Source organism: Acipenser ruthenus, chromosome 3 (assembly GCF_902713425.1).
Source record: "Acipenser ruthenus chromosome 3, fAciRut3.2 maternal haplotype, whole genome shotgun sequence".
NCBI lineage: Eukaryota > Metazoa > Chordata > Actinopteri > Acipenseriformes > Acipenseridae > Acipenser > Acipenser ruthenus.
The window spans coordinates 16,185,343-16,414,828 of record NC_081191.1 but is presented as its reverse complement, the minus strand read 5'-3'; the positions used below and the strand labels follow the sequence as shown (position 1 = coordinate 16,414,828).

The 229,486-nt window shown below is 38.3% G+C and overlaps 6 protein-coding genes across 9 annotated transcripts; 3 read left to right on the top strand and 3 right to left on the bottom strand.

Annotated features, from left to right (window-relative positions):
* Positions 1–7,065: 7,065 nt before the first annotated feature.
* Positions 7,066–133,927, top strand: LOC117435557 (serine/threonine-protein kinase 3-like). Of its 2 annotated transcripts, XM_034058843.3 has the most exons (11): positions 7,066–7,268; positions 8,638–8,718; positions 15,858–15,986; positions 16,410–16,524; positions 33,900–34,064; positions 41,139–41,306; positions 83,455–83,592; positions 84,803–84,928; positions 92,549–92,756; positions 104,368–104,543; positions 132,203–133,927. In XM_034058843.3, the coding sequence occupies exons 1-11, from the start codon at positions 7,246–7,248 to the stop codon at positions 132,359–132,361; spliced, it is 1,488 nt and encodes a 495-aa protein (XP_033914734.1). In that variant the 5' UTR covers positions 7,066–7,245; the 3' UTR covers positions 132,362–133,927. The 2 variants fall into 2 exon arrangements, with proteins under 2 accessions (XP_033914734.1, XP_058868597.1); XM_059012614.1 differs by lacking the exon at positions 41,139–41,306.
* A 2,261-nt stretch (positions 133,928–136,188) lies between these two features.
* On the bottom strand, positions 136,189–140,908 carry LOC117394247 (potassium voltage-gated channel subfamily S member 2-like). The gene is made up of 2 exons (XM_033992351.3): positions 140,602–140,908; positions 136,189–140,052 (listed from the first exon to the last, which is right to left on the bottom strand). The coding sequence occupies exon 2, from the start codon at positions 140,014–140,016 to the stop codon at positions 138,583–138,585; it is 1,434 nt and encodes a 477-aa protein (XP_033848242.1). The 5' UTR covers positions 140,017–140,052; positions 140,602–140,908; the 3' UTR covers positions 136,189–138,582.
* An 8,471-nt stretch (positions 140,909–149,379) lies between these two features.
* On the top strand, positions 149,380–177,688 carry LOC117435564 (NIPA-like protein 2). The gene is made up of 11 exons (XM_034058857.3): positions 149,380–149,716; positions 154,187–154,255; positions 156,700–156,871; positions 163,098–163,157; positions 163,641–163,762; positions 166,213–166,309; positions 167,827–167,962; positions 168,579–168,667; positions 173,404–173,467; positions 175,730–175,824; positions 176,418–177,688. The coding sequence occupies exons 1-11, from the start codon at positions 149,648–149,650 to the stop codon at positions 176,558–176,560; spliced, it is 1,116 nt and encodes a 371-aa protein (XP_033914748.2). The 5' UTR covers positions 149,380–149,647; the 3' UTR covers positions 176,561–177,688.
* A 5,083-nt stretch (positions 177,689–182,771) lies between these two features.
* Positions 182,772–196,450, bottom strand: pop1 (POP1 homolog, ribonuclease P/MRP subunit). Its single transcript, XM_034058979.3, has 16 exons — positions 196,281–196,450; positions 195,595–195,768; positions 195,142–195,333; positions 191,572–191,747; positions 191,193–191,441; positions 190,617–190,704; positions 190,198–190,376; positions 189,377–189,630; positions 188,920–189,013; positions 188,672–188,783; positions 188,393–188,512; positions 187,471–187,583; positions 186,762–186,953; positions 186,315–186,469; positions 185,379–185,696; positions 182,772–184,853 (listed from the first exon to the last, which is right to left on the bottom strand). The coding sequence occupies exons 2-16, from the start codon at positions 195,752–195,754 to the stop codon at positions 184,202–184,204; spliced, it is 3,054 nt and encodes a 1,017-aa protein (XP_033914870.3). The 5' UTR covers positions 195,755–195,768; positions 196,281–196,450; the 3' UTR covers positions 182,772–184,201.
* A 643-nt stretch (positions 196,451–197,093) lies between these two features.
* On the top strand, positions 197,094–203,796 carry rida (reactive intermediate imine deaminase A homolog). 2 transcript variants are annotated; one of them, XM_034058379.2, is made up of 6 exons: positions 197,094–197,254; positions 199,955–200,060; positions 200,915–200,969; positions 201,454–201,522; positions 202,834–202,889; positions 203,382–203,796. In XM_034058379.2, the coding sequence occupies exons 1-6, from the start codon at positions 197,190–197,192 to the stop codon at positions 203,442–203,444; spliced, it is 414 nt and encodes a 137-aa protein (XP_033914270.1). In that variant the 5' UTR covers positions 197,094–197,189; the 3' UTR covers positions 203,445–203,796. The 2 variants fall into 2 exon arrangements, with proteins under 2 accessions (XP_033914270.1, XP_033914271.1); XM_034058380.3 differs by lacking the exon at positions 197,094–197,254 and adding an exon at positions 198,087–198,236.
* Positions 203,797–203,853: 57 nt separating this feature from the next.
* On the bottom strand, positions 203,854–218,287 carry LOC117435316 (glutamate-rich protein 5-like). Of its 2 annotated transcripts, none has more exons than XM_034058377.3 (4): positions 217,821–218,287; positions 211,002–211,556; positions 206,642–206,755; positions 203,854–206,429 (listed from the first exon to the last, which is right to left on the bottom strand). In XM_034058377.3, exons 1-4 carry the CDS (start codon positions 217,903–217,905, stop codon positions 206,407–206,409), a joined length of 777 nt encoding a protein of 258 aa, XP_033914268.3. In that variant the 5' UTR covers positions 217,906–218,287; the 3' UTR covers positions 203,854–206,406. The 2 variants fall into 2 exon arrangements, with proteins under 2 accessions (XP_033914268.3, XP_058868596.1); XM_059012613.1 differs by having other exon boundaries at positions 211,017–211,556.
* Between the last annotated feature and the right edge of the window lie 11,199 nt (positions 218,288–229,486).

The following is a 229,486-nucleotide window of genomic DNA, read 5'->3' as shown; positions in this document are numbered from 1 at the left end:
GCCATCATGAGATGAGGTTACTTTAATGATATACAACACAGTGTATAGCTGTGGCCAATAGTTCTGGATCACCTTGAATTTTAGGATTGAGACAATTAAAAAAAAAACAAAAAAACATAATTTAGATATTTTAATTAACATCATGTAATCAAAGAAACTACTAAATGATATTGGAGAAGCCTACCGGCATAATAGTAGTACAGTATTTCATAGATTTCGAAATGTCACGTTAACAGTTTTTCATTAAATACTGTATATGGAAAACTACAACGCACTATGTAATTCAATATTATTATGTTGAGTTTATTTGGCCGACGCCTTTATCCAAGACGACTTACAGGTGTTACAGGGCAATACAAGGTTAGTGCAAACATAATATTTAAATATGTACAACTAGAATACGACATAAGATGAGAAGTAACAACTTATACAGCAGGTGTATTTGACTTTATGAAGCAAAATCTGTTAATTCTATTAGGTGATGCAAAACTTTTGGCCATAGCTAAACAACATTTATGCCCTATCACTGCTGGATGGTGTCAGGATGCGAGTGGTGCGGGTAAGGATACAGCATCCACAACAGCAGGTGTATTTACAATGAGTCAGTTTTATTTCACAACAATCCCCTCTACCAGCAATGGCATCAGCGTCCTGCAGTCCCAAACAAAAAGGTTCCCAAAATAATACAACAACAATCATCACAGTCCACGGTGCATGGATTGAGGTGGGGTGGCAGTGTAGATGATCAGGGTGCTGGAACAGGTTGAGGGGGTGTGGCAGTGTAGATGATCAGAGTGCTGGAACAGGTTGAGGTGGGGTGGCAGTGTAGATGATCAGGGTGCTGGAACAGGTTGAGGTGGGGTGGCAGTGTAGATGATCAGAGTGCTGGAACAGGTTGAGGTGGGGTGGCAGTGTAGATCATCAGAGTGCTGTAACAGGTTGAGGTGGGGTGGCAGTGTAGATGATCAGAGTGCTGGAACAGGTTGAGGTGGGGTGGCAGTGTAGATGATCAGAGTGCTGGAACAGGTTGAGGTGGGGTGGCAGTGTAGATGATCAGAGTGCTGGAACAGGTTGAGGTGGGGTGGCAGTGTAGATGATCAGAGTGCTGTAACAGGTTGAGGTGGGGTGGCAGTGTAGATGATCAGAGTGCTGGAACAGGTTGAGGTGGGGTGGCAGTGTAGATGATCAGAGTGCTGGAACAGGTTGAGGTTGGGTGGCAGTGTAGATGATCAGAGTGCTGGAACAGGTTGAGGGGGTGTGGCAGTGTAGATGATCAGAGTGCTGGAACAGGTTGAGGTGGGGTGGCAGTGTAGATGATCAGAGTGCTGGAACAGGTTGAGGTGGGGTGGCAGTGTAGATGATCAGAGTGCTGGAACAGGTTGAGGTTGGGTGGCAGTGTAGATGATCAGAGTGCTGGAACAGGTTGAGGTGGGGTGGCAGTGTAGATGATCAGAGTGCTGGAACAGGTTGAGGTTGGGTGGCAGTGTAGATGATCAGAGTGCTGGAACAGGTTGAGGTGGGGTGGCAATGTAGATGATCAGAGTGCTGGAACAGGTTGAGGTGGGGTGGCAGTGTAGATGATCAGAGTGCTGGAACAGGTTGAGGGGGTGTGGCAGTGTAGATGATCAGAGTGCTGGAACAGGTCGAGGTGGGGTCAAACGATTACAACAACGATAACGTTATTAGCATACATGGTTAATACACTAATATTAATTATGGCTGATCACACAAAGTGTCTACTTTGCATTAGTATTTTCAATTCTTGTTTCTCATTGTAATCGATCATGTTTCATATCAAAATGCACAAGAATTAATTCAACTTCTCATTCAGAATGGAATCCAACATTTCAGTACCTCTGAAATACAGGCGGAGTTACGAGGCTGGAGGGAGAAAAGCAAGGAGTGCTTGTGCCGCAGCGGGGAGGTGTGGTATTGTTTTGTTAAACTGTTTGTCTTTTTTTGCCTTTTTTATGTATGGTGGCTGATCCACAGAGGACTGAGAAACCACAAGGACGAATATTATTTTTGTTTGACCCAACACTCCGTCCCTCACACCAGTTAATTTTTAGTTTTTCGCGTAATAAAACATCATTTTAGTTTCACATATTTTTGTCTGGAAATTCCATTATTTTACTCACACGCCTCACAGGGTCCCAGTAGAAAGCCAGTAAACATTTGTTTTAACTCTTAACTTTTACTAGCTGGTCACCAGCTCACCATCAATTGCAGTCATTTTCAGCATGGAAGATGAGACTCCTGGGGCCAGTTTTTCAAAACTTTGGTAATCCGATTTCCGCATTTCATTGGGATTATATTGTGAAATTGGGTTTTTAAAACTGTCAAAATGGATTGGGATTCCTGTGATCCAGATTTCACTTTGGTAATCCGACCGCATTTTTAATCGCGATTAAATGTTGTAATTGGGTGGTTCAGAATTTAAAAAGAGGAGATCAGGATTACTTTATTCCAAAATAGCAGGATCATTTTGATCCTACTGTAAAGGTGAATTTCACTTTTAAATAATCATCGAAACATAGATATTTTGTTTGAATTGCGATAGAAAACACACACTATATGTACAAATAGAGTATTATAATACATGTTTCACATATTTATTTAAGCTTTGTAGCCATGCTGAAAAATGAACAACGTGTGTCTGATTAAGGAAAAAATACATTTAGTGGTATTGCTTTTATCAAGAACAGCTTTGTTTTCCATTTATTTACAGGATGTCCAACACACACACACACACATACATATACAGTGCCTATAGAAAGTCTACACCCCCTTTCAAATTTTTCACCTTTTGTTGCCTTATAGCCTGGAATTAAAATTAAAGTTTTTTTTTTTCTCATTTATCTACACTTCCTACCACACAACTTCCAAGTGAAAAAAAATATTCTAGAAATCTGTAGAAAATGAATTAAAAATAAAACTGAAATAGCTTGGTTGGATAAGTGTTGACCCCCCTTGTAATAGCAATCCAAGCTCAGGTGTAACCAATCGCCTTCAAAATCACACACCAAGTTAAGTGGCCTCCACCTGTGTTAAATTGTAGTGATTCACATGATTTCAGGATAAATTCAGCAGTTCCTGTAGGGTCCCTCTGCTGGGTAGTGCATTTCAAAGCAAAGGCTCAACCATGAGCACCAAGGTGCTTTCAAAAGAACTCCGGGACAAAGTTGTTGAAAGGCACAGATCAGGGGATAGGTATAAAAAAATATCATAGGCCTTGAATATCCCTTGGAGCACGGTCAAGACGATTATTAAGAAGCAGAAGGTGTATGGCACCACCAAGACCCTGCCTAGATCAGACCGTCCCTCCAAACTGGATGACCGAGCAAGAAGGAGACTGATCAGAGAGGCTACCAAGAGGCCAAAGGCAACTTTACAAGAGCTACAGGCTTTTATGGCCAAGACTGGTCAAAGTGTGCATGTGACAAAAATATCCCAAGCACTCCACAAATCTGGTCTGTATGGTAGGGTGGCAAGAAGGAAGCCATTACTCAAGAAAGCCCACCTTGAATCCTGTTTGAAGTATGCAAAATAACACTCAGGAGATTCTGTAGCCATGTGGCAAAAAGTTTTGTGGTCTGACGGAACTAAAATTGAACTTTTTGGCCTAAATGCAAAGCGTTATGTTTGGCGCAAACCCAACACAGCGCATCACCCAAAGAACACCATCCCTACTGTGAAGCATGGTGGTGGCAGCATCATGTTATGGGGATGTTTCTCATCGGCAGGGACTGGGACACTTGTCAGGATAGAAGGGAAAATGAATGGAGCAAAGTACAGAGAAGTCCTTGAGGAAAACCTGTTGCCCTCTGCAAGAAAGCTGAAACTGGGACAGAAGTTCACCTTTCAGCATGACAACGACCCAAAGCACACAGCCAAAGCTACACTGGAGTGGCTAAGGAACAAAAACGTAAATGTCCTTGAGTGGCCCAGTCAGAGACCTGACCTAAATCCAATCGAAAATTTGTGGCATGACTTGAAGATTGCTGTCCATCAACGCTCCCCAAGGAACTTGACAGAGCTTGAACAGTTTTGTAAAGAAGAATAGTCAAATATTGCCAAATCTAGGTGTGCAAAGTTTGTAGAGACCTATCCCAACAGACTCACAGCTGTAATTGCTGCCAAAGGTGCTTCCACCAGGTATTAACTCAGGGGGGTGGAGACTTATCCATTTATGATCTTTCAGTTTTGTATTTTTAATATATAATTTTTTTCTCAATAAAAACTTTTTTTCCCCTTAACAGTGTGGAGTGTGGTGTGTAGATATGTGGAAAAAAAATCCTCATTTAAATGCATGAAACTCTGAGGCACTGACACAACAAAATGTGAAAAAAGTTCAAGCGGGTGTAGACTTTCTATAGGCACTGTACTTCTGTTAGTCTCTGTTTCATACCTTCATAGTTTTTAATTATATTTTTAAAAATATATTTTACATTTTATTTCTGTTTCTTCATAACAAATAATGTTTTCTGGGGAGAGTAAAAAAATACATTAACTTTGATTCATGTACTAAGGGTTACTTTTAAATGAATTCACGATCCAGTTTACGGTAAACTGCATGCATGACTTAGAAACTCGGCTGTCAGCTGAGTAGAATATCCCAAAAACTGGGCTGAATTCGAAAATGCAAAGCGGACAAAAAATTGGGGCCTTATCTGAAAACCAGAGCGGCCCAGAATTTGGGACGTTATCAGAGTGCACGGAATTTGGGACGTTATCAAAAACTATAGCGGCCCAGAATTTGGGACATAATCTGAAAACCAAGCGGCCCAGAATTTGGGGACTTATCTGAAAACCAGAGCGGCCCAGAATTTGGGACGTTATCAGAGTGCACGGAATTTGGGACGTTATCAAAAACTATAGCGGCCCAGAATTTGGGACATAATCTGAAAACCAAAGCGGTCCAGAACTTCGTACGCTATCTGAAATTTAAACCAGAGCGGCCCAGAATTTGAGACATTATCTGAAAAGCAAAGCGGCCCAGAATTTGGGATGTAAATGAAAACAGGGGCAGTCTATATGTAAAACTGTGATTACATTAGAGATAAACTAATGATTACTGTAACAAAACCGTCCACGGCCTAGTAATTTAATTAAAAACATACAAAACAATGACCGCTAGCAGCCTACAGATTGTCAGTAACTTACACAGTAAATTAATAAATAAAATACATAAACTTAAAATATCAGCAAGAACAAGTACTCAATATTTTGAACAAGCTAAGGTATCAACATCATGGAATACACAACTGACCCCACTTTTCATCCACGTACACCTTCCTGTAATTAATTTCCCAAACCAAAGAAGCAACGTAGCGTATTTAGAAAAAAAGCATGTCTGCATCTGCACTAGTCGTGGACATGTTTAAAAACTCGACTGACACATTTTTGTGTGGCTTTATATCAAAAAGACGTACAATAACTGGATTCATTTTCTTGAGACCAGCGTCATTGCGTGCATCCATGCCGATTGAAAACGGGCCTAATTTCATTGACTACGGTACTGAGGTGAAAGGAAATGAGGGGCAAGTGCATCATTAATTATGGCATGTGGCGATTTCACTGTCAGGAAAGGCAGCCTTTAGGTGTCGTAAGCAGTGGCGATTGGCAGGTGGTGTTCAACAAGAAAATTTGAAAATAGCACCGAAGCCTTGGACACCTTTTCTTGTAATGGAGAACAAGGTGGCACCACAAAAAAAAAAAAAACTTTGTAGAGGTGCTACACCCACCAAACTGTTCTTCTTTGTCTCGTGCTCCTCGATGTTGAAAGTCGCTCACATCCCTTCTTACTTGGCGAGCACAGCTTACGGTTTGTTTGCATCGCAAGAAAACTTGTATTGGTCTTTTTGTTGCGACGTATGTAGCACCATTCTGGTGTGGAAGATGGCCACTTTTGTTTTATACTTGTGACCGCCTTCAAATTTCCGTTTGGTCGACATCTTTTTGCCTCACTCTCCTTCTCTCTGTGTGATCAGTAGGCGGGCACTGCATGTCCTAAAACACACTCTATTGGCTATTGCTAGGTAACACACACACTACTTCTTAACCAACAGGATTTCACTGCCTTCCAAACTACTATAACTGACATATGTAGCAAATACAATTTCCATATCATAGTGATTGACACCTCCGGGGCGGGGCAGTCAATACATTTACAGAATTCCTCAGTAGATGAGTTAGTCCTGTGCGTGAGATTTTAAGGAGTGTGTGCGGTGTGTGTGTGACAAGGTCCAAAGGCGTGTGTCTCACGAGTCAAGCGTCAGTGCAGGTGTTTGCCACTACTAGCTTTTTCTTTCTTTCTTTCTTTTAAATTAGGCTATATCATAAATCATTAAAAAAAAAAAAAAAAGTGTATAAACTATTAGAACTACTTCAAAGACGGATTTCGTAATGGTTATTATTTGTGATCTGGATAATGTAATCCAGCAGTGACATTTGCTGAAAAACCAGATCAAAACGATACATAAAAGTAATCTCGATGACAAAACATATGAGTATAAAAAACCAAATCATTTTGATCCACACTACACGTTTATAAAAAACAGGCCCCTGAGGACTCGTTAGAAACAAACTTGATCCTTACACTTGACAACGGCAGCCGAGCAAGGACATTATACAATGCACAACTTTAGTTGTCCATCAATACGCATCCCTCCAAATTTCCCATTTGTTGTATTGCCTAAAGCCCACCACAAAAAAAAAAGAAAGCGAGACAACCGCTGTAGAAGATAACACGATTTGTAATAGCACAATGTCGTATAAATAAAACTAAATACATTTAGACAGTATCGCGTTTTGATTATTATGCTCGATTAACATGAGCTGTGATTCCATTACCAAACTCATCACCTCAAGCCACTACATCCACCATCACATTAGTTTAAGCATTTTGCCAGCTGATGTGTCTTTCTCACAATGACACAAAAACGCACATGTTCACTTCCTACTGTACAGTAAGCAAGCATGCAAGAGAGACACAAACAGCTGCGGCGATAATACTGGCACTAAATGTAACCAGTGTGGATAATCCATTTTGTTCTTACACCCAACCGGGATAAAGGTTTCCATGGCAAGCAGGGGCGTTTTGTGGTAGCAAGTTAGAAAGCACCGCTCCTGACGTCATCCAAGTGTCAGCAGACAGCTGGAATAAACATGAAAGTTTAGGCTTTTCCGCCAGCGTTTTTATTTCAAATCGTTTTAGCATCTTGGTGTTTTTGAAAACAGTAAAGAATGGAACAGCCAGCGCCCAAAAGGTAAACTATCAGCCCATTTGAAATGGGGAGGGACCGTTTGATGTATTAAACTTTTATTTTCCTTGGTTTGTTATGGTGTTTGACAATTGTTTCGTTGTTTTTTTTATTATTTATTTATTTATTTATTTTAATCAACAAGGGTTACTCTGTTGGTGATATTGGTATTTGGGCCTGTTTGCTGTTTTGGTAATATATGTTTTTGCAGGGGTTTCTCAACATACGCGCTGTGTTGAATCGAAACCATTTTGGATAAGCTATCAAATCCCCTACTTAATTTTCACAAAGCGGCTTCCCCTGTTTTTGGCAAACCATGTACAATTTAATTTGAATGTCGTGTCGATAACCTTTATCCAACATAGGACGTTTCTACTGAATGAAATTGAATAATACTGTGTGCAGGAGGCCCCTTATAAAATCTATTACTTACCAGTGTCAGAAATACAAATACTGTTTGTTAGCTCTGGCCTGTACAGCATAAGTGCAGGTACTGTTAACCAATGACAGCCGGTAAGTGACCGGAAGTGGTCTACCACGGCTTGTCTTTGTTTACTAGTGATTTAACTTTGGAAATAGGATAATGGATTCGCAGTGTGGCCACTAGTCGTATTACTGTGTTGACTCCACTTCTACAGTGGGAGTTGTCTTACGTTTGGATTTTTTTTGTTTGTTTTTGTTTTTAATAATTAGGTCTACTGTATAGTATACCCTGTTTCTTTAACCAGTTTGTTCTGGCTATCAAGCCAGTAGCTGCCCCCGTCTCCCAAAAGTACACCTTTATCAAACTTCTTAGCCTTGGAGGCAGGGCCAAGCTTGGGAAGTCTTACTGACCAGTACAGGGACCTGAAGCACTTTGAGGCTCCCTAGCTCCAGGCGTTTTAATAGGACTGTGCTTTGAGTAAATCAAGATGACAACACACAACGCTTTAGTGGTTTAGTGTTCGACCATCAGTGAGATGATACAGCTTGGTTGTTTTAAAACAATACTTCCTTGTTCACAGAAACCTTGTGTGTGTGTGTGTTACTAATGGGGAGGGAGGGAGGGGGGGGGGGTATTCAATTTTATTTAATCAAAATAGGATTTCGCCAAGCTAAACCATGAACATGACATGTGATAGTGTTTTATTGTCACTGAACTTCTGAATAGGTGTTTTGTTAGAGATGAGTAGAGGTGCTGTACACTATTTGACAGCAAATGGCAATAAATTGTTTGAGAATTGCATCAATTCCTTTCTAGATGCAGTTGGCACCTTGGTTTGGTTTAACCAAACCCTTTATGCAATGATCTGTGTTTTATAGTTTGCTCAGATAGTGCCTGCATGTTAACATGTTTACTTTGAGGTAATAATTAGGATTCTAATTTTCTTCGCAGCAAGTTGAAAAAGCTGAGTGAAGACAGCTTAACGAAGCAGCCAGAAGAAGTATTTGATGTTCTAGAAAAGCTGGGTGAAGGGTAAGAATTGCTGTTCGGCTTAAAGCCTTGATAGTGCTGAATCTTGCTGTTTCCGAAAATTATTTCCTTACTGTGTTATTGTCCTTACTGTGGTGTGAGAAGCAGAAGAGATGGCAAGTCACCATAAACTGCAGTAGCATTAAGCGAAGAGTTAAATTAAGAAATGATTTGTCACAAGTTTGCAATAAGAACCGTTTTATAAGGGCATATAATACAGCAAGTTCTTGTCTTGTGGAAGATCAGTACTATCGTATTAATTATTGACAATGTAGTATGTACTCTTCTTGGGCATTATTCATAGTAAAGCTGTTATGTTAAGCACTGTTTAAACTATTCATTAAACTTGTTTCAAAAGTAGGTGTAACCATGTTTCAAACTTGATTTAACAAACAAAAAAAAACGTATGAAAAGGGCATTGACCTTTTGACTACTACGTGATTAGAACGAAGCTGCTTCTGCTATGCAAACTTTACAATTTGAAGCATTTTACAAGCACATACATTATATTGTGTTATTACATTATTGTGTGTGATTTATTATTTGTTTATTTAGCAGACGCCTTTATCCAGGGCCACTTACAGAGACTAGGGTGTGTGAACTATGCATCAGCTGCAGAGCCACTTACAACAACGTCTCACCTGAAAGACGGAGCACAAAGAGGTTAAGTGACTTGCTCAGGTTCACACAATGAGTCAGTAAGTGAGCCAGGATTTGAACCAGGGACCTACTGGTTACAAGCCCTTTTCTTCAACCACTGGACCACACAGCCTCCTTAAAGTCCCTTTTTTGATAAACAGTACAGATTTGGATTTGGAGAGTAAACCTTGCATAATTCACAACTCTTTAATGCCTGATGCCAATTAAAGGTGTATTTGCAGATTAACCTACTTCTCTATGCAAGCAAACCAAAATCACTGTGTCTGCCAAATTTTCTAAAGAAAAAGCACAATGACGCTGTACTTTCCTACTGAATAAAACCCGACTGAATTATATCCAGTCCTCTTAATAAAACCAGTCACTCAGGACTGAATAATTTACCTTTGTGTTTCTCTGTGGTTAATTGCTCCCCCTAATACATACCATTCCTAAATTGATGTGCCTCTGATGTGGTTTAGCACAGCAGGAGAAAATGGGACCTCAGTGTTGAATATATTAATATGTGAAACTCTGCCTCCTTGTAACTTTTTAGCAGTGCTTTAACCCTTTCAAGGCCGGGTTTGTAGTGTTATGCTGGAATTCTGAGCTGTTTTTTTTTTTTTTTTTCAAAGAAAATGCACACACTTGTTTTTAAGAGTCATAAGTCATTCAAATTTTATTTAATCACCATAAAACCATATATCATTTAAAAGCTTAGAACTTTAATAATATTATTGTCAAACTGTTTATAGAATTCAGAACATTGTAAAATGTAAAAAGGTACAAAATTGGCAGAACAAAGTTCAAGTTTCCCCATACCACTTTATCCTCCTACTATCCCATTTCAGTGTTTCAGTTCTCAATGATGGTGCTAAAGGAATGAATGTCCCCACAAGAGATACAGTAGTAATCTGTCTCCATACGAAGACCCTTTTTGCAGTAACTATTTACATAATTCAGAACATGCTGGAATATAAAAAGGCACAGAAATGACAAAGAAATTGCAAACATTTTTCAATAACTGTTTATGCATTCACTTCACCATGAAGTATAAACCTATGACTTTAAATAACTATTGACCTCTGTCAACCAAAATGTAATACCACAGAGAGGTGGTGTTAATGTAAAAGTCAAAATTTAAGGAGTAATAAAAATGGTTTTCCAATAATTAGACCATATAAGGAATGAGCCTTGACCTCTCAAGGTCAAATAAGAAAATAACAAAATATATAAATCAAATATTAAATACATAAATACTTTAAATACATAAAATATAAAAAAAATATACATACAAAATTGTAAATAAAACTAAATGTAGTGAATAAATAAAATAGTAAAAAACAAGACCAATACATAGATTTCAACAAACATAAATAAGTATATCACTGTTGGGTCACAATTTAGTTTTATTTTATGTTGTGTGCCAGAATTCAAAACATGGTACCATGCAGTGGAATGTTCCCTCAAGGTATGCAGCTGTACATCTCCACTCACCTTCTCGACTCTCCCTGCTGATGCTGGTTACCAGAACCCTCAATGCACACTCTGCACTGCCAAAACACTGCCGCCTTCTCTTTGGAGACGATGATGTTTGGGAATTGGTGAGTTGTCCACTTCACCTGATGTCCTCTGGTGCTCGGCCTGCCTCCCTGATTACTTGCACTGTCAGGCAGGGTAAATCAGAAAGTGTGGTAGAGCCAAATTCTCGACCGGCAAATAAAGTAAAGCACAGTAAATGCATAGCATAAGCATGGGAGAAGGATGATAAACTGCAAAATTACTGTGCACATTTATGATCAGCTTTTATTAAAGGTAACATTATTTGCTTCTTAGTAAAACAAAACAACAATGTACTACAAATATGCTGCAAATAAGAATCTGTTGCTCAAACATTATAACTCAACTGATAAATAGCAACCTTGTACTTAAGTTGTCTGTTGTACAAGCATTACTACTGAAAATCAGGTAAAAAAATACAAACCCGTGCAGACGTAAAATGGCTGACAAAAAAAAGACTGACTTAGAACATCGCTTTATAAAGTAAATCTACCTAAATACCTATCTATAAGCGATCAGTCTCACAGGTGATTTTATATATAAAAACAGTAAATAAACCAACTTGCAAAGAAACCGGCAAACATGATAACGTGTCCTAAATATATTACTAATGTAATATGTCATGGCATTAGTAATGGATTTGTGAGCAAGAACATGAATAAAAGAACAGATACAAAATCAAATAATGAATCGTCTTACCTTCCGGGTCTACAGAGAAAATAGGATCCAAAAGCTCTTGATCCTCGACCCCACTGGAATAATCACATTTACCCCCATTCTCCAAAACTAACTGCGTTGCAGCCTGCGCAACTACCTTGTGAGATTGCTTGCCGAATTCCATTTTACAAAATGAGTTCTCTCTGTTTTCACTCCTAACTACAAGTACATCCAGGTTCAAGGTTAATCGAGCCTTCCCTTCAGTCCATGTGACTGTTTTAAACCTGTCCGTACACACAGATCACATTTCAGCACTGTTTTAAATGATGTAATTGATGAACAAACCATGCAGCACTGTGAAACGTCTGGGCCCGAAATATTCAGGCTCGACCCTGTGGTAAGTGTTCTGGGACCCGGAATTTTGGGCTTGGCCATGAATGGGTTAATAGTTCCTATGAAGCGATGGAATATCGTGACCTGTCTTTGGGCTACAGCATAGAACATTTCTAATATATTGTAGCTTGAATAAAAAAAATATATAATTCTAGTCTATTTGTGTATTGTAGTTGTATGCAATATAAGATTTGTTTATTAAAAACAAAAATCATACAAATAAATAAGGCTGTGTTCCTACTTAGCACTGTGGATTGTTCCAGAAATTATTTAGCGAGGGAGGTTTCAGACCTTGGCATGGAATCACAGTAATGATGTGGGAAGTCTCACATCATGTCCTACTGCAGCATTTTGTCAGAATATTAATATTAGATGTATGTTTTTGTTTCTCCCTAGTTTATCAAGTGATCTTGACGTAACAGTTTAAAAACTAAAAGCATGTTGCATGGTTTTCTCCAATAGCAATTTAATTAATCTGCATAGCTACAGGAGGATTCTGGGAAATGAAAGCAATATATTTTAAAACCACACAAATACAGTTAATAATGGTACACTTAAACCAGTGATATGTTTTTGCTTTGTGCCAGTGCCCTAACTGGACAGAGCGTATGGAGCTTTCTGTCGCTTTCATACTGGAAAGGAAGTAGATGGAAGGCCTCCAATTTCACTGACTGGTTAATATGGAAAGCAGAATGCTTTAGGGAGAAAAGCAGGATTAGTGAGGAGAGTAGCCTTAGTTCTAGGCTTTCACAATTGAAAATGCTTGCATTTCACCTACCCGCTTGTCTGAGGTAATAGCAAACAGGAAAGTGCTTTTGAAAGACAGGAATTTCAGCTCTGCTGAATGTAGGGGCTTGAATGGCGGTCATGTAAGTGTGTCCAGCGCCACTTTGAGCCGCCAACGAGGAACAAGGTCACTCCTAGGGGGTCTTCTCCTCCGAGCACCCTTCTAAAACTGTCCCGCCAGGAAGTGAGCTCCTGGGGAGATTGAATCAATTTAAATATGACAAGCTGATATACCTGCCTTAAGTGTGGAGGGAGACTTCCATTCATCAAAAAGGCCCTGCAGTATATCTCCCATGGGACAAGTCGTGGGGTCCACGTCTGGAAAACACCCCAATTGTAGCCATACTGGGACCGTGTAGACGGTGCCGTGACATTCTGAAGGGTGTCAATGACCCTGTCAGACCCTGTGCCGGTGACTCTGCACATATCAGCTAGTCATACACGTAATTGAGCACTCTGATGCCTTTGAGTCTCAAAGGAGCCAGTATAGCGTCCATGCACTTGCCAGAGCTAGAGAGAGGCCAAACGGCAGTATTTGAAAGGCAAACCACAAGTATTTCCTGTGTCCAGTTCTTACAAGGATATGAAAGTAGGCGTCCTTAAGGTCCACCGTAGTGAACCAGTCACCTGGCCTGACTGACTGCAACAGCATGTATATACAGTGCCTTGCAAAAGTATTCAGACCTCTGACCAATTCTCTCATATTACTGAATTACAAATGGTACATTGAAATTTTGTTCTGTTTGATATTTTATTTTAAAACATTGAAACTCAAAATCAATTATTGTAAGGTGACATTGATTTTATGTTGGGAAATATTTTTAAGAAAAATAAAAAACTGAAATATCTTGCTTGCATAAGTATTCAACCCCTGTGCTGTGGAAGCTCCCAGTTTACACCGATGAAAGAAATTGCCCTAACGAGGACACAATTACCTTACCATTGGCCTCCACCTGTGAAACATTAAAGTTGCTGTCACATTTTCTGGATAAAAACCCCACTGTTGAAGGATCATTGGTCAGGCTGTGAATCTGAAGAAAAATGAATGGAGTGGAGTAATGGTGCACCAGTCAACCATATCAAGAGCTCTGCATAACACTGGCCTGTATGGGAGGGTGGCAAGAAAGAAGCCGTTACTCAAAAAGTACCATCTGAAAGCACGTCTGGTTTGCCAGAAAGCATGAGAGTGACCCAGCTGTGATGTGGGAAAAGGTTTTGTGGTCAGATGAGACCAAGATAGAGCTTTTTGGCCAAAACTCAAAGCACTATGTGTGGCGCAAACCTAACACTGCCCATGCCTCAAGACACACCATCCCTCCAGTGAAGTATGATGGTGGCAGCATCATGCTGTGGGGATGCTTCTCATCAGCAGGGACTGGGCATCTTGTTAAAATTGAAGGAAGAATGGATGGAGCAAAATACAGGGAAATACTGCAAGAGAACCTGCTTCAGTCCGCTAAGAAACTGAAGCTTGGGAGGAAATTCACCTTTCAGCAGGACAATGATCCCAAGCACAAGGCCAAAGCAACATTGGAGTGGCTCAAGAACAAAAAGGTGAATGTCCTACAGTGGCCCAGTCAAAGTCCTGATCTCAATCCCATTGAGAATCTGTGGCACAATTTGAAAATTGCGGTCCACAAGCGTCGTCCAACCAACCTGAACAACCTGGAGCAAATCTGCCAAGAAGAATGGGCCAAAATCACTCCGACACTGTGTGCAAAGCTGGTACATACTTACCCCAAAAGACTTAAAGCTGTTATTGCAGCGAAAGGTGGCTCTACCAAATATTAATGTATGGGGGTTGAATACTTATGCAAGCAAGATATTTCAGTTTTTTATTTTTCTTAAAAATATTTCCCAACATAAAACCAGTGTCACCTTGCAATAAATGATTTTGAGTTTCAGTGTTTTAAAATAAAATATCAAACGGAACGAAATTTCAATGTACCATTTGTAATTCAGTAATATGAGAGAATTGGTCAGGGGTCTGAATACTTTTGCAAGGCGCTGTATGTGAATGTGATACGACGTCCGCCTGTAAGGGATGATAAAAAAAAAAAAAAAACGCACATCACATGTTTTAATAAACTGAAGTGCGAGAAGGACAGTAACAAATACACAAATACTAATAATAACAATTTCATCGAATGTTGGTAAGCGCAGACAGGTGCTGTATTAACACCAGCAGAATACCATAACCCCAGTTTCATGCAACAGTTGTGACGGTGACCAAACATGTTTGAGTGTTGTGTAAACATTTAGTATTTAGTACTGTAAACAGCAGAACCAACTTGCTGCAATTTTAACTTGTTTTTACTGAAAAATAAATGCTAACATGTAATCATAAGAGCTGTCTGTGTTACATGCTGTCAGATTAGGACTTCACTGACACTTAGCATTGGAGCTGCAGCATGCTATTTCCCATTGTACGCTGTACACAATAAGAGGTGCCGTCACCAATTCCAGACACTTGCAAAATATTTAATGCATAAACATGCTGAGTTCATTGCAGTCATTAGCTGCACAGGTTAACCACTCAGCAGAATGGGGCAACAGACAAGTGAGTACTGACATTAAGTTACTGTTTTAGTATCACAAGTTTTTGTATTTTAAGCAGTTGAATATGGTAGCAACTAACTTGCTCCTGACGTGGCACCCAGCAATTGAATTTGGCGACACATTTTTTTTTGGCATGGAGCCATTGGCTTCTAAGGCAAAAACTTTGTCTGGAGCCCTGGTTTGTAATTTTATTTTAAAGAAATGTATTTTAAATAATTAATAGGAAACAAAAGCAAAACAGGCCGTAAAGATTATTTGACCGAAAGTGCTTTACCAATGTTATTGCAAACACTTGCACAAGCAAATGAGATAGTTGTGTGATTTTTATGTTCCATGCTTAATTTACTGTATCATGATCCGCATCGTATTGTGAAGACACTGCCGATACCCAGCCATAATTAGAAACTACTGTACCATAATTACAGTTTGGCTTATGAAAAAAACAGTGACTACATCATGTCAACAGTATGACACAGATACTTGATCTATTCCAGAAGTTTAGAGAGTAAAACCAGTAACAATATATGTGGTGTTTTTCTCCTCTTTTACAGATCCTATGGCAGTGTTTACAAAGCAATACATAAGGAATCTGGTCAAGTGGTTGCAATCAAACAAGTGCCTGTTGAATCAGATCTTCAAGAAATTATAAAAGAAATTTCAATAATGCAGCAGTGTGACAGGTATGTAAGGGCTGTGTATCATTCAACTTTCCGGCTTTTATGAAGGTTAGTGTTCTTGTAAGGTACTGTTATTGGATATCTTGTTTTAAAACCAAAGTCCCATAAAGCTACCTGTCCATGTAAACATATTGGTTTGGCACAATGATTGAAAACCAGAATTCTTGAAGAAGATGTTTGTACTTCTCTTTTATTAAACCAGATGATATTCTGTTCAAGAGAAATAGTATTCAGATCCATTCAGGAAAGTGAGGGTCTACTGTGTTTATATTTCTCACTTGGGATATTAGTATGTTTGCATACTTGAAGTGTATGCCTTAAGGTTACTTTTAGGATGCATTTTTAATTTCTGAATTCAAGCTTTTATGTATTTCTGTTTTGTTTTTCTTCATAATAACCCTTTTTTGTTTTTGTTTATTTTTACAGTCCGTATGTAGTAAAGTACTATGGCAGCTATTTCAAGAATACTGACCTGTGGATTGTTATGGAGTACTGTGGAGCAGGTTCTGTATCTGACATTATCAGACTGAGAAATAAAACGGTAAGCTATATTGTACAACAACCACACTGCTCTCCCATTGTTGTGTATGGAGGTCAGCCGTTCCATTATTGAGTAAAATAAAGCACGGCTGACAAATGGCACTTGTTCTAAAATCGCTGCTTACTGATGAAACGCTTCACACGGCTTGTCAAGCCTTGTTCTCAAAAATAACTCCTTATATGGACTACAGTGATTATTTCAGATAAACAGACACCTACATAAATAACTTTAAACAGCTGTAGTATAGTAATGATGGCATTGCAGTGGAGTGTGCCTTGATAATAGTGAAACTCCCTCGTTCAAATAATGCCCTCGACCTCTGGTCTCTGGCTTCATTGACTGGGGAGTTCCATGATTTCATCGTGTACACACCACAGCAATGCCACTGACCCTTAAATATAGTAGACCCTGATGTTCATGAGATACAGCCATCTGAAATTTCTTTGTATTGGATGAAAAAGATAAAAGATAAGGTAATATCAAGATCGTTTTATCTATTTATTTATTTTTTAAACTATGCTCTAAGTATGATATAGTTGTGCCAATATTGCAAACCAGACATAGGGCACTGTAAGTCACAAGCTTTTTTTTCATCCAACTTTCAACCAAAGCAGGCAAAAAGTTGAATGACCTTTTGTGGGTTGGATACCAGTTTGTATTGTACAGCACCCTATACTTTATTTTATATATATTTTATGTAACCAGTACTATGAAAATAGAACACCATCAAAAAAGGTTTCCTTACAAACTGTGTGTTCATACATAGGTACTTTCCATACAAATATGCTGGTAAAGTTCAACCTATATCATGATATTTACCCTCACCTGCCTGGGATTACAACATAAACTGCAAATATAAAACGTCTCCAGGTACGCAGGTCATTCCATTTCAGTTGCATTGAGAGCCTGCTAAAACACGATGCAAAAAAAAAAGTTGTACGTTAAGCTAAGTGGCCAGCCTAGGAAGGAAGCCAGGAAGCATTCAACTTGACTACATTTTCCTACTAACACTATGTAACACAATTTTTGTTCCTGGGTAGTAAGTGTTATTTCCTAATTGCTTATGCCTCAAAAGTATAGAAAATGGCTTTTATTCCCCACAAACTTTGCTTTTGTGACCAGGACAGTGATATTTTGAAATTTACCTATTTCCAATGAGAAAACGGGCGAATTTGTGTCTTTTCGTTCACATAAAGTCAGAAAAAAACAACATATGAATCCAAATTAACATGTATTTATACTAAAGTAATACAAAAATGACTACAAAAGATTTAGAAGTGAGTAGTTTTTCGACATTTACGATTATACTGTAAATCACTTTCACGAATCAGCCCCCAAATGTAGTCTCCCATCATGTTCTCGTTATACTGTCCTTGGTAGCGGCGTTCAAAGTCCAGTATATCCTGGTGGAAGCGCTTGCCTTGCTCCTCCGAGTACGCTCCCATGTTCTCCTTGAATTTATCAAGATGAGCATCAAGGATATGGACTTTGAGGGACATCCTACAGCCCATTGTGCCGTAGTTCTTCACCAGAGTCTCAACCAGCTCCACATAGTTTTCGGCCTTGTGATTGCCTAGGAAGCCCCGAACCACTGCGACAAAGCTGTTCCGAGCCACTTTCTCCTTACTAGTGAGCTTCTTGAGGAATTCATTGCACTCCAGGATCTTCTTTATCTGTGGTCCGACGAAGACACCGGCTTTGACCTTTGCCTCAGACAGCTTAGGGAAGAAGTCTTGAAGGTACTTGAAGGCTGCCGACTCCTTATCTAGAGCTCTGACAAATTGTTTCATAAGGCCCAATTTGATGTGCAGTGGTGGCATCAGCACCTTCCGGGGGTCCACCAGTGGCTCCCACTTGACGTTGTTCCTCCCCACAGAGAACTCGGTCCGCTGTGGCCAGTCCCGCCTGTGGTAGTGCGCCTTGGTGTCCCTGCTGTCCCAAAGGCAAAGATAGCAGGGAAACTTGGTAAAACTGCCTTGGAGACCCATCAGGAATGCCTCCATTTTGAAGTCTCCTATGACCTTGATGCCATCTCAGAAAAATGCAGATATGTATCCACTTAGGCAGCTGGAACTAAACTGAACTGGTGGGCTTAAGGCCCCTGTATTTATACTACTATTTATATTACTGGAAAGTTCTAGAAGTTACTCCAAGTTTACTCAGCACTGAATCTATCTGGAATGTTCTGGAAAATAGGTACATTTCAAAATATCACTGTCCTGGTCACAAAAGCAAAGTTTGTGGGGAATAATAGCCATTTTCTATACTTTTGAGGCATAAGCAATTAGGAAATAACACTTATTACCCAGGAACCAAAAAAAAATAATAATAATTGTTACACGGTGTAATTAGCAAGGCAAAATTCCATGGATATTTTAATGTCCTTGGAAAATATGCAGGGCAACTAGGCCTGTGGTTTTGCCAGCGTATGACTATAGCGTACGGTAGTAATTAATCTCAGCATACAAGAAGTTATTTACATTTTTTCCTAAGATTAAACATTCATCATGGTACTCTGATTAAGGCTTGATATTTATGTAGCTATAAATAATAATAATAATAATAATAATAATAATAATAATAATAATAATAATTAGACAGTCGGACAAAAGAAACACTTTAATATGCATTAGTAGAAGCATAAATGTACAGCAGTTTTATATTTACAATAACTTTACATCACTGACTAAAACCATAACACCGTAAAAACAAACTGGCAACGCTATGCTGGTGGTTTGTTTAGAGCCAGGTTCGTAGTCATTAAGTCTGTTGCTAAGCAAATAACGCATTTACTTTCCTAGTAGGTACGTCAATTCTGATCAAATAGTTTGTGCTTCTCTGGCTGCTTCATTCACTAATGAACCTACCCATTTACCATACAATAGCGCAAATAGACATGTGTATGTACTCGTGTGGCAAAGTGATTTGCAGTGCGCAGGTGTAGAGATGATGCAGTGTTCAAGAGAATGACAAACAACACACTTACTGGTGAAATGATGGTTTTAATTGTAATCCAAAGTCACTTGACAACAGTAAATAATAATGAGAAATGACAATACACAACGATGTGTATTGCTGAGTTAAATCCACGGGGTTCAGTCCCAAAACAATAAACACAGTTTTAAATACACACAAGACACACACACGATCACAAATCCAGAGTGAGTGCTAAAGTGCGAGTGGTGAAATACAATTTATTCGTGAACAGTTGTGCAGTGTTGTCCGGGTTTGGTGCTGGCCTTACGCGACAGCTCCGGATCGTGTTAGCCGTCTAACAAGAACAAACAAGTATTATTAGACACGGCAAACAAACAAAACACTCACGGTTAGTTTACAGTTCATCCTTTCGCGGTTCACTCTCAACCATAACAAAAGGAACAGGATCACCTAGCCACCTCCCCTTTTGTACCATCGGTCACGCCCCCTTGGTTACAGAAGTAGCGCATCATTTGGAATTACATTTTCTTAAATCGGTATCTTCAGCTGCAAAAAAAAAAATACCTTGACAATTGTTTGTATCCTACAAGAATGTAAAATGTAACCAATTCTTTAACAAGTACAGTCTCAGATAAAAGTATTGGCACCCATCGCTTGTTGTACATAATTCAGGGTAACAGATTAAGGACAAGCATTTTAACTACTTATTAATAAAGCAAAATATACAAGTTCTCGTAATTTAACAAATAATCTTTATCAAAAAACAAACAAACTTATTATGTTTAAAGTATTAGTTCCTGACAAGTATTGGCACCCCTGCTTTATATTTTGTGGGTCCTCCTTTTGCTTTTATCACGACTTTCAGAAGTTTATGATAATTCTTAACAAGTATGTTATATTTTGTTGGTGAAATCTGTGCCCATTTTGTCTTGCATATTTGGGGGGGGGGGGGGGGGGAATGGGGGTGCAATTTTTGTAATAAAACATACTGTCCAAGGGACAAAATGCTAGAAAAAATCGAATTGTCCTTCTTAAAAATCTACTTTCTCCCTCCCCGTTGCACAACACACACACAAAAACGTAGAATATGACTTGTAGGATTTTGGCTTTATTTAACAGTGAGCACAATCAATCAGTTATTGATTAACAGGGGCGGATCTAGCCTTGTAGCTTGACTGGTTCACTAAATTCTTCTGGATACACAAAAAGTTCACCACACCTCAACAAATGTATAACTAGGGCTTCTGTTTTTTGGGTTTTATTAATTGTATTTTTCGGTGCTTATTTTTAGCTATTTTCGAGTTTTATGTAAATCGTTTTTTTCGGGCTTTCGTTTTTGATATACTGTATGAAATAAGTGTTTTTTGGTTACTTTCCAAAATGCTTGGGCGGTTTTTTTTGTTTGGTTTTTCTGTCAAAATATGTATAGTAGTAACTCAACAGTACTTGCCACTTAAGTTGTACCTTCTTCCTTTGCTGTCTTCCACAACGAAATCCCTACGGTTTTGGGCACATTCTTCTGGGTTTTTTGTGTGTAGGCATTTTTGTACATTTCGCCACAATTCTGTTTTAAATCCTCTGTATCTTAACTGTAATACAGCTTTAAATCCTGCCAACAAGCCTCCATCCTGATTGCAATCTCGTTTTAAATCTCGCAAACAGAGTCTCCAATAGAAATGTAGGAATGTGCTGTCACTCAGTAGTTGGGGCGGGTTTAAAGTATTCAGAACTAATCAATGATAGATACAAGTCAGGAAGGCGGGACATTGCCCAGCAGCACTGGGAAATGTATTTATTATTATTTTTGTAGTAGGTTTTATTTTTTAATGGAAAAAGGGTAAAGTTAACGTGAATTGATTAACCATTTCCACAGTTTTTCCGGTGTTTATTGGTTATCCACGGATTTAATTATTATTTTTTTTTATCAGGGGTGTTTTATCGGTTTAAAACCGAAAATCAGAAGCCCTATGTATAACATACTTTAAGGAACTGTTCCTTTCAGTGCAGTTTGGAATGCATTTTCTAGTAAATTTAAGTAACATACTAAGAATACAACTATAATAAGCAATATTTGGGAGTTATTCAAATGTAAAAATAGCTTCTGCCTGTTTTAGTTTGTTGCATCACAGATACAAAATCATTGGCAACTATTAATGCTGCTTTGTGGAACTCAGATTTTTCTTGGTGTTATTTCAGTTTTGCTGAACCTCAGATTTTTAAAGGACTTGTGTACAACCTGTCCAGTTTCTCCACATTTTGTACTGCTTTTCTACCAAAATGCACGCAATAGTTACAGTAGGCTCCCATCAGATTCTGCAAAGACAAAATATTTTTTTCTTTTGTTTATTTCTATTATATGCTTTTTATTTTGTTTTTTTTAAACAGTGTACAACATTTTTACAGCCGTTTTTCCTCATCTAACATCTTGCCCCATGATGACTAACTGGAACACTGCTGCAGCTGGGTGATCCTGGTTTCATACCCTGATGATTTTTTTTTTTTAAAACATTTTTGGGAGGACATTTTTTCTGTAGTACTCTCACTGAAAAGTAAATACATAAATTAATGAATACATAAACACATTGCCATGAGATTTACAGTCTATTATTTTAAAAATAATAAAGTATTGTACAGACCATCTCATATATAAGCATTTCATTTGTATCATTATAAACATATTTGACAATCTTCATGTTTTAATACTTTCACAAATTGATAGATAGTGCATGTCCAATAAATAGCTAAGATCGCTTCTGTTCAAATCTTTTTTTAAATATAGCATTTAAATCTAAAACAATATGTAATATGTCTGCTAAGAAATAAATTATTAAAAAGGGTAAATAGCAAACTGGGTTTGCAGCACTTAAATCATAAGAAAAAAATCCTTACATTTGTTTTTAAACATCCCAACAAGTACTGTACACGCTTGACCACAAGGTTGACTCAGAAATAATTTTATAAATGACACAACACCATTTTTTTTATATCCGTTAATACCTTTGCGATTGGTGTTTTTTTCTTGTTGTAACTTTACTTGATTGCTGCATTTAAATGTCAGGTTCATGCATTAAGAAAGCAGCATCACTTATTTGCTAATTTACAAAAAATGTAAATAATACCTTAAATTTAAAAGATTACAGTAGTCTGTGCATTGCCAGAGGCTTTCTTGGCAGCCGTTTCTGGGTTTCTTTGTAACCAATAGATCATCAGCTTTTGCCACAGCTAGCCAATCAAAAGTGATAGGGGTGGGATGTAAACACTTTTTAAGATGTGTCTGTGTAGGTGCTAGACTTCCGCAATTCAGAAACTTGCGTGGCTCTCTAAAAAATATACCCGTAGTGTTTTTCTAGCAACAGAACAAACACAGGAAAAATAAATAAATAAAAACTATTTGTCTGACAGGCAAAGTATAACGGCAAAACTTGTTGTCCCTCACACAAATCATGTTGTCTAGGGCGTTGGGTGATACGATTTGCACACCTCTGCTTCAAGATTTCCTGACTTTGCCGTATGCTTTGTGTTGTTGTCGTGTTGGTAGACAAACTGTCTGCGCATCAGCCTACAAGCAGCTGGTATCATTGTACTTTGTAGAATGTTTTTATACATGGCTGCATTCATTTGATCTTCAATCGCATGAATGTCTCCAGTCCCCAAACTGCGAAAACACCCCTATATCATGATGGAACCTTCTCCATGTTTAACTGTAGGTACAAGGTTTTCTTCATCGAAGGCTTTCCTTTTTTTTCTCCAACATACTGTGGTCCATTTTTGTGGAAAAGTTCTATTTTAGTCTCATTGGACCAGAGAATTTTGTTGAAGAATGCTTTAGATTCCTGTTCCTATTTCTTGGCAAATCTTTAGAATGTTTGTTTGTTTTATGAATTTTCTTTTAAAGTGGTTTGCAGCAAGGTCTACTTGCATACAACTCTTCTGTGTTCAGGTGCCTTTGTACAGTTCTTTCATGCACTATTATGCCTGATGCGTCTAAATCTTTGGCTGTTAATCTTGGATTTTTTTTAGCTGCTCGGACAATTCTCCTACCTTCTGTACCTGCAATTTTCTTTGGACGTCCACTTCTTTCAAGCCTTTGTTGAATTTGTTCTGTGGTACTTCTTCATTATTGCTCTGATTGTGGATTTTGGTATTCCATATTTCTTTGATACTGTTCTGTAGCCATTTCCTTTGTTGTAGTTTGCTACGAGTGCTTTTCTCAAATGTGAATCCAACTCCCTTATCTCAACCATCATCTGCTGAGTTGCCAAAAGTTCTTATTCGACAGATGTTGGAAATAATTAACTCTTTTTCTGGCTACTGGCCTTTTTATGCAGCTTAATTGCTGTGTAGTGGTTTTCAGTCAATGAATATATATTTTTAATTAGTTTTACAACATTTATACAGACTTTTAATGTAAAGGTGCCAATAATTTTGTCATGAGCAAATATTTGAAATTGCCAAGTGCTTTTGAATTTTTTTGTATAAAGACTGTTTGTTAAACTACTAGAAATTGTGTGTTTTGGTGTTTGTCATATTAATTAGTGGCTAATGTTCATTAAGTGCTTGTATTTAACATGTTTTCTTGAATTAGTTTATCGGGTGCCAATACTTATGTCTGCGACTGTTCAAGAAAGTACTGCAATGTTATTTTTTTCTGTTTAATCGGTTTGGTCTGTTTCAAAATCTTGTGGGTAGCTTCTAAGCAGCTATATTGTGCAGTCCTTACTTGGTGGAAAGTAAGAAATATGCAGAATGACTTATTTAAAGCAGACTTACCTTGGGGCACAAATATGTCTGGTTAGCTATGGCCATAAACATTTGGTACAGCATGCAGGATTTAAATTTGCAGTAAGTGGATTGGATAATTGGAAAATGATCCTCAATTTCTGCTGGACAGTACTATAACCTGATTGCTGTTGAACATAATTGTGTATTGTGATTAAAAAGCTTTTTTAAAAAAAATTAAATACAAAGCTACAGTTTGTTTGGGAAAGTTTGACATGATCCCTAGTGGAAAATGTTTTTCCTTAAAATAGTCCACTTATTTTCTCTGGCAAACTTAACACTTTAAGTGCCATTGTCCTAATATGACAGTTACCTGTTATTTTCATTTTCTCTAACTATGTTGTTATGATAACTGCAAAAGTTGAGTTAAAATCTAACATATCAAATTACATAAATACAGCTTGATTTCTGATTTTTGTTTTTCAAAGAAAAAAATATTTGGTACTTCATGGGTTAAAGAGAGGGTTAGAAGGGGTAAAAGAATATGAAAGTTCTTATGAAAGTTCAAGGTTATTCGTTCAGATATTTTTGCTAATCTCACTCATATTTTATTTTATCATTTTTATTAGTTTTTTTAATGCTCAGTTAAAACCATTTAGACCCCAAAATAATCCTAGAACCCTTCTGTAGATTCCTGGGAATTTTTGCCAAAAATGTGAGATTCAAATAAATATAACTCAAAAACCAAGAAAAATCTGTAAGTTTTCTTTATTTTAAACAAGACATGTCATTCTTTGAAATGACACGAAGCTTCACAATTTTTGCAAAGTAAAAAAAAAAAAAAAATTGTTGGGGAAAAAAACGGACATAAAGTTTTCTTTCGGGCATACCGGGAGTATACAGTGCCGTGAAAAAGTATTTGCCCCCTGTCTGATTTTCTACATTTTTGCATATTTTAGACACTGAATGTTATCAGATCTTCAACCAAAACCTAATATTAGATAAAAGGGACCTGAGTGAACAAATAACGCTTCAGCTTCAGCTCACAGACGGATGGCCTGACATTCTCCTGTAGAATTCTCTGATTCATGGTTCCTTCAATGATGGCAAGGCGTCCAGGTCCTGATGCAGCAAAGTATCCCCAAACCATGACACTACCACCACCATGCTTGACCGTTGGTATGAGGTTTTTACTGTGGAATGCAGTGTTTGGTTTTCGCCAGACATAACGGGGCCCATGTCGGCCAAAAAGTTCCACTTTTGACTCGTCTGTCCATAGAACATTGTTCTAGAACTCTTGAAGATCATCCAGGTGCTTTTTGGCAAACTTGAGACGAGCATTCATGTTCTTCTTAGTGAGCAATGGTTTCCGCCTTGCTACTCTGCCATGAATCCCATTTTTGCCCAGTGTCTTTCTGATGGTGGAGTCATGAAAACTGACCTTAGCCGAGGCGAGAGAGTCCTGCAGATCCCTGGATGTTGTTCTAGGGTTCTTTGTGACTTCCTGGACGATTTTACGCCTTGCTCTTGGAGAGATTTTGGCAGGACGGACACTCCTGGGAAGATTCACTACTGTCCCAAACTTTCTCCATTTGGACAATATGGCTCTGACTGTGGTTCGATGGAGCCCCAGAGCCTTAGAAATGGCTTTGTAACTCTTTCCAGACTGATAGGCATCAACAACTTTTTTCCGGAGGTCTTCAGGAATTTCTTTTGTTCGTGGCATGATGTGCGTCTAGAACCTGTGTGCTGACAACTTCACTCTGATGGTAAGGGCCAAAGTTAGTCAGATTTATATTGGGCCCAAATCAGGCCTGGTTGTTAACCAAAGTACTCAAACAGCTGACCCTAATTATCCCTTTAATTGGGTTGAGTTAACTAGGGGGGGGCAATAACTTTTTCATACCTGAAGATTGCATGTTTGATTACCTTGCACACCAAACAAATGAAAGAAGCACCAAACTTTGGTGTCATTTTTTTTCTCTCAGACTCCCTCTATATACTACTACAACCCACAAAAAAATCTGACCAAATACAATGTGAAAAATGTGCAAAAATGCAGAAAATCAGACAGGGGGCAAATACTTTCACGGCACTGTATTTGTTTTTGCAATATTTCCCTTTAAACTCTTGTATCTAATCCAATCAATGTCCGAAGCAGACGAGATCAATTTCTGAAACCATCTGCGCAACAGTCTCAACTGAAAACTTTTCTTCTCTTGCGTGCAGACATCTTTGTTTTGGTGTACTTCAAACGTAGCTTCAAAAGTTAAAATGTGAACATTCTTCATTTCCACTTCCAGGTCATAAGTGACTCCCTTATGTATGCAGAAGAGGATTTTGAATATGTTGATGCGGTAATGATTATCGCAGCACCTGAAAAAAGACACGGCGCTGGGCGTTCTAGTAATTTACAGGACGGGCATTCTGGGGTTTAAAGGTTTAAGTTTGCATTTATTCTCTGGCTGTTTTTCTAAGGTCACCAAAATGCAGTTGTAATTTTATAAATTTAACTGTAATATTGTATTTTAGTGGGTGCCTTCTGGAAGTCAGAAATTAAAAGTAATCTATTGTAGGACTGCAGCGAAGTGTACATTTTGACCTTCAAAGGTTTGGAACACATTTACCGAAATAAGGTTCAAACCTTCAATGGTACTCATTTGCATAATTTACTGGTGACATCACCATAGCTACTTTGGTTTATATTTGATTGAAAATCCTGTTTTATAGGTAATCCATATAAATGGAATAAAACATTCACATGTAGTTTAAAAATACGTTATACAGAACAGTAATCATGTTTTTATAATTTAAATAAAAATACACGTTTATTTACACGTAATTGAAGATGTTTGCTATACATACACAGAGGTCGCACTAGCTTTTCTTTTCATGCGTTCCTGAAACGCACTAACCTCACATTTTGCGTCCTATCCATCAAATATACATTTTAACACCCAGGGATATACAGTTTGGTACATTTTTATGAACGTTTAAACTCTATGGCATATTGTAGTTTAAGAAATCTATGTCTGTGTATAGATATACATATAAACACAGACACACTTTTTTTCTTTGTTATATATACTAACAGTAGACCGTTTGCATGACAAGACGGGATTCTAAGCACTGTTTGTTGCCTTCATCTACATGTGTTGTAATATTTTTCTGCATTCCAATAACAGCAACAGCATCACCGTGACTTTTGAGCGAAGATTCTTGAAAAACTGTACATCCGTGCGTATATGCTCTTTTTTTTTTTTTGCCCAGCAGCTCTTTCACACACAGTATATCTAGCCGTCTGCGACAGATCTCCTATTCAAAATTATAAGAACGTATTTTTCGTTTGCGTTTTTGTGCTCGTAGTCAGAAGCAGATGGCTGAGATGCAGGTGAGCAATCTTCTTCATGAGAATCCCCTGACGATGTTGACTGCTTAGCAAAAAAACTTCCAATTGTCAACTGACTTGCTGCCAGTGTACACTCTGCACTAGGTATTCATTTTTATGCTTAAAAAAATCTATAAACGTATCGCAGTTAAACTACTGCGGAAAATAACACCACGTTAAATTAGGTGACTGCAAAAATGAAATGCGAGTTAAAAGTAGCATTAGTGTGTGTACGCATTATGCCCGACTACACATGAAACGGTACTTCAGTGTGGACGCTAAAGCTTTAAGCTGAATTAAAACGTTTTTGAGTACGGTTCTCGAGATCGGTTATGTAGTGTGGACAAAAGTAAATATTATTAATATTGCTGGCAAAGCCAAATATATGAGGCTTATTGCTGCCAACTACACGACTGGACTGTACCTTAATCAATGCTGTCTAGGTGGTAACAGGGTTAAGAAAAGCTGCACATTTCCCATGTGTATTTTCCAGTGCTTTCCAGTGATTATTATTATTATTATTTATTTCTTAGCAGACGCCCTTATCCAGGGCGACTTACAATTGTTACAAGATATCACATTATTTTTACATACAATTACCCATTTATACAGTTGGGTTTTTACTGGAACAATCTAGGTAAAGTACCTTGCTCAAGGGTACAGCAGCAGTGTCCCCTACCAGGGATTGAACCCACGACCTTCCGGTCAAGAGTCCAGAGCCCTAACCACTATTCTACACTGCTGATTTCCCAATATGTTTTGCTATATGAACTCTACTGGGTCACAGAGTTAAACAGTGCTGGGTCCCACTCCTATGACACTTGAGCCAAAGGTTTTAAAATCCATTTGCCTACTCCTTGACTTCACTATGATGTTCGCTTGAGTTCAATTATTGTGCAGTTGAAGGTAGAACAGCTTGTCTTGGCTCAAGAGTCATAGGAGTGGAATCAACATTTTTTTTTTTCTTTGATAATCCTTAATGTGTCAGGAATAGCGAACAAGGATGCTACACTGACATATGATCCAAACATAATGCTCTGTTTGTTTATTTTTTTATTTGCCTCCCATAGCAAAGTTTGCATTTCAGTTGGGCCATCTGCCTTGCATCCAGCATCAGACTAGTAGACTCCTTATGATTATATTATACATTAACTCCATTCTGGAAAGACAGGTCAGCCAAATTGAAGGGCACTGAACCAGCAAGACCTTTATTACCTTAAGTCATCCACATGTTGACTGTGGCACAGAGGAGGTGGTGTTGAGACGTTCTTTAAATCTGAAAGCCAGGCACATTGAGACCCCCGGCTGTAACCACTGGAGCCGCTCACAAAATTAGCAGGAACTATTTAGTAACTGTGGCCTTGGGCTTACATGACACGGTGGGCCATATTCATAAAACTGCAACTTGCTCCTTTATTATTTAAATAAAACATTTTAAAGAGTGAAACTAGATAAGCTCTAAAACAAAAAATAAAAAATAATAATATCACACCTTATTTTTGTAACAAAATAGACCTGTGCAGTTTTAACTCTCAACACTGTAGACCATTTAGATTTAGGAAAGACAACTCCATTCAAAACTGTAGACTGATATTGTGGTCTAGTAAATGCTATGCATCTCAAAACAGCAGACCAGTAAGTCGATTAGGGTCCACATTTTTTGAATGCGCTCGTCATGTCCGTATGTCTGTCTGTCCACCTGCCCACCCCCCTGTCCATCCATAGACCTGTCGCACTCTAAACGGTGAATACGGTAACTGCCTTCATTTTCACCAGACTTTTGTCATGCTCTCCTAGCCTCGCATGGAAGTTTCGGATTGCATTTAACAATTCAGTAAACTATTTATTTTATACAAACATTTGAAAACTTTCATGTACTGCGTGACTATGGGGAACCTCTGTATGTACTGGTTTCTTTTTCACTACAAGACACTGCATGGTTCTAACACTGAAAGATTACACCTTTGATAACTTAGTTAAGTTACTTAGTACTGAAATATGTAAGGCCCATTATACTGTAACTATACCTAATCCGTTCTTGAGTTTAATATACTGAACTTGTTATGGGGTGCCACAAAAAAATTTAATGTTTATTTAGTAAATCTAAATCTAAAACCTGCTTCTGTTTTTAAATAATTTAAAATCGGCCCTGTGTGGTGTGTGTGTTTTTTTTTTTTTTTTAAATCCTACTTTTTAAAGAAAAGACTCTCAACCCAAGCTAGGTATCATAAACCCTATTTTTGTTCAGATAAAGCATGTTGTTTTATATTCTTTATTACATGTTCTTACTGGTGATATATAATTGCAGTAACACTAGCTCCATCTCATGTCAAACATGAAGGCCCTGGTGGCTAAATACCTAAAGCAAGGGTTATTTTGATTTCCTTTTTTGTTAAATGTTGCACTTATGTGGGCTCCCGAGTGGCGCATCCAGTAAAGGCGCTCCACGCGGAGTGCAGGATGTGCCCTATAGCCTGGAGATCGCAGGTTCGAATCCAGGCTATGTCACAGCTGACCGTGACCGGGAGTTCCTAGGGGGCGGCACACAATTGGCTGAGCGCTGCCCGGGTAGGGAGGGCTTAGGTCGGCAGGGGAATCCACGGCTCACCGCGCATCAGCGACCCCTGTGGCCCTGCAGCGGAGCCGCCAGATCTGTGTTGTCCTCCGGCACTATAGGTCTGGTGGCATTGCTGTGGATCTGCAGTGCGAAAAATGACGGCTTGGCAGGAGCACGTTTCGGAGGACGCGTATTCCAGCCTCCGTTTCCCGAGTCGGCGGGGGGGTTGCGAGCGGTGAGCCGGGGATACAGATAATAATTGGGCATGCTAAATTGGGGTGAAAATCGGGGTAAAATAATTGGCGACGACTAAATTTAAAAAAAATAAAAAAATAAAAAAATAAAAAATATGTTGTAATATATGCACTTGTAATATATATATATATATAAACTCAAGAACAGTTTATTTAGTTTAAAAGTTTACATGCTGTATTTCATCAATCACTCATAACGACTTCTTTTCGAGTTTTGTGAGTCAAAACTTATGTTCACAACTGGTAGCAAGGGAAATCAAGCTGCTTTAGTCACATGCGATAACTAGTTTCTGGATAAATTCTTTGAAGTTGCAGACAGGAAATATATTATTTTAGAAATGCCTATTTAGTTTGCTAATGTAATATTGCTTTTAATACATTTTTTAAATCGATTCTGATATACGAGTGAGGGGAAAGTTATTATCCACATGAGGATTTGTACCTGCTGTATATGTTGGCAAGGTACAGTTTTTAACTGAAGTGTGTTGGGGAGGTCCAAATGATCTGTTTTATACTAATGCTAATGTGGTGTCCTAAAACTCAAGGGAAGTAAAGTCATTGCTCAGGTATTTGTAACAAAAATATGGAAAAGTTTCGTGTAAAAGTATGATTACCATTGTATGGAATTTTCTGGAAGATTATCTGCTTAAACACTGAAGAACTTTCCAAACTGAATATTTTAAATGATTGCCAAACACAGGGGGAAAAAATCCCTCATGGTTTCCTCATCCCTTTAGCTACACTTTGTGGGATTAGATTCTAATTCTTTTCTGGTGGCAATTAGAGAAAAACAAAAAGTGGAATCCAAGGAGACTCCCCAAAGGAATTTGCTAACTGAACTGTGCTTAAACATTTGAAAACTAGATAATTTTTGATCGACTTGTAGCCCACCATTATTATTCCCTTTTTTGAGCCCCAGGGAATCCAGGAAACACTTATTTTTAGGGGTAGTCCCAGGAGAACTGCTTGTAGCTGGTTGATGTAGTCCAGGGTGACTTCCCAAGTGCAGTAAAATGCTCAAAAATGTGCAATTTGAGGTTTTTCCTGGAAGGCTGTAGGTTGATCAAATCAGCTCCCTCTTAGTGAGTACGAACACCCAAGTTTTGTTTCTAATTGTGGATCTCTGCTTTTTTGATTGTCATTAAAAGGGGTTTGGGCCTGTTTAGGTAAGGAAAATAGATCTAGATGTGGTGTTTGATGCAATAAAATCAAAGTTTGATTTCTGTAGATGTGTCTTTATACAATTGATAAATAGCTTTGTTTAGCATAGACGTAGAGCTCCTTTTATTATTTTATTAGCAAACCAGTTAGGGGGGGGCTCATTCAACACAAAAAATGACTGAAGTTTGACATTCTGTTTACCATAAATGTAAAAAAAAACAAAAAAAACATTGACCTGTTTATTGAATCATGGATGGCTCTTTACTCTTTTGCACTGTATCAAGATTTTAGTAAAGCTAGCTCTTGAATCAATACACACTTTAATTTTTTGTAGTTCTAACTCCAATGTTACTAGTAACTTATTGTTTAATTTGATCCTATGTGTATATGACTGTGTTGCATACAGTTGGTGCAATGCAAACATCGTTAATGTTGTTATTATTATTATTTCTGTAGTGTAAAAATAAATAATTATTATTCATGTGAGTTTAGAATATATTGGTGACATTTTGCTAAACCTCTTTTTATTATTTAGTCATTTAGCAGGCTGTGTTGTAGTTTATAAAACCAAGCAGTTTGAGTGGTGCATTGGGGACTGTAAAAACACTGTGAAACTTACACATCTACCATTGTTTGGACTTCTAGATTAATGAATCTCTTCCACAATACTTATGGTCGATGCATTTCTGGTTTAAACATTGAAAACAATTTCTGGTTTTTGCAATTATACGCTTGATAATTCTAAAAGAACTCATAAATACAAGTCTGCAGTTTTTATAGTTTCTGGCACTACAAGCGTGGTATTTGTGTTTGACCCTGCTGGGCCAATTCTAAACAGACTGAAGTGTGGACTGTAAAAATCCAACAGCTTTCGTCTACACATTCTTAAAATCCGTGTTATGTACGTGGTTTGTAGTGCATACTATTTTGTGCACCTTAAATTATAAACCCCAAATATATGTGTATATGTTTAGGAAGTTACACAAAGTGGAGGCCGGTATACAAACGTACTATATGTCACACTGTACAACTGTCTAAGGAATTTTTTTTAGCTCAAGTTATTAAGTGTAACAGAATCTGGGGCTATATAGGGGCATCTGGCTGTATTTCAAACAAACATTTTTCATGTGTGTATATATGCACTGGTAACTTGTATTTGCACAGCTCAACCAAGCTAAGCAAAGCAAGCAGTCTTCCAGTATGGACTGTTCTCTGAAAAAGTATAGCTCCAATTTACACAAGAGGAAACAAAGAAACACTGAAATGGAAAATCCTTGGCCTTAAAGTACACTAATGAAAAGTTTATTTTAGTCTTGCCATTCCCTGTATTTCATGTGCAACAGAAGGCTAGATAATCCACATGACAAAATATAGATGGTGTTTCTTGAGTCATCAGATTGCCATAGTTAAAGCATTTCTCTTGAGATTGTGCTTCACTTTCCAAACTATTCTCTGGCTCAAACACTTTTTTGACTCGCAGGCCTCCCAAGTCTTGGCTTTGTCTGGACTATTCCAGTACTTTTTACATTTATGAACTATGCATTCCACCAGAGTGTTTATACTAATTGATGAGCTTGTGACAGGGTAGCGTCACGGCCCAGGCTGTTACCGGCAGGAAAGAGCCCCAGAAACAGAAGCTGCAGTTCAAGAGCTACAGCGCACATTTATTAAACAAACACAGAAGCAAACAAACTGACACAAGGGCTAAAATAAAGATTCAAACAAAACAATACTATATCCAAATACTGCTGTCAGGCTGGGCATGGGCATTCGCTTTCACTGAACAGTTACAAACAAAACCATTAACACACAGGTTACACTCGCCTAACTCCCTCTCCCAGACAAAGGATTTCTCCTCCCTTAAATACATGTGGCCACTCCCCAATTAGCACTCAATTACCTAATGGGGAATGGCCACACCTGTGATTGCTGGCAGGGGCAGATTTAACTCCATCCCTGCCAACCTTGCATTCTCTCTCTCACACACACACACACACACACACACACCATTTACAACAGCAGGGCTTCTGCCCTGCTACAGTGCTCTTTCTAGATATGAGCAACCACTAATTTCCAGGCATGCATAAGTGCATGAACACTTAAGCAGTGTTGCTGAATGTAGCTTTGGGTGTTTTTAACTTGAGGTGAACTAATCTAAGGTAAGTGTCAAAGCCATTTCACGATTTCAGTCTAGATGCCAGCGTGCTGTATTGTGCATTGTTGTTGTTATTTGTTTTCAAATCTGTTTGCCTTTTTGCCTTTTGGAGAAAGATAACGCCAACTGTTATTCCACGCATTTAATCTTATGCAGCAATATTAAGAAGAAAAGATTTATGGATCGCACTTGCTTGTTTTTCAGCTTACAGAAGATGAGATAGCAACCATTCTGAAGTCAACACTTAAAGGACTAGAGTATCTTCATTTTATGAGGAAAATTCACAGAGACATCAAAGCTGGAAATATTCTTCTGAATACAGAGGGACATGCAAAACTAGCTGACTTTGGTGTTGCTGGGCAGCTAACAGTAAGTGCTATTTTCATGTTTGTTTATTTCTAATAGGGTGAAATAGAATAATTGGAGTTGATTGGTAGTTGGCATTAAACACAATTGCCACTAAAAGGCAATAAAAAAGGTGAACTCTAAAAAAACTAATGAGACACCAAAAGTTTGTGCTGTTTTCTAAACACTTTGTTGGGTTGTTGGTGTACAACACAGAAGCACATCCCTTTACTGTCCAAAAGATCAAAAGACTTGGGTCCCACTAAAACCTTCAGAACATAGAATTTTGGGGTGCCATTGTTTTGCTTAAGGACAAAGTATTCATCAAAGGTCAAGTTTACCACCAGGAGTCGTTTATGGCAGGCTTGGTATGAGCCCACAGAGGTTGCCAGTAATGATCAGATGGACCTGTGGGCAACATACATGCCTGCCATAACGTCAAGGAGTTAACGGGCCAACAGGCTGCAGGTGTGGTTAGGTGGGCAGTTATGGTTTGACTATTGTTAGACTATCATTGGCCTTAATTGGCCCACACCTGTAGCCTGTAACAGCCAAATGCCTGGCTGGTAAAAAGGAGCATGTGCCGCCAGTCTGGTGGGTTGTTTGTTTTGTTTTCCTGCCTGAGAACCTCGGGGGTTTATCTACAATAAGACCGGAATAGAATAACTGGAATCAGTGTCGGATAACGTTGTGGTCCTTTGCATCTGCAATTCCCTGTTCTCTATAGGGGCTACGAGGAACGGCCCGTCCGCTGCTGGGATCCATAAAGGACTGGACTGCAGAATAAGGGTAGGAGAAGGGTTTCCTAAAGAAGAAGCCAAGCAAGCTAGGAAAACCCCAAACCCCAGGTGGAATTACCTATTCACCAACTGGACGTGGTTATTGGTCCAGTTGGTTTACATCGGCATTTTTGTTTTGGTGGTTTTGTTTTGTCTGAAATCTGGTTTGAACTGTTTGCTTTCTTTATGAACACGTCTCGATAACGCAGCTGACATTGCAGTATAAGAGCAAGCCTTACAGAATACTGGAATAAAAACTTGCTTTGTTTTGGAAACTACTGTCTGTTTTCTCTGTGTGCACCCACCCGCTCACAAGTGGTACCAGAAGTGGGGCTTTGTTGCACACAGTGGTCAGGATGTTTCCAGTGAACCCCCATGATAAGGAAGATGCTGCTTGGCCAGCGGGAGCCAACGGAGCTGTGGCAGAAGTCACTGGTGAACTCGCCGCTACAGTGCAGCATTTGCTGACAGCTATGCAGCATCAACAGCTACAGTTCCAGGAACTCGTCCTGAAAACCCTGGGGACTCATCGACAAACTGGACCCAGCCAGGTGCTGTCCAAGATGACCCCCAACGACGACATAGAAGGCTACTTAAGGGTCTTTGAGCGGACCACCGAGCATGAGAAATGGGCCCCAGCAGAGTGGGCGATCATACTAGTGCCGTTCCTGTGTGGGGAGGCGCAGAAAGCCTATGTTGACCTAGACCGAGAAGCGGCTTGCAACTATCCAAAGTTAAAAGCAGAGATCCTGGCCCGACTGGGGGTGACTACAGTAGTTCGAGCTCGGCGGTTCTATGACTGGCAGTACAACCCTGAGCGGCCGGGGCGTTCCCAGCTATTCGACCTGCTACACCTGGCGAAGAAATGGCTTAACCCCGAGCTCAATTCATCCGGACGGGTGGTCGAGTTGATGGTAATGGACAGGTTCATCCGGAGCCTTTCTGTGGCAGCCAGAGAGCGAGTAGCAGAAACAGACCCCAGCACCCTGGATGACACCATAGCTGCTTTGGAACGCTATACCGCAGCACAGGTTCTGGGGCATGCGGACCAGCAGGTCCAGTAGAAGAGAGGGACCACTCCAGTCAAGTCACCTGTCCGCTTGGACCCAAAACCGGCGCCTGGCGACGATCGCCATAGAGAACCACAAGGACCACACCGACACCTTCCAGGGAAGCAAGAGGCCCCTGCCGTCGCCACCAATCAGCAGGAATCTATCCAGTGTTTCCGATGTGGCACTAGGGGGCATATCGCCAGGCAGTGCAGGAGGCATTCACCGGAGAGAATGGATGTTGGACACAGCCAAAGTATACCATGTCTCCAAACCAGCTCGGTGAGTACCGATCCCTTTATTGTTAAAGTGAGGGTGGAGGGTCAAGAAGTGGTTGCTCTGATAGATTCGGGGAGTTCAGAGACTTTAGTTACCAGGGACTTGGTAGCATTGGAGAAGTACACGCAAGATAGTAAGGATGTGTACATACGATGTATTCATGGGGACATTAAACCATATCCCACAGTAGTGATCGGGGTGGAGGTAGTGGGCCAGAATTTTTTTGTAAAAGTTGGTGTAGTTCCTGCCCTTTTGCGATGATCATAGGGAAAAACTGCCCACAGTTTTTAGAGTTGGTTAAGGTAGGGGCGGGCCTATGGGGACAGGGTGAGGGGACGCAGCCATCCACCTCCAATCCAAATACAGAGGTAGGGAGGGAGGAGGAACCACAACCTTCCACCTCATTGCAGAAACCGGAAGCTGACAGAACTGTTTCCCTTTCATAATGAGGATATAGCGCCCTCTGTGGGAGAAAGGCAAACTAGATCTCAAAAAAAAAGGGAGGGGGGAAAGTTTTTAGCTAAACAGAAAACCCAGATAGACCACCCACACAGGCCAGTAATCCTCAGAGGAGCCCCAGCTTGCCAGAATTAAGCCAACCAGAAGATTTTCTTAGTCAGGCCGTCAAGTTAGACAGAGAAAACTTTAAACAAGCTCAAATTGAGGACGGCAACTTAAAAACAGCTTTTGAACAGGCAGTGGTGGCGGATGAGGAGTACTGGAAAAATGCAGAAGAAAGGCATACACCCCATTTTTTATTAAACCAAGGGTTACTGTATCGGGTAATACGGGGGGCTATTTCGGGGGAACACATCCATCAGTTAGTAATACCGCACTCCCAGAGGAAGACTGTATTAAATCTAGCACATGTACACTTGCTTGGGGGACATCTGGGGGCAGATAAAACGAGGGCCAGGATTTTGCATAGGTTTTACTGGTTAGGGGTGTGGCGCGATGTGGTTGAGTTTTGTGAGTCCTGTCCTGAGTGTCACCGAGTGACCAGTAAGAAGCCCCCTAGCCCCGCTGGTTCCCATGCCCATCATAGGGGTCCCGTTTGAAAGGATTGGGATTGATTTAGTGGGGCCCCTGCCAAAAACTAAGTCTGGATTTGAACATGTGTTAGTGGTAGTAGATTATGCCACTCGGTACCCCGAGGTAGTGGCGCTGAGGAATACCTCGGCCAAAGTTATAGCCCAGTCATTGCTGCATATCTTTTGTAGGGTGGGGTTGCCTAAGGAGGTGTTGACCGACCAGGGTACCCCTTTTATGTCACTTGTCTTCAAAGAGCTCTGCGCGCTCCTGAAGGTTAAAACCCTGTGCATTTCTATTTACCATCCACAGACGGACGGTCTAGTTGAACGTTTCAATAAAACATTAAAACAGATGTTGCGAAGGGTCACTATTAACCAGCCACGCGAGTGGGATGTGTTTTTACCGTACCTGATGTTCGTCCACCGGGTTTAGCCCATTTGAACTTTTGTTTGGATGACAACCCCGGGGCCTTCTTGATGCATTGCGTGAAGCATGGGAGGCAGAACCAGCCCGGGGCCGAGCGGTTCCTGAGTACATTACGTTACTCCATAGTAGGCTAGCAGAGATGGTGGACCTGGTGTCCAGCAATCTCCAGGAGGTACAGGGAGTGCAGCAGCGCCAGTATAACCGAGGGGCTCGAGTCCGAGAGTTTCAGGTGGGGGATAGGGTAATGGTGCTTGTCCCGTCCGACCCCCATAAGTTTTTAGCCCAGTGGAGAGGACCCGTGGAAATTATAGAGAAAATGGGCCCGGTTAACTACAAGGTACATCAACCAGGGAGGCGGAAGACCCACCAGATTTATCATATTAATTTGTTGAAGCCCTGGAAAGACCGGGATTGTTTTTTTTTCAGGCAGCCGGACCTAGAAGGGAGGGAGAATCGACCAGGGGGTTCCCTGACAGTAGCTATGGGCGGTCAGCTGAGTAAGCAACAGCAAGCCGAGTTAGACCGACTTGTCCAGGGAAATGGAGCAGTCTTCTCAGACCTCCCAGGGTCCACACACCTTACACAACACCAAATCGAGACCGAACCAGGAGTTAAAGTACAGCAAAGGTACATTAGGGTGCCAGAGGCTAGAAGGGAAGTCATGCGTGAGGAGGTACGTAAAATGTTGGAGTTGGGGGTTATCCGGGAGTCACGCAGTGAGTGGTGTAGCCCGGTGGTTATGGTGGCTAAACCAGACGAGTCAATTCGATTCTGTATAGATTTCAGGAAATTAAATACTGTGTCTAAGTTTGATGCTTATCCCATGCCCAGGGTGGATGAGTTACTGGAGCGGTTGGGAACTGCCAACTATATCTCCACCCTGGATTTAACTAAAGGATACTGGCAGGTGCCGTTGACCCCGAGCTCCTGCGAAAAGACGGCTTTTGCCACCCCAGATGGCTTGTTTGAATTTGTGGTTCTGCCTTTTGGTCTACACGGGGCACCCGCAACCTTTCAGAGGTTAATGGATCAGGTGCTACGTCCTCACACCTCCTATGCCGGAGCGTATTTGGATGATGTTGTTATATTCAGTGATGACTGGCAGACCCACTTACAAAGACTGCAGGCAGTGCTAGACTCGATCAGGGAGGCGGGTTTAACTGCGAATCCAAAGAAGTGCAGGTTAGCCTTCTCCGAGACACAATATCTAGTGTATACTATGGGGCAGGGGTGGTTGAAGCCGCAGGAAAAAAAGGTGGAGGTCCTTCACAATTACCCTCGTCCAAAAACCCAGAAGCAGGTTAGGGCATTTTTGGGACTGGCGGGGTATTATAGGAGGTTTATCCCGCAGTTCTCCACTCGTGCTACACCCCTCACAGAGCTCACAAAAGGGAGAAGGAATCAACCTATTTTCTGGTCAGACCAATGTGAAGCGGCATTTCAGGATCTAAAACAGGCTTTGTCCTCTCGCCCCGTGTTGCGTAACCCAGATTTTTCTAAACCATTTGTTTTACAGACTGATGCGTCGGATGTCGGCTTGGGCGCGGTTTTAGCACAAGAGATTGGGGGTGAGGAGCATCCGATTATGTACTTAAGTAGGAAGCTCCTTCCCCTAGAGCAGGGCTGGGCAATCCTGGTCCTGGAGGGCCGGTGTCCCTCCTGGCTTTTGTTCCAACTGTGCTCTAAATTACTTAATTGTACTGATTATTACCAATTATTGGTCTAATTGAGTAATTTAGAGCACAGTTGGAACAAAAGCCAGGAGGGACACCGGCCCTCCAGGACCAGGATTGCCCACCCCTGCCCTAGAGCATAATTACACCACTATTGAAAGAGTGCTTGGCCATAAGATGGGCCGTGGAAAGTCTTAGGTATTACTTGTGGGGCCGCTGTTTCACACTCGTCACCGACCATTCCCCTATTAAGTGGCTGTATAGCCAGAAGGATAGCAACCCACGTCTTGCACGCTGGTTCTTGACCCTCCAGCCTTACTGTTTCGATATAAAACACCGGGCTGGTAAGGAACGTGTAAATGCTGATGTGCTATCAAGGCTGCATGAAGACTCTGTTTTCTTTTCAAGGGATATGCAGCTGCAAAGGGGGCGGGAATGTGAGCCAGCTCACAAGTTTAACACCAGGAGTCGTTCATGGCAGGCTTGGTATGAGCCCACAGAGGTTGCCAGTAATGATCAGATGGACCTGTGGGCAGCATACATGCCTGCTATAACGTCAAGGAGTTAACGGGCCAACAGGCTGCTGGTGTGGTTAGGTAGGCAGTTATGGTTTGACTATTGTTAGACTATCATTGGCCTTAATTGGCCCACACCTGTAGCCTGTAACAGCCAAATGCCTGGCTTGTAAAAGGGAGCATGTGCCGCCAGTCTGGTTGGTTGTTTTTTTTTGTTTTCCTGCCTGAGAACCTCGGGGGTTTATCTACAATAAGACCGGAATAGAATAACTGGAATCGGTGTCGGATAACGTTGTGGTCCTTTGCATCTGCAATTCCCTGTTCTCTACAGGGGCTACGAGGAACGGCCCGTCCGCTGCTGGGATCCATAAAGGACTGGACTGCAGAATAAGGGTAGGAGAAGGGTTTCCTAAAGAAGAAGCCAAGCAAGCTAGGAAAACCCCAAACCCCAGGTGGAATTACCTATTCACCAACTGGACGTGGTTATTGGTCCAGTTGGTTTACATCGGCATTTTTGTTTTGGTGGTTTTGTTTTGTTTGAAATCTGGTTTGAACTGTTTACTTTCTTTATGGACACGTCTCGATAACGCAGCTGACATTGCAGTATAAGAGCAAGCCTTACAGAATACTGGAATAAAAACTTGCTTTGTTTTGGAAACTACTGTCTGTTTTCTCTGTGTGCACCCACCCGCTCACACAGTATATCTGTTTATGCTGTCAAGCCAATCAATCGCCTCTATTCACCCTTCAGACAAGAGATACCAAAGTAGCGACTGAACCTTAAAGGCAGGAGCCCAGCCCGGGAATCCTCCGACTGCACTCGTCGGGTGTCCCAGCCCGGGAAGCCTCCGACTGCACTCGTCGGGTGTCCCAGCCCGGGAAGCCTCCGACTGCACTCGTCGGGTGTCCCAGCCCGGGAAGCCTCCGACTGCACTCGTCGGGTGTCCCAGCCCGGGAAGCCTCCGACTGCACTCGTCGGGTGTCGCAGCCCGGGAAGCCTCCGACTGCACTCGTCGGGTGTCCCAGCCCGGGAAGCCTCCGACTGCACTCGTCGGGTGTCCCAGCCCGGGAAGCCTCCGACTGCACTCGTCGGGTGTCGCAGCCCGGGAAGCCTCCGACTGCACTCGTCGGGTGTCTGATCAGTAGGGGTTGCCCAGGCATCATGATGTGAACTATCCCCTGCCGGTTTTCCACCCTGACCCGGGCGAGGGTAAAGATTAATGCAACACCCCCAAGATTCAAACCACGTTGGCATCATTCACCCTGCGCTTCAAGCAGTGGTGTTTTTACCTTGTGAGCCACTGGGTCTTTGACTTTGAATGTGACTTTTGCTCATTGTTTGCAGGACACAATGGCTAAACGTAATACTGTCATTGGCACCCCATTCTGGATGGCACCAGAAGTTATTCAAGAAATTGGTTATAACTGCGTGGCCGACATCTGGTCGTTAGGCATTACTTCAATAGAAATGGCTGAAGGCAAGCCACCGTATGCTGATATTCATCCAATGAGGGTACGTAACAGGTTTAATTTTTCATATTAACCCTTTCTGTCTTGTTTTTTTCCCCAGGGCTTGAAGGAAGCATACTACCTGTTTATAAACATTTATAAATGTGAATTATTATTTTCAAACTATGCTGTTTTACATTTTAGTCCTTACATCTGATTAACTCTTATAATCTTTCAAAATGTTTTTGCTGCACTTGGAGAAACTGTATATGAAAATAGACAGAGAAGTAGCAACTGTGGCATGTCTGTATTCGTTGCTTTTATTTCTCATCGTACATACACAAAGCAATCCTACATGTATTCAGAAAAGTCCCCCAATGGTAAATACCATAGTTGATGAATTTAATAGTAACATTTTTATATGTTCAAAGTTGAGTGTTTTTTATTGCTTTTAGCTAGTTTAAACATAAGCCATCTCTATTGAACTATTATATGGACAGGCCAGGCAGTCAAGACATTAAGCTCAGCACTTTTATATATTTAAAATATTCATACAAGCTAGATTGGCTTATAAAACGCAACATCCCATTGACTGGTCACCCCCGGGATCAACGGTAATGCTGTGCCACAGTAAACTGATAACAGATGACCATATCTACTTTGCTGGCTGCTTTGCTGTTTAAATTTAAAAGCTGGGTTAAACATAGTAATAGTCATCAACTTCTAGTTTTAATGTGCAAGCTGACAAGCCTATCTATATTCTTGTGAAGGATTTTTTTTTACAGAATTAAGACATATGGCTGGGTATTAATAAAATAATATACAAGATGTGAAAATGTTTTTGCTGGCAGGGAGCATATGCTGAAATCAAAGAGGAAGACAAATAGCTTGTATAAATTTGCACTGACATGTTAAATACCTCTGTGAGTTCTTGCTGTAATGACTGGGGATTAATTATATAAAATGAGGGATTGAGGTAGTACTTTGGGAAGTCCAATTAATTGTATTAAATGCACTTGCTTTCTTTTGGGATTGTGTTTTTACTGTTTTAAGCAGGTCATTTTACGTTTTCGAAATAATAAAGTATGGGACATCTGGGATTCGTTAAAAGGACATAACTAGATAAAGGGTAATAAGACTAAGTGTGCTCATCATCAAGAGACAAAATATAATTTTAGTTTGTCATATAACTACAATATATCTAGCATTACAATAATTGGCTTGTCATTTTTTTTTCATTCTTGTTTAATAAACCATCAAACATTTGATGTATTAGACCAAAACGTGATCTCAGCAGTGTACGTCACAGAATACAAGTGTTGGTGTAAATAGTTTTTTGTTTTTAATGTGTCAAATTACAGGAATTAATATCAGTCACTTCTCCTAATTTGTATTCATATGTTCTTACAGTGGTTTACAACAAATACACAGGTTTCAACTTCCTCAGTGTTACTTGAGCTGACTACACAGGCTTCCTGGACACATGTGAATACTTTCCTATTTTGTTTTAGTTATTATATACAATTGATGCAAGTAGTCATGAAAGCCAGAATAAACATAGTTGTTTTTTCTGGACACAGAGCTAACTTTGCAGTATTTATTTAATACTAAATTCTGTTACTTGCGTATGCACGTTGGAATAATCTGGTACGCCATTTTGCTGTAGGCCTGTTGGCATGTCCACAAAGGCAATGCACTGCCAGTAGGTTGTTTCCTAATCAGCTACACTTACACTTTATTATAAGTATAACATTACTTTCCTTACAAGTATTTAGGAAGGCAGGAAATAGCAGATTCAATGCAAACAAGATTAGCTTCCCCTTTGCCACCACATAGCCAGTTGTTCTTCCAGGTTTATCAGGAATTTCATTGGTGGTGAGGACAATTGAAAACAGATAACATTTCTTGTGCTGTTTACCAGAACATGGCTTATGCCACCTGTTTTTTGGGGGTTTTTTGCTCATGGCATTTCAGATATTTGGTTGTAGCTCTGGTTGGCTGCATGGTGAGTCTGCAGTGTGTAAAAAAAAAAAGCGGACGGCTAACTGCTCACGCTTCGGAGGACAGCATGTGTTCGTCTTCACCCCTCCCGAGTCAAGCGCAGGGTTGGTAGGTGAGCTGACCTAAACAAAAATAATTGGACACTATATTAAATTGGGGAGAAAATAACAAAAAACTAATTGGCGACTACTAAAAAAACATAAGAAAGAACATAAGAAAGTTTACAAACGAGAGGACGCCATTCAGCCCATCTTGCTCGTTTGGTTGTTAGTAGCTTATTGATTCCAGAATCTCATCAAGCAGCTTCTTGAAGGATCCCAGGGTGTCAGCTTCAACAACATTACTGGGGAGTTGGTTCCAGACCCTCACAATTCACTGTGTAAAAAAGTGCCTCCTATTTTCTGTTCTGAATGCCCCTTTATCTAATCTCCATGTGTGACCCCTGGTCCTTATTTCTTTTTTCAGGTCAAAAAACAATGTCGACCCCTGGGTCGACATTGTCTATACCTTTTAGGATTTTGAATGTTTGAATCAGATCGCCGCATAGTCTTCTTTGTTCAAGACTAAACAGATTCAATTATTTTATCCTGTCTGCATACAACATGCCTTTTAAACCCGGGATAATTCTGGTTGCTCTTCTTTGCACTCTTTCTAGAGCAGCAATATCCTTTTTGTAATGAGGTGACCTAGAACTGAACACAATATTCTAGGTGATGTCTTACAAATGCATTATAAAGTTTTAACATTACTTCCCTTGATTTAAATTCAACACTTCTCACAATATATCCAAGCATCTTGTTGGCCTTTTTTATAGCTTCCCCAAATTGTGTTTTATTATCATTCCAACTACAGGAGGAAAAATCTTGAATGTTTTTTTTGTTTGTTTTTAACAGTGAAATACAGTGAGCACTGATATGGTTTATTGAAGGTGGGTGCATTTTACAGATACTACTTAATATATGTCCCTGAAACCTGTAGTGTGGCTGAAAAAACAAATTTCAATGCCTAGAGTGTCAGTAGAGGTTAAGGGATCAGTGCAGAGGAGGGGCAATGAGGACAAAGATTGAAGTAACATTAAATCTTCCTTGAAATTGCTTTTTATGGTTTTTTTTTTGTTTGTTTCAATTTTTACTTAAATATTGCTGCTGATTTGTGACCACATGAAGAGTTTTAAAAATGTCTGGCAGCTTGATTTTATCTTCTTCTGGATAATTATAGACTTTGAAAAACTGCCTACAATAAATAGATTACAGATTGTTGAATATTTTCTTATTAGCTGAACAATCTTATTAAGAAAGAAACATACCAAATGTGTTGCTCTTCAGAATATATTCCACCTGCCAAAATACACTTAACCTTGAGCAGTGATCTGTGCAGTGTGTAAGTAACGCGAAAGGGAACTTTCTAAGTAGATTGCCTGCTACTTGGTTACTAAACAATGACATTGACTTGTGCTGCAAGGAAAAGTTATTTGGGGAATACAAAATAAATAAGAAAGAAAGGAGATTCTTATTCAGGTTCTTGTGTTTCACAATGCAAACTTTTTGGGGGATCTGCACACCCTAAAATATTTAATTTAGGAGGGCCTCCCAAAAGTTTGATTCCTAAAAATGGTCTCATTTGAAATGCATATTGCAAAAAAACTCTATAGACACCTACTGTATTTTTTTTATTTATTTATTTATTTTTTATAAATTTAGTCGTTGCCAATTATTTTTATTATTTTCTCCCAATTTGGAATGGCCAATTATTTATTACGGTCAGCTCACCGCTACCACCCCTGCGCTGACTCGGGAGGGCGAAGATGAACACACGCTGTCCTCCGAAGCGTGTGCCGTCAAGCCGACCGCTTTTTTTCACACTGCAGACTCACCATGCAGCCACCAAGAGCTACAGCGTCGGAGGAAAACGCAGCTCTGGGGCAGCTACAGGCAAGCCCGCAGGCGCCCGGCCAGACTACAGGGGTCGCTAGTGCGCGGTGAGCCGAGGACACCCGGGCGACGCTCGGCCAATTGTGCGCCGCCCCTTTGGAGCTCCCGTCCTCGATCGGCAAAGGAATAGCCTGGATTCGAACTCGCGACTTGCAGGCTATAGAGCGCATCCTGCACTCACGTGGCGCGCCACCTACTGTATTTATGTTTAAACCTGCCGTATTGCCCTCAATTTTATTTACATTCAACGCACACTGTGAAACAAAAAACCTTTAAAAGTTGGCAGTAGCAGAGATCCTTCTTGTGTTACGGACCTATTAAAACGTTGGTACAGGGTTTGCAAGCAGGGTTTGTAAGTGCATCAGAGGCTTCATTTACAGCCTGCTTTCTGCTGTTTTTGAGTCATTTTCTACCTATTTGGAAAGCATAGTGTTTCAGCTTTGTCTGAGTCATTGACTTGTGTGAAATTTGACATGTAAGGGTTGCACAGGTTCCGTGGTGTTGTGATAAAAACTGGGTAAACTAACCTTTATGGTAGGCACTAAGCATATGCAGAGATGCCTTTACAGTAGATTACATGCATTTCTGTTGCGGTTGTGCAGAATTTTGGGTTAAAAGTTAATCAGAAGAGATTCTGCCCATCATTAAGTGCACAGATTTGCAAAATAAATTTGAATATGCCTTGGCTTTAACCCTTGGTATAGCCATGATTTGCTTATCACAATAGAGTAGGCGTGAGTAAATGCTTTATTCTTTAAATGAGAAGTGGGTAAACTCAGTTAATCCGTGTTTACCCTCGACTACACTACTGCACATGCCTGTACTTAACTGAATTTCGAGCCCTAAGCCCTCCAGTACTCATTTTAAAGTCCCAAGAGTAAACAAACTAAAATAAGTCGTTTCCAGATCTTAATTATACTGGTCTGCGTGTTGTCTACCTACAGTAAATGATACAGGGTGAAGGAAGACAGAAGTTGAGATTTTCCGCACAGTTCATGCAACCACAAGCTAATGACCCAATGTCAGGCTTTGATGAGCAGTAACTGGAAAAGTACTGCTGCTTGGTTTTGAGCAAAGGTTCAGAACTGGGTAAGTAGTGTTTGGGAGATACCAAGAGTAAAAGGACAAACTGTAAGCAAAGACTGGAAGAGATCCCGTTACCTTGATTAGTGGAAGTCTTTCTGATTTAATTCACTTCCAGCCTGCTTGCATGTGGTTAGTTGGTTGACAGTTCTCAAACCAGATCTGTTTGTATAGTTCTTAATTGCAGCAGAGAAGAGATGTCTGGTATTCATCCATCAGCTCGCATCCCTTTATATTCTCTTACTTGATTACTTTACTGGTCTATCAGGTCAGAATGTGATCCTGTGTCAAAATCACTAGTAGAACAATTATTTATTTATTTTTTAGAAAGGTAAAAACACCAATAGCCAGCAACTTAAGACCCCTGTATGACATATTTGGGATGCATTTTTTCTTTCTTAAAAAAAAAAAAAAAAAAAAGTGCTAATGACGATTTGGAGCAAATTGCTTTGAGAATGTAACTCTTTGTGTCTTATCCTGTCAAATTAAAATGGGCATAGATTTATTCAACATAATATTGTAAATAATAAAACAAATGAAAATGGCATGGACAAAAATGATGGGACCGCTAACCTAATATTTAGTTGCACAACCTTTAGAGGCAATCACTGCAAACGTTTTCTGTAGCTCTCAATGAGACTTCTGCACCTGTTAACAGGTAGTTTGGCCCACTCTTCCTGAGCAAACTGCTCCAGCTGTCTCAGGTTTGATGGGTGCCTTCTCCAGACTGCAAGTTTCAGCTCTTTCCATAGCTGTTCGATAGGATTCAGATCAGGACTCATAGAAGGCCACTTCAGAATAGTCCAATGTTTTGTTCTTATCCATTCTTGGGTGCTTTTAGCTGTGTGTTTTGGGTCATTATCCTGTTGGAGGACCCATGACCTGCGACTGAGACAGAGCTTTCTGACACTGGGCAGTACGTTTCGCTCCAGAATGCCTTGATAGTCTTGAGATTTCATTGTGCCCTGCACAGATTCAAGGCACCCTGTGCCAGGCGCAGCAAAGCAGCCCCAAAACATAACCGAGCCTCCTCCGTGTTTCACTGTAGGTATGGCGTTCTTTTCTTTGAAAGCTTCATTTTTTCGTCTGTGAACATAGAGCTGATGTGACTTGCCAAAAAGCTCCAGTTTTGACTCATCTGTCCAAAGGACATTCTCCCAGAAGGATTGTGGCTTGTCAATATGCATTTGAGCAAATTCCAGTCTGGCTTTTTTATGTTTTTCTCTCAAAAGTGGAGTCCTTCTGGGTCTTCTTCCATGGAGCCCACTTTCGCTCAAAAAGCGATGGATGGTGCGATCAGAAACTGACGTACCTTCACCTTGGAGTTCAGCTTGTTTCTCTTTGGCAGTTATCCTTGGTTCTTTTTCTACCATTCGCACTATCCGTCTGTTCAATCTGGGGTCGTTTTCCTCTTGCGGCCGTGCCCAGGGAGGTTGGCTACAGTTCCATGGACCTTAAACTTCTTAATAATATTTACAACTGTTGTCACAGGAACATCAAGCTGCTTGGAGATGGTCTTGTAGCCTTTACCTTTACCATGCTTGTCTATTATTTTCTTTCTGCTCTCCTCAGACAACTCTCTCCTTTGCTTTCTCTGGTCCATGTTCAGTGTGGTGCACACAATGATACCAAACAGCACAGTGACTACTTTTCTCCATTTAAATAGTCTGAATGACTGATTACAAGATTGGAGACATGTGTGATACTAATTAAAGAAACTAATTAGTTTGAAATATCACTATAATCCAATTATTTATTATCTTTTCTAAGGGGTACCAACAAATGTGTCCAGGCCATTTTAGAATATCTTTGTAGAATAAGCAATAATTCATCTCTTTTCACAGCTTCTTTGCTATATTCTATGACATACCAAAGGCATGCAAGTATACATGATAAAATAGCTTTTAATTTCATCACTTTTCAGGAGGAATGAAGCATTATTTCAATGAGCTGTAAGGGTACCAACAAATTTGAGCACGTCTGTATATATGTGTGTGTGTATATATATATATATATATATATATATATAATAAATAAAGCTTTAGTTTTAGGTGCTACGGTACATGTGTGTTCTGATATGAGGCCAGAATATACATTGTCCTCCGAGTCCTAATATTGGTGTATGCCTTGTGTATGGTCCAACCTTTTTCAATGTAGGGACCACCTTGGTGTTTGGATTTTTACCATAGACCACTTGCCGCTTATTTTTTCACAACAGCATTTCTATAAACATTTTTATGTGTATATGTATAAGTACATGTACAAACTAAAGTATTTATATAACTTCCCTAACTTAATGAAATCCGTTCACAAGCAATGTTGTCATTTTGCGCAATGAAAGTTGCTGATGGCCAAGTTCCTGTTTCTTTTGTTTAAAAAAAGAAAAGTGTTTTTTTTTTTCCACATTCTGAATGGTGTGTAGATAAATGGTGTCTCTATTTTGCAGGTTTAAAAGCTTCATTTGACAAAACGTCCAGACAAATAACGCACTGGGGCTTTTGGTCGTCCTCGGATCCAGTAATGTAAATACCAGTGCTAAATATTCTGGATTGTATGACACAGAGGCTTTCCAAAAACTTCTAATATGGAAATAATAGGAATATTCCTATATCCCTGGCAACACTGTAGCACAGATTTTATATTGTTGAAAATGATAAGTACAAAAACTGGTTTTTAATGTTGGTTCTTTCATTTATTTATTTATTTATTTATTTATTTATTTATTTAAATTTAATTTAGTTATTCCAACCGAGTTAGAAATATTGAATGCAGTATGCTCCTTTTAAGCAGAACGAAAAGGCTGGAGATTTTATTTTTTTTCCTCAACATTGAAAACAAGCAATAGAGCACAGATTAGAAAGCATTTACATGAATACTATTACTGGCTAAAAAAAGAAGTTTGTAATTTTGACAAGTCAAATGTGCCTTCATAATGTGTACGTTTTTTTTAGTTAGTATTTGCTACCACGGTTGCAATAAAAGGCAGAATAATCTAATTAACAAATGTATATATTTTTTCATTTGTTTAATGTATAATTTATGCCACAACAGTTTTAGACTGACACACTGCTGGTTTAGGACAGAATACCAAACGGTACTTCTTAAATGTTTAATTACAAGTCTTTGGATGCACAGAATCAAAATAACACAGCTATTCACTTTCTATTCTGCAAAGTCATTATACATAATCCAAAATAGTCTGCACTGTAAATGTTTATCATGTTACCATTTACCTCCCATCTCAGCATAATCATTAAACTCAAGATAATACTATATTAACTAACAATCATGAGGTTTCCATGCAAGTTTTTAAACTCGAGACATTACACAAGAAAAATGTCTTGTGTAAAATACTTTTTGGGGTTTCCGTTCGCTTAGTTTATTTTACTCAAGTAAACCGGACTTTTCACCTGATGTCATGCAAATGAATGGGAAAGGTGGGGGTTGATTTATAAATTAACTATGCGTAAAGTACTCATGCTGTTTTTGAAGATTACTAGTGACATTTTGTGAAAATGTGGTTTCCATGCGCAGAGAACTGGTACACGAGTGAATCTAAGCTGCTGTAATAAAGAAAAATACCTTCTGCCTGGTTGTTTAATAATGTGTTTTACTGCTCTTGCCCAAATTGTTTTTCAAATGTCATCATTATTGGGGTGTCATGTCGTTAGTAGTGAATACTGTTTCAAATAATTTTATCTTACGACTCATTAATTAAAAATAAACTCGGAGGTATAAAATGAAACTGACCAACAGGTATTGCAGATCATCATGGCTGAAAACTGGCGGATATATATATATATATATATATATATATATATATATATATATATATATATATATATATATAAATAAATAATCCCTTTCATTCAGGCAATATAGCATATAGGGGATCAGGTGATGATGCGTATACTACCCTGGCTTAGAAACCCTACCCGTCCGGACGGCAGACAGCTGCTGAGGAAGCAATGAACACTACGCTTAGGGAAATACGGTTAGTGGGCACTTGAAAGGGAGGTGGCAGATACTGATGAAACTGACTGAAGTGCATTAATTCGTTCCCAAAATTGCCACTGCCTGCTGTATCCTGCACAAACTCATGTCAACAACAAAATGAGGTGTTCAGGAATCAGTGGCTGCCTGTGAGGCAGAAGGGGAAGGTTACAGTCTCATGAGAAAAAAAAGCGGCACTGCCTTTCACAAGCCCAAAACAAGTGCAAGTGGGTGTTTTATGCAAATTACAACCCGCGACTCTCAAAAAACGAGCCAATTCCGCTTATTATAAGTGGGCTTGGCAACTGTAAAGGTTACCTCAGCCGCCAGTTTCAATTGGACAGCAGCGATCTCAGGAGGCTCATGCTGTCAGAGATTCTCTCCTGTCTTTTAAGTTGTGTTGGATTTACTGCTGTGTTAAATATTAATGATGCAGACAAATAAAACACAATCAATACGTTCATTTACATTTTTATTTTGTCAGTTTGTTGCGCTGTTTTGGACGATCGAGCTGGCTTATGACATCCAGTTCACCAACTATCTTTATTAACGTGGAGGGCAGACACGCGTTATCTTTGGACATAGCTGGGATCAAAAAAAGGATGGGAATTAATTCAGTTACATTTAAGCAGCTCAGTTTCTCTTCGTGTTTAACTTTAGTGTAGTTTTTACAGCAAGGGTATTCTCAGACAGCTGCTTTAATACTATAACAAGGGCATAACGCAGTTCATGGTAAGTGGTTTTATACAGAACTGTAAACCCACAAGAGATATACAACATGACAGTCCAGCCAAGCCAAGCCAAGCCATCCGCATTATCATTAAGGTGAACTACACCATTGCTAACCATAAAATCACCCATCAGCCACTACTTTCTGTCATCTTGGAATCCACAGTAACAACTGACCTGATCCCTTGCAATATTTATAGTTAAGGACAAACACGCTTATTAACATTTACACGTGAAATGCGGGTTTCCATGCGAAACTGGGCGTGGATTTTCCCTTGTGTTTTGTTTTTTACACGAGTAAATGAGATTTACCCTATCCCTCTCTTTGGCCGTTTTTTTCGGCCACAAACCTGATTTACACGAGTAATTCTCCCAAACGTGCTCGCGCATCGCCATTTCATGTGTAAATTGACCCTCATGGAAACCCCATGAATGATTTGTATTAAAGCCAACATAAAAATGATCCACCGGGACTCTGTATAACTCTGTATAGCTTTGCACTTTTAGTACTCTCACTCTTGTTATCTTCCTTCGCTTTTCTTGTGCCATTAAGAAATGTATCAATTTTTGACTCAAATGATACACAGGATTGAGTACCTGAAAACAATTCAATCAGCCGCTATTGCTGCTACTAAAATGCAGCAGCACCAAATAATATCAGCATGGAATCGTGCTTGATCGAAATCATGCATGCCCTCAGGTGGATGATCATTTTGGAACTTCTGTAAAGTTTGAGCTGCTAAACAAAAATTAAATATTTATGCACAGTGGTTTAATAATATAAATCACTGTTAAAAAAATCAATTCCAGATCAGTATTTTCTTTTACTGTCATTTTTATTTGTTCTGAGTTGTCCTACGTACCCCCTATGACCCTTAGAAGTACCCCCAGGGGTACACGTACCCGCAGTTGAAACCCCTGGTCTAGTGTAATCAAGTAGCAGTGTTAAGTGCACATACAATTTGAAATCTAAAGAGAGCAATTGAAGGCTAATTGGGATAACATGGAAAACATTTACCTCATATTTCAAAATGAGGTTTCAATGAACTTATAATAAGCTCATCCCATCTGAATGATATACCAGAACAATGAAATTCCAAACATACCGCATTTGATGGTTGGTTTTCTTTACTTTGATTAATCACTTTCAAAATAAGCCGTTGGGTTACTAAAATAATTAAAAAAAAAAAAAAAACACCCAAGCTTATTACCATAAAATCTTTTAACAGCCTAAGCTTCCAGAGAGCATAAAGTTGTTAGCTTAAAAAAAAATTAAAAATAAAAAAAAAACGTTATTTTTGTTGTGTGATTTAAATACTTTAAAGTGCTAATCTTCTGGAAAGAAATATATTACTTTGACTGTTCCTCTGTGCTCTGCTGTAGACAAGTGTATTTTTCCTTCCTGATGTCAGTTGCTCTTGTAAATAATGCATAACTTTTTAAAGCGACATTCGCTCATTCCGTTATCTTCAAAAAACTGATTTTTGTTAAGTAAAAGCAAAACAAAAATAAGTCTGTTATAAAACTGGACTAAAAGTTTCACTTAAACTGATACTATCTTTACCTTAGTTTGTTTTTATAACACAAATTCCCATGCATGGTCCTGATCTAAGTCTTTCACCATCACCCAGATATAAAAGAACAGATTGTTCAGCTCCCTGAATTAGCCGATGCGTATTGTAGCTTTGTTTCTCCAAGTCGGATTTTTGAAAACAAACGTAAAAGCAGTGACAGCTGAATTTGTGTACTTTTGACATTTTTGTTTTGGGTTAGAACTACTGTATAAGTGCAATTCTGTCTAATCATCTGAATATGTAATGAATCATTGGTGTACGTGACGCCACTATTTTATTCATTTGATTTTATTAGAACGTAATACTGTAGTGTGGAGGGAAGGCTTCGAGAGATTTGTATTTTCTAGCAATGAGAATAAAACTAAAAAATTAGATCTAATTATACCTCTACCAGTAATCCGTGTTTTGTGGATGTTTTGTTTTACTGTCTCAATTGCTTGTTTCTAAGCTTTTGTTTAAAGAAATCAAGGGGTGTTTTATTTTTAGATACCAGTGAACCTTAACTTATAATCTTTTGGTTTCTTTCAAGGAAGAGTACTACTGTTCTTTGTAGTGTTGAATGGTCCAACTGAAAATTGATTATTTTACGAGCTATCCCTGACATGGGGTCTTCATAAGTGGCAGAGCCACGAGTCATGTCACAAGGTTAATGCCTAAACAGTAAAGAAATGTTTGGTCACGACATGTTAGATTTACACTGCTACCTTTTAATTAAGCGAGAGGGAGAGTTTAATGAAAGTGTAGTAAAGGTCTGCGTACTTCACCCACAGTGCACTGGGGAAAGAGGTTTTTGTTTTTCGGTAACATTTAGATAGAGAGGCAGATTGCTTTATCGTTTCAGCTGGATAACATCTGAGATTATGATTTATGATCTTTGAACTTTTCTCTGCACAACGCTTATTATAATGTTATAATCAATTAAAACATGGCTTGGAATGAGTTACCTGTATGCATTAAAAATAAAAAAATGCTGGTTCCACTTGAATTACATGTTTATAACCTGTTTAAATTTCCATTAGTACTGTGAGCAGAATTGCTACTAAAGTACATTTTCATCAGTGCAGATTTGATTCCATCCATCACTGTGAATCAGGTAACAGTTCAAATGGGTTAGGTTTGAAAACCTAGGCCAGGTCATAGACCAAGTGATCAGTGTCCTTGGTGGTAAAGTGAGTGATTGCTGTGGCTGGGCGTGATCATGTAGGCCTAATTTGTAGCAAAAACAAATATCCTTTTACTAGTGGAGTTCCCTGATAAAGAACAGACGTGGACTGTTAAAACATGGGAGAGTGTTGTCTCCTTCTGTACTCATAATGATTGTGTTTACTGCAGAAGAATGTGGGGGACGAGAGCTGTAAGGGTGGGAAAAGAAGGAATTGATTAAATATATAGCATGGCTGTATTCTTGAGACAAACAGACCCATGACTTTACCACATCTATAGCCAAGAAAATTCCTTCCGGGATGTGTTATTCTGAGAAGAGAATTTATTGTAAAAAAAACTTATAATGGTGTTGGCTTTAGGGGAAACCATAAAAACAGCTATACTAAAACCAGAAAATGTATGCAATTATCATTCATATCCCCCACAAATGATATATTATTTTCTCCTGTGGTGTGACCTATATGTTAAATAACTTATTGGGGGACGCAGGATGCAAAAGATTACCTTAGTCAAAAATTGACATTCATTGTTAGTTAAGGAGTTAATTTAAAATTGAGAAAGGCTTTGTGGTTTTGCAAAAGTATAATCCTAATGATTATGAAAAAAGAAAAACGGGGAAGGCAACAGCCCTGGGGATATGTGTGTGTACTGAATCGATTGTAGAAAGAGGTCTGCAAAAAAGAATTGGCCAAAAACAAAGAAAGATGAGGGGAGAGGTCCTCCTCATGTGATTTAGAGGAAGGGGTTTGGGGTTCTATTTCTGGTGGTCAAATTAGAATAGATGTAATCTTGGTCTGAAGGAAATGCACGTAAAATAATAGTTTACACAGATACAATGCCATATTTTTTTCTTTAAAAGTTTTTTGTTCAGTTGTTTCTATAATGTACAGCTATGGCCAAAAGTTTTGCATCGCCCTATATAGTTAACTCATTTTGCTTCATAAAGTCTAATGAACCTGCTGAATAATGTTACGTTAACATTGAATTACATACTGCTTTGTAGTTTTCCATATACTTAACGAAAAACGGACAAAGATTGAAAAATGTGACATTTCCCCTACCCTGATGAAGGCTTTGCAGGCGAAACGTTGGTTTCGTTTTCAATAAATTTTGTAATCGTTTAGGAGTATGTTTGATTGTGCGGATTTTGCAATATCAGTTTGTAGTTTCTTTGATTACATGGTGTTAAATATAATATCTAAATTATATTCATATAGGTTTTTTTTAAGACTGTCCATCTTAGTAGAATTTACCTGTATGACAGATTTAGATTTTAAGATGTGTTAATTCAGGGACAGATCTGCTAATCTTTTTACATATTTTTGAAGTTATAGTAATCTTGTAATGTACATGTATACATACCATATATATCTAAACTTGAAACCCAGAATTCGAATTTAGGACCACAGATTTGAGATTTAAATGCGAGTACTAAGAAATTTCAACCCCACAGCCACGTTAAAAGCTTTAGGCGAAGTTTCGGCACCTTGAAAGGGCCTATCGGTAATCTTTTGAAGACTGTCCAATCGGTTTAAATTTGTTACAGTTGCCATTTGATGGTCCACAGGCATCTGAGAATCCCTGTCTTGTCTCAAAGTATTGCGATTTTGAAGCTGCATTGTTTGGAAGGTTTATAGAAACATAGTTGAAAGTGGTTTAAAATGCAAGCTGGGGACACATGTTTCTATTTTGTTTGCTAGATGATAACAACAGTGGTAACAAATATGCAGAGACCACCCTTGGTTTACACTTAATTGCTGTTGGACATGATGAGGCCAGATTGACTCGTATGATTATAACTATTCAAAATGACATCAGGTTTGGGTAGCACCCGTGTTTTACATTCAGTCCTTTACAAAACATGTTGCTTCTGGTCTCCCTGGAAGCGGTTGGGTGGTGTTATAAACTTTGTAATTTTGTGGGTGGAAGTGACTGAGAGCTTTCCAGGACTGACGATGCTTTCCAAGACGGACCGTGATCCTTATACAGTATAGCAATACATTACTGGTTAAAATCCAAACCTGGCTTTGGTGTAGTTGGTTGCTGTTTTGAATATAAGCCGACAATGCTTCTAAATGAAAATAAGCTTATGCAGAAGTGTATGTCAATGAGCACCGTCCCAATGAATTGTGAAAAATATTTTCTAACTTCTGTTCTATTATACTTACAGCATCTGTTTTTGTTAGAGGACTGAGTTTGTCAGAGCATCCATACTGTATATGCTTTCAAGCAAACTAAACCATTCCATGAGGCTTTGAAAAAACATTTATTAGTTTTTTTAAGTTATTTTATTTGCTTTTTATTGATTTTAAATGATGCAAGTAAAACAGATGTCATGTTTTGAAATACAAGAGTTTACAATTGCCATACTGTACGTTGTGTTGGAAATCCCCTCCATTCCACTGTAATCCTAATACTTTTAATCTGATTTACAGAAATGACTGAGCATGGAGATTTTTTTTCCTTTTGCTCACATCTCTTACTTAATAAATATCTTGGTCGCCCTAAATTAAATAATTGTCTCTCTTATGCAAAATATTTAATGAGCAAGTCTTCTCTCAAGTAGTTCAACTGAGGATGGGGATTGTGTTGCCTGATAACCCAATAGCCTACTTACTCTGTAAATATCTTGGTATCCCTGATTTAATCATCCCCTCTAAAAAAAAAAAAAAAAAAAAAAAAAATTAACCAAACAATTTTAATCGTCAACCCTACGAATGCAGTGGCACTCCAGATATGATCGCCTTGCTACCCATGTGGAATGACTGGGTAGCACATTGTCTCTTCATTTTACCCTCAAAAATAGCAAGTGTGGAAACCATTCAGGAAACTTATTTTGGGCGGTAAGAAAAATAATCAATGCTCCACCCAGTAACTCAGCATTGATAGTAAATTGGTCATATTTAGGGTACCACTGCACTTGAGACAGATTGCTCATTAATTATCTATTCAGTGATGCCAAGATACCTCTCCTGGTAATGTGCAGCTTTGCAGTAAGGTCAAGGTTTTTCTGGATGAATAGGCACATTGTATGTGTGCATAAAGACATGACTACAAACCCCGCTAGGGAGGATTCTCCTTTAGCAAAACTATAGCGTGTCTGCCTGTAGTGCTGAGGGTCAGCGTTTTGAATCCGGACCGCGGTGAATGTAAAATTTAATAAATAATACATAAATACATTTTTAAGTTTAAGTGAGTTTGTTCTGTTATTTATTATATTAAATACACCACAGTAAACAAAATATCATATATTTTAGATATTTCTAAACCATTCTTTTTCATTGTCACAATCTGTAGCTAATTTTTAATCAATGGCTGTTTTTTTAATGTAAGCTGCAGTACATTTAATTTAATTTGCTAAATGTATTAACAGTCCCAAGTATTTATATGCGTTCTGCTGTCACCGTTCTTTAAAATGGTCAATTTGAGAAATAAACCCAGTTTTCCCTGCAGAAGCTGACCCTGCGTTAGTACAAAACTCATGCTGTATTTACTGTCTTTCATTATAGTAACATAAATTACTGTGCCTGCTTTGTAACCGAATATGTCTGGGATAGATGCGGCTGCTAAAGAAGATGCAACAAGCGGTAAAGTCTGTTCATGTTAACGCAAAACTTTATTTAGGCACTCTACGATTACAGTATGCGAAAGACAACATTGGTTTATTGGCATTCACAAACAGAACTTTTTTCATCTTGATATGGTAACCTTTTCACTTCTGTTTTTTTTTTTTTTGTTGTTGTTTAATTGGCCTTTTGCTGCGTTTTTAGCCCTTCATTATTAAGTTCCCTTTCAAGTACAAAATGTAACCATTACCGAATGGGTATTTATCTCCTAAAGACCTGAATCCTGAAAATTTGTATACCAAAGCTGCTGTTTGAGCCTGTGATGCAGACGAGGCCCCGCCCCCGAGGGCACAAAAGGACAGATCTCCTCGCCATTTTTCCTTTCAAAACTGACCTGATCGGTGAGCCTTGTTCAGATGAGTATTTGTAGCTTCTATCTGTATATATTCACATTTATTGTGTTTTTACACCAGTTATATGCAATATTAAACTGATCGCTGTAATAGTTTTTACTAATTACAGGTATTTTGTGCACTACAGCCTGTTGTTTGTTATGTCCCGATGCGGCCTTGTGCCCCACGTGAAGCCAGCAGCTTGAGTCACTCCTTCCCAGGGATCCAGCAACATAAGTCGGCTGACTTTGTGCTCTTCCCCCAGGCCGCATAGCTCCGGCTGGAGCTTATTTTATTTCTTGTTTTTGCTAATTAGCACAATTTGAGACATTTATATTCTTTCTGCAATTATTTAATTACTTTTGTTGAGTTTTTTCTTGTATGTTTTTCTGCAACATGGTGCTCAGCACATGTGCAGGAAGAGCAGCAGCTGGGCTCAGCAGCACTGCGCAGGACTGAGATACTCGCTTCGGTTGTGGTTGCTTGCAGTCTCAACCACAGTATCTTGATGCCGTTTGTGACCGCTTTTTAGCATCACCATTGTGAAGGCTGTTAGTACTTGCTAACAAGCAGGCTTCCCTCAGTCTCGTGTGTGGTACTGACTGAATAGTTTTGTCAGTGGCTTTTACAGGTGGGAATCCCTGTACGTTGCCACCCACTGTGACTGTGAGCCGGTGGAAGTGAACCGGTGCTGAGGTCACCGACCCACTCCATTGCTGACCCGGTACCGAACCGGGACCAAGGTTACTGCACTGGTACCATTACCGACCCGGTGCTAAAGCCATCGAACCAACCCAGTTCCGTCCTTGTACCAACCCGCTGCTAAAGTCACCGAACCAATCTGGTTCCAGCCCACCCACCCGATCGATATTTGTAAGCTACCTGCTCGAACAAGCATTGTCAGGTCTCTGAGGTGATCTTCAAGAGAGCCTATTCAGCCAGTGCGTTTGATGCACGGCTAAGGAACTACAACAGCATCCTGGTAGCCTACCAGTCACATTTACTGCGGCCCCTTTCTGAGATCTACAGGCCCTCGCCACAACAGCTGGATGAGCTGCACCTGGTTAACAAAAATCTGCTCCATGTGTCCAAGCTCAACGGACAGGCTGTAGGTAGAAACCTGGCTACACTGGTGGCTGCACTTAGGCAGCTTTGGCTTTCCCGTGCCTGCCCGGGACAAAGCACCGCTGTTGGACATCCCGATCACTCGTGGGCATACGTTTGATCCCGTGGTGGATGAGAGGCTGCAGCGCTATCACCGTGCGTGGGAATCTAATAAAAAGCTGGTTCGCCTGCATCCCAAGTGACTACCTCCAGTATGTAAACCAGGCCCCAACAGTCTCAAAGACCGGCACAGCTGCCTGTGCCCGCTACACCAGTTACTTCCTAGTGCCAAAGCAGGATGGTGGCCTCAGACAGGTCAACCTGTATCTGAGTCGAAGGAGGTTCAAAATGTTGACGATACAACAGCTGTTGCAGTCAGTCAGGCCAGACAACTGGTTCACCACGGTGGACCTCAAAGACGCCTATTTCCACATCCCCATAAAACCAGCGCACAGGAAGTACTGTACCTGCGGTTCGCCTTTCAGGGAAAAGCGCACAAGTTCTGTGTCCTGCCATTTGGCCTCTCGCTAGCTCCACGTGCCTTCTCCAAGTGCATGGAATGTATCTTGGCCCCATTGAGACTCAAAGGCATCAAAGTAAATTATCTGTTGTGTTAACAGATAATTTAACATAACAGATGTAGCCATAGCTTTAATGGCTTCTAGAACTTCCTCAGGTGTGAATGGAGCATTTAGATTTTCACGATCATCATCTGAAATCTTTTGGAGATCCATAGCATTTAGGTAGGTTTGCATGCCTTTTGTTGTGTGACTTAATTGAGATTAATAGAGTTTGTTATAGAAATCATGAAAAGTGTTATTAATAACTGTTGGATTATATGTAATATCGTTATCTGGGGTTCTAATTAATTTTATAAGTATGTTGTATTGGTGCTTTTTTTTAGATGAGGCATAGGATATTAAATGACCACGAATGGTTGCTTTAGCAGCATCCCACAGAGTAGCTGGGGAAACAGGGGAGTCTGCATTGTCCTGCTTGTATTGGACAATCACCTCAAGAATTCTATCACAGAATTTCTGATCCAATAGAAGTGATGAATTGAATCTCCAGTTTTTTGTCTTGGGGGTAAAACTATCTAAAGTTATTTCTATATAAACAGGTGCGTGATCAGAGATAACTATGGAATCAATAGAGCATGATGATACTGAGTGAGCATATTTATGAGGAATAAAAAAAGAATCTAAACGGGAATAGGATTTATGTGGGTTAGAGTAAAATGTGTAGTCCCTTACTCTAGGGTTTAGTTCTCTCCAGATATCTGTAAGACCGACCTCTTTGCATAGAGAATTCAGTGTCCTAGAGGTTCTAGAATTAGAAAGAGGAGCTTCAGAAGATTTATCAAGGTTAGGGTTCAGTACACAATTAAAGTCGCCTGCCATCAAAGCCATACCCCTACAGTGCTGACTGAATAGAGTGACCATATCAGACATAAATTTAGGGGAGTCCTCATTTGGAGCATAAATATTGAGAATTGTAATATGTTGGCACAGAGTGGCTTTCGAGCTCCCTCTCCAGGAACTTGGTGGCCATGGTTGATGTCTCAAAGATTTTAATCCTCCCCTTTTGTAGAATCCGAAGTTTAGGTGGATAGGCAAAGCCCCTAAATATTCAGAGATCGGTGAACTTTTTTCTTTCCGCAGCTAAATCTCTCCTCTTGCGTAGCACCTCTATGGACAGATCTTGAAAAAACATCAGCCTTGAGCCCTTGTGTAAAATCTCTCGTTTTAATTCTGAAAGCACTCAGAATGGCCTCCTTGTCGAGATGTTTTAGGAAGCGTACTACGATGCTCCTCTGCCTCTGGTTAGCGCCAGGTCTTTGCCCTACTTCAAACAGCTGATCCGAGGGCAGATCAAGCCAGACAGGCAGCATTTTTTGCAGATATTTAAACAAGGGACACAAACCCTCCTCCCCTCAGCCAGGCCCATGATTCAAATGTTTTTGCATCTGCCCCGGTTTTCGATATCGTCCACTTTCTCTTCTAATTGTGCCACCCTGTTCTTGAGAGAATTTAATAGCAGATCGTTTGCTGGTATTGCAGTTTCTAAACCAGCAATTCTTCCCGCCGCATTAATTCTCTGAACGATCTCAGTTAGCGAGTTTTCTTGAGTTGTAACTGAGGACACAATAGCATTTAGGCGGCCGTCCAAACACATCAAATTTAGTGTCAAACCTTGAGCTAAGAGATTTCAGCTCAGCTAAAATTTCCGGAAGTAGTTCTACCGAGTTGGGGGCCGGAGTAGCTACGGGTGCTGCTTCAATGGCGGCCGAGGCTGCAGTCTGAGACGAGTCCCCCAGGCCCTGAGAAGGTTCTTTAGTCTTCCTAGCGTTGGCAGACTTATGCAAACGAGTAAAAAGCGGGCAGTCTTTAATCCCCTGGTTGTTAGCCATGTTTTAACCCTTTGCGGTTCATTCAGCACGTGTCAGGCACGTCTGGTCCAGTTTATTTTCACACGTGCAGTTTATTTTAGACGCGCTGTTTAAAAGTATTTTTTTTCACAGTAAAACAGGTTTAAAAGGCACTGTATATCAACAGGACACTCAGTACTGCATCTCCAGCCCCGCCCCACCCCTTGTTCGCTATATTTTTTACATACCTCGTAATAATAGTACATACCGATAAATCATCTCTTGATCACTCGTTTTATCACCAAACTCCTCAATAATGCGATCCAAGTCGTTATGTTATTACTATAACATCTAAAAAAAGCTCTGCAAATGTCTGTGATGTTCTTTGAGCGCTGTATGCAGAAGCAGCTATCTTGTTTGTTTATGTCCGTGTTATCTATGTGGTGTCGGGTCCATCAGTATTCATGAGATACGCCCCCTTTTTTTCCGGCTTCTCTCGGCTCCCATTGGTCTCACTCGGCCATTGAATGGTTTTCTCGGCTTTTTCCGTAGAAAAAACAACTAGAGACCTGTTTTTTGCGTCTTTTTGATGATGTCGGACAAGGTCCAACATTGGACCGGAAAGGCAAAATTGTGATGTCGGACCAGGTCCGACATAGGACCGCAAAGGGTTAAAGTAATTAAAAAATACAAGCAAGTAAGTAAAGTGGAGGTAACAAGAAAATATAGCTAGTGAGTATCGGAGCTAAAAGATCAAGCGTCCATCTAGATCAGGTGATCCCCCGATGCAGACATTCTTGATAGCGAAAGCCTGCTTAACTTTTATAGAAGCCAGGACAAACGTCACGCTCCGTACCAATCTTGCCTTTTTTGCCAAAGACTCGACATTTCATGTCAACCAGTCTGTGGAATTGGAGGCTTTTCATCCACCTCCTTTCCAGTGTGACAGAGAGCGACAGCTGTATACGCTCTGCCCAGTTCGGGCCCTGGTGTACTACATTGACAGGACGAAAAGTTGGATGCAGTCCGTACAATTTTTTGTCTGCTATGGGGCGAAGGCCCATGTTCAAGTCCTGTCTAAGCAGCGGCTGTCCAAGTGGATAGCAGACACAGTCAGGACTCCCTATGAGCTGGACAACTTGCCCCCTCCAGAAAAGCTCACTGCCCATAGACTTTATTCACGACAGACTCAAAACAAGGCTTGGTGTGCAGCTGTCAGCTTCTGGCAGCCAGAGTCAAACTGCAGTGGAGTTGTAGTCTGAGAGAAATATGGTGTTGCATTGTTGTGTGCCCGATTCTCAATGTGATCCAGAGAAAAAAAAAAACATTTTCATCGCTTTCGCAAAGAAGCAAAGATGAGAAAAGAGTGGGAGTGCAGAAAATATGAACAGACATCGGTCCTAATTTTCAATTAAATAACAAGAATCATCCAGTTTACCGATGTATCTTCACATAACAATACGAGCAACTTAACCTTGTTCTTGGTGCAGGATGGTGTGTAGTTTTAACAAAGTATTTATAAATGGGTAATGTTTTATAAATTAATCCAAATACATAATGTATATACAGTAAATTATTCAATTGTAGTTGGAAAATAAGCTAACATGGTTTTTGATTCAAAAACACTTTATATAGAAGAAAGGTATACCTCCAATACAATCATATAAGCATACAGTTACAGTGCCTTGCGAAAGTATTCGGCCCCCTTGAACTTTGCGACCTTTTGCCACATTTCAGGCTTCAAACATAAAGATATGAAACTGTAATTTTTTGTGAAGAATCAACAACAAGTGGGACACAATCATGAAGTGGAACGAAATTTATTGGATATTTCAAACTTTTTTAACAAATAAAAAACTGAAAAATTGGGCGTGCAAAATTATTCAGCCCCTTTACTTTCAGTGCAGCAAACTCTCTCCAGAAGTTCAGTGAGGATCTCTGAATGATCCAATGTTGACCTAAATGACTAATGATGATAAATAGAATCCACCTGTGTGTAATCAAGTCTCCGTATAAATGCACCTGCACTGTGATAGTCTCAGAGGTCCGTTTAAAGCGCAGAGAGCATCATGAAGAACAAGGAACACACCAGGCAGGTCCGAGATACTGTTGTGGAGAAGTTTAAAGCCGGATTTGGATACAAAAAGATTTCCCAAGCTAACCCTTTGCGGTCCATTTATTAATCGCGCGTCAGGCACGCCAGGTCTAATTAATTTTCACACGCGCAGTTAATTTTATACGCGCTGTTTAAAAGTATTTTTTTTCACAGTCAAACGGGTTTAAATGGCCCTGCATATCAACAAAGCACACACTAGGCATCTCCAGCCCCTCCCCAGCCTTTTGTTTGCTATAGCGTTCAGCTGTGTAAGAAATAAATAATAATAATAATAATAGTCGTACATACCGATCGATCATCTCCAGATCACTCGTTTTATCACAATAATGCGATCCAAGTCATTATTTTATTACTATAACATCTGAAAAAAGCTCTGCAAATGTCCATGATAGTCTCAGTGCGCTGACACACTTAGCCAGCTTGTTTATTATGGACGCCCATTATCTGATACCTGATACCATGTATGACTATTCATGAAATACGCCTTTTTTTTTTTTTTTTTTTTTTTTTCCCCCCGACTTGTCTCGGCTCCTGTCGCTACCACTCGGCAATTGAATGGTTTTCTCGGCTTTTTCCGGAGAAAAAACGACTAAACACCCGTTTATTGCGTTGCTATACTGATGTCGGACCCAGTCCGACAAAGGACCTGTGAGGAATAATTGCAATGTCGGACCCAGTCCGACAATGGACCGCAAAGGGTTAAACATCCCAAGGAGCACTGTGCAAGTGATAATATTGAAATGGAAGGAGTATCAGACCACTGCAAATCTACCAAGACCTGGCCGTCCCTCTAAACTTTCAGCTCATACAAGGAGAAGACTGATCAGAGATGCAGCCAAGAGGCCCATGATCACTCTGGATGAACTGCAGTGATCTACAACTGAGGTGGGAGACTCTGTCCATAGGACAACAATCAGTCGTATACTGCACAAATCTGGCCTTTATGGAAGAGTGGCAAGAAGAAAGCCATTTCTTAAAGATATCCATAAAAAGTGTCGTTTACAGTTTGCCACAAGCCACCTGGGAGACACACCAAACATGTGGAAGAAGGTGCTCTGGTCAGATGAAACCAAAATCGAACTTTTTGGCAACAATGCAAAACGTTATGTTTGGCGTAAAAGCAACACAGCTCATCACCCTGAACACACCATCCCCACTGTCAAACATGGTGGTGGCAGCATCATGGTTTGGGCCTGCTTTTCTTCAGCAGGGACAGGGAAGATGGTTAAAATTGATGGGAAGATGGATGGAGCCAAATACAGGACCATTCTGGAAGAAAACCTGATGGAGTCTGCAAAAGACCTGAGACTGGGACGGAGATTTGTCTTCCAACAAGACAATGATCCAATTTGAGAATGGCCAAGTCAATGTCCAGACCTGAATCCAATCGAGAATCTGTGGAAAGAACTGAAAACTGCTGTTCACAAATGCTCTCCATCCAACCTCACTGAGCTCGAGCTGTTTTGCAAGGAGGAATGGGCAAAAATGTCAGTCTCTCGATGTGCAAAACTGATAGAGACATACCCCAAGCGACTTACAGCTGTAATCGCAGCAAAAGGTGGCGCTACAAAGTATTAACTTAAGGGGGCTGAATAATTTTGCACGCCCAATTTTTCAGTTTTTTATTTGTTAAAAAAGTTTGAAATATCCAATAAATTTCGTTCCACTTCATGATTGTGTCCCACTTGTTGTTGATTCTTCACAAAAAATTACAGTTTCATATCTTTATGTTTGAAGCCTGAAATGTGGCAAAAGGTCGCAAAGTTCAAGGGGGCCGAATGCTTTCGCAAGGCACTGTACAAACTGACTTCGGCCTCAGTACGCTCAGTGCATAGGTTTGTATTGGAAAACACAGATATTATTATTATTATTATTATTTATTTCTTAGCAGACGCCCTTATCCAGGGCGACTTACAATCGTAAGCAAATACATTTCAAGTGTTACAATACAAGTAATACAATAAGAGCAAGAAATACAATAACTATCCGCAGAGTCAGTTCAAAAGAGATGAAAAGACTATCAAACTTTTACAATGTTTGATATTTATACCTTCATAAGCAACTGGTGATTCCACTCCCATTTGTCTTACTTCTGTCCAATGATAGGGGTTTCCACTCTGTCATTGCACACTCCCTCTGCAGGGGAAAGGGGGGGTTGCACTTGATCCATGACGCGCTGCATACCACATAGTACATAGCAGGGTGCATCAATCTTGTCTTTCTGTTCCCCTCCCCAATCTCACACTATCTCTGCTAGTCTCCTGACTTTTGGCGTTTAGCTCAGACACCCATCTGTGACTTTGAGTCGTGTTAAGCTATGCAAAACTGCATGTAGCTGGTTTTTGCCGTTGGGAAATGAAAGAACTCGAAACTTACACAATACTGTATAGAAACTTAATATGAAAGCATATTAAAGCAACTGAATTAGTAAACACATTAAAACAACTTAACTATAAAAGCACATTGAAACACAATCTAAACAATGAAAAACTTAATCAGTAATTTGTTACATGATTAATACCTTATGCAGAAAGCCATTACTACACAATTATACTTTGTAATCTATATAGTGTGTGTGGAGCTGTGGCAGTGTGGTTAACAGTGTGCAGGTGCAGGAATGCAGCAGTGATCAATGAACAGACAAACAACGATAATCCAGGTGCACTTATATTTTATTTGTACAATCTGATGACAAATCAGCAGTAAACAATAACAATGAGAACAGGCAATACAGCGGCGTGTATTGCTCTGTTGTAATCCACAGGTTGGTCCTGAAATAACAGTCCAGTTTCCTAAACGCCCACATGTAACACAAAACACAAACAGTGTCCACAGTGAGTGATTTAGTGCTCGTGGTGTAAATACAGTTTATCGCGAACCAAGTGCAGTGATGTGCGGATATGTGCTGGCCCTTGGCGACAGCTCCGGATCACGTTCAGTCATCTAATAATAACAAACAGTTATTATAACAAACAATTCTTTAGGCACGATAGTACAAAACAAATGAAACACTCACGATTACAATACACAGTCTCTTTCCGGTTCAGCTCTAACCAACAAAGGAACAGATCACTTTGCAACGCCCCCTTTTGTACCATCAATCGTGACCCCTTGGTTAACTAGGGCAACCACTCTCCTAATCATCGACCCTTCCAGGTCGATGATTTAGTGTGTCGTAGACTTCCTTCTAATCCTGGGAATGAATTGTCTGGCCACCCAGTCCAGGGCCCTCTGTTCCCTTTACACAGCACCCTCACAGGTCAGGAGAAAGATTTATCACCAAGAATCATTCTGTCTCTGTCACAGTAACCCTGTAGCGTAATAATCCCACGTCCTTTTAGGAATACTCATGTACTAAATACTGCTGATCTTATTACAAATATGATATACTTATTAGTACTTATTTGGAATACTGAGTATTTTGAATAATAAAACATTAGCCTGTACGTAAACGTACTGTTTGTGGTATATGGTGGTTATATAGGGTGTCCCATGAATCATGAACATATTTAACATGAATTCAGCAGAAGTGCACAAGATTCAAAACACAGAGGTAACTTTATACGTAATACTGAAATATTACATTCAAGACATCGTAAAACGCTGATTAACATTCATTAGTTATGAAAAACAACACTTCAAACTTTTTTTTTTTTTAATTATTGGAAAAATAAATGTGCTCAACATTCATGGGACACTGTATATGATGCGTCTGCTGATGTAACTAAAGGGCTTATCAATTAAAAATGTATACTTGAACATTATTTAACATCTGTCATATTACATATGCAGTACAGCACATATTTTTTACATTTTAAGAAATGATTAAACAGGTGACACAGCACAGTGGTGGTAATACTACAATATACCTGGGCGTGAACTTCTGTCAGTGGGTTTTAAAAAAGTTTTTATTAGCGCATGTTAAAATAAAACAAAATGTGTTTGAATAAGTAGAGTCTGTATCAAAATGCATGACAGAAAGGGCATCCTTTACATTCTGCTGCCTCAACTGTATTTAGAAACAATGTACAAACACATGATTAATATCAATACAGGTAGAATCACTACGCAAAAAGGTACTTAAAATCAACACTGTAGATATTAGTTAAATTTAAACTGACAAACACTTTTTTGGGGATATATAAGTTACCACAGCACAGTATTTCACTTTCCGATCAGCAGATAAGACGCTTGCTAATTCACCTTCAATTTCATGAATGTAACCCTCGATCCAGCTGCTGTACCCTTTCTGTGGTGTGCTTTTTGGAATTCGCACATAATTATTCGCCCAGTTATCGATTTCTTCCTGCTTTATTGGAGGTACACAAATCATTGATTTACTCTACGTATTAGTGGCTGTGATGGCCATGACAGTAGTTTGCACACCAAGCCTTGTTTTCAAATCCAACGTGGCTGCTGCATAAGTAAAGTCCATTCCACTAGGGGCATGGCAACTTCGTGGGCTTTATTTCAGGATGCATCTGTCAAGGACATATGCAATGCAACTATGTGGGCAACTCCCCATACCTTCACTAGGTTCTACAGACTGAATGTCTTAGATCCTCAAAACCCTGGTTTTGGAACTAGTCTTAAGAGCGGCTTCCCAGTCGACCCCTACAACACAGGCGAGTTCTCCCTCAATTTTTTCACTCTAGCTAATTAATGGGGTTCAGAATGGTAACGCACAGGGCAGCCTTCAGTTTAGCCTTGTAGCATTCCAGGCGTCTGCAATCTGGCCCTTGCAACGGCTTTGGTATACTCACTCATTCGGTAATGATTACATTACGTACCTGAAAGGGAACGTTAGGTTATTATCATAACCCTGGTTCCTTGAAATAGAAATGTAAAGGCTGGTTCACACTGGGCATACGATTCAGACGGATGCTATTAATGCACCACTTTGCGTTCAAATCAGAGTTGGTAGATTTCAACTTCTCAGCGTCAAGTTGGTGATGTCACTCACATTCAACCAATCACACGCCTTTCCTTTAGAATTTTACAAGTAAAATACAATTTACTGTTTATTATTTGAAATAAATTATACTTGTATAGATGTAGCGGAAAATGCCTAAAGAACTAATAATTAAGTATGTATGGTAATATAAATAATCAGAATGAAAACTAACAACTCAGGAATTTAAACCGTGTTTGATGTGTGTCTCTCAGCAGCCTACGTACAGTGTTTACTGAAAGCGGGATGGTTAAATTGAGCAGGTCAGCTCAACAAAGTCTGAGTGAATGTCAGTGATTTTACCTTGAAACTGAATGGTGGCATTTGCTGTCTGTCACACAATAATTATTTTTTTGGATCAGCTGTTTATAAAAAAGAGGCGCTGTGGTTATACAGTGTATAAGTTAAATGTGGCTGTGTGACCGACTCCTTGAACCTCCAGAAGAGTGTTGTCTTTTTTAAACCAATCAGAATGAACTAACGCAGAGAGAAGATCGCTCAGTGTGACCTACAGCCTGCGTCCGTTTGTAGCGTCCATCGGAATCATATGCCGAGTGTGAACCAGCCTTAACCATTAACCTTCAAGGTTGCTGCTTCCATGATTGCAGCAGGCTTGAAGGAAAAATGGCGCTGAGATCTGTGAGCGCAGTCCTTTTGTGCCTTCGGGGGCAGGCCATGTCACAGGCTCAAAGAGCAGCTTTGGTAGACAATTTTCGGGTCTTTAGGAGGTAAATACCCATTCAGTAATGGTTACATTTCTATTTCAGGGAACCAGGGTTATGATAATTACTTAACGTTTTAAGGGCATTTTGTTAATGATACGTGTGCCGGCCAACATGAAAACCTTAAGTGTATTTTTATTTTTTTTTGTTCTTCGTTCTAAATTTCTTGAATGCAACGTTTCATTTTAAGCTAAAATGTACTCACACACGTTTGGTCACCTTCACAACTACTGCATGAACCTGGGGTATCGTATTCTGCTGATGTTAATACAGCACCTCCTGGACTTGCAGGCATTTGTGCTTGATCAGATTTGTTATCATCCCTCTTCGGCTTCAACGTGATTTGCCGTCTTTTTTTCCCATTCTCTCAGCGTGTGCGGCTTTTAAAATAAATGAACGCCATCCCCAAGATAACATTATCTTTCCTTGTTTGAATTTGTACACTAAACATTTATTTCTGATCAATCCTTGTATTCCATTTGTTGAATAATGTAAATGACAAGTACTGCACCCAACCGGGCTTTAATTTAACATGCTCCCATATGTGGTTAAACGTGTGTTGTACAGGGATACAGTAAGAGAAAAGTAAGTTTTTTTTAAAAAATTTTAGTAGTCGCCAATTATTTTTATTTTTTCTCCAAATTTTAGAATGTCTAATTTATTTTTAGGCTCAGCTATAGTTGGATCAGGAGAGAGAAAAAAAAAAACGGAGGAATTTCTTGCTGAAAGTAAAAATCTCTCACGCTGTCTACATGTATAGCACGAATGTGTACATGTGTGTAAATTACAACCTTCAAATGTTGTTTTTTTACAGATATAACAGTGATAGTCAATGCACCGTTGGCACAAAAAAATTACTGAGTAATCATAAATGCATAACTTGAAATACAGTAAAAACAGTAGTTTACTGTCATTGCTTTATTGCTTTGTTACACAACCATGATGTTTGAAGGATTCAATTACGTGGTTTGCTCACCTGAGTAAAGCCGAGTCTTATCCAGATACAAATGTCCTTCAACCTCACTAGATTGACACGAATATGTTTTTTTTATTTTTTTGTTACCCTAATATGATTACTTTACCACCCTTTGTATATCACTTTTCACCTACGATAGTGTGCAAAGGTGCATTGATCCAAAGATAACAGTTTACAGTAGTTAATCTGTAATAAACTACTAGCAACTGTTGTAAAATGCTGCTACCAGTGTTAAGTTAATTGAGTGTTTTGAAGATTTTATTCAACATTCCTATTACCACTGGATCAACGGAGTTCCCCAATACACATATATATTTTTTTAAATGATGTTTGCAAAAAACATTTTATATATATATATATATATATATATATATATATATATATATATATATATATATATATATATATATATATATATGTTTTTTGATGTTTATAAAAAATTATATTATTTTTTGCTGATGCAGTATTTTTTTTATTTATTTATTTATCCGAACCAGTTATCTTCACTAAATATTTACATAGCAAAATATTAGTAACTACAAAATTGATTTAATTTTGATTTAAAAAAAAAAAAAAAAAAAAAAAACTATACATTTTATAATGCACACTTTTTCTGATTACAAAAGCCTAATAATCATGACCAAAAGTCGCTTAGGTCAAGAAACGCTTTATATTTGTAGGCTGGTAAAAGTACTGCTCTGAGCAACTTGGGGATTTGCACACTAGACATAGAGAGCAGAGTAGGAGCGCATGTGGGCCGCAGGGCGTGGGCAGCTGATTCTCTCGGCAGCACCTGGAGTACACATTCTGCATTCAGATCTGGCCATACAGTACAGCTATGTTGTACACCTTACACAAATACCACATTTTATTGATATACCTTTTTCCCCTCATAAATTATAACTATCATCTACGATGGCATTGCTAAACAAAAGAAAGCTTTATACAGTGGGTTGACATTAACTGTATTATAATTGAAGCAGAGATTTGTTTTATGGTTTTCTGTCTTGCTTTGTCATACCAGTAATTTAATAGCTGTTGATAAATCAAGTAACTTATATTAACCGTGGTAGATAACATGTAATGGGGCTATTTGATTTTGTAGTAATAAAGAACAAATGAACAACAAGGTATTCATTATTCTGACTTGCTTGCACGCCTGGGGTGCAATGTTACTCAAGGTTGTGGCTGGCTATTATTTGGTTTATAATGAACAGCTCACTTCTAGACATACATAGAGCAAAACTAAATCAGAAGAAAGAAAATGCATTTATGCATGCATTTGTGCAAGTCCAGTGACAGCAATATTGTTTTGGTAATTTAAGTTAACCACTTATCTCTTGTACCTTACTTTCTGCTAAGAAATAAATAATAATAATAATAATAATAAAAGAAGCCCACAAGGAGAAATCCTGGGAAGACTTGGAAAATGCAGTGTTTTTCTCTCAGATAGTTACAGCTGATGGCTGATAAGGTTATTCCAGCGACAGACCCTCTTTGTGCCAGCAGTTTCTGACTTGTTCTCAGAATAAGGCTTGATCTATGTTCCTTGCAAGACAAAGATTGTAGTTTTATTTGGCAACTCATCTTTGACAAACATTGATAGGTGTGGAATACTTGAAAAGTGATATTATTATGAGAGAGATATTTTTGGCTTGGTTTTTAGCACGCATTATCTATTAAATATAACAGTGGCAATATTTTTATGCTTCCAGAAACATGTTAAACAGACTATTCAGTGGCAGTACTTTTAAGTACTCAGCCAAGAACTTGGTAGCTAACAATCCTAACAGATGTGCTCCTGAAAGCGTTATATAAGGGTTATCCAATGTTTCATTCATTCATTCATTCCTTCCTTCCAATGTTTTTAATGGGGTCTTCAACAACAGAGTAGCTAAAAAAAATACACGTGTCATGTAGGGTTCTGCCAAATAATTGTTCTCAATTACATTTCTTCAAAAAAAAAAAAGAAAAAGAAACATAATGTAAGTAATTATTGTCATCAAAACAGACCCTTTTAAGGGCAAGAGTACGTAAAGCTACATTTTTAAATAAACATATATTCTGATGCCACAGATAAGCATTTTTAGAAATCAAATATTTGTTCAACCCATAATTAACTCAGTATACTGTATATTTAAATGTAATCCATCAGAAACAAATGGAAAATGTAATAAGTGAAATTAGATTAGGTTTTGTTTTTACCCGTCTGCTTTCCCTTAAAAGCTTGGCTTTGTTAGCAATATATTCATAGATACTTTGTTTCATGGCAGGGTAAATAGTGATTTCATGGAAGGAGAAATATTAGCAGATTTCCCAACTTTTCCCTTATCTGATGCAGCCTCAATCTACTAGGGTAAAAGGGGACTCTATTCTCCTCGTAAGACTACTGACTGCACTGAATTAGAGTTTTCTTGCATGTCCTGACTCAGATATAATTCTATTGATAAACAGTATTACCTAGTTCCCCTTCCCAGATGGATGTAAAAGAACTGCCATACAAGTTTCATTTTATTACCTCTTGGTCATTCCACAAAATGTGGTAGTCTGCCCTATGAGACTACTCCAAGCTTTTAGCTTATTTTTTTTAATTTTTTTTTGCATGCGATTGTGCAGACATGTGGGAGGGCAGCACATGGGAAGCTGATAGTCTATGTAGTGCATTAGCACTGTGCTAAATATTATGGATTCAAGATTAGTAATTTTTATATTGGGTGAAAAAAAGAAGACTGTCAGCCGTCATTCATTTTTCAGTTTCAAATGGACACACAGGGAGTGCTTTTTTGGCTTTTGAAAAAAATCTTCTTGGTCCAGTTCACCTCCTTTCTCATCAGCGACCTATACAGGTCAGACGACAAGTCCAGCTAGAAACTTCCCAGGCAAGTAAAAAACGAAAACAAATTGAAGTTACTGATGGCATAAATTAGAATAGCTGATGTAAGCTATATAATAGTTGCGTAATTCTACTGTAGTACCGTAATTTGTCCTGTTTTATTTATTATGAAATCCCTGTATTTTATACAAAACACAGTACCACAAAATAAAGAAAATCTGAAAACAAAATTAAACAAAAATAAAAGTGAGAGAAAAAAAAATAGTCCTAATATAAACGTTATTTATATTTTATTGTTTTATTCTACCCAAGGAGGTAACTGCTCATAAACAAAAATCCTTTAAGTTATAGAATACTTTTACTTAAAACACTGTAGTCTGTAGTCTAAACTTAGTACTATAAATAGTTACACAACCATCCCCGAGTAGTAGAAACACCATACCAGGTGAAAAACCAAAACACAGATCAAGCCTCCTGTCTGTCATCGAAGTCCAGGAAACTGAAAATGTAATGAGTCTAGACGTCAGCAGAGCACCGGGTTAAGCCTGAATGTGCAGTCTCCTGGCCGTGCTTTGCAGGGTGTTCCTGAATTAAAAGTAAATGTAAATAAGTGGTTTAAAAATAAGCAAATATTTGTTCACCCATCTAATCAAAAGAAATAGGACAACATTGGATCAATTTCATGTCACAGCTGCCTACGATCAGGTTTATAAAAAAAAAAAAAAAAAGATAAATAATAATTAAAGTTTTGTTTTTTACTAAAATGTTATGGCAAGATGCTACAGGGAAGGGTGTAGGTTAATACAAACCGTGATAGAAAGTTACAAACCAAACTTCCTCAAAGTGAGAGTGCCACTTGAACTGTTGTATCATTTCAACTTTTGCTCATTTGTAAACCGTCATTTATCTTTTTTTTAGCACTCATTTAACAAGAATACTTTTCAGTCCTCCTAATTCAGTATGAAAACTCGGGGGACAAATCTTACTTGATCTGGGCTTCTCTATGACATGACATGCACCTGTACACAATTGAAAACACTGAAAGTATAAAAATGACAAAAATAAGAGATCTGTAACCATGAAAAGAGGCGTTTTAATGTAGGGTTATTGTTGAGGACACAATGTAAGAATGTTATCTCAAGCAAACTGCTGGATATAGGCGCATTAAAGGTTATGGGAGAGAATCGTGTCGTGTTGGAGCTTAGCATCCATTCATCAAGTACTGCAGTAACATTCTCTTGGCCTCCCTGCAATAAAGGTGGGGACTCATGCCTGACCTTCATTAAAAGTGTTTGGAGGACAAATCTGCAGCCTTGCTTTTTCTGTGCTGGGATCGCTATAAACCACAGCCCTGATGGTGTTGAGACAGCTAATGGGTAAGAAAATGATAACTGAAGGGACAAGAGTTTTGATGTAGATTAGCAAGTCTAAATGATAAGACTAAATGATAAGCCATCTTGAGGCAGGGAATGCAATTTAAAAGTTTTAAAAAGTCGTCAAAATGTAAAAAGAAAAAAAAAATTAAACAATACACACACCTTACAGAAAAAGTTGTAGCAACACATGGAACCATGTAACACAATAAAATAAAAAGGTCCTTGAGTACCCTTTAAGCATCTGTGGCTTATTTGTTTTCTGTTGCGATGCAAATCTCACAGTTTTTCACTAAGCGGAGATGCAAAGTTCAAAGTGGATTGCTTGATTCTTACAAGCGGATTGCTTTACATTGGATAGTATAGGAATGATTTTGTCCCAGTGGTTTTGATCACTATATGTGGTTGACTCTTATATCAGTTGTTTTTATAAACGGAGTGCACTGTACAAAGTTCACAATATACATTGTTCCTGGTTATAAGATGTATAGTCATGGTTCATTGTCTTAGTATAAGGCACAATGCAAATAGCAATGTGTCCGATTTGAATACAGTGTTAGAAGGAGGGAACTTTGTTTGACTTTTTTTATGTTTTCGTGCAGGTTTCAAAGTACAGGTAGTCTTTTCTTGGAGAAGAGACTTGCAGACCCACTAACTAGCTGTGATTTGCTAAGATTTCAAAAGTGTGGGTTGTTATCTACTGTAAGATAATGTGGAAGATAGTGCATGATATTGTGTCCAAGGGCATTTGGTAGACTATTTACTTATTAAATTATATAGCCTACTGTATGTTTTTAATCATTATTCTCAGTCAGTTGCTGGTGCCCTCTAATGGAGATAAGGTTTATTGTGTGTTTTGCATAACATACCAAACTGTGTGGAGCAATAACCATTGCAATTTGAGTACATGCACAGTACTAGTTTAGAAAACTGCATTGGCAGTAGTATACAGTAGTACAATTCTATTGTACAATATTCTTGAAAAAGCATAAAGTGATCAAGAAAAAACAATTTCACCATGGCTGTGTAGACCTAAAACTTTGAATTAAAATGACATAGTGTAATATCAGTTGCTTGTTTTTCAGCTTTTAAAATATTTGTGCATTCAGTCTGTACTGTTTAAAAGCGACAAATGTCTGACTGTGCAGTTTAGTTGTAGCTGATAAATACCTGACTGCCTGCGGGGTGGATTTAATGTGCCAAGTTTCTGCCTGACAAATTAAACTGGTGCAGTTTAATGCTGGATGTAGAGGTAAACTGCTGTTGAATGCTGGATGTAGAGGTATACATGTAGAAGAAGTAGCTAAACACTAGCTGGCCTCAAAACATGGAGATTTATAATAAGTATTTATGCATTTGTATAATACAGGTTTGGTCTATGGTGTTATTTTCTAGCTTTGAAAGCAAAGTTGTGTGTGAGTTTTATTTATTTTTAAATACAATTTGTATGTACTATTTTGCATGTGCCTGGGTATTTTCTTGCAAAAATGCATGCTTCTGGTTTATCTGGAGTGCTATAAAGTGCGGTTTATCTTGGTCAACATTAAGATCCTTCCAGCACAATTGTTCTGCTGGTGAGATAACGTCTTGGGAAGGCAGAGGCTTTGTGAGGCTTGTCTAGCTGTCTAAGCCATTAGATCCTCCCTGTTAGCTTGGGAATTGCTGACATGAAATAAATACAACTATTGCCCCTAAATCCAGAAATCAGATTGAATTCCAGATAAACTCTTTCTGAGTGTGTTTCAACTGGCTTTTGACCTTTGTAAAGAGAAAAGACTGTGTTTATAGGCCCTGCACTGTGGTGACATGGCAGGGAGTGTACAATGGGTGTGACACACAGGCTGTTAAACTTTATGAAGGTCTTGGATATTTTATATGAACCCTTAAAGCAGAATGCCTTTTAAAATAACAATTAAACAATTAAAACAATTTACATAACATTGATACTGTTTTATAGTTATTATGATGTGATCAGGTATTGTGCTGTATGCTCAATATTATTATTATTATTATTTATTTCTTAGCAGTTTTCTTATTAGTTTTATCCAGGGCAACTTACAATTGTTACACGATATCACATTATTTTTACATACAATTACCCATGTATACAGTTGGGTTTTTACTGGAGCAATCTAGGTAAAGTACCTTGCTCAAGGGTACAGCAGCAGTGTCCCCCACCTGGGATTGAACCCACGACCCTCCAGTCAAGAGTCCAGAGCCCTAACCACTACTCTACACTGCTGCCTTACAGTGGTTCAAGGCTCTGATGACAGTGTGTTTCATAACATTTACTAAAGCTTGTGAATTTCAAAGGCAGTTAATTGTTTTAAATTACTTGGAAAGCAGCTTTAGACTATAGGGCCAGGTTTAAAAATACATTAGACAGCTCTGAAATAAAATGCTCTGAAATAAAATGCTCAATGAATACCTGACCTGTGGCGGCATATCCCTAAAGTATTGTTGGTGGTTGTCTTCTCTTTCAGGGAACCAGGGTCACATCCGTAACCTAATATTCTTGAAAATGATCTGTTTCATACCCATAATGGTCCTCATTAAATTGACAAAAATTTGGGGGTGGGGGGTTCCATAGGCTTCAAGACTGCAACTGTATTCCTCACATAATTATGTGTGATGCAGTTTGACTAAAATATTGTGAACCAAAATCAATCTGTTGGTTGTTATTATTATTTTGTTTGACTTGTTCTCTTTTCTAGTCAAAGGTTTCACTTCAACTTGTGCTCAGTTCACCTTGAATGTCTGGGGTAAAGGTTACATTTATGGTAAATATTACCCATTAACCATTTCTTACTACATATATATCAGTGTTAGAAACTAACAAAATTGTGTTGGGGGTTACAGCATGTGAGTGATTAAATAACTATGAATTACTACCTACAATAATTAATGTACTCACATACACACAGAGTCTTCAATAAATTCCCAAATTAAAGACAGTACGTTTCACTGTAGCCCTCAAGATGAAATTGTTAGCTAGGTGGCTGCATTTAAAAAAAAAAAAAAAAAAAATAGCAGTGGGAGTAAACCGCTTCAACATATACAGTAAAATCTGCCAGAACTGACAGACGCTGAATTTACTAGGTTGGATACTAATGAGAGCATAAAAAATGAAAAGAAAAATGAGGGAAACGCAGATCTTTTCAAGAAAGCTGGGGGACTTTGTATAAATGGATTTGAATATGTCAAATCCAGTCGCCAGTGAATGTTTTACTTTTTAAATGCTGCAATAATAGTTCTGATTGTGCTGGTTCTAATTTTGTGCCCTTTCGTAAATGAAGTCTCTGAACTCTAGAGCGAGTGTGGCATAGTGCAGATTTAATGGGATTAGGTACGAGAATATAATATATTTCTGGAAACGCTGAAGCTTTCTCACAATTTAAATGCTGGTATGTAAGCTAAAAAGAGTTTTGCTATTAAAATGGTGCTATAGTACTGTATTAGTATAAGAAAAGGGTATCTAAAAAAAGAAATTTTAGCTTCCAATAAATTAAAGTATGTTGACGATAATGTAAACACCAAGCTACTACAGACAGCGAGTCCCAAACTTTAAACATGTTACTGTTGTTTATAGGCAAGAACTCAACTTTATTATGAATATAATAATAATAATGTTTATTTTTATATGGCGCCTTTCATAGTGGACCACCATCACAAAGCGCTTTACAGAGGTAGGCTGTGAACTGTGCATTATATGCAGAGTCAGTTACAATAGAACATTGATTTAACATCTCATCCGCACGATGGAGAACAAGGAGGTTAAGTGGCTTGCTCAGGGTCACACAGTGAGTCAGTCAGTGGCAGAGGTGGGATTTGAACCGATGACCTTCTGGTTACAAGCCCTGGACTTTAACCACTGGACCACACTGCCTCCTATATTGTGTTATGTTTTAAGCAGCATATTACGATAATGTTCATTGTGGTAGTTGTTTATTTATTAGTTTTAAAATGTTTAGTAAAACATGGCCTATTTTTTGATCTCGTTGATACACAACCGGCCCCCTTTGCTGATGACATCTTCAGTCTTTTTTTTTTTTCTTCTTTTCTTTTGTGGGTTGGGGTTGGGGTTGGGGTCACAACCCGGTATAAATCAAAACATTTTTTTTTTTTTTTAATAACTTTACACTTACTTCAAAGTTGCAACGTGTTTCAGTAAAATCAAACGACCAATAAACTTTGCATCCCGCACAGAGGGACATCACAAACATAAAAACATCATTGTGGGGTTGGCGTTGCAGGAGAGATGAAGAGGTTTCAGTTCCAAGTGACTGTTTTGTAAGCATTATGAATGCTTATTCACCACTGCTACACCCCGTTAGAAAAGACTGAACGTGAGAGTATATTTGTTTTAAGTACTCGCCCAGAGGACTACTGAGACACAGACATGAACTACTCTTCATCATATCGAATTTGCCTTGGGCGAGGGTGAGTTTCTAACCCTGTATAGGCACACTAAATTGAAGCATTAGAAAGCTGTATTATAGAGACGTTATTTTTATATCCGAGCTCCTAATGGCTACAGTACCACTGCAATATACTGTAAGATTATCTGCAAAGATAAGACTACAGCTCAAGGTTCAACTGGAATAGTGCATTAACCTTAAGCAGAGCTGTATTTGGACATTGTTTTGGTGTACATTATGTAATTAACAAATTAATGTTAGCCTTTTTTATATTTTGTATTGTATATACATCAGCTAATCAAATTAAATATATATCAATTATTAATTTATTTAATGCACTAGTAATGTGACAGGATTATGATTATAATGATAGTTCATTTAAATGTTTTTGAAGTTAAATGTATATATTTAATATAAATATGTGCATACATGTATTCATCCTAACATATCTATACATTATAGATATTAGAAACACATAAAAATACATATTCATAGCGCTGTCCTGCTATTGGTATATTAAGTTATATATGTAGGATTATATATACATTTGGTAACATTTATTAGTGAAAGTACTGTAAGCAAAGTAAGAAAGTGGTTTAAGACCGTGGTTTTTGTTTGTTTGTATTTTTGTACACATGCACATAATAATCTTTCTCTTTGATTTGAAGTAAATACAACAAGAACTTTGTGGTGGTAAAAAATTGGTTATTTGTGAAGTTAGTCATTTTGAAAGCACTTGAATCAGGTTAAGTCACTGGGAGGATGTATTTCTGTTTGGGGTTTCCTGTCTGTAGAGCTGAAATCTATCCCCTGTCACTGTTACAGCTGTGGTAATCAAAGACAGTTGTGCAATTGGTGGTAAGTGATTGGTGTATCATTTTATATTGCCTAACTAGCACTTTCTAGTTTTCTGGCAAGGTAGGAGAAGATATATTTAATTTAGATATATTTCATATTTCTCACTTGATTTGTTTAGTCAGTGTATTTTGAACTGAGTGGTTAGTTTGAAAGCTACAACAAACTTCAGAGTTGGCTTTAACTGAAATGAAGACTGAGGTCGTGATTCTGTTTGGAATTTTGGAGTGAAATGAAAAAGCCTTAAAATGACAAAATATAAAAAGTGATATTTTAGTTCATAAAAATAAGGTGATAGTTTTGAAGTTTGTTTTAGGAGAGCTTAATTAAACAATTACACGATGTAACACAATTATTGTTCCTGGGTAGTAAGTGTTATTTCCTAATTGCTTATGCCTCAAAAGTATAGAAAATGGCTATTATTCCCCACAAACTTTGCTTTTGTGACCAGGACAGTGATATTTTGAAATTTACCTATTTCCAATGAGAAAACGGGCGGATTTGTGTCTTTTCATTCACATAAAGTCAAAAAAAACAACAACATATGAATCCAAATTAACATGTATTTATACTAAAGTAATACAAAAATGACTACAAAAGATTTAGAAGTGAGTAGTTATTCGAGATTTACGATTATACTGTAAATCACTTTCACGAATCAGCCCCCAAATGTAGTCTCCCATCATGTTCTCGTTATACTGTCCTTGGTAGCGGCGTTCAAAGTCCAGTATATCCTGGTGGAAGCGCTCGCCTTGCTCCTCCGAGTACGCTCCCATGTTCTCCTTGAATTTATCAAGATGAGCATCAAGGATATGGACTTTGAGGGACATCCTACAGCCCATTGTACCGTAGTTCTTCACCAGAGTCTCAACCAGCTCCACATAGTTTTCGGCCTTGTGATTGCCCAGGAAGCCCCGAACCACTGCGACAAAGTTGTTCCAAGCCGCTTTCTCCTTACTAGTGAGCTTCTTTGGGAATTCATTGCACTCCAGGATCTTCTTTATCTGTGGTCCGACGAAGACACCGGCTTTGACCTTTGCCTCAGACAGCTTAGGGAAGAAGTCTTGAAGGTACTTGAAGGCTGCCGACTCCTTATCTAGAGCTCTGACAAATTGTTTCATAAGGCCCAATTTGATGTGCAGTGGTGGCATTAGCACCTTCCGGGGGTCCACCAGTGGCTCCCACTTGACGTTGTTCCTCCCCATAGAGAACTTGGTCCGCTGTGGCCAGTCCCGCCTGTGGTAGTGCGCCTTGGTGTCCCTGCTGTCCCAAAGGCAAAGATAGCAGGGAAACTTGGTAAAACCGCCTTGGAGACCCATCAGGAATGCCACCATTTTGAAGTCTCCTATGACCTCCCAGCCGTACTCATCATACTTCAAGGCGTCCAGCAAGGTCTTGATGCTGTTGTAATCCTCTTTGAGGTGCACCGAGTGAGCCAGGGGAAGAGACGGGTACTTGTTACCATTATGGAGCAGCTATTTATATTACTGGAAAGTTCTAGAAGTTACTCCAAGTTTACTCAGCGCTGAATCTATCTGGAATGTTCTGGAAAATAGGTAAATTTCAAAATATCACTGTCCTGGTCACAAAAGCAAAGTTTGTGGGGAATAATAGCCATTTTCTATACTTTTGAGGCATAAGCAATTAGGAAATAACACTTACTACCCAGAAACCAAAAAAAAATAAAAAATTTGTTACACGGTGTTATCAGTTGACAATTGCTAAAGTCACCAAACTGGTTCCGTACCAACCCAGTGCTAAAGTCACTGAACCAGTACCAAACCGACCAGGTACCAACCCGGTGCTAAAGTCATCGACCCGGTACCGTCCTGGTTCTAACACGGTACCAACCCGGTGCTACGGAGGCTTTAATAGGTTTCAAGCACGGTCCCCCTCCCCTTTGGATCTGGGTCTGGGTCTGGCCCCTGAACAGCTGCATTTAAGCAATCTGGGTCTATAGGGTCATTGCCACCCTGCAGAATGCAAAAGCACTGTCAACGTGTTCCCATTATGGGTACAAGTGGGGTGTTTTTCAGACGTGGGTTCGACCCCACGACCTGTCCCATGGCAGTTATACTGCAATTTTTGCAGCACCTTTTTGACGAGGGGAAGTCCGTCTCCATGTTAAGGTTTATATGGCAGCTATTTCGGCTTGACATGTCAAAATTGACTCGGTCACCCCAGGAGCTCACTTCCTGACGGGGCAATTTTTGAAAGGGCTCAGTGGCTTCGGCCACCTATGAAGGACATTGTTCCTTGCTGGAGGCTAAACGTGGTGCTTAATGCACTCGTGAAGCCTCCATTTCAGCCCCTGCATTCAGCTGAGCTGAAATTTGTATCGCTCAAAGCGGCTTTCTTGGTTGTTATCACCTCTGCAAAGTGGGTGAGTGAGATGCAGGCATTCTCCATAGCTAAAACTTGCTTCATTTTTACAGAGGCCAGGACAAAGGTTATACTCCATACGCTCCAGACGATCTTCGCATTTCATGTCAACCAGTTTGTGGCATTGGAGGCTTTCCTTCCACCTCCTTTCTAATCTGACAGAGAGCGACAGCATACACTCTGCCCAGTGCAGGCCCTGGTGTACTTCGTTGACAGGACGAAAAGTTGGAGGCAGTCCGAACAATTTTTTGTCTGCTATGGGGCGTCCCATTTTCCAGCCCTGTCTAAACACCGGCTGTCCAAGTGGATAGCAGACACGGTCAGGACTGCCTATGAGCTGGCCAACTTGCCCCCTACAGAAAAGCTCACTGCCCATTGCACCAGGGGCATGGCAGCTTCTTGGGTTTTATTCCAGGTGCATCTGTCAAAGACATTTGCAATGCAGTGTTGTGGGCTACTCCCCATACCTTTACTAGGCTCTACAGACAATGTTGTGGCTCCTCAAGACCCTGGTTTTGGAACTAGAGTGTTAAGGGTGGTTTTTCCAGTCGACCCTTACAAAACAGGCATACATGTAGAGGTGAGTTTCTCCCTCAATTTTTTCACCCTGGCTACTGTTGGGTTCTGTATGGTAACACGCAAGGCAGCCTCTCGGCTTAGCCTTATAGCATTCCAGTTGTTTTGCAATATTTGCCCTTTGCGATGGCTTTGGTACACTCACCCATACGGTATTGGTTACATTTCGTACTTGAAAGGGAATGTTAGGTTATTATCATAACCCAATTTTCCTGAAATATGGTAATGGTTCCATTTCTATTTCAGGGAAGCAGGGTTATGATAATAACCTAAACATTAGTTGACTTCAGCAGACACTCAGTGGTGCCTGCCACAGACACCTTTGACCTTCCAGTTATGAGATGTCTGAGCAAGGAGATTTATTAAGGCATATGTAAAATACAAATTATGTGTCACCTTTTTTTCTTTATAATATCTTCCAGATTTTCAGCATGTTCTACTGCAGAAAGTACATGGAAGCTTTTGGTCTGCTTACAGTAAAACATCCTGCCTAATAAAAACCACTGCCCACTCTGTATTTAGAAGTGTTTATTTTTTTCACACACAGCGCTTGCAATTTTAAATAAACTATTTTTAATGTGGCCAGCTACCATGTTTATTTGTGTGAGGAATGAACCTGAAAGGTTGACCAATGGGGTAGTTAGGATATTACAAACATATTGTTCCCATGAAAGACCAGGCTCTGAAAATAATCAGTTGGGGCTCTTCTGATAAACCTACGATGGAACCAGCACTAGACTAAGAGGATCATAAATAGGGTGAGAAAACGTTCCCTTCTCAGGGGACTGATGAACAGTAATAGATAAAATAAAGAATGATGTGCTCAATGAGGTACAGTTTAAATGGAGGAAATTTAATGGGAAGTGGCTACATTGGTAGCAGATGGACCTGTTTCCTGAACTCACTCACGGTAGAAATCCTAGCCCAGTTAAAATTTGTTCACCAGATTTACAGTCTGATATAGAGAAGGTGAATCAAGGGATTTGTTTATTTGCCTGGACTTCAGTGTCAGATGATTCAGATTTTTTGGTGATTTATTTATTTTTTCTTCTTCTTTCTCTTCTATCTACCTTCAACATCTTTTTTTTTTTTTTTTTTTCGCTAGGCTATTTTTATGATTCCCACAAACCCACCTCCTACATTCAGGAAGCCGGAGCTGTGGTCTGACGAGTTCACTGATTTTGTAAAGAAATGTCTAGTGAAGAACCCAGAGCAGAGAGCTACTGCAACTCAGCTTTTACAGGTTTGTACAGAGGATCCCACGATAGAAAAGGGGGGGAAGTGGTGCTTATTTATAAATATTTTACCTTAGGAGGGATGAGATTCGTTGTACATGAGCGCCCTGGGAAAATGTTCATGTTCATATTATTTCAAGAAAGTCCTGTTTTCAAGTAAGTTAGAGAGGAATAAAGGACAATGGGGGTGATGGGCCCAATGTCAAACAATGAGACTGTGGCTGGTACACTATTCACAACTTTCCCATGCTATCTCTGCTCCTATAAAGAATAGAGGAAGCAATCTCATTGGATAACTACTTGTGCAAATATGTCACCATACCAAAATGGCATGGAACTGTTACAACCAATTCGCTCTCATAGGCAATATCACACTCCAGGGTGTTTTTAAATGTTGTCCAAATCAGTACTAGGCTGTTTAACAACACCCCTAGGAGTGTGTTTTTGTATTGATATAAATATTATGACAAATGGCTATACAGGCTGTAACATTGTATTTTATTATTTTTATTATATAAATATAGCCATAGTATAGAAATGTAGTTTTTTTAAGAATAACCAATGGTGTATACTGTATGTACAATTTTGTTGAAAAATGTTTGGTTGAATGCATAAATTATGTGCATGACAAAATAAATGTCAGGTCTCTGATATTTCATACCAACCTGAACACTTGCAGAAAGGCTGATTTGATTTGACAGTCTGCGAGCTATATTCATAATCATCTGTGGAGTGAAATTGAGTTCGCTAAGATTCCAGAAAAGTTCATTAAGGTTAATTGGTGCAGGCCCCTGATTGTTTGATGATGTTTGCTGATTAAAAGAATGGATGTGCTGTGAATTATTTCCAGACATCACTGCCCTCATTCTTAAAACCCCTTAGTTAGTTAGTTAGTGGTACAGAGTTTATTTGCTTCTCTAGGAAAACAACAGATTTTGTCAGTTTTAAGGTCTTCTGTCCATGAGATGGAATCGCCATGTTAAGCAGAAGATTCAGCAATGTATTGGTCCTATTCCATATGTTTACATGCAGTTTGTTTGCTGCTGCATTTACATGATATGTAAATGCAAAGTTTAATGTACTGTAATATAATATAGTTTATACTTCACTTAAAACAAATGTTCTTAAACTTTTTTAGGAAAATATTATTTCACCAGAGAAAACAAACTGTGGTTTATTTATCACTAAGATTCAAGCCATCCTTTTTTTTCATTTCAGCATCAGTTTATTAAGAATGCTAAGCCTGTGTCCATTCTACGGGATCTAATAACAGAAGCCATGGAGATCAAGACCAAAAGACACCTGGAGCAACAGAGGGAATTAGAAGAGGAGGAGGACAATTCGGTGTGTGATGTGTCTTTTTACATTTTACTTTATTTTAGACTCCTTTTATTCTAAACCTGCTACAGCAGAAAACACCCACAGGCTATTCCACAATAAACCACAGCAAATAAACCACTAGAAACAAGGAGGGGGCGAGCTGGACTGTAAATACTGAAAGTTATGAAATACACATAAAATGTAATACAAACTGGTAAACTACAAACAGCTGTACATCAAAACTGTACATCAAACTGCAGCCGTATACTAACTACCCTGGTAAGGTCATAATTCCTAGTGAGCATGGGGGTCTATGTAGATCTTTTTATAGTGTTAGAAAGAGAAAATCATCATAATCCCCCACTGGGGATTAATCCTCTGCAAAGGGGATATAGTGGATGTAAAATTCACACAATTTTCTCTATATCTGGAGAACTAGCTGTCATGAAACTTTGAGAATATCCGATACTGGAGATAAATGGATGTGTCTGTCTGTCCGTCTGTATATCACTGTGGCAATGCGCCCCGCCCCTGTGTGCATTTGTGTGTTATGTGTTGTATGTTGCGTGTGTTAATGTTGGTGTATAGAGATTGGTACACGGGATATAAATGGGTCTGTGTTTCACGTGTATTTATTAATGTAGATTTGTATTTAGGCACGAGGAGGGCACAAATCACTTCACGTGCTGGTTAAATGTAATATGTGAGCACGGGGCTGCACAGAATTAATTCACGTGCTGGGATTCAAGTGAATAATTAATTAGTAATTGAATCCCAGCACAACAGTATATATAGATGCACATTTCTTTCACTCGGTGTTAGGTGTTCGGTGAGTGGAGAACGGGATTGGAGCGGAGGTAAATGTTAGGAAAAAGAATAATAAGAAGTAGTAGTAAAATCTGCTCACCGTGTTGTGTTCGTCTGTCTGTGCACTGTTTAGTTCGTTTTGTTTGTCTATTTATTTTGGCCTTAAGTGCCGTGTCCTGTATTTTTGTTGTTTCAAACCTTTTATTTTCTGTTCTGTTTATTAAATGCTGAGCGAAAGCATTCGCTCAGCTTCCCCAAACCCCAAATCTCTGTCTGTTTATTTCCTGCTTCTGGTCTGACGCCACCCACTCCGGCCGTCTTTGTGACAATCACACTTACATTTTTGCATATATCTTGATAGCAGCTTGTCCAATTATCATGGAACTTGGTATTCACATTATTTAGCTTAAGTTATTGAGTGTCGCATTTTGGGTATATAGGTGATTGTGATTAAACATTTCACTGCTAATGCATGTTGTATTCTATTTAGTACATACTGTTGATAATTGTCATCAGGTCTGGCAGCAGCATGAACGCTGTGGGGGGGCATCCACTTTTTTAGGACGGGCTCATTTTGGAAAAACAAATCAATTCGCTTGTATTCTGTAATATTTTACTTAACTGTGATGACAATAAACAAACAAATAAATAAATCATATGACAGCGCAATATTATGAACTATCCACACAGCACGAATTACCACAGCTCTTTCTGGAAAAGTTTATTTTTTTTTCTTTTAAATTATTATTATTACCGCATTAGCAACAATGGGGTGTCTGAGCAACAATACTTGAAACGAATACAATCATACAGTGAGTAGGCCCTCTACAGAGATTGCAATAAACAGATTCTCTCACACACACCACATTACTGTAAAGTAACGAATGTACATATAATGCTTACTTTCAAATGACTATTCAATACTGAATATAAAAAGCAGACGCTCTTGTAAACAGTCTGACAAGGCGGCCCTACGAAGGGGTTTCCAAACACCAGAAGCAACAAGACATTTTTAAAATTTTTACCATTTTTATTTTACCATTGTTTAAGATAATAGTTCCCAACATTTTTTAAATAAAAAACAAGGATGACATACATATAAAAAGCGATGCATTTTTAATTAGTAAATAGATTTAAATGTTTCATTAACTTGTTAGGGTTTATAATCTGGACATTGCCTAAGGAATGAACGGAGCAATTACTGGACAGTCCGTGTACGATGGAGTCTGAACTACCAATACAATCTCTCATTAAATACCACTCTAAACTCACCATGTTTCTACCTTCAGCCAAAACCTTTATCTCCTGAATCAACATATGAATGGAGCAATATTACTGAACTGTCCGCGTCTCGCTTTGTTGTTGTTGAAAGATGCCGTGTCTGTGCTCCAGTCGAGCTGACAGTCTGTGATTGGCTCTCGGCAGTTGCAGGTACAGTATTGGCTGCTTTCGTCGATGCAAAGTATTGATTGGCTGATTTTGGTGGATAATAATTTGGACCAATTGTGTCTTTGTTTAGTATTTACTGTCCAATAGTGAACTACGCTTAAAAATACAGCAAGTCAAAAAGAAAAAGCCAGCACTTGTGCAGATTGATTTTAAATTTGATTCACAGTTGGTGCTGAGACATTCCAGCGGGCATCTACTGCTAGAACTGGAAGCTGACGGTACTGAATCAATTTAGAATCTGAAACTGGCGGGGGGCACTGGACCTAAACTGGACTGACCAGGCCCCCTAAGGCCCACCCATAACGCCGGGCCTGATTGTCATGGTCATAGAAATTTTCATCCTCTTTAATTTTAAATTGACAGCTGTAGCAGGGGATGTATGTACTTTGCTTGAACAAAAGTTATTGTATTTCTTGCTCTTATTGTATTACTTGTATTGTAACACTTGAAATGTATTTGCTTACGATTGTAAGTCGCCCTGGATAAGGGCGTCTGCTAAGAAATAAATAATAATAATAATAATAATAACATACAGTGCTATCCTGTTATAACGCAACCTGTGCAGAATCGGCTATAACGCGGTAAGGTCATGGCTCCCATTTCCACCCTTAATGCAATTTGACTTGCAAACATTGGATGCGCGTTCCAGATATACAGTACGAAGCATGGCAGACAGCAAAAAACAAAAATCTTTCTCTGTTAAAATGAAACTTGATGCGTTGGACAGAATAAGAAAAGGTGAAACTCAAGCAGCAGTTTCATAATATATAAATGTTGCAGAATCTACATTGCGTGTGTGGCTAAAGAGGTTTTCTTGATAAGACTGACTCCAAAGAGGGCTGCTCTAGGAAAAAAATGCGCTGCGCTAAAGACCATGAATTAGACTCTGCTTTATTCGCTTGTTTTCTGCAGGAACATCAACAAAGAGGCGGGGACATGAAAGCATATTGGGGTTGCCCACATCAGCTCGGGCAGAGTTGAGTGAGACAAGCTGCTGTGTGAATGCAAGACTGTTTGTTGTTTTTGGTAGGGCCCAGGCTAACAGGGGCCAGGAATAATCGTCCCAATAAACCGTGGATTCGAGTACTTGCAAATTGTGTGTGTCTCCTTCCTTCATTTTCCACCATACATTACAATAATAATTTTGGCTTGTAGGCATTGTAAATCATTTCGGGGACAAAAATGCAAATATTCGTTGTAAGGCGAAACACAAATAACGCGGTCTCCTTATTATGGATCCCAACAACTGCATTATAACAGGGTAGCAGTGTACTTGTCTTTTAAAATGCATTCATGATGCTTTTTTTTTATCTTGTTCAAGTTAAGAAATCTACAATTCAAATAAAAAAAAAATTGCTTGCATCAGAACAACTGATAACCTTCCACTGGAGTAACGCTTTGCCAAAATGTTCCTCCATTTAATTTTGTTTAATTTTATGTAAAATCCACACACATGGTCTGCATGACACGAAACCAAATAAACCATTTCTGTTCCATCCGGTAAGACAGATACTGAATATCTTCAGAAACAAATAATCCATGCCCCCTGATCTGATTTCTACGTGGCCTTAGTGATGAGAATGCAATCTGACAAACTGAAATGTTTTGATAGCTGCTGATTTGAATTTTTCAGATTGTTTTAATTAAGAATAAATTGCGATCCACATACTCAACAGGAGGTTTAATCCGAATATCAAAGTTTTGATGTTGGTTTAAGCATTACTAAACAAGATCACCCTCATCCCTTACGTGTTATTTGAAGTGTGATGTGAAGTTGATTCTCGGGTCAAGCAGCTGTATTGGAAGAAATGGAAAGCTGAAGGGTTGCCTGGCAGCAGGCAAGAAACATTTATAAATATTGCATGAGATCTTTTCTAAGGCAGAAATCAATAAGACCTTTTAATATAAATTAGGGTTTTTAGGCTGGAACCAATAGAAATGTGTGTGTGTGTGTGTGTGTGTGTCTCTATATATATATATATATATATATATATATATATATATATATATATATATATATATATATATATATATATATATAAAAATGTCCCCCCAATTGATATTTCATTTTGATTGCAGATTTAAGGTCTCTAGGATGTGTTCCTATCACTACTTGCTTTAGAAATGGGCAGTTTTGGCATCAAACCAAACCTCACACTTCCAAAGCTAAGTCTCCAGTTACAGCAACCTTGTGCTTAAACCCTTGTTAAATGAGCATGATGGTATACATTTATTAGCTCACTTGGTCTCTCCTGAGGACAGTGATGAGAATTCCCATTTGGTGTTCAGAGAGCTGTGCTCACACAGACAAAGAAATGTGTGAAAATAAATAATTGAGTGTAAGGTGCATCAGGACTCCTAGGTAAAAAAAAAAGTTGAACATTTAGTTGGGGCTCCAAATAACAAAACAAAATGTTCACATTGTTATCTCATACTTGTATAATTCCTAAGTTACTTGTAACATCATTCACAGCCATTTGCCATCCTATTGTTCCATTAATTTATTACTAAGCTTGGCACATCATAAAAAAAAGACAATTTACAATTAGCAATTTCTTAACAAATAGAAAACACAATTACAAAAACACACAAATCTGTTTAGTCATGCCAACGCAGTGTGGTATGGACAAAAGTTTTCAAAGCTGGTCTGGGAAGAAAATAGATGTCACATGTGTAAGTGTATATCAATAGCCCAAAGCTTGTACTTTCGAATGTCAGATTTTTCTATTTCAGTAGTGGGCAGCCAAAGGCACCTGCAAAGCTTTCTTTCCATGCATATATTTTAGAATTGGGTTGCATTAGCAGCTCATATTGTTATTAAAGGGGTGCTAATTACACAACTCCCTGTTGAGAATTAGTTTAATTTATGCAGATAGGTTTGGCTTTATTTTTCCTGTTGCCATCTATTGTCCTTGAGTAATCGAATGCTATGCCTGGGAAATGACCAGTTAGGATGAATACCAGCAGTGGCTCTATCATATGATATGATCTGAAGGATAAATTGAAGTGGTCTGGAACAGCATGAATGTGCCTCTATGTTGAGGAAAATATTGAGTAGATAATTACAGAAGTGTAGTTTAAACCACATTGAATATGAGTCTGTTATACTTGAAAAGTCTAGGATCTGCATTTATTCTTCTTAACAGACAGAAAAGGCAGGTTTGGCAAGTTTTGTTGTTTTGGATGGTTTTTTATCATTTTTTTTTTGTTTACTATTTATTTACTGTCCAATCCCTACACCCCTACACCGTTTATTAATCAGAGCAGTCTGTGCTGTGCTTTTTAAGATGAAACACCAACAATTATCTGTACTGTATTTCTTGTAAGAACTCAACACACTGTATTGACTACAGATGTTTAAATTTTATATGTGTGTTTTGAAAATAATAATAATAAAAAAACTGTTCTCATGTGGCCAGCACCTGTTCATGAGACCCCCACTTACAGGCGTAGTTTGAGTGTTAGATTTTGAGATTAGTTTCCATACGCATCATGTTAAACACACCAGAACAACCCTTAGGTGACCCAGCTTCAGTCCCTCAGTGTTCCACTATTAAAATTATGATCTATTAAAAAAGAATTTGCATCAGGAAAATGTTTGGGTGTGATTGATGAAAGTGAGTCATACTTTTTCTTTTTTAGGCACCCTCCCAAGAAAATTTACCCAGCTAGTAGAGTTAATAAATACGCTGAAGATTAATATCATCATACAGGTTACATTTTGATGGATTGCTAGGCTAAGTTACTTAATCTAGGCCTGATGGGGATACTGAAAGTAAAAATAAAAATCCACAAGGCTTTATAAAAAAAAAAAGCTGACGGCACACGCTTCGGAGGACCTCCCGAGTCAGCGCAGGGGTGGTAGTGGTGAGCTAAGCCTAAAAATAATTGACAATTTCAAATTGGGGAGGAAATAATAAAAAAATAATTGGCAACGACTAAATTATTAAAAGAAAAAAAAAAAAAAAAAAAAAACGTTACTTCATATATAATCTTTTTTTTTAGGTCTTCACAACACTTTAATGTATATTTGAAGTATAGGGGTTACGTTTAGGGTTTCATGTGAATAACTTTTAGCTGTTCTTTTCCTAGTTAATGTTTAATAAGGGACATGCAATGACTGTCAGAAATCATTTAGGTAAAGATCCAAAATGAAGAAAAGGAAGGTGCTATTTGCATGCTTGAAAAAAGTAATGGCCATGCACACTGGGGAAGGATTCAAAACCAACAGATTGAGACTCAGTTGCCTGAGATTTGTGGTTGTTATTTATTACTGTTTGAAAGACAATTTAAAGAGGACCAGAAAACCTTAGTTGGAGACAAAGCCCATAGGTGGAGTAGATAAGGATATGCATATCTTGATGATAAAAGCATTTGTAGATGTTGACTTATTGCTCTAAAATTGTTGGTATGAGAGACCGACATTTGGATGTGGTTATGTGCCTTGTTGATCTTAAACCACTGTTTTGTGGTTCAGATTGAGTTGACTATATCTGTTAAAATGGATTATGTCTTATTTTCACCTAAACCATACAGTTAGCGCCACAACTTGCAGGATTGCTGTTTTTAAAGCTGCTTTCTCCATGTAATGTCTATAATGGAAACTCAAATATATGTAGATGACCTGACCCAGTATTCTCATTCTCATATGCTTCCCAGCTGATGCTCTGAATTTATATTCTTTTGCAGTCAACCTGTTTTATGAGTATTTTTACACACAGTCCTCTAATTTAATTACTATGTGATGTCTCCAAGAGACATTTAAAGATTGCTGACCTCTTTGTTTGAACAACATCAAGCACACATTGATCAGTGGCATTAATCATTCAGTTTTATTGTATTATAATGCTCAGGCTCCCTTTAGTACTCTGGTTGTACAGTATGCTAACATAGATACCATTTCCACATGTGAAGAACATTGTGGCATTAGGTAGCACATATTTTAAATATGAATTATTATCCTAGGGGACAATACTAGATTTTGCTATTTCAATAAAAGCTTTCCCAGCCAGGGTTAACTGTACTGTAGGAAATTATAGATTTTATTGGCTTTGGAACTGAAATGATGCCATGAGCAAGAAACCTGATGTTGCATGGTGTCCAATGCACTGTACATTTATCTTTCTCTATACTGTATTAGTAATCTTTGTTTTGACCAGTATACTGGATTTGAATAGGGATGTGTTCCATAAATGAAAGCTGAAAAAAAAAAAAAGCATACCTTTTACTGTCAGGTCATTAAACATTTTACCACAAATCTTCGGAACATGGTGCAAAACATTAACTTTAAATTTGCTGAACAGTGACAATTTATTTCGAACAATGCTGAATTGTGTTCAGTACCTTTCTCCTGCCCTCCCTCTTATTTCTTTGTTTATTTCTTTTAAGGATGAAGAGATTGAAGTAGATTCCCACACCATGGTAAAAACCAGCTCAGAAAGCGCAGGCACAATGAGGGCTACCAGTACGATGAGTGATGGGGCCCAGACAATGATCGAACACAACAGCACCATGCTAGAGTCCGACCTGGGGACGATGGTCATTAACAGTGATGAGGAGGAGGAGGATGAGGAGGAGGAGGATGGCACCATGAAAAGTGAGTTGCTCCTTTTAACGTGTGTGGTCAAACACCCTTATCTTAGGTGTGTGTGTGCGTATGTTTGTGTCCTACTCTACAGGCTGAACAAGATGGAACTCCCAAAGCTGGTACTCCGTAGAGTAACCCAAAGGTTTTAGATCTAGTTCAAACCCAGGCCAAATGTGTCTGTCTATCTTTCTATATGATGTACAACAATACTGTTGGAGTAATATAAATATTAATATCAATGCAAAATATGGACATATTAGGTGTTGCAAATACTATTGGGGATTAATCTTGAGTCCGTAATATGCTACATCAAATGCTTATTAGAAAATGAAACCCTTAATTAAATCTTAGTTTTCATAGCCTTATCAACCTGTTTTAAGGGAACAATGGGGATACAATACCGGTGGAATGATTTGTACATATTGTGGCAGACCCAAGGGAAGGGTGATTGAGGGGAAGTATAGAAGGGTGGAGATTTTAAGGGGATTGTGTCCAGCCACAAAATGGCCGACCCAAAATTGACTACAATGCACAAAATGGCCGCTTGTAGGGACAGCACTACCCAGAAGCCTTAGCGGGATGGCAGGGTGTGGTCAGCGCACCTGTTAGGAGCACATGGGTGTGATTCACCTATTTAAAAAGAGGCTGACTCTCAGCTCAGGTTGGTGAGTGTGGAGTTGGCGTGGAGTGATGTAGGAGAGCCGTGTAACTATATTGAGAAAAGCTATTGATTTGCCGTGTGTGACTGGGGACTGTTTCGAGAACACTATTGCCTGTATTGACCCACCTTTGTATGAGAACCTGAACTGCGTACCGGACTTTTGCTTTGTCCCAACGACCCTGTGTATTGAACATAGGGAAATAAACATACAGGTACTGTCCTGTTTTACCTCCATTACTGTCTCCAAACAAGTGTCTTGTCTACTAAACCGATTTGTGTACAAGTTTTACTCAGACGAGTACTACTTTGTCACAATATAAAACGTATTTGTTCAGATAAAACTAATATACCGAGCATCAAAAGAAACATCACTATTATAACACATTTATTTTAGAAAAAAAATAAGGTATATAAATGATGGACATTTGACATGGACGTTTTTGGTTTCTTTTTAATCACTCGATCATTCATCCTTGACCATGACACGCTTGAATGACTATGACTGAAGCATATGCACTTAATCACCTAATTAGTGAGACAGTTGATTGGACACTGGATATAGAGTGATTTCATCTGTTGAATTGCAAGCTTGAATAAAAGCAATAAAGAAAATCACAGAATAAAAAACCCAATATGCCACGTCTGTGAAGAGAGCAGCGCCTTCGTGCAATCGGCATGTTGGAGGCTGGGCTAGGGCAGCGTACTGTGGCTCTTCCCTCTTGGGTGCTCACAGCCAGCAATTTCAAGCTTGGCGAGACGGTCTGTCAATGACAGGCCACGAACTGGGACACCAAGAGTCACAACACCTGCCCTCATTTTGCAGCATCTTCGTGATGTCAATTGTTAATCAGCACAATAAAAAGTCACTGCACCTGCTCTAAAAGTTTGTCATTTTTCGATCACATCTAGTGAATTTTATCCAAATATAAGTGATAAGTTTCTTTTGATGCTCAGTATAGATGTAACTACATAGTTTCTTTACTTTGTACCTTTCCTAATTCTCAACATTGACGTATGCAGGAGAGTTTAAGTACAATTCAGCTGCTATTACGGGGGTTCCCCACTAGATGGAAGTGTAATACCTTGCTATTTCTCTTTGCAAACTTGCCTAATCAAAATTTAGCCATGAAGTGCAATTGATTATGATTGCCCTAAATGCAGTCTTCAGTGCCATTGCCTTAGGCTTGTGCTCCAAAGCCCCACAGTAACCTGCTCATTGTCACATGTTTTAAGTAACAAATTACCCTGCCAGTTACCATTTCATGCCAGTTTTTTTTTGGTAAAGATGGCCCTGCCAGTGTCAAAGCATCCTATCTCAGAAACTATTTGAGATAGTAACTTCTGATTTTCAGGGTTATATAAACCCTGCATGCTTAAGACATGTATTAACTGTTACATTGTTCTTTGACCTAACATGGCTGCCTTATTGCGGTCATATGACCTGTGAAGTTACAGCTGCATGTTTAGTACACAGTAGTATTCTTTGATTTTATTACAAGTCTTTACCTCTGGCCATAGCAGTGATACAGACCAGATGCTTTGGCATATGGTTTGACATGGTGCATGGTTGTATTTTGTGTTTTTTAAAGTTCCTTTACAGGTAGTGTCCAGTGAACATTAATTATGTCAGTGCCACATTCTTTTAACCTCATACCATATAACTGATACAGACCACTTGCTTTCAGACAGGGTTTTTACAAGCTGTATTCTACTTCTCTTGGTTAAATTTAGCCATTCCACTACACAATTGTTTTTAACCTTGGGACATACAAATAATGCAGATATTTTTCACAGTTCCATATTGTTTCATGTTTACAAACCAATCAATCTGACATGACATACCCCTAAGATTATGCGATTTGAAGATGCTTTTCATTTTATTCACATTTTCTTAAGTGTTTTTTTTTTCTTTTTATTATTACACTAAACTATAATTATTTTGTTTCTAATATCCACATTCTTCTTTGCAGTTTTTGGACATTGTTTTCAGTCTTGTTGGTGATTTTATTAATAACATTCAATCTTTTTCACTGTTCAGGAAGAAAAAGCGAAATGAAAAAATACTTATTGAGGTGTACATCAGTTTAGGAAAGCTGACTTTTAAAACTGACAGGCACTCTGTATTTTCTGGTATAATCATGGATATTGTGTCACTGAAAGTGTCTCTTCCATTACAAAACATTAGTTTCATGGTACTTGGCTGACAGTTTAGGTAATAAAATGCTAAGCTACAAATATTTATTCATTCATTCATTCATTCATTCATTCATTCATTCATTCATTTATTAGCAGACATCCTTATCCAGGATGACTTACAGTTGATACAAAATATCACATTACAGATGAGAGCAGTTATAAAGGCTGACAGCACACACTGCAGAGGACAGTGTGTGTTCGTCTTCGCCGTTCCCGAGTCAGTGCAGGGGTGGTAGCGGTGAGCTGAGATAATTGGATGTTTCAGATTGGGAGAAAAAATTGGGTAAAATCAGTTGGCGATTTATTAAATATAAATAAATAAATAAATAAATGAATAAATAAATAAATATAAGATTAAAATCAAGTACAAGATACAGAAAGTAGTTATAATTAAGTGCAGTAGTAGAATATGGCAAAGTATGGAGCAGTTCAGTGCAAGTATAAACTGCTGCAATTGGGTGCCATATAGTCCAGTATAGTGGAGAGTTGTGAGGTTTACAGATGCTGTCTGAACAGGTGTGTCTTGAGGAGGCGCCGGAAGGTGGTCAGGGACTAAACAGATATCCGTGGGTAGGTCGTTCCACCACTGAGGGGCAAGCGTGGAGAAGGAGCGTGATCTGGAAGTGGGGGAGCGGAGGGGGGCTACAGCTAATCTACCAGTGGCAGAGAAGTGGAGGGGGTGTAGGGAAAAATAAGTCTGAAGATAGGATGGAGTAGAGCGGTCGAAACAGCGATAGGCGAGTACAAGAGTTTTGAATTGGATGCGAGTGGCGATAGGGAGCCAGTGGAGGGAGCGGAGCAGTGGTGTAGTGTGGGAGAACCGAGGAAGAGAAAAGACAAGGCGGGCAGCAGGGTTTTGGATGAGCTGGAGCGGACCGCAGGAAGGCCAGCCAGGAGAAAGTTGCAGTAGTCAAGGCAGGACAGTACCAGGGCATGAACTATTAGCTGCGTGGAGTGGTTGGTGAGGAAGGGGCAAATTCTGCATTTGTTTTTGAGTAAGAAGCGACAGGAGTGTGCCAGAGTAGAGATGTTCTGAGAAAAGGAGAGAGAGAGTGGTCGAGGGTGACATAGAGGTTCTTGGTGGATGAGGAGGGAGAGAGGGTGGTGGATTCAAGAGGAACAGAGATAAAGAGATCAGCAGTGAGGGAAGAAAAGGAGGTCTGATTTGGAGACGTTGAGTTTAAGATGATGCAAGTGCATCCAGGAGGTAGGAGGAGAACCAGGCAAGAGCAGTGCTAGAGTCCCAGGTCAGCGAGAGAGGACAGGAGAATAGAGTGGTCGACTGTGTCAAAGGCAGCAGAGAGGTTGAGGAGAATATCAAGCCAGCATGCTGCCTTTGTTCTCCGATATTCCAAAGCATTGCGGTCAGCATCTTCTTTTAAGTGGTTCTTGAAGATAGCAGTGCATTGTTGAAGCAGTTGATTTGCTCATTGTATTTATATTGGACCACTGTGGAGCAATATATGAAAGATTTGTCCAAAAGTTCACTTTGAACTGACTGGGAACATGATGTGCGTGTGATGTCGACCCTGTAAATGTGGCTGTTATCATTGATCCTACCCTCAGGATTATCTCTAAAGCCTTGTGAAAGCTGTGAGGCCTTAAATCTGGAAAAGCTTTCTGTTCATTTTCTTATTTACTTTCTTCCAATACTCAGAATTGTATTTAAAATTTTAATGCATATTTTTCAAATCTTTTAATCAATCAATCAATCATTATTTTATGTAGCGCCTTTCATAGTGGACCACCATCACAAAGCGCTTTAGAAGATGCAGTAACAACAAGAACATCCATAATACTTTAAATACAGAGAAATGCATAATACATGATACAGTAAAAAACAATGCATAATACATGATACAGTAACAAAAAAAAAAACAACACAATGCATAATACATGACAGTAGCATAATACATGGAATAGTATCAACAACACAGCAGCTAATAGCAGATATCAGGTTTAAAGAACATGGAAAGCACAAGAGAACAGGTGGGTCTTGAGAGATGATTTAAAGCGAGCAATAGTGGGAGCATCCCTTAATCAGCTTTGCAAATCTATTTGTGTTCTCAACGCTGCAGCCTGACTGAAGTTGATGACAAAGCAGCCATTTGTACTATTAGACTGAGCATTGACCTGAGCATTGTTAGGCTTCAGTGATGCAGTAAAAGTCTTTAATGTACCTGTGGTGGGGCTAAGGCCCTGCACATGTGCAGGGTTTTCAATTAGATTTATGGTATGTGGCACTTGCAAGGTAGTAGGGCTGTGGCGCATAGGTCTGATGGGGGAGTGTGGGAGTGGGGTGCCCCCCCCCCCCATTTTGAAGGATTCTGCTGATGTTAATACAGCACCTCTCTGCACTTCAGCATTTGTATATCAGCTGATATCCCATCATGCCTTTCTTCTTAAAGACGTACAGCCTCTATACATGAACCCCCAATATCTCTGACAAGCACCTGGGTACATATTGTTACGATATCACAACAAAAGGAATGCTTTTTTAAATTTTTTTATTTATTTTGGTGAATATGTATAGCTATTATATACTATATATCGCCTTACAGTACGGTACTAGGACAAAAAATGGACTGAATGATAATACCCAAAAATAATCTTAGTATTTTTTTTTTATAAAGTAGCTGACGCAAATATAGTATTAGGCGGTGGATCGTGCCGATCGCCGGCTTATTTTGAAAACCCTGCATATGAATATAGTTTAGTTTGTGTATTTTGTTAGATTTTTCTTTCCTGTTTATTTTTGTAAATAATTACAGAACCAGATGCTCCGCATGAGACATGCTACTAGCCTGTTTACAAGGAATCGCAGCCAAGGATTGGCTGGCTGCTCATCCTTGGCCAGCTGCTGGGTGTATCACAGTGGTGTCTCGCGATACAGGGGCCAGCTAATACACATCCGGGCTGTGAGTCAAGGAGCAGGACTGTCTGCACTATCCCAGCCAACAATCCTAACTTAAACCAAACATCCAACCACTGTGTGTGGAGCTGGGATCGGGGTTTTAACCCTACACACAGCAGGGATTAGTTTAGGGATTTTAATTCCCATGTGATGTGTGTGAGAGTGTGTGTCAGCGGGACCTCCTAGAACAAAGGATCGGCACTTGCTGTCTTAATGGCACCTTTTATTTTCTAGTTGTGTTTTTGTTTTACCTGTTTGTTTATTTCTTGTATGTGGTGGTAGTGTCAAATGGGTTTTCGTTTTCTGTGTAAATACATCCTGAGTGCCTGTGTGGCGTTTTCAAGAATTTCCTGTGTCTCTCCCAATCGGTGAGTGGATAAGCCACACCTCCTACTGTATCACAGGACCACATAATGGAAGATTATTTTTAAATGAAGTGATTTTAAAATGATTTTGTAGCCAACCTGAATTATATAATTGCAGATTTGAAAAGACAACCTTGTCTTCACTGCAGCACCTGACTCGTATGGCAAGTGTCTTGCCTCGCAGTGCTTATATAAGATACTTTTACATGGACATCTAACAATGATGTTATCTGTGACCTAGCTAAGGATTGTTCAGTTAATACTTTATAGTTAATAGATATATTCAAATCAATTCTGGCAATGTAAAAGATTGGGCAAAACCAATAGTTTGTTAATCAACACAATGATTATCCAGTTAATTGGCTGAAGAAGACCCGAGTTATAAATAGTTGACTGCAGATACATTTTAAGGTATGTTTCAGAATCCTTGCATGCAAACGCTTGCAGGATAAACCTTAAGATGATATAACCAACTACCAGTACTTCTCAAAGTATAATATACTCTACCATCTAACTGTGTAATTAATCATCAGAAGCTAGATTCATATTTTGTCATTTGTTTCAGTACATGCTGAATTCTATTAGTAAGGTGATGCCAACTTTGGAAAACAAAAATATCACCATGTCAAACCCCACCTCTAATGAGTAGTCTGAAAACTGAACTGTGGATACAGATATCATAAATTGAATGTTGCTGAATGCTGAAGACTATTCAATAAACACATATTAATATATCTTCCAGCTGAAATTGATAGAATTCAGACAAAACAGGAGTAGAGGCATTACTAGTAATTGCCACTTAACTAAAATGATCTAGCTGTCTGCCTGCAGCATTCAGCTTCAGAATGTGTACAGATTAGATTTAGACCTGCTTTGAAGGACTAAGTGGCTATACCTTGTTTATTTATTTTCTCAGTAGTATAACCTCACCATCCACTCTTGTCTGGCATTATGAAAACATGAAAGGGCAGTTGCCAATCAGCAGTCTTGTTGACACTGTGGCAAAGTGTGGGGTAGAGTTACAGAGGGGAGATATATAGGACCGCAGATAGCACGAAGCCTATACCCTCTATAACCACTGGGTGAGACAGTGTAGTCCAACAGCCTTAAGGACAGGGTAAAAAACACACTTCCCAAGAGGCTTTGTGGGATCCAGGGAATCCAGGGCACCTGTGGTTTATTGGCAGGTGTATTTAAAAACCCTGAACCCTCCTGATAGCTGTCTGTGTTGGTCTAAGGCCATGGAGTGTGGCGGAGAGACCGACTAAGTGAAGGTCAACATGAAGGATATTAAATCATTGCATTTAATATTGTAATTGTGCTAAACCGGCAAGCAGCTTAGCTGCCCGGTTATTAGTTAGTAGTTTTCTGTTTAGTTAGTACTCTGTGCGGGAGTTAAGATTTTGTTTTTGTTTTGTTTATTTTTGTGATTCTTTTGACTTAAAGAATTGAACTCGCGTCCTCTGAACAAGGACTCACTGTATTTAAATAAACATACAGGTACCGCCCTGTTTTTGAATTCCACTCTGTATTGTTCTTCCTACTTGAAGGCTGTGGTATTTGCCCTGCTAAACGGTGGTAAACAAGACAAGTTGTCACAACACCTTTATAATGATCAATACAAAATCCATTCTTTCTGCTCAATAATTTTAGCTCCCTTTTAAAACATAATCTGTCAAACTAATAAAAATAGCCTTGGTGATCCATCAGACTTTCCTCCACTAATGTTATCGGCCATCCCTCACTTGTGATGGAATCATTTTGTATACTTCACTGTAGGTTCACATGAATACAGAATGAGCCTGGGCTTGTACTTAGGTGTATGCTTTTTGTTGTTGAGAAAATGCAGTTAATCCTTTGGTTTCATAAGCCCCAAAGCTGAGAAGTTCAAATACAAGATGTGGTAGCTAAGATGTTTTATACATTTCTGCATTTCTATACACCAGCATGTTAAATTATAATAGTAACAAAGAGCACATTAAAGCACAGATTTTTCTTTTCTTTCTCTTCTGCTGTTTTGCTAAAATAGGCTTGTACGCAAGTCCATGAGCTTATCTCGCACACCTGTTGCTTACAGTGTACAGTGCTTTGGTTTTTATAGTTTTCTATACATCTATTTTTTTGTCTTCCACCCACTCACACACAAATTTACATTTACAAGTTATTCTACACAAGTAGTTTTAAACACCTGTACTATGATGCAATACCCAACTGCCTTTAATGGCTAACAAACCACACAGCAGAAAAAAACCTCAGTATTTTTATTTAACCTTGTAACTTGTCATAGGCTGTTTTTGTTTGTTTTTTAGAATTGTAATTGTTGTTTTACATCACAGAACAAATGTGCTAATGACAATTTAGATTAAATAGCTTGAAGATAAAAAAAAGAAAACAGAAGTGTTAGATGAACAGATATAAATAAACTTTTCCTTTTTGGTCTTTTGAAGCCAGGTACCCTGCATATCTCAAAGCTCTTGGGACTGAAAACATAAGAATATTGCTGCAGGCTAGTACTGTAGGTTGCTCTTTTTCAAGTGCAATGCTAGGGGAAGAAGTAAGTAGGCTAGATTTTTATTTGTCACAATTATTGTTGTAACATTGGATGTATGCTTTTGTGCCTTTTCTGTATTTGTACTGTAGATTTCATTATGCTTATTGCTTACTGTGGAAGGGTAGTGTCATGGTTAAGGCCTGCGGCAGGAATAGAAGAGGCAGAGGACAGGAGATTGCAGTTCAAAAAGCTTTTCTGCGCACACTTTTATTCTTTACAAATCAAACAAACAAAACCTCCAAAATAAACACCTGAGTAAAGGCTGTCTGTGTGCAAGACAGAGTGCATAACCTGCTTCTCTCATCCCTTTCTCTAAACCAACTCTCTGGAGCCGTCTCTCTTTTATAGCATATGGCCAGGTGTGATTAATAAATTGCCACCTTCCACACATGTTTTTAGCAGGGAGTGGATTCTAACCCCAGCCCTGACATATTTAGCACATACTTTTATTTACACGGACTGACACAATATTTACTAATTTACATGTACAGGGCCCCTGCCCTGCCACATATACAAAGATATAGTTACATGTCGGTGTTGCTGCATACAAAATATCTGGACTAGTCCCATACAATCGGTCTACTTTATAACCAAATAATGTGGGTTTAAAATCTTTTAGATGTGTGTATCTGTAAAGCTGATGTCTAAAGCTCTTATGTGATGCTTCCATTTGTATCTTCTGAGTGTGCCATTTGTGAACATTCATCTTTGTAACATTGTCATTTTCCATCTTGGGCAGAGGGTTTCTTAATTACCCTTTTCCAGTAATTAAACATTAACTAAGCAGGTTATTGCATACTAAATCTTCATTGTAATTATGCATCCAATTAATTTTAAATAGTGTGTTACCTACTTATAAATCAGTGCATATCACAGATTAGTTAATGGAGCTGAATATGAAGAGTGCTTGCAATAAGATGACATCTTCTCACATTTGAATCTTGTCTTGAACATGTTGCAGCGTTTCTTTGGTTTTTTTTTGTATATTTGTCCGTTGTATGTTACTTTGCTTGGTATATTTATTCTTTAGTTGGCCAAGGTTCCCTCAAGGCCAGGACAGTCTTACACTCTTAAAGGCAATTTTAATAATGATTGAGTAATAACGGGTATGTATGTGTGTGTGTGTGTGTGCAGAATTCTTATCCGCTTATACGGTTTCATTGGCATAGCTTGTGTTTGAAGATGATTTAGCATCTGTACACCTCCCTCGTGCACAGCCACTTATTGTCCGCTCGAAGACAGGCAATCAGGGTTAAACCCAAGGTGGTTTTATCTGCAAAATCAGTTCTAGGAAGCTTTAAAAATGGAGCCACAGACAAGACCTTAACAAATAATAAATTAAGTTCAAACAAGCCTATCAATAGCACATTTGTGAATATATCCTCATTAGTCATTTTGGTCCGATTTGGGCAGTATAATGTAATATATTTCAAGATATTTAATTAATAATAGCATAACATTCCTTTTATGTTACAGCACATTATATCTGAGTTTCCATATATATTACATTAAAACACATACAGTACTAACACTGAGGAATGTTCTTGCTGAGTAAGACACAGGTGGTCAAGGATATCAGCACATGGATGCGGTTTAAATAGGACCAATTGCATTAATTACAAGTTCTCATATGATATCTGAAGTGATTGGTTTTACCTTCTGCACTTGTGCAGTCTACCGGTCTGACTGGAGGTGTTTCCATTTTTTGTAAACTACACTTTTTGTACAGAACAGATCTTCCTATTTCATCTACTGTTTTTGCTGCTGTTTGGATTACACCAAAATATTATTATTATTATTATTATCATTATTATTGTTATCATTATTGTAATCTGTTTTTAGTCATAAGCCAGTGTGTCTGTATATTAACCCACTAAGTGAAGTGTTCACAAAGGCACACATTTCCGAAGTTACCACTTTTTTTGGCACTCACCCGTGTCCAATCGGGCAAATCTAGATTGGCCTAGAACTTGAAATAGACGACTGGGCAAAACCTATTTTTTCAACAGTTTTCACTGAATTTCGGGGCTAGCACAGGAAAGCAAAGCATGCATATATATATATATATATATATATATATATATATATATATATATATATATATATATATATATATATGTGCTTTGAATTGAGATAGTTACCTCATGTTTTTCTTTTTTTTAACTGGTATTATAGCATACACAGTGTGAAAGGATAGTGTCAGTAATGACTCAGTCAGGAAGCCACAGTGGAAGTGCTGTTGCGCACATTTATTTACAGAAACAAAAACAAACAAACAAGGCGCAGGGGCCAAAATAAAGCAGGTAAATAAAGCCTTACTGTCAAGTAGTCTGTGCTGAATTGTCCAGGCTGGGCAGCCTTCACTGAATCCTCTTGCCCAAACAAAGGATTTTTTTGCTTCCTTTATACCAGGTGGCTGGGACTTGCTTGATGATCAATTATCCAATCAAAACCCAGCCACATTACACATGTGTATTTAGCAGGGATGGAATTAAGCCCATCCCTGCCAAACTTAAGTACAAAATACACAAAACACACTATTTACAAGTGCTGAGCTTCTGCCCTGTCACAAAAGTAAAATACCTTTACTCATGTTCACGCTTACTCAACTTAGACCAATGTAAGACTTTATCTTTCGCATATAGAATAAGTTTATTAAATAATTGTTTTTACCCAAAGCAGTTTGTTTTTTTGCTCACATTCGGTCCAGCTCATTTTTGGCTTTTAAACAGATCTATAATTGATTTGCAGTGCATAAGATCTAGTGCTTCTTAAAGAAATATAACCTAAGTAAACAGTTAATTTAGTCCATGAAGCAGTTTTATTTCCTTTTTAGAATGTTGTTCATGGATTTTTTATATTTTCATATTGGATAGAAAAGACTCTCAGGAATAACTATTTTTTTATTTTATTTATTGCTTTTTCTCATATAGGAAATGCTACTTCACAACAAGCACAACGACCTTCCTTCATGGATTACTTTGACAAGCAGGATTCGAAGAATAAAGCTCATGAAAACTTCAATCAAAACAAGCCGGAGCCTTACCATATAGCAAAGAATATCTTCCCGGATAATTGGAAGGTTCCACAGGATGGTGACTTTGACTTTGTAAGTATAAAGTTGTTTCTACTAGTTGTGTTCACACCAGAAAAGGAAAGGCACCTCATTTAAAAACGTTTTTATTGCAATTTGTTTTTGCCTTGGATGGACCAGCTTCTGTATTTTATATGTGCCTCCTCATTTACAAACTAATAAGAAGGCTATCTGTACAAAGAGGCAAAATAAGATAATAAAGACTGAGCATAGATCTGGTGAGTAGTGAGATGGAGACCGGAGCAAATTATTGATTCTCTAACCATTCTTTTTGTCTTTTTCAGTAAGTGTTGCTCAAATAAATATCAGGCAGGAAACCTATCAATACTGCAGTATTTGTAAAATGGTACCAATAATGATGCAGCAGAAAGTGAAATTAAAGAATGATTACTATTTCTGAGTGTATTTATTAAAGATGAGATGCCCTAGGTGACTACTCCATAACATTCTTCTGTTGTTTGTTTTGTTAGATTTCCTGCTTTGTAATTAAGGATCGTTTTTTTTAAACCCACCACTGCTCCAAATCCACCGCGCTTCTGCTCATATCTCTGCAGACAAAATGTAACGTTGGCTTTTGGTTTTTTTTTAGCTCTTATTTAATATGCTTGCTATATCTGTGGCTATATAATTGGGACTAATTGCAAGGTGTAACACGAATAACATATACAGCACTTTGAACCCTGAAGAAAGGTGTCACATGAGTCACATCTCAGTAAGTGTCTGAGAAAAGCACTGTTCGTGTTGAGGTGCATTAAAAAGGGCCAAACCTATGCTAGACTTTGAAATGAAGACTGTCGTGCGTTACTATATTTAGGTATCCATTAGAGCAGTGGTTTTCAGCCTTTTCATCTCAAGTACTCGTGTTTCCAGCAGGGACCACCAAGTGTACCAGTAACTATGTGCAATCTTAAACGATGTTAAATGCACCACAGCAAGCACATTGTCATATATTTGAGATGTTTTCATTAGCACAATCTGAGAGCTAAATTTAGTGAATGGTATGTTTTTCTTACTGCACTCCTGTAAGCTGCAGTACATTTCATTTTTTAAAATTTCTTTTCTCAACAGTACACGTTGCCTGTGTGTTCTGCTTTCACATTTCTTAAAATGGTCAGTTTGAGAAATAAACTTTGTTTTCCCTGTTACAGCTGACCCTGCTTTAGTACAAAACTCACGCCACATACTGTTTTTCATTATGGTGACGATGCTCTTAAATTACTGTGCATCATCTAATTTGGGAATTTGCTGTGCAATTAAATCATCCTTAAAATTCTGACGGTAAACAATGTAACTAAATCTGTTATATCTGGGATGCAAGATGCAACAACAAAATCTGTTCGTGTTGACTCAAAACTTTATTATTTATTAAGTGTTGAGCGTTTTGCTGTATTACAGGCTTTCATTAATTATTTTCTTTATTTTAAGTTTCCAGGGCATTTTGTTAATGGCACGTGTGCAGCACACAGACTTTTAAGTGTATTTTTGTTTTAGTTTTTTGCTGTTCTTGTTCTGCATTTCTTAAATGCAACAGTTCATTTTAAGCTAAATTCTTTACACAACAGTACTCACACACGGTCACCATCACAACTGTTGCAAGAAACTGGGCTTCCCGTATTCTGCTGGTGTTAATTCGATCAAATTGTGGTATGGTTTTTTTTTTTTTTTCTATACAAACTGACATGTCACATTTTGCTTTTAAAGGGAGGGGCAGTATTTTTGTGCCTAACTCCGAAAAAGCAGTTGTCTGTTTTTTTTATTGTCTGGAGCCCTGCATCATAATTTCTCATTTCTCTGTGATTAAGCGGTACAAACAGATTGATACATTACGATGGTGCGATTGAAGGAGCATTGTGGTTGAGGAATCATATTGTCATAAAGAACTGCCGCTGCGCAGACCACAGGTTGAAAAACACTGCATTAGAGGGTAGCTTGACATTTGCCAATCCACTGCACCTACAACTATGGATATCTTATAAACCATTTCAGCTAGCAACCTAATTTTTTCAGTGGGATGAAAACACCTCAGGCAAAATCTAAGGACACACTTCACACTTGTGACCTAAGATAACTGACACTTTGTTGCAGGCCACACCCTTTACTTTTTATTTACTAACCATTTCATCAGAAAAAGTCTAGCTGGCTTTCCCATTTGGACATTAAAGGGTACATAAGGACCTTTTTATTTTACTGTGTTGCATGTTCCCATGTGTTGCTACAACTGTTTATGTAAGGTGTGTGTGTGTGTATTGTTTTCATTTTTTGAAAACAATACACACACCTTACGTAAACACCTTTTCCTGCTCACTGGTAAATCCATCTTGGTTACATATGTGAGCAGGAGGATGATGGGAAATGTAGTTCTGAGAGGTCCATGCGGGTACATGTGAAGCCATCTTGAGGCAGGGAATGCAATTTAAAAGTTTAAAAAAGTGGTCAAAATGTAAAAAAAAAAAATAAATTAAAAAAAAAAAAAAAAAAATGAAAACAATACAAAACACGTAAACAGTTGTAGCAACACATGGGAACATGTAACACAATAAAATTAAAAGGTCCTTATGTACCCTGTAATGCTAGTTGTTTTGGACAGCCAATATATAAAATAATTATAATTTCTAGTTTCTCCAACCCTTTTATTATACCCATATATAAAAATGCAGGGTTCACATTTTTCACTGAGTCATTCGTTCTCCTAAAACCTACCTGCTCCAGTGACGATAACTCAGGAGTTGCAGTATTTGATAGCTCATTGCCTTCAGGGATGTGATTTAAGTGTAACAGTTGAAGGGCAGCAGTGGTATTAGATGAGAACAAGATGGAAATATGATTTATTTATTGCATCTGTGCACATGGCAGAACAGCAAGGCAGGGCAGCTCCATTGTCAAAATCATCCTTGATTTGTCATTCTGATTCTGATCAATTGCTGTACAGGAGTGAAAATGAGACCATTGCTTAGTAGTTTGATCAATATGTAATGAAGTTCATGTGTGATTGACTAAGCTTACACTAAAACCTAGAATGGCTTAACCTACCCTTGTTATACATGTCAATCATCATAGGATTGGGTGTTTCTTCTGGAGAGCATGGTTTTTTGGGAATGGGGGGGGGGCTTTTACAGATGCAAAACAATGGAAATAAATAATTAGAAAAGATTAGAAACATAACAGCCAAAGCGACATTTAAATTGTGCCTAATTGTAGTACTATAGAAAATATTACTTTGTTAAATGTTAGACCATCATTTTAATAAATACTAGTACTTTATGCATAAATTCTCAATGTCAGTCAAACATTGCATGCACTGTTAGTCTGATTTAAAATATAATTCCAGGGGAAGCATATCCTGTTGTTTGTGTATACAGAATATTCATATAGAAGCTTGAAATCATGCCTCATGAACAGTTGAGTAATTCAGGCATTTATTTCACAAAATATTCTGCCATTTATCTTGAAGGAAAATTATTTCAACCAGTTTAATAATATACATACCTTTCAAAACCAGGGATTATTATATATGTCTATAAATTAAACTGTGTGAAAGAAAAGCAGTGAAAATAATAAAATCCAAAACCAATAATCCCTGTATTTGACAAGCAGTTTAATTTCGACTGGTGACACCCAGTGACTCTCATTTCTCACTAACAAGATAATTAGTAAATAATTATTAAGTGCACCATACTTTGTGGCCGTAGGTTTTTATGATGTACATTTTAGTAGACTCTCTGTCTTCATGATTCCAAAAACAGTCAGTTTATGCCTTGCGTTCACAATGACTACATTTACAGTGACAATAGAGGTAGCACGCTATGACTGTAGTACTGTTATTCCTGGGAAATAAAATTTGAATGCTTAAAATTATTTATTTTGACTAGGCTTTACAACAAGCTTCCAAGTGCTGCGCCAGTCGTTATATGGTAATTAAGGAGGGGTTATGCTAATATTTCTTATGGCACGCATCATAAGAGCATACCAATAAATAAACACGCATTGCATTAAAAAGGGTGTTTGCAACGACTTTGTACGATTTTAGAATGATATTACAGAAACTTTTCAATTTTACTTACCCAGTCGTGGCCATCCGAGATTACAGCAGATGAAACTGGAGCATTGAATTTTGCACACTTTGACCCATGGAACGATGTTAATCTTACCAAACAGCCACTGGCCTACCCTGTCTAGATTTTCCATGCTTGGAACATGCATTTCCAAAATCTAGAAAAGTATAGTTCGATGAGATTTAAAATTCTACGAAAATAACATTCCATTCAGGGTACCAACAGTCGTTGTAAATGCAGCCATTGAGAAGAGCTATGCTGCATAAAATACTTTTATTTATTTATTTATTTATTTTTTTAAACAAAAATCATATACAGTACTGTTACAGCAGTTTGCAAAAAACATTTTACTTTATCTTATTGTTTTATCAATTCAATAGGACTTTAATTGAATTGTACTGGCAATCAGTTATAAATAATAGGAATTCAACAAATACTCCTACTGCTTTGTGTTTATAAGACCAAGAAGCATAAGTGTCTTTTACTGCTGAGCCACGTTCAGGGCCGTAGTCTGGTCTCAGGGTCATTAGAGCACACACATGCAGAGTCCACTGCCGATATTCTGGTCTTGTCTCTATCGATCAGGCAAGATCTGAATGGAGTGCTCTGCACCATTTCCTTTGATTAGTTTTTAGACCTAAATTTAATTTACAGTCCCTTTTTTAATCCTTTTTTGATTATATTTAGTTAAATATCCATCCTTGTTAGCAGCCTCTGTGTAAGAGTGATAAATATTTTTTTTTCCAGCTGTCCTTGTTTTTAACCTCTATCCATATGTGACAAGGTGGGTGTTGTACAAGAAAAAAATGACCATTTAGTGGCAGTTAATTTAAAAGCTTCCACCGCCATAGCCTTATTTATCGGAAACCATTATTCCAGGTAGTGTCTTCACATTTGTAGGGTTATGCAGTGTACACCCAGTATGCTAAATGTATTGGGTGACCATACCAATGACCTCTGGCCTAATATGGCTACCATCTTGAGGTCAAATATTCTTATGTTTAGAGATAGATACACAGCTGTATTCTATCATTCTTTCAACAAAGTTCCATTACTGGTATTGTTCAATAAAAATGAACCCATTCACTGTCACATTGTTTTAAACTCTGGACGTATCAGTGTTACAGACCACATGCTTTCAGACAGTGTCTTTAAAGTTGGTACACAGCTGTATTCTACGATTCTCTCAATAAAGATCAGCACAGGTGGTGTCCAGTAGACATTTACCTTTTCACTGACACATTATTTTAATGTCTGGCGATATCAAGGATAACAATCAATCTGATATGAAATTCCTATGTTATCATCAGTGAGGTATCGTTTTTGTTGGCATTGAACCACTATTTTAATTTTAAGACATTGAAATTGTATTTATTTCATCTTTAGGTTTCAAGTTTCTGTAGTATTTTTATGCATTGTTTTTTCTGAAAAACCCAAGAACAGTAAATCAAGTGAGGAAAATTATTGCATGTGTTGAAGTGTTACATGTAGAAAATACAGAGAATATTCTTCTATTTAACTGACTGTGTTGTACTTTCCTGTCTTTCTATGATCATTTATTTAAATTATGAAAGTTGTCAGCTTGTGGGGGGTGGTGGGTGAGGAGAAGTAATGCTGATAATCTTAGTTCAGATAGTCATCTTATTTTGTGTCTCTTTCTGGTGAGTCAATACAATTTATAACTTCTCAAAGCCTTCTTGAATCGATCATATTTAGCCAAGTTTTATGATTTTAAATGTGCCCAAGGCAGAAAAATGCCTTCAAAAAATCTTCAGTAGATAAAAAATGTAGGTACTGCTGTTTTCGTTTTTTATTTTAGTTTATTTATTTTTACCACAGTTTTCTCACCAATTTGGAATCGCCCTATGACAGGGAACCGGGTCGCTGGTTCCTGCGCAAGTGTGTGCCTGTAGAAAATCAGCTGCGACTCGCAGTTGGAGACGCGTTGCTAAGCAACCAGTTGAGTGGCAGGCTAGTCCTGAGCTAAAGTGATCGGGAGGTCTGGATTGGCTGGTGGGCGTGCCTGGGGATGCTGCGCAGAGCACAAAATGCGGCTGCGCTACAGCTCGGGGCTGCTGCAAGGCCATTGCTGTACAGACGGGCGCTGAGTGAGTGTTTGTTTACATCCAGGAGGGAAGCGTCCGCTCTGCGGGAACGACTACTACGGAGCCCTTTAACTGCAAGACGGGGCCTGTGAAGGCGATTGCCCAGCCAGGACCGTCGGAATGGCCCGGAGTCGCTGGGAGGCCAGGACTTCAGAAATAACACAACAGAAGTAGGTCAGCTTAGGGGAGGTGGATCCCAAAACAGTATAAAGAGGGTTACCGTAGAGTAGTAGGTTCCTGGAGCGGGACGTTCCTTTTAGTGGGACTAGCGCTCGTCATTTTGTGTGGCAAACTTTTATTTTTAGCTTTTGTTTCTTTGTTTTTATTGCTTTATTAAATGTAACACTAGTTTGGTGTTAAAATTTAATCTGCGCGCCTGAGCGGCATATCAACACCAATGCTCTGTGTCTGTCAGTATTTTCCAGTGACTACCCACACATGTAACACTTCACCCTGTTACATATGGTGTCAGAAGTGGGCGTCACTGGTCCTGCTGAGTCAAGGCAGGATAGGCACAGAGCAGTTGCCTACCAGGATGCACAGGCAGAACCAGCTGACGATCAGCAGTCATCGGAGGCGTTGCTGAGGGAGCAACTGGAGACGTGGACGAGGCGTGTGGAGAGGCAAGGGCTGCCTTCCTCGGCCAAAGGAGTGGCTGCCGTCCGGAGAGCTGATGGAGGAGTTGCGGTCAAGTGAAGGAGCTGACGTCCGAGAGAGGAGCAGCTGCCGTTCCATAAAGGAGTAACTGCCGTCCGGAGGGCTAAAGGAGGAGCTACTGCCCTAATCACCAGTGAGGAGGAGACTGCCTCTACCACAGCCCCAACCACCACCCCTGGGCAACAGTCCGGCGCCTGTGGGTAAGAGCCCTTGACCCGTGCTCCCAGACACCCGACCTTGGTGTCTGGACCTCCCATCGCTGGGCCTGGGTCCCAGGTCGCAGCATCAGCAGGCATGGTTGTTCGCCCAGACTCCTGTTTCGCTCCCCCTGGAGAACCAGACATCGCTACACTGTCGCCAAGGCTCTCACCTCTGCCGGCATCTGCAGCCGCCCGGTCACCTGCCTGCGCTCCGGTCGCCCTGTCCACGCAAGTCGGGTCTCCTGTCACTGTGTCTCGGTCCCTTTAGAGATGGCGCCGGGGATGACAGCAATCCACCCACTGACCCGCCCCCCCCCCCCCCCCCCCCCCAAAACGGAAGAGGAACCAGTCAGAGGTATCAAACGGACCGGTGGTGCCGTTCTGAGGGGGAAGATATGTGACAGGGAACCGGGTCGCTGGTTCCTGCGCAAGTGTGTGCCTGTAGAAAATCAGCTGCGACGCGCAGTTGGAGACGCGTTGCTAAGCAACCAGTTGAGTGGAGGGCTAGTCCTGAGCTAAAGTGATCGGGAGGTCTGGATTGGCTGGGGGGCGTGCTTGGGGATGCTGCGCAGAGCTCAAAAAGCGGCTGCGCTACAGCTTGGGGCTGCTGCAAGGCCATTGCTGTACCGACGGGCGCTGAGTGAGTGTTTGTTTACATCCAGGAGGGAAGCGTCCGCTCTGCGGGAACGACTACTACGGAGCCCTTTAACTGCAAGACGGGGCCTGTGAAGGCGATTGCCCAGCCAGGACCGTCGGAATGGCCCGGAGTCGCTGGGAGGCCAGGACTTCAGAAATAACACAACAGAAGTAGGTCAGCTTAGGGGAGGTGGATCCCAAAACAGTATAAAGAGGGTTACCGTAGAGTAGTAGGTTCCTGGAGCGGGACGTTCCTTTTAGTGGGACTAGCGCTCGTCATTTTGTGTGGCAAACTTTTATTTTTAGCTTTTGTTTCTTTGTTTTTATTGCTTTATTAAATGTGACACCAGGTCTACCATCGCTGGTACCCTAGTGTCAGTTTGGTGTTAAAATTAAATCTGCGCGCCTGAGCGTCGTATCAACACCAATGCTCTGTGTCTGTCAGTATTTTCCAGTGACTACACTATGTAACACAATTTTTGTTCCTGGGTAGTAAGTGTTATTTCCCAATTGCTTATGCCTCAAAAGTATAGAAAATGGCTATTATTCCCCACAAACTTTGCTTTTGTGACCAGGACAGTGGTATTTTGAAATTTTCCTATTTCCAATGAGAAAACGGGCAAATTTGTGTCTTTTCGTTCACATAAAGTCAGAAAAAAACAACATATGAATCCAAATTAACATGTATTTATACTAAAGTAATACAAAAATGACTACAAAAGATTTAGAAGTGAGTAGTTTTTCGAGATTTACGATTATACTGTAAATCACTTTCACGAATCAGCCCCCAAATGTAGTCTCGCATCATGTTCTCGTTATACTGTCCTTGATAGCGGCATTCAAAGTCCAGTATATCCTGGTGGAAGCGCTCGTCTTGCTCCTCCGAGTACACTCCCATGTTCTCCTTTGAATTTATCAAGATGAGCATCAAGGATATGGACTTTGAGGGACATCCTACAGCCCATTGTACCGTAGTTCTTCACCAGAGTCTTAACCAGCTCCACATAGTTTTCGGCCTTGTGATTGCCCAGGAAGCCCCGAACCACTGCGACAAAGCTGTTCCAAGCTGCTTTCTCCTTACTAGTGAGCTTCTTGGGGAATTCATTGCACTCCAGGATCTTCTTTATCTGTGGTCCGACGAAGACACCGGCTTTGACCTTTGCCTCAGACAGCTTAGGGAAGAAGTCTTGAAGGTACTTGAAGGCTGCCGACTCCTTATCTAGAGCTCTGACAAATTGTTTCATAAGGCCCAATTTGATGTGCAGTGGTGGCATCAGCACCTTCCGGGGGTCCACCAGTGGCTCCCACTTGACGTTGTTCCTCCCCACAGAGAACTCGGTCCGCTGTGGCCAGTCCCGCCTGTGGTAGTGCGCCTTGGTGTCCCAGCTGTCCCAAAGGCAAAGATAGCAGGGAAACTTGGTAAAACCGCCTTGGAGATCCATCAGGAATGCCACCATTTTGACCTCCCAGCCGTACTCATCATACTTCAAGGCGTCCAGCAAGGTCTTGATGCTGTTGTAATCCTCTTTGAGGTGCACCGAGTGAGCCAGGGGAAGAGACGGGTACTTGTTACCATTATGGAGCAGCACGGCTTTGAGGCTCCTGGATGAGCTGTCAATGAAGAGGCGCCACTCATTCTGGTTACAGGCGATTCCGATTGCCTCGAACAGACTGGTCACATTGTGGCAGAAGCAGAGCCCATCTTGACGGGTGAAGAAACTGGAAAAAGGTTGGTGACGCTTCCTCTGATCTGCGACTTGCACACTTTCATCCAACAAGTTCCACTGCTTGAGCCTAGACGTCAAAAGCTCGGCATTGGACTTGGTGAGACCAAGATCTCTAATCAAGTCGTTGAGATCTTTTTGGTTGGGGTAGTATGGGTTTCTCTCCTCAGCTCCACCTCTGAAATTGTCATCTGGATCTACAACGTCTTCCTCGCTCTCTGACTTGCTGCTCTCTTCTAAAGACGGCTGCTCTCTCTCCGGAGGAGTGGGTACGGGGAGCTCATGGCAGTGTGGCACCGGGGCGATGGATGAAGGAAGGTCCGGATACGTGATAGCAGGTGCATTCTTGCCAGTCCGACGTTTGGAAGGGTCCACCATGCAGAAGTAGCAGTTGCTTGAGTGGTCAGTGGGTTCCCGCCAAATTCTTGGGATAGCGAACTTCATGGCTCTCTTTTCCCCTCTGTATCATCCTACAAAAATACATTTATTTCACCCATGACTAATGTGTAAGAGATTCTCGCAACATTTTTCATATATGATATCTTTTTTCAATAACATTGAAAATTGTAAAACATTTTAAAATTAAAAACCTTTACAATTTTAAAAATTATAACAAATTTTATAACATAAAATTCCGAGCAACAATTGTCCATCTTACCTTCCAGAGTTTTTTTGCAGTGCTCGCAGGTGAAATGAGGTGCCCAGGGTTTGTCTTGATCCCCGACAGGCATGCCGAAATATGCCTTGTAGGCCTCACACATCTTAGCAGATGCTTCCACGGAGTACTTTTTCGCTCTTGTCTTGATAAATTGGCCGCAGACACAGCAAAATGCGTCTGCCGGATGCTTGCAGCCTCTTGATGCCATCTCAGAAAAATGCAGATATGTATCCAGGCAGCTGGAACTAAACTGAACTGGTGGTCTTAAGGCCCCTGTATTTATACTACTATGTATATTACTGGAAAGTTCTAGAAAGTTCTAGAAGTTACTCCAAGTTTACTCAGCACTGAATCTATCTGGAATGTTCTGGAAAATAGGTAAATTTCAAAATATCACTGTCCTGGTCACAAAAGCAAAGTTTGTGGGGAATAATAGCCATTTTCTATACTTTTGAGGCATAAGCAATTAGGAAATAACACTTACTACCCAGGAACCAAAAAAAAAAAAAAATTGATACACGGTGCTACCCACACATGTAACACTTCACCCTGTTACACGCCCATTGTGTTATTATTAATCCCGGTTCACCACTGTAACCCCCCCGGCGACTCGGGGAAACGGATGCTAAAACACACGTCCTCCAAAACATGTTCCTGCCAAGCCGTAATCTTTCGCACTGCGGATCCACAGCGAAGCCAGCCACCTATAGTGCCAGACCCGCAGGCGCCCTATCAGCCACAGGGGTCGCCAGTGCGTGGTGAACCGTGGATTGCCCTGCCGACCTAAGCCCTCCCTACCCGGGCGGTGCTCGGCCAATTGTGCACCACCACCTGGGAACCCCCGGTCACGATCGGCAATGACATAGGGCGCATCCTGCACTTCACGTGGAGCGCCTTTACTGGATGCATCACTCGGGAGCCCATTAATGCAGTTTGTTAAAGTGTTTATAGCCGTGGAAGTTTAACAAAACCCTTAACTTTGTTTGGTTTAATATTCCCATCACGTCGATTTCTTTAGGATTATTTATGCCAGTTTAGCATTACAATTATTTAAAGCATAAAGCATGGCTGTGCGATGTTTCTTACTCTGATTTAATGCTTAAACTAGTCCTGAAATAAGGTTCACGATAAGTTTCAAGAGTAGATAAAAGTAAAGCTTTTTCTTTAAAAGATTATGTGATTCTTCTGATAGCTCATACCGATACAGTATTACATTTTGCATTAATACTGTTCATAAAGTAAAACACAAAGATATTGTTTAAAACTGTAAAAAAAAAAACAGTAAACGGTACACTTGAGTTACTATGTGCAATAGCTGTCTTCTCTGAGGCGCTGCCCTGTATACCAGGTAACCAGTGTTTACTTTGAGAGAGAATGCAAATCAGGTTTCCTAGGGAACCATGTGTACTGCAATATCTACCGTAAGCTTTCCCTTTTATAATTGTGTTGACAAAAGTGTGAGAGTTTGAGATGATGGTGATTTTCCAATTTCTTGGAAGAGTGCTGTTTCTATTTGTCATGCAATTTTTGGTTTTTATTCATAGCATTCACATTTTTAATAACCTTTATTTTATATCTGTGGAATTGTATTACCTGGAACTTACCTGGGAGGGAAAAAAAGAAGCAACTGTGAAAAATGTGAAAATTGCAGTTTATTGCTCCAGATATTAAGCTTCTAGGAATCCAGAGGTTAGTTGGTTAGAAAGGGAAAATATAGAATCATTAGTAAGAAGTACCTATTTATTATAAATGTCATTTTCTGTTAAATATACCAGAATTTAACATTGTAGTTTTTATTTGCTTTTTTATTTATTTATTTATTTTTTTTAATATAATTTGGATTCGCCAATTGTTTTATCCCCAGTCATTCAACCCGGCACACCGCTGCAACCCCTGCACTAACTCGGGTGAGACTCGCACTCGCACTCGCACTCGCGTCCTCCGCCGTCAGTCATCTGCTTTTTTCCCGCACTGCAAAGCTGACGTGAAGCCATTACAGAACTACAGTGTCAGAGGACCACGCAGTTCTGAATTGCACACAGGCAGGCTTGCAGGCACCCGGCCAGCCACAGGGGTCACTGGTGCACGGATTCCCCAGTCAATCTACTCTCCCCGCCCGGGCAGCGCTTGGCCAATTGTGTGCCGCCCCCTGGGGACTCCCGGCCACGGTCGGCAGTGGCATAGCCTGGATTTGAACTAGCGATCTCCAAGCTATAGGGTGCATCCTGCACTCCGGGCACAGTGCTTGCTGGATGCGCCACTCAGGAGCCCCACGATAAAATAGTTTTCATTTCAAGTTATAAAATGCTCATGTGAGTGAACTTCTTAAGTTAATAATTATATTAATTATATTTTCCATTCCTGCCATTCCTTCCTCTGGGTCATCCTCATTTATTACCTCGCTTTCCCTAACCTCATTAGCATGATCACCTTCCGCAGCTTCCGAATTCTTATTTTGCTTGCCCTCCCCCCTTTGCTCTCTCTGCCCGGCTGCAGGCTCCCTCTTCGGGCAGGTGCGCCGAATGTGCCCCCGCGCTCCCCAGCTGTAGCACTTCATAAAAACCGAAGTCACAAAAACAACATAATCATTCCCCTCGATCTTGTATTTTAGTACAAGACTAAGGTATTGTTCTACATTTTTTAAAATCATAAATACCTGTCTTCGGAATGATGACGCGTCCCAGCTTCAGAGCCCAGGAGCCCAGTAGCCCAGTTTTTACAGGTAACCAACTGTTAGAAAGAAGTTTATAGTGAAAAAAATAAATTTTAAAGAGAGCATTCACATTCACCACACTTACTTAACCACCTCCCCACAATCTCCCTGCGTGCACCACTAGAGAGAGAGCTAGAGAGAGAGGAATGTTGGCCAATAGGTATAGTAGATAAAGAACAAAATCCAGGCCTCTCGATGTTTGAAACACAAGAATATATGCATCTTGTATTATGGATGCAAATAGATTATGTAAACTTGCCAGTTGGCGAATGTGCGGGTTGAGAGAACTGTCTGGATGCCACACGATGTGAAGAGTGTAGCAGCTGGTAAGGCAGTGCATTTTAGGTTTTGTTTTGGGAATTCAAAGTGGATGCAAACTGTATTTTAGTCATTACACAGAATGTGTATACTATCAATAATGTGTTCTAAATGTTATGTTTCATCATAATTACAATTCTTTAGATACATATACACTCAAAATGATGGCATACATATACCACTATTATCCCTGTTGTGGATTTTAAATCCACAAATCCTTCAGACACTTAAAAGCAGTGCCCTGCTTATTTTTACGGAGACGTTTGATTAAGAATTTGAGTCTTCATTGCATAAACTAGAGAATAGTCATGTGACCTCTGTTCAATGCTTTTATCTGTTTGCTGGCAAGGCTTTAGTGCAGCTCGTGTTCTGGTTGGAGATATGTTGGGAGTCATCAAAGAGTGGACCAGATTCATGAAATCCCAATGAGAAGGGTAGATGGATCATGTTCTAAATGAAGAGATGAAGTTGAGTTTGGAGATGATAGCAGTTAAGCTGAATGTTTTATGAAACTATAACTTTGCTCATACAGATTGAATGTAGCTTTGGGACACACATTGATAATAATAACAAAAGAGAAAACCATTAGATTTCAGCAGTTTGTCTTTGTAGAGCTGAAGCCAAGGATGGTCGGGAAATCTCTGCTGGGAAATAAGCTTTAGACATAAAAATCAAAACACAACCAAAAAACAAAACTGTTTTAACAGGCACAAAACAGAATGGGAGATCTGATGCCAAGGAGGAATATGCAAGTAGGTATAAATGTATTGAAAAACTAATAAGAAGAGAAAGCAGATGTGACCCATGAGGTGAAAAGAAATGTTCTGAGCAGCAGGGGAGCCAAATAGAATGGTGTGACAGGAGGCTTAGTTTACAGTTAAGACTCAAGGCAATAAAGGGTTTACTATACACTTTATGAATGAGGAAGGTGTATGTTGGAATTGCTGGGCAGGGAGAGGCATCAGCATCCTGCCATATGAAACACAAATAATTAATCATGTTGGCTGTAGATTCAAGTTCAAACATCACATGGAGGGAGTTAAGAATAAAACCTAAACCAAAGTGCTCACTTGGGTATCCTTAACTTGCAGCCAGTTGACCTTAATTAATTTGGTTCACCATAAGCAAGACATTGTGACTACAACTGATACAAATTGAGATGCAGTTGTTTACACTAAGAACATATCTGACTTGAGTGCTGTCTGCTGAAAGAAAAGCAATACTACCGTTAGTGTATGTATGTATGTACAGTATGTATGTATGTCTATCTAAAGAGATGCATTGATATTAGGGGTCACCTGGAGGTTGATTCACAGTACCAGCACCAACAAGGTAGGGAAGAATTGTCTGTTTAAATGATTTAATGGTGCAGGGGGTATTGCTTAGGAGAAATGTAATTGACAGATTTACTGTAGGCCCTCTCAACTTCAGGGGTTCATAAACTGAAGAGGGTGCCGACTTGGGGAAATGTCAGGGATAACTGCCAACAATTCATGCACAGTCAAGAGATATTTTGCTATTTGTAAAATTCTATTGGCCATTCTCTGAGAGTTTCATATGTGCAGATGAAGGTTCATATATTTTATGTTTTATATGGCAGACAGCCCCCATATTGCGTTTTGTTTTGTTTTTATAATTTTTTATTTGTCTTTTTTTTAAAATGTTGTTTTTTATGGTGTTTTTTTTATTTGTTTTGTTTTGTTTTATTCCCCAATGCTGGAAGACAGCCAGTGATGAGTCGGTATATTATCCCCAGCCATTATTTTTATAGGAGCTTTAATTGCATATATCTAGAGAACTTGTGTAATTTGGATGGAACTTAGTTATTATTTAGCTGTTGAGAGTCTGGGGATATATGGAAGAACCTGAACCTTATCCTTCCACCATGTATAAAGTATTTACCCCTTTACCATTGTGTGTCATACTTTTACGAGTACATACAATGGATGTACAGTAGATCATGGTGGTCAATTTTTTCGTGATCCTGAGCAGTCTAATTTTGGTCTTACAGACATAACACTGGCATGTTAGTAGAATACATCATGTTTGATTAAAGTGCAATATCGCTGTAGCTGCTGTGGTGCAATCAGGTGCATTTGTGTACCACTGAAACCAACAAGTGGATCTGGTTTGTTTGCAATCTGTGCTTAGGCATTAAAGGCCTACCTGTAAAAAAAAAAAAACCCCAAAAAAAACACTATGTTCTATAGCTGTCATTGCCATCATTTGTAAACAGGAGGCACGTTCTGATTGTCTTTTATATTAAAAAGTGCAGTGTTGACAGACTGAATTAATATTAAGATTTAAGCAGTACAGTGTTAATTTGAACAGACATAAAGAGAAGGGAGAGCGAGAGAAAGTGAATGCTGAGGCTTTTCACAGCAAAATTACAGCCAATTCAATAATATGAATAATATGAAAAACTGAAAAAAAATCAATCATGAAGCAAACCACAACCATGACTCTTTCTTATGTGGTTTCCTGTTTATCCTGAACTACAAAAGACAATAAAACCATGTCTATTAGCATTTGTACATAACCCTCTAGAACCATAGTCAACCCTTTCTTTTCTTTAAATCTCACTTGGCAATGTGTACACATCCCTCTATATTTAAGGTGTCTAGAAGAGCCTCAAATGATTTCCCTTTGTCTCCACACATACTCATCATTTCTGTGTGAATCCATCAAGGTTATTTTCAGAACTCAAACATGAGCTGGTGCTTTGGGCATTGCCACCTTGGCATTTGTTGAAAAGCAACAATAATGTGTACACTGCTGAGGTATTGAAAACCATTTGTTCATTAAAATGTATTATTATTATTATTATTATTATTATTATTATTATTATTATTTATTTATTTTTTACCAGACGTCCTTATCCAGGGCGACTTACAATTGTTACAAGATATCACATTATTTTTACATACAATTACATTATTTTTTACACATTATTTTTTACATACAATTACCCATTTATACAGTTGGGTTTTTACTGGAGCAGTAAAGGTAAAGTACCTTGCTCAAGGGCACAGCAGCAGTGTCCCCCACCTGGGATTGAACCCATGACCCTCCGGTCAAGAGTCCAGAGTCCTAAACACTACTCCACACTGCTGCCCTAAAATTTATTTTGGAATTGATTTGTAGAAACTCAATTTTCTTATATTTTATTTATATATTTTGAAATATGAAAAATAAGCAAGGGCTGTGCTTTTTCCTAGTGGATAGAAAATTCAGTTTTAACCTGTGTAAGTACCTCTCTTTACTAGCATGGCTCTGCTGGTTGACCAAGTCGAGGGGCAGACAGTGCTACGTGCTTGAGATTACAAGTGGGCAAGTGCACTATCCAAACCATGTTAATCTACAAAATACTTTAATTTCTATCATACTAAATCAACCTTAAATCAGCATGAGGTCATTGGCTGGACTGGCTGGATCATAACAGCACATTTCTATTGTAGAGAACTGCGTTTGTTATTCATTTTATCCCTGCACATACTTACTGTTAATTTCTAATCTGTTTTTATTTGTCATGGTGCAGTCAATCCCTTTTGTTTTATTATAAATTATTTTAATAGAAAACGTGAAAGAATTAGAATATAATAGCAAAGGGCTGATTGCTTGCCTTTTGTATTTCTGTTGGATCTTATGTGCATGAAGGGAAGCCCTGTGTATTATCGTTTTAGCACATCATTCATTTTAAATATCCACTTTGTGGTTTAAGCTTTGGCATTTGGTCAAATTGAAATGTTATTGTCCTTTGAAAAAGGTATGTCAATGTACTGAAGCTTTGGAAAGATGACTCTTTGTGCTTTTAAGTTTCTATTTATCTGTAAATATGTAGGCTACAGCATCACTATTTCTTCATATTTCCTGCTGGGGATACATAAACGTCCATGATTATTTACTTTTGTATAATACTGATTACTCTAAATTTGTATTTACTGTCAACAAGTACACAGTATGTCACTGACATGTTTGTCTAACAATAAGATGTTATGTGGTAAAGTCACCACAAGGCCCTATAACATGTTTTACTAACAGGATTAAGCATTTATAAGCTTTACAAAATGTGTCTTTTTTTACAAGGCCTATACTGTTGTCATTGCTAATTGTCATAGTCATAATACTATGCACCTCTGTACAACTAACCTCAACAATTATCATTTTCTAGAGTCATGTGAGAATGTTGTTTCAAAGTCAGCGGATTCCCCTTAATGCGAGAAAAATTAAGACTAAGCATTTTCTCGAAACAAATATATTTTAGTCTTTCTGGTATGCATTTTTTGATATGAGCATGTGTTCTGGAAAACTGGATTTCTAAGTACCAGGCTTCATGGAGCACCAACATCACTCTATGTGGAATGCATGCTGCACCAGACAGATAACTATAAAGAAAGAAAATTCTGCAGCACGATTTTAAGGTAGGTAATGTCCAATCTGGAATATGGGATTATCTCTTATTCTTGTCACAAAAGAGGGGTTTAATGCTGTAAGGCGGTGGTTCCCAACCTTGGTCCTGTGGACCCCCTGTGTCTACTGGTTTTCATTCCGAACTCTCAGGTACTTAACTAGATCCTTTATTGAACTGATAATTTGCTTAATTAGACTTTTTAATTGTTTCCAGCTCTTAAACAGTTGCAGGTTTCAAGTTAGCTATAACATTTTATAAGTAACTTGAACTCTGCAACTGCTTTTAAGAGCTGAAAACAATCAAAAAGGTCTAATTAAGCACATTACCATTTCAGTTAAGGGTCTAGTAACTGAGAGCTCAGTTGGAATGAAAACCAGCAGACACAGTGGGTCCCCAGGACTGGGGTTGAAAACCACTGCTCTAAGGCATGAGCATTCGTGTTTTGATCATTTGTGCTCAAGGAGCACAAGTTTAAGCCCCCGCAGGGAAGCTTAAACTAATGATGAGAATGATTCATGTTTCTGGATCTTGCTCAAGCTGGTTTTAGAGTCTTCTTCTACATAGATTGGATTTGGAGGTGGGAGTTTTGGCCCCCTGGGGAGGAGAAGAAAACGAAGTTGAGAAGCTGATATCTATTGCCAGTTAACCCTAGACATGGACATGCTGCTGAACCAATATCAATGTAATGTGCACTATTCTATGCTGGTATTGCATTAGGACAGTGGTGTTTTTAAGAGGAATATGAAATGGATAAAGCATTCAGTACTCTGTTAAAATAATACTAACACATGTACAGTAGAACCTCAGAGTTACAAACACCTTGGGAATGGAGGTTGTTCGTAAGTCTCAAATGTCTATAACTCAGAAAATTAGTTTTCAATGGTTTTAACAAATGTGTACACCTGCTATCTACACCCTCAATCTGGCGAATAATATAAGGATACAGCACAGTATTGCAAAGGCAATCACATTTTTTTAAATTTTTGAAGCGTTCAATAAATAAGACATAAACTGGAAATAATGGAAAAACTAATAGCATTCATTGTGAAAGATGTACGTCCAATTTCAGCAATTCATGGGCAGGGATTTCAGGATCTTATCCATTTTTTTGAACCCGGGTACACAATTCCATTCCGCACTAGCGTCTGGAAACAAATTCAGTGCGAGTATGACAACGTAAAAAGTCAGCTTGTTGCAGAAGTTAAAACACAAAGTGTTTCTCTCACAACTGATCTCTGGACATCAGTCACAGTGGATGCTTACATTACTATAACTGTACATTACATAACGAAATCATGGCAGCTGAAGTCTAAAGTATTGCTAACTGCAATTATGTCTGAAAGACACACTGCTGTAAATATTTCTGAATGTATAAACAATATTGTGCAGGAGTGGGGCATTGATGTTTTTTGTACGGTTCATGACAATGCCAGCAATGCTGATCTGTGCAGCCAGCAGTTGTTACCTGTACTAAGACCGCTGGCAAAAGCAACCACTATTATGTTTGCAGAACAGCATGTGGGGCTTTATTTCATTTAACCTGTCATTATGAATTTGTTGGACAGCAACCTCAAGCCAACGCGAGCCTTTAAGACAGAAGTCAGCAAGCAACTAATGAAACGATTCAAACTGGACCAGCAAGGACTTGCGGAAACACTTCCCATCATGGCATGCCTGTTGGACCCATGTTTCAAGCACCTGCAGTTTCTACAGAATGACGTGAGAGGCAGCCAAACACCATCTTTCAGAATTGGTTCTGAATCTGAACCAGTCAAGATCCTGTGATTCTGCTGCTGCCACCTGCCGGCCCTGTGATGGTGACGCCTCAAAGTGCTGCTGCGGACGCTGGAAATACCGTCAACCGACACAGATCATGTTGATGTCCTTGTGTTCCTTAACGTAAATTTAAAAACAGGTGAAAAGGAACAGACACCAAGGAATGATGCATCTGATGAGTCTGAATAAAGATCGATACTGACAGTTTCCTACATGCTGGAAAAAAAACCCTTATTTTGTTTATAAGTTTAATGCCAGCAATATAATATTGTGTTTCTTATATGAAAGGCTTTGATTTTGTTACCCAAGTTAAAAAATCACCAGGGTAAGTTTTTTTTAAATTTATTTTATTATTATTTTCCATGGTAGGCTATGCTATTGCATCAGAACAGAATAGTGTTTCTGTTGTATCAGAGAACTACTTAATAAAAAAAATAAAACAGTGATGTGTTGTTTTTTCTTTCTTTGTGTGCTACATCCCGACTAGTCGACTAGTTCGACTAGTTTGCCCTTAACTATTCGACTCAATAAAATTATTATTATTATTATTATTATTAGTTTATTTAGCAGACACCTTTATCCAAGGCGACTTACAGAGACTAGGGTGTGTGAACTATGCATCAGCTGCAGAGTCACTTACAACTATGTCTCACCCAAAAGACGGAGCACAAGGAGGTTAAGTGACTTTGTCAGGGTCACACAATGAGTCAGTGGCTGAGGTGGGATTTGAACCGGGGACCTTCTGGTTACAAGTGCTTTTCTTTAACCACTGGACCACACAGCCTCCTATTAGTAGCCATTCTACCCCTAACACATATTGCTATGATTTAAAGGCTTTAAAACCGTACTATCAGCACTCCAGGTAAACTGCGTATTATAATACCGTTGGCAAGTTTTTAAAAACATTTTCAAAATTTTCTTTCAATTGAAAGTGCAACACATTTGCGTTTCCAAGTTCTTACCATTTCTGTAAGTTAACGTTCCACTTTTTTTAAACCGGATTCTGGTTGCACTGCAGACATGGTTGAGTGATTGCATACTTCCAGCTAAAAGTGGGGTGTTCGATTGACTGGTCAGTTCATAAGGTTGGTTCGTACTTCAACATCATTTCTGGTTGGAGTCGAGGGTCTCCGACCCTGTGCAACAGGTCGGAATTACGTCATCTACACTTGCAACGTGCGTCTTTTTTGGAAAGTCGTACCGCCTTTCCTCATGCGTCTGCGACCTGAAATCGCATAGGGTCGGATAATGTGGAAAAAAAACCATTTTTGGTCTCAGTCAGTGGTCTTCGACGGTCGGAATGATGTCATCCGCACTGCCGCGAGCTGCATATTTTTTTTAAGTGTCTTACGGCCTTTTCTTGTGTGTCTGCGACCGCAAAACGCACAGGGCCGGATGATGTTGAAAAAATCCAACATTTGTTGCATTGTCACAAGCCAGTGAAGCGCGACAGAGCAAGTTTTTGAGGAACCCAATAAACATGAAAAAAAAGAACAGGATTTTAAACTTGCCTCTAAACTTAATGAAATTAAAGCGTAAATGAACCTTGGCTAAAATGAATATTGTTGCTTACATAGGCTACCATGCGCATCAACCACTTGTATAATAATAATAATGAATACAATGTATTTTTATTTTTATTATTGTTATTCTTTTTATATATTTGAGTCACTAATAAGTTAACGTCGCTATTTATTTTCTGTATGCAATTATTTTCCCCATCAAATCAGTAACGTTACTCAGCTATTAAATACGTCTGATCGGAGGCAGTATGGAGAACAGCTAATCAGTTTTACTTCTTTGCTGCTCATAAAAATATATATGAGCCAATTTTAAAATCCCGTCTCAAAGTGTCGCGGGATTGTGGAGCCTGTTGGCAACCCTAGTCACAAGTCGACACCGGCAGTAACACAGACTGGCTGAAAGTATGACGACAGCTAAGACCACTTTGCGGAATCAAAAAGTCTGCAAACTCGGGGGTGCTTCAGTCCTTCTGGTGCACCCGTAGAAGTGTCTGCAGCTGACATATGGCTTTTGTCTGCAAAAGAAGTATAAACCAACCTTATAGCTGTCTGTGCCTGATGTATTGGATTCATCTGCAACAGAAGTGTGAACCTGAGGTTCTACTGTAGCCTGCTGAGGATTTTTGGAAGTGCCTGGAAAGTTATTTAATAGGTTTAAAAGCAGAGATTGAAGCTAACACTAATGCACCAAGCCCTGTAATATTTAATTTAGTTTCCTTAAAGTTTTGTATTTGTGGAGACTCTGCTGGTGTAGGGGCCTTTTGTCTGTCACTGTGTTGACCTAAAGCCTAATCCAAGCACATATTGTTTTAATTAAAGTACAGTATAAATTAATTGAGGGAAAATAACAACACTCTGAAATTCAGTGTACAATACTTTACAACAGTCCTGGTTGCCTGAGAAAAATATGTACAAAAAAAAAAAAAAATCTGTTGCAAGATTCATTTCTCATGATTTATGTTTTCTTGGGCTGTGGTGCCTTACCTGTCATCGTATGATAAAGTACAATTCATATTTTTATGTTCTGCATTTTAAAAGTTAACTTTTATGTGCTGCATTTACTGGTTACTGACTCATTGTTCCCAGTTAAGTGGTATTTTGACAGATGAGTATAATCAGCAGCTTCAGTTGAATGATCATTACATATACTATACATTTGGGATAATCTTGTCTTCTTTTGGGAAATATATATACATTTACAGTAAGGCTACACTGGATTCAGTCCAATTTTCTCAGGCCATTTGTGATCTAGCCTACTGCTGTTGGTTGTTGTGTTGAATAGTACTGCATGTTATTGTTAATATTGCCCTTTAATCTTGTACTGCCCCCTTAAAACTGGCAGGTCGATCAATTTGCCTTTTTGTCTAGAATTTAGACATATATACTCTGTTAAAATTATTTAAGCTCTGTATACATGTTATGGTCTCTGTACCAGATGTTTGGATGTTTAGACTAGACCATTGGACAGTTCTAATTTCTAGAAATGGTCTGTTGAAGAAATCCCACGCACTGCTGCTCCAGTGTGCACAATATGTTTCATGTTTAGGCGAGACGGTCTTCTAAAGTATGTTGTCAGTACAGAGAGATGCATCTGGTGCTCTGTTCATGAGCTGTTGAAAACAAGTGACCAATGCAAGCCCTGGAGTTCTACATCAGAGCTTTGCAAATATTTTTTTTTATTCACATATCAAAGGTAAATAAACAGAATTTGTTTTAAACTTTTACTCGAATGTTTGCCAGGAGAAAGATGTTTCTTCTAAACATTGCAGTGTATCCAGTTCATGCTCCCACCTGCAACAATGCTGGTGCTTTGATTGAAACGAGTGGCACATCGTGGGTACAGAAAACCAGTATTTGTTGCAAGAGGGAGTGTGACATGGATACACCAAGACCACTTATTTTTTCTCCTGCCCAGCTGATTTATGATCCATGGAAGGCCTATAAGATTAAATATTTAAGTCAGTAATAGGGTTAAAAATATAACACTGTGATACGAACAACACAGGACACAGCAAAGGTAGCGTAATACATTTTGTTATAAACTTTGCAGGGCAAGATTTTATTGACTCAATACATACACTCTGCTCTTAGTTGAGTAATGTACTGTGTGTATACTGTACAAGCATGCTGTAATGAGAACTTGAAAATGCTCTTTAAGGAAAGTCAGGGAAGGTGAAGTGTGTTTTTACATACGTAACTTTCCTTTGATAGCCAGTTGGGTAAGGATACAAGCCTCTGGAGGGAAAAGAGCAGGTTAAAAAAAAAAAAAAAAATTATCTTAATACAGGTACCAAATATATTGTCAGATAAATAGTTTTCGAATGGTTATTATCATTATAAACATAAATGTCATAATAAAAAACACGTCCACGTTTAATCTAAATGGGTATTGACTTCAGAAGTATGGTAGATTGATTGATTGCACTTACATTTTATGAATTTGTATTAAGCTTGACATTTAGCATGGTAGACTTTTTATTTAGAATAAACCATTGTATTGGTTAATGTTACAAATTCCTTATCAAGTGTTTATTCCCAATATATATTCCAGGTACTGTTATTTAGAACTTGTAACTGCTACAACTTAAATCTTGTGCTGAGGTTGGAAAACGGGTTTTGTTCACAGGAATTACAGCAGGAACTCCATCATGTTTTAGATGAGTGCATTTTAAATGGATCCCCTTAAAGTGAGTAGTACGCTGCAGGCATATCGGTTACATGCACTGTTTTATAATGACTGTTAAGTTCTGCATGAGACACTCTGACCTAAGGGTTTAAGATACGAAGCAGCCAACTTTCTAAATAGATTATGTGCCAAGCTAATTGTTTTTATTGGTGTTGGCTTTTTACATTTTTAAACAGATAGAATTATCATTTAATTGCAGGCAAGGAAGAATTGCAAATAATTTCACATTGCTGTACTTTAACCACACTATAGAAAAGAAAATAATGATGCTTTAATAAGTAACAAACTAAACTGAGCTGACAGAAGACATAAGGAGTCGTAAGTGATATATGTAACGAATCTATCATTTACAATAGTTTTCAAACTGACATCTTGCCTTTAAAATGCCTGTTTTGACTTCTGCAGCTACAAAGTTTTTATATCACAGTGGTTAGATGGTATTATTAATGCCAAAAATAAATAAATCACTTCTGAAACAACTTGGCCTAAATGTGGACTTCATTTTTGTTAACTGAGTGGGGAGTGGTTCTTTTGCTCCTGCTTGTGTTTGTATTTTTCTGACTAATATTTTAGCATAACCTTTTCAGGGTATTGGCTTGTGAAGAAATTCATCAGCCTTTTTTATTATGGTATTTGTAGCCTGATCAAGATATATTCTCTTAAGTGCAGTTTAACTTCTGTGTTTGGGCATTGTGTAAGGTGCAGTTTAACTGCTGTGGTTGGGCATTGTGTAAGGTGCAGTTTAACTGCTGTGGTTGGGCATTGTGTAAGGTGCAGTTTAACTGCTGTGGCTGGGCATTGTGTAAGGTGCAGTTTAACTGCTGTGGCTGGGCATTGTGTAAGGTGCAGTTTAACTGCTGTGGCTGGGCATTGTGTAAGGTGCAGTTTAACTACTGTGGTTGGGCATTTTGTAAGGTGCAGTTTAACTGCTGTGGCTAGACATTATGCAAAGTTATTTTTAGAACTTAAAAAAACTGTTGTGCAATCAATTCCAATGTTCCAGGGTTGAAACCATTGGAATGGATCAAGACCAGAGAACAATAATACTGAAAAGTCTAAACTGCTTCCACAGTCTTGCTGTCATGTTTATCATTGTCATTCTTTTAATTTAGATTGATTAGTTCAATAACTGTCTCTATTAATGAAATCCTCCCATGTCATCCTGGGGGAAAATTTGAGGCTGAAGTTACTTGATTACTGTGGAAAATTCCTGGATCACTTTTAACATGTAGTTTCCTATTAATGATGAGCCAAGGTCTAGTTCTTGGAAAGTGTCCTGTCTTGGATAGATGCATTGTATAGCAATGTTGGCCCTTCTGAACATTCATTCTTTTAGCTGTATAGGTCTCAAATGCACAAAGAAGTACATTACAGAAAACATGCAGTGCAGTATCTGGTTTAAGGTTTAACACTAGAAGCCCCGCGGCGGTCATTTTGGCGGTTTTTGGTTTTAAAATGTAATTTTCTCCAGTCGTGTAACACATATGGGGCTGTGCGTTCATGCACCTTTCTGTCCGTATGTATTAAATATTCTCACAAAACATGAAACACGGGAGTGCAGAAATAAAGGACATATATTTCATTATACCTAAAAGCCCCGGGAGCAGTCACATTGACGGCCACACAGAAAATAATTGTATTGTGATTATACGGAACGGTATTCTACTTTATTATTTTTATTTACCAGTCTACAATGTGTTTAGCTGTAATCAGATTAGTTTCTACTCTCTGCCTGAATGAATGACTGACAGTCTATTGTTTTCAATCAGCCTTTTGAAGGCTGGCGCCTGCTTGCCAGCTGCGCTGCTTTGGTCAGTCAGTTAGCATCGCGACAAGTGAAAATAAATACCAGAGACTGTGGAGTTTTACAACGCAACAAAATATGAAGTTGATGTTTTGGATCAGATGACATGGAAGTATTCAGTGAAAGCTGACTCCCGACGTTGGTCTGTTCAGGTGTTTTACAATGTATTTGACCTAACTTTACAAAGAATGCACGAAGAATAATTTACCAATGAGAGAATATATTTTACAGTTAGCACAGGAACTTCGCAAGAAGCATTTGGAATAGAGGGAGACTGCCAAGCGTGCTGAGAGACGCAAGAGATGCCAGTGCCAGGTTGGCAAGTGCAATAAAAATAAAACTTCGGACAGCTGTTCCCTGTGCAGAAAGGTGGTGTGGAGAAGCGCATTATCTGTGTTGATTGTGAACAGCCTTAGACTCAAGTTAAAGGAATACCCTTTTGTCGAAAATGTTTTTTTTCTAAGTTTATTTATCTACTTTGTTCAGTTGCTTTTGCTCATCTGATAATAAAACGATTGCTGTTAAAGTTAAAAATGTATTGTTATTGTTTCACTTTTATAAATAGGTATGTTGTAAAGCTATGTCTGTTCAGATGTTTATTTACATTTTCTTGTTTTGATTTGTATGCATGCTTCGGTTGTTCAGATGTTTGTGACGTACTAAATAAAAAAAAATTACTAATTACATCCGACTGTTTCTTCTTTCATTATACTATTTACAGTGTTTTGAATACAGCCATCAGAAAGACGGCTGTGGGGCATTTCTGTTTGCAAGGCCTTCTTTCCTGTCATTAACCATCCTGCTTCTTCCCCTATTGGCTGGCATTCTTCATCCAGCTTCCTCCCTGATTACTTACATTTTTTGTAGTCAGTAAAAACGTAAGAAAACAGAAGAACGTGATTGAATTGTGAATTGTCATATAAAGTGATTATGATGTGCAGTATTTAGGGATTCTATGGGGATTCTTTAATATACAGACTGAAACCCCACAGCATAAATGATGCCAAACTGAGATCAGTATTTCTTTGTTTACTACCTTAAGATAGGAACTGTACTGTTTAGTAAAGCATTGAGCTCAAACTAAATGCCAGTAATCGAGTTATCTGGGAAATACATAGGGTATGTGGTGGTTGTTTGTAAGTAATGCAACACACACACACACACACACACACACACACACATATACATATGTTAAGGGCGAAACCTGGTGGTCTGGCGAGTCTAGTTTCGCCAAGGGCTTCTGGGCGAATCCTGAAGTTACCACTTTTTTCGGCACTAGATTGAACTTGAAAAAGACGACTGGGCGAAACCCGTTTTTTCAACAGTTTTCACTGAATTTCGGGACTAGCCCGAGCAAGTCTATTTTCGTCCAAAGCTTCAACATCAATGCTAGGTAAATCTGGTTCGTCCATGCCATTAATTTGGGCAAGTCTAGTTTTGCATTTCTATACTCTCCCCTGCCAGCTTCCAAGTGCATGTCAGGGTACCTGCCTCGCCTCCACTTCTGACAACAATGTAGCGACTGTGTGCTGGTTTTAATAGCAGTTAAAACCACTCTTTATTAGCTCTCTCTCCCAAAAAGTTAAAAGTCAAAAAGTCTCGCTCCTCCATATGCGCAGGCAAACTCGCCTGCAAATAAATGAACATGTTAATTGCAGAAGTTAATTGCGATTAATTGACAACCCTAATATTAACAGGTTTGTTCTTTATTGGAAACGGTTGTTGATTAGTTTTAACAATGCAACCAAAACCTTTGGGATCTGTAGCCTCCATCTATGTGATCCTGTAATTCATGACCATATGGGATCTTTCACAGGTGATGGATAAACTCCTCTGTTATAACTCGAGCTGCATCTTTCTTGACACGACATTAATTCATATTTTAAAAATGACTTTACGAATTTGAACCTGATGTTTTATTTCCAAAAATATCCTTAATTCTGCTTTGAATATATTGTTTAGGAGGATCATTTTTATTGGTATTTAATGGAAAACAGATTAAGACTTTCTGGTGAAATAATGTAAAAAACATAAATAAAAATTTATAACACGCACGAAGAAAAGCATAAAAAACAGAAGGGTCTTGAGGAAGGAAGTGGAGTTTCAGTTTACATAACTACCCCAGTTTCTTATATTAAATATTTTATAAGATGGTTGTCATGAAGCAGTGCCTTGTGGCAATTGATTGGCAATAGAATATGCAACCTTTCATCTTGTGGTTCAGCACGAATAAGAAAAGGATCACGAGTCATTTGATCTGGTGTCCGTTGAGGGAGTAACTGTGAAATGAGATCTCCTGGTATTAGTTCAGTTCTTGCTGTAGACTTTTGACCAAATCACAAGTGGCACTGTCATTAAGCGTTTCATTGTATTGTTATGAACTCTCTCTCTCTCTCTCTCTCCTATTCTAGTTGAAGAACCTGAGTTTTGAAGAGCTACAGATGAGACTAACCGCCCTGGACCCCATGATGGAGCGTGAGATCGAGGAGCTGCGCCAGCGATACACAGCAAAGCGACAGCCCATCCTGGATGCCATGGACACCAAGAAGCGCAGGCAGCAGAATTTCTAAAGGATGCCCCGGACATTCCTACAGACTGCAAATGCAGAATGTATACTGGCTACCTTAAAACACAGATCATTTGTATTAAAGGGCGCCACTAAAGCAGCTGTTTCTATCTCCAACCATCTTAATTATCCACACTATACGGACAGTAGAAAATGTTAAGTTGTTCTTAAAATGCATTTAAATGAAGGTTTGAAAAAGATACAAGATTCTGGGCATTCTTATTCTTTTTTTTTTTTTTGGTTAGTTACTGTTGACCATCTTTCAATCTTTTTAGTAACGCATTGCGGAACAATGGGATTCCTAGAGACACACGGAAGTACAAGCCAAAGACATTTGTCTAGGAAACCTATTGCACAAGCAACAGGAACAGCAGATTAAGATTGGGTGCCTTTTTTAGACTTTTTAGTCTCTTTGTTTTTGTGTACTGCTTTATCTGGTTGGCACTGCAGCACTCCTCCATTCAGGTAACAAACACTGGGGAAAAAGGCCAGACTGTGGAATGTTAGCTTAAAAGGGTAATAACCAAGGCTTCTGTATAAATAATAAACTTCTAATAATATCTTTCATTCACACAACAACTTTTTGGTATTAAACTTTTCTTGCCGAATTGCAGTATGGAGCAAAACATTGATGACATTGTTGACAGTGTACATATTGAATCCAGCAGGTGTGGGAGTCTTGAGTGATGACAGAAGCATCAGGAATTAACACCCACTTCAGTTGCTGAATCTCAAAATGTATACCAGTAGAGGAAAAAGCTTGTGAATTCAGGCTCTGCTTGTAGACTGTTGGCAACAATGCCATAACGTTGCTTTTTATTTAAAATTTGAATGCTGGTTAAATTGATTGCAGAGCAATTCCCATGGCCACTCCCACTTTCCAATTCCAATGCACAGTACATCAGTCGAGGTTCATCCTGAATTGTATTGCATCCATGAAGTAAAGGTATTTGGACCTGCCTTTGCTTTTGAAGTTGTAAATAAGTGAAATCTGTGCTTGCTTTTAATTGTTACAGCTAGTTAGTCTAATCTGACTGCTGTACTGCAGGTATAGGTTTTTCTTTCATTCCTAAAACCTGTGACTAAACCAACTGGTTTCGTTTCATTTAGTGCCCTTATAAATTCAGCTGCTGTCAAGCTCTGAATAATATTTATTTTAAATGTTTTTGCTGTGACTGTGGAACTGTTGCTCTTCAATTGGTTATTATATCCCATCAGGTTAGCCGCTAGTTTCTATATCTAAAGTGAAAAGTTAAATCTGAATCAATTAGTTTAGCTCCAAGATAATTAGGGATATAGCTAACCTGGGGAGCAGAATAAAATGAGAGGGCACTGGCCACAATGTTGTTAAGTGGATGAGAGTTAAGAATGCTTTTCAAGCCTTTATTACCCCTTTTAAAAAAACAAGTGGGGCAACAATAATGTGTAATGGATTTAGAAATAGGATAATTAGCTCCTTACAGGGACCAATTGGTATGTTGAACATGCAGTCACAGTAGCTTTAAGTTTATTTCTGTAATTAATGTATGTTTCCTATGTGTTGTCTGTTAAATAAATTGTTCTTTTAAAATTGTTTGTCTTGGTAACCGCTTTGTAATGGGTACCAGTGCTTTATGAATACGACCTTTAGTATTTGTTTTAAGCCAGTAACATTCAGACATTATTTATTTTATGATGTAAATAAATTTGGAGAGAAACAAAAAAAAACATTTAATTACAAACTCAGAACTAGCTATTTGTGTTCTTAAAAACAAAGTGATGTTTGGAATATTTAAATGATTACTTTTAAGAATTTCAAAGTATTATTTTTATTTTATTCAAGGTGAGATGTCCTGCACCTCTTTTCCTAAAATCTATAATATACTAATAATCTTTCGACCTGTATGTTTTAGTTTATGAGCTCCTGAGTTTACCCAAGTTGTTTCTTAATAGTTTTGTTAAACTAACCATAAGTGTGCATCTTTTGCACTGCCTTGAGTTATGTGTGCTGACTTTGTAATTGACCATCTCTTTTAATGAGCAGAGTCCCCCCAATAAGTTTTCCAGTATTGGCAGAAAGAGAAACGCTGGTGTTAATTAAGGATGGTATACTGAATTGTTTTAGATCTGCTTTGTCGGTAATGAATTGATTTCAGTGGTGGGTTGTGGCACAGTACAGTATGTCTGCATGAAGTTGTTTTAAAATACAAGGTGTGTGACAAGGTCGTAATAAATGTAGGTTCAGGTCTGTATAAAAATTGTTAAATCTACAAGAGCTCATACAGTAGTTGTGATACATCTGCACTATCATTTTTAAAACTGGAGAGATCGAGTAGAGTGAACTTTGTAGAAGGTATGCAATGATTAATGTTTACTAGCAACCTTGTTGGCAATATCTGAGAGTGATTTTAAGCCCTCTTGTTAATCTACGACTTATAGATTTTTCCATTCTTCGATTCCTTGCAAGTCAGACTATGATCATATTTTACCAGTGATTAGTGATATGTAACCCAGTTATAAATCTCAATGAACAAGCACAATACTCACCTTTGGAATACAAACTGATTCAAGATATAGTAAAAAGTGTTGAATTTAAATCAAGGGAAGTAATATTAAAACTTTATAATGCATTAGTAAGGCCTCATCTAGAATATTGTGTTCAGTTCTGGTCACCTCGCTACAAAAAGGATATTGCTGCTCTAGAAAGAGTGCAAAGAAGAGCTACCAGAATTATTCCTGGTTTAAAAGGCATGTCACATGCAGACAGGCTAAAATAATTTAATCTATTCAGTCTTGAACAAAGAAGACTACGCGGTGATCTGATTCAAGCATTCAAAATTCTAAAAGGTATTGACAATGTCGACCCAGGGGACTTTTTCAACCTGAAAACGGAAACAAGGACCAGGGGTCACAAATAGAGATTATGATCATGGGGCATTCAAAACAGAAGATAGGAGGCACTTTTTTTACACAGAGAATTTTGGGAGTCTGGAACCAATTCCACAGTAATGTTTTTGAAGCTGACACCCTGGGATCGTTCAAGAAGCTGCTTGATGAGATTCTGGGATCAATAAGCTATTAACAACCAAACGAGCAAGATGGGCCGAATGGCCTCCTCTCGTTTGTAACCTTTCTTATGTTCTTAATAAAAAAAAAAATACCTTTTGAAAGTTGCTATTGGAGTGGAGGTTGAATCACTGTCAGTGGTTATCAGACATAATGCTGTATATAGCTCGAAGGTAGGCTGCTATTCCGGATATATTGTAGCTTATTTTTCTTGTAAAAAAAAAATTAAAGAATAGGGCGTGCAGTTTAGGAATGTGTTGTTTAAAAAGCAGTGAACAGGATTGCGTGTGTTTGTTTATTTTTAGTACATATGCCAAGTATGTATTGGTATTGAATTTTCAGTTTGAAATTTTAAGTAACACTTAAAAAGAGGTCAGAACAACTGAATATCTCTTCCAGTTGAGTTTTTAAAGTTATCGTATACCATTGTTAGTCAAGCTTGATTTCATAGGTCGCAGTTACTTCATGTAGTGTTCAAGACTTTGTACGCATTCTCAATGGGTCTGTAACCTCTTAATGACAACACAGTTATTTTCTGAAACGTATTTTCCTACCGAACACATTAATTAACTGTGCCCTTCAACCATTCTGCTCTGACGTTGTGTACCCAACTCCCCTGTACTGTTGGGCAACTTCTAGAGATTACCTACTGAGACTGGGTCTCAGAAATGTGTTCCCCAGTAGAGTCTTAAATGACCTATAACCCAGACCATGCTATCATAAAAAAAGAATCTGTGTGTAAAACATTTAGACCTGTCACTGTATTTTTTTTCGTTAAAGGTTTATTAGTGAAAGCCTACCGTGTAGTTTTTGTTTGCACATCTCTACCAAAAATTAATGTGCACAACAAAATGTAATTTTCTTTATTATTTTAACATTTTATTTACTGCTGGTGATTTGGGACAACTTTAAGCAAATTATCGAACCAACAGTTTTTATAAACATGAAACAACACAATTCATGGTTACGCATACAACACAGCGCATGCTGTTTTTTAAAGTTAATTCAATTGTCCATGCTGCTCAACATGTCACTCACGTTTGAAAAACACATTCAGCTGATGACACAGCGATGTCTGTTTCTAATATTTATAAGTTAATAAAACCCTATTTTACAGTAAAACCGAGACGAACAATTACCAGATACAGTTTTCAGATTTTATATTGCATAATATAACAGTAGATTATTACATGGTACCAGCAACAACAAATACATGTTATAGGCTTACTAAGGTTTATTAATTTAAAAAATAAAAATAAATACTTTTTTTTTTTTAAGTCATCCCTTTTAAATGGTGTCTTATCCCCTGTGCTAGGAAGTACAGTATGCAACAGCAGTACGTGAAAGCACGGATCTGTGCTGGTGGAATAGAAGGAGGCTTAAACTAGTTATGTCTGTTACACTTCCTTCAGCAAATAAGAAAATAGCCACAGATCTGAATCCTGACCAAGCTTTTAAATAATTGTGTTGAAAAATACCTTTTATCTCTGCTTTGAGTTGTACATTTTTATGAAATGGGCTGAAGTAAACCATGATAACCCACAGGTGCTCTTGTACTGGCATTGCCTCATTTTCTGTTATCCATAAATGTTGGAATATTTTATAATGCAAGTTCTCCTGACAAATGATCTAGATTTAATACAGTAACAGTTGGATGTCATTATGAGCTAGCAAACTGTTAATGCAGTAAAACAGAGGTATCTTCAAGGACTGATAACTGTAATGCCCTATTCTCTGGTATTCATAGTCATGTTATTTCTGGTCTGGAACTTGTACAAAATGCTGCTGCTAGAGTTTTAACAGAGACAAGAACACATTACCCTGTGCAAGCATCTTTGCACTGGCTTCCTGTCAGGTTTAGGAAATATTTTAAGCTGCTTTTAACCTATGAGGCTTTAAATGGCTGTGCCCCATCTTACTTAAATTATCTTTTAACCCTATGTGTTCCTAGACGCTCACTCCAATCACAGGATGCCACTTTAGTTACCCAAAAAGCCCCTAAATTATGGAATGTCCTGCCTAGCCCAGTAAGGAAAGCTCCCACTGTTGCTGCCTTTTAAAAGACACATTTCTATAATCTAGTTTATATAACTTAAAATGTTTTCTTACCCTTTTAGTAGTATTTATTAATGTTTATATCCTTGTAAAGCGCTTTGCGGTGATCTATCGTGAAAGGCGCTATATAAAAATAAAGCTTGATTGATTGAAAGTAACTTAAAAGCTTTGTTTTTAGGGCAGTGAATCACACTTGTGAAATACTAGCACACTGTGAAAAGACCAAAAATAATTACCAACCTGTAAGTTACTTTTTTGGAACAAAGATCATAAGTAACCAAACTAGCCTTCTAAAATTTGACCTTGGTATTTTTGCACGGTACTTTTGCGTTTTCCCATGGTTATACTATGCATTTATTACAGTTTAACATGTTTTGCAATGTTTTTAATATGCTTTGCCATACTGCTCTGGGCTTTGCAATGCTCTACCATGCTTTCACATTGCTTTATTACACTTTGCTATGCTTTTACTATGGTAAACTTTTATAAGGGTAAAATGAACACAAAATGAGCCCATTTGAATTCCTAACTGCTTTGTAAAAATATTTGTTACTCGTACATTTGATTCAACACCTCATTTGTTGCTTGCATCTCCAGGGGACAAGTCCCACGTTTTTCAAAATTAAATTGTATTCTACCATATTGGTGAATAATGCACTTCATCAACAGGATATAAAATGCTGCCCATTTACCTCAGGTATACCATTTTATCATTTTAATGTGCTTGAACAAGAAGTTACTGACCCAACTGTATTTCTACAGTCCATTGTCAATACGAAATTGCCTGTGCTATACATTATTTCTTTGTACTGTCAAAACATAAAACACATATTTACAGTGGTTCCATAAGATTATGATATAATTTAGAACTGTACATAGCAGCCACTCATTGATGTATTTGGAGATGCTCCTCATGCAGTTTTGCAACAGTGTAATAAAGAAAATCTTTTCCAATTTGCTGACGTCTTTAGTTGGTTACATCTGTACACAACACAAAGTACCAGTTTTTTGGGGTTTTTTTACCTTGATTTACTTGAGGTTCCCCTTGTCCATGCATCCCATTTAAATTAAATATTATGACACAAAGTACACTACCTCTTACGCCGACCTTTGCTTTGGTCACCTTCAAAGTACTGAATTGTTAAGGCTCTGATCACTGGGTGAAGTCCGGCTCATATTTGAAAGGCTTGCCATTAAGGATTTCACTTTGTGTGCATAATAGTTCCTCAGATTAATAGAAGGCACCTCCTTTATTCCCTCGTCAAAGTCACAGCTCCTCATTGCAGATTCCAGTTGTTTTTGTCTTTTGTAGAAGTGGGAAAACTTGTTGAAAATGAGCGTGATGGGAAGCACTACCACCAGGATCCCTGCTAATATGCAGGCAGATGCGGTTAGCTTGCCTGCTATGGATCCTGGGACCACATCTCCATAGCCCACTGTGGTCATGCTGACCGTGGCCCACCACCAGCAGGCAGGGATGGTGGTCAGTCCATCGTTTTCTTCTTTTTCAATGGTGTAGGCTACCACCGAGAAAAAGGAGACCCCAACAGATAAATACAGCAGAAGGAGGCCGACCTCTTTGTAACTGTTCTTGAGTGTGGCGCCAAGGGATCTAAGCCCTGTTGAATGTCTAGCAAGTTTCAAGATCCGGAAGATCCTCATGAGTCTCAGAACCTGAGCCACACGTCCAAGGTTTGCAAGCGCCGGGCTGCTCTCTACCACCAGGTTGATGAAGAGAGTCAAATAAAAAGGTAAGATTGACATCAGGTCTATGAGATTTAAAGGGTGTTCAAAGAATCTGATAAGACTTGGTGCAACTGCAAATCTCGCCACCAACTCAAACGTGAACCACCCAATTCCAAAGTGCTCCACCATTTCAAACATGGGGTCCTCTACTTGTTTCCCTTCACTGTCAAATTTCTGAAAGTCAGACATACTGTTCATACACATGGTAGCTATAGACCCCAGGACCACCAATATTGAAAGGAAGCTGAATATCCTACTCAGGATAGAATAGCCAGGGTTGTCCAGCATTAACCAGATCCTCCTCCTGATATTCCCCAGGGGCTGATTATCAAACTTAGAAGCATCATTGTAGAAGCCAAGGATCTCGTCGAAGGAAGACGTGGTGCTCTCTTCTTCGCTTTTATCATCCCAATCCTGTTGTTCTGGCTCTATTTTCCTGCCATGGTACATGGTGCTGCAGCAGGAGTCAATGAAGAACTCGTTTATGCCCCAGTATTCTATCTCTTGGCTGAAAGAGAAAATGCAGAGCTCCGCCATCACATGAAGCCTGCCGGTGTTGTAGAAATTTAAAACATAAGGGAACAGGGCAGGGTTCCTGTCAAAGTAAAACTCCTTTTCCGTGTCATCATAATCATCACACAGTTCTAGTATAGACTCTTTGGACTGGCAGCTCAGCAACCTGGCCAGCCTGGTTTCAGGAAATCGGGACAGGGTGTTCCACCTCAGCTTCTTCTTAAAGCCTCCCACATTTATGCTTATTTCATTGTTTTCAAAATTCAAAACTGTTAGGTCTTCCAGACTCAGACCTGTCATGCTGAGATGCAGAATTCAGATACGCAGGAAACCGGTCTGAAGGAAAAGAGGAAAAACAGAAAAACAAAAAGTAGTGCAACTGTATTGTAACAATGTGCAGCTATTTCAACCAGGTCCCCTAGATCATTTGAAAATGATCAGCTAATTTGAAGAGCATTCATTTTTTTAGCACAGGTTTCCTTATCTGTAGCTAATATATAAATACTGCCCATATTTTCAAGAACAGCTTTTTTCTCTTCTGTATTTATTTATAGAACACAGCATAACTCTTGAGTTCACATTGCCTTGCAATTATGTGCATATTAAAATGTAATTTGTACAGACACCCACAGTGGAAAAAACAATGAAATCCGGAGGTTTAAAATCAGTTTGTATTTTCCCTTTTCCTTCAGTGTATTTTAAGTCCATTTAACGAAATAATGTAAATATTACATTACAGTAACAACCTTTAGTTTTTGTTGACCTAACCTACATACCCACTATACCGTATTTAATATATATATATATATATATATATATATATATATATATATATATATATATATATATATATATAATTAGTAAAATAAGTTTACAGTGCATTACCTGAAATAAAAGCTATTTACTGTGTGGTGGGAAGCATCAAGCAGTTTAACTCGAGTTAGTCCGCGGATTTATTTTCCTTTAGATATTGCAGATTCCAAGCCGTTTTTTGTTCTGGTGTCAGTTTTGTTATTTGTGGAAAGTGTTTATTAAATGTCTGGATACGATCAACGCGATCATTTTTTCCCCTCTGCAAATGTCCTATTTTTTGTTCTTTTACATTATCAACTACATATAAATATCAGGCGCAAATCTTTCTGTTATGTCTCATCCCTCCCCTGAAGGTTTTTATACTGAGGCTCTCAGGAAACCTTGCTGTAGTCTACTCCAGCAGAGAGCAGCAACACGTACTGCAACAGTAGTTGGAATAATTAAAACATCACTGTGGTGCTGAAAGAGACAGCTCCAGGCAGTTTACTCATCTGCAGTTACGTGTAAAAAAACAATTGGAAGATTTGACTTGTGGGGGTTAGTTGTGTTGTCAAAAAAGTGCCATATACATAGCCCAATATGTCAAACTTTCAGTTCCAGGTTATTTTTAGTATTATCATTAACAAAAGATCAAAGACGAATTCTAACTCGTATCTTGAAGTCAATCGTCAAAACCAGAGATTAACTTTTCAGTTTATTGCTTATATACCCGACATAAATTAACGCGTCTCCTGTGAAGTGTCTTACTGTGAAAATATAGAGCAATATCATTTTACACGTTTTCTGCCCTGCACCGTCAAATGCAGCCTGCTATTTAAACATGGAGGATGATGGTAAAATACGCACTATGCATAGAGGGTTGCATGGTCTTTTAAATATCCATTAATATTCCATGTAATGTATTCAATTTCCATGCTGCTTCTGTCGTGACAGCTGTTTGAATAACAATGCTTCTAATGATTGCATTTCTTCAATTTCTCCAAGATCTAAACAGTAGGCTTATGAAGTACCACACAATTTGTCCTGACACTATTTAGCATAAAGGGACAAATTAAAATGCAATATTATTATTATTATTATTATTATTATTATTATTATTATTATTATTAATAATAAACTATATGGAAATGTACTTATTAATGTGCAATATTAATATTTTCTTCACTAACTTATGAAAGTTACTTTTAGTACATTAGACAAGGCTCTTAAAGTTACAAGGCAGCCCTAGCAAGCACCGTGATCCGCTGATCGCATAAACGTTAAAACAAATTAAACATTTGGTGGATGCAACGTGATTTCTAACATGACAAACATAAATGCAACATTGGGCTGTTTGCATTAAAACGTCTCCTGCACTATGTTTGACATTCTTAAAGTGCAGTATTTATTTTTTATAAGATACAAATGCAACAATGTTTTAATAATTCTTAATTATGCAAATAACATTTTTATAGATAAAGTTAAGAAGTGTAATATTTGCATAATGCAAAATTTAACATCACAAGTTCATTTTATCTTGACTACAATTTACTACAAATGCATAGCAAAGGACTGATGAATTGCAGATAATTTCATATCCACATGAAGCCCTAAACCTGAGCTGAATCATCAGCTTCACTTTTCTAATGTGGGTTGAAAGCAGTGTAAATCATATTTAATTTTTCATAATTATATGCCTTTGCCACTTTAGAGTACAGTGTTATAGTGTCCCAGTAGCAAACATAGCAAATGAATGACTCTGGCTGCAGTGTTGCAAGCAATTAGATATTTGGCTTTCCGTACAGTATGGTGGTTGATGAGTTACAGGTGTTCTTCCCTCTAACATAAAGGATGTTACCTCTTCCCATAGGCACAGTATTGTATCCAACAAAACTGAAGTTTGGACAACAAATGTTGCCCATACGTTTCTGGAACTTTGGTTGGGCTTTTGCTGAGAAGAGGAGCTGTTTTTGTATGAGACTTTAAACAGTGGTCCTATATATTCTGTTCACTCCTGCTGCACTTTTTCTCTTTTTATTTCAGTCCTTTACTTGGACATTTGGCACATGGCTTCCTTCCTTCTGGGACATTGTCAAGGTGTTGAAGGACGACCTAATAATTGTGACTGGTTGAAATAATTTTGTAGGACACAGCCAGGTATTGTATCAAGCTAGGGGTGTTGGAAAACATAATGTAAATCCCCTTGCTTGCAGATGGAGTGGTCTAAACTGCTTTGGTTGAAAGGAAACTAGGGTGCTTTCAGTGACTGGATTGCTGCTCAGATTTAGCTCCACTTGGGCAGCCTGGTGATCTTGTGCACCCACATGGCCCATGCCTATTTGTTCCAGGGACATCTGTGATCATCATCCTTAGTAATGTCCTTCACTCCAGCTTTGCATCACTGGATTGGTGATTTTCTGAGGTTCATCCATCAATAACTCTTAAAAGGTTACTCTAACACAGTTGTTATCTTAAGATGTTTATAGCCTGGGACCGTGTACCTTAACAGTATGTAAGCAGTGATTGGCTTAATTGGGGGTATTATATATGGGAGAGGTAGTTCCCAACATACTGTACATCCTTCAGTTATGGCATTTATTTCCTGAAAATGCAAAAACTTGTTGATATGGTTTCTATCTGCTATAAAACGGTGGTTAATCAAAACAACAGAACTAGACTAGTCAAGTGACTAAACAATGAGGGGCTCAACTTGATGACCCATCCTTCTGCAGGGTGCCCATTAAGCCCAGTAGGTATTTTAACTCTTTCAATGCTGCCAACCAGTCTTTTTGCAGTACTAAGTGCTGAAAAGTAATCTGAAAAAGTTGTATATAATACAACTCTCAAATAGACAAATACACAATCAGTGCTGGACAACGCTGCTGAATTGTGTGACTTCATTTTACATGATGCTTATTTTTTTGGATACCCTGTGCTATAGAATTGCACTGGTGCACTATTTCTGTAGACTTAAAGTAATTGGCTCAAAGTTTGCTGAAGCACAGAGTTATATTGATGTGCATTTACTATGTGTATGTGTTTGTGTGCAATCCAGGAACAAAACAAGTGAGTTGCGTTATTCTTTTTAAAGCTGAGAATCATTTCCCTTTGTCCTTTGTAGTGTCCGAAGATGAAAATCTACTGTATTGAACTGCTGCAGAAAGCCATCTTTTACCTTGTAATGTCAAGGTGACCAAACCACAGGTCCTCCTGCAAATAACTGTTATGGGTTTCATTGACTTTCATTGACATTTTCAGTAAAACCCATTAGAACTTCAACGTGAATATATCATTCAGGCCACATGTGAGTGCTGTACACAGTAAAACAGCTGTTTAGAAAATAAACATAAATCACAGATTTTTGTATTTAGATGCTTTTCACTGAAGTACAGTCAGTACTCAGATATCCGTTACCCAGATACACGTCAGTCGCGTTTTACCGACAATCCCCATTATATATATATGTAACAAATGAATGGACTTACCTAACACATGTGATTTCTGACTCAGTCACCAGTTTTCTGATACAAACCCCATCTCTTCAATGTTACAATGTACTTGTTTATCCATCACAGCCCATGTTTTTTTTTTCTAGCATGCCAGATCAGTCTTTCTTGATTGTGCAGTTACACAGCGCTTCCTCCAATTTCACATGACGAAAATGCAGCAAAAACTAAGTGAACGAGACAAGCTACAGTAATGTAAATGTTAATCATTAAACAGTTTTAGATACTGTGATGCATTTTATTTTAAATCTGTGATCTTTAGTTGCTTTTGTGCATTTTCATTTGCACGTGAACTGTGACATTAGGGCCTTATCGAGCACTATATTCTGCAATTTTGAATACTGACTTTGGATACTGTTTTAATTCTGGAAACTGTTGTTTTTTTATCTTTTGCTAAATTGCATTGCTTTTTAATTTTACGCAGTTCTATACATGTGTAACATTTAGATTAATGGTGAATTTTACATACTGCTACAATACTTACCGGATTTAAAAGTATGTACTGTATAACAGTCCACATGTCCACAGTGATATTTTTAAAATCATATCGTTCTGAATTAAAATACTTCTTCTCTTGAAAATATAGTACTGTACCAACAAAACCAACTACAGTACATCTAAATGGAAGCCTACTTATGTTTAAACAGTCCTTTCAGCTATGTATTTTTGATGTTGTATTTTTGTCTTCCCTGAAAAAACAGACAAGGGTTGGAACAGGCCAAAATGATATAATCAGATATGCGTCACACTCGTTTAGCTGTCACTGAAGTCAAAATTTTATAGGGTTGGATATCTGAGTGCTGACTGTATTCATTGTGGTAAATGTTGATCATTTACTGTATGTGTATCTGAAGTCTATAACAATTTAAATAATGTGTTTTTCCCATAATTGTTTTTTTGTAAACATTTGGTTTTACTGTGTATATTGATGATAGTTAAATGTAGATGGTGAAATTAAAACCATGTTGCCATTTCAGTGGGCTTGTGAATATTTAGTAATCAGCCTCTGGGATGTGCTTTAAATTCAGGCCTCGGTCGATAATGACTGATGTTATTCAGTTTAATGGCTGTTCAGGGGGCAATATGAAAACTCACTTTTCAGCAGGCAGCTGTAAACATCACATATATAAAACAACAATAAAAAAGCAATAAGAGGAAAATTCCTCAGCAGACAAAGGGATTTGTGCTATAGGTTTGACAATGGGAAGCAATCCCAGCATTACTAGGAGGAGAGGGCAGGGGTGAGAACCCAGGGAAGCTCTCTCTGTCACATCACAGGTTTCCTAGGCTAAGCCAGCTGAAATGGTGCAGGGGAGAATGTCATGGAATCTTTCATCTCCATAGAGTAGACAGAACTTCAGTTTATACAAACATCTAAGGAACTGTTTTGTATCCCTGGATATAATGTGCAATATACAGAATAATATCAATGTGTAGCCTTTAGTGCACTAAAGATGGGACTAAAGTACAGAGCAACTGATTTATTTGATAAGCAAAGTAAACCACTTATCTGACTGTTTCCCAGAAAAAGAGGCATGATGGAGCAAAGAAACAAACAAACACATTAACCTTTTGAAATAGTTGTTTATCCAAAGAGACCAAATGCATTAGACCAAGTACACCCAATTGTCCAGGTTTTTGTTTCAGACAGGAACAAAATATTTGTTTGAACAGGTGTTGTTTCCCAGTGCACACAAGACATCGCGTAGGTAGCCTCTGAGACTTTAAACAGTGTGGAACTACAATGATTGCTCTGGAATCTGTAGTTATCAACAGACTGCAATACAATAAAAAAGAGAACTGGTTGAAAAAAAAAAGAAAAAAAAACAGTGAAAAAAAAGGTACTTGAAAAACAGGGTTGAAAACTACTGACTACGGTATTTGTAAATAAATAGTATAATATATGGGTTAAAATATATTACCACACAATAATATGTCTCGAGCTGGTTTTGACAATAATTTCTTGCTGTAGCAATCCGTTCAGTGAGTACAGTCATCTCTTATAGAAGCCAAAATCATTCTTTCTTTGCTGCACTATGTTAACAATCTATCTTGAATGCAATGTGAAATGTGTCTTTATAAAGTTGTTTGATTAAATGTATATTAACGACAGCTATGTAGTGAGGTAAGACTGGCCTCTTGTCCATGTTTCAGATTTTTGTAAAAGGTATCAGATTGGATTTGTATTATCGCTTTCAATTAAGCTTAAAGATTACACCACTTCTTAATGTCTAGTTTCTGGAACTACCAGACAACTGGTAATCACTTCTTTTTATGAGAGAGAGAGATGGGCTTCAGTGAGTTACAGGAAAATAATTCCACCAAGGTTGAGTAATTTCTAAACTGTCTCAGAAACCCGAGATGGAATTGTTTTCCTGTAACTCACTGAAGAGGCCTGTGACAGGAGGACGAGTGGTGACGTCAGGCCAGATGCAGGAACAGAAAACAAATGACACCAAGTACTACAGGCAAAAGATGCTGCGGCGCAGTTTATTTTAAAACAAAAATAAATAAAATATTTAAACAAAAAACACTTTGCTCACACTCCTTACCTGTCACATGTTAACTTTTACACTCATATCTCCTGCTCTCGAACACCCACCCCAAGAGCTGCAGGCTTATATGTAGGTGACCATCCCGATTTAGCAACAAATTAATCACTTAATTAATTCGGGAGATTGTCACCTTCTGCACGAGGTTTTTAATTACTCCTGGCAGAGGATGAGCGACCAACCTCGCCTCTGCCAGAACACGTTTAAATAAAAACAAAACAATAACAAAACACGACTCCGCCGTCATTTATAAATAAACCATAACACTTTGTCATAAATACCATAAATAAATGATAAAACACAAATACAATAATACTAAAACAAATGCCAAACAATAAACTGCACATGGGCGGAGGGGTACCCTGCTCCTCGCCCTGTTACAAGGCCTAATCTATTATTTTTTTATAATACAAAGATTCCCTTGTGATGCTAATATTAAAGAAGACAAGGTTCAGCAGTACAGTTGTTTCAGTGCTGTACAGACGTTCTATGTCATTATCCGTTTATATCAGCTTTATTTGGATGAATGCCTTTACCTTGTTTTAATTTCCCGTTCCTCTCCAGTTTCTCTGAGATACGAAATGTACCAGCTTTACATCATTTATTTATTTATTTTTTAAACAGATTCTCATTTTGTTGATCATTAATGAACACTTTTGTACTGTGGGTGTTGTCGAGTGATTGAAAACTAGACATTTTGTGTTTGAATTGAAAGATGGTCTCGAGGGGTCGAATGGATCAAAGTTCAAGTATATTTTCCTCCAGAGGAATATCACTTTTTGACGTCACTACTGTGGTATTATGCCTTTTTTTCAAATGGCTCAGGATGCAAATATAGCCTTCATTCATGTACACGGATGAAGGCTATATTTGCATCCTGAGCCATTCGAAAAAAAAGCATAATACCACAGTAATGACGTCAAAATGGCATATTCGTCTAGAACAGGGGTGTCAAACTCCAGTCCTCAAGGGCCACAGGGTCTTCTGGTTTTCATTCCAACTTAAGCTCTCAATTAACATAATTGATCTAAATATTTGCTGAATTTGACATATTTAATATTTTTCAAGGTCTTTTACAGTTGATGGTTTTAAAAATGCACTAGATTCAAGGTACACTAGCTATGAAACATTTTGAGGCCTGAAGAGAAGTGTTAAATGTGTCCAGTTAATCAAATAATTAGACCAAGTAAGTAATTGAGAGCTCGGGTGGAACGAAAGCCAGACGACACTGCGACCCTCCAGGAACTGAGTTTGACACCCCTGGTCTAGAAGGTTATACTTGACCTTTGACCCATATTTGACTCCTGTGCACCCCGAGACCACTTTCAAACACAAAATGTCTTGTTTTCAATCACTCGACAACACCCACAATTCAATAAATCTGTCTCTGTGAAGATTTACAATCATCCACCACCAACAGGACAACCAAACCAGCGACTAAGAGAGAAAAAAAAGCATACATCTTCCTTAAAAATATGTTATTCTTTGCAGTTCATTATCTACTCAGTTTAATTCACCGTTCCTGAAATATCAGAAATAAAATTATATTTAAGATTGTTTAATATTGACTTAATTTAAGGTATTATTATTCATTAAATATATATATATATATCTATATATATATATATATATATATATATATATATATATATATATACACATATATATAAACACACACGCATATATATATATATATATATAAACACAATCGCTTCTTTTTTTTAAAAAGAAGCGATTACCAGTTGTCTAGTAGTTCCAGAAACTAGACAATAAGAAGTGGTGTAATCTTTAAGCTTAATTGAACTAATAATGACGTGTATTACCGTACAAAGTGAATGCTGGAGCCCTCTGTATAGGAGAAGAGGAAGCCTTCACATTCAAATCACCTGGGACAGTAAGATTTATTTTCAAAATAATTTGTGTTGCAAAATGGCATAGCACCATCTGTCATCAACTGTGCCAAATTGTATGTAATTATCTCTCTCTCTTATTTCTCAAGTTTGAACATTCTGATTAAATGTAATCACATGTAGCTCTTTTCAAGGTCTCCTTATTGCACTCAATGGAGGAGTTTCCATGTGTGTTCTAATTTTACTCGAGACAAATTAAAAATGGTCCCATACATTTCGGGTTTATTCCTGGCCACAAGCCTGATCGTCGCGAGCTTTTCTGCCAAACGTGCATGCGCATCGCCACTTGACGTGTAAATAACCGCCCATGGAAACTCCCCCATTGTGACCTGTAGTTATCTGTGAATGAGCACAGTAAGCAACCCTCAGCACTGCTACACATTTCAGCCACACCCAAATGTATATCCTTTTGTTTGACTGACTAACCAAGTTTTTCAAGTCCTACTAAAAGACACAAGTATCTTTGCTGCAATCTCTTCAGTAGTGGTTAAATGTAATCCCTTGAGTTTTTGGGACTGACATTTTAAGCCATTCAGTTAATGATGTGATACCTTTTCTATATAGTGGAAATGACTTTGGTCAGATATCACTTCTTTTTTTGTTCTCTATTCTTAGCATTTAATGCATATATTTGACTCATAAAATCTTTTAACCATAACACTACATTTGCTTCTGTTTAAATGTCAGTAGAAATTGTAAAGGTTAAACCAGCCCCAGAGTGTTCAGTTTCAAATGAGACTGGTGATGGGTGGTTTAATGTTGCTGATTTGTTTTATTTCATAAATACTGTAACAGCCTACCATTGTGGTCCATTATTAGCTTGTGTTAGGCACATTTTAAAACACATGCGGGAAAAAAAACCCACAGATAATTGTGCGAGCGCTTATTTTCACTTTCAAAATATTAGCAGTAGGGTACTTTTGTTTGTCGCCACGCCTCTGACGTGGAAATGTATGCCACCTGGACCACAGCATACCGTCTGGAAAGTAGGAAGTTTACTATCTGTACTAGCGATATTAGTGGAGTCGTGCATTCTCAACTTGAAAACTTTATTATGTAGAAATTATGGGGACACAAAGTATGAATAAAACTAATCATTTTATCAACACCTAAAAGGTTATGTTAGGCGTCTTCGGCGAACTTTCCATACACCTGAAAAGCGAGAGAAAAGATGGCGAATTCTCAGATGTTGTCGGGGAATACCACATACCTGGCAGGTTTTTGGGACGACTCTTACAAGGTAAATTTAATACGTTTTATGTGGAAATATTGAATTGGCAGTAGCAGTCAATATATCAAAAGGCTGTTGTAAATTGTGCTGGAGTTTTATGCAAATTATTTCGATGTGCAGAAATTGAAACTTCCAGTGTTCATGATGTCATTGCATTAAAAAAAAAAACCTGAAGGAAATGAATACTCGCGGACTATACTACCCGGGTCCAGAAAATATTTAAGAATCCTTCCCACTGCGCCCGTTTCATACTGCGTTGAAGAACGTTAATTCTCCAACTTCAAATGAACTATCTCTGGTCATCAATGGGTAAAACGAGACCGAACCATGTTACTGTCCTGTTCATCAAGACCTTACCAGAAATCTAGATGCAAGATTGCTGACAATTTGAGCCAGAGGGCTATAGTGAGACATACTGTCTTTAAATGGGGACATTCATAAAGATTGTGCTGAGTGTACCTGTCTTAATTCATAGTCATTTAATAAGAGGCTATAAACCCCCCCAACTCCACAAATCGGGTTAAGGGACTGAAGACATGCATGTGATGGAAGATCTGCTTGTAGACTGATTGGCAGACAGTTTATCTTCCAACACCACAACGACCCAAAGCAGAAGGCTAAGTCAACTCTGTAATTCGTGAAGAAAACGAAGATACAAGTTCTGGCATAGCCTTTGCAATCACCAGATCTCAATCCAGTAGGAATGTTTTGGACTGATCTGAAAAAGCTGTAGTCAGCTGTAGTCTTGTATGCAAGACAGAATGGGCCCAGATTTCACCAACAAGTTGTAACATACTGGTTAAGAATTATCATAAACACCTGAAAGCAAAATTAGAACACAGGAAATACTAAAGCAGAGGTGCCAATACTGTTATTAACATACTTTAAATGACATAGTTTGTTTGTTTGTTTGTTTGTTTAAAGTTTACTAAATGCTTGTCCTTAGTCTGTTACCTTGAATTGAATTGTGGTAAAATAAGCGAAGGGGTGCCAATACTTTTATCTGAGACTGTATGGACTCTCTTTTTGCACAAAATGCCAATGAATCCTCACCTATGAGATCATGTAACTCATGTTATAAAAATCCATGCTTTAGCACCCAACACCAGTGCTAGAGTTTATTGCAAAATTAAAACAGTAAATAAAGAGAAGACAAAGAAAAAAAACAGGTCCTGTATATGAATTTCTCAGTATACATGATGCCTAATACTGTATGGTTGCTGGGTGTGTGCAGTTTACCAGATAGGTGTGTCTAATAATGTAGCCATTCTAAGCGTGCAATCTTAGAGTAAATACAGTTCATAATCCCATACCGGTTTTGTTACCTGCTTCCCTGGATAAGATCTGATACCTTCTGCATGTGGCGCTTGTGAATTTCAGCATGACTTTTATAACACTGCAGCAATATTCTAGAGCTACAGTCTATGCGCATTTAAAACCCGGTTTCTAATAGGGCACCCACCAACTGACATTTCACCAGTGCTTGAAAGCCAGTGATCAGTACAAGAGAGCTTCACATCTGGACCTCTTCATCACTTACAGGGTTTCTCCCTAACTGCAATCCTAGAAGGAATGGACTTGATAAACTGCTCCATGTTTTACTGTAGGGCATTCTACCATTGTGGCTTGCCTTAAACAAAAACACCTAGTAGCTGGTATTATATAGGCAAGAACTGTTGGCCATAAATGTGAAATGCAAATCAATTGTTTTAAAAAAAGGTGATCACTCAAATCACTCCCTGAAGATCAGAGAGTGGATTTCATGAGCTCAGTTTGTGCTTCTAGACTGCGTAAATCTAAATTGTTTTGGTTCACATTAGAGCAATCTCAAAAGTGACGATTATTTTAGAGGGAGAAAAATCACAGCAGGTTTCTATCCACAATGCAGAATTACAGGTGGTCATTTGTTAAGCAGTGGTCATGCACATTGGTGGGGCAGAGTGAGCAGTTTTGCACTGTTTGGTAAATTGTGTATGGAAGCCAGAGATTGGTAATATCCCCCATTTCTTTCCAGGCCTCATAGTTGCTGATAGACTTCAGAAATCATCTGCATTTAACATGTTATTTGAGTTCCCTTCTGATCTGAACTCTTTCAGTGTTGTTGTTTTTCCTGTTTGAAAAGCTGATTGGACTCCTGCAGCCTTTGGAAAAGGGAAACCAGAATATCTTTTGAGGTCACAAGTTTGGGCTCCCCACTATAATATACTGACTTTTAAACATGTAGCATTAGATAATAGGAGTGCTTTGCAAAGACTTTGAGGATGTGTCAAATATCAAGTTAAATTCCAAACCAAAAGCTTCAGTTCAGTAAGGTCTGGGCAATGAGGACATCTCCAGGGTCTGAACAAATTATTAGAAATGACATTTGGAACATGGGTGGTCCCTCTTTTTAAACAAAATGTTGCAATGTGGCAAGACATAGGCCTTGGTGCCACAGTCCATTGGATTGTGAGCTGGGGACTCTGTGGGCCTAGGCATCTGTGTGAGTTTTGGCTCTAGTTCTGGTTCATGCCTTTTGTGAACAATTTTGGCAGAGTGCCATCATGAAACAGCCATCAAAGTAAAAGTGAGACGTGGGATGCACAGGCATAGCGTGAACCTACCAAAGGTATAACTTGGCCACTTAGTTTGCATAGGAAAGTGAAAGTGAAGGCGAAGGGCACAACATGGTTATTTTTTTTTTGCCAGTCATCCAGAGTCTATTGACTTGCATCCAGCAGGTGTACAGTATGCGGCTATTCATCCTGCCAGTTTCTGCGTGGATATAGGTTGCTTATGGTGGATTTCGGTGGCTTTATTAATGGAATTTTTAATGGTTGTAATGTTTAATGGTTATCAGACCTCATAGACTGGAATAACCCAAAGCCACTGAAAATGTAGTATTAAATTGCCCAAAGAGAATAGTAGTGACTTTTGTTTAGTAAGTTCTGAACAACTCTACTGAAGCTTGTTTAGAACTCTTTAACACAAAAAAAGAAATGTGCACCGTGCCTGCTACTCTGCTTGGTGATATATGGCCAGCGCAAATGTAACCAGACTCCAGAGTTTTAGCAGAAACTAAATCAATGCACATTTATTGGTATGAAACACTTCTGTTTGTAATCTCATTTATCCACAGACATGTTTTCAAAGCCCTAATACATTTCACTCAGGCAGGGTATTTAATTTCCATTAGTCTCGCCTCGGCAGTCTACTCAGCATTGTTTTGTTGGGGTTTAATTCCTGTTATGATTTATAACTTAAAGCTGCAAAAATCTATTTACATTTTACACTAAAATATGACTCCTGGGTACAACCTGCTGCTCCCAGTCCTTTCACTAAACAAAATGAACCCAGAACAGAGGCTCTGGCTCCTCTTATACAATGTGACTAGGGCTGATTGACAATCAATCTATCTATCAACACCTGGCCACATTGTGCACATGGATTTGGCAGAAAAATTGGAGTTTCACCCCAACTTTACATTCAAAATAAAGTAGCTTTATTTATAACAAACATGCACACTATGTACAAGAGAGGGGCCTCTTTATTTTTCAGAACAGCCCTTAAGTCAACAAAAGCATGTTCCACAGCATAGTTCACACAGCTATATTATTTATCGTTCATTAAAAATATAAGAAATACAACATAGAAAATTCCTCAGAAAATGTGTGTTTTCTTTCTCACTCGCTTGCTCACTCCTTCACCACTTGCAGTTCCCTTAATGGGATCGACAGCACCTGCATTTCAATTTAAACTCCCCTTACCTGGTTAGTTGGAGACACAGTCGGCCCCCCCGTCTGCACCTTCATCAGAATTGTTCAAAGCAAACATGCAAATGAGGCCACAGCCCAAAAGTTATGCCGACCACTAGCTCCAATGAAGATGGAAAAGAATGGGGCAAAATATGTCACCAAAATTACATTATAGGGCAATGGCAGTTTGCTCCCGTTTGTGTTTTTTCATCAAAATCAGGGGCCTGTTGTGTTTTGTAATTCAGTTATTTGTAACAGTGTTAAAAACTATTTTCTATAGGGGAAAAAAGAGTGTATTTTAACTATCTACAAGAAATAAGTAACTATATGATGGGTACAGTTTCTAATCAGAAAGAAACACTTGTGTAATACATTGTTTGTAAACTCAGAGAACCGCAATTAACTTTTAACTTCTTGTCCTGTGTGTAGTGAGGTCACCATGGAGATATCACATTGGGTTTAAAGCACTTTAGATTAGGAGCTATACACAGGCATACAGGTTCAGGGCCGACTTAGAGTCCAGTACAAGTGTAAAAGGGTGGCCCAAATGGTAAGAGAGTTTTAATCCATTCTGATCTATGGCTGCTCAGGTCAGAGTTGTAAGTATAAATGCATGAAGTGTGGATAACATGAGGGTTACATTGTCTAGAAAGTAAATGTTCTGGTTTAATCTTATTAAATTTGATTTAGTCATACCTTTATTTAAATAGAATGGTTACATCTTTTTGTATCTTTTGTATTGCAGACTCAACTACTGGGAATAGTGATAGCTATAGCAGGGAACTTTCTCATCAGTATTTCGTTAAATCTACAGGTAAGGCATTTTGACATTTTATATACATGATTATATTGAAAATTGCTGTAATGTTATGACAATGTGTGACATTAATTATTCTAGTCTTGCCCATTGTTGCAACCATGCTGGAAAAGACTTAATGCTGCTACTCTTCAACCCTAAAGGCACAAAGAGGTGAAGTCATGATCTGGAGCATACTGGTGAATTTCAGAATATAACGGAATTCTGTCAAAATGGCCTCTCCCAGGTCCATTCATATGATTTGTGTAGAAATGCAATAAAAATAGAGGGGGTGGGGTCTGGTGTCCGACTCGCAGCGTGACCAAAGTGCCGTAGAACTATATTTAGATCAGCAAGCTCCATCCATTAAAATACAGCCGGTTTATGATACAGGAGCGCTGCTGATTACCACACTTCCAATAAGCAGTAAAATGGCTTATTATACTGTGATTAATGCAAGCGCCATTTTCAACACGGATGTCTGCAGAAACACGAGATTTGATGAGGACAGCAACAAAATGTTTTGCCAAGTTTGGTTTTATATATAAAAAAACATTCACGGTCAGGTGACGAAATTAATCTACCTTAGAACCAAATGCTGTTCTTGAGAATGACGCCGGGCAATAAAACACATATTGTAAACTTATCTGTTTGCTAGACCAAAACGTAGTTGTGCCTGACTGATTAGTTATGCCTGATTGATTAGTTTTGAACTGGAGAGAGCGAGAGAATGTGAGAAATGCGTATTATTTGTTGTTTAGTGTATACTTGTTGTTTAAGTGCCATAAAGGTCATGAAACAAGTCACAGCTCCAGTGCCTTGATTCCTAAACATGAAATTGGTGTATGGCCAATAAACACAGAAAAAACACCAGAAAAACATTGGAAATGGTTACTCGGTTCATGCTGACTGCACCCCTTTCCCATTTAAAAAAATAAATAAATAAATACCTTTCCCAGCACAGTTGGGCAATGCCCCTCCTTACTGACATGTATCTGTCATTGATTCGCTCTGAATACTTTAAACCCACCCCAACTACTGAGTGGCAGCAAATATTTACATTGGAGACTCCACTTGCAATTAGAAGGCTTGTTTGTGGGATTTAATTTTATATTACAGTTAGATAGAATAAAACAGAATTGCAAATTGTGATGAAATGTAAAATAATGCCTAGATACACAAAAACCCCAGAAGAATGTGCCCGTGACCATAAGGATTTCGTTGTGGAAGACGGCTTAGTGAAAGAAGGTTCAATTTAAGTGTGCGAGTACTGTCTAGTTACTATACATATTGTGACAGAAAAAAATGCCCAAGCATTTTGGAAAGTAACCGAAAACAATAATTTCGTCGTATATAAAAAGCGAAAGCCCCGAAAAAAACTGATTTACATAAAACTTGAAAATAGCTAAAAATAAGCACTGAAAAATTTAATTAATAAAAACCAAAAAACAGAAGCCCTATTTGTAATTTGGAAATATGTAGGTGTCTCCGAGTCTTGTTGGAGAGGGGCTTCAGGGCTCAAAATGTGTTCAAGACACTCCTTAGGAATAGACTGGCAAGTGACAGACTGAAAATTGATTATGGAAGGCCCTGGCAAAGCTCAGAAATGAAAAGGAAAGAAGGATCTTCTGCACAACAGCTGCAAAAAAAGTGACTTGTGTAATGTAGGGACAGCTTGTTTCTACCATTTTTTTATCAAGGTAATTTCTTACTGACTTTTACTTTTTACATCTGTATTGTTTGTTGTTCTTCAGAAACACAAGGTCAGTGAACTCTGTTGACATATATAAAAAATACTGTGGTTGTGTTGAATTCTAAAACATACTGACCCCCTCCAGTGAAAAAAATGTCCAAACAAAAATGTTGGTAGGAGGCCAGATTGACCCTCAATAAGTAAGTCCTGGAGAAAACGCTGTATTTGTTAACTAGCCTCAGGTTGGTCCATCTGGTAAAATGACATGTTGTAAGTGAAGTAATTTTCTGAATTTCTTTTTGTACAAAGTCGAGTGGTCCAACATGGCTCAGAATGCATCTGAGAGCATGTACAACCCCAGAGCTGCGGGGGGCCTAGACGGGCTCCCGGCCAAAAGATTGGTTTTGCCCCAGATCATTGGCCACTTTCACCCATGAGCTATACAGCATTGTGCCATGTTAGTTCCTGGTTTGTAACATCTTCCACATCATCATGGGAGACAAAAGCAAGTATCTTAAAATTATGCAGGCCAATGCATTCAAAGCCAAGGGCAGTATTACATTGGTCTAAACCAAGTTAATGCCAATCAACTGCATTATCCTTCTGACACACTAATATTATACCAAACCTGTTACTGTACATTGTTCAGATGCATTCCTTTGCTGTCCACTGAATAAAAATAAATGAAGCATAATATGTGCCTCATGATGATAAAAATAATGTATTATTATTATTATTATTATTATTATTATTATTATTATTATTTCAGAAATACACACATGTGCGACTGTCTCGGCAGAAGGACCCAGAGCCATATTACAAAAGTGTCCTGTGGTGGTGTGCCATCATCCTGATGGGGATTGGTGAGCTGGGGAACTTCACTGCCTATGGCTTTGCCCCAGCTACGCTTGTCGCTCCTCTGGGATGTGTGTCTGTTATAGGTAAGATATGCGACTTATTAATATGTAACCGCTAAATGATCACGAGAACCCTGTGTTTAACTGCAAGACTGCTGTCAAGGTAGCAGGTGAAATATTTCACAGAGGGAGGTGTGCTGTATTGAGGGTTTCAAATAAGGTGGTCCTTGTGGGGAGTTGTAAAGAAGAAACATGTGATCATCATTTGTATAACCATGATCAAGGAATCTTTTTAAAATTTTTAAAAAAAATTTATAATCTTAAAATATTGTTATTTAAAAACTCAATAATGCTCATGATAATGGAGTAAGATGACACACTAAACAGAGGGTATATATAGATGCTCCACTATATTTTATATTCTATCATAAATAAATGTATTAAAGATGTGAGTGTATTTGAAGTTCTGGTGTGTCAATATATTTTGTGATTAATCAAAGTGAAAGCGTAAACAGCACCTCATTCATGAAAGTGGTCCTAAAACATTATTTGACCCCCCCCCCCCCCCCGATAAGGCTTAGTCATTATTTACAATGGATCCTGTCTGTCTCCTTTTCAAGCCTCACGTGGATGGTTTTTATAAACACCTCAACCTCTGGCAAACACACATACAGTATGTTACACTACATGTTTGGCTTTTTCAGTCATTGGCAAATATTTGGCTCAGCCAGTGATGATGATGATTATTATTATTATTATTATTCTCACATTCATTTGATATAACCAGATATGTTGCAGGAATACAAATGAACAATATCTACTGTCTTGCTTAATGAGGCATATCAATATGTAATTGCTGTGCAGTGCAAAAACAAATGGTCAGCTATTCACTGTTAGTTTCAAGTTTATGGATTTTCTAAATGATTATTTGTAATAAACTATACAGAGTTGAGACATTTGCACTTGTAAAGCCTTAGCTGTTACAGTAATGTATTGGTATGGTTCTGTGTTCATGTGTTTTATGTGTACAAGGTGTGGTTGATGAGTAGATCTGTGCTGCAATCATACCAACCATGACATGTTTAGTAAGGGTTGGGAGAGTTAATGACTGTGTTACACCCATGGAGGCTTTATTTTGTGTTGTCTGTGCAAGCTGCATAAGTTTTATTGGGACCTTTATGTTGCTCTGGAACATGACCTGTGGCACAATTGTTCTGTTCGTTCTGGGAGATTTCTTCAAACATTTTAAACTGAGCAAGGATCTGACTTGTGTTTGACCTATAACAGTGCCGTAAGGGATCATTGTTACCTCACGTATTCAAATTCTGGAATGGAAATGCACCTTTACAGACACAGTGAATGCAGATTATGTAAATACTAGATTTTAAAATGTTGAAGCCATATTTTACACTGTTTTCTCTCTTAGAAATCCCTCTGGTGGAATTCCTTTTGCCCAAGGACACAAAATGTTTTTCTCTCATCTATCTCAACTTTTCACTTTCAGTATTTCTCTACTAATTGGAGCATCCCAGGGAAATAGTGCTGTCCCCAGTACCTTGCTGTCTGACAGAAAGGAGAACTGTATATCAACTGTCAGTTTCACTATTTTATCTCATAGTGCCACCTTTCACTTATTATACATTTTCTTTTTGATAAATATTTCTGTGTTTTGACTCGGTTACTGACCCAGAGGCTAAACAATTTGTAAAAAATATTTACCTAAAAATTAGTTTAGATTGTATTGCGTTTATAAGGATGATACACTAAGAAACAGATAATGAAAACCAAGAAAAAAAAAGTTTTCACAAAATTGTCAGTTTGGAGATGTATTGGTATTATCAGAATGATGCAACAGTCTTCATAATTGTATTACCAGAGAGAGCTTTTACATGTACAATACTGAAGGTGAATTTGGTTTCATCAGGACGTATCTTTACCAATTTCTCAGTAAATCTGACACATAGAATTACTCTGGATCTCACGTTGGGAAAAGATATCAAAGGAAAATGTAGTTCCCAGTAGCCAAGCTTACTTCTTTTTCTCTTCATCTCACCATAGTGACTGCGCTACCTTTCAGAAAGTATTTCAAAGGGCTGTATCTGAAGGGCATTGTAAACTGATTATATTCTTGTCATGTGGTTAGTTGTTGTTCTTTCTTTGCTGTCCGTGCCAGAGTGGCTCTGACCTAACTGACATATCAAAGCTGCTCAACCCGCTGTAGGAGAAAACAATTATACTCGCTGCAGTATCTTAATGTTTATCAAGAGCAAATGTGACTTTCAGTTTCCTCAGGCTATACAAACAAAGGGGCTTTTTCATCTCTTTAGAGAGAGCTCCCTACTGCCTGAATGCTCAAGCTAGAAATTTAGAATCAGGATATTTAGTTGTATGTGTGTATATATGTGTGTGTGTATATATGTGTGTGTGTATATATATATATATATATATATATATATATATATATATATATATATATATATATAATATAAAAATCTCCAGATAAGGATGTAAATAACACAATATAAATGTCAGTACCATGATCTACTACAACCACTGCATGTAGGATATATCAGAACAACTTCCCATGCATAGTTTCTACAACATCAGATGTGGTTTTCGAGATATAGCCTTCAATCACAGGAGGAGTTCAGTTTGTGATTGTGGTCCGCTCACAGAGCTGTGAGGCAATGCTTTCATGGGACAGCAGTGTGGAGTAGTGGTTAGGGCTCTGGACTCTTGACCGGAGGGTTGTGGGTTCAATCCCCAGTGGGGGACACTGCTGTTGTACCCTTGAGCAAGGTACTTTACCTAGATTGCTCCAGTAAAAACCCAACTGTATAAATGGGTAATTGTATGTAAAATAATGTGATATCTGTATAATGTGAAATAATGTATAATGTGATATCTTGTAACAATTGTAAGTCGCCCTGGATAAGGGCGTCTGCTAAGAAATAAATAATAATAATAATGGGACCTTTTGGCATTGTGTCTCACTGTAGTTACTGCAACCATCCCTCACCTTTTATAAAAACTTAACAAGTAAAAAATGGGTTTTATTCAAAACAGAAACTCCAGTTGCTTTTATAGATGTAGGAGTAGCCGTATTGGTTCACAAAGAACATTTGTATTATATGATTCCTTTGAATAGGATCAACTTAATACGTAGCTTTTAAAACCATACAGCGATTTGTCCTGAAAAAGTACATTTTAAACCAGTTACCAATTACCAGTTGTTTTTTAACTTCATAAAAGACAGCATTTCTTGGATGTCCAGTAATGGATTTATTTTGGCAGTGACCCCTGAGAACACCACCAGTGTATAAACAGATATCTGCTCAGATATACCAGTATACATTGTTTTTCTGTAATGTTGTGACTTCATTTAAAAACTGTGACCCAGTTTCTATGCTTATTAATCTTCGAAGCAATATCCTTTCACTCAAAGCAGTTAATAAAGAATGTGTGTTTTTTTTGTTTTTTTTCTGAAAGCTATTTGTGTAAATGTGATCATTTTTAATATGGCAACTCGGCTTCATAAACTTTCAACAAATCAACACTGATCAAGTACCTTCAAGACAATAATTAGTTGTACTTTTTCCCCAGGACTCGCTGAAAAGGTTTTATCATACTGCTGCAGTCATTCGTTTTCTTGTACACTATTACAGAATAAATACATGTGTTGCTGAGTGTCTCATTATACACTGGTGTTCTCATGGGAATCTTCTACTGCTCATAATTTGATACTAAACCTACTGCTAATGTTTGTCCATGGATGAAATCCCTGTGGTTTCCGAGGGCTAAGAAAATAATTGCTAATAAAGATTTGTCACTTATCAATGTTTCAGTTAATTAAAAACATTGAAGACTGTTTTTAATCTCCCTTTACCTTTTATATGTACACTAGTTGCAATTATTCAAAGTGGTTAATATTGAAATGACTAAATACCGTCCATTTGAACGCTTTGATGTATTGTGTGTTAAAGTGCTTTGACCGACGCTGAGTGCAGCTCTTCGGTTCTAGTCAATAGATTATTTTTTACCATAGACACATATAATACAGGCTAGATCTGCAAAATGATATTTAGAACAGCTGCAATGTATTAACATCCATACGAAAGGAAACTTGATTCACTGTAGACAGTCATTAGATGGCACTGGCTTACAATGGTACAGGCACTTTGCTAATTTTGTCTGTTACGTAAGTCTATGGTGAAGAAGATCTGCTCCAGTTCAAAGCACCTTCACAAGACTGTATATAGTAAAGTGAATTATTTTAGTAATTGTCCAGAGAAGCACTCAGAATGATTGTGAACATCTTAAAAATATATATTATTTGTTATATTTAGTTTCAGAGACATTGATTTTTACTCATTTAACCTGCCACCAAATTGTAGATCGACAGTAGTTTTGTAAATCGAACGCTGACGTTGACATCGATTATTGTGCAAATTCTAACGACGATTATCGATCATTATTGAGTTAATGCTTAAAAAAAAAAAAAAAAAAAATCCCTCACAGTAACAGTTTAAAGGAACAATAAGACCTATTTTATAGAGCATGGTATAAAAAACTCATTAAAACAAATCCCGATGGCATTTAAATATAACACTCCAGTTTTCATATTCCTGCCATCACTAGCGTTTGTCTTGTTTTGTGTAAAATCTGACAAACATAACGTTAAATTAAGAAGAAAAAAAAAATCAACCCCACTGTCCAAAGGAGAAAATGTAGAAAAAACTGTATTGACATTTTGTACTATTCACATGGAAATGATTCCATCTCTTTTTTTTTTTTTTTTTTAAATTTGCTGTTGATTACAATTTCTGAATTACGTGGCCCAGCTTCTGCTAGTGAAAGCAGCAGTCCCTTCCAGTGTGCCGCGGCTGCAGAGATGCATTTCACTTTTTGCTGTCATATTTTAATCAAAACTTTACATGACTTTGCATAGCCTTTTAGATTTGCATTTTCTTCAGTGAATACAACTATATCGCCATTTTTCCAAAGAGTATATTGTAGGTAGCCTACCCTTTCCTGCAACGGAACTTTCGACGACGACAACTCTGGTTGATCATTTTATTTTGCGTCGCCATACTTGAATGTGTATAATATCTCTTTCATACATGTATGTGGATTTATTATTAATTTATTTACTGCCCACATCGCAATGAAGATATTTAGAATATCTCTTTCATACATGTATAGGCCTAATCAATCTACACAACACGTTGCAACCAAAAATGCGTCTCATACTGGAGTGCTCACAGAAGCGTTTCACCCACGTGGATTCACTTACATTTATTATGATTGATTTATTATCGTGGGGTCCCAATCGATAAATAATTCAATTATTATCGTTACAAGCCTAATCGACAGGTATTAGGACCTGCACACAGGACTTGTGGTGGCAGGGGAGATGCTTATACAGTACCTGCTGTGTCTGGAGTGAAGGATAAATGAGCTTCACCGAATTAAATGGTAAAATAAATATAGAAAATTAAACTGTGCACAGTAATAAGGGACTTACAAGTTGTAATTCTAGTGAGAGGCAAGAAATTATTTCCAAAGACTTTTTTATTACCCGTTACACTGTACAATACAGAAAATAAATAAATGTAGTATTTCTTTCCTTTAGAGTATTCCATTAAACATATTACTGTAGTCTGCCAATGCCCTTGGTCTTCCTTTTTTGTGTGTCTCTGTATGATGTGGAAATCCAATAGAAACCACATTATCATTCTGCATGCACATTATCCACTTCCTTCTGTTGCTATGGTTACAGTCAGTAGGACTTTGGGGTCTGGTGAAGTCACAAGGTTTTCATGAAAATAACATTTTTAAAAAATCATAAAAAAAAAATCATTGAACGGGTTGTTTGTTCCTAATTAAATAGTCAGCGGGTTTGCAACTGTGTGCAACATCCTGCTGTACCTCAGAAAATCTATCTGCTGTCATGTTTAAGAACATAGAGACCAAAGAATTGAATAAATATGTATGTCCGTATTGAAAACAAATTAATCCATAATGGAAATACGTTTTTAGTCTGGTAAACAAATATTTTAACTCTTTTAATATGTTTATCTACCAAACTTACACAAGGATCTTCATGCTGTTTGGTTGGGACAATCCTTAACAGAAGTCACTGACAATATCAGAATCTGGGATGTATGTATGTATGTATGTCACACTTGTATATAGTTTTATATATATATATATATATATATATATATATATATATATATATAAAAACTAGATAAAGGGATATTTTCATTTGGCATTAAGATAACTGAACCATGTGTTTTTTCTTTTTCAGCCAGTGCAGTTATTTCCGTAGCATTTCTTAAAGAGACCTTGCGGGCTTCTGATTTACTTGGTAAGGACTGGCAAAAACACATTTGCACATAAAATATCCTTAAGAGAATTCTTTCTGTCTGTCAGTTATTAGGTGGTTTTCTAACAGGATATGACAAGTTGTGACTTGTCATCTCTGGGATGCCCTTTTTAAATTTCACAGCATGCCATGAGGTGCTAAATAACAGTTTAACCCTTTTGAGATGTGTCTTCACATTTGCTATACACCTGTATTCCACGATTCTTTGTCAAGTTAAATTATCGGCATTATCCAGTAAAAATGAACTGTTTCACTGCCATGTTGTTTTAACCTCTGGCTATATCAATGATACAGACCACCTGCTTTTTGACATTTTACTGCCATGTTTTAGAAACCATTCTGTCAGATATTATTGCCGTTACAATATACCCTGACGGGCGCAACATTTCCAGTTGCTATATGTAAAAGTTAATGTAGGCTTTTCTACAACAAATGACATTTTCTTTGGCTTGCTTATTTTCACAGGTGGAGCCCTTGCAATCTCAGGAACATACCTTCTTGTCACCTTTGCCCCTAACATTTCACAGAATATAACTGCTTTTAAAGTTCAGAAATACTTAGTGAGCTGGCAGTTTCTAGTTTATCTGGTAAGTCGAGATCTAACCCTGTGATGGATTACTACATGCCAGTAAAGCAGAGATGGAAATAAGGCTTTGGCCTTCATTCAGTAATAGCTCTCTTACCCTATCGGTGAGGATCCTTCTAGACTGCAGATTTGAATCGGTCATATAAGGGGAAAAATATCACATCAGTTTTAGCGTAGCCCGGGAAGGAGGCAGAAATTAATATGGAAGTACAGTGGAACGTCACATATCCAACCATCACATAACCGCACTGATCAGTTAACCGCCTCGCTAAATAAATATTAAAAGTAGACTACGAGAGTAATGGCATTGGAAGCAAATGCAGCTTCCACAATGGAAACAGAAAAAAAGCATTATAGCAATCGGCCTTTTGGCACGTTCCCCTTTAAGAGAGGCGGGCTGTGTGCGTGTGTGAGTCATCTCCGTGTAGCAATGATGTTTAAATACACCAGTCGAGAAAGTGTTTATATGATGGAGCGCACGTGTGCAGATATTGGCAGCGTGTTGTTGTAGCTTTTAAATGCATTTGAATTAAACAAAGCAAGCTTCATAAATGCAGTGCTTATCGGCTGTTTGTTTTAAAATAGCCAAAGCAATAGTCAAACCAAGCTGCTTATCGGCTGTTGGCAATATCAAGAAAGTACCGTGACAGAGATATTAATTAAGAAAACAGAACCAGGGAGGCAGGTAGCAGTTAGGAAAGAAGCCATCAGTTGCAGGTTACTGTACATTTACTGTTTGTTTTGTATTTTTTTTTAAAGCTTTGCGTGGAGATGGCTTATAGCAAACCGCATAGCAACACTGTGTATTTCTAGCCTAATTAATCTTGTTTATGTTTGCTTAGTTTTAAAGCAAAAAATGTCCCCATGTTTAAGGCCATTTGCGTGTTGTTTTTGTTCACTAACCTATTTATAGATGTGTAAATGCTTTTTCTATAGATGTTCGCAAATCTGACTTTTTCACATATCCACCTATACCCCAGTCCACAGGGGGTCGGATATGCGACGTTGTACTGTACACATTATTTACTTGGCAGGATTCTGTCATTTTACAGTTTAACCAGCTCAGAAATGTTTTAAATTATTTTTTTCAATGATCGTTTTGCACAGATTTAAATACTGTGTGATACAATCTGACATTTGTATAGAAATAATAATTTTAAAAAAAGATTAGCACATTGGTGAGTTGTCTGTATGTGTTATTTTGTATGGAGGGTTTCATGTGAGAGACACAAGTTTCAGATGTGCTTGTTCAGGGTATTTGGGGGTTCTGATTATGGCAGTTGATACAGCTTCAAGGGTTCCCACAATGTGATGGCAGGGCAGCAAATATGAATCCAATTGAACAGCAGCTTTTAATGATTTTACTGAGATCAGTTCAGAGAACCTGAAACTGAAATCGAAAGTGATACAACGTGAATGTTAAAACATTAAGACAACTGGTATTTCATACCCATACCAAGTTTCGCTTTAAAAGACTACAGAATTGGACAAGCCGTGCTGTTCTCTACACAAGTACAACACACATGTTGGTTTTTTTACCTTTTGGTAGAACTTCCAGATACCTGCTATGTTCTAATTTTTTTTTAAACTGACCTGAACTGTAAGAGAAACTTCCTTTTCTTTAGTTTACACTTTTTACCTGAAGAAAAAAACCTTTATGGTCTCAAAAACTATATATGTAATTTATATACCTATCGTATCCAGTCCTATTAAAAGGTATTGTGAAAAAACAAAACACAAAAAACACGTTTTTGTACTTCTTTACAGAACTAAAATCTAATGAAATCGGTTCTATATTCATGTCTCAAATACTGGAATACAGGTTTAAAAAAAAAAAAAAATCCTCAACCTGACTAATTCTGAAGTGTGTCTTCAACACTTTGCTCTTGTAAATGTGGGAGGCCTATAAATAAGATGTGGTCCCATTTCAGTAAAACAATCAACACTTGAGAAGATACATGCCAGTGCTGTTCTGCATAAAACTGCTTGTACAAATGAAGTAGGCTGGATGACAACCTGATCCGCATGAACCTAACCACTTCAGAAAATGTAGGAGGGAGAAAAAAGAAAGCATGTTGACATTCGGTCTCTCCAAAGAGATGAACAGTCCATTTTAAAAAGCTTTTGTTAAAAGATGAATTGTATGTAGCTGAATCTGTCGGGAAGCTTAGGGCCACGGTACTATATGAAAAGAGAAAAGCTGATTAAATACTGAACTGACAATATGACTTTGTGGGTTGTGTTTTCGAGCTAATGTATTGCTCTAGTGCTTTTCAGAACCCAATATCTAAGACACTATATGCTACAACTGCAAATATATCAAACTTAAAGCCTATTGGGCCTGATTTATGAAGGATTTACACAATTTTTAAAGACACATTTTAATTACATGAATACAAAAAGCAACCAGTGAGCACACAAAATAAATATTGCCCTTTTTTTTATTTGCAGTTCTTTGAAATAATAGTTTTTTGCATCCTGCTCTACCTGTACAAGAAGAAGGATCTGAAGCACATTGTAGTCGTGCTAATGCTGGTGGCTTTGCTTGGTAAGGATTCAGTTTACTTTATTCCTTGATTTTATTTCTTTTTTCTCTTCACCACATTATAGCTAAGGGAATACCTCTGTCTTACCTGTTGTGCCCTTCCATTTACTATGTAGGTCTTGCATGTTCAGCATTGAAAGACACATTTATTATGGCAAACATATATTTTCATTTAAATAGATATCTGGTACCTGCTAGTTTAAAGAAAGCTCTTAGTTGGCATGCATTACTTTTCAGGCAGTTGTCCATTGTTTCACTTATTGAGTAATTTCGCCTCAGCAGTGTCTTCAGGGTCAAAGCTAATTGGTTGATGACAGGAAAGAATGAAGGCTTTCATGAGGTGGGGGCATTTTCACTGTCAAGGTGAAGGCTTTCATGAGGTGGGGGCAGTTTCACTGTCAAAGTGAAATGACCAAAGCAGCAAATGACAGCCTGAAAGCAAGGCATTCAAAAACCTTTTTTAAATCTAGATATCGGTTCATATTTTTTTATCTTGATTGCAGATATAGTACCAATGTATTTTAAAATGAAAACACAGGCTGTAGCATTTCTTCCATGCACATTTCCACTTTTTTTTTTAAATAAATTTAGTCGTTGCCAATTATTTTTTTATTATTTTCTCCCCAATTTGGAAATGGTCAATTATTTTTAGGCTCAGCTCACCGCTACCACCCCTGCGCTGACTCGTGGGGGGGGGGGGGGGGCGAAGACAAACACACGCTGTCCTCCGAAGCGTGTGCCGTCAGCCGACCGCTTTTTTTCACACTGCGAACTCACCATGCAGCCACCCAAGAGCTACAGCGTCGGAGGACAACGCAGCTCTCGGGCAGCTTACAGGCAAGCCCGCAGGCGCCCAGCCAGACTACAGGGGTCGCTGGTGTGTGGTGAGCCGAGGACACCCTGGCCAACATAACCCTCACTCCCCCCGGGCGACGCTCGGCCAATTGTGCGCCGCCCCCTGGGAGCTCACGTCCTCGGTCGGCAAAGGAATAGCCTGAACTCGAACTCGCGACGTCCAGACTATAGAGCGCATCCTTCACTCCACATGGAGCGCCTTTACTGGATGCGCCACTCGGGAGCCCCACACATTTCCACTTTTAAACTAAAAAGGTACAAATGCTAGAAGATTATTTCAGATACACCTGCACAGTACAAACCTGAGGGGGGTGGGTTGTTAATAATGAGTAAAGCTCTCTGGCAAAGATCACTGTGCTTTTAACATTTTCTGAATATAATGCAGCGTTTTCCTTCCTTTTTTTATTTGTCCTGTCTTAAGGCAATTGTTTTGTAATGGAAAAACGATAGTGTATGTTTTAATATTTTTGCTATCGAATGGTGCTCTTAACCTCTACAATTATACTAACAGTATACTGGTAAATATATGTTCAATAACTAAATTAGTATAAAGCATTGATTATTGTCTATTCCCCTTTACTCTTGTCTTATCCAGCATAACACCTAATGCGTGGAAATTGAGGTGAAATGGATCTTGGCTTTCAGTGTGGTATTTTTCATTTCAGCTTCTCTGACAGTCATTTCTGTGAAGGCAGTGGCTGGGATGATAACTGAATCGGTGAAAGGCCACCTGCAGCTTACCTACCCCATATTCTATGTGATGCTGATCATAATGGTTGCCTCCTGTGCCTTTCAAGTCAAGTAAGGAAACACCGAAGTATCTGCAATTATCCTTTGTGCAATGCGCTATCTAGGCAGACCAGTTCTACCTCTCTCTTTAAAAAAAAAAAAAAATTCAGGTTATCTTGGATTCCTAGCATCATTAAAGCATTGCATTGTGCACAGGTGTGTGGCTAATCAAAACAGCAATTTTCTTAATTCTACAGTACATCTTATTTTGCCTAAAAAAAGGGCAGTTTTTCAAAGAATAGGTGACAGTAAAACTAGTCTAAATTAAAAGCTAAAATTGTTAACAGAAAATAAGCCTCCTTTTGGCTAAATGTGACTAATAAATTAAATTGTACTGCTAACCATGTTTTTTATGGTATTGGTGTTTCTTTCTTGAACAGTTGAGTGACTGGACCTTCTTGCAGTTTTAACCATTTTTTATCCTAGATAGCCCTAAAGTGGAAGCTGATGTTTGTATCTTAAATACAGTTCTATTGTGTCCCTGATATAAGACAAACCACAAAATATAGTGTAACTACCCAAGGCAACAGGACATCGCAAATAATGTTACTCCAAGAAAAAGGGTTAATGTTTAAAATAAAAAATACATCAAATGCCAGTACATGATTTGACTTGTTTTGTTTTTTAGATTCTTGAACCAAGCTATGGAAATTTTCGATGCAACAGAAGTTGTTCCAATCAACTTTGTGTTCTTTACAGCTAGTGCAATTATTGCAGGTATGCCCTTATCAATCTTTAGAACTCGTCAGTACTTGTGTGGTTTAAGGTGTGCCAGCTGTCCTGGTGCATTTACTCAAAGGAACAGTGGAATATTTAACTTGTATATAAAAAAAAAAAATGAGTGCATTGTTTGAAGGCTGTATCGCAGATGACATTCTGAATTTAAGTTTCTTAAATGTGAGACTGGAGGGGGCTCCCGAGTGGCGCATCCAGTAAAGGCGCTCCTCGCAGGATGTGCCCTATAGCCTGGAGATCGCTGGTTCGAATCCAGGCTATGTCACAGCTGACCGTGACCGAGAGTTCCTAGGGGGCGGCGCACAATTGGCTGAGCGCTGCCCGGGTAGGGAGGGCTTAGGTCGGCAGGGGAATCCACGGCTCACCGCGCATCAGCGACCCCTGTGGCCGATAGGGCGCCTGTGGCTCTGCAGCGGAGCCGCCAGATCTGTGTTGTCCTCCGGCACTATAGGTCTGGTAGCATTGCTGTGGATCTACAGTGCGAAAAATGACGGCTTGGAAGGAGCACGTTTCGGAGGACGCGTGTTTCAGCCTCCATTTCCTGAGTCGGCGGGGGGGTTGCGAGCGGTGAGCCGGGGATACAGATAATAATTGGGCATACTAAATTGGGGTGAAAACCAGGGGTAAAAATAATTGGCGACGACTAAATTTTAGAAAAAAAAAGAAAAAAAAAAAAAAATGTGAGACTGGAGTCCAAAAGGATTGGATAAAGTGAAATGGCCCAGTGCTGTACAGGTAATTTACATTGGGCAACAAAGACAAACAGTGGGGGATGAGTAAAATCTCTGATTCCAGTGTGGTCCAGTGATTAAAGAAAATGGCTTGTAACCAGGAGGTCCCCAGTTCAAATCCCACCTCAACCACTGACTCATTGTGTGACCCTGAGCAAGTCACTTCACCTCCTTGTGCTCCGTCTTTCGGGTGAGATGTAATTGTAAGTGACTCTGCAGCTGATGCATAGTTCACACACCCTAGTCTCTGTAAGTCGCCTTGGATAAAGGCGTCTGCTAAATAAACTAATAATAATAATAAAAAGTTTTCAGCTATTAATGTAATTGAAGCCTTTTCTACCTTAAGTCACATTGCCCTTACTTCAGATAGACTTCATACTTGAGTTATTTTCAGCCTTTTATCTAACGTACTGAACACAGTCAAGTTTGAAATACCATCCTGTTTTAGTGACTAATTCACTAGCCTTTCATTTCGGGAGACCTGGGCATAAATTTGTGTTTTATTGACCTACTCCTCTGTTAACATTTCATTTAGAATCTCTGCAGCTGGATATACTCTTTCCAGGGAAATAAAACTCCTGTTGATGATCTAGCTATACTATATGTATAGAGCTAGTGATACACACCACATGCTTTGAGAGAGTGTTTTTAGAATTGGTACACAGTTGTATTCTACTTTGTCTCTCAATAAAGTTAGTTTACAGGTGTTGTCCAGTAACAATTAACCCTAAGTTGCATACTGCAAAACCAAAAAGAGCAAACTGATCAAAATTGGTCAAACCACAAATTAGTTCTTCACATATACGGTAATTTGTTATCAGTTAACATCTGACAATATGAATGACACAGATTTTTTCTTTTTCACATCTCCATTTTATATCATGTTTACAAGCCATTCAGTCAGACATGCCATTCCCCTTAACATCATGCCCCTAGGGATGCTTTATTTTTTAAACTCATTTCTAGCTGACACTCCCTTAGCAGTATTCCAGTTAGAGGGAAGTGTGTCATTTCTGCAGCTATATATATATATATATATATATATATATATATATATATATATATATATATATATATATATATAATATATTTTAACCATCAAAATCTTTGATTTAAAAAGACTTCTCAATGTGTTGCTCCTGTGATAAAATCACATGCATATGCTGCTGTGCTGTCAAACTTGTGTTGGTCTTTGCCTAAATGCCAGTGGATGGCTGTGGACAGCTAATTGGCATGTTTGCTTCAAATGTTTCAGAGGGATCACTCTGCATAGAGGTAGGTTCTATCAGTCTTTGGCCACTCTATGAGTGACTGCAGATTATGTTGCCTAATTTTGAACAGTCTTCTGTGAGACTTCCACTGCACCACTTCCCAAGCGTTGAGTATTTGAGCAGGGGGTGAGTGAGTTTCAGTTATAAAAAAGATGAGAAAGGGAAATTATTATAATTATTATTATTATTATTTACATGTTTAATAGGTAGTTGAAGAAGTTAAAGGCTATATAAGGACATTTTTATTTTATTGTGTTACATGTTCCCATGTGTTGCTACAACTGTTTACGTAAGGTGTGTGTATTGTTTTAATTATTTTTTTACATCTTGGCCACTTTTTTTCACTTTTAAATTGCAGTGCTTTCTGGCTGTTTCTATTCTAGCTCCAAGATGGACTCTCATGTGTTTCTCAGAACTACATTTCCCATCATCCTCCTGGTCACTGGTAAATCCATCTCTGTTACATACGTGAGCAGGAGGATGATGGGAAATGTAGTTTGAGTGGTCCATGTAGGTCCATTTGAAGCCATCTTGGAGGCAGTGGAATGCAATTTAAAAGTTTAAAAAAGTGGTCAAAAAAAAAATTAAAACAATACACACACCTTACTTAAACAGTTGTAGCAACACATGGGAAAATGTAACAATAAAATAAAAAGGTCCTTGTATACCCTTTAATTAAAGTTAGTGAGTATTGTTTCTTGATGTGACCTAGATGCAAAGAAATGCACAGACCTTTCCTTCAAATATTGGTTTTGTTTATTCAGTATATGCAGTTTAATTCCGGAAACAAAAAGAGAACGCTCAAAACAGTACAGAGCACACCCATAGGCGCTGCACTGACCAAAACTTAAGTTCAAAACAAAAGCATAACAAGACAAAATATGTTAGCAATACTGTAGGTTTGATCCTCCAAAACTCAGTTCAGCTTCAGCATGTGTAAGAAGAGTTCAGCAGAGTGAAATTGTGCTGAATGCACCTTGATTTATGCAGCCACTGACCTCACCCCCCCCCTTCTTCTCTTTGTGGGTTCAGTCACCCCAGGCACCCTGCGGAGGGTCTCGTGTACGTGTCATAAAGAAAACTGGTTCTGGCTCACACTGCCTAAGATGGTGTTAACTTGGTGTGGCCCTTTATTCTTTTGTGCTTAAACTATGTTCAATCAATCAATCAATCAATCAATCAATCTTTTTTTTATATAGCGCCTTTCATAGTGAACCACCATGACAAAGCGCTATGTTATCTGTGGAGCGCATTGGTTCTATCCAGCAATAAGCGATTGCGTTTACTCCAGCAGTCAGACGGTCGTCGTCAGTGCAATTAAATGAAATCTTGCAATCTTGCATTTACCAGTTACTATACCTCCTCTGATAATCTCCATTTAAAACTGTAAACACGTGTATCTTATATTGCATTCAAACCTCTTTCCATGTTATCCAACAGTAGTGTTAATGGAGCTTGTTCAAGATGACACCATTCTTCTATGGGCCATATTTTCAAAGCGTTTACTCCAGTTTTTTTTTTTTTTAATTAACTCCTGTTAATTATACAAAACTAGAACCAAACAATTAAGTAATGTAATCCAAGATCTCTTAAGTGTGCATAAAGTGTTTGTTTCTCATTCTGTAATGCTTAGAAGATTTTTTTTTTTCCTTTCCAAAAAATTAAACACTGGAGTTAAACACTGGAGGAAATGCTTTGAAATAAAATGGCCCAAAATAGCATATCAAGACTCATTCTCTAAAGAGTTTATAATCAATAAACTCGACTGGAAACAAAAAAAAATCTATTTCATCGGTTTGATTTTCTTTACAAGTTTTACAATTTTCCTTGTCTTTCCCATAGGATTGAATTAGTGCTCCCTCAATAGCCATGATGACTCGTGCTTTTATGTTGTCATTCAAAGCTGGTGTCTTTCATTTGTGGATGAAAATGAGATTTAGATTGCTTTGGATTATAACTTTCTGCTATTAAAAGTCTTAATTGGGCAAATTATGTTTTGTTTTCAAATACAGCAACAATCGCAACATTCACACTGCTGTTGCATCCCTTAGCTAATCAATCCACTTCAGTGACTATGTAGGGGCAACAAGCCGTAACAGAACTGCAGACAGCAATACCACATTACTATGATAGATTTGTTTCTGATAGCAATTTCTTCCAATTTACAAGCCATTTCCTCTTAGTTTATAGGTTGCATTAAAACCTAAATAATGAATATTTCACAGGCGTTAATATTGATACAAAAAACATTGGAGAAAGAGTTTTTAAGTTTTAATTTAAGTATGTTATATGAATTTTAGCTTTGCAAAGTTTGTGCTAAAAATAATCTAACATAATATGTCTGCTTTTTAATTTGCAGCAGACTGTTCTCTCACTGAAAGGTGTGCATTTAACAAAGTACAATACTGGAACATCATGTTATTGTTTTTGTGAAAAGATGTAGTACTTTTGCTTTTTAAAGGCAGTTCACCTTAATAATAAATGCATTAAAGTTGTGTGAATAGCATGCGAAAAGAGAATAGGAGATGTGACGCCCACATGACACAAATGACACGGCAATCCTGTAAAGTTGTCATTAATGTCAAACCTTTGTGATTTACCACTACAAGCATTTAAAACAAAAATACCAAACAGACATACAACTTCAGTGCTCTGAAAAACCAGGCCCATTGTGTTACTTAATCTTTTTTTGTTTTTGCTTTTATTCTAATTGCAGGGGTCATATTTTATCAGGAGTTTTATGGTGTAGCCTTGCTGAATATCTTCATGTTCCTCTTTGGGTAAGTAAACTACTCAGCTAACTAACACCAGAAATTACATTTACATAATGTTTTCATACGATCCAAATAAACACCCAGAATCCATTTAAAATGCATACCTTATAAATTGCAGTAAGGCTTTAGTTTCTTTATTTAGTATTTAATATATTAACTTTTGGAGCACAGTATGGTTAATGAAAGGTGAAGGTCAAGGTGTAATAACCGGCCTTATCTTTCATCTCATTTAGCATAACATTCTTTCAAGTACCATATTGTTTTGCTGTTTATTACTTTGTTTCTTAGATTGTGTTACTAATAACAGGACTTTACCTGAGCCTTACGCTTGTGTTCTATAGGGAACCATATGGGATCAGGAGGTGTCCTATTACCTGCAACACAGGAAGTAAATGGAGAGGGGAAACCATATACCTCCATCAAACTAACAGTATTGTGGATGATAGATGGGCTTCAGCTGAGTCAAAGTTAAAATGAAATGTTCAAACTTAAACAGCTTCAGTCTACCTAGCTATTTGTACCCTAACCCTTCCGAGCTATCTGAAGAAGAATGAAGTCAAAACGCTGTAGCTAATTATTATCAGTATTTATTGCATATCAGAACACTCATTGCTTTCTTTCTATTGTCATCTCATCAAAACATGTTAAATGTTCAAAAAGCCAGATTAGAAAATATAGGTCAGTTATTACCATTTTACAAACAATCCAAATTATTATTTTTTTTTTTCCCCAATTTGGAAATGGCCAATTATTTTTAGGCTCAGCTCACCGCTACCGCCCCTGCGCTGACTCAGGAGGGCGAAGACGAACACACGCTGTCCTCCAAAGTGTGTGCCGTCAGCCGACCGCTTTTTTTCACACTGCGGACTCACCATGCAGCCACCCAAGAGCTGCAGCGTCGGAGGACAACGCAGCTCTCGGACAGCTTACAGGCAAGCCCGCAGGCGCCCGGCCAGACTACAGGGGTCGCTGGTGCGCAGTGAGCCAAGGACACCCTGGCCGACCTAGCCCTCCCTGCCCCCGAGCGGCGCTCGGCCAATTGAGCGCCGCCCCCTGGAAGCTCCTGTCCTCAGTCGGCAAAGGAATAGCCGGGACTCAAACTCGCGACGTCCAGACTATAGAGCGCATCCTGCACTCCACGTGGAGCGCCTTTACTGGATGCGCCACTCTGGATCCCCACAATCCAGAATTTTTAAACAAATAATCCATAAGATTGTTTATTTTATATTTGAATGGTGCTAACACAGCCTAATTAATTACTCTGCTGTTAACTTGCTGAGCACACTGATACAGTACTTTAAAATAAATAAATAAAAACATATGGACTACAATAGCAAAACTGGGTCAATTTAACAACTTTACTGTTTTCTGACCTGGGTGTCAGGTAACCCTATCAATAACCTAACAAACCAAACGACCACGTACAAATTTAAACCAATTAAAGTTCTCTTCTCGCACTTTCCTGTACACATTCTTTTAGTAGTAGAAGCCACTTGGGAGTTGTGATTGGCACTCCAAATCTTTAAGATTGTTGATGGGCGAGAAGGAAATGTGTGTGTGTGTTTTTTGTTCCTCTCCTTTCTCAAATAGAGCGGTTATTTCAGCCTTTGGGGCTATGTTTTAAATCTTATAGTTTCCGAGACTTTTAAAATTAAAAATGCAAATGGAAAAAAAAAAACACTGAGCATACACTTCTGATCTCCACGAGTCAAGCTGGGTGATCATGTGACCACAAGGCTGTCGAGGACCGTGTACACTGAATGTGTCAGAGTAAGGGGTGGAAACCAATTGTATCTGTTACATTTCCTTTATATTAAGCAGAGTGTGATAGTAACCAAAGTGATATTATCAAGAGCTTGTTTCCATTGGCTCACATTATATTGTGGTCGGGACATTTCAATTTGATGACAGTAGGCGAAGTGTGATACAGTATTAACCGGAGTGAAATTAGATACTGTATACAGGATATGATGCATTGCAAAATTTACATTTCTTCCAACAATATGATAACTAATCTCTATTCCTCTAACCTGCTATGCACTAGTTCTGTTCTTACATTTCCATATATGATAACTAATCTCTTATTCCTCTAACCTAACTATGCACTTGTTCTGTTTTTACATTCTTGCATTCTGTCAACATTTATCCAAAGTTCCCCACAGCGGAAATAGGTTAAATACCACAAGAAAAGTTTTCATTAGTGAAACATTACATCTAACAGTCCTTTTTACCGATTTCCTTCACACGTTTGATATTTCATTTTCACAGGATCCTGCTGTCCTTTCTTGGAGTTTTTTTAATTACTAGAAACAGGGAAAGAAAAAAGTCTGAGGTTCCTTTTATTGACATCGACCAAGTTCCAGGTGAGGATATCTAATTCAGAATTTGAACTGTGACCCCCAGCAGCCCCTCTCTTAAGCAACCTTGCAGTTGTTTAGCCCATTTCGCTGTTACTGTCGTTTGGTGGCTTGCATTCCTCTTCACCTCACGGGTTCCCTCTGTTACCTTCTACTGGCCAGTGAAGTAGTGTGTGGCAACCGCTAAGCACACTCTGTGACTTCAGAAGGACTGATCCAATTACTCAGGGCCCTTTTTATCAAACCTTTTACTCCAGTGTGTCATCTACGTCATTCTTTGAAACTGCCATTTTTAGAAAATAAGTAACAAACAACTGTTCCTTTTGATGACCTACTTGTTAATCTTTTTCAGTTAATGGATGCAACTAAACAATTTTAGATATATAAGTGCCATACAAGTATTGGGAGCGGGACAAATAGGGCCAAGTTGTGACATCCTAACACAAATAGCCTCTTTATTTAAATAGGGTACAGCAGTTCTCCCCGACTTAATCACACAGGTTACTCAAAAGAAAATGTTAAAAGAGCTTTACAGTAAATATTTTAGAAATAGATTGCTATATTAACTTCCTGACTAAAATAGCCCTTTTTTTATGTAGGACAAAAATCAATGGATAAAATACAGCCAGATGCAAGCAGTATATCTTATGGATCTCTTGATGCTGAAGCAAAGCCTCTAGGCAATAAAGATGGAGAACTCAAAGACACTGCATCGAATCTTCTATCCTCTCACAAACCCTGAACGCTGCAGACGTATCTGAAGAACATTCCGTTGAGGTTCAAATACTCTGTATGCACAGAATGCCATAAACAGAGTGTTGAGGATGGTATCCTACATGCTTTCTCCCCTGATATAACATATATGCTAAAGGAATACAATGCCAGTGCTGATGCCAATCTATTTAAAACGCAAAGTTGCTTGGGAAAACAATTGTTATTGTATTGTCCATCACCATAACAACGTGTGGCAATGTTTACAATATTTGCCTATATTGTAAAATAAAATTAAAATGTATTTTTAAGGTTCAACGGGAAACCCATGTGACTTGACTTGGTTACTCATCAACACTAGACTTACAAGAATCCTGCATTTCTAGTTGTGCTTATTTTTGTGTTTTGGGTGGGGTAGGGTAGGGGTATATGAATATGAGGAAGCTTTAAAAACTTCAGTAGAAAATAGTGTTGGTAAAAAAAAAAAGAGAGTAGTCCTCTCGACTTCATATTTATTCATATTCACTTCACGTCATTTGGTTTGCCCATCACCTGATTTGAAACCTGCAACAATCTATAAAAACAACTTTGTTCAGGGTTTCGTTTGGGTGTTTTATGAATTATGAATGTAATATAAATTCAGCTGTTTCCAGACAATATAAATAATTTAATTGTAAAAAGTACTATAATGTGTGGCTAAGAACAAAGTTAAACAGTGTACCCTCTGCCACAGATGCATAACTTATCAACTTGCTGTTGCACATTCCCTGTTCAACAGCCCTCAATACTGGACTTGGACAATGGGGTGACTATTTGTGTCCTAGCAGGAAACACATATAGATCTGCCAGGTAGGGGGATTACCAGTTGTGCTTTAAATTAAATTGTGCAGATTCACAAGTTATCAGACTAAATATCAATGTGCAAACTGAACCCTGTCCTATCCAGCACTAAACCCTTCTCATGATGAGTAAAACCGAATTATGTTAATGACCACAGCCTGTGTGCACTGCAGATAAGCACTTTATTAAAAACATACCTGCTTTTCTGATACAGTACTCACAGTACACAATTTGCAAGCTGTTTTATTTTAATAAGAAATTAGAAAAACATGCATTATCATTTTGTTTATTGTAGAATAATAAAACTGTTACAACTTTATGACTAATCGCATGTTTACATTAGAATTACATTTTTTTCCCAGTATGTTTTTCATCTCAATTAAAAATGAAATGAACAATAAACAATGGACAGCCCATTGCAAGAGCTAGAACTAGAGATTGAGTCCACCTTGTATGATGTCTGCAGGCATTGGGAGTGATTCTGGGTTCTGAGCTTTCAATAGTGAGATCTTGTTTAACTAATTCAGCCATTTTCTGGCTTTGAACTTGCTGTAGCACTGCAGCCTTTCATTTATGCTGGCCCAGCCTACTCTACATACATTATATAGAGGGTGAATAGGAGAGACCAGCCAAGTTGAGAGAACATTTTGTCACGTCATATTTAAATAGGGGGGAGTCTGTTAAAACTTTAAAGAGAGTTATCGAGAAAAATGATAACTCAGTATGTTCATGCAAATTTTCTTCAAACTGAACTTCACTGACAAAAGCCGAACCTAACCTTGGACTTGAGAGCACCAAGCAAATTATTCAATTGCTCATTCAAGAGTGATGAAATGGCTTATTCCTGGTTCTTAGTTGTGGCCTCTCATCGGTTGGACTAATGAAGGCTTTATCTGCAGAACCACTCTCCTAAATGAAGAAAATGTTCACATACATTGTATAGTTCAGGGCTTCTCAAACTCCATCCTGGGGACCCCCCAGTGGCTGCTGGTTTTCATTCCAACCGAGCTCTCAATTACTTAACTAGACCCTTAATTTAACTAATAATTTGCTTAATTAGACCTTTTTATTTGTTTTCAGCTCTTGAACAGTTGCATATTTCAAGTTAGCTATAACATTTGATAAGTAACTTGAACTGCAACTGTTTAAGAGCTGAAAACAAGTACAAAGGTCTAATTAAGCAAATTATCAGTTCAATTAAGGGTCTAGTTAAGTAATTGAAAGCTTGGTTGGAATGAAAACCAGCAGCCACAGGGGGTCCCCAAGACCGAGTTTGAGAAGCCCTGGTATAGTTATTCCACATACAGTAGTTCACTAAACCATTGGGACCAGACCCAGTTCAGATTAATGGTTTGTTCACAGTATTAATCATAATTGGTATCATACTGAAAATGCCTTGTCTTTGTTTAATCATACTAATATTCAATCAAATACAGATAGTTAGATAGATTATTATTTATTTCTTAGTAGACTCCCTTATCCAGGGCAACTTACAATTGTTACAAGATATCACATTATTTTTACCTACAATTACCCATTTATACAGTTGGGTTTTTCCTGGAGCAATCTAGGTAAAGTACCTTGCTCAAGGGTACAGCAGCAGTGTCCCCCACCTGGGATTGAACCCACAACCCTCCGGTCAAGAGTCCAGAGCCCTAACCACTACTCCACACTGCTGCTAGATAGAGCTGTAAATGATTTAAATAATGATAAAGTTCTGAAATTGAGGTTTGATTTTCGTAGATGCAATCTGCGCACATTTCATTTTGATATCATGGTTACAGACTGCGTGTGCAGCCTAAGAAAAAACTCCACTTGGCACAACTGACCAGTTAATCGGGCCCGCTTGTGTATTGCTGTATATCATTTTTGTATGACCTATTTCTGTGTAAAGCACTGGAACTATTAAATTAGTTATAGCAGGGCTGTCTGCCTGCAAAGTTAGTTGATGCTAAAACAGTTAAAAGCTTGGAAACCACTGCAGTCTGATGATAACTATGCATTGGTATTTGTTATAAGATGCCACTCTGCATACAGTGGATAGAGGTTATGGAGGTGACAGGTATCGTATGTGTGAATTTATTATCACGTCCATGTTTACACAGAGCACCAAAACTCTTGAAACACCTTTCCTGTGTGATATTCTGCTTCCTACTCAGAAGCCAGTTCTGCGCTTAAAAAAACAAATTTGATTGACTCTGCGTGCTTAAGTATTCAACAACCAGAAATTGCTTTATCTGTTCTGCAGTACAGGTCCCTGCTGTGTTTGTTTGTGAAAGGTGCTTTATAAATTTAAATTGTTCTGCATAATTCCATTATCTGGGAAAAATAATCATTTGAACAATTTGATGGGTTGCCATGGAACCCACCCACTGATATCCAGCCTTGTCAACTGCAGTAATTTAGTATACACGAATTTTAAGCAAAAAAACCCCCAATAAGATCAGCATAATTTTCACAGAAAAATGTATTGCTACATTCCATTGTCTCTTTTCTTTGGAAACTAGGACGGAGGGTCACCAGGACAGGTTCAAATCAAGTCTTAGTTTAGTTTTCCAGACCTTATTTTCAAATTCATTCAATGTAAATTAACTTCCTGTGCAACAGTTATAAAGAGCCTGCCTCTCTCTCTGTGCTAAACACAGGACTTTTACCTGAACCTTTTACCTGATTGGCTGAACAGACTATTGTAGTTCCAGTAACAGTTGGTAATGGTTAGTTTGGCTTCTAATAATCTTAACAGTATATTGGTAAGAAATGCTTAACTGATGTCGTTGAATTTGATCCAGACTGAATCAGTACGTAAATGTATAAACTCACACCCTTCCTATCAGCAGTACTGTGTGGAGTCGTGGTTAGGGCTCTGGACTCTTGACCGGAGGGTTGTGGGTTCAATCCTAGGTGGGGGGCACTGCTGCTGTACCCTTGAGTAAGGTACTTTACCTAGATTGTTCCAGTAAAAACCCAACTGTATAAATGGGTAATTGTATGTAAAAATAATGTGATATCTTGTAGCAATTGTAAGTCGCCCTGGATAAGGGCGTGTGCCAAGAAATAAATAATAACAGATAATCTACCTTTTGCATTTTTTTGTTTTGTTTCAAGCTGTGAGGGCGATCTGAATCGATTTTAAGAATACTAGCATGATGCGTATCTACATGGAGGTAAAACTAAAACAAGCATAAAGTTATGATATTCAATAGCAATACTGTGTGTCCCGTCTTCGCTGTAATTGCTTTGGAATTGAAAAGCACAGCATTCTCCATCAAGGTCAAGACAATATTGTATACCATCAGAATTGTTTTCATGTATAGTGTCCCATATGGTTCTAAATTAGTTTTCACATATTGCTTTTTTCTACAGATTATTTTCTATGGAAAAGCCTAACCTAAAAAACAACAAAAGCCATTTGAGCTGCTAAAACTGCTTTTGGATGATTCATGATTGTCAAGTGTTTTGCATGAAGTTTTTAAATGATGTGTGCTGATCACCTTCAGTTATAACCCTGATGACTAATAACACACTTACCGACGATAATCATTCTCATGGACTCCTGAGGAAACTTTACTCCACTTTTTTGTCCATTTTCCAAGGTACTTTGTAGAAGACTGAACGTGCTGTTGGTCTCTGCTTAGCAACAAAAAGCAGTTCTGTGAAAGGAGTTCACCTCTGGAGAGTGTGTCCTTGCTGTCTAATTATATTATATAAAAAAAAAAAATTATGTCTAGACTGTTTCCCAGAATAGAAAAAGCCAGCATTATCCTTCATTCAGTGTCAAGCGTTGGTGTCCGATTAGCGATTTTCAGAAGCAGTATTTTAGCCATCATCAAATTTACCTAGAAGGTCAGCAGAGATGGCTAATCTAAATAATAATAATAATAATAATAATAATAATAATAAAGATAAAAAAATAAAATAACACATATCAGGACTGCAAATTGTAATTCCTAACACAGGAGTAGACAAGCCATAATACATCCTGTTCCACAGAAACTACCTCCAGTCCAGGGTTTGAGGCATGTTGGTGAGCAATGTTGGGAAACTTCAATTGACACAGCTTGTGCTATGCCTGTTTTTTTTAGATAATTCTTCCTCAGTAAAACCGGTAAATTAGAAAGCAACCTGCCAAACATCGCCATCTATAACTCATCTTATTATGGGTAGAATGCCAAACAAGTGCATTGTGACCAGAAAAGGTTGCAAAGGAACAAGAACTAACAAAATACTGGAGACCAATAGTGACCTGGTATGACAAACATGCAAATGAATGTAATACATTTTGATTTGGACTACAATCTTACTTATACACAATAAAATATGTTCAGAACCTAAGGGTTTTCAGGTTTCAATCCCAAACCTGACATTTGAAAAGATGTTAAACAAGCTTTTCATTTTAGTGATAGTATCAATCCAGTTAGTTTACTTTTTAAATCTGAATTAGGAAACATTTAAAAACAGGAACCCTCCCAATGCTGATTTACTGTTTCAGGGAGGAAGGTATTTGGTGCCACACTTTCTGAGTGCTCTCCAAAATCAGTTGAGCAGACAGCCTAAAAATAGTTGATGTACGTGAAACATGACTGCAAATAAAAAAAAATAAAAAATTCAAGAATGACACATAATCTGAATAAAGTGATAGGGTAGAAATAAAAGACCAACCCTTTTCAGATTGTTATAGTTTGATAAATGTGACAGCGAAGCAATCTTCATTTGAAGTTCTGTACCAGACAAAAAAAGAAAAAGCTGGGGTGCCACCTGGTGGATGTAGTACTATGCAAGACACCTGGAACCAACGGGATCATTTCTTCTGATCCGATGGCTCAACATAGAATCTGTATTTATGATGCAGCATCAACAATAACCCAGGTCATATGGCAAGATTATACAAGGTGAAGGCTCTTTTTAATTTGCTGTCTTTTCTGGCTACCATGTATTTTTTTTTTTTAATATAACTAACTGTACAAATATTTTGATTACAGAGGGGGGAGAAAACATGTGCAAAAAATAAATTTATAATGTCCTGCAAAAAGCAACAGACTTTTGATGGTTGCCTGGAAACAGGGATTTCCAGAGAGACATGCCTACACATACATTTAGAACACTAATCTTGTTGCTCACTGCAAATCACCTCTTTAATCATTAGGACTAATACAAACCCCCCTAAGAAGTGAATTAATTTTGCAATCAACATAAGAGACAATTCCATCAAACTGCGATTAAGGTTAGGTAATACTAATGCTGAGTTATTATACCCTATAATTTATATTCATTACAAGGTTTAGGGAGCCTCTTTATGATAGTTTGTATACAAGAAGAATGAGAATCTGTATTTGACACAGCAAGTGGTGTGAACGCGTTTCACAGTGAAATGATTCATTTTTACAGGATCACACAGACAACAGTTCAATGGTGCAGGAATTTAATTGTTGAAATAAAGGTATTCATCAAGTAATGTTGAAACATTATACAACTTAACTTAGGTTTAACCAGACTGAAAAACTTCTCACTTTTTTTTTCATTTTATAATAGAACAAATTTCACAGTCTGACAGAATTTCGACATATATATATATATATAAAAAAAAAAAAAAAAAACACCCTTTATTAATACCAACCATGCAGTGTCTTCAGGAAATGTATTACTTTACCGCATCCTGAGTTGTCTGTATCACAGCAATATGTAATTTTAAACATAATCCCTATTGTTTTGATATGTATTGTCACAAATCAACTGGGACTACATTGCCCAATATTACTTGGGAGAAAAGAGAAATGCTCTTATGAGCATCATAGTGTAACCAGTTCATGCTCCCTCCAACAACAATGGCGGTGCTCTTTAAAAGAACAGCGTATTGTGGGATCAGAAAATGACAAGCAGTGTTGAGGGGTTAGCATGATCTGGATTCATGAAGGTGTGTATAACAAACAAAATCAGGATTATGTCTAAAAAATGTTTTTGCAAAATACACAGCATGGGATAAGAGCAAAGGTAAATCTCTTCCTTGTAAACACAGTAACCTTTAAGGATCCATTTATAAGACAGCTGTAAATGTGTTAATAAACATTGGAATGATTATTTACACTGAATAACTGTTAATTCCATTAATAACACACTGCTTGTAAAGCTTCAAGTCATGTTAAAAGTAATTTAAGAGATTTTATTGTGAATACAATACATCGGTTAACTTTGGTTGTTGGTTACTAACAACACCCTAATATTTGGAACATCCTTTAGAACACAGAGATTTATTGACTGTTTATAACAGATCCTTAAACGCAAGTGTTACCACAAAACTTAGAATACCTTAACCAAAAAGATCAAAATACAGATTACAGAATTTAGTGAGGGCCATGGCCGTGCTTTAGGGTTCAGAGTTTAAATGGAAGGTCACTTGCTCCCGCTGGTTACCTGAAAGTCAAAGATGTGTTAAGAGCTTAATATCTACAGCTGTACTACCCAGTGAACAGAAGGCACTGAAGTGAAGGCAGAAACAGAAAACAATCAAGTGTCCAAGGTCACCAAAATGAGCAATTTTACAACCTTTGGTCCACCTGAGCTGGAATGACCCTATTGTTTAACAGCAAGATGTGCATCTGTCTGTGCATGCTTGTTCTAGCGATTATCCAGAAGGATGAATGCATGCATGTAGCCAGGGTAAATACATCTTTATACTCTGGAGGCAGTCTTAGGTAGGTCAATTTCTTGATCTGGTGGCTTGTGGGGGACTGGCAGTCTCTCAGACGGGTGAAGGATTTGATTGGAATGGTGAACTACACTCTCGACCTTAAATTAATTTAATTACTGGTTAAAGAAATAAGCCTGCCCTCCCTCTTCACACTTCAATGCGAAGTTTAGCAAATCTGTACTGCAGCGAAGCAGCGTTCCTCATCAACACCAGTCCCCTCCTATCGGCTGGTTGACGGGACAACACATGCAGCAGTCCTGTCAGGCTAACAAAACCCAAGGCTTCCCCACAGCCCACAGCGAGAGAGAAGTCTCCCTGCGTGACAAATCCGATGGTAACTCTGGAGCAGTGGGAGGTGACGCTGGGCAGGGGCTCCGGCCACAAGCCCAAGGTGAGATCACTACAAACGCCACCATCTGGGGAGCTGGTTTTGTAACCTTCAGAAGTCTCTTCAGCAGGGGGCTGCTTCTTTTTCTTGCTTTTCTTGATTTGTTTGATCTTGTGCTTGAAGTGATCCCTGTGTTTCGGCTCTTGGGGCCCGCAGTAGGCTGGGTCTTTGCTGAGCTGCTCAAAATCCTCAGCGGTTGGGATGGAAATCATTGCATGCAGTGCAGGGCTGCCCTTTTTTAAGAGAGTCAGCCTGGCCCAGACAAGAGATAAGGGATTGGCGGCAGAGACGGATACAGCAGACTCTGGGGTCAACTCCTGCTGGAAGGAAGGCACAAGTCGTTGCCCCCTTTGACCTTTTCCAGATGTAGGTCGACACCAAACGGACAGCTGCCTGAGCACATTCCTGCTCCTGGTTAGAAAAATATATGTGAATATTCAACAATCAAAAATAATATCGGTAATGTATTTCCAATCATTAGTTACTCAAAATTGTGTTTTTTTGTTTGTTTGTTTTTTAAACACACATTTAAAAGCGCCCAATCATGTACTTTACCCTTGTTTTCATCTCAATTTAAAATGTCATCTCACTGTCAGGTTCACATGACCCTAATGTGGCAGCCATCTTAGGTCACTGGTCAAAGTGACTAATGCTGTTACATTTTCCATTAAACTGAAAATATGTAGTTGGCATCTAAAAAAAGTTATGAGATGTCAGCAGTTGAAGAACTGCTGGCTGGTTTACAAAAACTGTAAGCTCTCCTCACAGGGGATGCCTACCTAGAATTTTGCTGGCAGTTGTAAAAAAAAACCAAAAAAAAAAAAAACCTGTACTTAACAAGTACAACGTGAAAAATGTTCTCAATTAAGGACAGTTTAAATGAGAAGTTTCTTTGAGAAACAAATAATTCATAGATCCAACAATATGCACACTAACCTTAGAACCCTGAAGCCACCAATCCCTTCAGCACATGCCTTTTTGCTCTCGGTGACTGAAACTCCAGCATCTACTTCAATTCCCTCGAGCTGCAAACCCAGTCTTAGTTTACTTGGTGACTCAGCAGATTTCAAAAGTTCTTCTTCACAGCCTTGAACTGCAGATAAAGGCCTCTCTCTTCCCTTCAAGGCAGCTGGTTGCTCGTCTCCAGAGTCTTTGACTATTATCTCCCATTCCTCTGCTAACTGTTGCCATGGGCAACAAAATGGTGCAATGCTGCCATGTTTAATGTAATTGGGCCTTTTGGCAGGCGGACGCCTACACAAGACAAAACAGATAGAACGTAAAGTAATGTCATTCCAGCACTCACAAATCTCATAAAAGATTAAATAACAAAATTGCTTTCAAGAGCATTTCAATATATTAAAGGCACACTATCTTCTTTGTTCCTATTTCTGCTCTTTATAGAGTACAGTATTCTCCATGTCTAGTCATTGCAGGGATGTAAATAAGACTCCCATTGTGTAGCAGTTTGATCCATTTTTGTACACCACAGGACATCAAGACCATAATACAGTATGTTATAAAAGCTCTGCTTATTTTGACTAGACGCTTTACTCCATACAGGGATAGTAATAAAATCCTGATTGCATAGCAATTTTACCCATTCCAGGTTTTACTACGAACTTGATTAGCCACAGTGTGTTCTGTTAAACCCATACTAAAAACAGGAATGGGTCAAACTGTTATGCAATCCGAGTCTTTTTCCCCCATCCATGCCATGCAACATGTTGTACTTTGACGATGTCCCAAGGTATGTGGAACACAAAGCAAAATCTGTACATTCTGGTTCAAATTTGAGAGAATGAAAAGCAGCGACTGAGAAACAAACTGAAAAGACCCCCAGCTGAGTACTTGGAGAATGTTTAAAATGACCTTTTGAATTTGTCAGCGAGTTCATTCTCCTGTTCCTTAGCAAACCGCATGCCAGCCGGGCAGTCTGGGAAGTCATGTGGGAAGTGAGCTGCTCCTTTGTTCTGGGAGTGCTTGAGCCCCTCCTGTAGCCCTCCTGCACGGGCTCCTCTGTATATCTGAGGAAGAAGACCACATACCTGCGTGATATATCTTAATAAAAACAGCAGGGGGATCTGGTTAGATCTTTCTACAATGTGTTGTAATCAAATCCCCTCACCCCTTCTCCATGGAGGATTACAGCGTACCATTCAGTTGGGATTATAAATTAAAATGAACAATAATGTTGATATCCTTAAAATGCACTTGTGAAATTACACGATTTACCCACAAGGCAGCACTTTCTGCCATGTAAAAAATAAATAAATAAAATAAATAAATAAAACCCAGATTCAGTTTATTGTTTCTTACAAAAGGAATCCAGAAAGCCATTCCCCAGCCTTTTGGAACCAGAACATCCCACCCACTGCCCCATCCCGAGAGCTCCTCTCCGGTCTGCTTCCCTGGCTGTTGCACCAGCAAGATGGGGATCCTGGAGTCCTTTGGGCCCAGACTCAGGTGTGAACCAGGCACCAGGAGTTCACTCTTCATGTGGTTCAGTTCCTGAAATAAGGGACAGCAGACTGAAAAAAAGAAAATACTGGTGCTCTGATGAGCTTCACCACTGCATATTAAAACAGGGAACTGTGGCAACCAACACACACTCTTCATATCTGCTCATAAAATACTAAAACACAAAGATCATCTTCTTTCTGCAAGTGGACAGCAATCTTGCTTGGTGACTAAACCATTACTGAAATAATACTCTGTGGCTGTATTTTAGTGTGCAGATCTATCATGCTGTTCTTGCCACCAAGATAATTCATTATCCCTCCAAAATTATTGCTGGTCCCGAATTAAACAGTGTAAATAACAGATGCACCTTGTAGGATAGTTAATTTGGCAGCCAAACAATAAATCCAATAGAAAATACTACTAAAAATCCTTGACGCCCAGTGTATGAGTCAGTCAGAAAAATCAATTTGCCAACGATACATTTCTTTCCATACAAAAGGTGAGAGAGAGAGAGAGAGAGGAGAGTGAGAGAGATATTACTGCAAACAATTCTGCATTGGTGTACCTTCTCTGGAATTTTATTTTCAGTAACATTATCTCTGACAGCTTGGTCCCAGATGGAGCTCCAGGCACATTCTGCTGCAACACCTGACAGAGTCAGCTGCCTGATCTGCAAATCTAGGAAACAAAATGAGAAAGGAAATATTAAAAATGTTATGGTCAGGTTAATTCTGAGATCATCCAGCCCAGAATTGGTTTATGCTCAAAATAGCTAGGTCCTAGCTCTAACCTTAACAGTACTTTTGAGTAAACATGCTCCTCACCTATTCCATTAATTTGGAATGACATACGCCAACATGTACTCTGGAATATCTAAAGGCTGCATCACCCAGTGGCTGCATGTCATGGTAATTGTTCACGTTAAAGACACATTTATTAAGACACGTAGCCATATAAAAAAATAATATCTACATTCCCAGTATACCGAGTAGTTTCCATTAAATGTCCATGTGAAGTATTCAGGTGTAGGACCTTAACTGAATAACTGCCAGACACATTCTCACAAATTACATGGCAGCATAAAACATAGAAATGAAGATGATCTATGGTGACATTACAAGACGATATTTGGATTAGGTTCAATTGTTATCTAGCAGGATCAGTTTAAATCCTCTTCTGACATAGGACACCCCTCTGCTAAAACAAAACAAACATAAAAAGGAGGAACCTGAAAATGACTGAACAGCTTTTAAAGTGTAATTGAGTTCAGAACACTAAGGGAAGATCTAGTGTACATGACACCTGGATAGTCTTGCCAGGATTCGAACCTGGTTCATCTGCACGGTCAAGCAGAGGCTCCCAATGAGCACAAGACAATCAGAAATCTCCAGGTGCTTAAATACACGGGAGAATGCAACTAACCAAACCTGTTCTAACACAGCCCCTCCTTGAGAAAGAAATACCACCCTTGCACTTCAATTGGTTACCTTGCACCCGTGAGGGATCGGGCATGGATTGGCTTCTCTTGTTTGGCAAGTTCAGTCTGGGGTCATCAACAGTGAGTCCAAGAACCGTACCTGCTGGGATCTCCGCTGGGGATCCAACCCCTGTAAAAAAAAAAAAAATTTGTGTACTTCGTAATTGTTTCTAGTTTAATTCTGTCAGTGCTCTGAGCCAACTGAGATGAACTGTAGTGCTACTGCAATACAATTGTTTCTAAAAATCAAGCAACAATACAAAAAATAAACAGATTGAGCAGGATCTACCCTTCAGTAGCTGAAAGGTGTCTTTTTGACGGTGATGAATGGATAGATTGTCTGCATCCTTGCAGTGCTTCAACCACCACGAGCAGGGCCCTTCTGTCACACCATCAGGCTCCTAAATATGAAATATGGAAAAAAAAAAAAAAAAAAGCAGAGACATAAATCAAACAAAATACTGAAGTACTGGCAATCAACTTCTTAATTCAAGTAAATGCAGACAAAAACAATTTCATCTGTTGCTTGTTCCTTACTTTACAGTCTGAAGCTGGTTTAAAAGCATCTGCAAGAACACAATGGGAAAGCGGCCCAATGAGACGGTATCTCAGAATTTCCATGGTGAGGTCACTGAAATACAACAATTTTATTTTTTTTACTGAAACAATGAAATACAAGATTCTGCATGTATATAGTTCATCTAAACATACATTTAGTTCACACACTTTTAGATAGAAATGCACTCAAAGAAACACACATGCTTGGTCTTGTGTTTAAATTTAATAGGCCTGTTCTTATTTGATTGATCTAAACCGTGGTGGTACTTGGATAAACTATTGTTTAGATCAACAGAATAGTGTCTTTAAACATAGAGGTGTAGTGATGCTTTAAAAGCCCAAAATTACCGAGTATAAAAAACATGGGGGCTTTTCTTCTAGAAGATTTTTTTACGACCACATTAAAACTAACTACATTCAAAAGGGTAATACAAACCTCATAACTATTCCAGTAGTTTCTGATCTCCAGGACACAGGCTGGTTTGGCAGTCTAGTCCCATCTCCAATTATCTTTTTCACAGCTACAGCTTCCTCCCCTTCCTTGTCATTTCTTTTCCTTTTTCTTCCTAAAAGTTCTGCTTCAGCCTTTTGCTCCACTTTCCATGATGAGGTAGCAGGTCCTGGGATTGGCGCTCTTGGCTCAATGGCCTCAGAGCACTGACAAACTGACAGCAGTTCTGACAGGAGATCCTGCAGATCAGGTTGTACGTAGCGGGGGGGAAGAACATTTAATTATTATTATTATTATTATTTTTTTATATAAAGTGAACACATATATTAACGTGGACCTTGGCCTGTTGTCAAATGACTGACTCTATATTATAGCTCAGAGAATCCCATGTGAAACTCGACACAATGATCTCGGGTCTATGACTACATCTTTCATTGTAAGATCTATCTTTAGGCGGTCTGAGCTGAATTTAACAAAATGTTTAAACAATTATTATTATTATCATCATCTTCTAGTGGCATTGCCAGCCTAGCCTACTGCACGTTGTGTAATCTTGTGTGAACCAAAGTAAATTTTGACTTAAAACATTCAGTGTTTTAGTATGAACAAGTGAAAACTGTACATAATATTTTGAGATGGTTCTACTGGGTTACTGACCATATTGATATGCATCTGTGTTTAGGGAAGAACTCACAATGTAAACACACTTTAAAATACCCTGTACCTGGCAGATCCCTATACTATATCTATCTATCCAAATACAACACACACACAGTATGGTATAGGGACAAGAACTGAGGGGAAACCTGTTTAGATGTTGGGTGAGTCCAAATCCAGAGCTGCCTCTCTTCAGAAGGCACCTTCTTGGGTTTCCAGATAAATGTGACTTGACCCAGGGGCTCCTTTGGATAGCGGTCTGCTCTGTACAGAACCAGGGACCCCTGGCGCTTTCCAGAGAGGCAAGCTACAGCTGCAAATGTCGCTCCTGCACAGAGAACAGCTGGAGTTCCGATCACAGAAACAGATGCAGTACGAGGGGTAATTCATGGGTACTGCAATTTTTTTTTTATTATTGGATTTCCCCACCAATGCATTGTTATCGTATGGAAATCAATAAACTTAAAGAATAACATTTGTCTCAAATTATTTTATATGGCTGCTATAGAGTTGAGAAACTTTGTTTTTTACATGTCACTTGAAATTGAGATTCTGCTAGTAATAATACCCATATCTGTGCTGGTCACCCTTGCAAGTGCCTTCAAGAGATCATCCTCTGCTCCCCTCAGCTCCAGACAGCATTGGTAAGAAAGATCCTTTGAAAAAGGAAAAAAATATATATACCATTAATTCCAGCTGCAGCAGGAGGTTTAAAAGAAGGTTGTATTAATAACAAATTAGGTAAATACTCATGTTGGCATCAGCATGTATACTCATGCTGGCATCACTATAAGTATATAGTGACATGGGCAGGAGTCTACAGATCATGAATTTACACGGAGCCTGGGCTACTTTATTAGCAGTAATTAATCATACGATTGCTTTTCTTCACCATTTATTATAAACTCCAAATTATTAACCACAATTCTATATATGTATACTGTCAAAGTATCTCTAGCTTAAGTGACCTATATAAAAATGTTATGACCTTCCCTAGAAATTTCCTCACGTGCAAAACAAAACAAAATGGGCAACACATACTGCTTCTTAGAACCTACTGACTCACCAGTCACATACAAACTGGGATTGTTTTACTAAGTTTTGAATGTTCTGGTTGTGGAGATCACAGAACATCACCACCTACCTGGAGAAGGCAGTGCTTTGTCATTGCTCGATAACATGCTCTGTAACACTTTGCAGTGGGCTTGTCCCCGAGACAGTACCCCCATTTTTTCACCATATGAAATCTTTTGGCATGCCAGATATGGGTTTCCAGCCACAAATTCTTCCGCTGCCTTCGGTTAAACTCCAGGAGCAGGTTACCGTGTCGCCGGCGAGCTTTGCGGCTTTTAGTTTTGGACACTTCCTTTTTCTGCTGAGATGTCTTGTCTGCCTGTTAAGAGAGAAAGTTAAGTGTTATAACGATACCAGAAATCATATCAAATTTAATGAAGTTAATAGAAACTTAAATACTATGAACTGTATAACGAAATTCAGTTAAACAAAAGGCTGTTCCTCCATACCTCTTTCTTGGCTATGGTCTGGAGTCTTCTGGGAAGACGTTTGATGTTGTGGCTCATAGCTCTCCTCCTCATGTGCTTGGGTAGAGCCTGAAAGACCTGCGAGTTGGCATTCTTATTTTTGACGGCTTTTAACATGGCGTTGACCTCTGCTGCTCGGGCCTGAGCAAAGGAGGATGCTGGGAAGAAAACGTGGAGCTCAAAGTCAAACAGAAGAGGAAGTGACGCGCAGTCAGCTGTGTGACATTATAACAGCCAGCGAGAAACAGATAGGAGAAAAGATACATCTAATAAAAAACACCTACTGTAAAACTTCAAATAACTGCCAGGTCTCAAATAATCGCCTGTCTCCAATACGCACCGGGTCTGCTGGCAAATATTGTAAATAAACGCAGGGTTTCTGTCATTGCCATTGAAGCTGAGCAAGATGAGGAGCTTGAGTGTAATGAGCTGCTAACAAGTGACAGCGATGACAGTGACTCTCAGGATTAATAAATAACAGAAAACATAATTTAAGGTGGGCCTACATGTAATGCATATTTGTTTAATGCAGTTATTACGTTATTAAAAAGTTTGATAATTTTAAGCATGATGAAAGTAGTCCAGATACAAACCTCTTGGTGAATTGTATCGTGTTTTGTTGTATTAACAATGTACAAATTTGAGATAAAACAATAAATTATTTTTGATAATAACACTTACTGCTTTTATTGTTAATTTTTAAAAACATTTTACAAGTTTGTATATTATTATTATTACTACTATTATTATGCTGTAAGTGTAGGAGACTGTGTTGTCCAGTGGTTAAAGAAAAGGGCTTGTAACCAGGAGGTCACCGGTTCAAATCCCACCTTAGCCACTGACTCATTGTGTGACCCTGAGCAAGTCACTTAACCTCCTTCTGCTCCGTCTTTCGGGTGAGACGTAATTGTAAGTGACTCTGCAGCTGATGCATAGTTCACACACCCGAGTCTCTGTAAGTCGCCTTGGATAAAGGCGTCTGCGAAATAAACAAATAATAATAATAATAATAATAATAATAATAATAGTGTAGCCTAAACACCTGTATTCTGATATCTACAGGGCTGTTTTTAGTGGATTTAACTATTATTATTATTATTATTATTATTATTATTATTATTATTATTATTATTATTATTAAACAATGGTAGATCGAATTCTGTTTTTAAATAGAAATTCGTACTTCTGCTTGTTCATCTTCCAGCGTTTTGCATACTGTATCCTTGGTAACCAGTGCATATAAAGACAGTAATAATACTTTTGCTTTATACTTGAGGGTGTACAATACAATTTAATTGTGTTATAAAACAAAACTGTTACTTAGTTCCCACTGACACACAGCCTTTTAACAAAGAATGTTTAAATTGAGTTACGATGTTGCTACAAGGTTGTGTGTTAGTGGCTTCTCAATGACCGCATGAAACAAATGAAGCTAGTGAGCCAATATAAACACCGGTCTCAAATAATCGCCGGTCTCCAATAAACACCGGGTCTGCTGACAAATATTGTAAATACACGCCGGAGGCGTTTAATTGAAGTTTGATGGTACAAACAGTACTGTGCAAAAGTTTTAGGCAGGTGTGAAAAAATGCTGTAAAGTAAGAATGCTTTCAAAAATAGACATGTTAATAGTTTATATTTATCAATTAACTAAATGCAAAGTGAGTGAACAGAAGAAAAATCTAAATCAAATCCATATTTGGTGTGACCACCCTTTGCCTTCAAAACAGCATCAATTCTTCTAGGTACACTTGCACAAAGTCAGGGATTTTGTAGGCATATAGTCAGGTGTATGATTAAACAATTATACCAAACAGGTGCTAATGATCATCAATTCAATATGTAGGTTGAAACACAATCATTAACTGAAACAGAAACAGCTGTGTAGGAGGAATAAAACTGGGCGAGGAACAGCCAAACTCAGCTAACAAGGTGAGGTTGCTGAAGACAGTTTACTGTCAAAAGTCATACACCATGGCAAGACTGAGCACAGCAACAAGATACAAGGTAGTTATACTGCATCAGCAAGGTCTCTCCCAGGCAGAAATTTCAAGGCAGACAGTGGTTTCCAGATGTGCTGTCCAAGCTCTTTTGAAGAAGCACAAAGAAACGGGCAACGTTGAGGACCATAGACGCAGTGGTCGGCCAAGGAAACTTACTGCAGCAGATGAAAGACACATCATGCTTACTTCCCTTCGCAATCGGAAGATGTCCAGCAGTGCCATCAGCTCAGAATTGGCAGAAAACAGTCGGACCCTGGTACACCCATCTACTGTCCGGAGAAGTCTGGTCAGAAGTGGCCTTCATGGAAGACTTGCGGCCAAAAAGCCATACCTCCGACGTGGAAACAAGGCCAAGCGACTCAACTATGCACGAAAACACAGGAACTGGGGTGCAGAAAAATGGCAGCAGGTGCTCTGGACTGATGAGTCAAAATTTGAAATATTTGGCTGTAGCAGAAGGCAGTTTGTTCGCCGAAGGGCTGGAGAGCGGTACACGAATGAGTGTCTGCATGCAACAGTGAAGCATGGTGGAGGTTCCTTGCAAGTTTGGGGCTGCATTTCTGCAAATGGAGTTGGGGATTTGGTCAGAATTAATGGTCTCCTCAATGCTGAGAAGTACAGGCAGATGCTTATCCATCATGCAATACCATCAGGGAGGCACGTGATTGGCCCCAAATTTATTCTGCAGCATGACAACGACCCCAAACATACAGCGAAAGTCATTAAGAACTATCTTCAGCGTAAAGAAGAACAAGGAGTCCTGGAAGTGATGGTATGGCCCCCACAGAGCCCTGATCTCAACATCATCGAGTCTGTCTGGGATTACATGAAGAGAGCGAAGCAACTGAGGCTGCCTAAATCCACAGAAGAACTGTGGTTAGTTCTCCAAGATGTTTGGGCCAACCTGCCTGCCGAGTTCCTTCAAAAACTGTGTGCAAGTGTACCTAGAAGAATTGATGCTGTTTTGAAGGCAAACGGTGGTCACACCAAATATTGATTTGATGTACATTTTTCTTCTGTTCACTCACTTTGCATTTTGTTAATTGATAAATATAAACTATTAACATGTCTATTTTTGAAAGCATTCTTACTTTACAGCATTTTTTCACACCTGCCTAAAACTTTTGCACAGTACTGTAGCTTTGATGTTGTCATCTAGCCTTAAACACTGTTTTTGGAAGACAATTTCACAACTTACTATGCTGTTGTATAGTCATGCAAATCTTAGTATTCATCTTAGCCCAATCTTTCATTTGCTATGATCTTCAGTCATGGTGGTGCTTATACAGTATGTATGTCAGTGGTATGCTCTTATACTCAGGCACAGGTGCATGGGCCATTAAATGAAATTAAATGAAATGGTGTGACCATTATTTTCATAGAAAAACTGCACACATCCAAGTAGAAGCCCATGTCCCTTTTTGCTATTTGTGCGATTATGCAGTAGATATACTGTACAAATACAAATTATCAGGTATACCCATGAAACTCTTTCCACCATTTCTATTTTTAAGCTATGTGTATAAACAGTGCTGTGACATCTTATTACCTGTTATGAATTTTGGAAGTTCCTGTGAATGTCTCTGGTACCCTTGGTGAGTCCGATGACCCCGCTGCCCCCCTTGCCAGTCTCCCCTGCCACGCTGACCCCTGAACCCCCCTCTGAATTGGCCTTGATGACTGGGGCCTGGAGGCTGTGACCAGTGACCTCTCTGCTGCTGAAAGCCACCAGACGCACCACCTAAATAAAATTATAAAAAGAATAAATATGAAACATGCGGTGATTGAATTACATAGTGTGCCTTATATTACATTTGCATAGCACACTCACCTAAAGTACCAGAGTAAAAAAGAAGATGCTTTGAAGATATAAATGTCAATGTTTTCATGCAAAGTCTGCTAAAGATAAATTATTTTACAGTTTATTTGATACCGCCAGTGTAATGGCTAGTTCTAGACTTAACCCTAAAGACAGCAGTAATCCCAGCCGGGGTCTCCTTACCTTGCCATTGATATTGAGGGTCTCCTTCATTTCCCCTCTGTGTTCGGTCCTGAGAAGAGCTGCCTCCACTATTTTGTCCAAAATCAGTTGAAGGAAAGGTGACACTGCTGGGCTGATTCCTCATTTTCTTTGCATACTTTTTTCCCTTGGCTCCAGACATATTCAACAGATTTTCTTAACAAATAAAATGGATTCAACAGTATCAACAAATAACAAGTGATAGGACTGCTTCCAATATGTAAAAGTACCAGGTGTGTGTGTAAGCTACTTCACCAGTAATAAAATAAAATAAATAAAGAGAGGTCATTATTATGACACAACTCCAATTAACCACACACATAGGTGTAATGTTATGGACTAAAATGTGTGCATTCATTTTTAGAAATGGTGTATAAACGACAGTTCAAAACATATCAGCAATGTAATGTTATGACAATATTTAAGATTGCGCCAGGCTGCACAGTATCGTAGAGGGTGCGATATTACCACAATAATAACATCATTACCTAGCGTTATTTGTTTCAAAATAATAATAGTAATAATAAACATTTAATATGCATTTACCGGTATATTTCTTTCACTGAAACAACATCTGACAATGGTAAAACTATAGCTAACTCCCTGCATTTTAGAAAAACGTTACAGTTGTGACAATTTATTTTTTAAAAGCAATCATAAAAACCTACCTGAGGGGTGAGGGTACCAAATTTTCTTTTTTTTTCTTTCTTTCTTTCTTTCTTTCTTTCATCAGAAGCAGGTACTTAAACTCTAGAAACCACGCCACACTACAGACTAGTACCACTCTTTCATAGACAACCAAACACATGGCCCAGTAATGCTTCCGGTTCAATTACCGGTCATTCCCGGGCATTATGGGAAACTTGTTCGAATTTGGAAGTGTTGTGAGGTTTTTTTATACATGGATTCTGTTTGTATTTAAAGAGTTATTACACATATTAGAGTGTGTGTACACATGTAGAGTTCGTTTATTTGGTTGTGTGATGTCTTTTTAGGCTACAAGTTAAGTTGTAAAACGAGATAAAACGAGTAATATACACATAATCGAAAAGATACTCAGGAGATGCACCTTAGCAGGGTATTATTCAAAATAACAGTAATACAATTAAACAGTTTTACAGATTTTTATGTTGTACAGGTATATAAAGCTACTATGTGATATTCCATTTCTTTAATAAAATATACAATATTTGGTTTTATTCCTGTTTACATTTGTGGATATGATGCTTATAGCCTATATATATATATATATATATATATATATATATATATATATATATATATATATATATATATCAAGAAATCCAAATGATTTTGGGAAAAAAGTGAAGTGGAAGAGATCACATCATGAACATGAATTGTTTGTTAGATCGAAAGCTTGTAACAATATCTTGGAGTTATACTCCACCTCAAAAAACTACACTTTCAATGGTACATTGCGGGAACTGTGCAGAAGGGGCGGTATTATGAGTGAGTGACACTGCATCAGCTGACCGTGGTGCTGGGTGACTTTCTCTGCGGATGTTTGGCACTTGCTGGGTGGACCTTTGCAGGTTTTGTACAAATAAAACGAAGACATGTCTGCGATTGTGAGAAGAATAATTAGCACTGCTAAAGCACCGTCAGCTATTGGCCCCTACAGGTAGTGTATTGTTATTATCCGAATATATGTGTTTAGGCCAAGTACTGTATGGCAACTCTATTGATTATTTTCATAAACGTGTTTAGACTTCCAGCAATCCGGACAAAATCAAGATTAGTTTGCCAACCTGTAATTTTAACAAATTCTGAAAGTTTCATGAAAATATTGTGTGTGTGTCTTAATATGCAAAAAAAAAAAAAAGAAAGAAAAACAAACAAAAAAAAGATGTAAGTTCTTAAAATTTACTTTCTGAGAAAGTACAAAGGTTTGTCAGATTTGCATATGAATCGTGTCTGGTGGAAATTGCTCCAGATTAAATCTTGTAACCATGGCAGTAGCCGCGGGACTGTTACTTTGTGCACAGTTAATCTAAAAACGCATTGTGACGTCGGGTTTTATTAAATTCACACATGGTCCAAATGGTTTGTACGCTTGTATACTAGTAATGCAAATTTTAGCAAACACGAAGTTTTTCTTTGTAACTAAATCTGTGACTCCTCATGAATGAAGAAAAACCTTTTTTTTTTTTTTTTTTTTTTTTGGTAGGATAAGCAAGTTATATCACCATGTTATTTTATTTAATTGTTTAATGGGCTGTAATAAAGAATCCACTTTCCCCTAAAAAAGAAACGGACATTCCTGAAAGAACCGGTAAAGTTTTTGCAGTTTTTACATGCAAAACTTGTGAAGTCATCATATGTTTGCCTCAACGGTGTTTGTTTTTTTCTTATTAAAAACGTTAAGAATTATGGGTAAAAAAAAAAAAAAAAAAAAGAAACTTGCATAATGTAGTTTATTTGTCAGAGGCGTGTTTGTGGCAGCCCACTTAAAATATTAGATCAATCTAGTTTCAAAGGTTATGTATGCCATTCTACTGTATTGGAGTCCTGGTATCTTGCTAGTTGAACCGTGTAGCAATGGCAGCGATAAGGCGAAAAATTCCATATACACCAAAAGCGCCCATCAGAAAAGGCATTTACAGGTATGGTAGTGCGTTTAAATAAATCTTATTTTGTCATAAGTTTTTATTTAATGTATCATGGTAAGACATTAGGAAAGACCCCATATACATTATACAACATTCAGTACAGTCAGCATGCATTGTTCATATAACGTCATATTGTTTTATTCATTGTATATCTGCATGAAAAATAGTTCAGTTACATTTAAAATGATATATTGCAGGTATGGGAGGTTTTATTTTCAGCACTGTATGTAAATTGTCCGGATGTTGCTCTGTGGAACTGGACTCTGGTTACATTGTTCAGTTCTGTCGTTTAATTCCTCTGGGTCGAATCTAAGGTTTGTTGCAGTCTTTTAGTACAGGTAGGATATTTTCAATTCAAATTGTATAGTGATGTGGGAGGTGCAGCGATAGCTAAGTTAGCAATTTCTAAATTTAAAATGTTTTTGCATGGTACTATTTTAATCATTTAATTGTAGTATGCGTTTCTAAATTTGGAACGGGAGTAAGGGGTGTTGTCGGTAAATGAGCCAATCAGCTTTAAGGGGCAAGATTCAGCAGGTCAAAATTGAACACCAGCCTGTTCAGAAGTTAATATTTATTGGGACTGTTGTTAAGTGCTAAGATAATAAGACAAAGGGCAGTTAACTGTGCCTTTGAACCCAGGGCCTCATAGAACACTGCATATTTTGAAATTTTCCCTTGCTTCCCCCATGGTTATACTGTGCATGTGCAATAAACAAAGCTTTTATTGGGGAAAACGTTTAAAAGTAGTGTTTTATATCTGTAATCCTGCACGTTATAAAGGCAGTAAGACTGCAGTTTATATTCAGGCAGACTAAAATCTGCAAACAGAGATTACGCACAAAGATTACACACACACACACACACACACACACACACACACACACACACACACACACACACACACACACACACAAGGTTTAGAGTATTTAAAAAAAGAAAGTGTTGCAGGACGTTTCGGACAAAAGCCCTTCAGCTGTATAGAAAGAAGTAAAAAAAAAAAAAAAGATTTTATTAATCATTTAAATATTTTGTGTACATCCTATATATATATATATATATATATATATATATATATATATATATATATATATATATATATAATTACCTTTTAAATCTATTTTGTGAATTGCAGTTAGTATAGTGTTATTAAGTGTAATCAAGTGTAATTCATCAGCAACAGCACAGTCGGCCCTGTTTGCAATTCAAGAAGAGGTTGTTGAGGGACACAGTGAAGTGACCTCTAAAACCAGGTTCACACACAGTCAAGTTATGTGAACTCCGCCTCTCACAACATACCAGAGCATTCCTTCAGCTGCTGAGACCCTGTCATTCTGAAAGCACCCAGATAAAGGATACTGTTGAAGTAAAATAAAGTACCTGCAATTTAGAAGAACCAAAAATATTATGGTAGCATTGATATTAAAAGCAACTAAATCTGCAATATATAATGTTGTGTGATGTGTCACATTTTTACACAATTTATACGCACATATATCTACATTCATTCATTGTAAAACTTTGTTCAATTCTTTTAAAAATTAAGTTTTTGTTCTTTTTTTTCATGAGGCAGAAAATGTACAGCCTCTCCAATGCATATGTTGTCATGTGTGACGAGAAAAACAAACCCTTCTCGTTACAGTGCTTGTACTTTAATAATGGCTTTACAGGATGCCTGGTAATGGTCGTTATTTTCTCTTGGTTACCTGTAGCCAGGCGGTGGTTGTGGACCGCACCATGTATGTCTCAGGGCAGATAGGAATGGACCCTACGTCTGGACAGCTGGTATCTGGAGGCGTACTGGAAGAGGCCAAGCAGGTACTATTTCATGAAAAGTAGTCTTTCACGCTTGGGGTGATACTTATACAGATAGAAATTTGTACTCCTGCATGGTCCATGCTTTTTCTAGGCCCTCAGGTTGAAGCCATTCAGAAAGAAAACACCATATATGTTTATTAGTGATCAAACAAGTCACGCACGTTATTCAGGAGCGTACAGTTTCTGAGCCGGCGCTGTTCAAGAGCAAACAGGTGGGTCAGATGATAAGAATCTTTTAACCTCATCGACCCGAAGCCAGCTCATTTACCTTACATTCTTTTCCTTTGTTTTTTGTTGACGGCCCTTTTTCAGAATCATTTCCTGTCCTATAAAATTTTAGAACATGTTGTACCGCCACCATTTCAATTAATACTGGTTCAAATTTACCGGTCGACAGTGGGCAAGTCACTTTACCTCCTTGCACGTCAGTCATGCCAAGTGTAAAAACTGAGAACAAGCTGGCTCTCACTCCAGTAAGATGTTCCTGCTCAGTTGGTTTCTACAGGGTAACTGGGTAAACAAAAAAGGTAAGTGCACCTTCCAGAATTGCCAGACCAGTGCACCCTGCAGAATGCTTTCCTACACCACATAATTTTAATGTAATTAAATAATGATTAGCTGTACAAAGACTTTTGTGTAGACTGCTTTGTTCTCAAAAAGGTACTGGGTACATTTGCAGGTTTTTAGTTTGTCAGAATACCAACTGTGGAAGCTGTTAGTTAATGTTTGGGTGAAACTGCAATTTAAATAATTGACCACTGGGTGGCATGTATCCTAAAATCACAACCTCTCAGTAGAAGCAGTGAAGCCTTTGTAAACAAGTAAATGTAAATGTGTGTGTTATTTCTTTCCAGGCTCTGACAAACATGGGGGAAATTCTTAAAAGTGCAGGCTGTGATTATAACAATGGTAAGTAACACCAACTCCTGTTTTCAGGGAAATACAATCTATTAGGCAATTATAAAATAAAATAAAAAATTCTTTAGAAAGCAGACGATTCATTAAATGGTAGTGGTTCAGATGTGTTTAGATAAAATCCCACTCCAGTCCAGATTTGTATTCCAACCTGTCCCTACGGATCCAGTGTCAATTTCCATTGTATCTAGGTGTCAGTGGAAATTATTTTTTGTTCTGCAGGTGTAACTATTTACGGAACAAATGGAACACAAACATGAACTGGAACGAAATTTCAGTGCCTGATTTGGCCATCCCTATCAGCCTCTGTTAGATATGCTAGCTAGATTACCATACTGCCCCCTCTGGCTTGGTGTTGTCATGTTCAAGGGTTCTGTCTAAGTAATGCTGCATGCTGGGAGCAGTGTAGACTGGATTTTTTTGTGTGTGTGTTTTGGGAAACACTTTTTGCAATGTTTTTGTAATCTTTCTGCTCTAGTTGTGAAGACCACTGTACTACTGGCAGATATGAATGACTTCAATGGTGTTAATGATGTTTACAAGCAATGTAAGTATGCTTATTTGGGTTGCTTTATTATTTATTTAGTATGACAGGCATTTGTCGGACTTAAATTTAATAGGAACCAGTTGAAATACAATAACTGTTTTCATTTGTTATATATAATGACCAAAATGTATTGACAAACTTAAAAGTAAAAATGTTATCAATAAAAATAATGTATAGCAAAAAAAACAACATTTAAGTAAAATAAACACTGCTGTGTTTTATATATATATATATATATATATATATATATATATATATATATATATATATATATAATGTATATTCACCCAGCCCATAAGCCATACTAGTAGACTAGTCTTATACCATACATGTAGAGATGAACTTGTAGTCCTAATATATAACATTGTCTGTTAATTGTTAGGTGGTAATCATATTGTTGTCCTATTAAAAATAAATAAATAAAAAAGTACTCCATTTTGACACTAGGTGGCACTCTTGGCTAGTTGGGTCAAACATAAAGTTGGTTTGAGGAACATTAAAGTGCAAATTGAATGTGGTCAAGACTTTAATATATCATTTGCTTTCTAACATATAGTAGCAGTTGAGCTGAGATCAGCTTCCCTCAGCAGGCGTGCTGTTTATCATAAATTAAATCGCATGCCTGCTGTCAAGTTTAATGTCCCAAAGTTAAACTCCTCAACATTGGTTCACAGGTCACCAAAATGCAATGAATAGAATTTAGTACATGTGAAATACTTTTATACTGGTGAAATGAATTTGTTTTGGAATTTCCTATTCAACATCCTATGGTATGCAACTCGATCCCTTCATCCCAGTGGAATAGCACCCTATCAAATGCATCGAAACATGAGCTGCGCTTCAGAGGCCTGACTGAAATGTCTACTTCAAGTTTCAAAGAACTTTCCATTATCTTTTATAGGTAGAGGCTGTACTTTCACAAACAAGGAGACTTTCCACTAATGTGTAATAGGTCTTCTCTTCCGGGGTGGGGGGTGGGGGGTGGGGGGTGGGGGGGCAGTGCACTTTCGGGTAAAAAGTTTCCCCTTTTTTCTTTTTTTTTGTGTGTGTCGCCTTTTGACAAGTAGGCCTATTTATTTTTGCTGGAGGCAAGGTTTGCAGTTACTCTTCTGGGTAATCAGCATGCTGCAGCTGTACTCCTGCCCTGGAGAGCAGTAGACGGTCTACTTCACCTGGCTGTGCTTCACCACCAGACCTGCCCATTCACGGAACAGACTGACTGCTGACTGCTCTGTCAGATATCCCAGTAGTTACACCCATATAGAGTTTCATTAAATGGTTAATTCCTCTTCTTTTCTTTTTCCTTGTAAGTTTTCAAGATTAACTTTCCAGCAAGAGCTGCATATCAGGTAGCAGCCTTACCAAGGGTAAGTGTTCACTAATGAGGGCACTAGCCCAAATGTTTGCCTGCATGGCTTTATGGTTTAGTAACTGCAGGTGTGGTCATAATAATACAATTCCAGGTGAGGTGTCAACAGTTCTTGAAATCCATGTCCATGCACCAGATCTTCAAACCATGTTGGACGTGTGGTTGTGTTGTTTTTTCATGTTGTTCTCATACTGTGTGTTGCTCACTTACACAGTTGGTCATTTGGTAGGATGTCATGAAATATATTTTACACACTGAGTTTAAAATGTTTTTTTAAAGGGATTTACTCATGGACTGTGTATAAATTACATTGTAAAGGGCATGTGAAATAAGTTACTTAGGCTGTAGCTGTAGTGGAACCATGTATATGTTTCTGTGTTTAAATAAACCAATAAGAAAAGTGAACCCTTGTTGTTTCACTATGTGACTTGCAGAGAGAGAGAGAGAGAGAAATTTTTTTAAATGTGTATTTTCCTCTTTCTCTTTGCAGGGTGCCCGTGTTGAGATTGAAGCTATCGCTGCAGTGGGGTCAATCACAGATGTATCTGCCTGACTAACCGAGCAGAACCTCAGCAAACTCTAACACGTTTCTTTACCCATATCACGACATTCTTTAAAATAAATACTGCCCCAACTGTTTATTGAAAGAGCACTTACTGTTACACATTGGTTTAAATCACCCAAAACCACAGCCAAGAAATAATTATGTCAGTGTTTAAGTCAGCTAATATACTGTAGATGATTATGATGTCACTGTGATGTTAGATTGTTTTTAATAAAATGGGTCCATCTACAAATCTTTGTACTAAGTCCCTAAAATACAGTGTTAGTTCTAACTGCTGAACTTTTGTACTAAATGTAGCACAAAACTATTACTATTAAAACACTGGTACAGTACTTCCTAACTTAGGGTTTTCATGTTTTGATTTCTTATGACTACTTTATTATATATTGGGCTCGACTTACAGAAAAAGCTTTAACTTGAGTTATTTATTTATTTATTTATTTACAAAGTCTGTTTTTAATGAATACAATACAGTTCACTATTCTTGGGACTGTTATAGAAGTCTAGAACAGTTTCATGGATATAAAACTGTATTTTGCTCCTAAAAATAAACTTAAATATATGTCTGTACCTTTATTATCCCCCCTCTAGGGATCCACATCCTGATTCATATCCCAGTTGTAGGATCTAGTGAAGGCATGCTTGTTTCTTATAAAGCCCTTCAGTGTTGCTTCTTTAATATTCACTGCTGTCTGCAAACCACACAGGCAGCATTTAGCATCTTTATTTGACAATATTTACACATGACATTTATATCGGTTCCTGTTTAATATCTACAAACACGCCATTACCATATGTCAACAAACGTTGGCTGCAAATATGAAGTGCAGTATTTACCAATTTGCATGACAGATGGTGTACAGTGAAGCATAATGCACTTCGTAAAATATTAGCATTTAATTTTTTTTTTTTTTCAAATGTACAATGAAAGTTTCAAAAGTAAATATATACAGTCGTATGCATAGTGTTAAAATTAACAAGGCAACAGCAGATAGTTCCATAAATATGCTTTTCAAACACGATTCCATACCAATACCAATCCATACTGTGTAGAAAAAGTTGTATACAGTTAGTTTTAAATCTACATGTTAATAAAGCAAACCACGTTAGCCCACCCTCTACCCTAATAAGGCATTGTTAATACACTTATATTAATGACTTGCCTAGTAGAATGAAATATATCATTTGTTAAACTACAGCATCCCATTTCCAACACATCAAGCCTGTGTAATTCAGAATTACAGTGCCGGATATATTATTGCTAATAAGCTACACTGCATGGCTGCAGAGTATGTGTACCAGCACAGTCCTGCAAATGCACAGAAAAGACCACAGTTAGTTCTATTGGTTACTGCATGTATTGCTAGTAAAAGTAATTTTGATGACCAGAAGTCCTGTGTATTCATGTTTCTTTCATGCAATGGTATTTTAAAGTAATTAGTGACCAATAAAGATTTAAAAAAAGCATAGAGCTTACCAGTAGTGTCAGGGTGTAGCTGTAAGGAAGAATCCCCTTTCCTTTAAATTAGTTTATTCCATATCCATATGCAAAGGTTAAGAGTTACAGGAAAGGAACCTTTTTTGTAGTTCGGCACCACAGTACTCATGTCAAGTATACTGTAGAATCAATTGGTTTAATGATCGGTCACTAATAAGTGGAAAATGAGGTTTAAAATACTTGATTGAAATGAACATGAATATGTTTGACTTCATGTTAGGCAGGATGCATTTCAGATATTCATTTTAATTTAACTTTTCAAGAAAGGGCTTAATGTGGTGCCTTTTCCTGTTTAAGCGACGGACTATTTTAGCAATGACTGAGAATTATGTTACTTTCTATAGTGATGTAGGTTAATTTAGTCAATTTTTTCACTCAGTTCTTCAGCTACAATGGGCTGTGTTCCCTGCGAGTATTTTTATTTGCTGCAGTAAATTTAATTCAGACTGTTAATTTAATTAATGTTTCTTTCTGGTTTTATAAAAACGTAACATTATTGTTCTCCCATGCAAAAGGGGGTCAAACTGCACTGGTAAAAAAAATGATATACATTGATCATTATCATTTCTAAAATGTATATTTAAAATAACCTCAATAAGCCTCAAACAATTCTTAAAGTGATAATAAACAATCCATGTTTACAACCCGTTATATTAAATGCCTGAGTTTACTTATTTATGGTGTTTTTTCACCTGTAAAATACATGTTTTACTGACAATTTGGAGTAAAACAAACCTTTAAGAATGCAGGCCTGAATATGTTTACATTGATAATAAAATAAAATATAATAATAATAATCTTTTCTTGTGAGAATATTTGGAATACGATAACATCAACGCATGTGTAGCGTAATGCCACTTGTTGGTAATTACATCTTTCAAAACACCACTTAAAAATTCTAATTATTATTTATTTGGCTCCAAATATGCACAGCTACATGCAGATATAAAACCTGAGGACACAGAGAGACCTCTCACTGCGCCACTGAGATAAAAAAAAAAAAAGACAGTGTAGTGAAGGCCATTGCATGGCATGTAAAACACTGAACTGTGCTCCTCCACTGAGTAGACAGGACTGTTGATAGCTCTTAGAGAATTGTAAGCTCCCTGCCAGCTCAAGCAAGTTAAAAGAAGCCACGCTCTCTTCCTACTTATAACATTAATAATAATATGAAGAATTATCCAACCAGCATACAAAAGTATTTACAAAATTAGAAATTCTCCGAAGTTACAGAAAAAGGCACACTCTGGCAGGTATAGTTACATTTCCCTGTAGTAATTGCTTATTTTGTATCTTGGCAACTGGCAAGTTAGAAACGACTTGGTTCAATATGTTTGTAGACTTCACCAGCGCAGTCCCTCCCCCAGCATTTCGAGTTCCAGACTGTCAGCTGTGTGGTTGCATTTTCATGGACATGTGTCCAACAATGGTACTGCTGCACATTGTGTTGCTTCAGTCCTCCTTGCTGCTGGTTACTGAAATGCAAATAAAACAAGGAATTGATCAAAATGGACCCGGTTCACAAAGCTTTAAGGATTTTAAAGGGCTGTTTTTTTCTGTTTTGTAAACTGCACACTTGAAATAATTTATCAAAATATGCTTTAATAGTCCTAACATAACATTACTGTAAAGCGCCTTAAAAGGTTTGTGAATAGGCCCAATGTATTTTACCTCCCAGCCCACTCACCTAACTCTGTCACGGCGGCCTTCAGCATCTCTCCTGTTTCACACTCTTTTGTTTCAGGCTCCTGGCTCGCTGCCTCCTGCTGTGTCTCACCTTTCACCTTTTCTCCTGTCTCGTCTGGAAACAGTAACCATGGAGATTAAATCAAGATGCACTTGAACCACCAGTTTAAAAGGTCACTCTCTCATGTGCTATTTACAGTGTGTATGCACAGAGGCAGCGGCAGTTTCAATGTGGTCATTTAGCTTTGCTGTAGGTGTCAAACTTTGCCTTAACAAGGGGCTGATTCCAAGTTCTTCAACCCACTGTTTAGCATTGTATGTCAAATGCTTATTATTTATATCCCCACCAAAAAAGAACAAAAAGTTTCATCTAAATATCAAGGTAGTGTGGCTAATAGGCTGCTATGCATGCAGTCACTTTCCTGGTTCTGACTGGGGTGGTTAGATGATTTAGCAGATTAAGCTGCAAGGTGTTAACTATCCACCATGTGGTGTTTCTGGATACACATAGCATGAGTAAACCAGTGACCAAAGGGACTGGACATTCGTGGCTGCTTATTCAAGGTGCCTCTTGACTGGCTGGTATAAGCAGGTGACATCTAAGTTGAAGTGTCATTTTGGTGTATTTAATATAATGTCGAGTAACACAATGGACAACGTTTGTCTTTGTCTGTGTGTTGAGGGGAGGAGTTGCACCATACAGTACATTGAACCACTCAGGTCCTGCCCAGAACTGTTTTGCAAATATTTCATTTTCATATCTTTTCTGGTCGATTATACCAACACACCAAGAGTCCAAGGGTTAGGATTCCATGTACAACACTTAAAATACTGTTTTTTGTTGTCTATTTGGAGTATAGTTTTACAACCAATACCTTTGATTTCTAAGTCAGGGTGTTTCAAATAATATTTGGTTGTTCTATCCAAAGAGTTTCCTGTATATTATTTTCCTGTTCCTTGTTACATTATGCAACATAATTGGGAAATGTTTAGTTATTGTTTCTCCGGTTGGGAACATGGAATAACTTTACTAGAGTTCTTCCTATAGTGCCTTCTCATAAGGACATTCGGGATTTTCCAGTATGCCTATAAAGTTGCTGTTTGTTAGCTGAACCATTGATAGAACATAGCAGATGGTCTCTAAAAACAGCATTTTTTGGGGGGCAATACACTGTAGTTTTCATATTTTTTCCCATAATATTAAATGATCAGCCCTGGTAACGTCTGCCAGTTACACGACTGCCACAAACAGTATTGTAGAACGCAAGATGGCACACCTCTACCTGGCACAAAGACAGTCATCTCTGGCCAGTTTCATTTACTGCTCTCCTTGTGTCCAACCAACTGGAAATGCCAACTCGCCTAATTATTCCCAGGAACATTACAAACAACAAGCTTTTTGGCAACAGCGCAATCATTCTGCCCTTTGAGGAGCTATCTTATCTACTTTTCTTCCTCCGGTTACATGTGGATGACTAGGGTTATATCAGGTTAATCCTATTGTGTATCTATCGAACACACTGGCAATATATTGTTAACATATAGTTGTATACACCCTAATTCTTCCTCTGAAACCCTTCAAAAAGTTGACTGTTGTATAACATGATAAAAGCATAGCAAAGAATAGTAAAACAGAGAAGCAGCACAGTGAAGGCATGGTAAATCATATACAAGCATGTATCTTATAGTCTTATCTTCAGTGGCTGATCATCTGTCAAAGTGTTTACAAGCCTGTCACAAAGTTTCACAGGGACTGAGGCTCATAAATTGCTTCTCTTCTGCACTGAACTCTACTGTTTTGTTCCAGGCATGGATTTGTCCCTGAAGCGTCCAAATATGCCACTGTGGCATACTTTGGTAAGAGTGTCTAAGTTATAAAACAAGCTTGAAAGAAACGATTCAATGAAAACTCAATAGGAATAACTGTGAAACCTTTTATCCTCTATGCTTACTATAGCAACCAAACCACATATTTTGTTATTATTATCATAGCTTTCATGTCTCACTACTCATTGAATAGGATGTTGCCCCATGTTGGAGCCACAATGCGCTGACGTGGGCCATATAAATAGTTTATCATAACTGTTGTGGGTATGGTCACATGACCATTCACCAATCAATAAATTAGAACTACATTTTTTAACGCATCAGTTCTGTTTTGTTCCTGAGTACTGCGGCAGCATATTCTGTTACGCTGAATGGTTGCCAGGTAACCCTGTGTGGTATTCATGGTCTGAGGCATATCTATATGCATTTTTATTTGAAAATAATTTGTTTTAACTGAGACATCTGCAACTCCCAGAGACAGAGAGAGAGTTCCTGCTTCTCATTCCTATTTGTAAGTGTTTTTTTGGCCTGAATAAGTGTTTTTGCATTGCTAGAGAGTGAATGTAAATAAAAACAGAGCAGGTCTGAACATTACCCAGGTGGAAGAGTCTTATCTTTTTCTAGCAGGTTGAAAATATTGTCCTTTGAGGAATATTGCAAAAGGGTAATTAATCTAATTTGATAATATAAGTGGTACCTCCTCCTAATTAGGTCATGCTTGGACCAAATCTTTTTCAGTAAACACCTAATAGAAAAAATACAGAGCAGCAGAAGGTAGCACTAAAAGGTAAAGGCTTCCCAAGGAAGACAAAAGCTTGAAGCTCTCATATTTAAAAGAGTTATTGCAGTCTAAAAAAAAGCTCTCTGTTGGAACGGACTCAGGCAGACTTTATTAATAGAGGAGGTATCTTCTTAAGACGTGATGAACTGCTGTTAACTGAAATCACATTCCTTCCCCTTTTTTCATATACAGCTATAACAAAAAATGTTGCATCATCTAGAATTTTAGGATTCAGACATAATTAAAAAAAATAAATAAATAACTATATGAACATTATTTAAGATCAGGTAATCAATGAAACTGCAAAATGATATCGCAAGTCTACTGTAAGCCATAATAGTAGAAATATGTTAGATTTCGAAATGTCACATTTTTCCATTTTGTACAGTTTACAAAGGGATATGGAAGGCTTGGTGGTCCAATGGTTAAAGAAAGGGTTACCAGGAGCTTGCCAGTTAAATTCCAGCCATTGACTCGCTGTGTGTGACCCTAAGCAAGTCACTTAACCTCCTTGTGCTCCGTCCTTTGGATGAGAGGTAAAACCAAGGTCCTATTGTAATTGACTCTGTAGCAGCAGTTGTGATGCATAGTTCACCCCACAGTCTCTGTAAGTCGCTTTGGATAAAAGTGTCTGTAAATGACTAATTAATAACAATAATTCAATATGTTATCGTAACATTATTCTGGTTAATTCTATAGGGTGATGCTAAATATTTGGCCATAGGGTGTACAGATTTGAAATTTCTGAAGGGTAGTTCGGTATAAAAAATAAAATAACAAATTGGCCAATGTATTTAGTTAAGTATTTTTTCATCATAAACAGCTTAATGTATATTATCATGGAGTTTCCTCAGTAAATCGTTAATCGGTTGCTATATGTTTCTTAGCTTCCAGTTAACTTATTGATCCTACAATAAACAGTCAATTAAAGAACGCGCTAGTAAGCACTTACCAAAACAGGAGTTTATGGCCAGATTGGAAGGAGGTAAACACATTGGTCATAAGACTGCTGAACCCACTATTGCCAAGTAACATGTTCCAGATACTTTTCTGTGGTAGAACTAAAATGTACATCCCAAATGGGCTAAGTGTCTCTCTACTGTACATTAGGGAGCCATAATAATGGGAATTATCTTATTAAAGCATTAAGGGTTGACGCAGTGGCCATTACCTACTAGATAATTGACTGCAGTGACAGCTAGGTGTCCCGAGCCAAAGGGCATATAAGACAAAGCGTTTTTAAGTTGCGCCTCACAACGCATCCGAGGCATAGAGATATCCCACAATGGTAGACACCCTGTCCTGCTATATTGCTTGATTAACATACTTGTATGTTCACCCATACACATATATGTTTACTGGGGTATACCATGGTAATAGCATAGCAAAGTGCAGTAGAACATAGAAAAAAGCATAGCAAAGAACAGGCAAGCAAAGAAAATCCAAGAGTATTGTAAATCATGGTAAAAAGTAAAAGCCCTTGTTCCTTGTAGTTACATTTTTGGACCATCTGCAAACTTATGGATTTCAATCAGTTTGCAGAACATTGCCCATTGTTCCTGACAAGTGTAACAGATTTTGGATTTTGGATTCTGACACCTGTAGGTGGGATAAGATGTTAAAAGTTCTATAACCAAAACTGCAGACAAGCCTTTTGCATAGTGGTTAAGATGCTCGATCGAAGCTCATGTAATGCTCAACTGGCAGTATCAGTTACCAAAGCACTGAGTTAAATCACTGGATTGGCACTTACCTTCAATGTGTTTACCTTCAGCAGTTTCCTGTAATTCTGTTGCAGCCTCTGGGAGGCTGGGTGCCATTTCAGCCTCTGTGTCAGATGGGCCCAGTGCCACTTCTGTCAAGGTATCAGGGGGGGTTGGAGACTCTTCTGCCATTGTCCCTGTGACTCTGGGTGCCACTTCCTCTGCTACTCTGGGTGCCACTTCCTCTGCCACTCTGGGCACCACTTCCTCTGCCACTCTGGGCACCACTTCCTCTGCCACTGTCTCCAGGAGTGTGGGTTGCACTGCAGCAGTATCCTCTAGGGGATTATCCACAGAGGCATCTTGAATTACTTCTTCCACCTCGGTTGCAGGCTCTACAGTTTCTTCAGTGGCTGCCTGGGCCGAATCGGCAGGGGTACAATCCGACAGCACGTCTTCTAAAGGTACAGTCTGCTGAGGGCGAGTACTTTCAGTTGGTACATTTTCCTCTGGCAGGGTGTCTGTCTCTTTTAACTGATTTAGGACAGACTGGTCAGGAATCATTTCGCTTTCATCTGCAATGGGGCTATTCACATCCAGAGGGGCTGTGTTGCCATCGTTATCAGATGTTATTGCATATGGAAAGGAAAGAGGAGGAAATACATTGTGAAATATGTCAATTTGTATTAGTGGAAGCCAACAAGGCAATCCTGTTAAGGTAATGTTTATGTCAGGCATACTGTACCAGTTACTCTGTTTACCAGAACAATGAAATGGAGTAAAATAAATGTATACCTTGACAATGATACTTCTTTCTAGAGAACATAAGACCTCTGAAATGAGTTTGGTCCCCATTATCCCACACTGGAAAACCACCACACCAATAGGTGCAAATAGCAGGTTCAGTGTTCGGGTCAAGATTAAGGTGTACTCCTAAAAATACTCCTTCCAAAATGCTGGTTTTCAGTACTTTTGGATTTGGTTATATACAGGGCTTTATGTCTTAAATAAAAAGGCTGATCACCAGTAGTCTAACCACACACAAGTCCAGTACTTCCATGCATCTACTATTATTATTATTATTATTATTATTATTATTATTATTATTATTATTATTATTATTATTATTATTATTTCTTAGCAGGCACCCTTACAAAATATCACAACAACGGCAGTTGTTACAAAATATCACAATACAAAGTATCACATTACAAAATACCACATTACCGATAAGAGCAGTTATAAAATACAATGTATCAGTAGAAAATGAGAGCAAATTCAAATAAGAGCAAAATAAAGAGTACAGTAAATAATTACATTTAAGAGCGAGTTCGACTAAGAGCAGTTAAACTTACGGTAAAGGTATTTGCTTATCAGAGTAAATTCCATTAAGAGAAAGTAGTAAATACAATAAATGGATAAGAACGATTTCAAATAAGAGCAATTACAAAAAACCTTTAAGAGTAAAATCAAGTACAGGATACAGAAAATATAGTTATAATTAAGAGCAGTAGTAGAATACAGCAAAGTGTGGAGAAGTTCAGTGCAAGTACAAGATGATGCAAGTACTGATACAATTGGGTGCCATATAGTCCAGTATAGTGGAGAGTTGTGATGTTTACAGATGCTGTCTGAACAGGTGTATCATGAGGAAGCGTCGGAAGGTTTTCAGGGACTGAGCAGTTCTGATATCTATTCCACCACTGAGGGGCAAGGGTGGAGAAGGAGCAGGCTCTGGAAGCAGGAGAGCGGGGGGGGTAAATCGAATCTTCCGTTGGCAGAGGAGCAGAGGGGGCGAGAGGTGATGTAGGGAGAAATAATAGTTTGGAGATAGGAGGGAGCAGAGACAGCGATAGGCGAGTACAAGAGTTTTGAATTGGATGCGAGCAGCGATAGGGAGCCAGTGGAGGGAGTGGAGCAGCGGTGTAGCATGGGAGAAACGAAGAAGGGCAAAGCAAAGGCGAGCAGCAGAGTTTTAGATGAGCTGGAGGAAGACCTGGGCATCATTAGCAAAAACTTTTGGCATTACTGAACAAATTGGTGGTCCATTTTACAGCACCAGGATCATCCTCCCAAAGCACTGTCCCATCTTAATACGATGTGAGAATGAACAAGAATTAAAAAAATGCCTCTAGCCACATTTTAATATGTGTTTACATGTTTAACATATTTTAAAGAGCGGGTGGTATGTCTGCTAACATAACCTATTAGCTGTAGGCATTCATCAGAGTAACTGGAACTGTCAAAGATGCTGCTGTTTAACTGCAGAGAGGGCAGTTAGTTCAAAGACAGAAGTTCCAGACAAACAGCTTACAAGTGTCAGCTCCACTATGGCCCAACTCTCCTTTACTTGTGTGTGTCTCAAATGACAGATTCACTATGCTTTACTCTAGTCTTTTTAGTATGTCAACTTCTTTTTAGTAAACCAGGAAGATAACTAATATTTCTCATTATAGGTAGCAGGTTTCTGATGACCTTTAAACTTTAAAAGAGTCTAGACTGGAGCAGTAGACTGTCTGGAAGCTATGTGGCTTCCCTGTCTCATTCCCTACCCTCCAAGTCCAACACAAACACAAACTCACCAGGCTTATTTGCTGCCTTTAGGGATTTGCAAAAAAAATTGTTTTGTGTTTGAACTTTATTCCTAGAAGCTTCAAAGGCATCAGATGGAATTGATAAAACAACTTACTTAGCATATGTTAATATTTCAAATACAATGCTACAAAAAAAAAAAACATTGGTTCTACCTCCTGGTACTTCATTTTACTTCAAGACAGTAATTGTGTACCAATAAGCAGTAGTTTGATCTTCATCCTGAATTAAGATTAGCACTAGGATTGGCACTAGCCTTCTACTCCCAGGGGGGCATAAGGTATGTTCCAGTGCAGTGGTTTGAGTTTGGGGTTCACTGCTTCGTCCTCACAACAAATCCACAATGACTGAATTGGTTTATTAGGATTTGTGGGGAAGCTCACATACTGTAGCGACTGCATATACTGTGTCTGTCCGTGAAAGTATTGCAGGGTCCCATTATTGAATTTCTTATGTTGATCGGAGCAAACTATTCTACAGTATTTAATGATAATAAAATGACTGCCAAAATACATGTGATTGCTTTTTTTAAGCCTCTAGTAGTCCAGCTGTAACATTTTACCACACATTATCAAACCATTTGAGTTTTATTTGTTTATTTATTCTTAACTGTAGGGGGTGGGGCACTCACTTCTAGTAAATGCTTGACATTAACCAGTGAATCTCTGGAATATACACGCCACTTCTCTTTATACTGAATATCCCAAGCAAGACCTATTCAAAGAGCAGCAATGTTTGTAATCCATAGCCTTAAGTGGATAGGGATTGCTAGGAAACACTAAGAGTAAGCATAAGCCTGTTGCTACCTCCGGTCTGAATAAAGAAGGTTTTGCTCATAACACCTTGTTGATTAGTCCGTTATTTAACATGGCAGTCAATCATTCATACATGTACAATAGGTGAACCATATTATAATATTTATCTCTGAAAACAAATCATTTTATGGTAAAAGAGGGTATGTGGTTCAAAAATAATGAACACATGACATAATATAACCAACGAGGGAGGTAGTCTAGATATAGTTGCATCTATCCTCAAAAATGTGAAAGTTTTTTGTTCCAGGCCCCCGAATTCCGCAAAAGGCTAACATCTACAATATGTTATAATTAAGGTTTTTTTAAAGGATGTGTTAGTGTTTTAATATACAATGAAAACATAAAATCATTTTACTGTCAATTGCTTTTAGATTACGCATCATAAAAGGTCTATATAAATTAAATATTTAAGACACTTTTTTTTTTTTTTTAGTGACTGCTGTTGAAGTTTTGGGCGCTTCCAAACAGGAATATACTACATGCTACCCACTGGGGGACTCACTCAACACCTTGAATCGACACTATTTCATTTATACTACATTCTACCCACTGGGGGGCTCACTCAACACCTTGAATAGACACTATTTCATTTATACTACATGCTACCCACTGGGGGACTCACTCAACACCTTGAATAGACACTATTTCATTTATACTACATGCTACCCACTGGGGTGCTCACTCAACACCTTGAATAGACACTATTTCATTTATCTGCATCACCACAGAACCTTTCGAAAAAAAAACTATTTATATTTCTCTTTGTATTCCAGATATTGTTGTTTACAACAATCAGGGTAATCAACAGAATTAATACTTGTCTACATGTGACCAAAATCAGAATCGTCACTCTGCGATGGCTGGCTTAGATTGCTCTTGTCATTTTTATGTCACAAACCTATTACACAAAAATAAAACACACAAAATTCAACATGAAACCTATTAGTAGGATTTGACTGGTATGATTTCCAACACACATAAGTAATGCATAAAATGCATGGGTACAGTGACCTACAAGGGCAGTGCTTCTGGAGAATAAGGGCATGTCCTGAGGTGAAGCATACTCACGCTGTGTAGAGACAATAAAGTCAAAGTTTTTTTGTTCGAAACTAAAAAGGTCCGGGCAGGGTGATTTGCAGCAGTATAACATTTATATCATTTTTTCCCCCTAGATTTATATCATTTTTTTCTTCTTTTGCCGGTATACGATACCATCAGTTCTTTTCTTACCGATATGCATACCGGCGTATACCGCCCCACTTAACCACTGGCTACAGGGACAGAACCTGAGATGAGCACAATAGCAAGCATTATATTTCAAAAAAAGACACTGTCCAACAATGCCAAAATAAGCACTGAAGAAACAAATTAAAAAACTTACGTTGAAGGGTTACAAATTTAGTTAGTCAGTCAGTTGCCTCCCTCGACCTGCAAAAACATGCTCGCCAACTTTATAAAAGTCAGCCATGGGTGCTAAATAGGTCTGGAATGTGCTAAGTCATTCATGCATGCATTTTACATTACCAATGCCATTGCAAACGTGAAAGCACAATTTCTAAGCATGTCTGATTTGAACCTTGCAGTATATGATTGTATCTAATAAATAAGTCTTTGCCGTTTAGCTTCAGGACCTCTTCAGGCTGAAAAGTTTATTAACTTTCTGTTGATTTAGCAGACCATATATGTACATATATTTACTACTTAGAACACAACTCCTTTTATGACAACATTCAGAAACAGTTTTTAAAACAAATACATATCAATAGCTGTTTGTAATAAAAAGATTCCTCTTAATAATGAAAATACTGTGAGTTTGTAAGAGCAGTTGCATGTGTACATCTCAGAATGGTTTGGAAGAACATACCCCCTAATACCATTTTCTATAAAGATCACAAGAATATTTTTACCCGTTTAATTTCCTTTGTATTCTTGATAGCAATGTATTATACTGCTCAAAGCAAAACATATGTAATATATTCTTACAGCAATAACCAAACATATTAAATTGGAAATTGAATACATGTGTAGTGTCAGGTAAGAAAGCAAAACAATGCATGAAAAAATAAAAACAAAACATTTCACCCTTTAACCCTTTCAGTCCTGTAAAAAATATTCTTTTTATCCTGTTCTTATATATACTCAATAAAGGAGTTCCTTTTTGAATCATGTAACTTAATTATGGATTCTTCAGCTAGACAAAAATAATTCAGGACTGAAAGGGTTAAGGTAACGAACAGATTTTAAAGCTTCTGAATTCCACAGTGCTTAAAACAAAACAATTTTCTTCAATTTAGTATATTATGTTTATCTTCAATGCTGTGAAAAATTGAAAACACCAGAGCAGCAGAAACTGATTATTCGGATAAGCTCACTACAGGTGAGGGTCATTGGTGTTGATTAAGCTCATTCACTATTCAAAGTGAAACAACTGAAGAGACAGCTGCTTGGATTTGTGTGGATTGCTGTTCTCCACAGAGCAGCAATGATCACAAATCCAAGCAGCTGTTTCTTCACGTGTGCCACTTTGAATGGTACACTAGCCCAATCAACAATAATGACCCTCATCTAATTGTAAGCCCCTGATTTCAGCGGAGAAATAGAAAACACTATCTCTCATGTGAGTGAATAACTTGTTTTGGACGTGGCATACTGTATAAAAGCTGCATCTCCCTGCTTCAAGTCAAGTCAGTTGCAGCCACATGGACAAGACAGCAGATCTGACACTGTTGGTCGTTCATGCTGCTGAAAGCATTTCAGATATTTTGTCTAATCTCTGTCACTTCACCTGAATGATAGATACAAATGATTGATACACTTTTTTTCACTATAGTTATTGTTAGTTAATTAAATAAAAAATAAACATGACACCAAACACAGATATTTAACAAATAATACCACCACAGCACCAATCTCTCCCAATCGCAAATAAATATGTCCCTTAAGTAAAGGTCGCACCCTATTACATGATAGTAAAGTTCATACAAAAAAGCACAAATGAGTACAAACTTATGTCATTCTTTTTTTTTTTCATCGTCATCATAAAAGTAATAATACCATACTAATAATGTCTAAAGAAACATCCGAGTTTCTTAGGTTTTATCTAGAAAAACTTTGTGACAAAGCAGAAGAGGCTTTATTACGGCTACTAATATACCGTACTGAATATATTGGGTTTGTAGCACTGTGAGGAATAAATGCTTAAACCCACTGACTCCATAGAAACCCAATCCATGAATCAGTAAGTCACATTATCGGTATTTAAAAGTGCACGTACTTTAAAGACCAATACAGTAATATGCTATTTCAATATTACTACAGCAGCAACAAGTATCCTCTGCTTAAATGAACTGACGGCTTTATGTATTAAAAAATGCAAGTCCTAAAAAAGTTATTATGCATGGTTTACATGGAAAAGTATATATCGTCACCTGACTGTTAGCTTGTTTCTTTATTTTAACTTACCGCATATATTTGCCCCATTATTTTCCTCGGGTTTCACAACCGGTCTGTTGCTCTCTTGCGTCTGAGTGCTGGTAGAACAACCCATTCTGAACTTTGATACTTATCCAGCACTGACCGAACTAAAATAATAATAACTAAATAAAAAATTGGAAATATATTGGAAAAATACTGTTCTGTGTTCGGTAGGATTTTGATGTCAACAGAAAGTGCCTTGCCGTTGACTGTGCTACTCTTCTATGAAACGAGCAAGTCCGGGTCGATTTTTAACAGTAGCGTAACATCTTTATTCCCAGTTAACCTTTTTCTTTATGTCTGGTCAGAGCTCTCGTCGTGTCTGTCTATATTATTTGGTGCGACCGGTTGCCATTAGAACAGTGAGTGTAGAAAAGCTGTGCATTCCAACCAGAGGACAGTTACGTTATTTAGCGAGCTTGAGGGCTGGGTGTCAGAGCACGCATGGGTACCAGCTCAAGTTAACCATTTGTTTGGTTTATGATGGGATTCACTGAGGGTTTTAGAGGACAAATGCAAAATCTTTTTATTTATTTATTTATTTATTTATTTATTTATTGGCATTTAAGGTTTTATGAAGTGAAAAAAAAATGTCTTAAAATAAAAAAAAATATGTCCAGGATCACACAAAAAATCACCTGGGTGTTTTTGGGCCTGCTGAGTTTTTTTTTTTGTTGTTGTTTAATTTGCCCTTTGAGCTGTGACCTGGCAAAGGTCAACCTAAAGTGAAAAACTGACCCTGACCAGAAAAATTACCCTGGGCTCAAATTAGACGCTACCATCATGTGGAGCACCTCATTCGACTCATAATGAATAGGGCTTTAGATGACAAATACCAGGAGCACCTAACTCACTTTTGGCAAGTTGCCAGATGAGGGGTAAGTGATGAGTTTTATTTGAATTTCAGCCCAACCCTTTACCCTGTAGGGGATGCGGATCCGAAAATGTTAGTATTGCTGTAAGAACCTTAGGGACCACTCTTCCAAATTTTGTGAAACACTTTTGGTTTTGAGCATTGCTTATGGACACATTGGTGAGGCTAAAGTACCACATAGTCCTAACCGAACTGGTGTTTTTTTTCCAATATTGCATTGTCTGGGGTTAGATGTAAAGCAAAAAGTGCCAGGGTGTGCTTCCAGTGAACTTGCGTGTGGAACTTAGATTTCTTTGTTACAGTGACACATTTGAAACTACCAAAACCTCACTTAGGTGTGTTTTAAAAACTACAGACTGATAGAAAACACAAAAATAGATCATCTTGGCAAACTTTAGGTGCTTGAGGGGTTAACCATTTCATGATCTTTATGACATGCTTACTGTACAGTATGCGGTTTCCAATCTCAAAATTTCCTTTGACTGTGAGGTCTGGACACTGTTTTTCATTCATACAAGCATCTTGACAATGCAGCGTGGTTGCCATGTGCTTTTGAACACTGCTTTGTGCAGCGCTCCAGTGTGTTGGTGCCATGCATACTGGCAGCTGGCACATCCTGAAGAAATAGGACTTGGCCTATAGTGGCAAGGTAGAGGTTCCCAGACACTGAAGACAAACTCCAAAGACTTTCAGGTGTGCCTGCTCAGGAGGCTTAATTGACTGATTGGCCAGCATGAGAATGCAGCAAATGGCTTTCTCACGAATGGTTGGCCAATTGCTCAATTATCCCCCTAGGTAGGCACCACACCCTATAAAAAGAGTTTTCTTTTGTTGGCAAGAAACCACAAAGAAAGAGAAGAACACTGTGAAGAAAATTTTGCTCCCTGTTCCAGTTCACGCCAGCAATCATTTTAGATGTGATGATTACTGAACTTTGTGATGTGTGGTTTCTATGGCAGATGTTAACCAACCACATTCTGCATGCAACTTGTCATAAGAACTGAGATTTTTAGTTTGATTCCAGTAGGAGTAGACATGAAATTCTAGTGACACCAGAAGTTGTTAACCCTTCAAGTTCCTTAAGTTTACCATGGTAATCTATTTTTTGTGTTTTCTATCCGTTTGTAGTGTTTAAAATGCAACTAAGTGAGGTTTTGGTAGTTTCAAATGTGTCACTATAACAAAGAATTCTAAGTTCCAAATGCAAGTTCATAACCCCTCAGCTCCAAGTTAGTGCCACTGGAAGCATACCCTCTAGATCAAATCCCAGACAATGCAAAATTGAGTAATAATGCCAGTTTGATCAGGACTACGTGGTACTTTAGCCTCACCAATGTGGCCATAAGCAATGCTCGAATGTATGACAAATGCAACTTCAAAAATTCAAAATCCGCAGATACAAAAATGTTTTGCTTAATTCTTGTAGAGCTCATCAACATCTATCCAAAAATATCTTTGGGTGATTTTTTGGGTTGGGCTGAAGTTCGAATAAAACTCATCACTTACCCCTCGTCTGGTAACTTGCCAAAAGGGAGTTACGTGCTCCTGGTATTTTTTACTTGACAGCCCTATTCATTACGAATCGAACGAGGTGCGACACATGATGGTAGCGTCTAAGTTGAGCCCGGGGTGATTCTTCTGGTCAGGGCCATTTTTTCACTTTAGGTTGACCTTTGCCAGGTCACATTTCAAAGGGGAAATTCAAAATAAAAAGAATTTGGCATTTCTGAACTCAGCGGGCCCGAAAACCTCCTGGTGAATTTTTTAGGCAAAATCTGAGACAGTCGTGCAACAAAATGCCCCTTTTCTGGTTGAGTTGGCATGGAATGACACAGGATTGTAATCTTAAAAATCACCTAAAGGTGAGAAAATGAAAGATGGATTTGTAATCTGACTGTCTGAGACCACAAGATCCATGGGGTTTATAGTACATGTTAGAATTGCTGGTTGTTTTATACAGTTTAGCCATAATTAAATGAATGTTAATTACTGGAGTAACAATCTAGTTCAGCTGTTAACACACACACTGTAACCACTATCAGTGTGTACAATGTACCAAGATGCATGCAGCTTCAGCATTCTGAAAAATAAATATGATAAGAAAGCTGAGTTTGGTGTTTTATAACCATCAGTAGCTGCGATCATGCATATTTTAGCAGTCACATGCAGTAAAAGGGCTATGCAGACATGAAATAGATATGACAGTTAATGAGGCATGGAAAAGCTAGAGACTTGTTTTTTTAGCATCCAAATACCTTTGTATTGTCTTTGGGCAAAGGCTGTCATTTTTAATAACATAAGTGAACTGAGAGTGAGATCAACAGGAACATTTGCTTTCCAGCTTTCAGACGGGTCTGTCACATCCTATTAGTGGTGATTTGAGAGGTGTGCTGTGTAGCAAGGGAGGAAAGAATAACCTCTCTATTAAATTTGTTTAATGTCATTGCTTATTTAGAACAATTTCAATCTGTCGGGAATGTGGTGCTACATAGTTTATATGCATTCATTATATGATTTTCTTTATTTTCTCAATTTCACATGGGCTAGTGCTTTCTAGACATTACGTAAGAGATATTTTGGATTATTCCTGTGCTCTGAATAGGAAAGAATCCGAGATGGAGGTTTTGGAAGTGTATGAGGTAAATACCATTATCATAATATATATAAAGCAAGCACACGCTAAACTGAGAAAGCAAAACACACACACACACACACACAAATAAAGAAAAAACCCTCATAAATACTGTAGCTAGACAGAGAAACACAGGCATGGCATTCTCATTTCACTTAGACTTTACGCAAAATTATTTTATTTTATTTCTTAGCTGACGCCCTTATCTAGGGCGACTTACAATTGTTTCAAGATATCACATTATTTTTACATACAATTACCCATTTATACAGTTAGATTTTTTACGGGAGCAATCTAGGTAAAGTACATTGCTCAAGGGTACAGCAGCAGTGTCCCCACCGGGGATTGAACCCACAACCCTCCGGTCAAGAGTTCAGAGCCTTAACCACTACTCCACACTGCTTATATTCATGTGTGTAAAAGGTATCATTTTGAGTTTATCTCTTAGCCTTTTCATTGCTTAACAACAACTATATACATTTTGGGATAATAACCAGCATTTTTCATGACGGTCAGATTTGAACTTTACATTAACGCTGGCTGTGTTTCTGTTTTATTCATGTGTTGGTTCTGCAGCTTTCTTTTATGATCATGCTCAACTGGATTGATTGTGGTGACCATGAAAATTGCCTGAAGCTCCTGTCATGCTTCTCAAACCTTATACCCTGGGCCTGTGTTATTGTAATCTAGCCATTGACATCAGTAGAAGTGCAGCAGCATTGTTAGGTGGACTTGATCTTGATTTGAATGGACAGGCGATGTTCTGTATGTTGGCAGTTTCAGGCACGATTTAGGCTTGCCACATGTGTCCAGGTGGCAGGATTAACAAGCCTGGATGCCCAAATATCCGATTTTTAGTGAAACGCATAAGAAACACAAACCTTCCTTGAATATTTTCTTTGAATGCATTAATTTCTTAAATGATTTTCCACTATCCTATTAGAAATGTACTGTTTAATACTAATCTGTACATTCTACTTTTTATTCAAATGCTGGGGACAACAAACATATCCATGTGATGTAAACAATCCAATTGAGGTGTTGCAGTCACGTGACCCCAGGAGGCTACGACACCATACTGGCAGTCAAAACAACCATGACGGCTAATGTCATGTACTTGCAACCAAAGAGAATTTGTGACCCCTGCACCCCCGGTGAGCAAGCACACTTTGACCTGATTTGACCAAGTTTCTTTTTTCCTTTTAAGAAAACTTACATGTTACCAATTAAGAAAATAAACATTTTAAATAGTTTGTTTCAAAACACAGTACTAATATGAATTATAGTACTTCTATGGATACAAATGTTTAACATATTTAGTTAAATAGACTCGCAATTAAAACAATGTTTATGACATATTTGGTATAGAAGAGTATCATAACTTTGTATCTTTGTTCTACGAAGCGTCAGTAACTGGAATCTATAGATTTTTTGTTCCCTTAAAATCAACTTCAGCGAGTGACAGCTAAACGGGCTAAGAGACTGTAAAGGGCTAACTATGCTGTGCCAAAATAAGCATTAACAATATGTAAGGTACGTGCATAAAGATTTCTGTTCAGTTTTCAAATAGCCTAAAATTACAGGTATATGAATGCAGTTTGCATTATTGTGCATGTATATGTTATAAATGAGGATGGTTCCATGATTTCATATTGAAGTTCGGTAAAATAATTAATGTAGGAAAATGTAATATGTTATCTAAGGACTGGAATCACGAACCAGTATAAGTGTAATCATCGTTTAAGTGTTAAATTAAATTAAATTAAATTAAATTAAATTAAATTATTATTATTATTATTATTACGTGTAACACGCTTTATTGTATAACGATTTTTCAGAAATATTTATATATATAATATTTAAATGTACAATAATGAAAACTTCTGAGTTTATTTTACATATACCGCATTAAAATAGGGATAAAATCGGTAAAAATGTGTTTTTAATTGAAACATCGATAAAAATAGCCCAGAAACAAACAAGTTACACAGCTGTTGCATATTTACCTGTGATTGATGCCAGACCATCCAATATCGGTGTTTATACAACCATGCACAAGCGTAAGGAGATGACAGCAACCCTTGGACAAACACACTCCATCCAAACAATGGATCGCCAACTGTATGCTGTGGCTCAACAGGTAAAGTGGCACCTATCAGAGGAGTTCAATTCGTCTGGGTGGATTCCATCAGGTGTGATGGTAGAATCATTGGACTGACAAGGAAAAAGTCTTCCCTCATGAGATGGACACTAACTAGGCAAATCATGGGAGAGTACAGCCGAACGATGGCTGTCCATAGTGGGATGTTAAAATCGGACAGTGAGACTTTTCATGAAGACAGGATGCCTGCAGCAATGTAAATAGATGAGAAACATGTTTTAGAGCTTGCTTGCCATCTGAGAAACAGCATGACAGACCCTTTTGAGATAGACAATCATCCAGATGTACTTATTAATATATCTACTGGAGCACATGCCACTGCAGATATTCAAAATTCACTGCTCAGTACAATTGTTACCGGTCAGTACCACATGGAAGCTTTTATAAAGTCCACATTGTCAGAAGGACAGAATCAGCTCTTTTACGCCCCTATTAAGAGATCAGGTATAAAAACCTTTTTTGACATGAATAAATAGACCAAGATTCAGCACAGAGAAGGAAAGATAACAGCTGTCCAGATAAGTCCAGAACTGGTCTTTTGCAAGTTATTGTGAAGATGTTAACATGGAAAATGTGCTTGCTCACCCTATCGGACCAGTACCTACATCTCTATTTCATGAGGATGGAACTATGAGAAAATCTAATAAAGCTGAACTTGGACATAAGCTGGAGGAAGAAGCAATAAAAGTAACCTGCCTGCCCGAATACAATAAAGGTACCACACTATATATCAAATATTTAAACAATTCAAGGAGACAAGTACAAAACCTTTCATGAATTGGCATCTGCTTATCTCGATCAGTTAATCAAAGGTTTTGAGAAGGCCAACAGAATAGCAGATGTGTTTGATAGGTATGATGGAGGCTGTGTGGTCCAGTGGTTAAAGAAAAGGGCTTATAACCAGGAGGTCCCCGGTTCAAATCCCACCTCAGCCACTGACTCATTGTGTGACCCTGAGCAAGTCACTTAACCGCCTTGTGCTCTGTCTTTCGGGTGAGACGTAATTGTAAGTGACACTGCAGCTGATGCATAGTTCACACACCCTAGTCTCTGTAAGTCGCCTTGGATAAAGGCGTCTGCTAAATAAACAAATAAACAAATAAATGATAATGAAGCATCTGCATGGCGAGCAGACACAGGATCTGGAAGTAGCAAAGAATACCAGGTTATTGGTGGACTAGTAGTTCCTCCATGGAAAAAATTAATGAATGTAGCAAGCCTTGTCGAGATTCCTCAGCTCTTATATACTTGAAAATGCTCCACAGCATGTTTCATTTAATCCAGATAGGATACTCTTACTGGCTGGTGGGTTTTCTGTCACTGAGGTCACAAAATGTGTCACTGCTAATGGTGTGCAAGAAGTGTTGGAATTATATAGTACACACGAAGAAGCTGACACTCAGATGCTTCTACACACCATGCATGCAAACAGTGTTTTTGGTGAAGCTGGAAGAAAAGGGAGAATTATCATTAAGACACCAGATACTGATGTTTTAGTTCTGGCAATTCATTACTTTCCCCAGATGGAACAAATTGATGAATTCTGGATTGAAGCAGGAGTTGTGACAACTACAACAGACCTGTGTCATTTTATTCCAGTTCATGAAATATATCGATCTTTGTCTGTAGTGTTTTGTAATATACTCCCTGCTGTTCATGCCCTCACTGGATGTGACTCAACATCTTCATTTTTTGGAATATGTTTTTTTTTTTTTTTAATAATTCAAGAAAAAGGCCCAGACATGTTTAAAGATCTTGTATCGCTCTGGGAGATTATGAGGAAGAAATGATCTATTCAGCTCGCAAGTTGATAGCTATAATGTATGACCCTAAGGATAAGAAAAACAAAAACCATGATAATTTGAATAAACTGGGAGTTAAACTGTCAACAAAAAAGAACACTGGACTAGCAAAGTTACCACCTTGTGAGGACAGTTTTGAACAACATGTGAAGCGAGCATCATGGCAAACTAAAATCTGGATGGCATCCCATGTAGCCAAGCCTAATTTAGGATCTCCACTAGACCATGGGTGGAGAATGGAAGATGCTGGCACGGTACCAGTGTTTTTTGTAGGCCCTACAGCTTCTGAGCTTTTACAGGATCTTGTATGCTCTTGCAGTACTAGCAGTCTCTGCTGTTCTTTAACAAGGTGCAGTTGTCGCCAGCAAAATCTGCAATGTATTGACATTTGCCCATGCCAGGGAGAGAAGGGTGCAGTAATCTCACAGCAGTTCATCAACTTGATGATGAAACTGCTGAAAATGAACATTAACATTAGAATTTGGCTGACTGAGTACCCGTCAATGAATAGTGTGTTTCAAAAAAAAAAAAAAAAAATACAATAAACTATTTATCAAAAATAAATGTTGTTTTCAGAAATAAAGCCAGTAACATTGTTTTGTGTACCATAGTTTTGTATTGCTGCAAAAAAAAAAAAAATTGGGAGTGATTATCATTTTAAGAATTTAAGGAGAAAATACATTTTGACACTAAATTCCAATTATATTTTCCCATTTATTAGTCAAATAAAGTCAAACAGCAGTGTGGAGTAGTGGTTAGGGCTCTGGACTCTTGACCGGAGGGTTGTGGGTTCAATCCCCAGTGGGGGACACTGCTGTTGTACCCTTGAGCAAGGTACTTTACCTAGATTGCTCCAGTAAAAACCCACCTGTATAAATGGGTAATTGTATGTAAAAATACTGTGATATCTGTATAATGTGAAATCTTGTAACAATTGTAAGTCGCCCTGGATAAGGGCATCTGCTAAGAAATAAATAATAATAATAAAATATAAATATCACTAAATTAAGACTTAAAAAAGGTCCCTGTGTTAGAACCAAAACATTTGATTAATAAACAGTATCATACAAATCTCAAGATATATCGAACATGTAACAATTTGGTAACATGTATCATATAATATTTTCTTACTACATTGTTTTAAATGAGGTTTCTGTAACAAGTAAAACATGGTAATATAAAACATGAGGTTAGAAAGTTTTAACATTGTAGATATTTTGTGTTGCTCATACTTTTTCAATGTATTTGTGTATTAGAAATATGCAACACTAAGTACAGTGGAACATTCTTTTGGAAGAGCGGAATGTTGGGGAGCAAAATGGAAAAAATACATAAAACATTAAAGGGTACTACTGAGACTGTGATTTATATGATGAGGAAGACCTGTGTATTTAGTTTTATACATTGAATTAAGCAATTTGTTTAACAGTTTTTATTACAAGACTAAAAATGGCCATATAATGCAAATTCTATACTCATAATTGCCTTTTTTGGGGGGTGAAAAGGGTCATTTTCTTTTTTTATAGATAGGGCCTCTAAGTGATACAATTGTGTCAAATCAAAACTATTACATTTCAATAACCCACCATACCAATTTTAGTGAGAATGGTGTTATCAGGGTAAATTCAGAGCTTGTTTTGTAATTTCAATGATTTTAATGTTTTCAATGTGTAGCTATATTGCTTGAACCATTTTTTTACAAAAACTGGACTACAACAGCACAGTAGAACAGGGTTAATCTTGATCTGGAGAAAGTTAGCTTTAAAATTATCCATGTTGTAGCCGTGTGGTCAATGGGTCCATTAAACTCCTTTAAAAGCCTTTTCCCCTGGTTATCTGCTTGGCTAAAGTCCCTGGCAAGTATTATGAAGCTGTTCAAGTGGAGGCCATATTTTCCCAAGTTACCTGGTACTTTGCGAACGTTTGGGCAATCGCTGTGCTGACGGAAATAGTATCTGCAGAAGGTATGAATGAACATGACATCAGCACAAAACAAGCCAGGTTTATTCACCTGAAATCATAAAAAGAAAAGAAAATTGACAGAACTGGGCAGTGCAAGCCATCGGGAGACGCGTCAAAGATCACACTGGACATTGCTTTCCATAAGTTTACCAACTAAAGCATCACCATTTTCTGTCAAATATTTACGATTAAGATTGTCGGCGTTAGGCAGCGATTTAGTTGAGGGACGGACGGCGTCGCACAAAGTCACCAATAGTACACACCTCTCTGCAATAAACAGTGGCTGTCCAGCAAAGCACAGCGCTCTGACAAACTCATAACACGGCCATTCTGCGCTCTCTTTTATTAAAGCGCGTGTAAAAGCCGCAGCAATGGATTGCTTGTCTCTCAGTTCACTTTCTTGTTCAGTTTAATACGTCGCTTATTTTTCGGTATGTTCTTTAATTCTGTCAACGCGAACAAGTACCTCAATGCAGCAGTATTTGCAACGCTTTGCGCCCTCTGCCTTATCTGATCCACTTCTGCTGTGGCTTTTTTATATTTCAAAACATTCGTTCATTTGAATATTCATAAACTGATTTACATTTTCTCCCTATTCCTCATCCACTAAAAATATTATATTTGTGTATTTCAATTTCGTTTTTGATCAAGCTAGATGCAGTTATACGCCCAGCAATTGCCAAACTGATCAGACTATAATTAGCCAACAGAATCAGGTGATAACACTATGTAACACAATTTTTGTTCCTGGGTAGTAAGTGTTATTTCCTAATTGCTTATGCCTCAAAAGTATAGAAAATGGCTATTATTCCCCACAAACTTTGCTTTTGTGACCAGGACAGTGATATTTTTAAATTTACCTATTTTCCAGAACAGTCCAGATAGATTCAGTGATGAGTAAACTTGGAGTAACTTCTAGAACTTTCTAGAACTTTCCAGTAATATAAATATTAGTATAAATACAGGGGGTTGGGTTAAATTTGGAATAAAGCAGAACACCAAGGCCCTGTCCACACTACATAACCGATACTCGAAACCGCTCTAATTAATCCATCTCAAAGAGTCCACACTGATGTAACATCTAGCCAAAAAGGCAAGGGCAATAGCAACTAAAAGCCCAGGGAAAGATTAACCCCGAAAGACAAGTTATCTATATGTATTATACACACACACCACATCACAGACTCTTTTGGAAATCAGTTAAGTTGTCACAATGTCCTCTCAATGAAAGCCCACGACACAAGTTTTATAGAAATACAGCTACCTTTTTTTTTTATTATTACATTTACAGCTGGACCAGAAGGGGTGGGTGGCTGGAGACGCAGCTCTGCTCGACCCACAGCAGTGCTACCAAACAAATCAAAATAAACAAGCCGATCTCGAGAACCGTACTCGAAACCGCTCTAATTAATACAGCTCAAAGCGTCCACACTGAAGTACCGTTTCATGTTTAGACAGGCTTAATGCGTCCACACACCATTAGAATAGTTCAGTTACAATTCCCAGCAGCGCAACGAACCGTGGAAATTAATACGATAGTATCTCACCATGCACTGTATTTTAAAATAATGTGTTATGCCCCATATTAACAGAGGTCCATATTGCATAAATGAAATATAACAAGTATTGTGGAAAAAGTAAATCCGAACACACACACAAGTAGGGCTTGAAGTTTTCAGGTTTTATTTTTAATCAGGTGAAGTCCCTTTAAACAAATTGAGCTGATTCTGTTTTATAATTAAACTCAGAAAAGGCTGTTAATTATTATTTGTTTATTTAGCAGACTTACAGAGACTCGGGTGTGTGAACTATGCATCAGCTGCAGAGTCACTTACAATTACGTCTCACCCGAAAGACGGAGCACAAGGAGGTTAAGTGACTTGCTCAGGGTCACACAATGAGTCAGTGGTTCACAGCCTCCTAATAATTACAAAACAATCTTTGTTTTTACCTTCATATCTTGCATGAGCCTAATTCTGGTCCTAAATTTTATTTCAAACAGAGCTGACAAATTACGTAATTTGTTCAACCCCGATCATACTTTTAACTTGCATTTCATTTTTGCAGTCGCCTAATTTAACGTTGTGTTTTTGTTATTTTCCCCACTAGTTTAACAGAGATGTCCTGTTTTTGTAACGAGGTGATCAGAACTGAACACAATATTCTAGATGAGGTCTTACTAATGCATTGCAAAGTTTTAACATTTCTTCCCTTGATTTAAAT

Excerpts from the sequence above, each read along its gene's own strand:
- LOC117435564 (XM_034058857.3), top strand. The coding sequence starts at position 149,648 with ATGGCGAATTCTCAGATGTTGTCGGGGAATACCACATACCTGGCAGGT. Across the intron at positions 154,256-156,699 it reads GTATTTCGTTAAATCTACAG|AAATACACACATGTGCGACT; the intron begins GTAAGGCATTTT and ends TTATTATTTCAG. Across the intron at positions 175,825-176,417 it reads TGACATCGACCAAGTTCCAG|GACAAAAATCAATGGATAAA; the intron begins GTGAGGATATCT and ends TTTTTTATGTAG.
- rida (XM_034058379.2), top strand. The coding sequence starts at position 197,190 with ATGTCTGCGATTGTGAGAAGAATAATTAGCACTGCTAAAGCACCGTCA. Across the intron at positions 197,255-199,954 it reads TCAGCTATTGGCCCCTACAG|CCAGGCGGTGGTTGTGGACC; the intron begins GTAGTGTATTGT and ends GGTTACCTGTAG. Across the intron at positions 201,523-202,833 it reads TAATGATGTTTACAAGCAAT|TTTTCAAGATTAACTTTCCA; the intron begins GTAAGTATGCTT and ends TTTCCTTGTAAG.
- pop1 (XM_034058979.3), bottom strand. The coding sequence starts at position 195,754 with ATGTCTGGAGCCAAGGGAAAAAAGTATGCAAAGAAAATGAGGAATCAG. Across the intron at positions 195,334-195,594 it reads CCCTCAATATCAATGGCAAG|GTGGTGCGTCTGGTGGCTTT; the intron begins GTAAGGAGACCC and ends AATTTTATTTAG. Across the intron at positions 188,784-188,919 it reads AACCAGCTTCAGACTGTAAA|GAGCCTGATGGTGTGACAGA; the intron begins GTAAGGAACAAG and ends TTTCATATTTAG.
- LOC117435316 (XM_034058377.3), bottom strand. The coding sequence starts at position 217,905 with ATGGGTTGTTCTACCAGCACTCAGACGCAAGAGAGCAACAGACCGGTT. Across the intron at positions 206,756-211,001 it reads TGAAGGTAAACACATTGAAG|ACGAGACAGGAGAAAAGGTG; the intron begins GTAAGTGCCAAT and ends TACTGTTTCCAG. Across the intron at positions 206,430-206,641 it reads GGCCGCCGTGACAGAGTTAG|TAACCAGCAGCAAGGAGGAC; the intron begins GTGAGTGGGCTG and ends TTTGCATTTCAG.
- LOC117394247 (XM_033992351.3), bottom strand. The coding sequence starts at position 140,016 with ATGACAGGTCTGAGTCTGGAAGACCTAACAGTTTTGAATTTTGAAAAC.
- LOC117435557 (XM_034058843.3), top strand. The coding sequence starts at position 7,246 with ATGGAACAGCCAGCGCCCAAAAG. Across the intron at positions 83,593-84,802 it reads CTGCAACTCAGCTTTTACAG|CATCAGTTTATTAAGAATGC; the intron begins GTTTGTACAGAG and ends TTTTCATTTCAG. Across the intron at positions 92,757-104,367 it reads GGAGGATGGCACCATGAAAA|GAAATGCTACTTCACAACAA; the intron begins GTGAGTTGCTCC and ends TTTCTCATATAG.